Source organism: Perca flavescens, chromosome 16, assembly GCF_004354835.1.
Source record: "Perca flavescens isolate YP-PL-M2 chromosome 16, PFLA_1.0, whole genome shotgun sequence".
Lineage (NCBI taxonomy): Eukaryota > Metazoa > Chordata > Actinopteri > Perciformes > Percidae > Perca > Perca flavescens.
In genome coordinates, this window is record NC_041346.1 from 8233728 (window position 1) to 8522085 (window position 288358).

The 288358-nt window shown below is 40.5% G+C and overlaps 2 protein-coding genes across 8 annotated transcripts in view; both read left to right on the forward strand.

Annotated features, from left to right (window-relative positions):
* Positions 1–961: 961 nt before the first annotated feature.
* cacna1bb (calcium channel, voltage-dependent, N type, alpha 1B subunit, b) lies at positions 962–220495 on the forward strand. 6 transcript variants are annotated; one of them, XM_028602209.1, is made up of 52 exons: positions 962–1079; positions 1638–1767; positions 1892–1985; positions 3633–3951; positions 11214–11492; positions 13389–13494; positions 16797–16936; positions 74470–74561; positions 75272–75424; positions 84093–84280; positions 105167–105270; positions 108020–108135; positions 108265–108354; positions 109959–110048; positions 115677–115898; positions 115998–116110; positions 116802–116914; positions 118366–118497; positions 135032–135104; positions 135385–135502; positions 140175–140242; positions 140445–140551; positions 143604–143666; positions 147943–148689; positions 150735–150940; positions 151472–151601; positions 153667–153796; positions 156013–156072; positions 156671–156777; positions 165048–165144; positions 169806–169966; positions 170206–170343; positions 173732–173933; positions 174491–174655; positions 175719–175829; positions 177373–177456; positions 184876–184992; positions 185848–185913; positions 188285–188376; positions 188475–188625; positions 189445–189572; positions 194992–195088; positions 203163–203268; positions 203395–203502; positions 204358–204467; positions 204703–204869; positions 205486–205633; positions 205720–205830; positions 209798–209836; positions 212834–213074; positions 217249–217472; positions 219285–220495. In XM_028602209.1, exons 3-52 carry the CDS (start codon positions 1925–1927, stop codon positions 219849–219851), a joined length of 7557 nt encoding a protein of 2518 aa, XP_028458010.1. In that variant the 5' UTR covers positions 962–1079; positions 1638–1767; positions 1892–1924; the 3' UTR covers positions 219852–220495. The 6 variants fall into 6 exon arrangements, with proteins under 6 accessions (XP_028458010.1, XP_028458012.1, XP_028458011.1 ...); XM_028602211.1 differs by having other exon boundaries at positions 205486–205618; XM_028602210.1 differs by having other exon boundaries at positions 1696–1767.
* Positions 220496–225244: 4749 nt separating this feature from the next.
* LOC114570760 (collagen alpha-1(I) chain) overlaps positions 225245–288358 on the forward strand; it is a 143812-nt gene continuing 80698 nt past the window's right edge. The window contains exons 1-7 of one of the 2 annotated variants that reach the window (XM_028601288.1): positions 225245–225619; positions 260135–260282; positions 261690–261848; positions 263516–263708; positions 268089–268223; positions 268329–268481; positions 268644–268724. In XM_028601288.1, coding sequence (XP_028457089.1) covers positions 225496–225619; positions 260135–260282; positions 261690–261848; positions 263516–263708; positions 268089–268223; positions 268329–268481; positions 268644–268724 — 993 coding nt within the window. In that variant the 5' untranslated portion in view covers positions 225245–225495. The remainder of the gene's footprint in view (positions 225620–260134; positions 260283–261689; positions 261849–263515; positions 263709–268088; positions 268224–268328; positions 268482–268643; positions 268725–288358) is intronic. The other variant, XM_028601289.1, reaches the window with a different exon arrangement.

A 288358-nucleotide genomic window follows, 5' to 3' on the forward strand; every position in this document is an offset into this window, starting at 1 on the left:
TTGTGTCATTTTTTGCAGATTTTCTTCAGGCCAGGGTAGAGATTGCTTTCCTTATCTTGTCAACCACAAACACACGTGACTGTAAAACCTTCAAACTGAAGCCTGCAGTCAGTTTGACCCTGCAGGAACGGAGCAGCAGCTCAGTTTTGACAGATGGGTCCAGGGCCCAGTGCTGAAATATTGGAGCAGCTGTGGCATCGGAGCTGCGGACACCTCCTACACTCTGTTTGCTTCTATGAGTTTGGATTTTCAAAGCTTCTAGTTTGTGCTGTAATTTTAGAGGGCTGCGGAAGAGCTCATTTCAAACTCATAGAAGCTTCAAATAAACAGTGGTGGAAGTAGTAGCTCAAGGAACAGAGATCCCCATCTATTGGGCTTAGAAAATAAAGAAAATGCTGCATTTGGACATACTGTACAGTATTTAACCCCACAATAGAATTACTTTATTGCAGGTAAAATCATGGATTCATAATTCTGTTTCAATTCAAAACTACAGGTTTTAGGACTAAAAGGCACATACGTAAGACGATTAGGGCCTCGTGAATAATGGATTTGAGTTCTGAGTTTAATGTACTTTTATTATTTTTATTTTTTGGGGGGCATTTTTAGGCCTTTTATTTGTATAGGACCGTTAAAGACGTGAAAGGAGAGAGAGAGGGGGAATGACATGCAGCAAAGGGCCGCAGGTCGGAGTCGAACCCACAGCCGCTGCGTTGAGGAGTAAACCGCTACACATGGGCGCATGCTCCACCAGGTGAGCAACCCAGGCGCCCAGTTTAATGTACTTTAAAGTCAGAATTCTACGTTTAAAGTCAGAATTATTTAGTATATAAACATTTTATTTATATACAGTGACATAACAATTATGAATTGAAGGTCCACAGGTGTTTTCACTAATTTGCCTGATTAGACCTCGTTTCAGGACTGTGGAGACGTGTGCAAAACGGTGCTTGATTGATCTTCCATCACTCTTTCAGTAATGTCTTAGTTTAGCATGGTAGCATGCTACCAGTTGCTACTTAGCACTACACAACGTAGCCTACAGCTGAGGCTAATGGACATGTCATTAGTTTTTTCAGGTATTTGGTCATAAATTGATTTAAATGTCTATCTGTACCAAACTTGAATTGCAATTCATCCAGTTTTCTTTTTTTAAATTTCATGTTTAACACTCGAAGCCACGCTGCTAGCAAGGTTAAAATGCGCATAGATGTCGGGTGTTTTATCAAGCTAAACAAAGCTGTGCCTGAAAAGTTGAAATATTAGTCTTAAAAACTTATTCCGCAAGTCCCTTTTTAAGTACAGCTGTTGGGGGGAACGTACAACAAAGAAGTAAAAAGAGCCAATATTCCTCTGAAGCTACGGAAACGAAAGTCTCAAAATGGAACTATTCAAGTACAATACTTTCACACGTAGGCCTACTCAATTACAGTACCTGGGTGTGGCTACTCTGCAAAAGTTATGTAAAAACATGAATTATTCAGCAGTTATAGTAATAAACACCGAGAGGTGTATATAAAAATATTGCCTGTAGCACCAATGTCAGGAAAACACAGCAGGACGTGAATAAGTGTAACATGTGCAGGCCCTTTTGGTCTCATAAACTGGCCGATGATTGCTCCCTTCCTGGTTACCAGGGCGGAGGACAGCGAAAACAGAGCCGATAATTGAATCCGAGACGTATTTCTCCTCCAGCATCGAAGACGGTCGGTCTGATAACGAGCTCCTTAACTGGCCAGACAGGAAGCAGCCTTTCCGCATTCCAAGGTGGGAGAAACTTTTTATTTATTTTTTTTGTCTTTGGTGCCCCTTCCCTGGTGCCTCCTGCAGGCAGACCTAATACAGTACATTAATACAGTACAAATAGTCGCTGTATTCCACTGTTCCACAGTTGGATTTATGTCCGTAACCCTGGAGAGCAGTTATGAAGAGAGCACTTCCTTACAACTCCAGATGGCAAGAGAGACGATCGACTGTAGTTTATGGTACGTTCATTCTCGTCCATACCTTCTTTGTTTGCATTGATTTAAATTGTTGTTTTTGTTGTTGTTGATTTCATTAATAATCATTAGGGTAGAAAATCCTGAGCAAAGGCCCCCGGGCCAAACTGACAGCTGGGGGGGGCCTCACAAGATGATTAACAGGATAGAAAAGCAGAAAATAATTTACGCAGTACAAAATTGTTATATTTATATTATGTAAATGTATATTATTTGTTATTTTTCGTTTTTATATATAATATATATAATGTGTATATATATACTTTTTTTTCATGTGAATAAATGTGTAATGGAAATTATAAATCACAGATTCTAATAATTTGGCTCAGTTCAAAAGTTGATTGTTGACTTTTAAAGCAGTGCCATCACAGCACTGTTCAAACACACATCAGTAAGGCTGGGTCTGGGCTCGAAAACAGGCCTGAGGGGTCTATTTGGGGGAATTAGCAGTGAAACTGGATTGTGATTATCAAGAGAGATTATGGCAACATTGGAAAAAGTCCTCCGTGGTTTAAGATAATACCCCCCTTTATTATGAAAGGATGTGTTTGCAGCTTTGCAATGCACTTTATTTGATATGGATAGTTTACGCTGGGTAATGGCCCCAAATCCGTTTTCACAGCGGACATTTTGACTTGACACGGCAGGAAAAGCACAGGTGTTGCCAATAACATTAGCGATGGCCCAGTGTCCCAGTAAGCCATTATGGTGTGACAGGGAGCCAGCATACACAGTACCAGGACCCTGAAACTGATAACAGCTAAATGGAATTCAGCCATCAGTCATTTTTGTTAATTACACCTGTGCTTTTCCTACTGTGACATGTCGAAATGTCGGTTTGAACAGACCTGTTGTGTCTTGGCTCACTGCCCGAAGCGAAAAAGACCCAATCCTCAAATGCCACACAATGAAAAGAAATGTATACTTTAATGAAAGCACTTTCAAAAATGAACTACGAGGACAACCTGATTCGTCCCCACCTGGAATACAAATCCTTGTATACGTATAACAAGGGTTTTGGGTGTCAAACACCAACTGCTGGAGGGCCTTGTGGCTTGATGGCAGCTAAATAGCATCCGTTAGCATTACAGTAGGTTAAAATACTATGTTGCAAATACTTGTTGCTTACAGCAGGTAGCTGTCTTGGCAGAAAAGAGTATCCCTGAAAAAGGTGACGGTTAACTATTAACCTCACTAGCCAAACGAAAGCTGTGTATTTAAGCCACTTTTCAGCACTGGGCCTGCTTCTTTTGAGATAAGACAGATGCTGACTTCCTAAAGTTATTTTTTATATTGTACAGCATGTAAAATTGGGAATCCACGAATCAGAAACGGCACGATGTCTTCGTATTGTGAGGCCTTTGTTGTGCCTTCTTATTGGGGGCAGCAGTAACTCAGTCCACAGCGTGTTGGCTTTGGAACCGGAGGGTCGCCAATTCAAGTTCCAGCACGGAACCAAGTACAGCATGTGGACTGGTAGCTGGAGAGGAGCCAGTTCACCTCCTGGGCACTGCGGAGGTGCTCTTGAGCAAGGCACCGACCCCTTAACTCTCTCCACTTTGATGCATGTGTGTGTTCATCCAGATAAAATCCCAGCAGAATGAATTTCTTTCTTTGCCCTAACGTTCCCAGCGGTACGCGCAGCCACGTTGGGCTCCTGGAGGATGCTTACCCTGGGGGCAGAGTACGAGGATACCTGGGCTCCGTCACCTGACAGGAGGGGTTGTCCCAGTCAGCAGCTAGAGGAGGAGGTGGGGCCTGTCGAGGGGGAAGACATCGACGCTGGAGACCCGGAGGGGCCGTCGTGGAGAGACGGTGGCACCGACACCGGGCACAAGTATGACACAGTTTTACACCTGGACGGGCAGAGCAGAGCGGGAAGGAGAGACGGCGTGCGCCAGATCTTCAGGAAGCACGAGACCCTGAACAGCAGCACGCCATGGCCCCGCGGGTGAGTCATACAAACCTTTTGAACTTTAAAGACTTTATAACAATATGGCCTCTTTAACTAAACACTTTTAGAATATTTAAAGGTCCTGTGACATGGTGCTCTTTGGATGCTTTTATATAGGCCTTAGTGGTCCCCTAATACTGTATCTGAAGTCTCTTTTATATAGACCTTAGTGGTCCCCTAATACTGTATATCTTTTATATAGACCTTAGTGGTCCCCTAATACTGTATCTGAAGTCTCTTTTATATAGACCTTAGTGGTCCCCTAATACTGTATCTGAAGTCTCTTTTATATAGACCTTAGTGGTCCCCTAATACTGTATCTGAAGTCTCTTTTATATAGACCTTAGTGGTCCCCTAATACTGTATATCTGAAGTCTCTTTTATATAGACCTTAGTGGTGGTACTGTATCCCTTTTATATAGACGTTATAATACTGTATCTGAAGTCTTTTGTATAGGCCTTAGTGATCCCCTAATACTGTATCTGAAGTCTCTTTTATATAGACCTTAGTGGTCCCCTAATACTGTATCTGAAGTCTCTTTTATATAGACCTTAGTGGTCCCCTAATACTGTATCTGAAGTCTTTTATATAGGCCTTAGTGATCCCCTAATACTGTATCTGAAGTCTCTTTTATATAGACCTTAGTGGTCCCCTAATACTGTATCTGAAGTCTCTTTTATATAGGCCTTAGTGGTCCCCTAATACTGTATCTGAAGTCTCTTTTATATAGACCTTAGTGGTCCCCTAATACTGTATCTGAAGTCTCTTTTATATAGACCTTAGTGGTCCCCTAATACTGTATCTGAAGTCTCTTTTATATAGGCCTTAGTGGTCCCCTAATACTGTATCTGATGTCTCTTTTATATAGACCTCAGTGGTCCCCTAATACTGTATCTGAAGTCTCTTTTATATAGACCTTAGTGGTCCCCTAATACTGTATCTGAAGTCTCTTTTATATAGACCTTAGTGGTCCCCTAATACTGTATCTGAAGTCTCTTTTATATAGACCTTAGTGGTCCCCTAATACTGTATCTGAAGTCTCTTTTATATAGACCTTAGTGGTCCCCTAATACTGTATCTGAAGTCTCTTTTATATAGACCTTAGTGGTCCCCTAATACTGTATCTGAAGTCTCTTTTATATAGGCCTTAGTGGTCCCCTAATACTGTATCTGATGTCTCTTTTATATAGACCTTAGTGGTCCCCTAATACTGTATCTGAAGTCTCTTTTATATAGGCCTTAGTGGTCCCCTAATACTGTATCTGAAGTCTCTTTTATATAGGCCTTAGTGGTCCCCTAATACTGTATCTGAAGTCTCTTTTATATAGACCTTAGTGGTCCCCTAATACTGTATCTGAAGTCTCTTTTATATAGACCTTAGTGGTCCCCTAATACTGTATCTGAAGTCTGTTTCCTGAAATTCAGCCTTGGTGCAGAATTACAGCCACTAGAGCCAGTCCCACAATGAGCTTTCCTTAGGATGTACCATTTCTGTGTCTGAGGAGGAGAGGGGGGGCAAGGTGGAGGGTCGGGGTGTGGCCTTGACCAACTGCCACTTTGCTCGTTTGAAAGCCATGATGTCTCTCTCTCATGGGTGGGCCAAATTCTCTGGGCGGGCAAAGCAGAGAAAGAGGAGGTAACCTTGCTCCTTATGACCTCATAAGGAGAAGATTCCAGATCGGCCCATCTGAGCTTTCATTTTCTCAAAGGCAGAGCAGGATACCCAGGGCTCGGTTTACACCTATCACCATTTCTAGACACTGGGGGACCATAGGCAGGCTGGGGGAACGCATATTAATGTTAAAAAACCTCATAAAGTGAATGGGACCTTTTAACATAAGCACAAAACTGAAATAATAAAGGTAATTAACCGAGATTTTGACACAGGTGGAACCTCTACAAGACAGGGCCTAAAATTAAGTAAATAAACAGGATCCAACTAAAGGCTCTCATGTCACTGCTCAGCCAATCAGAAATCCCAGTCATCATATATTGTGCATATTCCCAAACACATATTTCAGTTAAATTGACAAAAACAAGTTGACAATGACAAAGTAAGCCCAGAGCTGTTGCGGGCTCATGGAGTCCTCGGGGGCTCTGGGGAAGTTGCCCCTCTTTGTCCAGCGAGTAACTAAGCCTCTTACATTAGATCAGAGGTCTTCAACATTTTTTAAGACAAGGGCCCCTTAACTGAAAGAGAGATGGAGCAGGGAATTCTCAAAATCTGACAAATCTTTTAAACTGACCTTTGTTGATCTGAAATGAAGACAGATTCAGCAATTTCTCGCTTTAAATGTTTTCAGAAACACGTTTCGGTGAACTATTCTCGTAAAATATGAGATTGTATTCCGAACGAAGCCGCCATTATGCCCGGTTGAAAAATCCGGGCGCAGCCAGACCCGCTTTCGTCCAGTCAGCTGCCAGTTTTAATTTTTTGGTCGACAATATGGATTAGCGCCGCCTCCTGTTATGGAGACGTATTACATCTCGCGCGTGCAGAACGCACGTTCAAGTCGGAGACGCTTCAGTGTGTTCCGAAGCAGTTTTTGGACCTTGGTGTGTCAGGGGCTTAAAGCCTTTATACGTACCTTTTTTGCATATAATGCTAAGCTATTCAAATAGCCTAAGAATTGATGGCATGATTTTACACATGTGGCACAGTGAATCCTTAGGATTAACTGTAATCTGTGGATGGCCTTAGTGACTACTTTACCTATAGGCCAGTAAGCGGTGTGGATTTGAATCAATAATTTGGTCCCCCATTTGAGGTCCCCCTGCATTGACTCTGAGGACCCCCATAGGGGTCCAGGTGCCCCTGTAGAAGATCTCTGCATTAGAGTATTGGTCTTTTTGGCAAATTGGGTTCTAATGTTTACAAATTAATCTCCACTTCACTGGATATTTTCCATTGGGAATTTTATTTCAAAGGCAACATTATAGCAATGTAAGCACAACATTGGCTAGATAAGACAGTGACTCTGTCGTATTCTTTTTGCTGTACATTATCTGAACCACTAGATGGCTCCTCAGCCTTATCTAGACCATGTGTGTTAATGATTTGGCTGCAGATGATGTTAACAGAGAGCTAGATTAGATTTTTTTTTTTTTTTTTTTTTTTTTTAAATCATGAGCAAAATAACATAAGACTGGATCCATATGTACTTGGCCTATTGATTTGAATAAGTGAACTAGTCTAGTCAGGTGTGCAGTTAGTTAACCGAATTGGATTAAGGGTTAGGATTAGTTGGATTGAAGGTTAGTCAGGTCTGGCGCTGTAGGTGTTTGCAGTGTCAAACACACTTCACACCCATTCATAGATACATGATAACATCTAAACGTCTGAGAGGGCACCTTACTCCTTCCGTTTCAAAATGACTGACAGCACCGTATCAGAGCTGACACTATCTGGCCAAAAGTATGTGGACACCACTGCCCACATACCTTTCCACATGTTTGTTTACTCATGGTGAAGTGTTTGTGTTCACATAGTTTTGAACTATTTTTTTTATTTTTTTTATGTTGATTGAATGGCACAAAAATGAAAAATGTAGAAAAGTAGCCTTATTATCTGCTATGTTGTGTGCCTCTGGAGGGGGAGACAGGAAATAAGAGCTGCTGAGTGAAAACTAATACACGCTTTAAATCTACAGTAAGTGAGCAAGTAAAACGTTTTTGATGTTGCATTTTAATCCATTTTCTAAATCTAATTTTGAAAAGCATGACCATCATCTCCGGTAAACGCCACACACAAAATGTTCCCAACGGTAATTAATGTTCAACTCAACAGGCTATTACCTAAATTTATAGTGGTCTGTGAATCCCTGTAGCCACCATAAACATGGCTGGTTTATTTCCTTCCTATGATAAATAACTCACTCCTGACATATACAGAAAGAGAATAGTTAATTAAAACACACACACACACACACACACACACACACACATACACACACACACAACCTGTGAAATAGATTACTTTTAGGTTTCCATTGTTGCCAAAAGCTACTTTTAGCCTCTCAAACTTGGAGAACCGAGCATGTGAAGGTTCCTCTGTGATTCGCAGAGCCCTTCTCCTCCTCATCCTCTGTTCCTAAAAAGCCCCCAAATGTCTCTGTGGCCCCCTGATTAGTTTACTGGTCACCGCCTCACTCCTGTATTTCCGGTCATCCATCCCATGCAGCAGTCCTGTGTGACAGAAGACCAAGAACTCCCTTATCTTGCATTATGTTTCTTTTAGATTAGTAGAAAGACACACACACACACCATTTGCTTTGTGTCCTTTGTGGTCCCCCATAGATCCATTTCCAAAGAAAAAAAAGAAAATTCCTGCAAAAAGGTTAAAAGGACCTTTTAACCAAATAAACCAATGCAGAGGGTGTGTGTGTGTGTGTGTGTGTGTACGTATATATGTGTGTATATATATATATATATATATATATATATATATATATACTCACCTAAAGGATTATTAGGAACACCATACTAATACTGTGTTAGACCCTATCTTATCACTATGGGCCAACATTTCTAAAGAATGCTTCCAGCCCCTTGTTGAATCAATGACACAAAGAATTAAGGCAGTTCTGAAGGCGAAAGGGATCCCCCACACCATTACACCCCCACCAGCCTGCCCAGTGGTAACAAGGCAGGACGGATCCATGTTCTCATTCTGTTTACGCCAAATTCTGACTCTACCATCTGAATGTCTCAACAGAAATCAAGACTCATTAGACCAGGCAACATTTTTCCAGTCTTCAACTGTCCAATTTTGGTGAGCTTGTGCAAATTGTAGCCTCATTTTGCTATTTTTAGTGGAGATGAGTGGTACCCGGTGGGGTCTTCTGCTGGTGTAGCCCATCCGCCTCAACGTTGTGCGTGTTGTGGCTTCACAAATGCTTTGCTGCATACCTCGGTTGTAACAAGTGGTTATTTGAGTCAAAGATGATGATCTGTCAAGCTGGAATCAGTCGGCCCATTCTCCTCTGACCTCTAGCATCAACAAGGTATTTTCGCCCCCCAGGACTGCCACATACTGGATGTTTTTCCTTTTTCAGATCATTCTTTGTAAACCCTAGAAATGGATGTGCGTGAAAATCCCAGTAATTGAGCAGATTGTGAAATACTCAGACCACCCCGTCTGGCACCAACAACCACGCCACGCTCAAAGTAGCTTAGATCACCTTTCTTTCCCATCCTGACATTGAGTTTGGAGTTCAGGAGATCGTCTAGACCTGGACCACACCCCTAAATGCATTGAAGCAGCTGCCATGTGATTGGTTGATTAGATAATTTCATTAACGTGAAATTTATTAATTAAATTAGGTGTTCCTAATAATCCTTTTTAGGTGAGTGTATATTTTGCACTACGGATGGACACACAGCAGCACTACCCCTCTAAAATCCTAAATATGTCTATATGGATTTCTTTATAGGAGTTTTTTAACAGCCATGGGATCAATTCCTTTGCTTCATGTTGTCGTCCCCTCTCTCGCCCCTTTCACGCCTAAACCTGGGTTATCAAATAAAGGCCTTATTGTAAAACTGTACATTTGATCCGTGTGTTTTTTTGTTGTTGTTTTTTTTTGGGGGCTATTTTGATTTACTTATTTTTTTTATTAATTTCTATCTGAAATCTATTCTATTTCTATCACCTACAATGTAACAATGGTGTTCAAAAACTCAATAAAATAAAAAACAGGGGAGTTAGACCTGACCCCAAACATCAGTAACGTCACCATGTAGGATCAATATGTACATTTATGTGAATGACTTTTGTCAAATAAAATGAATATACAAAAGTATTTTGTTATTTGATATATGGTAATTTATGGGGGGTTCACCTTCATTAAGTGTGGAAGTCGAGTTCTCGTGAAGGGTTGCCACTTTAATAATTGTCTGTTAGGTTTTAATGAGGTAGTAAAGAAGAAGAAAAATGTAGTTTTAATCCATTATTATTTTGACACTGTGGGACCCCAAACAATGAAGACATGAAGCAATGAACTCTTCACACATTTTTAATCACACGTTTGTGATTAAAAATGTGTGAAGAGTTCATTTGCAAAAGTACATAAAAGACACTTTTTTTTTTTTTTTTTAAATGAATGAATCAACAACCTTTTGACATTTCATTGACTGCACACAAAAAACATGATTTTTGAAAATGTAAAAACTAAAATGTGAGATATCTTATTAAAAACACTAGCTTGATATTCCCTGGATTGCACACAAAATGTGAAGATTACTGGTTTAGAGCCACATTCTAGAATTAGTTTTCCATTTACCTTATGCAGTATTTAGTGTTTGATTCTGCCAACAAGGTAGGTATGCAAACATCATTTCCATACATGAAGTGTGACTTTATTATCTAGTGAGTTCACTGCAACTTCCTGAGAAAACCAGTCTGATCTTTGCTTGAGTTTTCTCCAGTCTGAATGTGGTCACTTACTACATGTTTCTTCTTCTTTATAAGCTGCTATCCTCTGTATAGAAAACCCGTTTCCCCTCGTTGAAGCTAAAAGAAGATTGATTAACGCTCATGTTCGGACCCGCAGGGCTTTTGTGAACTTGATTAGTTTTACAGTCTCTCTTATAAGCAGCCAACCAACAGACGCTGTGCGCGTCTGTGCGCTCCAGTCACCGATAGGCCAATTTTGGTCACATGCGCTCTTCCTTATTCCATTGAGGACTCGCTATATAGCCTTCAGCCCCCATACAGCGAGCGATCAAACAGAAATCACAGGATGTTGGATTGGCTTGTGGTGTTATTGTTTTCGGCTGGGGAAAGAAAACGGGAGTAATTTTGGTGTTTTCTGACGCTCCTGCTGATTCTGCCTGACACCCTGAACGGTTCAACTGGTGTTTGGATGCTGTCAGGATTTTAGACAGAGACAGGGTGATTTGGTTTTAATTTCAGCGTGATTCTCATTTTTTTTTTTTTTTTTTTTTTTTTCTTTTCCACCCAGAGCCCGGCTGGTATGAATACAACAGCCTCAGCGAAGTGAATCATTTTACAGCTGAAGTGCTTTTTAGTTTTATTGCTTTAAACTTTTATGTTTTTAAATTGCCCTGAATATGAATGGATGGAAAGGATCAAGAGGACATGGTTTTCAATGAGGCAACAATTCTTTTTTTCTGTTATCCAAACGCAGCGCTTTCTGTACAATGTGGTTTGGATGAAGTGTGTTTGTTGTGATGCGTCTCCCCTCCGTTTCCACTGACACCAGTTTGGATTTACCCTTTTGGATCTGTCCGTTTCCAGAATGGCTCGCTTCGCAGAAGATCTACCCACCCGCTATGGAGGAAGCTCGGGCGGCGGAGGGAGAGGCGCACCGGGCGCTGGGAGAGGGGGAGCCCGGGGTGGTGGCGCTCAGGGTGGCCAGAGGGTGTACAAGCAGTCGATGGCCCAGAGAGCCCGGACAATGGCCATTTACAACCCGAACCCTGTCAAACAAAACTGCCTCACTGTCAACCGCTCCCTCTTCATCTTCCGCGAGGACAACCTCATCAGGAAGTATGCAAAGCGAATAACCGAGTGGCCATATCCTTCCTAAGCAGTAGCACCACGCACGGAGCAGGTGCATCTGAAGCCTATAACCTGTCTGTCTGTCCGTCCTTGTTTAGCGGAACACACACACACACACACACACACACACACACACACACACACACACACACACACACACACACACACACACACAGATGTTTAAAAAGCAGAAACACACCACCGCCCGCAGGCCTATTAGTCAAGCTGTTGTGTCTCTAGGTGTGATGTGGGTTATATATTCTGTGCTTTCAGTTGATGTTGCTGTTGAATGAGCAGTTATTTTCACACTGTGGAGTAGCAACAGTGTCTTTCTTCCTTCCTCTCCGCGCAACGCTGACTGCACCTGCCGCCCCGCTTATCGGTGTTCAACATGACACAAAGATGTTTTAGGTGCGGGCAGTGAAAAGACTTCACTTCCGCCCTTTGTGTTGCCTTTTCTATTCTCCAGCTCAGCGTAGAGACTCTAGGCGTCCACATCGACTGATAAGTTATTTTTGTCAAAATGTCAGCTGTGAACTGTCTACCGGGCAGCATTCCCAACGTTAGTTAATATTGATCAAACGATCGACGCAACTAGAAGTCAATAAAATAGCTGCGTGCGTAAAAGGGCAGTGAGTCAGTGATGTGGCTGCGTACGCTGACTGCCCTCCGGTTCTCCAGTCATGTCGTTCTTATGAAAAGGCGCAGAGACCGGGTCCAGGGTAGCAGCACCGCCTCGTTGTCAGTTAGGAGCCCTCTCCATGGTGCTGAAGTCGCCCACGTTCACAGCTCCACGCAACACTTTGAACGCTGCAAAAATGTCCACTTCAGCGAGTCATGGCCTTAGTCCTGCCAGGGTGACATTTTCAGCGTGTGTCTGAGGCGGTTTCCTCTAAATTAAGATGGGGAAAGTGTCAAAATCTTGGAAGTAAGGTTAGATCCACAATAGCAGCCCATGAGGACAATGCCATCTAATGCAAGACAAGTCTGGAAACCTGTGATTTGGTGCGAAAAGAAGTTTAAAAAAATCTCGGTTCATAAGCAAAAAAAAAAATATCTTTTGACCCATTTGTACATTAAAATAGACAATTTCCATGCTATAAAAAGTCCTCTAAAATACCAGAAATCCAGTCAGTGATTGTTTTGCAGTGAAATGACAATGCTTGTAAGCAGTCCATGCAGTTTACCAACCCAAGAAGAGGGCTGGGTCTGCACTGTGGGTGACACTGTGTGAGAACAACATTAGCTGTAATAGAATAACAATGACTATCAATTTATCCGTGCACTCTACGAGTTGAACTTCCCACGCCATGGAACCAAAAGAAAAACGCAAAGGAAACTGAAAATCAAGTTGCCATCGTGCCCATTTCCTTTTTAAGAAAACAGTGTTGCATAATCAGGATGTCTTATGGGTAATAATCCTACATCTTGGCCTTAATGGTCATAAGCTCCATATTCCCTCGCAATTCATAGGCTCTCAATAGGCCCTGACCCGCGGGCAATGACCCAGTGAAAATGGATTGCAGAATGAGCCAACCATTGAAAATGGTTAGAAATGGCCAACCATCTGGAAAGACCATGAGCGCATATATAGGATGCTTTCTTTCTATAAAGCCTTCAACCAGAGTCTGATGGAAGGTATATGCTTTAGAGGACAGATTATGTCTAAATTTAAGTTTAATTGCATTTTTCATACAGCAACATGCAGGAAGATTTGCGTCTGACGTGTTTTTATTAGACTAAGAGTTACCAACCTTGATTGGCTACTCCATTGTACTCCCGGTAAACCCATTTATCCTGTTTTGAAAAGTCGGTCTTTAAACATTCCATATGAAAATGTAATTTATGGTAAAGCTGTGAAATGAAATGAATGCAACCTCCTCTCTTCTAACTGCTCCTTAACCCTCTCACTCCATTTGAGTACATGATCCTCGCTACAATTATCGCCAACTGCATCGTTTTGGCCCTGGAGCAGCATCTACCTGCCAGCGACAAGACACCCATGTCAGAACGCCTGGTAAGTGCTTCAACGTGCCAGAGGTCACTTCCTTTAGACAAAGAGCTTTTCAACAGCAAACAGCTAGTCACACAGACATGGAGAGTAATCAAAGGTACCACCCCAGTTAAAAGTGTTCTAACCTCCAGCTCCTCAAGGAAGCCATAAGAGCCTCTCTGTGAGTTAGCCTGTTCCCTCAGCTTCTCAGTTTAAACCAACATTTGAACTGTGACAGTCAAGTCGCATTAGCTAACCAGTATCCAAGAGTTTAAATCGAGAGCCAGAGACCTAATGGAGAGCAACAGCTTGGTGTGAAAAAAAGTCAATGAATTCCTCTCATATTCAACCACCTGCTTCTGTTTTGTTTTTTTTCCCCCCCGAGTTAATCCGGCAGCTGCGATGCAAATTCAGCAGTGAATATGTTACAACCAGGAAAACAAAAAAAGGTAGCATTCAGGAACCTGAGAAAGAGATAAGAGTGGCTACACAAAGGAGAAAACAAGCATCCTCTTCCCGCCTCCTTCCACCTCAAGAATGTAATACTGTAATACAACAAGAAGCCTTTTAATTAGAAAAAGGGATCAGCTATTATTTATGAAGCTCTGTTAACAGAGTAGGACGCGTGCAGTAAGTGGAGGCAATAATAGAAGCTTTTCAGTTAGTATTACAGATCCATTGCTGGTATTAAGCGCCATGATCTTTAGGGATTTCCCCAGCCGTCTTCTGCAAGTGTATTTATAATTCGGGAGTATTTTAGATGTATGTATTATAGATGTTAACATGCTACTCGTACAGACATTTATACAGGCAGTACCCCCAGCCCTGTCATTACATAACACATTCAATTGTTTTGTCTATGAATCTTGTCTTTGTATAGTGTGCCAAAATGAATATACTGTCATTTTTGAAATGTGCAGGCTCCTACGTCTTCTCTTAGTGGCCAGGAAAAGCTTATCTTCTTCTCAACAACCACAAATGTCATTATTTTACCACCACAGTCTTCACGCTGGATGCAACAACTCTTATTCACCATACATTATCTCTGGATGTTCACTGTAGTCAGCCAGTGCTATTAGAAAAGGTCACATTTCTTATAGTGCTCAGGCCTGTCACACTGCCTTTACATGATTATTTACGTTGAAGGCTGGGGGTGCGGGGGGGGGGGGGGCACTGTCATGTTGTAGTATGCTGGGTGCAAGGAAGGAAACGCGAAGGAGAGAGAGAGAGAGAGAGAGGTTAGCGTAGGCATGAGATATCTTCTGCTCATGCCCCGTACATCACCCCAGGCTCTTGCAGATATTAATGGAGGCAAAAGAAAAAGTGTCATGTCATACGCGCCTGATGGATCTCCTTTACTTACAGCAAGGCCCAGGGTTAACCTTGCCACATAGTGCAAAAAAACAAAACCGTGACACGCTGTTGATTGTATTTAGAAAAAATAAGAGTGCCCAAATTAATCATCTCCAGTCATGTGTGTTGTGCATATGCTCTCCGTACGAAAGTGCCCTTTAAAACAGAAATATCTTTGAGTACGTTTACATGCACACCAATATTCCACTATTATTCAAAATATGACAATATTTCAAATTTAATACAGGTCATGTAAACATATTCCGGTTGGATATTCCGAATAAGGCCTTTTCCCGAATATAGCATTTTCTGATTAAGACATGTGGGATATTCTGGGGGAGGCATTCTTTGGACAGCCTATACAGCACATTGGGAATATGCGTCTCAATCTGGGGTTTTATCGCAGTTTACTGCCTCTTGCCTGTTTACGGCTTATGGTCAGCTCTGTGCGTTGCTATTGTTGCTACGACACAAACCAACCAGCCAACAGTTTGCAAGGCTGCAGACCCGATAAAAAGGAGAATCACAGCTACTTTTAAACATCAACAGGTTTTTGGATATACGCACACATCGCTATATCGCTGGTTAAAGGACTGAAAGAGGGACAATGTGTTCGCACGGTACAACAAGTCCGCCACCGCTGGTAAACTTTGAAAAAATCGTATTTTGCACAGCTACATGTAAACGGGAATATTAGTGGAATATTCACTTTCATTAGCCATGTAAACGTAGTCAGTGTCCTACTGGAAATTTGCTTTTGATTTGCCCTCATTTTACACTAGAGGGGCACTTGAGCAGCAAGTCCCCCTCTGGTCACGCCACGTAGTGCCCAATTCCATTATTCCATGCTTCGTTTTTGTCTTACTGTCACACCAGAGGGGCACTTGAATGGTCCAAGTGTCTTTCTGGTTGGTTAAAATGTTGGCCCAAGTACGCCTTGGTCCTGTACACGTGCCCTTCGGCTTGGCCATCTACCATCGTTTTACCCCTATGGTTGGACCAAGAGGTCCCCAATTGCCCTTGTGGTCGCTACAAGTGCCACCAATTCCTTGCTTCATTTTTGCACAAAAACACACCAAAGGGGCACCAAGGTACCCTTGTGGTTGATCCAAATCTCTGACTGGTCAACCCAAATGCCCCTGACGTACCCTAACGATTGGCCCTAGTGGTTCCTGAGGGGCAATTGAACAGCCCAAGTTCATCATGGCTGGCCAGATTTCCAACCTAGGAGGCAGAAATTCTGCGTTTGAGTGCCCAAGTGGCCTTCTGGTCATTATCCATGCCCTTCTGTTTACTCCAAGTCACCTCTACTTTCCCACTTCATTTTGCCCTAATATCACGTAATAAAGGTGCAAGTGCCTTTGTTGTTGCCCCTAATGCCCCACTGGTCAACCCAAGCTCTTCTGTTCTTTTTACCATTTCCCCTACTGCAAGTACCCCTCTGCTTTTTATATTTTCTTTGACCCAGGTACCCCACTAATTTACCCAAATGTCCAAACACCCCTTTGGTGGACTCAGGTAGCTTGGTTGGCTTGGTTACCCCAATGGTCAACCATAGAGCCCCGCTGCTCCTTTTGCATGGCACCAGTCAACTTCTCTGGTGTGGTAATGGGGCACAAAATGAACCATAACCCCTACCCCAAATTTGCTCTCATCAATTTAAATTACTTTATTTAATATGTCTGAACACATTAAATGGGCAGGCCTGAGGATCCGTTGATTTAACATTGCTCTTAAGATCATACTATGTGCATGAATATTTGTTTTCACTGTATTTACTCTCTTTTTATCAGAAGAAGATGGCTCCACTTTTTGCATTTCTGTTTATGCTGCTGCAAGAAGTGAAAGGAGACATCTTTATTTCTTTCTTTTACTTGCCCCCCTCTCTTTGACTTAACGCTTCATTAATCACTCTCTGACAGCTAACAAAAAGATCTTCTTCTGTCACTCTCGTCCTCTCTGTCTTTCTGTAGGACGACACAGAGCCCTACTTTATTGGAATATTCTGTTTCGAGGCTGCCATTAAGATCATCGCCCTGGGCTTTGCGTTTCACAAAGGCTCCTACCTCCGCAACGGCTGGAATGTAATGGACTTCGTGGTCGTCCTCACGGGGTAAGTCCCTCCCCCGCTGGGTGTCAGCTGGAGATGAAAGTCACAAGTGAGAGAGTGGTTTCTTTTGTGTTTATCTGTGAGCGCCTTGAGAGAGAGTGTGGAATCACCTGTAAAAGATGTAAAAAGAGTGTCACAAGGAACATTTGATGCTTTGGCCTTTCCGTTTCTGTCCTTAATTTTAACTATGTTGCTTGACTACGCTATATAGACACATACTTTATGGCTTGCACATGGATTTACCTGTTTGATGTGGTTAAACTGGACTGGCCTGCAGAGCAATTACTTTTCACATCTATTGTTTTAGACTGTTCAACAATCCCATTTAGGTGTTATGTTTGGGTCTCCCCATGATTTGGCCATACAGTGTAAGGCTACACCTACACTACTACATTTTCATTTTTAAGCGGCATTTTGAGAAAAAAAAACATTTCCTGTCCACACAAGAATTTTAGCTCCGGTAGCAGAACTAATCTGTGTCCATTTTAACACGTCTGACAACGCATATCACATGACCATTCACATAGACTGAGCGTGCGCATGCTGGTGTAAACAGGAAGCTGATTGTGTGACGTTAGTCTGCGGTTTAAAAAAGATATTTGTTTTAACACCAAGTAGTGAAGACACGCATGCAGTTGATGTCAATTCATAATTCAATTTTGTGACTGGGAATTTCAAGAACCTTCGTCACCAGCACAATATATATTGTGTGTGTGTATATATATATATATATATATATATATATATATATGTGTGTGTATGTATATATGTATATATGTGTGTATGTATATGTATATGTGGTTGTATATGTATATGTGGTTGTATGTATATGTGTGTGTATATTGTGCTCTCCATTTGCCAAGCAATATGAAATACTTTTATATATATATATATTTATATATATAATTTGATACATGTTTCAGAAATAAGTACACGTTGACACTGCAACTTATTAGCTAAGTGGACCACAGAATTGTGTGACAGATGCTTTTATAGTTCTTCTTAAGCAGCTCTTAGTGGGGCTCGGACAAGAGTGGCTGCCTGGCAGGGAAGCGGTCACACTCTGGGGCTTTGGAGACCCGTAATGGCCTGTGTTTCTATTTATCCGAAAGGGTCCTGAAAAGTCAATGACATAGCAATGGTCAGGTCAATATTGTTCTGCGAGATAACTGCTGGGATTTCAATTTAGGCAGCACTAAAGCTTTGTGTGGAAGGTGATATGATGCTCGTTCTCAGCTTTTAGCTGTTGATGGTAATCAGAAGGTTGTCAGCATAAAGTTGGGATCCTGTATCCTTCTGTCAACTTCTAGTTGTCTCCTACCCTTGGCTTCAGCAGAAGAAGAACTTTTCTTAAATTTCCTTATTTCCTCAAAAAGACAGGAATCATGTCCTGTGGAGCTGCTTACAGCTGGTATCCATTATCATTAAAGGCCCCATATTATGCTTGTTTTTAGGTTCATACTTATATTTTGGATTTCTACTAGAACATGTTTACATGCTTTAATGCTCATAAAACACATTTTTCTTATACTGTCTGAAACGCTCCGTTTTGGCGCCTGATGAAGTCCGCATCCTGTAAAACCTCTGATTGGTCAGTGTTTCTGGGTCTTCCACATCATCTGGGGAATAACTATAACGGCACTGTAGCCACTCTTTTCTCTCTATCAAATACTAATATATATACGGTATATATGTATGTATATGTGTATGTACGTATGTATAGTTGTGTCACATCACAACCATACAGGAAGTCCTGACAGCTTGTTTAAAGGCACAGTTTCTGAATCCAGGCTGTGTGCATTTCTGTGTATTGAGCATTTTGATACTTCCACAGTATTTATGTAGCACCTCGACCTGCTTTGAATAAAAAAATGACATGGAAATCAAATTGTTGACAATATTGGACCTTTTAACATAACCATCTGTCTGGTGGAGTGTTGTAAAACAGTCAAGCTGGCACATTTATTGTGGTTGGCGATAACCAGACAATTGCAAAGTGTTTATCTGCTTGTCAGGTCCCTCATGTCCTAGTTGATGCCAATTTTGCTCCTTTTTAGTGCCAAAGTGCACCCTATAATTTAATCCTAACTTCTCTCTGTCCAAGTGGGACACCTCTATCCTTTGCTTTAATATCCCACTAGAAAGGCACTTGAGGCATATAAATTGTTATGAACATATTTGTTTTTGTATGATGGGGGCATTTTCATGTGAAGGTGCCCGTGGCCGTAATGTTGTGGCCCTCCTCCCCACGGGGGTTCGGGAAAAGTTAGATTTTTCCAGCTCGCTCTGTTAGTGGTGAAGGAGTTGGCTAACGCTAGCGATGCTTAGCCGACGTCACGACCAAACGTTAGTGATTGGTTATGGCAGATCCAGAGTGGCTCTGGGCAGATCCAATAGTTTTAAACTTCAACAGAGTACCCGCCTTCAAGGAAGTTAACACTTGTCAATGGAGAGAGGCCAGACTCTCTGGACAAATGAAATGTACCAGAGTCTGGTAGGACCAGGCTAGCACCTGCTTAGTTTTTCCCATGTCCCAAGAAATTAGCTTTTCCTAGGGACACTGGAATTGCTTGGTAAAATGTACAGCTCATTGTGTATATTGGTTCCATGTTAGTGTATGCAGAGGAAGAAGAATTTGTTAAGTTTTGCCCTTGCTCCTCAGAGTCTTTTAACACATCTTAAAGCAGGATAAAAGCTTCCAAAGAGCCACCGGCTTCTAAGGTACCTCTCTGAAGCTTGGAAAGCTCACTACTATCTCCCACTGCTGGATGAAGCATTTGATTTTTTTACTTGGCTATACAAGTACAACAATGTGAACGTAGTCCAATAATCCACTCGTAAAATGTCCCTGTGTCCCCTTTCACAGCCTGAAAAACAATCATGCCATGTTCTAAATTTCATCCAGGTTCACTTGATGCTCGTAAATGCTCCTCTTGCTTTGTTGCATTTATGAGCAGAGAGATATTGTACTGCCTTAGTGCTGTTTGAGGTCCAGATTGGATTTGAGCTGTAACTAATGTCTACTTCAGAAAGTTAATAAACAAATGGATGAAGGTGGATCTTGAATGAGGAACAGAACAAAGATTGCAAAGAGGCGGGAAACGCAAGTGTTTGACTTGATGAGAAAAACGGACAAATTAAAATAAGAAGGGAGGGAAGAGGGTAAACAGGGATACCTTTCTATATTTCCTTTGGATTCATTTGTAAATAAACATTAGAATTTGAAATTCTACTTCATGCATTTTAAGTCAACACTCAGAAAGCTCATTTTCAAAATGAAAATATCTTCTTCTGTTTGAAGCCATAGCCAGCACAACATCAACAGTTCAGAAATGCCTTTTCTTTCACACGGCACATAAGTGGGAAGATTGTATTTGGAGCTGTGATTGGATTTAGCATGTTTGAGTTTTTCTCTTCTAAAGCTAAAGAGAACTAGCTCTTCAGTTTTGGCTTCCCATTGCTGACTAGGGGTGGGAATCACCAGAGGCCTCACGATACGATATCATCCCGATACTTATGTCCCAATACGATATTATTGCGATTTTAAAGATATTGCAATATTCTGCGATATATTGCAATATTTTACCTTTTTTACAACTTCAGATTTTTCCCAATTTCAAATGATGTCCCAAAAGGACAATTTTGTCAACATCTGTTGTATCTAAAAATATACATTTCTCTGTTTGTTCATCACACTTTAGTTTTATTGGTGCAAAATGTGATTGTCAAGCAGACAAACTGATCAACATGTATATCATAAAAGATCGATACTTGGCGTCTGTGTATCGATACAGTATTGCCACGAAAAATATCGCGATACTATGCTGTATCGATTTTTTCCCCCACCCCTATTGCTGACACAGCTGGATACAAATGAACCATTATGTTGTGTATGTGCGTGTCTTCGTTTGGTTGCCAAGCAACCACAGTTGTGTGTGTGTGTGTGTGTGTGTGTGTGTGTGTGTGTGTGTGTGTGTGTGTGTGTGTGTGTGTGTGTGTGTGTGTTAGCTTTCTGCTCGGGGTGGGGGGCGGAAGGTGTCCGGGCCGAGCCCACATCAATTCCAAATCAATCCGATCACCTCTGGATGTGGTTTGGCTCACTGGGTCGCAGTGTGCGCAAACTCTGATCCTTGGAGAAATCGTCCTGATGGCAAATGATAAAAAAAAAAAGATAGAGAAGACATTTAAGCATACCCTCAGATGTTCAGCCTCCCTTAGTGACGTTAAGAGGATTAAACAGACACACCTTGGTGTTAAAATCTGTTTCTGCTTTGTCCTGTATAGTCCACAGAGGGGATGAGCAGCCTGCAGGGGAGAATCACTGATCATAATTAGCATTAGATATGGTATAAAAGATCAAATGATAACTTTGTGAGAATATTTGGAGTAGCAAGAGAATAAGAAATCCATAAGTGAGAAACCCAGAGACGAACGTTAACCCTACTACAGTTGGATGTTATCCATCAATGCATGAATGATAATTAGTTTTAATCTAAATGCTGGGTAATCGATCAAAAGTGACTGGTAATGGTTTTTATTGATCTTACTGGTCTAAAATCAGATTTTGGAAGCGCTCTGAGAAGGTGTAATTGTGGCTCTGCTATGAGAGAGGGGAAATAAATAGTCCTGCTTTGTTTCAAATTAAAACCTATTCAGTCTTGCTCTTTTAATCATCTTATACTAGTCAACAATGTATCTTTCCCTTTTTTCTAGCTAAGAATCAGTATAAGTTCTCTGCCTGTTGGACAATTCCAGTGCTTAGTCCTTAGGGTAATTACGCCGATACAGCCATCCAAGCCGAATGAAAGGATCTAAATGATAGTGTAGCTGGAGGCAGTGGCAGACCTTTAATCTGTCCTGATCAGGCATTAGGAGCCCCTAACAAGAGGATAAATCTGCCCTGGTTGCCAAAGGCTTAATCAATAGAACACTGAGCTGGCCGGCCCAGGAACTCTGTGCCCTGCTGAGGAGCCAGACACGTCCAATCACATGCTGAGCACGACAGCGTCTGTGACATGAAGAGACTCTACTTTTGAAAACCATTTTCTTTTCCGGAGCATTAATAACATTTGCCTGAAGCATCATGCTCACAGAAACTGGCTGAAAATAAAAAAGCAAGAAGAAAGGGATTCATAATTAATAATTGAAATGACACTCACATTTGTTCCAATTTCCGACGCCAAACACAGTAGGAGTATATTTAGTCTGTAATATTTAGTTTCTTAGATTTAAAAATGTAGCCATTTATTTAGCAAATGAAGAGAGTGATGTTAAATAGACTTTCTACCATGACCATGGGCCGTAATCAGTCTTGGTTGTCAGTTTTAAATATCTTCTATAGCTCTGGAGAAGCCTTGTGGAGTCTCAGCTTGGGCTTAGAGGCTACACTAACAGAAAGCTTGTGTGACAGTCTGAGGGCGTGGAGTTGGAAAAAGGCGAGGTTGTTTTTTTTTTAACTAGAGAGGCAGGGTCTAAAAAAGACACTCTAATGTTAAATTATACGAATTGTCTTGACTCCCAATTTTATAGAAGCGCAAAACGCAAAGAAAACAGTCCTCAGATGTTCATCAGGCAAAATTCAAGACAAAACATGACCTGATGAAGATTTTAGGACAGAAATCTCATCAATCAAGTGATGGACAATGTGTGGGATTCACTATTTTCATTCCAAGTCATGGGTTTTTGATCCTCTTTGATTTAGGAATTCCATGAATATATAAATAAACTCTTTGTTGCACATTATGAAGTCTTGGTGACAGGTACCTGCCACTAAGACTTAATTACTAAATTACTGTAGTACTTTTTAATGGACATGTCAACATTTGAAATATTGTACTAATTGGCTGTTAGTAGGTTTCTCACTTGTAAAGGAATAACAACTTGTATTTTATGTATTTGCTTTATTTGTTCAATAATTTAACCGGGACAGTGCAGACACAAACACTGCCACATAAGAAAAAGAAATGCAGCAGATGTCATGTATATGTCTTTTAAATGCATGGTGTGTGTCCGTGTGTGTGCGCGTGACAACTGGATCCATTCAAAAGTCATTCAGTATTCACTTCTGTGTTGTTTATATCATTGTTTTAATTCAGAGGGTAAATCTGTCTATATTTGTGAGCTTGTTACTGAAAAAAGATGACTGTCGCTCCTTTGCTATTATACTTTGTGCTCAATTGAGAGATTCCATTTGGAGCACGGCCATTTATGCACTTAAATATATGCTTTTAACAAATGAGAACATCTAAAGATTCTGAGTCATTCAGGTAGGATATCTAGAAGTCAAGGGCAGCTGGTTTCTTTTGGAAACAGACTGCAGTTGCATTGACCTCAGTACGTATGTGTTTAAAGTTGGAAGTGTATTTCTAATGATGTGACATATACACTATATTGTATTGTTGTTAATGTGTGTCCGTAACATCTGACTGGTTCAGCGGTTCTCCGTTTAACCTCCCCTGCCTCTTTGGCCTTTGATTGCCGTTATTGACCAAAGCCTCAAATGGCCTTTTACTGGCCATGCAAACGCTATGGCAACCGCAATCTGAGGCTCCCGGGGGAAGTCACTGAGGACAGTGATCCCACTGTCATCTCCAGGGAAACAAAAGCCAGGGCAGATGTTTTTATTTATTTATATGTTTGATTTATGAGTCTCGGCCGTAAGTGGTCAGTGCGAGAGTCGGCGCTTGTGTTGACTTCAAAGTTGTGATTTCCTTTCATGTGCCTCTCAGCCAATGGGGCTACCACAATAGCAGGGCTCAAAGTCTAGTCGCAGAGACTACAGAGGTTGGGTCACTTTAGCTTATGCCCACACCCTGCAGCATGAATAGAAGCTCCCTTTGAACGTTTGCCAAAATGCTGCTGTCTGATCATGTAGGTCTGACAGTAGTGGCTTTGCTGGGGCTCCAGATGTGCTTGGTATGGGCTGGGTTTGTGGTCTGTATCTATATACAGTATGTGCTGTATGTGCTGTATGCACATGAGGGCTGAGGTCAGGGTCACAGTTGAATAGCATTTTATCATATTTGATCAGTATTGAATCCACTTCAAAGCTGAATTTCTTTTGCACCTCATATCAAATCTGTTTCTCCATATTTGTAGCATGGCTCTATGAATGGCAGTGATGGTCTGTCAGTCCACCCCCACTTTGGTCCACACTGAAATATCTCAGAAAGCGACATAGTTTCTGCCAAAGGGAGTCCTTCTAGTCCTGTGTCTGCGGCCACATGGCAGTAAGGTAAAGTGTGGATATAGAGGGTGATTGGTGTCACTGACAATGGTGAGGGCAAGGTGTGTGATGGTTCCATCATTCAGGTCTGAGAGAGGTGTAGGGGAGCTGATAATTAATGAGGTGACGTGTGATCTTGATGGGTTTGTTTTTGTTAGAAATGGTGAGCATGGATGTGTGTACAGAGTCACTAGCATGGCTGTAAGCTCATTTTTGCTCTCTTTACGTACGGAAATAGATGGTCTATTTCAAACAATGTAATCATTACTGCCCAGTGCCCACATACATCCATGCGTCCATTTCGCATGTTAAGCAATATATCACTAGAGGGGGTCTCACACAGATCTCCACTTTTCCTTCGCTACGGTCCAACAATAGACAGTATATAATGGACCAATAGACCCCGTTGCTCTGGACGGAGACCAGTGAAGGCTATTAGAAGCACTTTTCCGGTGATCTCTTGCTTTACTGCGCAGCCTCCAACTGACAGAGACAACATAAATGTGACGTGAGCAACGTGTCTGAAAGTTGTAAGTCTTCTGGTAGCTGTGCCAAGAGAAATCTCAATCATTTCCAATCTTACAGAGACTGAGAGCGTAGGTATATGTAAGGAGATAACATAAGCACAGGCTAATTATTGCTAACTAACATGCTAGTTAACATTAGTAATTAAACCTAAACAGCTAATGTAAGTCAAAACTGCCTGCAAGCTTCTCCTGTACTATACGGTAATTCCTCTACTGTGCGACAGTAAGTCACTTGGTTATGACACAATCGTTAGCTTATTTTTACAAAAACGTCTGCGACGGAGCCATAACGTGAGGTACAAGGTAATGGAGCCTTTTATGCATTGTCGTGTTTCTTTAGAAATAAACAATGGACAAATAGAGTCTTTAAACGCTTCAGATGTAAAGTTATTCGCAGTCAAGTGACGTAAAAAAAAAAATGGCGGTCAGTGTAATGCTAACAGGAGGTGATCGCTTCATAGCAACAAAATGGCGCCATCGGAGGTTCGCGTTCTGAAGCGAAGCTTACCCCCTTGGGTCCAACTTACATTTAATTCCTGTCCAATTTCCTCCCAGTTGTTCTGTAGTAACTGTTTTTTCCCTGTGCCTGGGCAAAGTAAATATAGATGTTTACAAATCTCTGACCAGCTCACCTAGCTCTGACTTTTTTTCCTTTTCTTCGCTGTGTCTTTGTTGTGCTGAGATCTGGGTATAAAGCAACACATACCCTTTCACATACTATTTTCAATAGCTATCATTTTTGTCTGAGATTGTGACCAGTTGAGGTCAGATTAGGAGCAAAAGGATGCATCCTGAGTGTTGGGTGTGTAGTATTAACAAAGGATGGACAAACGATGCTTATTAGGGCTGCACAATATATTTTTATTTTTTATTTTTATTGTCATTGCATCAACTTGCGCAATAAACATCGCGAAAGACTGCAACATATCGCGATTGACACAAATACATACATACAGATGAGTAAATTGCGGATGAATAGAAATGGCATTTTGCACAGTACGAGGTTACACGGAGTAATAAATAAATAAGCATAATGCAGAATATTGTCCAGCTAGCAGTGCTACATTATAATGTTGTATTAGAGTCTGACCGCAAGTAATATTGTTATTGTGATATTCAGCAACGTTACATTGAATATTTTCCCCATATTGTGCAGACCTAATGCTGATTTACTTACATGCCCAGATTTGTCAGACATTATCTCTTAAGTTACTCCTCCCTTCCTTTTCTTTTAGGTTACTTTGAATCCACAGGGTGGTTTTCTCAGAGGGGTTTCTGTTTGATCATGGAGCTTTCCTCTCACTGATGCTATTGATCCTTTTCTCAGTATCTGCTGTACTGACAGTTGTGGTCTTTGTGTGTGTGTATGTGTGTGTGTGTGTGTGTGGGGTGCTTGTGTTCTTGGTACAGGCTGTTCTGCTTCACGTCATCTAGCCAGTTAGCAATCCCTTTACTGAGTGAACACTGTGTGCTGTGTGAGGCCGGCTGAGTGCTGCTGATGCTGATGCCATGTTGTCCACATCGTAGCAGACTGATACCAGCTCCACTCTGTCTGTCTGTTGGCGAGCAGCAGGTGGGAGCCCAGTGAGCTTCTTCTCTTCCCACTCACGCTCACACAGGGATGTGGTTAGGAATACAAAATCCAAATGCAACCAACGGATTATTGGATTCATCATATATTCTATAAAATTTAGAATGTAGTGAAAAATGTCTACCACAATATCCCAGAGCTAAATCATGCCTTAAATTGCTTATTTTGTCCAAACCCCTACAAGTTCAAGTTATAAAGAGAGAAAAGCAGCAAATCAAAGAACCATAGAATACATTGTTGCTTGATTAATTACTTGATTAATGACATAATCAGTCATCAAATCATCAATCATGTTGTCAAATAACTTTCTGTCCATTGAATAGTCACCTGGAGAATGGAAAGATAAGCAAAGCACTAGACGGGCTTCCATCACTGTCAACATTTTTTGGGTTATTTTTTCTGGCACTGAAAGATGACGTCCCTGCTCTTAACCCCGCCTACAGGGCTCCTGTTGGCTTGGTTGTTTTTCCCACTGGGGAAACAGCCATCAGTGAGTACACACCAGACGTACATATACGTATATACCCATACAACATATTTTGATAGTTCATTGGTTGCCAATCATGGCCATCAATTAGATTATTGTCAAGTTTTAAAATAATTATTTTCAGCCTTTATTAAGTAACCTGCTGTAGAGAGATGATAGGAAATGACAGTAGAGAAAGCGCTTGCAACAAAGTTCGCCGACCGGACATTAGCGTTGCAGTTCATGCTCAGCGCCTCAGTCTCGAAACCCATCAGTTGAAGGTCCGTTGACGATTTAGCCTCTGGGGGCAATGGCCAATATTTTGCGGGTTCTGGTGTAGCCAGCAGATATCCGGATCATGACTTCCTCTTCTATGCGCTGGGCATTGTTTAGGGCAGTGGTTCCCAAACTTTCTCTGCAGGGCCCCCTTTTCTAGATAAAAATATTTTCAATTGAATTGAGATCAGATGGTTCTCTGTGAAGGGGGCGAAAGAGAGCGAGAGAGAGAGAGAGAGAGATGCTCAACAATCAACTTTTCCTCCATGATGGGTTAGTCAACGAGACCCAATGGGATTTGACTGGGAGATTGGCAGTCAAATCAGGCTCCTAGATGGAATTGTGGTCACCACTACATATTTTATTGCCTTTTGTTTTGGTAGTTGTAATGTTGTTTGGTGTAGCTTTATTGTCTGCTTCACATTTACCTAGCAGTCATTTCACAAGCTTGTCCATGTTTTGCTAGCAGTGAGGCATATTTAGCGTCGCTGCTAGATTGTTTACCTTAATGCAACCAATACCACTAAGAGACACAACAACTTCGTAACCAAAATCTTGTCCTGGTGCCTACAGATTCTGCATTTATATGCAGGGATCTGTTTATAGAGATTATCAGCACTGTAACCCACAGGACACCAGGGTTTATTGTCAATTCTAGCCTATATTTTGATGTATATATTTAGCATTAGCATGTTTGGACATGACAACTGTCTTGACAAACTGACTAATCACAGCTCACGCCAACCAGCAGGCAAGCCCCAGCTCATGAATATGTATGAGAACGGTAAGCCAAGGTGACTCAGTATAACAACTAAGGATGTAACAAATCCAGCTCGCATCTGTCCCTTTGCCATCAGGCCTATATGTCTGTTGACTGAAATGGCTGCTAGCTAGATGGCTTCACATGTAGCAGCTCAACTAGATAGATAGATAGATAGATAGATAGATAGATAGATAGATAGATAGATAGATAGATAGATAGATAGATAGATAGATAGATAGATAGATAGATAGATAGTTTTATTGATCCCCCAAAAATGGGAAATAACGTTAAAAAAATATCAGACACAAAGCACACATACAGAGTAGACATTAAATAATAGGAAACAATATACATGAAATAATAATAGAATACCACACAAGCAATATTTAAAATATATACAATTTGGAAATAAAATGTACAACTGTTTCACTAGATATAGATACACTTATTGTGCAAGTTGGGGAGTAAAAATGTACAACTTTTTCACTAGTAATGATAGGATGTAAATAAACCTATTGTGCAAGGTGCATTCAGTGCCGTTGTGATGTATATGAGTCTTATCTCACATTCAGGGATGAAGTGTTTAAAAGTTGAATTGCCTGTGGTAGGAATGATTTCCTGTAGCGGTCCGTGCGACATTGAATATATTTGGCAGGTTCTTGGCGAGACGGTTACATTTTTGCATCATCTGCTCCAGTTGTGACACACAACGCCCCTGGTAGGAAGGCATGGCTCATAGTTTAGAAGCTTTCGAAGAATAATGTGACTTCATATGGCTAAGTGGAAGGTTAGAAAGGACGCAGAGACCCACTATAGCACACAATAATGACTGACTTGTTGGACTAATTAATACACACTGCACTTCACACACGTGTAAGTGCAGTAGCACACAAGCACTTCTACGTGTCTGTACACATGAAAAAAAAAACACAAAAAAAATGTGCGTAATCGCTCACACACACACACACACACACACACACACACACACTTACTTTGTGTCTCTGTTGGCTTGGATGCCAAGGTTCCATTCAAGCGTGGCTGAAAGTGATGCTTGTCATTTCCTGTAGGCAGAGGCAGTACACCACACCACAGCTGATGTGGCAGACTGGCAGGTTTCCCTCTTCACACATGATTCAGTCCACAGCTAATTACAAACAATGTGTTTCCTGGCAAACCTCAGTCATTTTACAGGTAATCCAACTGCATTTTGTAACAAAGAAAGACAGAGTGACAGTCATGGGTTTTTTCTTTCATCCTACACTGACATACTGTTGAAAGTAGCAATAAGGAAGCTAAATTCCTCGTATGTGTCCTCATACCTGGCAAATAAAGCGGATTCTGATTCTGAACACAAATAGACTACAATGATAATATAATACATGAATGAAAATCAGATAAATATATTGGAAAGATGGTAAATATGACAGCAAACATAAATCACAAATTTAGAAAAATCACATCTCATGAATGGTTGAAAGATGTGTGCGAGGAGCCGAACCATGCTGAGCTTTAAACGTGCCCGCTTACAGCAGGGGAAGGGTCGGCTTCAAACCTGGACGCTGGGTTAGCGCGGCTCACACAGCTCACGGCAAATAACACGGACCTTTGAATCCTTGAGCTAACAGTCCGTGGCATTAAATAGAATCTCAGCATTTATCATGTTGAACGTGCCGGTTTCATAAAGAAGCGAGAATGACATGCAGCCTGCAATATGTTTAGATGACGGGCACCTGTGACACAGACCTACACACACACGTTGCTTTTGTATTAAATATTATATCAGTGCAGCATCGCTCGCTGGAGAAGCTGCCCTGCCTTGTAACCAGGCTTTCTCAGGTTCAGGGAGTGAAAAGACACTTTGTTTACTGGGAATCTACAACCAGGAATAGAAGTAATTCAACTTTAAGCGTCTACTTTGTTAAGTTAATATTTACTGCACTTTTCCATTGTGACTTGTGATCCTGCTCGACTTGTTCTTTCCCTCTGTGATTAGGTACAAATGTTACCTCTCTTGATGATACTTCTATTCTTCCAGTCTTGTACTGCAACCAATTAGACATTTACAGATACAATGTACATCTTGCTTTATCCACTATGTTGTTCTAATATGTGCGCTGTCTGGTTCAGACTGATCTCATGAAGTGCCGTGTATGACACGCCAATTCGTATGCCATTTTTGGCGTGTTGTCAACACGCATACTCGCTTTTTAGCGTGTTTATCAACGCCGTTTGGCCTCCATTGACTTACATTACCTTGCGATTGCGTGGGAATTGACACCGTAGCAAGTAGTGTGACAGGGCGAAGATCCGCATAGCGAGGTTAGTTGGGGTGGTGGATGGGTAAAGCACAGGAGACCAGGGATCGTGTCCCGCGTGTCACGTTTCCTTTGTGTCCTGCGTGTCAAGGTCATGATATCAGGTTGGGTTTTTATTTACTTTATTTACCGACCAATTTTCATCACCTTGCAATGGACAAAGATTTTCTCATTCTGAATCTGACAGAAAGAAATCTTATGAGAATGGGACACATGATAATTTATATAGTGAAATAAATTGGTATATTCTTTTAATACCGTATTTCTGTTTGTATAAGGCCATTGTGGGCAATGTTGACAATCAGTGAGCAGGACTCCTTTATGGCAGTACTGATTTTAATTTTTTTTTAATTTCCCTATCAATGTGATGGATGTAAAAAAAACACAGGGCTTTCAAGCCCAGGCAGCGTCTGAGGGAAAACACAAGACTTTTACCCAGGTTTGTGTACCGGGACTGTTTTAATCCAAACCACAATCTTTTTTCTAATCTTAACTAGTCATTTTGGTGCCTAAACTTAACCGTCGTTGCAGCATGACGCTCACTTTTTGTCAGCTAAACTCAACTACACCTCGCGGTGCCTTGTAGCCGGCTCACAGTCACCTTTTAGTCTGCTAAACTCACCTAGCAACGGCCTCTGAAATGACCGGCAGCTCATGGTGCCCTGTAGCCGGCTCACATTAACTTTTTGGTTGCTAAATGTAACTGTAAAGACCGCTAAACTTATGTCATGTGACTGGTCGTCACATAAGTTTTCGTACGATATCATACAAACCCCTTCATGGGAATGCATTAGGGAGATACAAAGTGTTTGTTTCCATTAAACATATACACACATGCATACTAAGGCTGTCGCGATACCAGACTTTTAAACTTCAATACAATATTAGTAAGAAAAAAACAAATACTTAGTACCTCTTTCGATACCACGGCAATGAGGAAAAGAAGTCCTAAGGCACACAAATGTATTAAACAAGCACACAGTGCTGGTACAGAAAACGTCTCTTCTAGATGGCAGAAGGGTACTTTTCTTTTAAGATAATTTTTTTGGGGCTTTAATTTTTGACCGGACAGTTAGGTGAGAAAGGGGAAAAGGGGGGGAAGACATGCAGGAAATCGTCACGTCTGATTTGAACCCTGGACCTCTGCGTCGAGGCATAAACCTCTCAATATATGTGTGCCTGCTCTGCCCACTGAGCCAACCCGGCCACGCAGAAGGGTACTTTCAACATCAGAACTCCCTTTACTTTCACCATATGATTTCTGCCTTTTTGTTGCAGTTTTATAGCCATGCGAGGAAAGTGAAACTGTGTGAATATTGTATTATCAAAGCGAGTCTCCCAGCCAGTTGGCATCCCTCTCCTCGTTTCTGCGAGTTCACCTGCAAAGGCAGCAGCTGCACCTACCAAGTGGGCTCCACTTGCTCATTTTGCCGGTGTAATGGATGAATTAGCTCCCCTTGTTTTTTCTTCTGAGCCACATTGCTGGCCCCTAAAAAGACTGGAAAGTGTCTTTTTTGTGGTGTCCCCTCCTGTTACCAAACATCTGCGTAATGGAGTGAACTGTGGCACAGAGAACATCTCCTTCTCCCTGCGGCTGCAGGCAGAGCAGAGCAGAGGGCGTGAGTTTTGTTTGCACTGTGCGGTGAGAAAAAACAGCATTCCTCCTCCGATTTTTCTCCCCCCCCTCTGTCTCATTAGATCTACCAGGAGGGTGCTGCTGAAGCGCTCGCCACTGCCACTGCCACCGCCTCCACCTCTCCACCTCGTCTTTTTCTACGTCTCGCCTCAGTGGAGAGGCGCTCTGTTTGTTCACCCTCCCCGGCCCCCATCTAAGCTCTCTCACTGTGGAATAAGTGACGGACTCACACACAGAGAGGCGCAGGGCACAACAGAGAGGAGGGAAAATGAGGTAGAAAAGAGAGGCTGAGATCAAAGTGCTAAAGTATTAGCTAGCACAATAAACCGTATACATAACCTGGTGTACTTCATTCCTTGCTGACGGTATTACATTTAAGCCTCAGTCTGCATCGTTTCTGCTTTTGAATTTTCCATCCTTTGTATAACTGGTGAAGTGGACTTATTAGTCACTAAACACACAACTCTGGACAGCGTCAGCCATGCTGTTTGCTCTACTGGTCTACTGTCCAGGCAGTGAACAGAATGTACTGTAGCCTAGTACTATCCATGCGTATATACAGTTTGTACTGTCGTTGGACGTCATTATGTCTGTACATATTCCATCTTGTTTTATGTTAAGCACATCATTTTTTATAGAAAATGCTACCTTATTTTTTTTTAAATATTATATCCTTCCTAATTCCGTGAATTATTCTAATTTAAGATGTAATCTAATTATCCACTATACTGTATTCATTGGTTTATGGACATTCTATACCCTACAGTATATGCTCATGTTTCTGCCACTACCCTCAATGAAATAGTGGAACATTTTAGGAAATGGGCTCATTTGCTTAATTTCCAAGCATGAGATGAGAAGATCTATATACGTCTCATGTGTCTGCATTAATGCTGCGTTTCTTTTACCGTTACCGGTCAGAACTGGGATTGATGTCACACCCGAGTTGACCACGTTCCAGTAACAAGTCGGAAAACCCATTATATTTAATGGGGTGGGGGGGACTCTAGCCATGTTAGCAATACCAGTTGATAATGATGCATTATGCAGAATATGGGGCGTACAAACTGTAGCAACATGTCCACAGTTAGAAGATGGACAGTACTGTGTGGGCGACACAAATTAGACAGAAGTGCTATTAAACTGTTTATCCATACAGCTTTCACTGCTGTTGATGCCCAGAGTAGCCATGTTGGATTGTGATGTCAGGTTTGGTGAGATTCTCGCGAGTTCAGGGAGCAATATAGTTGAAAATTATGAATGGGTACTCAGAGAGAGGTAAAAACCGCTATCCTGGTTATCGCCAAAGTTCGAAACACGCCTGTCAACACCTCTAAAGCTCACTAATTGACGAAAATGACGAAAACGCTTGTGATTCTTTCTGTTCTTTAGAGCAGACTGGTTGCGCATCTGTAAAGTTCCAGGTCTAGTGTGAGTAGAGAGAGTCTTCTGGCCGCTGCTGCTTCTTTCTCTGTTGGCTTGTTATGCTCTTGAGCTATTGATCCTGGCAGTGGAGACTATTGACATGATGACCAGCTTGTGCTTCCTCTGAAGGGTCCTTGTTATCCATGCTTCAGGGGCCACATGCCTGACTCTGGGGATGCTTGGTGTGAGTGTGAATATTAAGATAAGTTTCCTTTTGGCTTCTTTGGTTGTTTGAGCAACATGAAAATGTTGCGGTAGGTGTGTTTGTTAACCCTCCAAACCGAGGATAAGACATCACTTTTGTTCATATTGTAAGTAGTACAGTTTGCTTGATGTTACCTTATTTTGCTATATCACTTTCATGTGTTCAAATAATTGAAATCTAACCTCTAAACAGTGTCGCCATTAAAAAGCAGAGATGTTGTTTCAGCTGGTACTGGTGTAAATTATCTTCTCAAGTATGTCTTCCTTAGACTCATTAATTCAGTGGGTGTTTTAGCTTTGCACAGCTATTATTGCAGTTTGACACCTAATGTTTTCCTGCTGCTAATGTGATGTTCTGTAACACAATAAGTAGGCCATCTCTTACCCAAGCAAATTGAGCAAAGTATCTTTTTTGCAAATACAACCTTTTGGCGCTGCAGCTGAGCCCTATTGACAACATGGATGGCTATCGGACAATTGACCAATTTATAATAAGTTAATATTGACTCTTGAGGGATGAGGAAACTGTTTAGAACAGGGAATTAGTGAAATCTCTTGAGTAATCTGCTGGGTGAGCATCGCTTTCCCGTGATTTACCCTGAAGGCCTGCCTGATGATATGGACCGATGTCTACTCAGCAGTGTGGGCGACTGAACAAGCCTGTTAACACTCTGAAAGTGGCAATGTTAAGGATCGATCAGGTCTCAGACCTGGTTTGTCTTTCACAGTTTAAGGCCTCACCACTGTGCTCTTCACTAAGAGTGGCTGTTTGGATGACATGTACATCTGAGTGTGCTCAGCAAGATTCATGGCAATCTGCTCTTTAGATTATGAGACTTCTTGTGTGCAAAGTTGATATTCTGACCTGATGATGTTACAAAAGGAAAGCTAACAAAGGAAAGGTTTTATTTGATGTTGATGTGGAGGCCAGAGCAATAGGTCACCAAAAACTGGGCCCTCCAGGATCTAACCAGGGTTTTTAGTTTTTTTTTGTATTTTGGGACCAAATGGCTGAATTTGTAGCAGCTTTACAAAATTTGCAGCCATTTCTGTCTTCTTAAGCAATACATTGTGGTAATATTTAATAGCCTATTGCAATCAGCTGTAAAACACACATGACACAGTGTCAGCTTTAAAGCAACACTATGTACACTTTTCCCGCTTTGGTCCCCCTACAGGTTGGAAGCAGAATTGTCCTATTACATTAACATTCTCCAGTTCATGGCGAACTTGCATAATGTAATAGGACAATTCCACTTCCAACCTGTAGGGGGACCGAAGCGGGAAAAGTTACGTAGTGTTGCTTTAAGAATTTACTCATCATCATCATCATCATCATCATTAGTTGTAGTTTTATTCATTCACAGTTTTAGGGAAACAAAGTCTTGCTATCTGTGGTTGACTTGGGCAAGCATTTTCAACCGTTCTTCCAGTTTGAACATTTCACTAGCAAGGACCGCACCATCAACCAGATACATTTGAACAATTTATTAATTAAGAATTATTTGTGTGAGGCGTGTGTGAAGCTGCTTGTAGTTATCTGCTTGCTGACTGCGTTGTGGGAAAGCTTCAGTAGGGAATCCGCCGTATAGCCTTTGGGCACGGCCGACCTCCTTAGGACGCAGAATGTGAGAGGAGAGGGTTAGGGCAGTATTTATAGGAATGGCGATAGAGGCACGGTTGAGGTGTGGCCCTGCTCCTGAGATCCTGGTAGCTTTTTTTTTTTTTTTTTTTTTTTTTTTTTTTTTTTATGTGGAATTGTGATCCCAAGATTGAATTCCTGGGGGTGAAATTTCATGAAAATCTTGTCTATTCGTAAATAACTAAATCTGGCATTGAGCCTTTTTTCATCATCCGAAATCAAAAGTAGGTGGCTTTCCTAGTCCCACACACAGTTTATATGCTAATATCTAGAGCAAATAAGCCACAATTGCTAACAAAACTAAACCCCATACAAACAGACTGTTTTACTTAACGCTAGTCTATATGCCGTATATAAGCTTGCCTTTAAACAAGGCAAAAAGTGTTGGTTTCAGTTCATTTAGGGTGGTCTAGACCTACTCTATCTGTAAAGTGTACTGAGATAACTCTTGTTATGATTTGATACTATAAATAAAATTTAATTAAATTGAAGATGACCACAGTTATCAGAAGTACTCCTCTCCAAAATGACGAATCCTTACACTAATGTGATTGGCCACGTCCTTCTGCTGACAGGGCAAAAATACTGATTCTATAGGTGAGACAGAAAATAGAAAAGCCAACGCAGTGGCACATAAAGTAACCCAAGATGATAACTGTTATATTTCCATCCCAACACCTTTCAATCCCAATCCCCACCGTCCCTGCCCTGTGCTGCCTTTGTTCTAAAGATAGAAAGGTGATTAAGAGAATAAAACTAGTTGAGAGTCTTTGCTGCTGTGCACGGAGTCTAAAGGTCCCCAGAGAAGCAGGTGAGCAGTGTGTTGTTTGACTCCCATGCAGTCTCTGGAGAGCCCCGCTAATACTGGAGTGTAAATGGGAAAGGAAGTGGCCCATCCTCCCCCTAGAAAAAACAGGCTGAATGTGTATCCTTCAAGATGTTCAGTCAATGACTTTTACCCTCACCACCCAAGAACCAGCACCACAACTGGAGTCTACCCTATGCCACAAGAGACTTTTAAACATTTTGACCCGATTTGACGCATTGAAATCCTACCCAAACCTGATGTACATACTGTAATTAATTTAAAAAAAGAGGACAGGACAGTCAGAATTGGTCTGATATAGACCAGAGGTTAATTACAAGCAATTCCAAAATGCGGTTGAGCAGAACAGACCATAACAGGGAGTGAACACTGGCAGCAGCATGATGAGCCAGCAATTAACAAGCAGCCCTGAAAAAGTAGAAATAGAATCAATGTTAAGTCCTAACTTCTTCCAACTAATCACCAACAATAACCAACCAGATCATGATCAGGTCATGAAACCAAAAGTTGTAACCACCTCCGTGATAGTAAGATGATCATTTTTGTATAAATTGTATAAGTGAAGCAAAAAACATCTTGATCGCCCTCTTATGACTGACTGCAGTATAGGTCATAAATCCCACCCCCTCCATGTTAGCGGATGGGACATGGACCAAAACTACATGTGAAATACATTTTTCCCAAAGATGGTTTCTGTCATTTTAGGTAGTTCTTATCACGCTGATGTTTGTTCAAGTGTCTGATAAGTTGGTTTTTATTGGTTATTTGAAGCTAGAAAAATGGGCTGAAACATCATGATTGACAGCTGTGATTGACTCTAGGCTCTGGCTAATCAAATATGCGCACTCACACTTTTCTAGTGGATTACGTTCTAACATGAATGGAATATTTCTACTTACCTCACGATCATTGCAATGGAAATTTTAAAGGTCCCATGGCATGAAAATTTCACTTTATGAGGTTTTTTAACATTAATATGAGTTCCCCCAGCCTGCCTATGCTCCCCCAGTGGCTTAGAAATGGTGATGGGTGTAAACTAAGCCCTGGGTATCCTGCTCTGCCTTTGAGAAAATGAAAACTCAGATGGGCCAATCTGGAATCTTCCCTTTATGACATCATAAGGGGAAAGGTTACCTCCCCTTTCTCTGCTTTGCCCGCCCAGAGAATTTGGCCCGCCCATGAGAAAAAGAGAGATATCATGGCTTTCAAACGAGCGAAGCATGGCAGTTGGTCAAGGCCACACCCCCACCCTCCACCTTGCCCCCCCACCCCTTCTCCTCCTCAATAGCATTTAAAGCTACAGACACAGAAATGGCACATCCTAAGGAAAGCTCATTGTGGGACTGGCTCTAGTGGCTGTAATTCTGCACCAAGGCTGAATTTCGGGAAAGAGACTTCAGATACAGCATTAGGGGACCACTAAGGTCTATATGAAAGCATCCAAAAAGCAGCATGTCATAGGACCTTTAATAGTTGCTGCCATGATCATTTTCCAGAGTTGTAAAATCCTGCCTCTGAAATAAACCACTGTGCAGCACTTTTGAAATTCACAGATTTATTACTCAACTGGACTTCTTGGATCGTAATCGTCTCACTGGTGCCTGAGGCAACACAGACCCACCAACACCACCCCTTGCATTGTTTTATTCCAAGGCTGTTTTCAGTTTTTCTGCAATGGCTGATGCCTCCCAACAAGCCATCTAACCCATACAACCACATAGGTTGTTTCTATCCTCTATACGACCCATAGGAGCGTTTCCTAAATTAGCGCCGCTACCGGAGGCAGCTGATCAACGCGTCCTTATACCTAAACATAACGTTTACAGTTTTAAACACATGATTAAGGTTGTGAAATGGTTGAGTTTGGGAAAAGATTATGATTTGGGTTAAAATAAGTATTACTTTACGAACGTAAAAGTATGTGACTATATGCTTTTCCTCTCCGTGCACTTGTCATTAGGTCTTGTGAAAAACAGGCTTTAAAAAAGAGCAGTTTTTGAATAAAGGGAAAGAAAGATGATTAAAAATATCTACACACCAAAGGTCAGTGTGACATATCTCAGGAGTGTATGCCTATCATTGGGATAGATCAGGCATTGAACATGGCACCCTCACCCTGGCGTGTAATGATTGAGTTGCATTTACCTTATCTCCATGCCAACGAGTGGGTAATTTTTTTTTTTAAAGCAGTCTTTCCTGGAAGACACACGAAGGTACTCACACAGTGTGCTGCTGACCACGCTATGTGTGCCTTTTAATCAATATCTTTCTCCACTGCCTCCCCTTCCCACTCCTTCACCACAAACTCTGCCTCTTACAGTGTGAATGTAGAGATTTAAGAATAACATTTGAGATTTCAAGGGTGGCTTTTAGCCACCACAACTGATTTACTGCTATGTATCCATGCTACATTAGAAAAGGCCATAAAGAGACAGATGGGAAACGGAGAGAGACAGAAAGAAGGAGGGAGAGGGGGAGGGGGAGAGAGAGCTAATCAAGCCTTGCATCATTTTCACTTATGGCAGTGATCAGCAGTAGATAGAGGGAGGAGAATGGTCACTAATGATCTGGAGATGGGTCTGACTGGTTTGCCAGATATAGACTGGAACATCATGCAAAAAGAACGTGTGATTTAGTACAGACTCATTCTTACTGATGGGCTTTAACTTTCACGTCCATGGAATAAATCTCTGCTGTAACAGTGATTGTGTAGATGGAGATGTCTAGCCTTTATGAAGATGTTTTATGTACATGGAACCATGCTGTCTTTGGTACTGGCCGTGTTATGTATAAACCAGTGGTGTAGTAACTGAGGAACAATGGTGAAAGGTGCGTTTACTCTAGTACTGCTCTCATGTACAGTTTTGGTACTTTACTTGATTATTTCCCCTATATTCCACAGATACTGTATGTAATGGGCTCTTTACTCTGCATTTGTTTTGCAGCTACAATCACCAGTTACTAGGGTTTATTTTCACGGGAAACAGGATTCCAAGGAATACACATCCAAACTTTTTCCCGAGAAATATAATAATGGGAAACAATACTTACTTTCTAGTTGTAAACCAATGCGTACAAAATATACATATCACTACAGAAATACTAAGTCCTTTACATAAGTCCTTTTAGACTGCCTGCGATCAGCTAGATAGATGGATACATTTATTTGACAAGATTTAAAACCGTCCCGGCCGGAACACAGCGCAGCTGCGCTTGGGGGGAATCCCAGTCAGCATTCACGAGCATCTTCTGATCGCTAACAGAATATGGAATCCGTCTCAGCTTAATAGAATGACTTTGGAAACGCCAAATTAGTTGCTTTAATTTTGTTTGTTTATACAATAAAGTATTGTCAAATATCACTTCACAACGCTGTTCTCAGCAGACCGATCACAGACAACTTACTTGGCATGTTTTATTTCTCGTAGCAAAGTTCAAGCTGCAAGCGAAGTATATGTTATGTATATATGTACTCCTGAAACTCTTGTCAGACAACGTCAAACTATCCGTCAGTATCTCTTTGTTCTTGTTTGATGTTTCCCTCCCTACCTTTTTCTGATCAGCAGGGGACATCAAGCCTATGAATATCTCTCAGTAACTGTCGCTAGAAGTGTTTTTATTTAAATGTCAAATGGTGTAGCACAAGGGAAAAAGTAAATCAATGTAAAATATAAGAAATATGTCAATCTTTTAAAAAACAGACATTTCTTTAGGCTATAAATATCAGTCTGTCCATATAACCAACCTGACACACCTACAGTTTTAATGGTAGAATATAAGCTTACCTTTTAACACACCCTGATGGCGGACATAACGTACACATCCAAATAACAGTGTAACATCATTAATTAGAAGCTGTGATCAGTGAGTAGGTTTTCAGAGTCAAAGTGTGTCAAGGTAGTGCTGCCAGTTCACAGCTGGTAACCGACAACAAGGGGTGTGTGTGCAAATTAAGTATGACATGCATCAAATTCACTCGAGTTTCATTAACGGGAGTTGATTGCACTTTCTATCTACTAAAACTACATTTTGGTTGAGAAGAGTGTGACGTTTAATAAATAGCAGAGAACTAAAACTCTTGTTAAAGTAGGCTTATAGTCTTAACACAAAACGGGTGAACAGCGACATTTCTTTTTATCCTAATGGATGCTCTCATAACAGAAACATTTTATATGGATGTCTTTATGCATCACTCTTGCGGGCTGCAGTCTTTACAGTAAGTGTCATGTATAAGTCACATATAAATGCTGGAATGTGATGTCCATTTTGCAGAAATGTTTCTGCTGAGGAAGACTTGATTACATTCCCGCTTGTAAATTACAGCACACGTTGTCAGAATGGCTTTTGTGGGGAATACCTCCTTATTGCTCTGTTACATTGAAGGCATTGTCTTCCATTTTACTCAACGGCTGGATTGCATACAGTACACAACCTCCCCCCACTCTCTCTCTCTCTTTCTTTCTCTCTCTCTCTCTCTCTCTCATCAGCTTCTTTCTGTATTCTTTTCAGTCTTTATGACCAGCAAAAACTGCTCTGCTCTGTTCATGCAGCCATATTGAAACTGATTGAGTCTGAAAATAAAGTTAATAGGAGAAGGCGTTGACGAAAGTTCTGTTCATTGGTTCAGCATATCTATGTTTACTGATACAAAGAAATTCTAAATTATACTTTTCTTTGAAAATCAGACTTAATGAGATATTTTGCTGATTTAAATCCAGCTTTGTGTCATGGCAGTGTGTTTAGATGAATGATGTTTGGCTTTCCTCCGTGGCGTCAGTGCACAGATGACGTGTAACCATAGACAGTATATAATGGACCAATAGACCCCGTTGCTCTGGACGGAGACCAGTGAAGGCTATTAGAAGCACTTTTCCAGTGATGGCCAGCGTTACTGCGCAGCCTCCAACTGAGAGAATGTGACGTGAGCAACGTGTCTGAAAGTTGTAAGTCTTCTGGTAGCTGTGCCAAGAGAAATCTCAATCATTCCCAATCTTACAGATACGGAGACTGTAGGTGTATGTAAGGAGATAACATGGGCACAGGCTAATTATTGATCACTAACATGCTAGTTAACATTAGTAATTAAACCTAAACATCTCATGTAAGTCGAAACCGCCTGCGAGCTTCTCCTGTACTATGCGGTAATTCCTCTACTATGCGACAGTAAGTCACTTGGTTATGACACAATCGTTAGCTTATTTTTACAAAAACGTCTGCTATGGAGCCATAACGTGAGGTACAAGGTAATGAAGCCTTTTATACATTGTCGTGTTTCTTTGGAACTAAACAACGGACAAATAGTCTTTAAACGCTTCAGATGTAAAGTTATTCGCAGTCAAGTGACGTAAAAAAAAAATGTCGGTCAGCGGAATGCTAACAGGAGGTGATGGCCAGTTAGCAACAAAATGGCGTCATGATGGCTCGAGTTCTGAAGCGAAGCTTACCCCCTGCGTGTAACGCGTGCACTGCCCCCATGGAGGGAAGCCAAACACCATTCATCCAAACACACTGCCCACAAAAAGATGACACAGAGTTGGTTTAAAATCTGCAAAGTACCCCTTTTAAAAATTTGGTTTTCTGGGTCTACACACCTGCACTATTGGACTGTGTTTACTGAAAACTGCCACAGGATGCTAAACTTGCACAGCAGTTGGTATCTTTCAATATCATGAGATCACACAAAGTAATGCGTTTGTGTCTTAACCACCAGTGGTTGTCCAATCAGCATCCTGTGAGGAGCTACTGGCAGCTACAGGCATGGTTTAGGTGCCTGTGACGCGGAGAGGTAAAAACAACAACAGAGGTTAGCTTAGATGCTGCAGTAACATTAATTACTGTAAATGAGAACTGAAGAGTATTTCTTCATTGAAAGAAGCGCAAAGAATGGGCCTGAAGGCTTTCCTTGATTGGAAAAGATGTTTTCGCATTTCTCCCCACTGGCTTCAGCAGCAGTTTGACAGACAGATCCTTTATATTCTTTTGAAAGTCCTCGCCCTTTTACAAACAGTTTCCAATGATGGCTACTCAGATGGTTCTGTGTAACAAACCATCTGGCGCATAAGGCTCATCAACAGGATGCTACATTTTACAAAAACGTAGTTATATGCACACCTATTCTTTAAGCTGGCTTTTACCTGAATATGGAAATGGTTTGGGCGAAATATATGGCAGGTTAAGCATTATGAATCCAAAAATAGAGGGAGTTTATCATCAGCATTCAGTGGTGTCTACAGTATTCTTTACATACTCGCACATTTTTTTACCAAGTAGCTGAGATGCTTAGTCCAGACTGAAATATTTAATCTTTACGACCAATTACCCGCAAACTAAACATCTCGCAAAGTTGACTAAAGTGAAAAATAATTCCTGTATGTGCCCAGTGATTTGGATCTGCTCCAAAATGTAATGGGTTCTTTGTTGGCCCATGCTACACCCTTCCACCAAGTGTCATGAAAATCAAGCAAGTTATTTTTACGTAACCCTGCTGACAAACCGGACCAAAAACATAACCTTCTTGGTGATGGTAACTAATGATGTTATTGCTAATTTTATTTAATTAATTACTAATTAGAAGATGTTAGTATGTTAAACTCATCAGCACATTAACATTGTCACTGTGAGTATGTAAGCTTGCTGATGTTAGCTCGTGGCACCACTGCGCTGTGCCTTATAGAGCTGTTAGCATGGCTGTAGGCTATTAACTCTTGTTAAATCGTTGCTAAATTGTTGCTTGTTCATGCTTTACAGTAGCCTGGTTCTACCAGGCTCTGGGACATTTCATTTGTCCGGAGAGTCTGGCCACTCTCCATTGACAAGTGTTAACTTCCTTGAAGGCGGGTACTCTGAAGTTTAAAACTAGTGGATGTGCCCAGAGCCACTCTGGATCTGCTATAACCAATCGCTAGATTTTTGGTCTTTGGTCACTTTAGTGTGACTTTGGCAGTCACTGTATCAGCGTCTACACAAAACAAAGCATTGACATCAGTCATGAAATCTCTTTCTCTTTGTTGTTTGTCTTTAAGTCGGTCTCTCCCTCCCGCTGTATGTTTCTCTTCTGTATCTCTGGTTATTTCCTTCAGTCACTCTCTGTATCTTTTCATCTGTTTCTCTCTGTTCTTTTGTCTGATGATCACCTCAAGGTCATGCGCTGCCAACAAGTGCTCCCGTCCCAGCAAATGACATTTAAATGTTAACGCCGCTTCAGATGTCCCCAAACCCCCACAATACACTGTGTCACTTCCCACCTTGTCCTCTGTGGCCTATGTCATGGTTTTTGCGTATTAATATACTGGTGTAAATACATGTTTATGCCTCCTGTTGCATCAGTAGGTGAGAGTAGAGGATTATATTTTTACATTTCTGTTAATGTACGGGTTAAATGAACAAAATACAAATGCAAAAATAGCAGCAAATGCTGTTTTTAGCTTCTTAAATATGAAGATTTCCTGCCTCTCTATCATATTAAACTGAATTTCTGTCTTTTTGGAGAACTGGGATGGGCATTTTTCACTATTGTCAAAACAAAACAATCGCATAATCAAGAAAATAATTGGCAGACTAACCAATAATAGGAATACTCGTTAGTTGCAGCCCTATTTTCATCTCACTCTTGGTATATTTCCCAAAATGTTTCTTTCAAAATGTAAAATCTTTTTAATAAGGTATATGTAAAAATGTCAGATGTCTTTATGCCTTTTTGATTTCAACTCAGGACACAGCCCCTCTAATTTCACTTACTGCGCGGGAATCCTTTTACATTAGATGAAAATGAAATATAAATCTCTCACTCTATATACGTATATTGCCACATCCCCGCACTTTTTATTACCATCTATACTCTCGTCCTTGGCTTCTATCTTCTTTCCGTCTCTCGTCTTTTTCCCTTTACCATTAGAGGATTATCTTTTTTTTTTCTGCACCTTGTCACCACACAAGTTAAGCAGGAACCATGGCAGCATCAATGCTTGGATTTGAGAGAAAGTGAGAGTTATACCACAATCAGGGACAAGAAAACATGGTTTTCTCAATCTGGTTTGGTTGTGATTATGTTCAGCAGGATGTAAAAGGCTCCCTCAGTTTCCCAGTGGCCTATTATTGTTATTATTACGTGTACCACTATGGATATTTCCCTTCTTAATCAGCATCTGGACAGAGACTGCCTGAATGTAAACAGCACCCTGGAGTATCATTTATTGTCACGTCTCATATTGTAGTCATTAAATGAATCCATATGCCCAGGGCACCACGGCAGAGAGTCCAATTAACAAAACAAACAGAAATATATGATTCATTCCTCCGACTCCCCTCCGCCTGTTTTCTCTCTCTCCCTCCCACCCACATCACTTTCTGACTCTTGTACTCGTTCCCCACTGCCGCTGTGTATCTTCCATGAGCCCAATAGAGCCATTGTCATGTCCCCTTCCTGTTTCTATGGTGACGAGGTACGATCTGCCGCCAGCGAGACTCTCGCCTCGGCGCTCCTCACTTGCCCTAGTGACTTTCAAGCATGTCCACTTTTTCATAAATGACAGTCTCATCCAGTAGCGCGAGTTCACTCTGACCCTCTCTCACACAGCATTGGCATGAGCAAATTTAGTACAGTAATGCCAATGCAGGGTGTATAAAGGCTTAGTAATCATTTACAGTGTAAAGAAAAAATTGTTAAAGGATAAAAAATTTTTAAATACAGTTTATTGTTTTGTTTCCAAAAGTAAATTTGAACTATATACAAACTTGTATTTTCCTCTGAGTAGAGTAATACTGCTTGAGATTGTATTCCTGGAAAAAAAAAGCAGGTTTCTCATTGCAACTGAGACAGGGTTAGCCCCTTAGCTAACCCTAACCCGAATCTGTGGGATTGTGCCCGTGTGTTTGTGTTCAGCTTCTGACTGAATTTAGAATTTACCAGAAACTCTGGTTCTTTCTGTTTTTTTCCTTCCAGTCTCTCTCCTTTTTCCTCTCATCTCTGTATGTTTGTGAACCGAATTCCTGAACCCCCGGGATTCAGACAAAATGTTTTGCTCAAGTTGAACCGCGTTCAACTCACTTTGATATCTCCTCAAATTCATTTTTAAATCCTTTCATTGACGTTGTATGCAACCGTGCCACTTCTAAAATTCGCTTTGCACCTGATGTCCTGCAAGTCAACTTTTCTTTTAGGTTTAGACGTTAAGGTGTCAGGTGAGTGCTTGATGAATGAATATGTATTTAAATTGGGTCATTTATGTAGTAAAAATGTGAAATAATTTTTGAAGTTGGTGCTTTTCTAGACCGAGAAAAGCCAGAAAATTTATTTTTGGCTCATGTGGATGAAAGACAACAACTCCCAGAATGCACTTGCTTTGCTTCGCTGCTCCCAAGCCACGCCTACCGGTTACAGAGTGCAGTCAAGTCAAGTGGGTTTGTTGTCATTTCAACAATATACACTGCATACAAAACGTTTCACCGTGGATCAAGTGGTGTTACACATTTAAAATATATAAAAACGCCATTTATTAAAATGACATTAATAAAAAAACGACATTAATATAAAAATGACATATAAAAACGAAATACGAGACAGGCTACATTTAGTGCACACACATTATAGACAATACATAAAGTGCAATTACTACTTAAAGTAGAGCATTCAAGACAGACAAGGGACAGGACAGACAACAGACAGCAAAAGACGGCTCATAAGTAGAGCACTGATTGTTATAAGTTAGGTTCACCGTGAGGTAAAGGTAGAATATAAGAACTTTCTTGAGATTTGCGTGGTTGAAATCACCTGCTACAATAAATAGTCCATCAGGATGTGTGCTTTGGAGCTCACTGGTAGCTCCCTAAAGTTCAGCTAACACATTGGTAGCATTAGAGCTTGGTGGGATGTAAACATTGAGTATAAACACAGCCGTGAATTTGCGTGGAAATGTAGAATGGTCGGCATTTAACAGTCACAAACTCCACCAGTAGTTGGATACAAGCACCGTGTTTCTGCACCAGTCCGTGTTAACACAGCCCACCTCCACGAGTCTTACCCGACAGAGCATCATCTCTGTCTGCTCGGAAGGCTAGCAGGCCTGGTAGCTGGATAGCGGAGTCCGGTACACTGTTGTTCAGCCATGTTTCCACAAAACCAAAGTTGGATGTAGCTAGTCCAGTTTGTTGTCTGAGCGGACATTTGCAAGCAGGATGGATTGGACAGGTGCCCGGCTAGCGTTAGCTTTCTACCTAGCTCAAACTCCTGCCCTCATTCCGTGTTTCCGCTTTCTCGCACACACTTTCGATGTCCCCTTCCCTGGCTTGCAGCATCAAGGGGCTGGGACTTAATTTAACAATAAATTGTAAATGTTTGGGAATCACAACAGTATACTGAAAGTAGATGATACATAGTTTAACTATGGGATATAATGTTGACATTGAGAACCATAGAAAAACAGATCAAATCAAAATGTCATTGCTCTTTTTGGATCCCAATTAAATGTTGAAATTGGCCTAATATTTGTTGTGTTTCTGTGGACTCCGGATGCTCTCGCAAATTTAAGTCTGCAGGGTTTCAGATTGGATTTCCCTGATATCTGTTTTTTTTTTCTGCCTCTCTCTCTCGGTCTCTCTCTCTCTCTCTCTGCCCATTAGATAGATGCCATACAGGACATCATGTCCAAACAGGCGTCTCTTTAGCTGGAGGTATGAGCCCAACACACCTGCTCTCCCTCCTAGACAGGAAGATGTAAAATGACTTTGTAGCATGTTACACGCTGTCACTCGTCCAGCTGGTACTGAACCTCAGGCAGCTGAGAGCAGACATGATTGGCAACACACACACACACACACACACACACACACACAGAGAGAGAGATGTTTAAAGCCTCTGACAGTGCCTGATGACACAACACATCATGATAAATTACATGTGCTTGCACTCGCACACTTCAGTCATCATACACACTGCTAGTACACTGATACATCATCCACTTGATCTACTAAAGGATGTGTTTGCATGTGTGGATGTGGGATACTAAAATGTGTTTGTAGATAAGAAAGATGAAAAATTAGAAATCCATGCTTATAATACTGGTCCATAATACGGTTTGTGAATGTTTGTTCAGTATGATGTATCCTACTGAAAAAGGAATGTCTGGGCTTTCTTCAGTCCTAATAAAATTATGACCATTTGACTAGTTTCGTGTGCATTATTCATATTCTTTTTTTTCATTGTTTCATTATTCATGGTCTTTGCCCAGTTATACTACATGGCCAATACACCTGCAGAACACTAACCCACACTAAATTATATGTACTGTATAAGTTATAGCCAATACTCAGTGGTTGATTGGACAGGTATGTGGAGGTGAGAAAGTTGACGAGATTTGAACTCCACTCCCAAACTCCTTTTTTCTTTCCTGACCAACTACTCCTGTCACTTTGCATGTACAACCAATAACCTGTGTAACCTAATACCTGAGCAGGGTGTCTGAAAGCTTGGCTATTCAGCCTTTGAGTGTGGCCATTCGAAGCAGCTATAAACACTTTTACCTTTAGACATGTTCAGACAAGACGTACGTCATACAAACTCCTTCGATTCTTTATTTCATATTGTTTGTCTAAATATACCTGTGTTCACCCTTTGTCTGAAACGCTTCGTTTTAACGCCTGTCTCTTTAAGTTTCTGAATACGAGCTGTGTGCATTTATGTGTATTGAGCGTTTTGATTTTGATAAATCACAGTATTCATATAGCACCTCAACCTAGCCTAGAAATCTAGACGCACCCTAGCAGCAGCAAATGTAATTTGCAGCCAGGGTCAGTCTAGCAACTCTCCGTTGGCTTGCAAGCTGGAAAAACCCAATTCTGGTCAGGCCAATCACATTGTGTATAGAGTCGGCTTAACATAAGGACGGCAGAGTTGCGATGGTTCCGAGCGGTCTTTCGAATCTGCTTTGGAAGACTTGGAGTTAAGCACTGAAGTCATTCTTAAAAAAGGAAGATGTGTTCGGAGTTTTACCGACCAGATACGGCAAAAGTTTAATCTTTGGTTAGTTGGAGCGCTATCCTATTGCTATTCCTGTCGGATTGAGCCCTGCCAATGTCCCAGACCCAACATCTTGATGTGGGTCTGGCTTGTCAGGCTAAAATCAACCTGCTTTTATAAATGAAAAAGACATGGAAATCTCACTTTTTACAATATGGGACCATTAACACTTACATTTCAGTGCCTTTTATTATCATCTTTGATGTAAAAAACATCAGATTTTTCTCAGTCAAATAAAGAAGAAGTTTAGTTTGGTAATAAAATCCAATGCTGCTCACAGTGCTTTCCATAACCATTCTCTGTTTGATTTGAATCATCACCTTTTAAGGGTCAGTCCTTCTAAACAGCATGCATACACACGTGGAGGAGAATGGTGTTTTATTAAACTGAACATGCCTGGGGCAGCCTCTAGCTCACCCAGTAAGAGCGTGTACCCCAGGGGCGATTCTAGGATCTGACCTTTGGGGGTGCTCAGCCCCTAATGAAAAGTTGATAGCAGTTTGGGGGCATGCTCCCGTAAGATTTTTTTTTGTTTTAAACCCTTAAATCATGACTTCTTGTGAGTTTTGGGGAAAGAAATAGACAGATTGAGACATGCAATTATGACAAACTATCAACAGATTTAAGGCATCTGCTGTGAAAAAAGATGGAAACTACAAAGCATGATTATTGCAGCACACATACCCAAGGGTGTTGGACTGGGGGGGGGGGACTGAGTGCCCAAAAATATGCTAGAATTCATAGCTTTGGCTGCATGGAGGGGCCCATAGAAAATGCCTTTCACAGGGCCCAGAATTTGGAGCTACACCCCTGCACATACCTTAAATGGTAAAATAAGCCTTAACATATTTTTAGACAAGATTATTCATGTTTTTTTCTGCTGTTGATTTTCAACTTTTTCATCTAATCTAATAATGCCTCTGAACCAGATGGGGAAAACCCAACATCTCTTTTTCTTAAGAGCCTAGTCCTCCATGAAATGCATATGTAAATATAATGTGAATGGAATGTTTTAAGTGTTTTTGCCCGTATAATATATGTCCACTTTCTCACCTGGTTCTTCCAGGTCCCTCTCTTTGTCCACTCTCTCTCTCTCTCTCTCTCTCTCTCTCTCTCTCTCTCTCTCTCTCTCCCTCCCTCTATCTCTCTCCCTCTATCTCCTTCCCTCCGTCCTATCACTGACAATCACATACAAAACATTTTGTAATCAACTAGAAAATAATCTTCAAATAAAAGAGAAAATAAAACACAGTAGTCCTACTATATACATGTCTTATAGGCTACCTAGCCATTTTCTCGCCTTGTTCATCTTGCTCTCTCTGCCCTTCTCCCTCTCTATTCTCCTCGCTCCTTTGTGCTGTCAACCAGAAGGCAAATGTAATCAACTAATCAACAGAGAATGCATTGTGTAGGCTACCAAAGTAGAGCTGATGAAGGCCCTGCTACTCCCGAAAACATGTCTTTTCGCTTTTTTCTTTTAAATGAGCCGCTTGGGTAACTTTTTTTCATTTTGGCGTTTAGACCATTGACATAACAGAAAGGTTTAGACCGTTTAGACTCGTCTTTCTCCGTCTCCGTGTACTTCCCATTTCTCCTGTCACCGTTTGTTTATCTTTGGCGGCGCACTGTGGGACGGACTAGTCCATTTCATTGTGAAAGTAGGGGGTGCTGACCTCTCTCAGCAAGCAGGCGCCTGCAGCTGCTGGGGGCGCTGATCTGACAATTCCCCACACAGTGAAATGATAGAAAACAGAAAAACGCTTCGCAGCACAGAGGATTATTTATATATTTTTTAAGTTAAGTGGCTGCCCGGTTCGCCCGTGCCAAAAACCGCCACTACTTTGAGCACTAAACGATCTCACATTATCACAATAAGGACTTTATTTTCAGGGGTGCTGAGATGATATTTAGGGGTGCTTCAGCACCCCTAAAAATAGCCTAGCGACGCCTATGGTGTACCCCATGCCTGAGTCCTTTGCAGCGGCCCGGGTTCGAATTCAACCTGTGGCCCTTTGCTGCGTGTCAACCTCTCTATTTCTCTCTCCCTTTCCTGTCCATCCAGTGCCACTATCAAATAAAGGGGAAAGCCCCAAAACAAACTGAACATACCTTCCTGTAACTCTCGCGATTAATTCTGCAAAAGACACGGAGGGCTCTATTTTGCACCCGGCGCAAGTGTCTTTGCTAGTTTAAGACCGACGCAGTTGTCAATTTCCTGTCCAGCGCCCACGTCGTTTAAATATCAAATGCACCTGCGCCCATCTGTGCGCCCATGGGCGTGCTGGTTTTACGGGGAGGTGTGTTCAGGTGCATTCTGGGCGTATTGCTATCTTAAGGTAGCGGGAAGTGATCGCGCCACTGACCAACAAAAACCTGGTCTGAAGTCAATAATGCAGCATTTCATTGTTATTTTAACAGCAAATTAGTAAAATGCTCCTAGGCTCGTGCACAGCACGCGCACACTATGCTTGTTAGACACACACACAGGGAAGCGCAGCAGCACACAAACATGCAGAAGATTACAAATAAATGCAAATCCTCCATCATAATAGCAATGCGCCAAGGTCGAAACACGCCTGGCTTTTAAAGGGAATTGGAGATGACACTGATTGGTCTATTGCATGTTACACTCAAAACACACCTTTGAATTAATGATTAATTAATGCGGTGTCATGTCCATTACATGATACCTGCTAGAGTCGACTTGGCCGCGGTGCCCCGTCCTCCATTTTCCATTGCAGATTTAGTACCGCCTCATGCCTGAGGCGAGCATGGCTAGTCGTCATAGCGACGCCGCAGGAAACTGCTGTGACCTAACGTGACACACACACACACACACACACACACAGAACGTCGAAGGTGTGTTGTTTTTGACTCTCGGCATGCGGCTGTTGCCACAGCCAGAAGACAAATTTTGTTTCAAAAACCCACCACTGGCTAAACTATTTAAAAATGACTGGTTTGTTCAGGACACCCCCATCTGTCGCTAGCAATGATGACGCAGTGACTAGTGACGATTCTCTCTGACCAATCAGTAGTCTGCAGGTTTTCACGTCACCTTTTCGGTATCGGCTCAGCTCGCTTGGAACCTGGACGGAGGTGGTACTAAAAAAAAGTACCTGTTAGCAGGTACCAGGGACCTTTTTTTTTTTGTAATGGAAAACCAAAAAAGGCGAGGCGAGCAGGTACCATGTAGTGGAAAAACGCCATTAGTACAACCCTTTTGAACCATGCGCCCGGAACCCTTTTTTCTGCCGTCAAACTAGCAAAGGTGGATTCGGATACGCCCTCAATGCACCTGCGCCAGGCGCTTCACGCTGTGCGCTTAGATCGTTAAATTGGATTTCCAGCAGTGTGCTGTAAATCAAGGTGTATTGTGACCACGGAGCTGGCAAGTGCTTTTCCCACAGAAAAACCTTGTTTAGGCCACACCACCAACTCCTGTTTGGTATACAACTCCACAGGGAGCTTAGGCATCTGGCAAAAATGCTCATATGGAAATAATAATTCAAAAAAATAATGTTCTCGAACAATGCACAAAAGGCTACTTATCACTACCTATCAGATATTGAGCGCTCACTTTCAAGTAATTAAATGAAGTTCATTATTCCCAATCAATATCCCTTTTAAAAACAGGATCAGGTTTGTAAAAGTTTAGAATAATAATGATTTCTACATTTTGCAGCGAAGTTCTTAAAGATAGATTCCACCTTTTATGCTTCTGTGTTTTCAAACAGCGTGACGGCAGTTTGGCAAACAGATTGAAACAAACACTCACTCACGTTGGCTCTCAGGTACAGTGCCAGCTGGTAAACCGGTCCAGCTGATTGATTTGATTCATTCCTGTGAACTCGTGTCCCGTTTCTCTTTCTTTCTCGGTTTAAAAATAGTGTTCTTATTTCACCTTTGTCTCTGACTCAGTCAGTCGACTTCATGTTTCTCTCATCATATAGTTCACCCTCTCCTGTGATTAAAGCAGACTCCAGTCGGTGTGCAGCAGTATAAATGTATCTCTGTATGAATATTCACTGAATTTATGGGGCTGGTTCAAAATCATTTCAGACAGGAACAAATAAGTAAAATTTAAATGGAAACAAAATGGAATTGTAAGAACATCTTTCACTTTGTAAAGCTTGTTTAGCTTGATGTCAGATGTAATGTATTTCGTAAAAGTTTGTAATGCTAGTGCCGCAAAGCACTTTACAGCACTATGACTGCACCAACAAAGTGTGGTCTGGTCTGAGATATGTGACTTTGATGAAAAAGATTTTGTAAGCTACAAAACTTCAAATGAACCCTTCCTTGTTCCCCTGCTCCTTAACGTGTGACTATAATAGTTTAAATCATAAAAAGTTGGATTTAATTAAATGGAACCATGAGCCAAAACTAAGTAGTGGTCTAAGTGGCCTTGGAACTTGAAATATGGCACTTAGAATAATATATTTAGAGAGCTTTATGATGCCATGGAATCACATTTGAGTGGATTGTAGCTTCAAGCTTCATGAACAAAAGCTATACAGCTACCTGGACCTTGTTGGATCAGTAACTAGTAATTACACAGACCATCAGAACTACCCATTTACGTGAACATTTGGCCACCAGCCAAATGAGCCAAACAGACTAGAGTAAAGCCGGGGAAAAAAGAAGTTGAAATGTCTCCATCATTGTTTGATTCGCTAACCGTGTAGGTTGTTTTTTTCTGCCTAATGCCTGGTGCACACTAGAGGATTTTCAAATCTTAACTGATTTTTAAACGTGGGAAACCACAGATGGATTTAACTTTTTTTTTTTAAAATTTATATAATTATAAGAACACACACCAGACGATTCAGTCAAGACGCAGGACCACACAATTGGCCTATGCTTTCAGAGTGGCAATTCCAAGAATTTGGAATCTCACAGAAACTCGCGTGTTCAAACGTGATCTCAGTAAAAACGTGGAGGTGGACTGTCACTGCACATAGTTGTACTTGTGCATGCTACAGTATGTTTTGCACCAAACCGCACGAGACAATAAGCAAACGCTTATACTGTTGCCATTATTCTGCAAGCTTGGTTTAGGAGACAAAAGTTCTAATTCGTTGTAATTAATGGGCTTAAATAGTTTTTTTTCCACAAGATATTCTTCAGAAATGTCATATTTCAATGGACTCCATAAGCTGTATTGTTTTGCGTTTGTATTTGCGTTGTTTGTGTGTTTGTTAGACCACTCGGGGGTATTAGAGTATGTGTTGAATGCAGTGTCAGCGGCGTCTATCCCTCACTGTCCTGTAGATGATCCCCCCCCCCACTCTGTGTCAAGGCTTCCCACTTTCTCTTCAGCTCCAGTTCACCGACATAATAGCGAGAGATCGAGAGTGTAAGTGGGGGAGGGAGACGGAGGCAAAGGAGACAAGAGGCAGTCACTGATAAGTTTTTGTGCACGTGTGGGTTATGTTTTTACGTGTTCATGCTCATGTATGCATGTCGTCCTCGGTGGCGCCTCCCTTGCTGATTTTATGACCTAAAGCGCTCGTGGCTATCTGGAGATGAATGATGTATTGCTACGTTACGGACGCTGGTGTGTAAATAATAAAAAGATATTGAATGTAATTAAGGGACCTCAGTCAGATTGTACAGGAAACATTATGACATGCAGCTGTGTGTTGGTGAGGGTGGGGGTGGGGCTGGTCCCCTGGCTTGGCGGCATCTGGACCTGTAGGTTGAGCATGTAGGAGGCACAGGTGTGAACTTCCCAGGGCTCTCCCAAACATTACCTGCTCATTTCCCACCTCATTTATCACAACCTTATTCCAGAACCGTCCTGATGCCTCCAGGACCTACTTCTTTCTTTTCATTACCTTACCCTCCATACAACATTCGAGTCAGTCTGTAATTTGAATCTGATTATTTTTTTTTTATGTTCATGTGGAGTGCAAACCACTTGTTTAACCCTTTTGTTTCATAGGAAGCAGAGGCACAAACGTACATGCACTATATTCTGTAACAGTGGATTCAAAATAAACAGAGTAAGGGGTTTTGCAGGTTTTACTTAAAATTCTCCTTTTCTTTTACCACCTAAAAAAAAAAAAGGTTTCACGTTCGTATTTCACAACAATATGACCCTTATTAAAAGCTGTGACTTCAGATGGTTAAACTGTCATTTTCTACTCGTCTATCACATCAGCCGTCTTTGTGCTGTTGCACTGTACAAATGTGTGAGATAATTATATGCAACGTCAATGTTCAGGTATTCAGCAGTTGGCCTTTTTACACCACTGATATACGTATGTATCCATTATTGTTTGGTCCTTATAACAAATATTTAAAGCCACTGTGTATGATGTTATATCGTTTTGAGAACCCTCTTTGAATCTATTTCAAGGTTTTGTGCGTTTTTATTTTTTTTACATTCATAATATAAGTAATATTCAATGGGTTGAGAACTGCTTAAGATGACTTTCTAAATTCATTTCTATTACTTTTGTTTAATTGTGTAATCATTAGCTCTGTTACGCCTTCCTCTGCCTCTGCCTCTCTGGCTGAAGTTCCTGTGATAAGGCCTCCATTATGCAACAGCCACTGTGTTGATTTATCTTCTTGTTGCTAATGAGTTGAAGGCTGATTACTGCCTAGTTAATAGCTCTCAGTAATGGCCTTGTATAGACAAGGTGATTTATGGGTGATGGTGTTCAGAACACAGCCGGCCAAACAGGTTCATTTTCAACATTGATTAGCTATAGCCTGCATACATAACTTTATTTTGTTACTCTCTCTCTCTTGCTTTCTATCCGTGTGTGTGTGTGTGTGTGTGTGTGTGTGTGTGTGTGTGTGTGTGTGTGTGTGTGTGTGTGTGTGTGTGTGTGTGTGTGTGTGTGTGTGTGTGTGTGTGTGTGTGTGTGTGTGTGTGTGTGTGTGTGTGTGTGTGTGTGTGTGTGTGTGTGTGTGTGTGCGTGCGTGCGTGCGTGCGTGCGTGCGTGCGTGCGGCGGAGAGGTAAGGGGGTTAGCTAGTGTACCCATAGCATACAGTAGGCAATATTACAGTTAATTATATTTATGTTGTTTATATCAAATTCTATTGTATCATAAATAGTGTAGGTGTACATATATACTTATTATTTTTGGTTATATATGTATTTGTATCATATACAGTAGTATGTCAAGTAGATTAACCAGCTGTGTGTACAGTAGATATTGTATCAGTTTCCACAGGTTAGTGAAGGGCCAGCCGAGGAAGTGTGCCGTTCTTACTACAGAGAAGTCGTAGGGTTGATGCTGGAACGGATGGTCCGAAGGCGAATGCAAGACCCGCCTCTGATTGGTTGATCGTTTGGTTAGGTTTAGGCGTGAGGAGTGAGATTGGTTAAGGTTAGTGTAAGAATGTCAGGGTAAGCCAATCAGAGGCAGAGTAGGGCGGGTGGAGGGTAGTGGTTAAAATCAGATGGGGATATGATGGAAGTAAAATGTCCCGTCGAAAAATGACAAATTATCCTTTTTTATAATTAACCATTTTTATTTTAAACAACATACAAAACGTACAATTTGAAACATGAACACATCCCCCCCCTTCATCATCACCACCTAAAAATCAAAAGATGACTGCAATATTCAAGACCATACAACAAAATAATACCATAATAGACAATAAACCATAAACCACATAAACATATGTATAAATGACAACACCATAAGCCCATCAAACACATCTCTCCCCATGTATAAATGACAACACCATAAGCCCATCAAACACGTCTCTCCCCAGCACAAATCTTGTTAGGAGTCCTCCAGAAAGTTCATATGACATTTTTTTCAAACGTCGCCAGGAAAAGAAGAACGGGAAAAGGAACCGCCACACGTGGGACGCGATCCCCGGTCTCCGGGGTGAAAGTCCTGCGTTGTTTGGACCTTATCACAGGACCATAGGACATGAAGTAATTGGCCGTCCTCGGTCTTACTTTTCCAACAATCTGGAGGGAGTCAAATAAAAGCGATGCATAATCTTGAACTGAATGAGGTGCACCGTGACATAGCTTTTGTTGTTGTTTTTTAAAAGATTATTTTAAAGGGGGAAGACATGCAGCAAAGGGCCGCAGGTCGGAATCTAATCTGCAGCAAGGACTAAGCCTTGGTACATGGGGCCCCACGTGACATAGTTTTAATATTCCTACAGACTCCTCATCGACAAATGATCCTTTAAAGTAACCCATATTATATGCATACCTCTCATTAGGACAGAAATTAAATTTGTAAGAATTCTTATTCTTACCTCTCCCATCCAACAGTAGATATAGAAAAATTATGAGAAATGATCTACCCCATGCAGGCGTGATTGGTAATGTGTAATATGCAGCAGAACAGTGAGCTGGCCTTTTATGAAGTCAATAATTCAATGATTTTAAATCCCCCTTTGTCTTGTGGAGAGGTTTAATATAAGCAATAAAGGGTTGCACATGTGCTGCAAAGCTTAGGCACGCGGATCACAGACACATGTTTTGATGTTGAGATTAGTGTTTCATCTTTTACTGGCTCTATTTAACACGTTAAGACACATAAGTTTCAATTTTATGCATGAGAAGGAAAAAAAAACAGCTCTGCGTTTTAAAATGTGGTCTTTTCCTTCTTGAAGCGGATGTTCTAATAAACACCCTGAAGTGGGTCGGACATGAAATTAGCAGTCCAAAGCATGCAAAGTGATTAGAGATGGGTGGAGCAGGAACACGGTGTGTTTAGCTGGCTCTGTGTGTCCTGCTCATTTCCTGCAAATCAAAACAAGGCTCTGGGTGATGTTACTGTGAGTGAGTGATACATTTAACAGATTAGCTGTTAAAACCGATACAAATGGATGTGAGTGATTTAGTTAATGCCAGTGAAGTGTAAGTGGTAGGCTGGGCCTGGTTTCATTCATTCATGCACAGATGATCTGACTTGACGGCGTTTTCCCTTCTAAACAAACCATTCAAAATCGACATTAGCCTTTGCCTCCTCTGTTAAGTGTATTTTTATTATTGAAAGTGAGACCTTCACCTGTACTTTTCCTGCAATGACGAGTCAAAATATCTGCTGTGAAAAAGTTACGAGCAATCATTGGTTGTTTATTCTTTTTGAATATATAGCATAATGGTCTCAGGTTTAAGTTATTTCATTTGTTACCTTAGGTAGATTTGTTTCGCAGCAAGAATATGACATCCATTATGGCACACAAGTTATGAAAACATACTAAAAACTGATAAGTGCTCAAGGTTCCACAAATCAAGACGTACAGGAGAGAGAAACATAAGTGAAATAGAAATCATTCAAATAAATATTCTCTCAAACGAAATCAAGATGAAAGCAGGTTCTAAACCTAACTAAAAATGCTCGTGTCATCTATGTGCAAATATCGATACAGCTTGTTCAGCACAATAATAGCACCAGGAACAAAACTATTTTTGTAACGCTTTGTTCTGCACCTTGGGACTTAAAACCTCCGTGGGAGGGGAAGAACCTGGAAACTTTGCGTTGATGGTGGGAGTGATCATCAAAAATAGAGGTAGCTATCTTCCGTAACTGTCTGGTATGCAGGGACACTGGGTAAAGCTGTGGCTCACCAATCAGCCGCCTGGACCATTTAACTATTTGGTTTAAGGTATTTCTCTCCTTTTAAGGATGTGTGACCAAATCATGACACCAAAGTATTATTGCAAAGTATTTAACATTATTGTATTACTTTTAGGTCTGCTGTGCATTGCCGTGATGCACTGGCCGTTGTGTTTGCTTAAAACTTGAATTTGTCAACCGAGAGTAAATTGATTAGCATAGATTACATCCTCTGTCACCCATTAAAAAAAACGGTCGCCTGCAGCACAGCAGATTTCATTTAGCTTAGCTCCACTTAATTCTCTTTTCTCAGTCAGATCCCATTGAGACTGAGTTGGTCCAACGTCTGGTTACCAGGAAACATGAATTCCTGAGGCCCTCTGGTGACCATCAGTAACTGCACCTCCGAGCTGTTTATGTTCACAGATGAGATCCCGTATTAAACTGGCCTTCACTGACTTCAGGCATAAGGTCTTTCCTGTCTAATGCATTCTCCCTTAATGAATTGATTACTGATTATAAGTAATCTGTAAGACTCTCAGCATTCAGTGAAACGTGGCTTGACTACATCTTAATAATGTTTCAATTTAACTCTTAATTTGTCTGTTCCTTTCATATCAATGGACCTGCATTTGAAAGGTTTCCTTCCCAAACTAACAACCATATCTCTATTTTGCATTGGCTAAATATGTTTCGGAGAAAGCATATTGCAGCCTGGATTGAAAACGTGCCTGTTTGGAAGGAGCCGATTGCTTGGCCTCCGATAATGCTACTTGCAGCTTTCTCGAGAACCGCTCATTAAAAGAACTTCTGGCTCAACAGTGCACTTCCTTGGGTCCTGAGCAATACTGTACACCCGCCATGACATAGTTGCGTCCCCCAGCAATGCTAGAGTTGATGTGTCATTTGCTAACAACTAACTATTTGGGACGAGGCTATTTCCCGGAACAAAAACGTTCATTCTGAAAGTTACCTTGCTGATGTTTGAATTGTTTGAGTTTGCTACAATGTAACATCGCCAGCAGGGGCGTAGCACCAAATTCTGTGCCCTGTAGAAAGGCATTCTCTGTGGGCCCCTCCCCGCATCCACAGCTATTCTTTCCAGCATCTTTTTTGGCCCTCCTCACATGAGGTCCCTGGGTACTCAGTCCCCTTTCCACCCCGAGTCCAACACCCCTGATCTCCAGTCTCGCTTTCTTCTTCTGCCACTCGGTGGTGTACAGTTAATAGGAGTCCCCTTCTCAATACACTACACAGTCAGGGACGGGGCTAGAAGGGGGGCACGGGGTGGCACCGGCCCCCCTTGAAATATGATTGGCCACCCCTGGTGGTGTATTCTGATAAAATACACCAGAATGTAATTGTAATTAACACACCGCTATTGCATATATTCCATGGATCTCAAGAGCTCGCACTACAACAAGCAATACACCTGCCAAATATGAAGTCTATCGGATGAACGGTTGTTGAGAAAAACGACAGACAGACAGACACTCGTTCCGTTTTAGTTAGATGTTCTGTCAACATTTTTAAAGGGGTATTCCCTCAATATTTGTAACGGCAACTTTTAATTTGAGCTTTAAGATTTTTGTCTGCTGAGCATTTCTTTCTCTTTGCTCAGAATGAAAATGATCACACGTGCAGACCAAGGGGGTAAGCTTCGCTTCAGAACGCGAACCTCCGATGGCTCCATTTTGTTGCTACGAAGCGATCACCTCTTGTTAGCATTACACTGACCGCCATTTTTTTTTTTACGTCACTTGACTGCGAATAACTTTACATTTGAAGCGTTTAAAGACTCTATTTGTCCATTGTTTATTTCTAAAGAAACACGACAATGTATAAAAGGCTCCATTACCTTGTACCTCACGTTATGGCTCCGTCGCAGACGTTTTTGTAAAAATAAGCTAACGATTGTGTCATAACCAAGTGACTTACTGTCGCACAGTAGAGGAATTACCGTATAGTACAGGAGAAGCTCGCAGGCAGTTTCGACTTACATTAGGTGTTTAGTTTTAATTACTAATGTTAACTAGCATGTTAGTTAGCAATAATTAGCTTGTGCTTATGTTATCTCCTTACATATACATACGTTCTCCGTCTCTGTAAGATTGGAAATGATTGATATTTCTCTTGTCACAGCTACCAGAAGACTTACAACTTTCGGACACGTTGCTCACGTCACATTTACGTTGTCTCTGTCAGTTGGAGGCTGCGCAGTAAAGCAAGAGATCACCGGAAAAGTGCTTCTAATAGCCTTCACTGGTTTCCGTCCAGAGCAACGGGGTCTATTGGTCCATTATATATATGTCAATGGTGCAGACTGGCCAAATATTTGAAACACAGCACTACTGTATGACCCAAACATGCAAACACAACAGTGTACTGTATGCCTAATCTCTGTTTTCTGAGTTAAGATAAGGTATATTATCTCAGCATGTGAGTCATGCTTCCTCTTTCAGCGCCAGGGCCCATCCTGCCGAAGCTTACGGCCCATCCGCATTTGTTCTCTTCTCTGTGGGCGCTTCATTTTAACACCAGTTGAAATAAGTAGCACTTAAATGGTGCTGTGTGTGTGTATAGTATCCATGCTGTGGATTGGATTTGGTTAATCGTTTGTCATGTTTTGTCAAACACTACCTTTACATGTCAAAATGTTTTCAGCAATCCAACCCCTTAATATCCATCATTCCTTCTTCACACATGTTTTCATCACCGGGATCGTTGGTCTGATTGGTTGAAGGACTATCCAATTGCGCCCAGAGGCATTTGAGCGGCGTCCGTTAGTGACACCCCTTTGGAAATGAGCTATGAATGAAGCTTCCCCAGACTCAGTTACAACTGAGAAGGGTCTGGTGTCAACCAGGCTAAATAAAGTACCTTTACCTTATATTAATTTTATATAACTGACATTATGATTGTAGATTTTGGAATCAACTGCAGTACTGGTGCTGTCTTGTCAAAATGTTGTCTTTTAGTGTACATGTATGAAGAAAGAGAGTCTGGAAATCTGTTTTTCTTTGACAAAGTGTGCCAGTGATCTAAATTCAGCATGAAGTGGCTGCACAATAGGGAGCTTTTCTTCCAAGAAAGACCGATCTCCCCACTGATTACACTTCTGTGAGCGACAGCCTGGCTGTTAGCATGTCGACAGGCCCAGAATTTATTTTCACCACCAATGGCACAAGAATCTGTGGCAAAAGACATAAGAATAAAAAAGACTGTTCACACTGAGGTAGTGGAAATGAGACATGGTGCTTAAAAAATGTGTACTGTAAACATTTTAGTGGATGCTGTTACAATCTGAACATGCAGCGCAAAGATTAAACATCTTCAAAGGCTTCCTAATTCATATATTTTGCTGAGACCAATGATTATTACCTGTAACCACAGGGGGCCAGCAAGTGATGAAAAACAAATTGAGTCCAAATATATTGCAATCAATATAACAATTATAACTCTCTGGAGACAACATTAGAGTTTCATCTGCATTACAGCAGAATCCTAATTACAACAGACAGAAAAACTATCGCTGTAATCATGGAGCCTTTCATTACAAATTGTCATTTATTCATTCTCTATTAAGCAATACTGTATATCAATTAATAGGGTCAAGGTAACAAAAGGTACTGAAATATGTTCTGTCTTGTCAGTGTTACTCCATGTTTTTTTATTTCTGTTGATTCCCATGGTTATATACATACACTTACAACACAGCCTTGGTGAATACTGATCAGTGTTGCCAACTCTATTACGATAAAAGTAGCCAGCACTATAGTTTCAAAAGTCGCTTAAAGTTGCTAGATGACTTCATACTTATTTGCATGTTGGTGATGTCATCACGTACCATTTGCATAAACCTTAGCAGTTAACAGCTAACTGCCTGCTACTGACAGTGCATGGGAGTGAATTAAAATATAATATATCTTATTTCTATAGATCACCCTGTCATGGTTTTAATTTGCAATAATGACCCGCTCTACATTATCCATTACATATACTGTACACTGGAACCATTTATAGTATGATTCAAATACTTGTGCAAATATCGGCCTTTCAATTGGATTGTCATAAAATGTGCAAAGATTGGTCTATATATTTTTATATAGCTTGGTAGTATTTTAGTTTCACAATACAATTCATTACAGTTGGTCTTTCATAAAAAGGTGCTTATGACATAGATAAATATGTTTGTGTGGCCAATTACTAGAGTAATTCCTATTTGATGGAATGGTGCAGCCATAAAAACACATATTTGTTGATATATGATATCATATTGGCAGACATTGTAGAATACGATAATTTTTCTGTTTTGTCTTTGTTTAGAGTTGCAGGTGGAGAAGAATGGAGACATACGATATTTGCTAATCGCGTGTTATATTTCATTAGTTATAGGACTTCCTCTGGCTGAGATAAACACATTCTGTCAAATATTTCAATATCTGTACTGTCTGGCTCTATATTAATCTTACTTTTATTAATGTTTGTGTCTGCTCTTCTTTCTCTCTGTTGTTCTTTATTAGCTTTTTTTTAGTAAGCACCCTGGTAACGTTTGTTTTTACTTGAAATGTATTGCACTTATATATAATATATATACACTGTACAGCCAGAAGAGGGTCACACAGAAAATATAGTTTTATATGAAGGACCAGGTTCATTAAACCCCTCCAGGCTACATTTCCAGTGATGTACCTCATGATCTATACAATGAGAGTCTACTCATGCCATAATGTCTCGCCCATGTAGCGTTCCACAAATGATTCAGCTGTGGAGGCTGGGGTTGATTGCATTCCCACACATGAATCACAGAACATCTTGTCAGGATGTCTCCTTGGGGGGACGTGTCCTCTACAATAATGCTCATACAGTAAAATGAGCATTGGTGGGGTTATTCAATGGCTGGATTACTGTACAGTACATGCGGTACTCCTGTTTTGCTACTTATATATCAATACAATTGAAAACCATAATCCTAAACTTTTAGCATCAAAACTTGAATGAAACGTGTACACCAAACACAGATTGCCAGGCATGTCACTACTTTACTATTTGTACAAAGCTCTAGATCTACCGGTCAGTTTTCGTTCCTACCCTCACCTATGGTCATAAAGGCTGGGTCATGACCGAAACAACGAGATCCAGGGTACAAGCAGCCGAAATGGGTTTCCTCAGGAGAATGGCGTCTCCCTTAGAGATAGGGTGAGAAGCTCAGTCATCCGTGAGGAGCTCGGAGTAGAGCCGCTGCTCCTTTGTGTTGAAAGGAGCCAGTTGAGGTGGTTCGGGCATCTGGTAAGGATGCCCCCTGGGCGCCTCCCTAGGGAGGTGTTCCAGGCACGTCCAGCTGGGAGGAGGCCTCGGGGAAGACCCAGGACTAGGTGGAGGGATTATATCTCCAACCTGGCCTGGGAACGCCTCAGAATCTCTCTCTGATAACTACAGAATTTAAAGTGGTGCTATTGCATGATTCTTTGTGGAGAAACTCAGTTTTACAAATCTGTATTTTAAATCAACTAATCGATTAGTTAGATAAAATCATATGAGTGTTAGTCGACTAAGAATTTCTTTAGTCGAGGACAGCCCTAGTTGTTTGATGTGTTGACATGACTTCCAATGACAGACATCAAATTGTGACATTGGAATGCAACTGAATTATGAGAAATTTTTTTTTCTGAGGTTTTTTTCTTGTTTTTTTTCCCAAGAGCTGTCAATTTATTTATTTATTTATGTTTTGCGACTTTTATTCTCTTGCACATCACTTTGCAGGGCAGTAGTTTCCATTAAAAAAGCATTAAATATCCATACTGACATCAATATATTTACAAAACAAGAGTGAAAGTTGTCGCTCCTACACGGACTGAAAGTGAGTTTCAGCTCATTGTTAAGCTGTCAGGCCTGCAACTTGACTCTCTCATAGAGTTCTTTTTGTGTTGTTTCTGCTGCCCTAAAGTGCCCCCCAAAAATCAGTTAGTCCAGGTTTAAAGACACCAGGTGGAGTTTTCTTGTAAACAGAGTTTCTGTTTACATTGTTACTCCCCTAACTACATTGTGTGTACTTGAGGTCTAAATAAGAAAACATTTGTAAAAGTTTGAAACATTGTTTATATCCATGTAGCGAACCTAGGTCTTAAACCTTCCTCGCCCTCTGAGCCCCCCTTCCATTGTCAAGAAAATAGCAAACTTCCAGCCTAGCTTACTGTGTCTTCTCTTATAGCACTGCATAACAATTCCAGCTCTGAAACAAATACTCAGATGCTAGTCCAGCCATGAATTTTTAAATATAATTTTTAGAATATCTTTAAGCACACTGTGAGGGCCTAGAGGGCCCTGATGGTTCTCCACTGATGTAATGCCCATTGCTGCTTTCCACCACCTGTAGATGAGTGGAATAGCATGAACCCATCGGCATGTGCACCGTGTCACCCGCATCCTCGTGCAAACTAAAAGGGTCCCAGTCATAAAAGCATTGCTTCGCAGTGTTGCTAGTATTAAAACAGAACTCCAGAGGGTACATTTTAACTTTGTCACGTTTCCAGTGTGAACACACTACATATTAAAGTCCTGCCTTGAATTAGTACAGTGGCACTCTTAAGTTTAGGAACCCATGCTAAAGTTGACTAAAAAGAGGAATAAAAAAATCATCTTTTGGAAATTGATCTTAAAGGTGCCCTGCCATACAAAACCGTTTTTACTTGCATTTTTTGAAATATGTTAGGTCCATATGTGTTTGTGAACTGCTACCTCCTCTGTCAGCTCTAGCCACTGAAAAGAAATAAGCAGAGAAATCAGGCCAATTACAAAAGCTGGTCAGTCTGACATCATATTGCCTGAGCTCATTACTATTCATGAGATCGCCCAGTTGGGCTGGGTAAAGGATTCTGACAGCCAGGCTCTCATTGGCTAGCTGCTAGCCAATCAAATTCAAACAGCTTAGCTTGTTGAATATTAATGAGAACTGGCAGAAATCGAGCTGAGTCTTCCTGCAGGCTTTCTATACCACACTAGAATGGCTTGAAACAAGGTACCCAAGGCATTTTTTCCACAAAAAATGTTACAGAGTCCATGGTAGAACTTCAGACATTACCACAAAGTAATGAAATACGTGTGACAGGGCACCTTTAATGCCTTAATTAAAAACAATGAGGAAAAATCCAACCTTTAAGGACACCAGTTTTCTTTGTGAATGAATAATTGTATCGTAAATAAATGTTAATCCTTAAAATTCAGGGGGCATGAGTCAGTACACCCCTATGTTAAATTCCCTTAGAAGCAGGCAGATTTTTATTATTATTTCATGGATCCAGGATACTATGCATCCTGATAAAGTTCCCTTCGCCTTTGGAATTAAAATAGCCCCACATCATCACATAGCCTTCACCATACCAAGAGATTGGCATGGGGTACTTTCCATAATGTGTGATGTGCACCAACAACACCAAAACAAATTCCTTGTATGTGTTAAAAAACGTACTTTGCAATAAAACCCTTTCTGATTCTGATTCTGATAAAAGCATACAGTGCTACACTGTATGTAGCACACTGACGGACATTGACAGAGGAAAAAAAGGTTGTACCCCAGCATTGGAAAACATCCAAAATACTTTCATTCCAGCATTGGCCAAATGATTTATTGGACATCCTCTGCCATGAAAGATTCAGGTTAGCCCTTAACAATGTGATGGTTTTAGGCAAACTTCCAAGCCAGATTCCTTCTAATGAGAAGTCTCACTATCACAGAGGCTCTAAATGAGGTCTTCATGGCTCCACTTGGTTAGTAACCCAAGTCCAAATCATTCAGTCTATCATAACTGGAGAGAAATATTCTTTTTGAGGCAGAGAGAATTGAAACTGTGGAATTCAGTGGAAATGAAAGGCATTGCTGCTCACAGATGCTCGTTAATTGGTGGAGCCTCTTGCTGCTGCTAGCGTTGGTGTTCTCTCTTTATCTGGGTCTGTTTCTGTTTGGAGCCCCTCTAGTCGTTGTGTACTCTTCACTGTGTAAGTGATGTGTTCTTGTAGGATATAAAGAATTAGTATGCAGCAATCGATTGGGACAATTTTGTAAAGGGGGAAACACCTACTCTTTGGCTGTTTTGTTTGTGTTACAGAGTCGGGACTGGGCAAGTGTTGGCTAAACAACACATCTCAGACTTCCACCTGAGCTTTATACACACTGGTCGGATACGGCTTTTCCACTCTTTATTTACTAGGTTTTAATAATCCCCAGTAAAGTGTTGGTGGTGGTTGCACTTGTCCAGAGATATAGTTACACAGGCTGTTCTTATGAACTATTCGTATATATAGCTACAAAATGTGATGCACTGTACTTCGTATGTATTCCACCTATTCAATACAGTATAAGACCACGTAAGGGAGGTTGTCAGCGTGGATTGGTGGGTCCTAAAATACAGGGCTTTCAAGTAGGGGAGTGGAGTTTGTGTCCTGCAATAAGTTCCGGGTAAAAACACAAGACTTTCACACACTCTTGCCTCTCAGTCAGTGTCCCAGTGTTCATCCCAAAAGTGTTGGAATCGAGTTGAGGTTAGCGCTGGGCGATAGGGAGAAAATCAGATATCACGATATTATTGACCAAATACCTCGATATTGATATTGCGGCGATATTGTAGGGTTGACAATTGGTGCTTTAACAAAATATCTTAACACTTAGATTTTAGATAAATAAGCAACTGTAATGTGGATTTAGGGCCCTATTTTAATGATCTGAAACGCAAGTATCAAACACCAAACGCAAATAGCTTTGTGGGCGGATCTCGGGCTCTGTTGCTATTATAACAGCGGGATAAATGACTCCTAAAATGGTTGGTCTGAAGTAGCTACATTACTCATTCCCTTTAAAAGCAGGTGCGCTTGTTTCATGGCGGATTGCTATTATAATGGCGGATTTGCTAGGCACACGCTCTTAATACATCCATGGGCGCACGCCAGGAGTGGTTCACAGCCGAGAAGACCGACATTTGCTATTGATTTTTCTATTTGACAAAGTGTAAATAAAGAATGTCACAAAAACATACGTTCCCATGTTTTGGGCTCACTGTAACTGAATCACAAGGTTATGAATGCATGGTGATATTTTTGCAATGTAGTCTAACATTAGACCGAGATTACCTCACTACAGACGATGCAGCTCCTCTGTTTCTCCTCTCCCATGCTGCTTCTGCTGGGTTATTTGGGTTAAGTGGCATCGGCACATGCAGTTCAACATCACATCTCCTTAAGTCTTCTAATATTTCCTCGTTTATGTCATCAACACATGATTCATACATGTTGTGTAAAACAAGGTCATATTTTTCCTTGTATTTATGTATGGTTTACAAAAATGGGCACTGCTGGGTCCGTGAGATGAGAGAAGCAAAGTGTATGCGCGGTGTCTATACTCTACATTACGGCCAAGCATGCGCCCCTAAAATAGCATCTGAATAACACGCCACTGACTTTAGACCAGGTTATTCCTGGTCTGTGCCGGAATTGTTTTCTGAAACTGCAAAATAGCACCAGGGAATGTTTGCGCCGGAACACGCCTCCTCTTTTTGCTGAACCGCCCCCGGGAGCACAAATACATTCCCTAATTTACCAACGTGAGTCTGTGGGGGGAAAAATCCGCTGTTCGTCGGGTGCAAAATAGGAATGATATATACGTCGGTGTACAAAGTAAATTGCGCTGGGTGCAAGATAGGGCCCATAATGTCCAAATGGGTAAAGGTAAATAATAGAACAGCTCGAACAGTCTGGTAAGTTCAGAAAAGTACATCACTTTACTGTAATGCAGCCTTTAAAACCAGGAAAAGATAACACTTACACTACCGGTCAAAAGTTTGGGGTCACTTAGAAATTTCCATTCCACTCCATTCCAGACACAATACCCGCTGAGATCAGTTGTATTGTTTTTTTTAACCAGGGCAGCAGTTTTCAGATGACATTATTTGCTTACATAATTGCAAAAGGGTTCTCGACTGTTGTAGAAAGAAGTGGCTGAAGAAATGCCTGAAATTCCATGCTTTTTGGTCGAAACGTCATACCCAAATTAAAAGTGGTACAGCTCCCATATACTTTGACACTCAGGGGTGTGCCTGATATCATTGGAAAGGTGATTGATGTGGGTTTGTTTGTGTATTTGAGAAGTGTTGTATTTTGTAGTTTTTGGCTTTTTTTATTTGCACTTTTCAAATAGAAATAAAAAACGCACAGACATATTTGTAGAAAAGAATTCATATAAAATCCATTTTTGAGTCTTTTAGCTTCTGATTTTTTTTTTCTGTAGTAAGCTGAGACGTGGCTAATGCTGTGTTGTCTGTCACCTGTCAGATGTGTTTACAGCAGTGTATTTTAATAATTTTACAGATTTATAACTTGGACAGAAATAAAAAATCTCCTTTCTAGCCTCTGTAACTCTGTGTCAGTAAGGCCTAGAATCACCCTGACACAACTTGAGTGTTTCCTTTCCAATGATATCAGGCACACCCCTGAGTGTCAAAGTATATGGGAGCTGTACCACTTTTAATTTGGGTATGACGTTTCGACCAAAAAGCATGGAATTTCAGGCATTTCTTCAGCCACTTCTGTCTACAACAGTCGAGAACCATTTTGCAATTATGTAAGCACATAATGTAATCTGAAAACTGCTGCCCTGATTAAAAAAAACAATACAACTGATCTCTGCTGGTATTCTGTCTGGAATGGAAATTTCTAAGTGACCCCAAACTTTTGACCGGTAGTGTATGTCACATTAAAATATCCAAAATCTAAGACAATATCTAGTCTCATATCACAATATCGATATAATATCGATATATTGCCCAGCCCTAGCTGAGGTCAGGGCTCTGTGCAGGCTGTGCAGGCCAGTCAAGTTCTTCCACAACAAACTGGGAAAACAATTTCTACATTGACCTGTCTTTGTGCACGTGGACCTTTTTCATGTTGAAACGGGAAAGGGTTAAACCATGCAAAACAACCCCAGATTAAATGGCAGACTGAAATACCTCAAATGACCACAACCTCTTAACACCACATTAAGTGGCACCATCGAGACATGGCCATTGGAAAGTCAACTAGGACCCTTTGCTGGATCAACACAGCTCTGTCTCAAAGTCCACATCAGGGGACGGGGTGGATTTCACCCAGAAGGCCACTGCTAGTGTTCCACTTGAAACCAAAAGTCAACGTTGACTTTTTTTTTTTTACTTATGTAACTAAATAATGTAACGTAATGCAGATTAAGAGGTGATGTTATCTCATGTATTTCTGTGAGATCAGGTTGTTAAATTGATATCAAGTTTCTCAAATCACATTTTCTATTATGTCCAAGTATTCTTAAACCTGCTTGGTTATTATAATGTGAGCTATAAGAAAGCAGGCACATTTAAACCTATCACTGTTAATATGAGCTAGCTAGAAAAGGGTATTGAAATATGGATAGTAAGGAGTGGAAAGTATACCCAATACACATTACTTTGAATTCATCATTGGAAAAGATACAAAGGGCATTATAGTCTGTTGTAAACTTTGTTTGCTCAGAAAAATGCTGTATATTGAAAAACGCACAACATCCAAAAAAATCAAATCCTGTAGCAATGTTAATTGTTTATTTTATGTCGGTTAGCTTTTTTTCCCGTGGGGGGTATATGAGGTAATGTCACTAATTACTCCTCCCGTCCAGTAATTAGTAAAGTCATTTTAGTTTAATTCTGTAATAATCTGCACACGCCACGCCATTTTGGTTGTAGTTTGAACTTGTGGAAAGGTTGATTCCACCTTACAAAAACCCACTTCTCCGAGGTCTCACACAATTTACTGAAACAATATCTCAATTGTTTCTCGGCAGTTTTGTTGGATGTAAAGGAAATAAGAGGTTGTCAGACCCGAGCTGATCGAGCGTGATCAGATAAATCAGTTACATCCTAGCCTGAGGATGTGAGCTAGCTTGTATTTTTAGTCCCTTGTCTTTGACTTGTTTATGAGTCTAATAAGTGTGTGTGTGTGTGTGTGTGTGTGTGTGTGTGTGTGTGTGTGTGTGTGCACGCGTGTGCGCGTGCTATACAACAGCAGCCATGTTTGATGGCGAGTGGCTCTGGCAGCCACGATGAGTTCATGAGTACCCCCTTCTGTCCTCATGTGCATTGTGGAAAATGCTTGCTCTACTGAATCTGTCACAGCTGTCCACTCACATCATATAACGTCACGACGATACGGCCCACTACCGTTCACACACGCACGCGCGCACACTCCACTTTTGCTCACAAACAGGATGTTACATACTGAAGCCCGTCTCGTGATTGGTTGCCTCGTTTCCCATTGACGAGATGATAGAAATGGGGTCTAATTGGCAAGAAATGGTCTGTGTTTAATGATGAGGTCTGTTTTCCTACATTGTGTGTTGTCTGTGTGTGTCTGCCTACACATCCATGCACTCTTGTTAATGGGATAGAATAGACATTTCGGAGATAATTTTGACTTGTTGACAAGTACTCAAACCCACTTCTGTGGTAGTCCCCACTACAGTGGGTGTCTCCAGGTGAAAGTAATAACAGCTTTAATAACCATGAACTGATACGACACCTGCCTTAGTGGTAAGGGCAAGGCAAGGATTGAGTTCCTCCAGAACAAAGCAGGAACACTTCAAAATGTTTGACGTGTTTCAACAGGCGTTGAAATAGTTCAAATTCATTTCAGACCCCGGCATAGACTGGTGACTGGTTCAGGGATAATTCTCTCACCCCTAAGATGAACTGACAGGCAGGGAGATAGACATATTAAATACGACAGCGCCAGCTTGACGAGCAGGTATGGTAGTTAAAAATATTCACTAGTTTGTTTTGTTCAGATGTGGGGCAGACAAGCGTGCAGACAGACAGACAGACAGACAGACATTCTGTGACCAGCTGGTAATGTTTAGACAGACAGGTAGGCAGGGGGTTATTCAGTCAGGTTTTCAGACCATATTCTCTTGTGTGTCCTCTGGGAGCCTCCGTCTCCACTTACTGGGATGTGTGAAGAACTCAATCACAGCCCCTGGCCCCCAGCTGGGCAGGGTCGCAGTAATTAAACTACATCACTCAGCCTCACGAGAAGGGTGTGTTCCTCCATTTTACTTCTTTTTCTCAGCTACATCTTTCCACCTCCTTTTTTTTTTTTTTTTTTTTTTTTTTTTAAAGCTATTTTCTGTCACTTTCTTTAAAGGAATCATTGAAAATGTTGGGATATGACTTTGGCTATCTCTTGTAGGAGCAGTATGTAGAATTTAAGAGTATGGCAGGAATGGAATACAGTATTCATAATTATGATTTCATTAGCGAATAATCACCTGAAACTACGAAGGTTTGTGTTTTTGTTAGCTTGGAAGGAGGCGTTCATCTCTACGTGGGGGAGTGGGTCCTCTTCCACGAAGCCCGCCATGTTGCACCGCCAAATCCACATGTTGTTTTTACACTTCAGTTGTTGTACACACTAAACAAACAAGATCTAGCTTGTTGATTGGTGAGCTTTAGAGGTTCTGGTTAGGCAGACTTTTGTTTAGTTTTTTACCTTTGGACAGAGCTAGGCTAGCTGTTTGCCCGTGCTTGCAGTCTACATGATAAGCTAGCTAACTGGCGGCTGGCTGTAGCTTTACACTTTTTATCGTACAGACATGAGAGTGGTATTAATCTTCTCATTTTGCTCTTGGCAAAAAAAAAAAAAAAAAAAGCATACAAGAGCATTTTCCAAAATGTAAAACTATACTTTCAAAGTTAAATTAATATTTTTTTCTTAAAACTCAACAATCTGCCAAACAAACAGCCCTGAATTTGTTCTTTGACACTTTGTTGTTATGGCTAACTTAGCAGATAGTTCTCTATTGACACATCCCATAGCAACGTTAGCATTCTAAAGCTCTTATATTTAACGAGGAGGGCTGTGTTCAAACATTGTCTCCTGGTCATTGGCCACTTTACACTTCCATTCACGTTCATGAAAGCTCACCCATCGAACCGTGAGGAGGAAAGTGTAATTTGGTTGTAAAAGCATTCACCCGGGATTGAACATCATTATCAATCGTACATTTTCTTCCAAGTCACATATTTTTGCACAAAGAACAAGTAACAGACAACTAAATGAAGTGAAGTGTGTGTGTTCCTTCCTACAGCTTTTGATGGGTAGCATGAATCACTCGTATCTCTCCGTCTTGTTCTGCCATTGTTCCTTCAAGCTTAAACTAGTTGAGGTTCTATTTTTATTCCAGCGAGGAAAGGCTAACTCACAGGATATAAATTGAATGAACCACACAGGAAATGGGTACTTTATTGTGTATGTGTGAATTTGTACACCTATTTGGAAATTATGTAATGTATTACTTTAGTATAAGTGTGTGTGTGTGTGTGTGTGTGTGTGTGTGTGTGTGTGTGTGTGTGTGTGTGTGTGTGTGCGTGCGTGCATGCGACTGATGATAGCATCACCCTCCATATTTCCTCTGCCGGTGTCTGGCGCCCACATGGATATATTGTGGTGATGATAAAGGGATATTAAAACTCATAGCTTCTTTCCCTGCCCGACTGTCTGTCTACACACTCATCAAATCACAGGCAACATGCACACACACAGACACACAAACATGTGTGCACTTAGCCGAACAAAGTGAGTTATTGATTGCTGAGGATATAAAAACATCACAGAGGCATGATTCATGTTTTATATCCTCTTTTTATTCTGTTTCATCAGATCACTGTGGCTTTAGGTACAGTGAATAGACTATTCTTACTTGCCTCTCATTAGTCCATTAACGTCATACCAAGAACAGGTGGCTGTGTTGTTTCCACAGTCTCCATTAATTGTATTTGCTTCTAATTGAAACGCCCACACCGTCCTGGCATCTGGACTTCAGTGGTGATAAGGGGCACCTAAATGCTCTATTGAACTGATTGCGCGCACTGGATTGTGGGATACCGAGGAGGGCTGCAAAAGACACTTGTACCCTCCAAATTTGGGCAGAAAAAGGCTGTATTTCTCAGCTGCATGTAGAAAGGCCTTTGATCTGAAACAGGTTTATGGATCCATTTTGACTAGAATGTGTGAAAAGAGACACAGATAGAGTGGGTTTAGATGTCGAGCACCATGGAAAGAGACAGAGACAGAGAAAGGGTTTGGATGTGTACTTAATTCTTTACAGAAACGTGTGAATGCATGTATGCTGTGTGTGCTGTGTATTAGAGACTTTTCCTCTAAACGCTATTTTGTAGTCCTCATCTGTATTTCATCTTTAAGCCATCCCTCAGCTCTGATCGATCTCTTTGTTGTTCCTTCCTCTCACTGCTTATGTCTAAATCTAGGTTTCCTACAATTGAGCTGAAAATTAAAAAAAACAGTATGAAAAATAAAAAAGTAATGAGAAAATTATAAAATGGAGCATATGGAAATCTATCACTGTCTAAGAATGCCATAAACTGCAAAGCCTGTTCATGAAATATGTATAAACAATATATTCTATAGTATTACATAACAGGCACTATCATCACAGCAGACTGATATCATCCATAATGATAATTCCCATCCCAAGATGTGCTTTATCGGTTACCATGCCAACTGGTAACCAGGGAGCAATAAGCGACCTTTCTTGTTTTCTTTTACTTTTTTTCCCCTGTGTGTGTGTGTGTGTGTGTGTGTGTGTGTGTGTGTGTGTGTGTGTGTGTGTGTGTGTGTGTGCGTGTGTGTGTGCGTGTGTGCGTGTGTTGCATTTCTTTCAGTCAGCTATGTGTGTATGCTACCCTCCATATAAAAGCTATTGTACCCTTGAGGATTTTCTGCCTGCACTGGGGCTCCCGACGGTACTTAACTGAGAGGTTTAAAAAAAAAACATTTGGGATGTTATAAATAATATCATTTATTCTCAAATGTGTTTTAAAAAACGCATCATGATTGTTTTTTTTCATCAAACGGAAACCGATATGGCTATTCAGTCTAGTAATCGGGCTAGTTTAATTTCTCTCAACAATCTGAGACCGACTTCTCTCAATCTATTATTTTGTCTCTCCGCCGTTGTTGGTCAGATTTGCTAGCAAAATATAGCTATACAGGATAGAAACTGACATTACAAAAAGAAATTCTATTGAGTGACAGTTTATGTGTAATGACCTTGCCAACAGAGTGTGTTTGTAGCACACAACAGTGCAGACTGACGCTCCATGAAAATCTGTTTCAGCCTTGTGTTTAAAAGTCAAATTGTTGGTAAGAATATTTTAGCGTCCTTAAAAAGCTGGCATATGCACGCCCCATATCATACCTATGTAAATCTACACCAATGAAGCGAGGTCTCCCATAGTAGGGAATGTGTAGGAATGTCTAAGATTCCAGATCAAATTCATATTCCTGGCTGCGGTTCACTTAAACTTGATCTCTTTACAGTAATTCCTTTTATCCTATTCCGCCTCCCCTCTTTCTTTAACTTAACCTCTCTCTCTTTCGCTCTCTCTCTCTCTCTCTCTCTCTCTCTCCTTAGCCTAGAGCATGTGTTTTTTCTGTTTCAGTGGAGCACTTAAGTCTCCCCCTCTGTACAGCCTGTAATGAGGGCTGCCAGCTGTGTCTCAGTGGCTAGTACACACACACACACACACACACACACACACACACACACACGTGCAAGCCACAGTATGTAGCTCCTTCACTTGTAGGTAAAGCAGACATAAACAGCGCATGATGTAATCAGACACACATATGATCAACCTATAGGCTGTGTGTGTGTGTGTGTGTGTGTGTGTGTGTGTGTGTGTGTGTGTGTGTGTGTGTGTGTGTGTGTAAGAAGGCAGAAAGATTATTTGTGTTGAAATTCTCTTCTCTCTTTTATTTCTTTGTAAATTCAATACATGTGGGGTTTGGACGGAAATAAACCAGCAATTTGAAGACATACATTTTGTGCTTGGAGAATCTAATTGGCTTTTTTCCATTATTTTTCGGACATTTTCAAAAAACAGATTAAACCTAAAATAATTGTTTGTTGCAGCCTTATCGTGTGTGTGTCAATGCTATAGTGAAATACTGTGCAGAGATTTGAACCATCCCTGTGTGGATGTTTGTGTCTGTGTGTTTGACAGAATCCTGGCCACGGTGGGTTCGGACTTTGACCTGCGAACACTGCGTGCAGTGAGAGTGCTGAGACCCCTGAAACTCGTGTCAGGAATCCCTAGTAAGTCACTTAACATTTGAAGGTATTATCATTTCAAAAATTATATAAGAGACAAAGTGGCTTGTACAAACTACAGAAACTACTTTCTCTTTTTGTTCTTTGCTTTGATATGTTGATATATTCTTTACCTCTCTACCCTTCAGATGTAGATACAGATGTAAGTGTAGTGAACTAGTCTTTGAGTGTCTTACAAAGTTATCATTTCATCTATATAATTGGAAAGTTGTTAATAGAACATTGAAACAAGGAAACGTGCACTGCAGACTTTTATTGAAGCGTGGGTCAGCTACAGTAAAGGCTTGATTCAATAGTTAAAAGATAACTCCTGATTATTACAACTTGGGATGGACCATCATTTTCATAGATGATAATTACATTGTACTCACCAGTTTAGCTGCTGAGACCTGGGAGCCGTTACATTGCTAAAAAGAACTTAGAGACAAAAATACAAGCAGTCAGACAATCAGACAGTAAGCATCTATCACATCACAGGTAACGGTGATGATGTTGTGTTCCCAGATCTCAGCAGTTATTTTGGGTGGGTACAATGTTATCCTAACTGATAGAGTTGATGGCCAACAACAACAAAAATAAGACCCAAGGTGCAATAAACCTTAATCCTAGTGTAAAGCAGGTATTTTCAACAAATAGGCCGAGCCCTGCTAACACTCTCATCCCTCCCCTCTCCCCCATGTTTTTCTGTCTCTCAGGTCTCCAGGTGGTATTGAAGTCCATAATGAAAGCCATGGTTCCTCTGCTTCAGATCGGCCTGCTGCTTTTCTTTGCCATTGTCATGTTTGCCATCATCGGGGTGGAGTTTTACATGGGCAAATTCCACACCACCTGCTTCAAGATAGAGACTGGTAAGAGCAACAGCTTGGCTGTTGCGTGTGTTTGTACGACAACACTAATTATCAGCCAAGTTGACACCAGGAAAAACTTTCTCTTCTGTCAGCTGCGTTGCCATATTTGTTAGGCATGAGAACGTATATTGCATCGCATATTTATGCAGGCGTACATAAATGATTCATAGGTTGTGTATGTACCGTACACGTGGCTTATGAGTAGCCGCACATTCACAGCGCTGGCAGGCACTGTGCCAATATCAACATAGAAACAAGTGCACAGCAGAATTTCTGACAGCCCTTTTCACATCTTGATATTGATTAATGGTATTTTCACAGTCTTCAGGTTTTGATTGATTGCTTCTGCTGTATCTCAATAGAAATGCGCATGAACTCGGCCTCCCGATGAAGTTCTACCTCAGATACTAGTTCCATCTTTCTCTTACATCAGAAGTGCGTGCTAGTGAGCAGCAGTAATACCTGACATGGCATTCCTCGCTGTGTGAGTGGGAGTTGAGCAGCTTGTAAGTTTTATCTCATTAAAGGGATAGTTTGGATAGTTTGAAGTGGGGTTGTATGAGGTACTTATCCATAGTATAGTACAGTAGATGGTTGCTGGTCTACTGCTGCTTCGTTTGTGTTATTGTGTGACTTTGGTGTTTTAAAAAGGGTTAGGAAGTAACAAAAATAACAAACGGACAAGACAAGAGCATGGATAATGACTTCAGTTGCCCACACACCCAAACTTAAACATGGTCGTTTGACGGCAAGGGAAAGCTGTGAAAATATTGTAAATGTAGCAGATAATGATTTTTTTTTTTTTAAGGTGGGCCTTTTTTAGGTGGCTAAAATACATTTAGCTGTGTGGCCCTGTCCATAGCTGTACATTATATAATTAAATAAATATGAAGAGGGTTTAAAGATAATTAATCAGTATTTACATTGGTTTAAATAGATCTGTGTTTTTTTTTTTTTTTCTTTCTAGTTTCTGCAATTATTTCAAGGACATTTTCAAACTCAAGTCACACTTAAACTATGTTCAACTACATCATTATTTGTACTAACTACAGATAAATCCTACATACTTGCACGTTCAGCTGACCTTAAGGTAAAAATTATACTACCAACTGACTGGATTTAGTTGAAATTGTGGCAACACATCTTCATTGTCCATATAATAATGAGTTTTCCCTATAATAATTAATTCATTTCTAGGAAATTCTCAGGAAACAATAGGAACTATGACAATCAGGGACGGACTGGGGCTAAAAAACAGCCCGGGACTTTCTCCCATATTGGCCCATCATCCGGCCATTCACCCCTGGCCGTGTGCGACAGACACTAGCCAGGATGTCCTGATACTATGCCACAATACTGTAGCCTATGAGACAAGGTATTCACAGCAAGTAACATCTCAAAACCAATGATGATAATTGGGGTTGTGTTTATTAGCCATTTGCGGTTGGTGCCATCTTTACAACTAAACACTCTCTGTAGAGACAGGTGTTTAGGCTTTTGCTGAGGGTGGTAAGCAAAACATTGTTCCAGGCTGTGAAGATCTGACTTGGGCCGTGTGGAATATTGTGATGTAGAGCATCCTGGGAGATCCTGGCACTTCCCTGCACTCTCCCAGTCATCTTTTTTGCTGCAACTATCTCCAACCTGAATAAACAAATGATTTTAAAGATAGGTTATTAGCTATTATTGATATGTGTTGCTTTGTATAGCATTTAATAACCTATTTAATATTTTGTTAATGTCATATTACACTTTTGATTCATATTAAGGCTGTGAAATGACCAAAATGACTAGGCCCTATCAATTTAGTCTGTGAAGCTTTCACAAACAACCACCAGGTCTTTGCCAGTTCCACAATAGTAAACGCAAATATGAAAGACAAGGAAAAACCGCACTCTGAAGGAAGACAGACAGAAAGTGCAAGCTAGGGTTTTTTGGTTAAATTTGGTGAATTATTTAGCCCCCTTCCCTGTTTGTTAGCACGTTTAGAGTGGTACCAATGCATGCCTGATGTTTTCCCATTTAATTCAATACCATAGTCTTCATCCTAGCAGCAAAAGTGAGCTCACTACAACCTCTCATATACAACCAAGTGAAATCACGGTCAACCCGTGATTAATTTCTAACGCGTTTAATGTTTCAAATTAACTAACAGAAATTATTCAACACTTTAAGTCTGACAGCACTAAATGGCACGATCATTTTCACAATCATGATGCACACCCATGTTGATAGCTGACTATGCAATTCGCTAAGATAGGGATAAAGGTAGCTTATTATAATGTGTCCTGCTCCTGGCACTCAGTACCTCTTGCTGATGTGAAATTAACCTCTGCTGTCTGTCCCTCATCATGACCAGGCTGTGGATTGGTGATAGCCAGACTAGTAGGCCTACTGTTCTTCCTCAGTTTCTTTTACACGTAGCATATACAGTAAGTGATTGTATTAGCGCCCCCTGCTGTTGGCTGTTAATATCGCTTCATTAGACTTTTTTTTTTTTTGTGCCGATGGCCATCGGTTGGACGGCCGTTCTAGTATGTAATGTAAAGGTAAAAGGATTTTTGCACATTTGAAAAGTAATGGTAAACCAGCAACAAACTACGAGATCTTACACACGGTGAGGATCAAAACTGAAACACATCACACTTAAAACGTAAAACCACCAATTATCACTGGTATGGTCTGTGAAAATAAAAAGGAGGGTAAAAGATACGCCTCTTCCCCTTGTGTGTGAGTTAGAGTAGCAATAAAACTCATTACTGATTCATCACAGCCAGGTTGCTATTGCAGTGTTAATAGTATAGGCAGCATTATGGTAATTGTACAAAACATAATCAGTCTGCTCAGCTGAAATTAACCATTGTGTATGTAGTGATAAACACTATGAGAAGGCTTCATTTCCCCACTGCTGGTGTCAGATAGAGTGTGAAGGCGTGACTTGAGGGTTATTGGCTGGGCCAGCTGTAAAGTGTGTGTGTGTGTGTGTGTGTGTGTGTGTGTGTGTGTGTGTGTGTGTGTGTGTGTGTGTGTGTGTGTGTGTGTGTGTGTGTGTGTGTGCGTGTGCGTGCTTCAACCCAGTCAGGGTGCTCGTAGTGTTGTGAGCGATTGTGACAGCCTGCTAATGTACAGTACGTGTGTTATTGAGTTATTTTAGTCACAGAGACACAGCAGGGTTTGATTAAGATGAGTAGCACAGGTAACAACTTTCTACATGAACAGGGGCGAGTCCAGGATTTTTTAAGTGGGGTGACACAGCGGGGACCAATAATCAGTTGGGGGGGGTTATCAGAATATAGCATAGAAAATCTGCTTAGAAATATAGGAAATATTGGATAGGATAGAACAACACAATGCAATTTTGCTAAATTAGACACATCACATTCATTAATAATTTCACTTGTTTTTATTTTCAACAAACTGTGTATCCAAATACGATAGACATTTTCTATGGGCTCTTAAGGCAAAAATTTGGATAGTCATCATGGAAACATAGTTGGTCATATCACAACGGCTGGGAAGATTTTACTACTACTTCTAAACTGGCCTCAAAATTTCAACAAAGTACACAGTGTGTTTAAAGTATATATCCATTTGGAAAGGCAGCGATTGTGACAGTGCTCTGATCCAATGGAAATCTAATTTGTCAGATTGACAGCACTCTAGCCCAATGGATGGGAGGCGATCATTTTTCAGGAGGGGCGGGTGCCACCCCAGGCCCCCCCTCCGCCCCTGTGCATGAAGGGTGTTTTTTTTTTTTCTGTGTTTGTGTGTGTGTGTGTGTGTGTGTGTGTGTAGGTAACGCTGGATAAAGACCTTGTGTGCCATATGTCTGAGTATGTTTGCATGTTTTTTTCAAGTGTGTATTCATTGGCTTTCAGGGTTGTTCAGAGACCTTCTTTGCGTGGTAGGGAATTTTTTCTTCTTCTCTTATTGTGTGAATGTGAACAGATGTATGTCAGATCATTGAACGTTCTGTACTCGACATTCAGAACATTAATGTAGCAGCAAACAAATATTTGAGAAAACATGGGTATTTCATGTTTTGGGGAACTGTCCCATTCAAACCAATTGATTGAAATTTTCACCTTGAGTTTTAAACGTTTCATTTAAAAAAATAAACAAAAAAGAAAAGATCAAACTTAAATGATGAGCCCTAATTATTTTGTAAATGTTCTAATTTCAATTAGGAACTGCACCCAGTAGAAGAAAATAGAGCCATGCGATGTTCCCTATCCTCGGTGGACACTGAGTCCGGCTGACACAGCACCTGTCAGTAGGAAGAAGAGGGACATATTATACTGGAGGGACACCAGAGGGATGTTGGCTGTGCAATCTGGCTCTGCAAATCATCGTTAAAACTTGGCACGGCTTGTGATCGTGGCACTATCCCTCATGAAACTCTGGGTGAACAAGGCATCTGTTATACTCAGCACATTTATTCTGTATTCTGATCCCCATCTGCTTACGTGTGCCAGCAAATCCTTTCAACAAACTCTCAGCACCCTCCATGTACTCTGTCACTGCGTAATCCCTGAAACCCAAGCACATCTTGCATAGTTAGACCACATGCACACTAAGATAAACCTGAAAACACATCTTTTACAAACAATAGTCAAATTTCATAGCTCATTGTTGCGCATGTATCATAGCCTGTTTGATGCATTTGGCATTTATCGGTGTTTGGATTGTATTGTCTAGTTAGTACAGCCGTTAGGAAATATGTGCTGTGGGGTTATTGTACAAGGCAAACGGACTTAAAACACAAGACCACCTAGATGTATACCGAGACCAAGTATTCACCAAGGCCAGTGTGTATCGAGACCGAGACCAAGACTTTGACGGGTTGAGACAGAACCAAGACCAGACCGGTGTGAGTCACGATAAAATGTGGAAAATGTTGGATCATAGCCACTCCTCAAATTGATCTGAAAGATCCACATTCCCATAAAAAAATACCCACAGAAAACAAATGAAGATTCTTCTTCATTCCCCTCTTTTATTTTTACGTAAGTATATCATGAGAAATGGGGGGGCATTATGCAAGTTTAGAAACAGGATTAGAAATGCAAAAGATATCGTTAAATATATAGGTAAAAGAAGCACACGTTGGCTTTTGCTGCTCTAGCTGCTGGCCACTCCCCCCCTCACCCTGATGACCAGAGACAGAGAGCAGCGGAGCTTTGGCAGCCAAAATGTGACATACACCTCAGACCCACAAAAGTAACACTACTTTGTACTGTCTTTGACTTTGAATAAAGAAACCCAAATTCCAGAATTTAAGGACGTTTCAGAATCCCACACATGCAAAGCACATGCAGCTGCAGCGAGAAAGTTGCAGCGAGACGTATCTGTATATGTGTGTCCGTGTTTGGGGGGAAGGTAACCTGCACATATCACGCAGACGCACACATGCAGAACGCTTTACAACAGCGGGGGGACTCTTTTCCTGCTATTGTATTAAATTGCTGTGAGCATAACAAAACGTAATCTTGGAGATTATTCCTTCACAGCGCTGTGCAATGCGTGAAAATCTCAAGAGTTAAACCGGGCAGACACATCAGTTTTCATCAGACTCACCCGGGGTCTGGTTAATTAAGTCTACTGCTTACAACATTTCCATTGCCAAAATACTCCTGCCAATCAAATCCCCTACTTCAACGTTAACCGTCAAGTCACTAAACCTGTATGGAAATTAACACCTCTCTCTCGCTCTCTCTCGCTCGCTCTCTCTGCGTGCATGCGTGCATGCGCGCGCGCACACACACACACACACACACACACACGGTCCAGTTCTGGTGGTTGATTAACGCAGATATGTGCTGATTAGCTCTCGTAACGGGCCGGGTGGGTAGCACACTGCCATAATGTCTGATTACTCCACATTGTCATTGTGATATTTTGTGATTACATTCTGAATCTGCAGCGTTCTCTGTCAGGTAAATGTAGTACAATGTCTTCCTCTGATGTAGAAATAGCCTACACTGTAAGTCAGTAGTAGGCTATACAGTGGAGTTGCACATTAAGTGGTTTGGGGTCCTTCTGTAAGTAATTTTGGGGTACATTTTTTTGTTTCTGAAGAATTCTACAATTCTACAATACCACAGGCCAAGCAATCGCCCGTTCCAAACAGGCACATTTTCAACGGGCACTGCACTAGTGAAATAAAATCCAGAATCCTCTTTATCTGAAACCTTCAAAAAGTGGTCTCCAACACTGGTCGAAACGTCTTGATTTACATCATTACCTGAAGTGCACATCCTTTACCATGCTGTGTATCTGTAGGTAACATTGGGATGGGATTTCCCACACTGAGGTGTGCATGTAAAGACCAATAAGCATCAGGGGCGTAGCACAAAATTCTGGGCCCTGTAGAAAGGCATTTTCTATTGTCCCTCCCCGCATCCACAGCTATTCATTCTAGCATCTTTTTGGACCCTCCTCACATGAAGGCCCTGGGTACTAGGTCCCCTTTTCCCCCCCAGTCCAACGTCCCTGATAAGCATCACTTAAATCCTCTCTGACTGAGGCCTTTTCCAGCAGTGTGGTCTACAGTGTGCTGGCAGCTGCACATGCAGCTGTGGTGCAGGTTCCACTAGAATGCTCCACTGGTTTGAATATATAAGATGTAAGATAACGTACAACAGGGATCTCAGTTGGATTGAGCCGGGAGGATAGTATCAGACACAAAACAACACAGAAATGATTCAGAGTTAAAAGTGACCTGTCGGGGATTATTATCAACGTGTTTCTTGCTGGTTTTTCATTAGAGCAACTAATTTTCTGACGGTTTCAAATGGACCAAACCTTTCCACACAAAACCTGAACATTGTCAAGTGACAAGTGAGGCTCGAAGGTTGTAGCCTTTTATTTTTATAATCTTGTATTTGCTTAATCTTTCCCCTTGTGATGGTTGCAGCTGCTACCACATAGCTGCTCTAAATGCCTGGAACCCGCCAGCACACACTTTAGGTTTCTTTATACTTCACACTCAATAGCTAATTTTCTCCCCAAATTAAATTTGGCCTTTTGACCTTATGTACATACATCAGCAAATGTATACTTCTGACCAAATACATCGTCGATATTGCTGCAATATTGCAGGGTCGACTACCAGGGCTTTCACAAAATATAAACACAAGAGTTTTGATAAATAATCACCAGTAATGTGGATACAATGATTAAGTGGATAAAGGCAAATGATAAAACTGCTATTAAGTTCAGAAAATCACATCACTTTACTGTAATGCTGCCTTTATAACCAGGAAAAGACAGCACTTGTGTCATATCACAAAATTACGATATCCAAAATTGAAGTCGATATCTAGCCTAATATATCGATGTTGATATAATAATGATATATTGCCCAGCCCTACATTAAGTCTATTAGTTTTATTCTGTTTATGTTAAGTTAGCATGCCTGAATAAAGTTCTGTTTAGCTGACCTCTTTTATGGGCTCAGAACTTTGTTACATATTTTGTAAATAGTTTACTTCATTTTTGCGGAAAAAAACCCTCCTTTTGAAAATCCCCGTGACTCCTCAAGTCACCTGCAGTTTCCCCATCAGAGAGATGGGGAATGACTTCCAAAAATGTCGATCATGGTTGTCTCTTTAACCTCTAGGCCACCTGGGCACCCCAAGACTAGAAACACCTGCATCATTTTGTAATATGGTATCCTTAATTCTTACAGTCACTCACTGTCATATGCTACAATGTTTTGTCTCTGGTTCAAATGTTTTGTCTCTGATGGATGTTATTATTTGTCCAACATGCACATTTCAGTGATTTTGATGTTGCAGATGTGACAGTAGTTGTAGGGGTACTTTTTGTGATGTAGAGGCGCACCATCCAAAAGTAACTTTCACCTGCAACATCAAGGCCAAAAATGAGTTGAGAGAAATGTGCGTAGAACAAAGGAAATTAAATGAGAACCCATAAAAACAGCATGTCTTAATGTTTTGTTAAGTAACTGTATAGGAAAAGGGGAGTCTGACAAATAGGTAACTTCCAGATGTTGTAAGTGGAGAAGAGAGGCTGTGGTATTAACTGCTGGCCAGGTGCCTCAGCTGCAATAACAGTTGCGCTCTGCTGGATCATGCCACTGAACAGGGAGCCAAGGGTTAGAGAGCAAAACTCTAAATTCACCCGTCCGTCTTTGTGCTGGCCTTCACCTGTGGTCACAGGCTTTTTGCAATGACTGACAGAATGAGGTTGCATGATAAGGTTACGAGGTCAATGGTCTTCATTGAGAGGAACCAGTTGAGGTGGGCGGGGCAACTGGGAAGGATGTCCCTGGGAGAGTCGCTTTGGAAGTGTTACCGGCATGACTGATGCCCTATTGTTAGGAGGGAACATCAGAGCAGCATGAGGCAGCTGGACAAAGTTGCAGGAGAAAAGGATATTTGGGCTGCTCTGCTGTCCCCGCTCCAGTTCTGACCCAATCCAATGGGACTTGGGCTTTAGTGGCATTAAATATGAAAACTTTACAATCATTCAATCACTTTGAGATCGATCTATCTATCTATCTATCTATCTATCTATCTATCTATCTATCTATCTATCTATCTATCTCTCCATCTAATAGATATTTCAGGAGCAATTTAAGTAAAAACATAAATATGCATGTCCAGTCTCATTCCCTTCCTCTCTGTACTTCTTTGTCGGTCAGGTGAGAGAGCTGCAGACTGGCCTTGTGGTCTGGAGCCCCCGGCCAGGATGTGTCCAAACGGGACCCAGTGCAGAGAGTACTGGACTGGACCCAACTTTGGCATCACCAACTTTGACAACATCCTGTTTGCAGTGCTTACTGTGTTCCAGTGCATCACCATGGAGGGCTGGGTGGACATCCTCTACAGTGTGAGTCTATATGCACCACAGACTTCAGAATGCCGTTGTATGTAGTATAAGCTTGATTTCTTGCTGTCGGTCTGTTTTTCCTTACATGTTCTTCATCAACATCTTCAATCTTCTCATCTTTGCTCAGCTATTTCTCACTCACTGGTGGCAGGGATTTAAGATTTCCTGTTAGTCGATTTATCTTTAAACACTTTGGTCCAGAGTGTCAGAACAATTACTGGCCAGATTGGTGTGGTTATTTATGGTCCTCAGAAGATGATTCGTTATGATTATGGTGCCACCGTCAGGTCAAATATTTCCCTGGACCAACAATTAGTTCTATGGCAATGTGCCTGAGGACGACTAAGGACTGGATTTGATTGAAATTAGTTGTTGATATTCATGCTTCTCCGAAGATGAGCCCCACAGTATAAAAGGATCTGATAACCCTCATGTTCCTCAGACGATGAACCCTTTTATTATTCAACATCTAATAAACCGTCTTTCACTGCCAGCCTTAACATGCTAAGGTATCTATTCATGTAAAAAGCAGATTGCTGTTTGTATTTTGTATTCTGAATTAAAGAAGGCAAGTCAGTAGGGCTGCATAATATGAGAAAAATATCTATAAATATAGGGTCTTAAAATCCCCCACGACCCAAATCATGTCTTGGATAGTGAGTATGAGCTGATGCCATTAGGCACAAGGTACAGATGGAAGAGATGGAAGAGATAAGATGTGTGTATGTATGGGGGGCACTATCTGGTAGGGCACTGGTGCAATATTTTTTAATTTGTAACGGCATTGTGCATTTGGGCATTGTGCAATACATAAGTTATTGATCACAGCATGATTCAATGGGAAATGTGCAATTTGGGTAGAATGAAGTGCAATATGAGGGGAAGGATGTGCCGTGGGTTCTCTTTCTTCTGTGAGTGTGAGGAAAGGTAGGGGGCTCTTGTGTGTGTTTTATTCAACGCATTGGATGAGATAATGTATGCTTATGTTTCATGCATGTTAACTGTATGTTTATTGTGTGTTTATGTGCGATGCGTCGCCATTTTTGTTCTCTCAACTGCCCAAGACAAATTTCTCCTATAGGGGACAATAAAGGCTTATCTTATCTGATCATATGTTATACAGTAGAGAATGAGAACAAACATGGAAAGAAATGTCATGTAACAATCTGCGGCAGAGATGTTGAAGGCATGTGGTTTGTGTCTTAGACAACTGGGTCACTTGAAAGACCGCCCGAGCTGGCCAAGTTTTTAGTATGTTTTCTCGGGCCTCCAGGGCCGTAACCAGGGTTAAAAAATGAATGAGGTCCACAAAAAATTTTTTTTAATGAAGCTTATTCACTGCATTTCTGGATGAGCAAAATTCCTACCAAAATGACACCTTCAAACTAGAGATGCACCGATTTCAACTTTCTAGGCCGATTCCGATTTTCTTTGAGTTAGGCCAGCCGATACTGATTTTAGCCGATTCCGATTTCATTTTTTCTAACACTTTACAGCACACACAAATATTTATTTTCTATCTTTTCTTTAATAGAACATAGAAAAAAAATGTAACAGATAATGGATCACTATAAAATAGAACTATATAAATGACTCCTGGTGTGGGAAATTCACACACATCTAAAGTGCAATGTTAGAACCATTTCCTTCTTTTCACATCCAATATCCAACAAAAAAAATGAGATTTTGGTTTTTGGTGACGTCCCTCCATGCACCTACTTTTTCCTTGCAGGTGTTGCATATTGCAAACTTGTTATCTTCTGCACACACGCTGAATAATTTCCAAACATGACATGACGTGTTGCAGGTAAATGGCCGAGCACGTGAAAACCGGCCAATTCCGGTCACCGGCCGGTCTATCGGTGCATCTCTACTTCAAACACAACCCAAACTATACACCACACACACACACACACACACACACACACACACACACACACACACACACACACACACACACTCTCTCCTTATCTATAATTAAATACATACAGAGGGACCTGTTGGCAAAACATATTATTACTTAAGCTTCACAATTAAGTAACTAAGTACATTTACTTAAGTAGATACTGTACTTATGTACAGTTTTTAGATGTACAATTGTACTTTTCACGAGTATTCTCATTTTTCCGAAAGAAATATTGTACATTTTATTGCACTACATTTATTTGACCCTTTTACATAGAACACATATGATGTGCTTGAATGATACGATGCAGTACTTTACTACTAACCTAACCAGTAGTATTTTGAAATTAAAATTGTCTGGCCTCCCTTGTGTTTATATCCTGCAAACATTTAGGTCTTTCTTTCATCTTTCTTTCTTTATTTAATTAGCATTCCTGGAGGTGCCTGAGGCCTAAGATTTTTAATGCCAACGACTACCTCTGTTACTGCACATAGTCCATCTCTTTCCACTTCCGGGATTGCTGCGGTGCTGCAGGAAATTCCGCTGGATGCATGTTTTTTCCATTTCCTTCTGCTTTCTTTGTGTTGTAATTTTTCCACACAAATTCGGTGGCTTTATGAGGACTATTGTTGATTGCTCCTCAGATCTCTGCAGGGTAGATCCAGAAAGCTGTCCAATCTGAGTTTTCTTTCATACGACTGATTGGTTTAAAGAAATGCCATTAACCCAAAGCACGTTTTCCTCCCATCCCCAAATGCTATGTGGAGTAGCCAGACCCTCCTTCAGCGCGCTTTGGAGGCAAAGCAAGACTATTGTGCACATGACAAAGATCCTTGAACTTTCTGTGCTCCTACTGTATCCTGTCAGTTTAAAACTTGTTTCATTCAGATGCAGATTTACAGTGTGTTTTTTTAGTAAATAATTACTGAGGTCTAGACCCTGGTGACCTCGTAGCTGGCTACGGCCATGTATGTCACCAACCCAAACAGTTTTGCTATCTAAATGCCATCACCTCGTTTTTTTTTTTTTTCTTCAGTGCAGCCAAAATAATAATGGTGCCTTTTAAAAACACACAATCCCAGGACACAGAAAGCAAAACAAGAATCCCTAAAGGATATGTGACGTCCAGCCAGGCAGAACTAAAATGTGTCTGGGCCAATCCCACAATGTTTGACTAGAGCTTTATCTGTTTAAATATTTATATTTCCAAATGATGTATGCAACATATGACACAAGTTTACATCTAAAGACAAAAAAATAATTTGGGCCTTTTGTTGAAATTGTGATGAAAGATGTGAAAGGGTTCCTCTGGTGCAGGCACAGCTTGAGATGGTTTCAATAAGCAAAAGAAAAACAGAGGAAAATGGACTAGTTAACTCAATTAAAAAACAACTGATATAAGACTTGAAATTCACCTACTTCTAAAAATAGAGTGGAAAAAAAAACATAATTCCCTTAATGCATTGTGGCCCCTGATACTGGTTTTGGCCATCAGTGGTGGGATGGGAACCTCCAAAAATCAGACTTCTATGTGAGGTCATCCAGCATTGCAATGGACTTGTAAACATGTCTGAACAGTGGCTCATTAGAAAGATTCTTACTTGGGACATTTTGCATGAGCTTCCCTGGACATACGAGGTGAAAACTTTATTTTAATATTAGATGGATTCATTTATTTGTTTTTGTTTTTCAAAACAGGTTACTGTGTAAAAGGAGGTGTAGCATGGGCAGCATCTTAGCAGACAACAGCAGCCTCAGCCGTCCGTCTGTGTCTGCTCAGGATGCATTCAGGCACAGTATTGATTATTGCTTATTAGTATTGCTAATTTTTACACTTGATACGTAAAAAATAAACTCTAGGTCACATTTACGCACATGCAGCGCGAGTCAAAAAGATGAGCCATTCCATTTTACTTGGCAAATTATTTATTTGTTGCATTATTTGCACATATACTACTTACTGTATGTATATCTTCCTCTGTCTTCCTCCTTTCAGTTTTCTAGTTTACTCTCCCTTCCTTTACGTTTATCTTCTTTTCATCACTAAACACCTCCTTTTCCTTTCCCTGCCTTCTTCACTTTTCCCTCTACTTCATCTTTTCCTTTCCCAGGAGATAGCAGCTAACTGGCACTACGTTGTGAGCCACTTACAGAGCCATCTTTCCTCCTCCTTCTTGTTTGTGCTCTTCATCCTTGTCTCACTCCAAACATCTCCCGTAGCTTTTTCTCTCTCATTATCCAAAGCGATGCAGACCTACGCAGCTGTGATCTTTTTTCTTTGTATTTTGGTCTTTTTTTCCTTTTCCTTCTTCTCAAAGTCATTCCTTTTGATCCACCTGTTATTTTTTACTGCCCTTTTTTTGTGTGGCGTAGTGTATTCCTTCCTGCCCACCTATTCAACCAGGTATTTCTCTCTGCACTGCTGGATTTCACCATCTAGTCCTCTGTCTTTTACTTTTTCATAGCCAGACTGATTCACATGCATAAGGGGTTGTTTTGCTAAGGTGGGAGAGATTTCTCATGGCCTTGTAGAGACCATTCTTATGCCCCGTTGAGGGAGATAAGGCTGTTTTTGGGACTGTTGTGATTGGTCCAATTGTGATAGCTCACCTGGCAGAGCAGGCGCCCATATATAGAGGTTTACTCCTAGACGCAGCGGCCGCTGGTTTGACTCTGAGCTGCAGCCCTTTGCTGCATGTCATACCCCCCTCTGTCTCCACTTTCATGTCTACAACTGTATTATATGAATAAAGGCCTAAAATGGCCCAAAAATAATCAAAAGAATATATATATATTAATGAACATTACATTCGAGCCAATGCCAAATGAGTTGATACAAAGCTAATGAATACTATCAGCTCCACACAACTGTGTCTGTATTTCTCAGTACCCCTTAAGGGTTAAAATGTTAGTAGCGCATAAACTCTGACCTCAAAGTTACAACTTATGCTCAAACTAGTCTACGTTTCAATTTACGCATAGCTGGTGCAACCCAGTGTTGGTCTAAATCCATGTGCAAGGTATACCTAACAGCAGATAGCTAAAGCAACAGTATTTTCTAGCATTTGCTATTGCTAACATGTATACTCCTTGTCAATGGTGAGACAGACCCACCCATGAGTTAAACATATCCTAGTCTATATCCACGACGTTCCCCTTCCGGGATTGCTCTGTTGCCGACGGAAATTCCGCTGGATGTCACTCTTTTCGGCCGGATGTCTGTCCCCTTCTGCTTTCTTTGTGTTGTAATTTTGACCTCCGGTGGATTTCTGAAGACTATGGTTAACTGCTCCTCTGCAGGGTAAATCCAGACAGCTAGCTAGACTATCTGTCCAATCTGAGTTTTCTGTTGCACGACTAAAACAACTTTTAAATGTACACGTTCCACCAAAACAAGTTCCTTCCCGAGACTATTTATCAGCGGCACCGTGGCTATGTTCGGTGCTTAGCACCTCCCATGATGATTGTGATTGGTTTAAAGAAATACTAATAAACCAGAGCATGTTTTTCTCCCATCCCGAAAGGCTGTGTGGACTAGGCAGACCCTCCTCTGCAGCGGTCTGGCAATGCAACACTAAACATAGCCTGATAATTCAGCCTGACATGGTCTACATGTTAGCCGTATTTGAATCTCTATAAACAGATCTACAAATCTGTAGGCATCGGGACAAGATTTTGGTATTGGAAGCGTTCTGGTTTCCGTTTGTAGTCTGAGTAGTTTTGGTTATTTATTTGCATTCATATGCAGATATCTGTTTGAACTCCAACTCCATTCTTGCGTCTCAAGTTGCTAATCTGACCTGGTACAAGGAAGAGAAAGTCTTTGCTCGAATATCTGTTATCTGGATATTTGCTAGCTACCCTGGAACCCTAAAATGATTGGCCTTTACCCCCAGAGGCTAACCTAACCTAATCAGTGGAGAGTATTTATTCAGTCATTTTTATGTTCCTATGATTCATGAGTGTTGCTAGCTTTGAACAAAGTTCTCGTTCGAACAGACTTTGCCTCCTCCTTGTTTTTCCCTTTCTATATTAGGACACATCACTTACATAACAACAACCCCTGACACTAGACATTTAACTCCCTGACCTTAAAAGAACTTGTGAGGGCCTCAGTGCTGGTTAACTCAGGACACTTATACAATAATTACACAATACAGACCGTCCAATTTGGCGTCCAATGCAGTGAAACGCTGTTGACTTGTGATTTGCTCTGCTGTGCATATTGCATATTTTCTTTGAACTTTTTTTCATTGTCTTAATGTTTTCCCAGCCCTATTTGTAGGGTATATTTAAATGGTATATACCTATTTGTAGGCCTGTAGTGTATCCTCCAATATCCTGTTAGCTTTTCAGACATGCCCATTCTAACAGTTTTGGTTGTTGCGAAGAAGATGTCATTGTTAGTTCCTTCTAAAAGTACCTGTAATTTACTATCTGAACAGGGCCAAATGTTCCACAAGGTTTTCCCTAAAGAATGTGACAAACAAAGAAATAAAAGGAGAAATTATGACAACCTTATGCAGTGGAAGAGCCATAGCTGTATTTGTGTGAATGCAGTGGAGCGTGCACGCTTGCCATGCGTGCATTAATATCCTGAATCTACAAATGTAGATGCACTCTTGGTACAGAAGTGGGGGAGGTTTAAGTTTGAAACATCATGAAGCCAGAAAAGCATTGAGGCGGGGGTTCTATTCTGTGGATTTTATACTTTCCTGTAACCCAGCGTTAACCCCCGCAGATTGATGACTATGCTACCTCTGCCCAGAAGGGGATTGCTCAGACCTTCCTCTCTAATGGTGTGCAAGAAAATGTAGAGTACCTCTACCTACCCCTTCTACTTCTTCTTTCCTTATTGCTTCCTCTCTGCCATCCCCCCCCCCCCCCATCTTTCTTTATAACTTCACCTCCCCCGGCGAGGCCACGTCCCAGGATCCTGTGGTCTCCCAGCAGCTGATGTAGTGGAACAAAGCACTGCTGTCTGCCATGTTATTCTTCAGCTGGAGGGAGTGGTGACAATGGGGGCACATTCAGCGTGACAATATGCCTCTGATGGTGTGAGCATAGTGTTACCAGTGATAAGATGAAATACACACCAGGAAGTCCAGTTTGAAAGCTGATCAGACAGGAAAACAACTTGACAATTTTAAAATCATAAAGATTTAATATTTGAAAAACTGCTCAGACACTTGAAAAGTTTCTTGGTAATACTTTATTCGAAGGGGTGTGCATAAGACACTGTCATAACTATGACATGACACCTGTCATGAACATAGTCTTTTTGAATGTTCATGACTGTTGTCATTAAGTGTCATTTGGTAAATTATGACACTTTTAATGCAATGTTAGAATTTTTCGTGATGTTTGTGTTATGACAACTTGACATTAACAAAGACAACAATGTCTGTGCTATGACAACTTGGCATTAAGCAAGACAATAAAACCTGTCAATATCTTTGTTATGACAAGTTGACATTAACCTAGACAACATAACTTGTCAGTTTTACGACAGGGAATACACTACTGAGATTGTTTTCTTTCCGGGTTCCCTTTGCCTCCAGGAGCTGAGTTAGCTAATTGGGCAGCTGTACAGCTAACCAAGCTAACTAGCTAACGGCAGTTAACTACAGTCAGCGGTTTCTTTAGCAACAAGTAACATTATCCGTCCAAAACTCATTAAATCACCTCGCTTCTGCATTCACTGTCATCAAACTGGTCTTATAGTTTTTATGACATCTTAATGTCTAGTCCAAATGGTTCCACCTTACCTGAGGTCAAGGATAAAATATTCATGACACATATAATGGTCTCATGACAGCCAATGTAAAACCAAACCACTTAAAGGAACACGCTGACTTATTGGGAATTTAGCTTATTCACCGTAACCCCCAGAGTTAGACAAGTTGATACACACCCTTCTCATCTCCGTGCGTGCTGTAACGCTGTCTGACGGCTCCAGCGGCATCAGGCCAGCACAGAACATGCAGGTGAATGGTTCCAGTAATCCTACTGCTCTGAATAAGAGACAAAATAACGCCAACATGTTCCTATTTACATGTTGTGATTTATAGAGTCACAGCGTGTAACGTAACATGAGACACAGCCGTCTTCTAACTGTAAACAAACCGGGAACTATATTCTTAGGCGGAAGAATATAGTACTTGGGCGGAGTGATATGCTCGCAGCAAGCCTGTCTGAGAATATAGTTCCCGGTTTGTTTACTGTTAGAAGATGGCTGTGTCTCATGTTACGTTGTTTTTTGTACGCTGTGACTATACAAATCACAACATGTAAATAGGAACATGTTGGCGTTATTTTGTCACTTTTGTCACAATTGGGAGCAGTAGGCTAGTTGGAACCAGTTACCTGCAGGATCTGTGCTGGGCTAAGCTAATGCTGGAACCGTCAGACAGCGATGAGAAGGTTATGTATCGACTTGTCTTACTCTGGGGGTTACGGTGAATAAGCTAAATAAGTCGGCGTGTTCCTTTGATGATAATGTTTAATGTAATGGTAACACATTAAGCTAAATAGTTTCCTAAAGTTTGATAATTAGGACTCCCACGACATACTTATGACAGGTTATGTTGTCTAGGTTATTGTCTGGTTGTTGTCTAACGTAACGACAGAGGAAATGTAAATCACTCCAAACTTTTACTTTAAACAAACCGTTTTGAATTAGTAACTATGCCGAAAGATTGCTGAGTAGTTTGTTGCACCAACAATACATCCAAAAACCCCGGTCTTCGATTTGTCCTCTTGCCATGTCCTAAAATAGATCCTGATAGATGGGCTTTGGCTCCAGGCTATAGACCAGACCAGCCTCAGCGAGGCTCCCTATGAGAGGGCCGAATCGTGCTGTCACATCAGGAGAGAAACAGCTGTAGTGTAGCAGGTTAATCAAGACTTTCACACTGATATATGAGGCTCATAAGAAACGTGAATATTGTCAGTCAGTGTGGTAAATGATGCTGGTGACAGTTATCTACTGATGGATAGCTAACGTTAGCTTTAGTGGGAAGCTGCTAACAGTTTAGCAGCATCAGACTGTCGTCTCCAACTAAATCTCAGCTCATAGATCGAACAGTTGGTCATTAATAACAGGTTGATTAATTACAGATGACACTCAGCCTTACAATAGTGATTTAATCAGATATGTATTTCTACATTTAGCAGTATGCGGCCACTGTGTTGGGTCATTGATCGACTGATACAGGGGACATGACGGCAATCAACCTTAGTTTATTAAGGTATTGTGAATGCTCAGGTTCAGGCAAGGTTATACAATACACATTAGACATGTGTATGAAACAAACAATCTGTTTAACAAGAAAAAAATCCGCACACATTTGTCAAAATTATGATCCAAACACACGTCAAATTGCATTGACTTCTATGGGACCGTCTATTTTCTATCCCCCAAAAGGGGACGCGGCCTTGAGTTTTAGCGAAGAATCCGTATGTGCCGGTTGTGCGTGTTAAAAGTGTCATAATTTTCCAAATGACACATACTGACAACAGTCATGAACATTCAAAAAGACTCCTTTATGTTCCTGACACGTGTCATGTCATAATTATGACGTTGTCATGTCAGTCTTAGGCACACCCCTTCAAATAAAGTGTTACCAAATACTTTTATGTGCATGATGCAAACTCAGTGTAAAGGCCTTGTTTAGACTGAGAGTAACACTTTGTTCATTTCAATGACACCACTGCATTGGCACAACGATAGTCCTGACGCAAAGGGCTCTGTTGAATCTGACTCAACTGTTGGAAGACACTATTAAGCAAACTATTTCCTTGATTAGGTATTTTTGTTTTGTCGGGTGACTTTATGTTTTCCCAGACACCCTGCAGCACCCACAATGCGTCAACACACTACTCTAATTTAATCAATGGGGAGGTGACCTTTTCTGAACAAATTTCTCTCGTGCCCAGGAAGACAGCAAGCCAGCATGTCCTGGTACAGGATGAAATCCAAGTCTTCACACCCAGTGAGAGAGCCCAGGAAGGAGAGAATGTCACTAAACAGAGTCGACGCTCCTTGATGTTTTAATCACAAAAGAGGCAGAGGAAAAGCGAAGGGAGTGCAAATGAAGAGAGATTTTAGCTTATGCTAATTATCATAATGTTGCCAGCTGCTGCAGAGCTTTTGACTTGAGCAAAATACCCTCCCATTGGTGTCGTCTTTAGCGGCTAAACCCCACGGTGGATGTAACCAATATGCAACTCTAGATTATGGTGGAATACCCTGGCACCCTACATCCACCAAATTTGAAAACTGGATATTAATATGAAGACTGAATTACTGATTCCTGAAGACATGATCACACTTTGTCTTTGCCTCTATGGTTTTTATATACTGTATAGTATACTACTGTTTTTCAATGTTTTTCATGCACATGATAAATTATCTAAAATGCTTCTGGGCCAAAACAGAACATGCCATATCAGTTCTCTCTCTCCAGCACAAAACATGTTCTCCTTAATTTTCACCTTCAGATCCCATTTTAGATACTGTTGCCATGTTATCACCAGCTGGCAGCAAACACATCAGATCAGATTTTTTTTCATTCTGACATCATTTTCTCATTGGAGTCCCTTTGTGTCCTGCTTTTGTCAAGGCTAGGGAAATATGGTTAGGGAGAGATCATGTCGGTGGGAAACGGGAAACAAACAGTGGTCAACCATCCACTCTGAACCACTTCCCACAAGGTTTTGAAATGACAATCACGCTATTTCTGCTTTTGCTCTCAATAGACAACAAACAGTCATAACTGAAACGCCTATAGAGAACCTTGTCAGGTAAATGTAAACATAGTTGGTTTTAGACATTTGAACACATGACAAATGCTGTTGTTTTTCTTGTAAGGCCAGTCTTAAAAAAAGACCCCTAACCTTAGCCAAGCTGTCTTTGAGATGAAATAGGGGAACGCCACTGATTTTACACATCAAAGTCTGTTTACAGGTCCTATAATAATAATAATAATAATAATAATAATAATTATAATAATAATAATAATAATACATTGATTTATATTGCCTATAGCGCCTCCCTAGGGAGGTGTTCCAGGCACGTCCAGCTGGGAGGAGGCCTCGGGGAAGACCCAGGACTAGGTGGAGGGATTATATCTCCAACCTGGCCTGGGAACGCCTCGGGATCCCCCAGTCGGAGCTGGTTAATGTTGCTCGGGAAAGGGAAGTTTGGGGTCCCCTGCTGGAGCTGCTCCCTCCGCGACCCGATACCGGATAAGCGGACGAAGATGGATGTATGGATGGATGCTACATGATACATACAACAAACAGTGTTTCAGCCCAAATCAGCCAGCGGCAGCACAGAGCTTACGGTCTCTTTGCTTTACTCCCCGCTGGGAAGACAGCGGACGTCGGGAGATGGCCAGCTAGCTTGTCTGTGCACCAACGGCCGATGATCTTCCTGGGGTGTCAGCATCTTTAAGGTTGCTTTCACACCTACCTCGTTTGGTCCGTTTAAAACTAATCCTGGAGCGTTTGGTCTGATAGTACGGTTGGTTTGGGCCGGTGTGAAAGCTCATCCGAACTCTGGTGCGGATAAAATAAACAAACAAATGTCCTAAATGCCATTTACAGTAAGCAAGGGACTCAGAAAAAAAAAAAAAAAAAAAATAGGTACAAAATGAGCTGCTGATTATGCATCATACCACAAGCCAAAATAGAAATCATCCAGATTTTTGTACGGATTTTTACAGCTTACTTTAACTTGTGTTTTTAATATGCAAAATAAACACCTCAAAGCAAATTCACAAATTTACATTATTTTTTTTTATGCAAATAAGATTCATAAAAAACCAAAATATTGAGTGAGGCCTATTTATGTACAATTTCTCTGAAGAGACTTTTATAAACCTCAAAACACAAATGCATTTACAGCTTTCAGTTACCATCTTGACTTGATTCCACCATGTCCATCTGTCTTCACTCTCCACTCTTTTTTTTTTTTCTCGCAGAAATGCCACAGCAGTGATCTACTAAAGACAGCAAAGACTGGCACTGATTCCCACTGTGAATGCTGCTTTAGCTCTGAGACAGTCAGCACTGAAGTGACACTGTTGTAGCAGCAGCAGGATGTGTGGGTGGTTTCTAAGCGTTGATAATGTGCCCATCTTCGTTTCATGTCCCGTGATTTTATTACATTTCCTTTGTCTCTCCTGGTAACCTCAAGGCTTCCATCAAATTAGACGCGGCCCTAATTACTTCTGCTGTGTCATGTTCAGGCTTAAAGCTCTAGTGCGTCGTTTCTGTCGCCCCCATGAGGAATTCTAAGTAATGACAACAACACTGTCGGCGCGTCCACATGATACAAGCCTTCCGCGCCCCCACCCCTCCTCCACACAGTTGCTAGTAGCCAAGGAGGACACGGAGGATAAAAAAACTGATCATGGACTCTTCAGTAGAGGTCATTATCTTCACTCGAGTTTGCGCGGGAAAGTCACCAGACGACACAATCTTCTGAACATAGTCATACTGAGAAATACAGAGAGAGATGTGTGGAGCTGAGAGACTTAAATAGCTTTGTAGCAACTCATTTGGAGATTGCTTGAATGAAACGGACGTTCGTTAATATCAAAAAGTTACGCACTAAAGCTTTAACACTGCAAGAAAAGCCCATCTTTATTAGGAGTCGCACATGCGCAGTAGCTAGGTAAGCACTGCCAACTAGTCAGTTGCAGAGTATGAGGGCGTGCCACGCTAGCAGCTAGGCAAGCATTATAACGTGTGTTACAAAGTGACGCACGTTCATCATGGAAGTAAAGGCTGGACTACAATAGAGCTGTTTGGAGCAGTTTGTGAACAGTGTTTTCTGTTGGAGATGGTAAGTCCCTTTGGGGTGGACTTTGGGCTTTTTCACTTTTTAAACCTGTTACATGCACAAAAAAGGTATATAACACAATAAAAGCATAATATGAGCACTTTAAATTTGGAAATAAATATATTTCTATGTAATATATACTCTATATTGTATTGTTACTCTATATTGTATTGTTATTAATGTGTAACAATACAATGAATGGTTCAACGGATCTCCGTTTAACCTCCCCTGCCTCTTTGGCGTTGTGTGTGTGTGTGTGTGTGTGTGTGTGTGTGTGTGTGTGTGTGTGTGTGTGTGTGTGTGTGTGTGTGTGTGTGTGGCAGCACAGTAAGCTGAGAGTGGGAGTAAACTGTCACACCACAACTGCATGATGCATGGGTTCAAATCATAAGGCAGCGTTTGCTTTTTTCCTCACTGATCATTCAGAGCCAGCGATGACTCCTGGGAATAACAGAGGTGGAATAACCATATCAAGTCAACTCGTATGAAAAACATCAAGCTCAGTGGATATGTCACTTGTTATTTTGTTTGTACGGAATGGCTGGTTGGTATGTTTTTCAAACAAGTTTGTTTTTTAAAAGTACCATAATTAGCTTTTCATGTTGGTTATTAATAATATTGCATACTTGACTTTAACCATTTCAGTGCTTCTGAATAAATAGATCTTTATCTCATTATACTCATAACTACATTTTACTCTTCTGTCATCGCAGTAGTTAAACAACATATGGGGTCATTAGAAGTACTGCTAAAGGCAACATAATGCATCAGCAGTTTTGTAATGAACAAAATGAGTATAGCCAGTGGCCTTGATTGCCATATGCCCTGTATTTGCCCTCTTGCTGTGCGCTCTGTGTAGTTTAATCTCATTGCATGGCTTTATTCCCAGTGCACTTAAAGGTTGGGTCCAAAGCAGGGCTGTGGGGATTGTAACTTTTATATTTATTTATGCTCTCTAAAATCTCTGTAAAATATAGTATAAATACTGCTTTTCCCATCTTCCAATATATTGTACTATGCAAAAAAAAAAGACTTAAAGAAAAGAAAAAAGAACTGTAGGGGCATCATGATTTTGACCTTAGCCACCTCAGAGACTTTTGGTGAGATGTATTATATATTACACACATATACATACACACACATATATCAGTTGCATGAAGGGCCAAAATGCTATATTTTTTTGGTTGTTTTCAACATTGATAAAAAAGTTAAAAATTTTAACATTCAATATGCATTAAAAAAAATCATGCAGACTTGAAGTCTAAGGCGTCCGGTATACTCGCCGCAGCCGACCTGTCACACGCAAATGTGACGTCATGGGAGCACCGTAACTTTTTATACTTGTGCGTGGTGGACACTAGTTGCAGCCTTCTTTTGAACAGAGGTGGCGCTAATGAGGAAAGGCTACCGACTTTGCTCTTTCTACAGACTAGAAGAAAAAGATAAACAACGGCAGAACTGGCAGCAGCATTTACGTCAATGTTTTCATTTGATTCAATGACCTACTTCGTCGGGTCAAGCCTGTCATTCACCATAAAAGAACTCCTCTTAACCCACTAAGTTTACAAGAGAGACTTGCAGTCACTCTGAGAGTCCTGGCATCCGGTTACCCTCGAACTCGTCGTTTCCGCTTTGTCGTGCGCCACTGAAAAAAATAGCATGGTCCTCTGGTCGCGCACTTAAAATCCTGGCGCACCAATGTAACATTGGTTGGGCTGAAAATGGCTCAGGTGCTATTCTATGGGTCTGTGAATATGGCCCTATTTGGAACGAGAGCTTTTCTTCCAAATATGTTATGCTCATGAATATTTAGATCTGAGCTGCGTGAAGCACATACAAATACGCTGGCGACGAGATAGCAGTTCTCATATTTAAGACACTGCAATGTTATACATTGTTCGTCTGCTATTTAATTATTAAATTCACTTCTGAGACTTTTTTTATGCGAGAAATCAACTGTATTGTAAATCTCAATGTAAATCTCAAATATGGGCCGTTTTATGAAAATTGATGGCTAATTGCAAATTTGGTAAGACGTGTCGGACTTCAGGAGCTCTGACGAGACAGACAGAGACGCACACACATACACGCACAGACACACTGTCTGTTAGCGACAAAAATGCCCACACATGCCTGGGTGCGAGCAGTGGCTGCAGCACGACTAAAACAGCCGAGACAAAATACAAAGTTTCGACACTTTCATTACAACTAGTGTTGTTGTAACGTTACCCTTGTAACATAAAAAACCTCCACCACGGAATCACAACTCACCGCTGCGTTAGATCCACATCTCCCGCTCCATTGTCCGATATACTCGTTCTAAACACTTTTCTCTGGGCCCGTATTGCATTGTACAGTCTGGAACACTGCATTTACGACCGTGGTTCATTTTCAATATCCTTGAAAAACTTTCTTCTTTCTAAAGTACACAGCGCACGGCAGATTGTGGAGCTCAGACTGAAGTCCGACACAGTCATTGCAAATTGGCAAATTTGCAATTAGCCATCAATTTTAGTAAAACGGCCAATATTTGAGCTCTGCATAGTTGATTTCTCACATAAAAAAGTCTCAGAAGTGAATTTAGTAATGAAATAGCAGACGAACAATGTATAAAATTTCTGAGATCTGCGCGACCTATTCAGAAGACTAAATGTAAATTTTGGGGCGTTACAAAAGTTGAGGAATTGACGTCAACTTTTAGCTTGGTTGAGATTCGCCCGTTTTAGGCAGCAGTTTCAAAGGGGAAAGAGTTGTCAATGGGACTTTGAGGTTCTACGTATGCCTATTTTACCCACCGAACTGTCGTTTTTCAACTATGACAAGGTAAACTCGTTTTTTTCATTCTATCACCCCTTTAAATCGGAGAAAACCAGTAACTCTAGGCCACCGCAGTGTTGAAAAATTTCAAAAAAAATTTCAAGCTCAACTGAACTCAGCTCTCCTGCCTGAGCAGTCAGCTGAAGAATTAAGGCCGCGTCAACAAGAGAAAAAAAACCCTGTCTTCCCTCCTCACCAGCTGACTCTGGGACTGAAAGCTGACTGAGTGCATTTCCACTTGATTTTCTCCTCCACACCAGGCATCCAGAGTTCCCCAGAGAGAGAAGAAGTAAGTGTTGGGGACCAAGAAGCTGGTCAAACCTGATTTAACCAAAAAGGCCTCAGATTGAGCTGACCAGAGAGACAAAGGAATCGTGGCCTGTATGTAAACCCCAAAGCCTGGTTAATTCACACCTCTATGCTAAAGTCCCAGCCAGAAGGGACAAGCCTCACAACTGGCAGGAAGTTAAAGAACTACAAGATTGTAGTCTCGACACTTTCAAGAGTTTCGAGTCTTCCTGTTGGGTCAGCCGGACCATAAACACAGCATGAAGTCTTAACCTATAAATAAGCCTATCACCCAAAATTCTGTTGTCTTCACTTGCAACTCACGTTGCTGACAGGAGGCGCGCAAGTGCTTGTGGTGAACTTCTATTTTCTGGAGAAAGTGGATTTTATTTCGGTGGATCCTTGAAAACGCACCAGTGTTTTCATATCTGCAGTGAGAAGAAAACGTTTTTCTTCTCAAAGTCGACTAAACTTGCCCCCTTGCTGCCTTTTTGGAGGGAAGTTTCTCCGTGGCCGCTGACGAGCGCCAGGGACCCGCTCTGTTTAATTTCTGTGGAAATCTATGGACAGGAATAAACGGACTGAACACACCCGTAAGAAGGCTTACGTCTGGTCAGAGATAAGCAGTGTGTTTTATTAATGAGCAAAAGGGTTCGCTACCACTTGTTGCCATTAATGTGATCTGTGATTTTAATTATGTACTGGTCTATACGTGATTATTACTCTTTTTCTGTGAATGTATCAGTGATCACGATACTGTTGTTGTGTTAAGTAGCTGGGTATAACTGTAATCGCTACCTGCTAAGTCACTCCTTTCATGGAGTAAGGGTTACTGTCTGCGAGATAATCACGGTAAATCAGCTGTTAGCCACTGGAGTGGTTATCGATAACTAAGATCAGAGAGCCTCTTTTCTTTACATTTCTTCTCTTCTTTTACTAACACACACACACACACACACGACACAGGCTAGCCGCGTCGCTCCCGAGCTAACGCTGCTAGCTTAGCCACGTGGAATCGGCTTACGTTTGTACAGAGCTAACACAGGAACTACCATACGGGGTAAGCGTGCGCGTTGCCTAGCAACCCCCCGGCTTCTTCAGCCCCTCCTCGTGCATCCAGCATCACTACCACCCTCTTGAGGCTAAATAGTTATGTGGAGCTCACCGGAGTAGCCATTTTGTAGTTTTGTGTTAGAACTACATTTCGACACTGCCCCTCCTCTTTCACTCACTCTCTCTCTCACACACACACTCACACACACACAGACACAGACGTGTCCATGCTGCTTTGTTTTTGCTTTGTTTTTGGTTGTGATATTGTAAAAAGGTATATAAGTTTATTATGGAAGGATTATTGATTAGCTACTGATAATTGTGACGTTAATAAATCTTATTATACTTAATTAGCAGTTGCTTGTGATTATTTGTGTACTTGTTGTAATAATTGCTGGCTGAACCGGTCTGTGCTCGAAATTACCCCTTCCTTTGTTTCCTTTTAAAGGATTTTCACAGAAATGAGACTGTTCCACAGTTTGATTATTGGTCCCTGACTTGCAGGGTGATGCCCCGTTTTGATTGTTTGTCGATTTGATAAAGTTATCAATAACCATATTCATAACTTTATTAATATTGATAAAACATCTTTGATAATTTGCCAATGATCAAATCTGTACCCTACTGGTATCCAACATAAGAAATCTGCTGCTACTGCAAACCCCAAAGAGAGCTGCTAATTTTGAGCACAAAACTAGCTAAATATCTAAATTACACAGATCATTAGATGTAAAGGAAACATTTTAACCAAACAGCTGCAAACACAACATTGGCTTTTACCATCTCATAAGGTTGATATGGCGAATGTGGTAGCAAACCTTTGCCTATTTACAATAAATTTCTGACAGAGCTAGGCTAGCTGTTTCCCCCTGCTTATCCTAAGCTAGGCTTACATCCTCCTGGCTCCAGCTTTGACTTTGAAATACATGAGAAATGGGATATAGATATGGATCTTCTCATCTCAATCTTGAAAAGAAAGCAAATGAGCACATTTCCCAACTGTTGAACATGTCCTTATGCTTCACTGAATTGAACTGGATTGGGTGGGGAGAAGATGATAGGATGTCTATGTAATGTTCTTACCAAGCGACTTTAACTAAACGTGGGGAGCAAGAGGGAGAGACATAAAGAAAGACATGATGAGATGTTGAACATGTAGAAAAGGAATTGATGCCGAGCAACACAGAGAAGCTTCTGCCAGCCATTTATCTTGGTGTGTGGGCTGCTGCTTCTCTGACAGCTGAGACAGAGGGCGTGCTACCGTGAATATGTGTGTGTATGTTCATTTCACATACTCGGGTGCATAAAATAGATCTGCAGCCTGCTGATTCAGCCGCCTTGAGCCTCCCATCACAATTACAGCCAGCGCTCCAACACTGGCGTTTGCAAAATGTCACTGTGCTTCACCCAGCCCATCAGTCCACAGGTCTGCCCTCTGCTAACAGGCCGCTGTGTGGGAGCACACTTAGACACGGAGGGTGCTGACTCCCAGAACCCCCCCGGGGGAAACAAGCATGAAAATCAGCCTTGCTGCTCATTCTGTACACAAGTACACAGTCAGTTTTGGGCATTGCTGATATCAAAAAGTAGCACGGTCCTGCTATTGTGCGTGTTGGTTCACTGTCTCTCTGTCATGGCTTACTGGGACACTTAAATAGAGCAGAGCCTTTGTTAATGCTGTTAGTAACACCTGTGCTTTTTCTGCTATGACAAGTCCAAATGTCTGCTGTGAAAAAGCTATTTAGGAAAATGGTACCAGTAAAAACCTTCCTTCCATACATGAATTTAGTATGGGGTAAATACACTAGATGGCCAAATGTATGTGGACACTCCCGTGGGAAGGACACAACATTGGGCTTTCAACTTTGTGTCAACAGTTTGTAAGTATATCCACAGCGTTGTGGAGTAAGGTCTGGCTACACCACACATACATTCTAGGATAGAAGAAAAAAACGCTCTGGGTTGTTTGCATTTCTTTAAACCAATCACAAGCTGCAAAATAGTCTCGGGAAGGAACTTGTTTTGGTGGAACATTTGCACCCCGCAAAAGAAAACACCACATACAATATTAAAAGAAGTTAACTGTTCAACAATACAGTGATGTGAGCTATTTAAATTAGCTGGATACGTGGTTAAATGCAATTTTCAGTGTATCTCTGTGTTTAACGTTACTTTGTCAACAGCAATCCCCACCAATCGGTCCCAAAACGTCCCCCGGTATTAAATGCTGTAAACATATTCTTTGTAAATCTTTACGATCATTCCCTAAAAGAACCAAGCAGGCCTGCCTTGTTGCACGATCCAAATTTTCTTCAAAATTTGCCATTTTTTAGCATGTAGCTTGCTGGCTTGAAGTTTGTTGCTGAGACACAGGGAGAGGAAGTTGAGAGGCAATGCCACATAGCTTTATCCTGGATATGTTCTTCCGTTGATTCAGGCTAACGGTTTGTTTAACACCTTTTTCACTGTTTCAACATGACAATGCCACACAAAGACAGGTCCACAAAGAAATGGTTTCCCCAGTTTGGTGTGGAAGAACTTGATTGACCCGCACAAAAGCCCTGACCTCAACCCCATCCAACACCTTTGGGATGAACTGGATCACTGGCTGTGAGCCAAGCCTTGGTTGGACCTCACTAATGCTCATTTGGCTGAATAGGAGCAAATCCCCTGCAGCCAAAGGCTCTTAGCGCAGTATATTAATGTCTACATGAAAAGCAACAGCTGTGTGTGTGTGTGTGTGTGTGTGTGTGTGTGTGTGTGTGTGTGTGTGTGTGTGTGTGTGTGTGTGTGTGTGTGTGTGTGTGTGTGTGTGTGTGTGTGTGTGTGTGTGTGTGTGTGTGCGTGCGTGCGCGTGCGTGTGATGTTAGGGGTCACAGGCTACTTTCCTCTCACTTCAGAGTCTCAGAGGTTATTTAAGCCATGACGGCTCATACTGGAGGACTGAATCGTCACACCTATTTGTCTCGGGACAGTTCATTGGAAGTGGATGTTTCTGAGCTGTAACTGGTGTTGAATTGTTTTGCCGTGATACCAGACTTAGCTTCTTCTTTGTTGGTGGGTTTGTTCGGTAGGAAGCTCACCGAGATGACGGAGAGACTCTTTAATTGCTTCCTTTCGAAAATAAAAGTTGTAAATGTTTTTCTAATGAGGCCCGTTGGCAAGTGTTTTTGTTCAGTCAGACAAGTTTGTAAAAAAAAAAAAAAAAAAATGCATTGTTATTCACAGCTGTGAATGGGAAATGGGAAAGTTGGATGAAACACATTGATACACTGTCAGCTTTACTTGCTAAAATGACTTTTTCATAACTTAAATTAAACATACAGATTATATTGTTAAATTAAAAGTTGAGCTCAAGAAAATGAAACTACCCGACGATCCAGGAGTTTATTCATACCAATGACTTTTTGCATTTTGGTTTCCCCCCGTTTTACCAGAAACAGCAGTGGGAAATTGGACATTAATGAGATGATCTCATTCCTGACTATGAATATGCTTACACATTACTGATGCAGACACATTCACATGTGCTAGGGGTAATGTGTGTGATGTTAATGTGATGGTGTGTTAATGACTTGTTTTTAAATTCTTAGAAAAGATGAAACTATCTTCTTACTTCCGTGTGTGTGTGTGTGTGTGTGTGTGTGTGTGTGTGTGTGTGTGTGTGTGTGTGTGTGTGGGTGTGTGGGTGTGGGTGGGTGGCAGCACAGTAAGCTGAGAGTGGGAGTAAACTGTCACACCACAACTGCATGATGCATGGGTCCAAATCATAAGGCAGCGTTTGCTTTTTTCCTCACTGATCATTCAGAGCCAGCCATGACTCATGGGAATAACAGAGGTGGAATAACCATATCAAGTCAACTCGTAGAAAAACATCAAGCTCAACGGATTTTTATTTTTTGGTACAGAATGGTTGGTATGTGTTTTTCAAACAAGTTTGGTTTTTAAAAGTACCATGTGTTTGTGTGTCCAGACCAATGATGTAGCAGGAAACACCTGGAACTGGCTCTACTTCATCCCTCTCATCATCATCGGTTCCTTCTTCATGCTCAACCTGGTGCTAGGTGTCCTGTCAGGGTAAGTCAGCTCTTAACATAAATACACATATACATATATCAGGATTGTGGAGAATCTGCATTGTATTTTGATTTGTCAAAGGAGAGCCTGGAATTTGTTTTGTGTTTAGTTTATGTATTAATAAATGTCTAACAATTGAGCAATAATGCAAGAATCTGGAAAAAATGATTTGATTTCAAAATTAGCATTTGCATTGCAAGCAGATTAAAATGTCTTGTTTTTCACTTACTTAGTTGGACTTGGTTTATACTGTAATTACTGTAGCAGCGTATTTGTATTTTCTTCCCAATCTTCTCTTCGCTTTCTTTAACCGGAAACATTTTCAGAACTGTGCTGGTTTACACACAGTAATCAACAAGTTTGGGGTTAATTGGGAACATAAACTCCTGGTTAAAAAGAGAACTTTTCAGCCACAAGCAGTATTAATGGATCAATAACTTTCACACTAATTGGAAGTTAAATTGAGAACATGATGTCTCTATTAGACTCTGTTTTGAGAATATTTTAATACTGCGTCTGAAGGCACTTCTGTATTGGCTTCAGCTTGTGGCCATTTTACTGTCTGCTTGATTCAACCCCAGCCTGTGAACCGTGCATGGAGAGTGTGCTGTCCATCATTCATAGACTAGGGCTTCAAGACAGTAGCCCACCCGTCTGTGTACTACAATGGAGAAGAAGGTTATGTCGTGACCAGTTAGAGGAAATCAGCAGATTATTCACTTCTCTTTTTTTACTCTGTGTCTCTCTTATAATCTGTCCCTGTCATCCTCTCGTGTCATGAAAAGGCCTCTCTTTGTAGCTTTAATCCCCCTGGTCCTGTGTCCGGCTGGATCTGACATCTGTCCATCTCATTGTGTCTGTGGTCGCAAAGAGCCTCTTCTCACCTGCTGTCTCCTCAAAAGCAAACGTGTGGTCAGAAAAAAGCCCAGTGCTGAAGGAGCTTCCCTGCCATTCTTTAGAAAACCTGTTTAGCAAGATAAGGACTGGGAGTAATTTTCTTTTTTGTCCCATGCTTGTACTGTTACTGTCTACCAGTCTAACGTCTGTTGTGTGTGATGTCTTTAAGCAACTGGGACCTTGAATTTCCCCTTGGGGATCAATAAAGTATCTGTCTATCTACCACATGTAGCATCAGTAACATTAAGAATTTTTTATTTTTTTTCGTTTCCCCGTCTCATCTTTCTGATTGTCATAAAATGACAAAGGTTATGCTAACTTTACTGGCAAATATAGTAAAAATCGAATATATCTTTCAACACTGAAAGAAAAAAAGTGTGTCTTCTTTCATCACTGTTAGGTCACTTTCATTTTTGGTCCTTCAAGAATAGGCTGATATTACAGTATTTAGAATGTTCAGCATGCATAGGAGAGTGGTTTCATCTAACTATCGGCAAGTGTTAGGTTAGTGAATGATATATACAGTACAAGCAAACCGAAGAACTGAGTGGCTAGAATGTGACTAACTGCTGGACACATGACTCCCACACACCTGGCTCCACTCCTGTTACAAGACTAAGCTAACCTGGGCTTGTATAACAAAGAAACACAGCTACTAAAGGCTAACCTAGCGCATAACATTATTTGTATTGTCTCCTTTCACTGCGTGATGCGTTCAACATGAGAGTGAGACCTAAACTGGCCTGGATGAGTGTATACTCTCCTACCTAAGAGGGGTTGTGCTGTGTTAAACTGACTCACCCAGCCACTGTTTTCAATTTGCGCTCCAGAGCCGGGCCTACTAGCTTTTGGAGTCTCCCTTGTCGAGACGACCTCCACTCTGGGTGGGCTTTCCAGCGTCCCTCGTTGACGTCTCCGCGAGCACCCTCTCCGTGTTGTAGTTCAGGTTTTAATAGGTGTATTTATAAAAGGCAGTGTTGTGGGAAACCAAAACGTCTTTTCAGTAAGAGTCAGTCGTCCAAAATGTTTGTCTCCAGCATGTGTGGCCTGTAGCGTTCGTTCCGCTTGAGGCGCTCTGCCTCTGCTTTCTGATTCAATCCCAATGTCTCCCACCTGCTGCTTGGGCCGGGTAAAATCAGTCATATGTCATAGCAGTTCTGACCCTTATCAAAACTAACCACATAGACTTCCTGAAATACCTCTCTAACACCTGCAATTAGACAGGCACAGAGAACACAGCAGATACCAGCTACTCAGTCAGCAGGCCTGACATTTTCCATGTTGAACAATTCTTTTAATTAACTAATTAATCTGTTTATTTTATCTCAGCTTTCAATTTTTAATTGACGTTCCAGAACATACTGTATGTCACAATATATTGCTATATTTCTATAAAAAGGACATACAGTATGCTGTCATAAGTCCTATATGTGATGCATGTCTGATCTGCCATGTCAGAACATCACACTCTGCTGCTTTTCCTCTGCATCCACACATTTCAGCGTGTATACTTTTTTTTTTTATAAATATCTGCTAACAGCTTTGCCAAAGGCCCTTTTTCTTATCTCAGCTGCCCTGCTGTCGTCTGAACTCCTCAGTTAAAAACCCTTCAGATAAACGCTCCAACCTCTATTTCCTTCATTCCCATGATGCAGTGTCTCAAGAATTAGTTGGTTTTGTTATTCACATAATCCTGTTTGTTGCTGTGAATGTACACGTGCAGGTACTCTGCTGGCAGATGCCTGACACCAAAACATATTTTCTTTGCTTTAAGTCGATAATGACAAATATGATAAGAATGTCCGTGTAATCTTTCTGCGTGTAGAGAATACCTGTGTATATGTTTCAACAGAGAATTTGCCAAAGAAAGAGAGCGTGTGGAGAAGAGGCAGGAGTTCCTGAAGCTCCGGAGGCAGCAGCAGATCGAGAGAGAGCTCACCGGGTACTTGGAGTGGATCTGCAAAGCAGGTTAGACTCATCGCTGAAACAGTTTGAGAGCTGGCATGGATGTGTTTGTTGTGTTAGAAAAACGTGACAAATTGAAAGAAAGTCTCTCTCTCTCTCTATCTCTCTCTCTTGCTCGCTCACTGGCTGCAGAGGAGGTGTTGCTGGAGGAGGAGGATGAGATAGCAGAGGAGAAGTCCCCGCTGGACGGTGCGTGGTACAAGAGGAAGCAAAACCTTCCAGGTAAAAAGAAGGCTGAGTATCTGTTGACTGCTTTACCATGGCCAATCATAAAAGAGATTGATTTACCGCATCAATGTGCTGTGCATAAATCAATGGTGATGAATGATGGGGTTCTCTTATACCTGTCCAGTGGAGGTTTATACTTTCTTTTAAAACGATTTATGCACCATTTACCTAGTCTTTGGAGATAAGAAATTGAAGACAATATCCTCTTAGGCTGAATATTTCATTTCAAGATAAAAATAAATAAATTAAAAAAATGGGCGAACTTACAGTTGTTGCTGTATGATTTTTTGAAAATTCTTTTAAATATGCTAAAAATCCTATGAAAACACTGAACATAACACAAATGTAACTTTCTTTCTTGAAAGGGATAGTTTCTATGTTCTGAAGTGGGGGTTGTATGAGGTACTGTACTTATCCATAGTCAGTTTATTACCTATAGTAGCAGGTGGTGTCCCCAGTTTGAAAAAGCAGGCAGGAGTACCGACAAAGAAAATAAGCAATGTACTGCTGTGGACATGTTAGCCACCTAAAAAAAAGCCCACCTAAAGAAAATCAATGCTGTATGTTATATTCAGAATATTTTCACATCCATGACCCAAACTCTTTTTGATTGCCGTTTTTTTCCGTTGCTGTCTGACCTCAATGGCCAGGGCATTCTTTTCAATTCAAATACATGCATATATACGTTTGTAAAGACATGGTACAATTTCACCATATACTGTATATAAAGTGAATACAATATCTTTAAAATAAACAACGTTAGTAAAATAATACAGTCTATGGGTTCATCTCGCATAACTGCAGCTGTTGTCATTGCCTAGCAACGAGAAATAGCTTCCTTAGGCACTCTTTGATGACGTATACATGTGCCGGCTTCGCCTCTGCGTCCTACCTAGCGATGCACAAAGAGCAAATTTCTTACCATGTGTACGTGGCTTTACAATGTCATTTTTGTTGTTTAGTTGAGTTTTATCAAATACAAATGTAATGTACCTGGTTACAGCCCTCTTCCTGGGACAACATTTCAATCAACGCAAAAAATGTGTGAAAAATGATTTGATAAGAAAGATATTTTCTTAGAGTTACTTAGCTTTATTGGTTTTTGCTGCCTGGTTAAGCCTCCCAGCAGCCTTTTTTTCCGAGTGGAGATCCTGGGTTGCAGATCTCGAGAATGAGCCCACCACTCGGGTGACACAGAGCTGCTCACATGGCCATCACATTCATGTTGGGCTGGCAGTTTTTTTCATTCCAAGGCAGGAAAGCAGAAAATTACCAAATGAAAAACATGATTGATTCCTGCTATTCATAGTTTCCAATTAGCTCACCCCTACACTTTGACGCACGCATGCACACACGCACGCATAACATACACACACTCAAACACAACACACACTCACATATCCTGTGACGTGATGAGGGTTGTTCCATTGAAATACAATTTTAAAATGCTTGTTTTTCATGCTATAATTGACATCTTCACTTTCACAGATTTATGTTAAATTATGCCGTTTTGAATAACCTACATAGACATCACTATTATATCTCAAGTATCATATATGATTATTTCCCCCTTCCTGTCTGTGCTGTTCTTTTTACAGTCCTGAAACGAGGCAAAGTCAAGAAAGGTAAAAACGACCTGATCGGTGCTGAGGAGGGGGAGGATCCTTTCGCAGACATTTCGTCTGTTCGTAAGTCTTTTCATCCACAGCTTTTACAATAAAGCCACCCTAAAAGCCCTTTCTTCTACAAGGAACATAACCATGCCCTCTGACTCTCTGGTCTCCATTTGTCACCTCAACAGGATAACAAATTGTGTTAGATATCTCACACAAACTTCAAATACATTACAGAAACCGATTCAGCACGATGTGGATCTGGAGACCTAAAGCTCCTTCTCCTGGCTGTAGAGGCACATCACCTTGAGGGAAAAGAAGTATAATTAACTTTTTCTAATTAGACTGTTACCCTAAAATAGCAAGAGAATCACCTGCAGCATATTAGAATTAGACTTTTTAATATTAATGGACTTCATGGTCCCGCACAAAGACAACATGTAATTGCTTCTCTCTGTAGGTTGGAAATGAGCATAAGCATGGCAATTGAAACCATTTTGTTGCCTAAACTGCCTTTTTTGCTATCTCATCTGATGACTGTTTTCCGTAAAATTAAGTGGCAGGGGAATAGATGCGCTTGCACAGTTCAATTTCGACTCTCATCTTTTCCGCATGATGCCTGCAGTCCTGCTGCACGGCACAAATGTATTAGGTGCATATTTTTTAATGAGCAGCTGCAAGGAAAATCCAAGGAGTGTTGAGATGATTTTACGCTTTTCTTTCTGTCCCATGAGTAGGTATTGTTACTTTTCTCAGTTAAAGTTTTGGCCACAAACCTCTTTTAGTGCTTCTTAGCAGACTTAAAGTGGAATGGATCTCTACCCAACTCTACTGTTTAAAACCCTTGAGGTCCTTGAGCTCTAATTTTCTGTAACTGGGTAGTAGGGCAATTGTAGCGCAAATCTAGTCTAGTTTCGATAAAAAAAGGTGGCAGAAAAAAAGAGTAGGCTATGCAGCAGCATATAATTATTAGGAGGAATACAACATCAGCAGGTGGAGACTGAAAACTGTTCAGTTGTGTATGAACATATACATTTAGGGAAGCTTAAATATTATTTCACAGTCTACAAGCAGTTGTGGATGACATTACTAGTAAAAACAAATTAATCAAAGCCAGTTTAAGCTGGTTATACTGGGAGTTGTTGAACTATTTCTTGGCCGGAGGGAAGGCACCAGAAAGAAATCCACCTAGCACATAACTCCCTGTAAAACCACAACCTCTTGTTCTTACAGTTAATATTTTGTGTGGATTTACCAAATGAGATGTAACATGTCATTTGTTTAGAGGTGCTGGTAGGCGGGAGGGTTTATTTCTTTGGACGGAGCCAGGCTAGTGGTTTCCTTCCCCCTGTGTCCAGTCTTTATGCTAAGCTAAGCTAACCTCCTCCTTCACGTTTAGCGTACAGATATGAGAGAGGGGTTAAATGTCTTTTAAGAGCAACGTAACCCCACCTGAACATCTTATTTTTGCTGGTTTAACTTTTCACCTTGCTGCACTGATATAGAAGTGTACTCCAGAGTGTGGCCAGCACACCGTGACATCACTGTTAGGTGTGGTGAGGGGAGCGTGCCTATGTTCCCACATTTCTAAGAATTTTTTTTTTTCACTGAAAATTAGGCCCTATGTTCCCATATTTCCTTTTTCATAAATTTGTATCAGATTTTATCCCCCTTTCTCCCAATTTGGTAGCCAATTACACCCAACATATTATCCAGTAGCAATGGACTACAGATGGAATGTAACCCTAACCCTAACATAGGGCCTAATTTTAAGAAAAATCTTAGAAATGTGGGAACATAGGGCTGTGGGGACATAGGGCCTAATTTTCAGTGGGAAAATGATTCTTAGAAATGTGGGAACATAGGGCTGTGGGACCATTGGACTGTAGGAACATAGAGCTGTGGGACCATTGGAATGTAGGAACATAGGGCTGTGGGACCATTGGGCTGTGGGAACATAGGGCTGTGGGACTATTGGACTGTGGGAACATAGGGCTGTGGGACCATTGGGCTGTGGGAACATAGGGCTGTGGGACTATTGGACTGTGGGAACATAGGGCTGTGGGACCATTGGGCTGTGGGAACATAGGGCTGTGGGACCATTGGGTTGTGGGAACATAGGGCTGTGGGACTATTGGACTGTGGGAACATAGGGCTGACCCCGTAGAGAGAGCTAAGAACAGAATTGGAACTTAAACCAGAGAGGGCGGTGAAACGCTGCTTTTCAGCCTGGTGTTGGGTTCAAATTAGGGCTGTCAAACGATTAATTTTTTAAATCACTGAATTTCTATAGTTAATCGCGATTAATCGCATGTTTTATCACATGATTAAAATTCTATTATTTTGCATTTCAAAACTGTTGAAAAGCAATTCTTTTCGAGTGTATCTTGATTGGGAATCAAATGAATGCAAGGAAAGTTACTTATTACTTTATTTATTTACTGTAAACAAAAGGAACGTGTGAACCTGTCATTATTGCACAATTCTAGTACCTAACTTCTCCGTGGAGTACAGGCTGAGTGAGCGTGGGGCCGCTGTCCCCCTCGACGGCAATGTATAAGAAGGGTCAGAACATGCCAACCGTCGTACTTCTTTAAGACCCGAGTCTTCTACGATGCTGACAGGTCTGCAGTTAGTTGCCACCCATTTTGCAAGAGCTGTAGTAATTTTTTGGATTTGGTTTTAATAACAGGTTGGCGAGTAGCACTCTCCAAAATAGTGCTTTGTCTGAGCCCACTAGCATCAACCTGAGTCACGTTAACTGGACTATGCTTAGCTCGTAGGTGGTAGCTCAAGCTTGACGTGCTTCGTGATATTTTAATTCGGATTTACACAATGTGCATATGGCTTTTGACTTGTCTACGAGCCGTCCAGGGAGTTTTGGAAAATAAAAAGCGCCATTCAGAGTTGTGTTGCTGCTGCATTTCTCCATCATGCCTGCAGCCTGCAGCAGTAGGATGTGTTACGAGGAAGTATGGCAGCTTGATGATAAGTAAAGGTGCGGCAAAGGGTCAAAATAGTAGCCTGTTAGGCACGATGCTTAGCCGAGTGAAGTGTAAAATAAACAAATAAATGGCGGCATGCGATTAATGCGATTAAAAATTATTAACGCGTTATGATCAGCCCTTAATCGCATCGCGATTAACGCATTAATGCTGACAGCCCTAGTTCAAATATATATGAAAGAGCCCAAATCAACACATGAGTTCTTTTACGTTTAGTTTAGTTTTAGTTTTGGAGCAGTCTTTTTACGGTGGCCGAGACGGTTCAACACAAATACAAAAGCCACACTACAAACACAAAAGCTAAAACACAAATACAAAAGCTACAACACAAACGCAAAAGCCACAACACAAAACGCAAAAGCCACAACACAAACGCAAAAGCCATAACACAAACGCAAAAGCTACAACACAAACGCAAAAGCCACAACACAAACGCAAAAGCTACAACACAAACGCAAAAGCCACAACACAAACGCAAAAGCCACAACACAAAACGCAAAAGCCACAACACAAACGCAAAAGCCATAACACAAACGCAAAAGCTACAACACAAACGCAAAAGCTACAACACAAACGCAAAAGCTACAACACAAACGCAAAAGCCACAACACAAACGCAAAAGCTACAACACAAACGCAAAAGCCACAACACAAACGCAAAAGCTACAACACAAACGCAAAAGCTATAACACAAACGCAAAAGCTACAACACAAACGCAAAAGCTACAACACAAACGCAAAAGCTACAACACAAACGCAAAAGCCAACAACACAAACGCAAAAGCTACAACACAAACGCAAAAGCTACAACACAAACGCAAAAGCCACAACACAAACGCAAAAGCCACAACACAAACGCAAAAGCTACAACACAAACGCAAAAGCCACAACACAAACGCAAAAGCTACAACACAAACGCAAAAGCTACAACACAAACGCAAAAGCCACAACACAAACGCAAAAGCTACAACACAAACGCAAAAGCCACAACACAAACGCAAAAGCCACAACACAAACGCAAAAGCTACAACACAAACGCAAAAGCCACAACACAAACGCAAAATACACAAATACATACAGTAAGCTGGAAGCAGATGTGGTTGACAAACGGAGCCGGAGGAGGAAAGTTCTTGTTTGTTTGAGAAGTAAGTGAAACATGGTTCCTTGCTCATTATGATTACTGTCACAATGTGTTTGTCACAAATAAGCAGCATTGTTCAATATCTTTTTTTATTTTCATATGTACTCTGCTATTTAGGCTACGAATCTACAGCTATAACGTTATCTAAATGGCGCCCAGCGTCTTTTACCCGCGAATCCTACGTTTAAACTCTATAGTTTGTCACGTTTAGTGAAGCTGTTTAAATCACACAAATATTATATCCCACTGTTACGTGCTTGTAACTTGTTAACCGTTATCTATCTGGTTAGCGATCAGATCCCAGTGGCAAATTCCCTCGATACTGTTGGTTTGGAAAGTGTGTGTGTGTGGTTATGTTTACTGTAAACAGATGTTTAAAGTGAATGCTAATTGTTTTACCTTCAATATGCTGCCTATTATAGTTTTAGGGGCGTTATATGTCATACATACACACATACATGGGTTGGTCTGAATGAAATAAACCCAGAAATTTAAAAATGACCTTGCTTCGTGCTTACTAATAAAAATAAATAGAATTCAGACTATGGACTCCTGTGTTTACACTGTATTTAAAGCCATGTAAAAGGGTTTGTTCATAGACTGTATATTACCATTTGTACAGTCTATGGTTTTGTTGCATGTCCTTAGTCTTACCCCTACAAATAGGCACACACACACTTTCCTTTGTAGCCTATATGGAGAGTACATACATGAAAATACAAAGATATTGAACAACATTGCTTATTTGTGACACTCACATAGCAACAGTACGGTTATCCTAATTAGCAAGGAACCATATTTCAATTACTTCTCAAACATGCAAGAAATTTCCTCCTGTTCATACGCTGACTTCTGTTGTCACTCACTTTTGTTGTCCCTTATGTATTTGTGTTGTAGCTTTTGCGTTTGTGTTGTGGCTTTTGCATTTGTGTTGTAGCTTTTGCATTTGTGTTGTAGCTTTTGCGTTTGTGTTGCGGCTTTTGCGTTTGTGTTGCGGCTTTTGCGTTTGTGTTGTGGCTTTTGCCTTTGTGTTGTAGCTTTTTCGTTTGTGTTGTGGCTTTTGCGTTTGTGTTGTGGCTTTTGGGTTTGTGTTGTGGCTTTTGCGTTTGTGTCGAACCGTCTCGGCCACCGTATCTTTTGGTGGTCCTAAACTAACCTACTAATACCCAATAAAAGCAAGTACAATTTCAATCCAAGTACCAAAAGTGGACTCCACCACCTCTTTTTCCTAACCACGTCCTCAATTAAACCGCCTCAGTACGAGCAGGTTAGTTTAAAGACAAAAAGGAAACATTTATTTTGTTTTTTAGCTATTTTGTCAGAGCACAGTGAAACCTGTCTGTAGACATATGCATAGACTTCATAACATATTAATATAATAATGATTTTGATGAGTGGGGCGATGACAGGGATGCGGCTCATCACTGTAGCAGGGAGAAGATGAGGAAAACACACACAGACACACACACACAGTGATTCACAGTGAAAACTGTGAAACACTGACAAATATTTAACACTACACACATTTCCTCTCTCGCCTCTTGGTAATCACTTTCAGCTCCTCCTGGTTCTCCGTTTGGTCGGGCCAGTGTGAAAAGCGGCGGTAAGCTGGACAGCTCCTCTTACTTCCGGCGTAAAGAGAAGAGGACCCGGTTCTTCATCCGCCGCATGGTGAAAGCTCAGAGCTTCTACTGGATTGTTCTGTGTCTGGTGGGCCTCAACACACTGTGCGTGGCCATAGTCCACTATGACCAGCCCGAGTGGCTTACAACGGCCCTCTGTAAGTCTCACATACAAATACACACTCATACTCCCACACACTTATTGATGCTAAAACTAGTTTCTCTTGGTTTTGTTACTCTCTCCATCTTGAAAACAGACACAGCAGAGTTTGTGTTCCTGGGTTTGTTTCTGACTGAGATGAGCTTAAAGATGTACGGCATCGGAGTGAGGAATTATTTCCACTCCTCCTTTAACTGCTTTGATTTTGGGGTAAGTGGCAACGGCACCAGTTTCAACGGCACACACAGAGTGTGAAGTAGAGCTGAAGATCTTTGTCTTAATTTCTATCATTTTACACGGGCTTGCGCTCCGGGTTGCGCGCTAGGCTAAATGAGCGGTCAGGTGATGCGTTGCAATTAGTGCGAAAATGGATGCTGAGGAGGTGAAACGGAGGCTGGCCTCTGGAGGACTTATTTTATTTCTTTGTTCCAACTTCCAAGTAGCCTATAGCCTACGATAGTCATGAATAAATGGTGTTAAAACATTTAGAAATGACTCATTCTTGATAAAAGGCAAAAGAGCTGTGTGCGTGCGCACATTCAAATAATGTCGGGCTGTAAACGGGTTCGGGCTTTTAAAAAGCTGTCGATCAAAAATGTACTTGTCGGGCTCGGGCCGAATTCTGTTGGGCTCGGGCCTTGTCGGGCCTAACTTTTAAGGCCCGATTACAGCTCTAGTGTGAAGTGTGACTTCATTCTCTGCCCAGGACGCCACTATTCCACCATATCTTTGCATAGCAAATAGTAGTTTGTTGCCAAATTAATGTTCTGAATGTCGTATATAGCACTTTTAAGGCTAACCAGCAGTGCTAGTTTTGTTTGGAGGGCCCAGTCTTGTTTGGCTTATTGAACCAGAGCCAAATACAGCATGTGATAATTTTATCCTCTGCTCTTCTCTCTAGGTTATTGTTGGAAGTATTTTTGAGGTGATCTGGGACATGATTAAACCAGGAGCATCGTTTGGTATCAGTGTGTTGAGAGCCCTGCGACTGCTCAGGATATTCAAAGTCACCAAGTGAGTTCAATTCAAAACACACACGTTTAACTACAGACACATTACATCAGGCTGCTATCACAGAAAATCTTGCTTTCATTTTCTGAACTGGAGTTTTTGTGCTCTCTAGTAACTTCCCCATTAACCCATAGCCCTCACTGTATTTTACACATAGAAATTGCACTCCTTCTCAGTGTCATGAATCAGCCAAACAGCAAAACACATACAGTACATACTGCTAAAATCAGCAGACCTTTGCAGTGATACCGGTATCTGGATAAACATCCATCCATCCATGTAGAGGACGCTGCAATAAGTGCAATTACTCTGGGGGAATTGTTGGGTGTCTGTACTGTATAGTGTGGTCATGACCTACTCTGTAAAGTCCTACTCTGTAAAGGGTCCTCAGGTAGCGTCTGTAATGATTTGACACTATAAATAAAATTGAATTGAATGAATCCACTTAAAAAGGATTTAAAAAAGGGGCTTCTTATAATTTCATATGTAGCATCATAATCATAAAGTAGATGTTTTCCTCAGTATCAAGAGCAATTGGGTTGATTGTTGTTAACTCTATAGATATTTGCAGTGCAAACATGAAAGTACAACACAGCATAGAATTGTATGGTGCGTTCAGAAAATGTCAATAACTTTTGGTAGAAACCAGGATTGATTTGAAGTTTGTAGCCCATGCACTGACTATATGAAAACATGACACACATAACACTTCTGTTTCACCCAAAGCATGATGGGAACTAGTGCCAAAACACCTCAAGACGTTAGTATCGGTCAAACTGCAAAAACACTGGATTCTACATTTCCCGGAATGCAACTCCCTGCCTCCTGAATGCCCACGTCATTATTTTTTTGCTTTGGAAAGCTCTTCCAGAGCTACAGAAAACATTGCAATGACTGTTTTCACGGGCTGGGCTGTACTCCTCATAACGATGAAACTGAACTTCATGTCTAAAATCAAGGTTTTAAATTGGTGAAGTGCGGCTTTAAACCAAATAAAACCTGCGGTGCATGATGTTATTTCAGTAGACACTATTCTGAATAAATAAACAAGCAAACAGTTCTAAGTCTACACGGTGCAGTGTATTTGGACTTCTTTTAATTACGCTACATTTGGAGATGCAAGGTTTTGATGTTGCAGGAGCTGCACTTTTTCTCAGGGCTTAAGTCTTAATTCTTGGTTTCTCTGAACTGACAATCCTATTAGAGTTTGATGGCAATCCTTTTATTTCATTAGATAAGCTCTAATCCTGTGATTCACTGAAACTGGCAGCTGTAGACTCAGATACATTGATTTGTTTTATGCCACCTACAGTACAGCTCGTATTGCCATCTGTTCCTCTTGTTCCTCCTCTGTTTTGGTCGTTTCCTGTCTTTGTCTGAATCCGTTTGTTCTTTCAAAACAAAACAAAAAGGTAATTTTTCCGTCTCTCTGTGTGTTTGCTGCGTCCTCTCAGATATTGGAACTCGTTGAGGAACCTCGTGGTTTCCCTACTCAATTCCATGAAGTCCATCATCAGCTTGCTCTTCCTCCTCTTCCTCTTCATCGTGGTCTTTGCTCTGCTGGGCATGCAGCTCTTCGGAGGACAGTGAGTAACCTCTCTAACCTGCCCTGCTCCCTGAGAGCTCTTGCCTCCTCTTTCCATACATCCATTCAACACAGACACATGTGTACACAAACACACGCACACACACACAGACACTCCTTTTCTCCTCTATCCATCTCTTCACCTGACACTCCTCCCTGTGTGTGATCCCTGGCCCGGCTTGGCGGTGATGACAGACTTGTTGAAGCAGCAGGTCGCTGGCAGAGCAGCAGCGCCGACTGTGGCCCTTTGATATCACTCTCAGCAGGAGCTCCATGTCTTCTAATGGCAGGAACACCTCATGGTTCTGGGCTGGCTGCAGTTAATCAAAGGCCTGGCACACACACACACACACACGCGCACACACACACACACACACACGCACACTCTCTTTCACTATCTCCTCACAGTAACAGTCTTTATACATTTGTGATTTCTGTGGTTCCATAATTTACAGCCTATTAGTGTATCTTAGCCCTATGAAACCTGAGGTAGCCTTTGCGGTGTTGTTTTAATTTCACAAGAAAATAAATTCTAAATTTTATACTTAAAAGCCCCAAAAGGATAATTTGGGTTTATTACAATTTTGGTCTAATTTTTTTACTCGCTTATTATGCACACATTATGCACACAAAGGATTATTGCTGAGGAGCACAAAACTGTGCTATAATGAAGTCCAATGGGAGAAGAAACACAAGCAGGTGTTGCAAACAAGCCAACAGCTTATCCAGATTGCCTATACCACTTTACTTTGTTTTCTCTTTCAAATCAGTTTTGCTTGCTGTTTTCACCCTGTCTGATCATCTGGCAGCTAGTGTTTCTTGCCCCGACAGACAGAGATCATCTGCTACAGATCACAGCATTTAACTCAATGAGTACAATGTTATTAGTACTGAGAGAAATGATGGACAAAACTCTGACAAAAAGATGTGTTAGAAATGGTCAAAATTTATGAAGCAGAGGCTGAGTTTTAATCCCCAGTGAGTATGAGTAAAAAAAAACAAAAACAGTGGCTTCTACACTTGCCATGATGCAACTTGATAGCGACATTTAATTCACCCTTTGCAAACATGTGACCACGTGACAACGCCATGACGGACGGCAGAATCACCGGAAGCACAAGCTAAACAGTGTAGTAGACGAGCGGAAAGTTTCATTAGTTTCAATTAGTTTAAAATAAATAACACTAAATAAACTGTAATGATAATACTATGTTCTTCTTTATGGCTTCTTCTGTTGAACAACAAGTTGTCGTGCCGCTATCGGTCGAGGTAGAGGCATCTGGTAGGTACTCCCAAAGAGCGGTATTTGGAGAAGTTGAAGATCGCAGGATTGGATACCGACCCTTACCTTCTTCCTCCCTCCGTTTTCACAGACCTCATTAAATCGCCGAGTCTCCCCGACTTCAGTCCACGCGATCTGTACCACTATGTGGTAAACGGGGTATCCCCATACACTGGTGCTGATCTCAAAGCTTTTAAAAGTCTGGATGCTTACCAGTTCTTTCTATTTGATATATCTTGAACGCATCCCAGCTCTGGGAAGAGCAGTCATTAATATCTATCACACATTACTCCATGCAGTAAATCACGGAGTGTATATGATCAGTAGTAACCACATTGTAACATCTAGCCATCTTCTTATCTGTGATTATATTCGCTTTAGCCTATGTTAAGATTTGACCGGTGGTTATTACAACGCGATGCGCAGCATGACATCATCAGGGTAATTTTTCCAACTGAAATTCATGTGTAAAGTAGGTGGAATGCTCCTTTAAACTAATAATAATTCACGGAATATTTTGAGACTGTTATAACCAGAAAAAAAACCTACAGCATTGGTTGTTGACCTTATTAAATTAGTTTTGATACATTACTTTAAAGGGGTAATACCACTGAGTTCAAAGACCAGTGTAAAGCTGCATGTTGCATTAAAGACTGAGGTGTTTAGGATTTGTTTGAAAAGAATGTTATTCTTGCAAATTAAAGGAAAATTTGAGATTCATATTAGATTAAAGGATTGTTAAAGCTACATTGTGTAAGAATTTCTCCCATCTAGCGGTGAAATTGTATATGACAACCAACTGGATATTACTTTCTAGCCCCTCCCATTCCGAGCGCGTTATAACTCCTACGGTGGCCGTATGCCCAGATTAACATGGCTTCCAGTACGACTTAGGTTACTTTAGAAAACAATTACATTTGCATTTAGTTATTTAGTCATTTAACATGTTGGTTATGACCTCCAATAAAATGAATAATTCGTTATTTTGGTATCATTTCATTGCTAACATCAGCTATCAGGTTCCCAAACATATGCAAGCTAATGTTAGTAAAGTATCATTGCTATCGTTATTGTGTATATTGTACAACATTAATAGTGTAAGGCAATGTTTACAGCGTAGGCTACATATTTTTCTCCGTGAGGAGAGTCAGAGATCAGTTGATGCGACAAAGGTGTGAGGGAAAGGTAACAAATAAATAGGTAATAAATAGCCATTGCAAGGTCAGAATCTGCACTTTAATCGATGAGTCACACAGTTACAAAGACGCATTGAAAGCAATGACCCCCCCACTGTCACCAGTGTGTGTGTAGTTGCGTATTGTCACCGCTGCGGCAGGTAGTGTTCCCTCTCAGGTGAAATGCCACTTTCACATGAAGTCACGTCTCCTCGGACTGAGGGCCTTCACAAACACCACACCACAACTGGCTGTCTTTGAAGCAGCCGGCTGTTGCCATGGCGCCGAGGCTTACATCAGTCTACGCCATCGTTAGCATTGCATTAGTGTCTGGTGATGGACAAGTGTGAGATGAGTCTGACGTCCACATGGTGCTTTAAGCCAGCCGAACACATCAGTACGAGCACACGGTCTACTTTCACCTTAAAGTCTAAAAATGTACACGGGTGTCAAATAATTTCATTTTCAGTTAAAAAAATAGACATTTTACTGTTCTTGCGCTCGCAGATAATGTCCCTTTTTTTCAGAAAATCTATCAAAACTAAAGAAAATGGATAATTTTAATTGTTTAATGAAAAAAAAAGGCATTCAACCCTAAATAGAAGATTAAACATCCTCTTAGGAAGACGAGGGATGCTTTGTAATATTCCGACTTTATTTTTGGCTCAGAGATTATGTTTCTGCTCTCAAAACACCAAAAGTAATCTCCTGGTAAAATTGTGAGAATTGAAAGATAAACAGCTTGAGGCAGAGGAGCGTCTGCCTGCTGAGACTCACAGGACATCACCGACTGTTTTTAAAAAAAAAACAAAAAAAACGTGATAAGCTTAAAGGAAACGTTCAGGATTTACTGTAATAGAATAATGGCTTTTTCTGAATGCTGCTTTGTAGCTTTCAGTTTTAAGGGTGCAGACCTTCTTTGTTAATTAACTGTGTCACTTAGACACAGGAGAGATGGCATTTTATATTTCCAGCTTCCTGGTATGAAAGGCTGAGCTTAAAACATTTAAAGATTATGCATTTAATCAAAAAAAAATGTGGAGAGATTAATCTATAATATAATAATTAGTTCATCCAGGAATTTGGGATTTTGCAAAGATATAACGCAAACTCAACCAATCCCTAGTATACAGTATGCAGTATCCAGTGGGCTGCCTCTTTGTATTCAGCCTCTTCCTCATATTGTAAAAGCCATTTTCATTTCTTTTCATAGTTCCAATGCCCAGAAGTGTGTTTGTTTCCAATATCCTCCAGCCGTTAATTCCAATCCACTTGCACATGCCTGTGTGTTCTCAGAGATGTGTGTTTTATTTACGTATACAATGTAAACCTGCTGCTATTGTTTGAAGGATTAGAACTGGGGAGAGTTAGGGCACGAGCTTTTGGGGAGTTTGGCCTCACGTGATTGTTGTTTTCAGGATGGGTGGAAGCCAAGCAGCAAGCTCCCAATTCCTATTATCAGAGTAAACAGAGGTCGGCGCACACAGGCGCAGCAGCAAAGCGTCACCGCCGCTCCCCGCACTGGGCCAGCTAATCCTCAAAGGAAGGAGGAGAGGATGTGGTGGAGAGCAGGAAGGAAAGGAAAGAAAGAAAGGGAGGAAAGGAGGGGAGAGGAAGAAGCTGAGATGAAATGAAGAAAGTGATGGAGGGATGAGCAATGGGTATAGAGAGGGGTGACTGCTGGAGGATGCCACAATGAGACAGAGATGGACAAAGGTAGAAGGAGAGAAGCATTAGAAGAGAGCCTATGATGACATACCAAGGAAGAAAAGCCTTACTGAGACCTAGTCCACACGGACACGGGTATTTTTATAACCGGAGTTTTTTCTCCTCCGTTTTAAAAAAAAAAACCCGTCCACACATGCTCGGTTTAAAATAAATCTCCGTCCACATGAAAACGCAAAAACACGCTGTCAAGCGCTGTCAAGAGCATGCCACACCAGCAGGCGGCGATATAACCCAAATCGTAAAGTCACCTTGGCCAATCAGAAGCCTAGAAAAAAGTTACATCCTACTCATCCGCCATTGCAAAGAATCGTCAACAAACATCAACAAAGCAGTTAGCGGCGCACAATATGACGTCAAACACAGCGGATAACGGCGCACACTCTGACGTCGCAAGGCAAAAAAAAACGGTTATACTGTTCACACGACAACACTGTAACCGGCGGTTCTGAAAATGCTCACCCTGGCCGGAGTTTTCAAAAATGTTCGGTTACAGTGCCCTGAAACTGCGTTTTCGTGTGGACGGACGGCCGAACCGCGTAAAAAAAAGTCACGGTTATAAAAATACCCGTGTTCGTGTGGACATGGCCTGAATTAGTTGCCCTACCCTTCTCTCTCTCTCTCTCTCTCTCTCTCTCTCTCTCTTCCCTACCAGCGCCATCTCCCTCATGCATGTACAGCACGTATTAGGGCAAGACCCATACATGATGGTTGACATCATTGGACCGAGGTGGGTTTTCTGTGATTTATCACATGGCCAAAAAAATGTGGATACCCAGTGGCGTAAGAACGAGCCCCAGTGCAGTTACTAGTTATGAAACACACACACACACACACACACACACACACATACATATATATACCGGGCGGCTGTGGCTCAGTGATAGAGTGGTTGCCTGCCAATCTGAAGGTTGGTGGTTCAATCTCTGGCCCTGCAGTCCCATGTTGAAGTGTCCTTGGGCAAGACACTGAACCCTGAGTTGCCCCGATGCTGCGCCATCGGAGTGTAAATGTGTGTGAATGTTTATACTATACACCTTTGACAAAATAACAACATTTGTGTGATTTGTGACGTTTCCGATAAGTTTATTTATGTATTTAAGTGCCCCTGAACTTCCATTCGTAGCAGTAATTACATTACTAGGGTGAAATTGACTGTAAATCCATCCATTTTAAAGCTGATATTTAAAAATAAATATTTCCCCTCCTTTGTCACATTTTCACCCCTGATTGAGTTTTCACCCCTGCATTTATAGTTCATTTATATTTGTTGTAGTTTATGTAGAATAAGCATATCATTTTGTTTGTTTGTTACTGACTATTTTACAAAAAATAAAATAAAACATGAGAGCAGGGTTTGCCTTTTCGAGAGCATGTATAGCAAATTAAACTAAGAGGCCCAAACTATAAAAAAACAAACCTACACCAAAGTCACATTTATGTACATTTGGCTTTATAATGTATTTTGGTAATTTCAGTTAGTAAACTTTATTATAGCTTATTATAGCTTTGTTAATTTGTTTGGTTATAGTCATTAAAAGAATTTCAGATTTGACTGTCATCCTATATTTACTCTAACTTTCATCTTTTATGGTAAAGTTATGAATTCAGCTATAAAATACCTATATTCAGACATACCTTTATCACAAAATGTTTTTATGTGTCTACATTTTTGTCATTTTTTCAATATCGATATTGATTTTGGCCTCAAAAATCCAGGACCAGTCGGGATCTAGTAAACATGCATACCGTATACACACACACACACACACACACACACACACACACACACACACACACATCACAGGATCTGCAATAAAAAGGAGAAACAAGCTGTCATTTGTGCAGACGGCCGCTGTAGGAACAATGTGCTCCACTTCCTCCTCAGTTTTACAGGCCCTTCTCCTTCCTTATTCCTCTCTTCCTCTGTATGTTTTTTGTCCCCACACAAACGCATTTTCTTCACTCTTGGTCCTCTGACTGCTTTACGTGACACATCGCATCATTTGAATTATATGGTTGTTCAAAGAACTGTGAAAGACATTTCATTCATTCTATAGAGCAGAAATAATCATGACATTTAAAGTGCTCATAGTATGCCATCTCCAACAGAAAACCGTGTTCACAAACAGCTCTATTGTAGTCCAGCCTTTACTTCTGTGAATGCTCGCCTAGCTGCTAGCGTGACACACCCTCATACTCTGCTTCTGACTGGCTAGTAGTCCTTACCTAGCTACTGTGCATGTGCGACTCCCAACAAAGATGGAACAGAAGTGAAATGCCTCACTCTGTAGCTAAAACAGAGAGCTCAACACACAGGGTGAAAAGAGGAGCTGCAGCAATGTGCAGTACAACAAAAATATAGTGTCTTTTGAAAATTAAACAACATAAACCCATTCTGGTACAACCTCTCAATACAATTATAAACCTGAAAATAAGCATAATATGAGCACTTAAAATTCAAAATGTCAACCTTTGAACCCTTTAAAGGCCTTTTCTGGGTCAATATCAAATGCATTTTGAAAACACATTCAATGGAACATTACTGTCTAAATCATAAGCTCTTGTATATTCCTTAACTGTGCTGTGTAATGTCAACTGTATTTTGATTGTTTCTGCCAAGCTGTCCTGTTATTCAAAAAACCTAATTTCATACACCTTGATATCAAAAGATATCCAAGATGGAATTACATGTTTATATTTGATGTAGTTTGACTGTTATCGGGCAGTTAATTGACACTAAGTATCTTTAGCATGTAAACAGTACTCGTGTCTGTCCTTGTTCATTAAGAAGGATTCAATGGGCTCTATTTTTGTGAGCATTTTTGCCAGCAGCTGCACATAGTCATATTTTTTTAATTTCTATTCCTCTATTGTGAAAAAGATGAATTGCCATAGCTCACAAAACTGTGCTTCAATCAACTTTCTTTACTAACTTCGAATTTTGAAATCACTGACAAGTATGAAAGCTGTCAAAGCACTGTGATAGACTGGATTTAAGAGATGATGGGCCAGTATGACAGTACATCATTGTTTATAGTCAATTACAGACATTATCTATGACTGAACAATATTTTTCCTTTTTTTAGAAAAGACAGTCAGCCTTTAATTCTCTGCCAAAAACCTCATCTAATCTTTTAATGTTTTGGTAAAGTGTTAAATAGGGATCTTGAATCCTACACTAAGTAATACTCAAGCCAAATTATTAAGTATTTCTATGGGTCAGCAAGAATGATATGGGTACAATATAAAGTCTTAATAGCAAGATAGCCAAAGACACAGGTGGAAGTAGAGAAAACCATGTACTTGTTCTAATCTGCATTTAAAAAAAAGTGTAGGATTAATAAGTGGTGACTGGAAAGCATCAAAGGCCGACTGAAGTAAGAGCCTAGGTGGGAGTAGAATTAGTGGCATACAAAATAGTGTCACTAGCATAAAAAATGTAGTGGGCTGAGAATAGACCCCTGTGGTACACCATTACTGATTTAAGTTCACCCTGTAAAGAAAACATGGACCCAATCTGGTGGTTAAATTACCAGCATCTGTTTTTACATAAATATATTTAAAGGTGCAATATGTAATACTGACAGCTAGTGTTTAATAGTTTTATAGTTACTGCAGTACAAATTTAAAATACTGGAGAGAGTCGTCTCCCCTGTCTCCTCCTCCCCAGATAAGAAGTTCACGGAGATTGTCAGTCTGAGACAGTAACATCCATAATCTAGCTTTGCCAGACCCTCCTCCAAAGCGCGCTGAAGGAGCATCCACAACAATGTTGCTAGACGCTTGTCTCACATAGCCAGACATCTTCACAGCACAAAGGAGTAGCTAACGTTAGATGCTGGCTATATTGACAGTCATAGAAGCCTGTGCTCACGCAGAGCTCTGTACCCAACTGACAGGTACACTTTTTAAGAATTCTGGTAGGAACCGCTAAAAATAACACTATCTTGCCGTCCTCTCCACCCGACTGAGCACACTTTATTGGCTTAGAATTTCGGCAACCATTGCTAAACACACTGCAAACTCATGGTCCTCTCTTCCCGATTGACAGCCCCTCTCTTGGCTTAAAATAACTCACCATTGTTGGCTACGGCCGCTGAACAGGCTTGCCTGGTCCTCCGGTAACGTTAGCCGTTAGCAGGGTTAGCATGGCGGCATTAGCCAGGATCAGTCGGGATCACTTTACTGGCTGTTTCTCAATTGTTTTTGCAATCTGACCTTTAACGAACATTTTCTAACTCATAACAATCATTGTTTTTAATTGTTTTCAGCCTGGATGCTGTAAAGGTACTGAATTGTCACCATTACATTACATGTAATTTAGCTGATTCTTTTATCGCAGTGGGAATTGAACCCAGATCTCCCACACTAAAGGCATGTGTCAGTGTCCACCGCACCATCACCACCCCATCACCACAATCCATATTCAAATGACATATTACAATTGCTCTCAAACTTGTCTTAGATATTGCCTCAATTTTGTAATATATACCTTCTTCTATCCAACCCCACATATTTCTTCCACATTTTTAAGAATAACGGACACTTGAAATGATGAATGATCAGCAGTGTAGGCTATTTTTAGTTGAATGACCAACCCATCTTTACACATCTCTGTATCATTCTCTCATTGTCTTCTTTAGTTTCAAGACCATGGATTCAGGTTTTGGCAGGTTTGTTGGGTCATTTGGGGGCTTTCTGAAAATCTTTTGATCCTTTGTGTAGAAAGTGTGCATGTCTGATGATTAAGTTGGACCTACTGTTCACTTTCAAGAAAAATCACAAGTTAACATAAAATAAATCTGCAGCTATACATCTGTGCTAATGTAATTGTAGTGATCTCAGTGTTTCAGTTTTGTGTAAACCCAGTAGTGTTGGATTCAGATAGCTGAATCCACTTTGAATCCAATTAGGTTAATACTCAGATTCATTGACCTTTGTGTCTTTTATTTATATTTACCCTCTAATATTTGTTAGCAGTTTCAGAGGTTGTGTGAAAAGAGATGAAAAAGATGACAATAACAATATAGTGCAAGCATTGCACATTGTGAAGACAAAATATTCCTCATTCATTCATTCTTAATCGGTTTTATTCAGACATTGTTTGTGTTTACTGTTATTGTCTTTTCCCTGTGTTGAAGTGTGATCAACTTTCCATTCAGGAGTGCTGTTGTGTTGAGCCCAAAACATACTGGCACTGTAGGATGTGTCAAGACAGCTGTCTGTATGATAAACCCACTTCACACACAGCTGTTTGTTTTGAGGTGCTGAAGCATCATCGACACCCCAGAAATGAAGTTTTTTTTGTTTATTTAGAGTCTCACCTCTGCCTACCATATCCAGGCTACTTTGATTTTCTTCTCTTGTCAACTGTCAGCACATGTTCATCTGTGGTGGTGGTGGTGGTGGTGGTGGTGTAGCTCTCACAGCGGACAAGGAGAAACTCAAATACCCAGATCCCTTCAACCAACATTCTCAGTATTATTATGTTTTTTTAAAAGACCTTTCCTGGTGTGCAGAAATTGGCTGTTCTGGTGAGATATCAACTCAAAAGAAGATAAAAATCAATCAAGGCATTAATCCAGATTTACAATATTGGCTTGATATCAGATGGTTAATACGCCCTGTGGATTTGTTGACGTGCTGCATTGCAGTGCCTAATTTCTGTGCACGTGACACACGTCACTTGGTGTAGCCCTGAGCTGCAGAGGCAGTGTGTTTTGGACTTCAAAGTTGGAGCCATGGCTCCCTGGTGACTGGTGTTTCCTGCTGCATGTTTCTCTTCCTCTACTTCTCTCATCCATTATCAAGACAAATCCCTTAGTCTATGAATACACTAGTCCCTACCTGAAGCCGTGAAGGAATCTGAAAAACCTACTCCTGTGCCTGTGTTGTACATCTGTCTTTGTGAGGACCAATGTGAGTTTTAGAATTTTTTGGAATCCCACCCGCCATGTTTCTACAGAAGTTCAGAACAGACAAACACTGGTTCCAGATAGGGCCATTTGCATTTTCACAACGGCCACCATAGTTCTCCTACATGTTTGGCACACAGGAGTAGTTTCAGTTGTTTGCAATCTGCAACCTCACTGCTAGATGCCACTAAATCCTACACACTGAACCTTTAAGTAAAAGAAAATTACAAAAAAGAAACTAGAAAATGCATTTCCTGTAGAAAATGCGTGGGAATGCTGAATAGCTGAATTGCTAAAGCTAAACTGGTTGAATAGCTCAAATCCGTAAGAAGAAGTTGAAGTAGTGAAAACAGTTGAAAAAGCGGAAATCGTTTTAATAAGTATGAATTTCATTAAAAAGTTAAAGGTTTATGCTAAACTGAACAGTTTGCTTTAAAAGTTGAATAATGACAAAATATGTAGAACACTGTGAGGTCTGAGTAGATTTTCTAACTGATAATGACTCTCATATGCAGAAATATGAAACAAATTAATACTGTAATACTGTTAAAGATGAAAGTTGAAAAGGCTGAAAGAAGAAATATTTTCATTATACACTGCATAGAATGAAAAAGCATCACTCTAGCTGAGATGAGATGTGAAATATATTGCGTGAAAAGAATGGGGCCGAAATAAGTGGAAATAGAGGAAAGAGAGAAGGAGAGACGGGAGAAGAGAGGATAAAAGGACAGAAGAGGAGGGAAGATGACAAATACTGTGAGAAACAGATAAAAATGCAGAGAGCTGTATAGACCTTTTTCACGGCAGAGATGTTAACATGTCATAGCAGGAAAAGCACATGTATTCAAAACCATTACTGATGGCTGCATTCCACTTAGGAGAGACCCTGGTATTAAACCATTACTGATGGCTGAATTCCACTTAGGAGAGGTCCTGGTATTAAACCATTAATGATGGATGCATTCCACTTAGGAGAGGTCCTGGTATTGTGCATGCTGACTCACTGAAATATCTTATCATTGTCAGCTGTGCTTTTCCTACTATGACAAGTCAACATGTCTGCTTTGATAAAGGTCCATTCAAGTGGACTGTCTGTGAAAGGGTTTGTTTATAAACTTGCTTTGATGTCTGTGATGAGATCTCTTTGAAGTGTCATCAGTGTGTCTGTGTGTGCCTGTGTGTGTGTGTGTTTGTGTGTGGCTATGTGTGTGTGTGTGTGTGTGTGTGTGTGTGTGTGTGTGTGTGTGTGTGTGTGTTTCCGTGTGTGTGTGTCTGTGTCTGTGTTTGAGTGTGAGTCTGTGTGTGTATTTGTGTGTGTGTGTGTGTGTGTGTTTGTGTGTGTATGTGTGTGGCTATGTGTGTGTCTGTGTGTGTGTGTGTCTGTGTGTATGTGTGTGCGTTTTGTGTGTGTGTGTGTGTGTGTGTGTGTGTGTGGGTCTGTGTGTCTGTCTGGGTGTGTGTCTGTGTTTGAGTTTGAGTCTGTGTGTGTTTGTGTGTGTGTGTTTGTGTGTATGTGTGTGTGTGTGTGTGTCTGTGTCTTTGTGTGTGTGTGTGTGTCTGTGTGTGTGTGTGTGTGACTTTGTCATTCTTTGAGTGTGGGTCTGTGTCTGTCTGTGTGTGTGTCTGTGTTTGAGTGTGAGTCTGTGTGTGTTTGTGTGTGTGTGGCTATGTGTGTGTCTGTGTCTGTGTGTATGTCTGTGTTTGTGTCTGTGTGTGTGTGTGTGTGTGTGTGTGTGTGTGTGTGTATGTGTTTGTGTGTCTGTGTGTATGTGTGTATGACTTTGTCTTTGAGTGTGGGTCTGTGTGTCTGTGTGTGTGTGTGTGTGTGTGTGTGTTTGAGTGTGAGTCTGTGTGTGTTTGTGTGTGTGTGGCTATGTGTGTGTCTGTGTCTGTGTGTATGTCTGTGTGTGTTTGTGTCTGTGTGTGTGTCTGTGTGTGTGTGTGTGTGTGTGTGTGTGTGTGTGTGTGTGTGTGTGTCTGTATGTGTGTATGACTTTGTCTTTGAGTGTGGGTCTGTGTGTCTGTCTGTGTGTGTGTGAGTGTGTCTCTATGTGTGTTTCTTTTGTGTGTGTGTGTGTGTGTGTGTGTGTGTGTGTGTGTGTGGGGGGTGTGTTTGTGTGGGTGTGTGTGTATGGGGAGTGTGTGTGTGTGTGTGTGTTTGTGTGTGTGTTTGCATGTGTGCCTGTGTGTGTCTTTGTGTGTGTGTGTGTTTATGTGTCTGCTTGTGTGTCTGTGTGTGTGTGTGTGTATATGTGTGTGTGTGTGTGTTTGCGTGTGTGCATGTGTGAGTTTGCAAAATAAAACATGAATAGCTGAATTGCTAAAGCTAAACTGGATAAATAGCTTTAAACTGTAAAAATAAGTTGAAGTAGTGAGAGTATAAGTTGAAGTAGTGAGAGTAGTTGAAAAAGTCAAATAACACCTTTGCCAGGGATATGCTGATCAATGTGCCACAGTGGGATTTGAACCAGGGCCCCCCACACCCTAGCCATGTGCCATCACCACTGCGCTATCTTCAGAACTGACAAACAATGTTCCTTTAGTACTTATAAAGCCTCTCTTTGATCATTAATCCCCATACCTGATTAGTGAGAGACAGTGTGGGAGAAGCCTTCAAGTCCCTGAGAGCGAGCTCTCAAACAATGTGTCACAGTGGCAGCACGATAACTACTATCAGTCAAATGACGTGATCCTGAGCACCACAAGGCCTTTGTGAACGTATCGGTATAAAAATTATGTTGATAAACTTAAAAATGTGGGCATATCAGCGATCTAAAAAAGTGGTTCGCTGTGCGTTTCACTGGGAATTGTGGATAAGTATAAGATGTATCAAAAAACTGAGCAAATTTCCTGAAACTAGACAAAAATACTTACGTTTTGATGTATAAATTGTGTATGACAAGTAGAAAATTTGGGCGTGAGAGCAATTTAAGGAGAAGGGACAAAGATATTTTTTTTAAGGCTCTGTGCTCTAGCTATGATGTCATCCACTCTAAGCAGCGCAATACACACTCTGTTTAATCGATAAAATTTCCTGAAATAATCACTAAACTTAAACAGCTTTTTCACAAAAACTGTAAAAGATATCAAACTGAAAGGTAGACCCCGGATAGCTGAATATTTTGTGAACATTTTAAAGTTTGTTTGGCGTCTGTAGGTGAAAGTATGAAGGAGCTGAACATTTTGGGAGCGGAAGAAGATTTTAAGGAGTTGAAGGCTGCTCTCATTGACTTCAATGTTAAAAAAAACGCTTAAAATTTTAAAAAGTATAAATAGTAGAAAAAAAGTTGAAGAAGTCCCATCATTAGCTGAAAGAGCTAAACATTTGAAAAGTTGAATGGTTTAAATAGCTGAAAGTATGCAGAAGTTACGCAGAGCCAAAAAACGTACGGAATAAAGTTAAAATTAAAAATAAAGAACCGAATAACAATAGGTGGAATGCTGTAAAACAGCATTCCCCCAATTAAAATAGTAATGAAAACACAGTACATGTAATTTGTTACATCTACCTCTGGTATTATTATTGCTGACAAAACTTTATTTTCAAGTTGAAAGAATCTGGAAGTAACCTTTCAGGGGCTAGGGAATGCATTATGTCAGCTGTTAACATACAACAAAACTGCATACTGTTAAGAAATGTCTAAAAGACGTGTTCGTTCAGATTTCTGGAGTAAGGAGGAGAGGCTGGGGTCGAATTGAAAGTTAAGCAAAAGGTTTAATGAAACTACATGAAAATGACAGTCAAAACACAATCAAACATAAAACATAAAACACTGCCAGCAGCAGACTGCAAAACATGCTTCCCCTGTCGGTCACAGTTAGCAGCCATGCGACATGGCAAAACAAATACACTGTAAACAGCGGACTCCAGCACCTTCCCCTTGCGGGGTCACACAGCTGAAGCCCCGAGACATGACAAAACAAATGTTACACTGCAGCTGACAGCGGACTGAATCTATGCATCTCTTTGTGGAGTCAAATCAAAACAGTCCTGAGACATTCTCCGGATCACACATTTATTCCCTACACCTGGGTGGTTCCTCCAATGAAATCTTCCCCTATTGGTCAGATGTCTCTCAAAAGAAAAGTGTACTTTCCCAATCAATCCAATACACATTCATTGTTCTAATCACGTCTAGCTCAACAGGGGATGGCTCTCAAAGTTGTTTAAACAATAAGCTTTTACATTTATGCTAAATAACAGCCATGACCTAATCAATTCTTTAGAAGCTTGAGAAGGTGTGAGCCAGACAAATGCTGATTAGGCTTAATCAGTATTGAATCATTCCTTCACTTAGTCACACAACAGCTTACATGTTTTACCTTAAAGTATATTGTAGCCTACTAAAAAACATAAGCATGGTTTTAACTTTTTTAGCTTCAACAATACTCAGTTACGTTTCTAATTAAAATCTGCGAAAGTGGGGTGGACAAACAAACACAGGACTTTATCCCAGGAGACCAGCAGCTAAAACCACAATATCCCAATATATTTCACATCAGTGTCACTTTTTTGATGTTTTCAGCACTTTGGGGAAAAGGGTTCGTTGTAACGTTACTCAACACCGCTGAGAGACTTTTTTCGCGGCTGGGGCTGGCCGCCGAGTATCTCTGGTGCCGAGCCGCGGCCCCGGAGATACCGGCCGAAGATACGCCTCCATTAAAAGGATGGCTGCCGGGTGTTACTTTCTGACTCTCCCCACCTTCACCTTTTGTCCACAGAACAGTCACCATTTGGGGGTCAAATGTAACTGTAAAGAAGACGGCTAAACACTACTAAAGGGGGGAGAATTTCAGCACAACACCACGGCCAGCCAAACTCTGATGCCTAAGGCGATATGGTCTGTTTCACCGACGAAACATACAACTTTCTGTTACTGCCGTTAGCATCGTTATCACCCGGCGCTGGAGTTTGTGCTGGCTGGGTTCTTTTTGCTGTAAGTTAATAATAGTGGCTGGCTGATGGCCATCATCCCAATTTGAAGTCCCTTAGCAGCGGGCAGTGAGGCAGAAAAACCAGGGTGGGATAGCTGGCTAAATTAGCGTTAGATTTGTCTTCTATCTACAGCTGGCGAACGTAATCGTGGATTAGCCCAGTGTTGTTTAACGTTAATTGTACCTTGATCAAAACAATTATAGTTAAAATAACTTCATGAACGTGTTGAACGATGTTGTAACCTTATAACATTAACGTTCCCCACCGAGCATTAGCATCAGCTAAGGTTAACGTTACTTGTCAACGTAGCTAGCACATAGCATTAAGCTGGATCAATCGATATTGAAATGTATCAATAAATAACATCTCTGCTGTATTACTGTGTTGTAAGTTGCATGTAATCAATGACAAAATGATGCTGTGTGGCAGAAAGCAAGCTGTATTATGGGTACTGAGTATTATTCTTTCTGTGACATCGTATGATTTACAGTTACCTTGAACGTATCATCTGCGTTCCCGTGTTTTGACGGAAGTTAGAGGAACCAGAGGGGTCAAAGGTTTTATGTCGCCACCGACGACTAAACTAAAACTAACTCGCTGGCGACTAAATGAAACGTCCCATGTCATAAAATAAAATAACATATTTCTCTGGGTTTAAACGTTATTGGAAATATTTTAATTTTAATGTGTAACATTTCTGCATTAAAATGTCTAAAAACAACTATACCTAAGTTATATATTTTGTTATATAACTTATAGTTATATAGGTATAGTCGTTTTTAATATATAACTTAGGTATAGTCGTTTTTAGACATTTTAATGCAGAAATGTTGCATATTGTACCTTAAAATTACATAACAAACAAAACAAAACTCAAACCATCAACATTTTTGGAACTTAGCCAAGTAGTTGTGTTGCCTAAACCTAACCAAATAGTTTTGTTTCAATACAAAAACATTAACCACATGTTTTAAAACCGTTTTACAACTGGCACCGGTCACTGGAAAATATGTTTCTCTAAAAACGTAATTGAGAATGCAGATTCCTTGTATGGGAACGTACTTTTTTAGGAGGCAAGGTTGTTTATGCCTGTAAAGGTCCTCACAAGTATAGAAGTACAACTCTGTGGGGGGGAATTATGGTTTGACAGTAGACCATAAAAGTGTTACAGACAACGAGAGAAGGAAGAAATGGTGCAGCTGTGATTCAAGATGTGACTGTGTCAGTTTTTTAGTTTTGTCATGTTTCTCATGAGCAGAAACATGTATTGATGCTTAGACAGTTCAGCCACACGCTCCTAACTATTAATCCAAGTGGTTTCTTTATATTTTTTATTTTAAAATGAATAAATGTACCTTTCCTTTTAAAATGAATAAATGTACCTTTCCTTGTATCTCCTCCTGAACTGCAGGTAGATACCATTAAGATCTGACTGGGACTACAGTTTTATTATTTGGGTTTTTTCTCTCTTTATAATGATGTGATTCTGATTCTTTTAGGTTTAACTTTGAAGATGAGACGCCAACAACAAACTTTGATACCTTCCCGGCAGCCATCCTCACTGTGTTCCAGGTGAGACACTCCAGACTTCCAGGTGCACTTCACACCGTCTGAGTAAATGAGAGAATGTTGAGTTCATAGAAAAAAGATTTTATCAGTCATTTTAATTAGAGGGAATGACTGGTCTGTGTACCTTCTGTCCCCTTATGAGCTCACTGATAATCCTTCAATTAGTCTGTGCTCATAACCCCTGACTCTGTAAAGTTATTCAATTCTACAGTCTGAGATTTGCAGGGGGCTTTACAACCCACCGGTGTCCCCGGTGTGATTCTGAATGTCTTGTCTTCCTCAGATTCTGACTGGCGAGGACTGGAATGCGGTGATGTACCACGGGATTGAGTCTCACGGGGGCGTTCGCCGTGGCATGTTCTCCTCCGTCTACTTCATTGTCCTCACGCTCTTCGGAAACTGTATCCTCTTTGATATCTTGTTATTCAAACTGCAGTGCGTTCGGATCAGAAGGAGCAGGTTTGAAACGTGTAAATGGTTTTGGGTTGAAATTGGTCCTCATTTTCTCCATTTCCTTGATGGCATTGACGGGAAATAAATCCAGCAATTTATTTCTCACTGAGTGTACTTAACCCGTGTGTGTCATATATCAGAAATCTGAGTTTCCTGTTAACTATCTAATTTTAATAACCCAAAAATAACACAGCTGAATCCATACAATGCGCTTTGCAAGTACAACAAATGATCGGATCTCTACTTTCATTGAATTTGGGGTGTTCATCTAAATTTTTTGGCATTTGAAAAAATAATTGAAATGTTTCAAAACAGAATTCCCAACTAAACGTTGACATATACCCTTCCTCCTTTCTAATATTAGTCTAAATAATTCATAATTTCTGCTTTTTTATGATGGATTTTTTCTTATTTTTATGCACTTTTTTGGACACACACTTGTAAAGGCAAGATCTTGCAGTCTTATACTTTCAGTGAGGTTTTGCTCTATTTCTCTCCACACCCTAAGGGCCTGTAGCTGAAAGACTCTGTGATACACTTTAAGGTTGGGGAGGGCTAGGCCTCCCGTGTTTTTGGTACGTTGCAAGGTAGAGTATTTTGCCTAGGTTGTTTATTATTCCAAATATACTGCTGAATTAAGGTATCAAGTTTCTTCCAGAAATTTATTGGTGGGGGTAAGGGGATCATTGTACTTAAGAAATTCACACAAGGAACTATGTTCATTTTAACAACAGCAATCCTGGACTGTAGCGATGCCAACAGTGCAGACCAATTGGCCAGATCCATTTGAACACTACTTAGTATAGTTTCATAGTCCTGGACAACTCACTGTAGGGATGCGTGTATGGTGATGCCCAAATATGTAATTTTGCTTTGGGTTGGTATTTTAACACTACTGGCTGAAGCCACAAGCCTATTATTAAATAAAAGGTTAGATTAAATTTCTTCCAGTTAATTTATAGCCAAATTCTTTTTAGATTTTAAGAAGTTTTTCAATAGAGTCCTCAAGATCAGAGATGAATATCAAAATATCGTCCGCAAATAATGATATTGAGCTGCTATTGGATTTAATCTGGACATTACATATTTTATTTTGCCTTATGGCTTGGGCTAACTGTTCAAGAGAGATTGCAAACAGCATGGGAGAGAGCAGGCATCCCTGTCACGAGCCCCGCTCTATGGGAAATGTCTGAGAGTGCAAGCCATTTGTTGAGACTATGGCCGTGGGATTTGCATACAAAGTACGTACCATGTCAAAGAATTTGACCCCCAAACCAAGCCTCTCCATTACTTGCCACAAGTAGTTCCATTCTAGGAAGGTCGAAAGCCTTTTCCGCGTCCACTGATAAAACTGCTGCCGTTGTTGGAAGGCCTTTGGCTTCCTCTATTACATGAAATAGTCTGCGTATATTGTCTGCCGCATGACGCTTGGGTATAAAACCTGATTGGTTGGGGTGGACTAGCTTCTTGATAAAGCGCTCTAAGTGGAGAGCCAGGACTTTGGAATAAAGCTTAATATCAGTCCCGATGAGGCTGATGGGCCTGTAGTTTGAACAATCCGTAGGATCTTTGCCCTTCTTTGGCATAACGGAGATCAGCGCAGTGTTGGTTTGTTGGTGGAAAGTACCCTTCTCTATGGCTGAAGTTAAAGCTTGTAAAATGGTAGGTCCTAGTGTGTCAAAATACTGTCGAAGAAGCTCTGATGGAATTCCATCCAACCCTGGTGTTTTCCCTTTTTTAACCATTTTTAATGCTGATTTGAGTTCCTCTAATGTAATAGTTTGACCCAGTTCTTCTGCCTTCTCTGGGTCAAGAAGAGGCAGGTTTAGCTCTTCTACGAACTCCTGGCACTGTATCGGATCTGAGTTGCAGGAGGACTCCTACAACTTTGAGTAAAAGGATTGAAAAGTGGCGCTGATAGCTTTAGGATTTGTTGAGATACCTCGATCTGTGCAGATGCGGTTGATAGTAGCTCTGGATTCACTTTGTTTTAATTTCAGAGCTAGCAATTTGCTTGGTTTACAGCCGTTAAAATAGTAATTTTGCCTCACTCTGTGCATTGTGATCAGACAGAATTGCTGGTTCTATTGCTGTTGTGTGGAACATTGCCTTAAGTTCACTGGAGCAAAAAATATAATCAGTGCGGGAGTGGATGACGTGTGGAAAAGAAGGTGTAATCCTTGCTAGTAGGATTGTGCATCCTCCATATATCTGTAAGATCGTGGGATTCCACAACTGCAATATTCGTTGAGAGAGAGCAATTCATTGGTTACGTGCAGGAAAAAGCTTTCATCATATGTACCGAAACAAAGGCTATTTTCCTACTCCTTATCGTGGTACATATATAAGATATCCTGCCTGATAAGTCTTTACTACTTTTGTCTACGGTCAGGGCGCATTTCCGCACGATGGAGCCCTTGATTTTGGTGTCGTCGCTAGATGAGGCAGCAACCTTAAAGTATTTATTTTGTAGACGATTTACATCTCTTTTACGAAAATGTGACTCTTGTATGACCACCACATCTATGTTCTTCCTTCTTAAATAGTCCAGGAATTTAGCTCGTTTGATCGGCCCATTTAGCCCCCTGATGTTAACTGAAAGGATTGAAAGCTCAGCCATATTCAAAATTTACACACATACACGTCTGGAGTACCCTACTGTAATTTGCTGAAAAAAATGTACTAAAGGGTGAACTGTTAGCTCTGAGCAAGGTGTGACAAAAACATAAAAAATAAAATAAATCCCATAACCCTCTGAGACCGCTGACCCCCCTCCCCTATTTGTAAGATGGGTGACCACATCAAATGCAGTTTGCGCAAAACTCCAGCTCAAAACTACACCTCCTGTCTTAAGTCACAGGTCAATTGAAACAGGTCTTCATTCTTATGTTAAACAAGAAGACTATTATAAACACCTTCGAACAATTTCTGGACTAAGCTGTGTGAAAAACAGACCAATCTAGTTGGAGCAATAAGCAGATTATGAGCTGAACAGACCGTATCCCTCATGTTCTTTCAGTCCAGAATTAACTGTTAACAAACATAAACTTTAAACTGACCAGCCAGCATTTATCATGCTCCTTCAGTCTGGTTGTGTGTCCCTTTAAAGCTTGGCTTCAAAACTTACATACAGCATATTTAGGATTACCAGCCAGTATTTGTCATGTATTTTCAGTCTGGTTAAGTGTCCCTTTAAAGCTTAGTTACGAAACTTGCATAGCGCATCCTCATGATTCATCAGGTTCCCTTTTTTCAGTCCTATTAAGTGTCCTATAATCTAGAAATATAGATTACAGACTGAGTAGCCAGCATTCATCATTTCTTACAGTCTGATTAGATGTCCCTTCAACGGTTGGTTTCAAAACTTAAGCACAGCGTCCTCCAGTCGAACTCGGTACGGTAGCCCAAATACCGTTAGTCCACAGGTTCTGAGTCCTCCAGTCAATGCCTTAGCCTCGTGAGACCGTCCTGATCTCGCGAGCTCCAGTTTTCCACTCGCAGATCAGTCTGGCATCTTAGTTAGCCAAACAACCGGGCCAATCAGCGTTGGTTTTGAGGTGGGTTAGGTGGTGATAGACAGATGGTTTATCCAATCAGCTAACCAGTATTTTCAGACAGCAGTAGCCCTAATTCTGTTAGCCGCTCGCTAATGCTTTTTTTCTCTTGGATTCTTCTTTTGGAATATGGTCCGGGAACCTGAAATGGTGCCTTTTATTCCTAAATTCTCGTTACACAAACGGCAAATCCCGCGGGCACCATGTTGGTGACCCCTGCCTTAGATTCTTGAAACTCAGGAATTAGTAACTTGGTTTGAATGTCTTATAGGGCTGGGCGATATATCGATATTATATCACATCGATTATGAGGCTGGATATCGTCTTAAATTTTGGATATCATATTATCCTGATATGACATAAGTGTTGTCTTTTCCTGGTTTTAAAGGCTGCCTTACAGTGATGTACTTTTCTGAACTTACCAGACTGTTCTATTATTTGCCTTTACCCACTTAGAAATTATATCCACATTACAGATGATTATTTATTATTTATTTATATATTTTGTGAAAGCACAAATAGTCAACCCTACAATATCGCCACAATATCGCCACTTATGTATTTGGTCATAAATATCGTGAAATTAGATTTTCTCCGTATCGCTCAGCTCTAATGTCTTATGGAACTGGGATACATACTAACATTTTAAAGCCCCACCAGAGGCTGCAGTGATCATTACAGAACACTTACAAACAGTATTGAAACAGCATACATGTACTGACAGTTTTGTTCATCAGTTGTGGAGCTGAATCTATTTGTTTTGAGGGAGGCACGAGAGGAAATGTCAAAGAATCTTTAAAATCAGATCAGAGTTATTTCCAAAGTTAAGAAAGTTTTAGTAGCCTACTGATCTGTTACGCTCAATAAATACGGTCATTAAAATGCAATTGTTGAAATACACTGCTTGGGACCAAAATATTGGACCGACTTTTACAGGCAGACTCGTAGATGAACAAAATCACATGTTGTAGGCCCTGCTCTTAGTTTAGTGGGGAAAAAGACATTGCATATTTCATCGAAAAATACTGTACTCCTGTACTTTCTCCTGATTCCTGTTGTTATTCAGACACCCTGCTGAATGTCTTCTTGGCTATCGCTGTTGATAACCTCGCAAATGCACAGGAACTGACTAAGGTAGGATCGGTCAGACTGTCTGATGTTGTATTTGAAGATGCATTAGTAACACATAGCAATGTAAATGTACTTTTTTTGTTCTACTTTACAGTGAAACATGCCAAATCAGCACTGACAAAAGCTTGGCTTGTGCACACAGTATCACCGTTGTAATGTATTTTCATTAAGCATAATTACATGTCTTGGCTCTCACTGGCTAAAGGATGAAGAGGAGCAGGAAGAGGCAGCTAATAAAAAGCTTGCCCTGCAGAAGGCTTTGGAGGTGAAGGAAGTCAGCCCGATGTCAGCAGCCAACATCTCAATCTCTGCGTAAGTTCCCCGGCATCTCTCTCCTCTGACAGCAGCTCTGTTCACTCACACTGGAGATTCATGTCACTTTGTCTTTCAGTGTGTTGTCCTTCTGTATGTTCTTCCCTCTCAGTCTGTAATGTCTGTGTACATACGCACTGTGTTTGATGTACTGTCTGGACTTCTCATTTATTCCTACTATGGGAGCGCTCCTGTGGTGTTGCCTCGTTTATTAGCCTGCATTCCAATGTCTGTACCTTCGTCAATACAGTAGTAGAAACAATTAAGGATGCTTCAATCATTAATTTATGTTAGTATTCACCAGTGGTCTTTACTTTCTCAGTCATATGAACAAGATAGAAGAAAACCTTAATTTCACATCTTGACTGTCAGAAGTTCCCATCTTCTCTAATATGATAATGACGGATAGCCAGATAGCTCATGTGATGCAAAAACGTCTGACCCGCCCCCTCTCCACCACCACCTGTGATTGACAGGTATGGGGTCCTGTGTCAGTGCAGAAATTAATTGCGCCTCCAAATTCCACCTATTTTAGAGCCTAGATTAACACTGAAATTATTATTCTCAAAAGGAAGCTGGTGTTAACACAACACATTTTCATCCTTATTAGTGATTTATAGCTGCAATATGTGATGTTGGAGGTTAAAATATGGTTTCTTTTGATACCCATCTGTTCAGTTAAGTGCATTTTGCTCACACCAGATGATGTGATTATGTTCACCTCCTGCTCGTTTCTTAATTGCCATCCTTCTCGGTAAGAAATTCATGACTGTATTAAAAGAAGAAATAGCATTAGGTGTGCACAATGTTTAGGAGTTGGTTGCACCAACTGTTGGTAATTTCAAACGTAGTGTTTATTAAGTGGAGTTTTACACATGACAGTTTATTAATTATTAGTTGTTACTAATTACTCCCAATTACTGCCAGTTGTAACGTTAACTGTTGTGCAATGTTGTTAGCTAACTGAACCAACTGATAATACTAACGTTAGCTAATGTTAGCTAATGTTAACGTTCGCTTACTAATATGTGACCTGTTAAGAGTGAAGATTTAAAGAGGTAATAAGGAATACAGTCCAAATTATGTTTAATAATAATTTAAAACTTTTTAATTAGATTTTACAAAATAATAAAACATACATCAAATCACAAAACGTTATGCTAAGTGTAAATTCAAGTTAGTTGACATAACGTTAATGTCACATAGCTAACAATAACGTTACATAGTTAGAAAACATTTTCCACTTAGCTAGCTAGCTAGCTATGAATACTAACGTTAATTACCCTGAAACACACTTATTTCTACACGTAGGTAGGCAGACACAAATAAAACAGAGTAATACGTAACGTACATTTATAGATATATAATTTGTGCCTGTAAAAATAAAATTTTTGGAAGTTATGCTAGCTTGTGATTCTACACTGACTTCCTGTTTACTGTACACATTCCTGAAGTCTTTAACGTCAATAACGTTAGCTATTATGACATTTTAATGGTGCAACCTTATTCAATTGCACCTGACTGCAGTACACAGATCGGGGTTGGGCTAAATGTGGGCGCAGCTAAACGTTTGACACCGCGGGTGGCGGAGATCAGGCAGCACATTGGGCGCCATCTGTTGGCGGAGATCAGGCGGCACATTCTCAAACGTCAGTGCAGCACCTTTATAATATAATATATATTATATATAGATATATAGATTATAATAAATAATGATATTTTAATTGTAAAAAGGAAAAGAACAATGGGGTTGGGTTTAGGTAAAGAACCAGTTGGGATTGGGAAAAAAAGAACGGGATTGGGTTTAGGAAAAGAACGGCGGAAAGCAAAGTGACCTGCGGGAAACAATCCCCGGTCTCTGGGGGACGCCAGACAACAACAGACGGTTGGGTTAAGGAAAAGAAGAACGGGGAAAGCAAACGTGACTCGTGGGAAACGAGTCCTGGTCTCTGGAATGAAAGCTTGAAAGTCCTGTGTTTTTCCCTCAGACATACATTCTTCCTTTTCCGATTGCTATTGGGCAAGTGGATGGAGTCAAATGTTTAGCTCCACCCACGTTGAGCCACTCTTCGATCTGCGTACTGCAGTCAGGGCTTTCTCACCTGATTTAGCGAATCACTAGTTTGAAACTAGCTAGTAGTCACAAAGAATTTACAGTAGGAGGGACTAGCTATTCAATCTTATGATGCGACCCAATCCAGCTCTGTAGCTAAATCACTGGTTAGCTAGCTAGCTAACTTCTAGTCACACATTGCCAGACCCATCTCCACAGCGCTGTGTCAGTGCTGGAGTATGGTGTGGCTAAACTGCTTATCTATTATGGCATAAGGGGAAAAGGCTCCGGCTTGTCTGTATTTCTTTAAACCAATCACAACTGCCTTGGGTGCCGTTGCAAAATAGATAGTGGACATAGCGGAAGGGGAAGGACGTCTGACAAGCGAGATGTCAGGATTTATCCCAGCAATGTACATCTGTTGATCCAGACTAGCTAACTTCATATCTTTCCCCTTTTCACTGTCATTAACATTACTGTTATTATGTGATCTTGTGCATTACATTCAGTGTTCTAAGAATACTTTAATTATACATTGAACAGTGTGGTAACACTATAGCGAGTGAGTTTTATTATTTCAAATGAACTGTTTTGTGTGCATTAAGTGCTGTTTCAGGGACAGGGTTTCATTACAAAATGACTAGCCTTTTTTGTTTTAAATCCCCTCATTAGAAGTGATTTTACAATTTAAATGTATGTAAAACTCTTACATTTTTACTATAAAAGATAATTTCAGTAGTGATAACCTGTGCTTTTGTTTTTTTTGGAATGAAACTCCTGAACTGTTTTCAGAAACTCCTGAACTATTTTCAGTTTCAGCTTTGTGTCCTCATTATGCTGAGGATCATGCTTTTGTTGCTGTTGTTATTGACGTAGTTGCACAGTTTAGTCCTTTATTGTAAGACAGAAGGGAACAGGTGGACAGACAGACTGACAGTCCACCTGTCCCCTTCAGATTTGTGTCTCATTTTTCTTATGTTTTTTGTTCTGCATGTACAGTTTTGTAAAGCAAAATCGAGATGCACACTCTCGCAGGTCGTCCATCAACAGCATTCAGTCAGCGTGAGTTATCACTCTCTGTTACAATATTCTCCTCCTCGTCTTCTCTCCTCTACTCCCCTCTCCTTTCCTCGGCTGCTCTCCTCTTCTCTCTTCCCCTTGTCCCTTCTCCTTGTTTCTTCTCATTTCCTCTCCTTGTCTCCTCCTCTCCATCTCCCATTCCATAACTGTTCTTGTCTCGTCTTTTTTCTGGTTATCACCTGCTCTTTTCTTCATTATCTTCAGTCCTCTCTTTTACGTGTTTGCTCTCCTCGTCTTCTCTTTCCTTCTCTTCTTCCCTTTCTTCTCCTTTCCCCTCCACTTTCTTTGTTTCTTGTTCCTTTCTTTTTTCCTCCTGCTTCCTCTCCTTTCCTTGTTACCTCTCCTTTCCTCTCCTCTCCTCCCCTTGTCTCTCCTCTCCTCTTCTCCTCTGGACCTCCATAAGACTAATTGTCTTCATTACAGGTAAACTGAAATGTATTTATGATTCTTATAATAAAAAAAAAAAAGCCATCACAAAGTGCCTCACAGAGTAGAAAAACATGACATGAAATGGACCAATAACAACATTAAATCCATATGAGGCCAGTCTGGGTGTCATTACAACACACTCTGGTCTTAACCGACCACTGTGTGCACTTTGTTGATGGTTGCAACTCCTTTGTGTCGGCGCCTACAGTAATTCATCTTCCGTTCTGTGCTCTCTGATGTGAATAATTTGTGTATAAATGTTTAATTTCTCTGAGCGTTGCCATCACCGCAGGCAGTTTGACATTTCCAGTCTGTTTGTTATCACAGACCCCAAGACATCACTTTACAAAGACAATATGAGCCGCGGCCACAATTAAACGCAACCTCCAGCTGTAAGTTTGCTCTCCTCCCGGGCGACCTGTTGTCTCAATCGATTAAAGGAAGGCCAGAGACGCTTATTTAACACCTCACCTGTTTGAGATAACACAAATGCATTACTAGAAGGGACTATAATGTCTTTGACATTGCTTTTCTCACTGGGTGCATGTGCTTTCTTACGTAATATATCTCACAAAATAATGCTCCTATCCCTTCAGTTTTACATCCCTCACTTTCGTTTCTGTGAACATTTAAACACTACATGTATGTCCGTAGCTCACCTCTCTGTGGATACCTGTCCTGTGTCCTCTGTGTCTTCTGTCTGTCTTTTAGGAGTTATTCTGTCTACTCTTCCCCTGCCCGACGAATCTTGAGGTACAGGTGACCAGATGGAACAAACTTAACTAACCCGTAAAGCCTTATGTAAATGAGTCATACTGCGCAGATACAGTATGCAATGCCTTCATATATGATAAATGGAAATGAGGACACATCAAAGGATTGATGGTTTATGATGTCTTTAGAAAAACTCATGTTCAAAAAAGGACATTTTTCAACCATTTAGTGTGATCGCTCACTGTATTCTTCTCCAATCAGGAACCCACTTGTTAAAGACGATACATGTCGGGAATAACCATCACCCATAGCATGTTGGTCATGCCTGCCCCATTTACACATGACCTGAGTCAAACTGAATTTGAAAAATGATTTCTGTTTCAGTTTTCCTGCATGCCAGATTAGCAAGGTTTGCCACATGACATGTCAGTCAATTCCTACTTTTGACAGCTGCTGTAAAGCCAAACTAATAGAGGCTTGTTGCCATACACAATCTTACCTCCCGGGACCACACAAACAATTTATGTTTAGGCAACAAAACAACTTGTTTAGGAAAAGATCATGGTTTGGGCTCAAATAAGTAGGTTATGTATGCAAGTTAAGTACGTTACGTATTTAAAAAAACTCAGCATTGACTTTTTGTCACACCGGACACGAACAGCGGTTGAAAGTCCATGTTTGTTTGACACATCCCTCCCATCCACCACGTCTCCTTCCAGATGCAGACTTTGTAGACAGATAGTGTTGAACCAGGTAATACGTGTGCCCAGTGCCCACCCAGACAAAAGGATCGTAATTGACTGTCCATTGGCATTGTTTCCATAGTGCTGGCATGTAAATTTAACACATTACTTGCCACCAGTATTGAATGTGGTGTTTCTCTGAGATCAGGCTGTCTCTTTAAAGCACAGTGGATTTCCTGTACCTAAAGAATGTGGCCAAGTCAGTAAAAATATGTCTATTTTCTGACAGTCATACTGTAGTAGCTATAGGCTCTGATGAAGGCTTCATGCCCAAACACAAGAGCAGATTTGTCAGGCTTTTGATTGTACATAATTTTACCTGTGATGGGATTCTTTTGCTGTTTTTGTCCTCTGGAGGACTGCCTTTTTTCCAGACTTTGTTTTTGGATAATACAAACATATAGTAGCTTTCATTTTTGCCGGCATATCCTTTGTCACACAGCCTTGGTTTTAGTTTGTTCCGACACTTTTGTCGTTGTTGACAATTGACATTTTAACAATTATCTACCTTGTTAACACCTTCGCTAATTGATAGAGTACTGTAATAACGATAGGCATGGGATATGGTGCCCCTATTAAAGGATAGGTTCACACTTTTTAAAATGTATCTACATACAACACTCACATGCCCATATGTAAGCTACATTAAAGAGTTATTGGTTGCTGTTCTCCATAACTGGCCACAGAGAAATACCTTCTTACAGCAATGTCAGTGTAGAAGATGAGGACCGAATCCACAGTCCTGTGCAAAAGTGAATTCTAAAGTTCAGCGGAGTTAGACAAATTAAGTAGGTGTTATTAGGGCATAATTCCCTCTGACATGGCTTAGCAAGCAAACGGTCTGTGGAAACACAAATTTTCATCCTAAAAAGACTAACTTTGGAAGATATGATTTGTTTAACTGCTGAATACTTGTAATAACTTCGAACTTACAATGCATTTTTGCACTACCGCGGTGGATATTGATTTTAAAGGTGCCCTGCCATACAAAACCGTTTTTACTTGCATTTTTTTTAAATATGTTAGGTCCATATGTGTTTGTGTTATGTCGTGAATGTGAAAATGAACTGCTACCTCCTTTGTCAGCTCTAGCCACTCAACAGAAATAAGCAGAGAAATCAGGCCAATTACAAAAGCTGGTCAGTCTGACATCATGTTGCCTGAGCTAATTACTATTAATTAGCTCGCCCAGTTGGGCTGGGTAAAGGATTCTGACAGCCAGGCTCTCATTGGCATGCTGTTAGCCAGTCAGATTCAAACATCTTAGCTTGTTGAATATTAATGAGAACTGGCACAAATCGAGCTGAGTCTTCCTGCAGGCTTTCTATACGAAGAATGGCTTGAAACAAGGTAACCAAGGCATTTTTTCCGCAAAAAATGTCAGAGTCCATGGTAGAACTTCAGATATTACCATAAAGTAATGAAATACGTGTGGCAGGGCACCTTTAAGTAATTAAAATCGCATTAAGAAGGGAATTCTTTTGGGCAAGTATGGACATGAGGAACAGTAACAGCAACCACTATCACGGCATGTCAGTGTTGTTGGACTTGAAAAAATGTAACTTCTGACTTAATTAAACATGTTCCAGAAGTTTTAAATAATCTTTTTAATCCGTAGGGCAGCATGGGCCAAATGATCTGTCGTGAATTCTGGAATAAATTCCTGACAGTTTGAGGAGTGTTTCGGAAGGACGAATTAGACTTTTTGGTTTTAAAGACTCACCTCTGATCATCATCATTTTATACATTGAATCAAGTATTGAAAGAAACTTTCATTAGATCAATCTTTTAATTTCAACAAAATGTGGTTTCCTTAAGTATATGAAATAGTATATGCGTCTGTTTTAGTCCATGGAAAGCTTGCTCTGCATTCAGCTTGTTTGTACGAGTCATAGGAAAACCTTTTAAAGCATGTGTGAGAACAATGTCCTTTGCCTTTTCCCCATCTATCAGATCATGTCATGACAAGAGCATGTAACAACCCTTAGATAGATCGATACATTTTCCCATCTTAAGTGTCGGGGAAATTACAAATAATCATATTTTGTTATGGAGGATGTAAACTACTTTCTTCATACAGTATATGGTAAGTGAAAGCTTTACCATGGTGGACATTTGTGCTGACACATCCATAGACCACCTCGTGTCTGGTTCCTTATTACTTACTTTTCCTAATTAGGGACTTGATGAGTAGAATTAGAGATTAGATTATGGATGACTATGGTGGCTATGGATGAAACTGTGGATGGTGATGTTCACCCATAAAGAAAGTAAAAACAAAAATTAAAAAAAAAGATTCATATAAAATGTTTGTACGTCATTATTTTTCCTTCTCCCATGATCGCTTTCTGTGGGTTTATTCCTGTTTGCAGTAAGGAGCAGCAGCGGTCAGCAAAGGCCATGTCAGTGTGGGAGCAGAGGACCAACCAGCTGAGGAGACACAACATGAGGACGAGCAGCGAGGCTTTGTTCAACGAGCTCGACCCTGAGGAGCGCCTCCAGATGTCCTCCGCCCTCCACCTGCACCCTGACATGAAGACTCACCTGGACCGGCCGCTCGTGGTGGAGGCCAAGAACGGCGACAAACCCAGCAGGTCTCCTGAAGGAGGACGGGATGAGGCAGGGGATCCGCGGCAGGACTTGACGGGTGAAAACTTCCACACGCACTCCAGGAAGCATCACAGGCACCGTGACAGGAACGGGGAGAGCAGGGAGGGCGGCGAAGGCCGGGGAGGGAGGCCCCACACCCATCACAGCCGGAGCAGAGATCACAACACAGACAGTGCCCAGATAAGAGAGAGGAGAAGGGAGAGTAGCCACAGCCGCGATGGAGGGCAGGGACACAGGCACCATCACCAGGCCGGCTCTCCTGAGGAGGAGGTCAATGACTTCCGAGGAGGAGAAGAAAGAGGGCACCGCCACCATCACTCCCATTGTCCACCAAAAGAGGGAAACGGGATGATAGGGAATGGTGCGCAGGGAGAGCGCAGGGGGAAGGGGGGAGGGGGTGGTGATAGTAATGGAGAGAGGAAGGGGCGCTGCTCTCGTATGGTCAGAGCTCAGTCTACACTGGATGGAGACGACTGTAAGAGGAACAAGAATGGAACCAAAGGCCACAGGTAAGACTGCAGATGTTACTTTGTATCAATGTTTTGCGTGGTTTGTTTGTATGTCTGAGGTTGTTGGTGACTATACAATGGCCTTACTATATTCTGACTGACTGTTGTCTAGGGCTGCACGATATATAGTTTCATCGCCTACATCGCCATATTCGCATGCACGATAGTCACATCACAGGACGTTGAGATGTTGACGCTACAACTTTTATTCTGATTGATAGAACAGTAAACTTTCACCGTTCTCCTTTTAAAAGATTGTTACTGGCCGACCCTTCCCCTTTAAGACAGGTAGCCATGTGGGCAACGTGTGTATGTGACGTAACGTTAGTCCGATGGGGTTTGTAACGGGAAGTGAGGCTCTCCCGTGTGGAGAAAAGTAGCGTAAGCGGCAGCTGCCACTGACACAGTGATGCACATGCTTTTCCATGGGTAGTGAAGCTACAGTAGTCAGTGTTTTATGTACGCTGCAAAGACAAAATCTAAATCACCTGATTAATGCAATGTTATTGTTAGGAAAACCTAATACTAATCTACGATAGCAGTCTGTGTCTGATCTAACGTAATTTACACTGATTTCAGTGTTTTTGTTTGTTGCTAGTGCGTAACATGCAGGCTCTGCATGCACAGCAAACCAACAATCACAATCAATGTTGATCAGTTTATCAAGCAACCAAATCATGCCCCGCTAGTCGACCACAACCTGAAATTTAAAGGAAGCAACATGCATGCATTGTTAATATCATTCACTTTAGCCTGGATTGATAGTATTATATATATACAATGGTGTCATGTCAGTCAACCAGTGTATTTCTTCCTAATTTCCCTCTCCAAAATCACTTCAGAAGAGTAGAAGAGCATTAAAGTTCAACAAAGACTGGTTTACATAAGAACATTTCCTTTTTTATTTTCTATGTAGATGCACCCCCCTATAAAATCACCCCAGTAGTTGAGAATGATTCATTATTTCTAAATAGAGCTATTTATGTCATCTTGTAAAAGTTAGTCTTTTTTTTCATATAGCAATATATATCTAGGTAAACGCAATGTCAGTTTTTTCCAATATCCTGCAGGCCTACTGTTATCCTATATATATTCAACTATTCACAATTACTATAAACTATATACAATAGAGTTGATTTAAAGGAAAACACTGTCCTTTCTTTAACAGCATGGTTTGTGTGTTTTATTTTTGACATTTTACACAGCAACTTTATTGCTGCTGTGTTGCTTGGCTTGTAAAGCTTTGTGTATTGTTGTTGTGGTGTGGCAGGGCAATGGATAAATTAGCTAGAGAGACACCTCATTTCAATTTAGCTGCATAATAGATCATTGATTTCTTATATATAGCTTTAAAGAGAGACATCAATGATCTATTATGCAGCTAAATTGAAATGAGGTGTCTCTCTAATAATATATATATATATATATATATATATATATATATATACACACTCAATAGTTTGACAATACATAGAATGGCAGTGTAAAAGGGATTGCTCGTTGTGATAAACCTAAAGAAAATTATCAGCTGAATCTGCAGCTCCCCTCAATGCAGCTTTATAGTGAGTAATACATTTGAGGTTAGAAAACGGGCCTGCAGCTGCAAAGTCTTGCTTCATTTTATTGGATATCTTCTTTGCCTGTTTTGAATATTAGTTCATGGAGTACAGGCTTAACAGCGCCATGTCATAACATCTAAACATTCACTACAGCTCTCTGATTGGCCTGTTATGTATCTGGCTTAATTTATTCCCCAGTGGGTTTTTTAGACTTTAATTTTATATTCCAAGACACTGTGTAAGTAGAAGTAAGAATTATTTATTATTTGCATCAGTTTGTCTCCATACATAAACAACACATAACTTGTGTTTGGATAGCAGTACACACCTACTTCTAGTCTGCTGTCAGATAAATTGTGGTCTGTTTCCCAGGAGGACAGAAAAATGCCCTCATATGGATCTCATTTGGCCAAAAATGCTGGCAAATGAAGCCCCCTGAGAGCAGAGTACAATGATGCCTGTGATAACACACATCTCTTTCCTCAGGGAGAGGCAGTCAGATGCTGAGGAGGACGGCCTCGCCTCCAGTCCTCAGCAGCTAATGCGGAGTAGCCTGAGTCTTGGAGAAAAGCAAGAGGATGCTGACAACCAGAAGAACTCCACCAGGGCCAGCCAGGCCGGCCTCAACAACAACGCCATCCACATCCCTGTCACCATCACTGCCCCGCCTGGAGAAACCACCATCATACCCAGTGAGTACACACATCAACTGAGGAAGGATTGGGAAGGTCGAAGGAAAGTTTTGCTTTTTGAAGTTTTTGGAGATCATCAGTATCAGTTATACTGTATGATTAAAACATCTTATTATATCATTTTTTTTCTCACTATTCATCACTTTACAGCAGTGTCATTAAGGGTAATTAAGGCTAATTAAGAATTTCACCACAGCTCCAGATCTCAGCAAAGAAATTAATGAGTAAAATGTTATCGTAAACAATAGGGGTCATGTCCGAATGTGCCAAAATAAGAACAATGTAATTAACTGATAACTAACTAAATGACTTAGTCTTGACACTGCAACCACCACCATAAGAGAAATGTCTAATTTATTATTATTTAATCTAATTAATGTAATTTTGATAAAACATTTGAATGAATGCAGGAAGAAAATGCAATCGTAAAAGAACTATATAGACCAGAGCCTGCATTTCGAATCCAACCTCAGTTTTTACTAATGTTTGTGCTTCTTTGAGCTAATGAATGTGTTTATTTTTACACACCAGTGAACAATATCGACTGCGACAACTTCCGACTCAGTGATGAGAAGAAAGACCTGGAGGAGGAGGAGGCAGCTAATGGGCCTCGGCAGATCCTTCCCTACAGCTCCATGTTCATCTTCGGGCAAACAAACCCGTAAGTCGTGGCTGCGAGGTGACTGTGAGGAGTGACATGAAATAAAATTGATAGTTTGGGTTAAATTAGGACAGAAAGTTCATAAATCCCACACATTAGGGTTTTACCGTATGAGATGGAAAAAACTAACAAACAGCACATGGTGAATTCATGTAGATGTAGGCCATTATTTTTCTGCCCAAAATTATTTCATTCACCCACCTTGTTAAAACAATACTTGAAACTAAGAGCCTTATATTATACATTAACTGTTCCGCTTATGTCTGCATCCCCAGTGGTGAACATCAATTCATCCTCATTTCCACAGGAAGTATATCAGACATACCTTCATCACATAATTAAGGCATGTACTGTATATTTGGAGTAATGTACAAAAAAATCAATAATATTGATGGAGGAAAAGAGATGCTGTGCAATATTCAATTTCAACATGTATATTGAAAACACCACTTGTTTAGATGTTGGAGTGTGGAGCATTGCCATTGTGCAGCAGGCGCCATGGGTACATGGGTGGACCGACCCCCCTGGCTACATAAAGTGGTTGTTGAGGATCAGGATGTTGACTGTCCTCTCGCAAGCACAGCACTTTGCTTTGAAATCCTGAAGTCCTGACAGGGGCTGGACTCTCCTATTTTCCGGAGATAGGTGTTGTGACACTCATAAGGCTCGGGCTGACCAAATGTGTGTTGTTTTCCCTGGAAAACAAGATAGTCTTCTCTAGTGAGAGAGGAAGGACTTCAGACCGATTGCAGCCTCCAGGTGGTCTATCAAATATACATGCATCCTGTTATGTTACTTTGTAGCTTGATCACTATATTCATATTCATATTGTTAGTTCTGTGTGCGCAAATCTTGGGAAGTAAAGCTGATGCCAGGGATACACTGGACCCGGAAGCGCTGTGAAGCAGAGCCATTTTTTTATTTTGGCGCCCATGTTATCCAATCTGGATAACATCCATGTAATACATTCTGGATCCAGAATCCAGTGGCCAGAGCGAATATGTCAAGCCAGGTACGTTATCAAACGCAGGAATGCCACAGTGCAGCCGGATACTTTACCAAAAATCAAACAAATTTCAAAATAAAACACCCAGGTTCATGGTGATTTTGACTTCTCAGCTGTGTCTACCGCTAGACACGCAATCAGGCACACGGAGAGAGAGAGAGAGACAGACCGAGAGAGTGACACCCAAACACACACACACACACGACACATTACATTATAATTTCATGAGGTTATGAACTTTACCATGATGAAAATCCGTTCTGTAGAGCGGAGAGGCTCAGGATCGCTTTGTGACCGGCACTGTGAAATGCGTGTCTGGTGTGAATAGCAACATGCCCGATCGGTCACGATTGCTCCCTGCTGTGAGTTGGATCAGGAGACAAAGAAACCTGCTGGAACATCTGGTAGTAGAACATCTGGTAATCATCTTTAGGCTTCAAGTAATGTTTGTGTCCAAACTATCATGGTTCGGACCAATCCGCGTACTGTGAGGAGCTACAGGCAGCTACGGGCATGGGTTAGGTGTGTGTGACGACACAGAGAGGCAACTGTTTTTTTGAAAGTGTCTGCCCTTTTCCAAACCGTTCCCAATGACAGCTTCTCAGATGGTTCTGTGTAACAAACCATCTGGCGCCTCAGATTGGGATATGGTTGGACATGTTGAAACTCTCAGACATAACTGCCATTCTGTCCTTGCATAACCGTATCGAGAGCTGTGCCTACAGTGGTTCTCATTTCTGCTGCTGATGTGGTTCTGTTGGCTTCAGACCATGGCCTCCAGTGCACACTGGGGTGGTTTGTAGTGTGAAGCAGTTGGGAAGAGTGCCAGCACCTGAAATCTGAGGCCATGGTACTCTGCTGTTAAATTAAGGGTTGGTGCCACAAGTGAATTAGTATCCTGTCTAACATGTCTACTTTTGTGCATTTTTTTGACAAGGAGGGATATGCGTGACCTCTTATTGGAGGACGTCACCTGGGAGGACATCACCTAGTGAGCTGTCACTACCCCGTTTGTATTTTTAAATTTGTGTGTGTGTATTTATACGTGTGGTCTTGCAGGGTGCGGCGGCTGTGTCACTACATGGTCAACCTACGCTACTTTGAAATGTGCATCCTGATGGTCATCACCATGAGCAGCATCGCTCTGGCAGCCGAGGATCCCGTGCAAGCCAATGCACCGCGAAACAACGTGAGTCAGACTGACATCTAGACGTAATAAGTAAACATCTGGAAGTACACAACAAACACACTGGCTGTCAGACGCTTACACAAGAGCATGAGGATTCACACACAAAAACACACACATCTCGTTTGGGCTGACTTCATTCAAACTGATTAACTCCTTCCTGACAGGGCTCGACGGTTTTCCCATATTGAGGTAGAAGGCACAAAAAGAGGCTTTTCAAAATTCATTTTCTTCGATAAATGTCACACTGACTTGGCGCACATCTAGTTTGGCAAAATGTTTCTATTCTCTTTATATAAAATGTATTATATGTATATCCCCAGTGTTTCCCACAGATTAGAAAGCAATTTGTGGCGCGGGTGAAGGGGGGTTAAAATACTTATTTTCGTAACAATCAAGTATCAAAAACTGAGTAGGACACGTTGTTGGATGCTGTCCTCCTCTCCTACTCTTTCTTCAATGCCTAACAAATCTATCTCTTTCTCTCCCAGTGACCCTGTCTTTCTGCTTGAGCAGCACTGGTTGAAGCCTGAAAATATTGTAAACAAATTAATAACATAACTAATTCCACTGGTCGGACTGTTGAGCTCTGTTTCAGACTGATACCTCCGGTTCAGGCTGGTCCTCATCCTCAACACGGGCCTATATATATATATATATATATATATATATATATATATATATATATATATATATATATATATATATATATATATATATCGAGGTATATGTAGCTATATATATATATATATATATATATATATATATATATATATATATATCGAGGTATATGTAGCTATATATATATATATATATATATATATATATATAGCTACACATATTCAGACTGATACCTCCGGTTCAGGCTGGTCCTCATCCTCAACACGGGCCTATATATATATATATATATATATATATATATATATATATATATATATATATATATATTGAGGTATATGTAGCTATATATATATATATATATATATATAGCTACACATATTCAGACTGATACCTCCGGTTCAGGCAGGTCCTCATCCTCAACACGGGCCTATATATATATATATATATATATATATATATATATCGAGGTATATGTAGCTATATATATATATATATATATATATAGCTACACATATTCGAACTGATACCTCCGGTTCAGGCTGGTCCTCATCCTCTATATATATAGCTATATAGCTATATATATATATATATATAGCTACATATACCTCGATATATACACGGGCCCGTGTTGAGGATGAGGACCAGCCTGAACCGGAGGTATCAGTCTGAATATGTGTAGCTATATATATATATATATATATATATATATATATATATAGCTACATATACCTCGACAACCCAACTGCATTACCGCAAACTTGCGACTACTTAACTTTCTAAAGCAGGCGCAAGAGTCGGGTCAGGACTCCAACATTAACACACTGACAACATTGTATTCAGAAAATAAATAATTTTTATAGCACTTTTTAATGTGTGATTGTGTAAAGGTGTTCACGAAATACCAAGCTTGTTTTCATGGAGACAGACGCTGGGTGTGTGTGTGTGTGTGTGTGTGTGTGTGTGTGTGTGTGTGTGTGTGTGTGTGTGTGTGTGTGTGTGTGTGTGTGTGTGTGTGTGTGTGTGTGTGTGTGTGTGTGTGTGTGTGTGTGTGTGTGTGTTGGTGGGTGGCCTGAGAGAGACAGACGTGTGAGTGACAGAGAGACAGAGGAGAGCAGGGAAAGGAAATGCAGCGGAACGAATATGCTGCGTGTTTTAAATAGAGTAAAAAAATAATGAAACGTAATGTGTGGCGTCCAGTGTTGATTGTGTGGCGCACCGCCACAGTTTAGTCTGTGTGGGAAACACTGATCCCTGCGTGACACATTAACCCATGTGGGTAATGTGACTTTTTGCATTTTGTCTGACAAGCACGACTAATTCTTATTCTAGTCAGTAGCACAGAGAGAAGCTGAGGAGATGGGCGTTTGCATATTGTATATTTGTGTGGGTGTTCAGTCAATCTGTGTTAGTGCAGGGGAGTTCAAAGCTGACAGAGCTTGAGACCTCTGACAGTGCAGAGGAACATGTTTTGCACAACGTGTCCATTCACACACATACACACACACACACACACACAAACACACTTCCAAAGTTTCTTGAACTGAAAACATCTGTCACAGGATCTGACGAGTCATCTCACAGGATATTTTCTTACACAGGTTCTCAAGTATCTGGACTATGTCTTTACCGGGGTCTTCACTTTTGAGATGGTGATTAAGGTGAGGAGGCTGTGGAAATGGAGGTACACTTTGATTTTTGAGCTCTGAAAAATCAGCTAAGCAGGTTTTGCCAATGTGCAGGTCAACAACATCTAGGATTCTAGGTTGGGTATGTGTTTGAAATACAAACTTTTTTTAGAGGTTTGGGTTACATATAACTATGGTTTCAACAGCATTTCAATGACTACAAGTTTTCGTCTAATTAGGACAAGACCTCATATTGAGATTATAGTTTTTTAACCATATTTCGCTTAGTTTTATCTAGTTGTTTTTTTAACCTGCAAATCGCCAAATCTGTGTTTACCGGAAAGGCAGCACACAGTGGACAGCTTTGTCATGTCACTGGCATTGCTAATTGGGTTTGTGGTTTTAACATTTCTTAACTGTAATATTTCCAAATGCTTTAGATAATGAATGTACTGCGCCACTAAAATGAATGGTAGTAAATATTAAAAGCAGAAGTCTTTTAAAGAGTTTTATGAACTAAGAAGGAAGGTCAGAATAGCTTCTAGAAGAGACCTTAAAACACAGAAAGTGTCCTTGTCAGCTTGTATGGGGTTTTGAAAATGATTCTGTTATATTCACTCTGTGACTCGAGATGATTGACTTGGGACTGCTCCTCCACCCTGGCGCTTATTTCCGTGACCTGTGGAACATTCTGGACTTCATTGTGGTCAGCGGAGCTCTGGTGGCCTTTGCCTGCTCGTAAGTCAACGTTTCCTTTTTTTTATGCCTGCAGTGTTACTTTTTAATCACAGCAGGGATCTGGATATAATGTATTCAGGGGTTGATAGAACCAGACCAAAACACAACAAATTGTTTTTGTATTGTATATTATTATTATTATTATTATTATTATTATTATTATTATTATTATTATTATTATTATTATTAGTAGTAGTAGTAGTAGTAGTAGTAGTAGTAGTAGTAGTAATAGTAGTAGTGTATTTTTAGCTGATGTTACCCTCTCTCCAGTATCCTTCTCTGGATGATGCTAGCATGCTAACCTGGGGCTAGGTGCTGCTGCGCCTGTGTTCATCCAATTGCTGGGGTTGTTTTGCAGACACACAACTATGTCAAACTTATCTTTCATTGTTACATAAAGTCTCCACAGCCCCTCCCTATATGTCACAGTTTGGCTGGTTTAAGGTTTCCAAGGGGACATAAGTCTCTAAGCTAGCACCTAATTGCAACTCTTGCAGCTCAATACACTGCAGAAGTAATCGTATGTTGAAGGTAGTTTTACAAATCATAATGTTCCTGTCGTGATTTTTGTTGTTTTAAACCACAACTAGTGTCACAGTGTAGTATCGACATCTTCAAGTTTACAATCTTTTTGCTGTTTTTGTGCTATATCCACCTATTCTGTATTGTATGCCCTGAAATTTGAAAATAACGGACAATGTGGGGGTGAATGTTCTCCATCGTTTAGTATATTGGGACACCTTGGAACGTATTACAGTATATAATCATGCTTATACTATGCCCACTTTCCACATCCAGAAAGAAAAGTTCCAGCAGCTTTTTGCCTCAACATGTTGTACCTCACACAGCTGCACATTTTTGGCCTCCCCTCACGACTATTTGGAGTAGTTAACGGGTCTATTTTTCCCGACACTTACCATATTTACATCTTGAGTACCTACATACTAATAAGTATTCAGAAGGTCAGAAATGTATTCCTTATGGGTGAGTGCTGGTTAGGTCCATTTTATCAGTGATGTTAACTAGTAGCAAAAGAGGTAGTAGTTGCTGCGGGTACCTGCAGTTCATTATACCTCGCACACTGATATAGAATATTAAACTGACCAGATCTATGTTTGAAGGGTACGTGTTATATGATTTCAACAGGCACCTTCCAGGCAATAGGAAATAAATGTTATCCATAGCCACAGTATAAAGGGAGATAATGAGGCCCTTGACGCTTACAGACCTGCATTGTGGCTCTCTGGAGTACCAGGGTGATTACGTATTCTGTTTCAACCAGCGCTGTCAGGTATTTCGCAGACACCACTATTTCACATACAGTATCGACTCTGCTGAAAGTTTGTCCACCTGTGTATTTTTCTTTGTACTGCTTTCTGTCGCTTTGATTTCTTCCCAGCTGTAGATTGATGCTTCTCTCTGTCTTTTTTATCCGTTGCTGACTCTGTCTCTGTCTTTTCTCTTTCACTTTTCTTCCTTCCGTCTTTGTTTTCTGGCTCGGATTGCTTTCAGGAGCCTTATGGGGTAAAATGCTGCCTGTCCCTCTGCCTGTGTGTCTGTCCATGTGCTTGTTTATTTTTCTGTTTGTCTTTTCCTTCCTGTCCATCTTAGCCAGTGTCATTTGCAGTGTTTATAGATGTGTCTGCAGCAACCTCCCTCTCTCAGCTAATTGTTTTGAACAAATGTCATATTTTGTTATTCGCTATTCTTATCATCACCGACAGTCACGATGATCAAAGATACTGGCATTTACTCTGTTTTTTGTTATGTAACTGTGTTTGTGCTTTAACATCAGCATTTGAGTCACATAAGTGCAATTAATGGTTTTCCATTTATCGGATATATTTTATATGCGTTAGCAGGAACAATGTACATAATGAATATCGTTGCAGCACTGTGAATAAGAAACATACAGTACTGTCAGAGACTACAGTTTCAAAGGTTCAAGCTTTCATAAGAGTGAAAGGGGTTCCAGGTATTCATGGATACAAAGGACCTGAGTGCTGCTGTCCATAATAAGCACACAAATATAAATACGCTAATTGAAAACTATTATAACTATTAAACCGAGTGAATGGTAGATATGAAGCATTTATTTTTTCACTTTTTACGCAATTGCAGTATAATAAAGATACAGAATGATGTAGCTTTCAGCATTCTGTCAGTATCTTTCGAACTACTAATGCACTGTTCATTTATAAACATATATCACTTTAAAAGTATAATAGCAATGTCGGGTTCAGCAGACTACGTGACTCTGTCAACCCCTTCCCCCTCATCCCTTCCTCCCACGTTCACTTCCTGTCCAGCATTTTGTCTCCTATCATCTTCCTCATCAACTCACATTTATGGCATGTAATCGTGTAACAGGCTACGTTCACATTGCAAGACTTACAGAATAATTCTGCTTTCTTGGAACTCGGATTTCATTTGGATGTATTCTTCTATTGGTTAAAAAAAAAATAAATAGTCTCGCCAAGTTAGCTGCTGTTGATCCGACGAGGAAAGAAACATGAGCAGGCAAACGATCAGACAGTTTTAAGACAAAACAAGAAAACACAGACATCCTGTAATATTATTATCATATTATGTAAAACTCAAGCCGTCCTACATAAAGATTCATCAAGGTTTAGAGACTGCTTCAACTCTGACCTGCCATATTTGCTCACTTTCAGTTTTACTTCCAAATTAAAAGGCTAAACATAATTTGGCCAAACTTTTGGATGTCTCACTACCTAGCCTTTCATTTTTGACATGGAAGTTGTTATTGCTGGGAACAGCGTAAAAACATTTTTCATGTTGAAATGAAGGGTTCATTTGCAAAAACATTTATCTCCATTTTATTGGTGCTAGCCAGGTAATATCAATCAGACTGTTGTTGGTTTATTCATTTTAAGCATGACTTGTATCAGGGTTTTTTGCCAATGAAACCGCAAAATAGGCAAATTTAAGAGTACCATATTTGTACCTGCGTTGATTTCTTTTATTTAGTTCTTTTTCTGGCACTGCGCAGGAAGTTGACGTTCCCATTTTAAAAAAAACTGTGTTCGGCTTGCTTGTTTTTCCTTCACGAGTCCAAAATGTTGGACCTGATTTGAAACTGACCTGTGGAAACCCACTCAGGACCGACATGATGAATAAATGAAAAGACAGACCTGATCTGAGTGACCCCAAAGGTAATTGGACCCACCCCAAAACGCAGTCGACTCAAACAGACCCTAATAGAGGGACTGATTAACCACCAGGCGCGGTCGACAATAATAATCATGTCGAACAAATATAAAGTCATGGAAACATATTCCAAAAATAATTTGTTAATATGCTTCAAACACTTGTACAAATGATTGAAAGCTCTTTTCACCTCTTGCAATTTCTTCAAATCTTTTTTTCCCCTAGCAGTGACTGACTCAGATCCATTCAGATCCACTCAGGTATTTGATTCCCATTTCAAAATAAAAGTAAACAGCAAGTTTTTTTTTTTTTTTTTTTTTTTACTTTACGGAAACTACGTCATGTTCTGCGTCACGTTACTTAACCGGAAGTTAAAGGTCCCATGACATGGTGCTCTTTGGATGCTTTTATATAGACCTTAGTGGTCCCCTACTGTATCTGAAGTCTCTTTCCCGAAATTCAGCCTTGGTGCAGAATTACAGCCACTAGAGCCAGTCCCACAATGAGCTTTCCTTAGTATGTGCCATTTCTGTGTCTGTAGCTACTAAGGAGGAGAGAGGGGGGGGGCAAGGTGGAGGGTGGGGGTGTGGCCTTGACCAACTGCCACTTTGCTCGTTTGAAAGCCATGTCTCTCTCTCATGGGTGGGCCACATTCTCTGGGCGGGCAAAGCAGAGAAAGGGGAGGTAACCTTGCTCCTTATGACCTCATAAGGAGGAGATTCCTGATTGGCCCATCTGAGCTTTCATTTTCTCAAAGGCAGAGCAGGATACCCAGGGCTCGGTTTACACCTATCACCATTTCTAGCCACTGGGGGACCATAGGCAGGCTGGGGGAACGCATATTAATGTTAAAAAAACCTCATTGAGTGAAATTTTCATGCCATGGGACCTTTAAGTAACATAACCCAAACCAAAATCTTCTTCTAAACTTAACTAAGTACTTTTGGTACCTCGACGTACCGTAACCTAACTACGACAATTTCACATTGTAATCGGCGTGTTTAAAACTTTGACCGTTAAGTTCGCTTCTGTGGGTCGTATTCCCTGCCACCTCTAGCGGCGCTAATTTATGCACCGCTCCTGTAGGTCATCTTAGAGGGTAGGAATAAACAACTTATATCGTCATATGGTTTGGGCACTTGTTGAGTAAAACAGCAACTAGCCCACAAGTGCCGCCAGGACTTCAGTATGTCACAGATTTAGGACCACATACTGTGTGAAAGTGGCCTGAATCTGAATTGAATTGAATTAATTGTGGCTTTGTTTTTCTTCTGTTCACAGTTTATTAAAAGCTGTTTTGGTCACACAAGGGATAAAATCAGATTTTTTAATTTTTTTCAGCTCTAGTGTGAGCGTAGCCATACAGTAGATTGTGCTCATTAACGGTGTCCTCTCATCTTCTCATCAAACTGTCCATGTCATGACCATCCTCTTGCTATAAATGTGATTTATTCATGCATGCAGTGCACATAATCACTGTAATATTTCATCAGACCTGTCTATTGCTTTGCTCTTTTACAGGGTAATTAGTTTAAGTGCTTCTATATGTGTCTTATCTTTGGCTTCTTTTCGATGTAAGGCTGGATAATGTCGCTGTATCTTCACGCCTGTGTAATATCAGCTTCAAATGTTTGTCTTGCTCTGTCTTTCTTTATATGCTTGTGTGCTCTATTTATGTGGGCGGTGTTTGTGTATTGTGTGTGTTTGTGTCATTGCTTTTTCTCATCAGATCGCAACAAAGCGTGGCCAGGTGGGAACTGTCCCTATCTACCTTTTGCTTATTGACCTCCCCCCTTGTCCCTTTTCCCCCCACATGTGAAACACAGAACGCTTCTCTTATCAGCCCTTCCGTATAAACTTTGCCGCCCTCCATCCCAAGGTGCTTGGGAAATGACCATGATTTCCCTCCCTCCTTCCTCTCTTCCCTTTTTAGAAAAGTAACATCCTGTCCCAATATTGGGACATTCAAACCAAAAAAGACAATATTGGGAACGCCACCTCATAGCTTTCAGAAGACCAACATAGAGCTGCTGACATGCACCATTATGAATCTGCACTTAATATCTTTCCACTTACAAACTCATTAGGTAGCAATTGTAACAAAGCTAAAATGTCTCTATCTGGTGTTTCTACTTTGTGTAAATCTCCTTTATTCTTCACTAAAGTGGGTTTAATTGGTCAAATCACTAAGAGATTATAGCCTGCAGCTCAATTCACCTCCCTGCCCCTAAGCTACATCTCTCTTTCAAGGTGAATCGATAAAGGATGATAGCTTCTCAGCTGAAATTACCATGAGTGCTTATTTCATTAAAAAGCAGGGTTACAACCTGTTTATATATGTGAAATAATACTATTATTATACTAATCCCTACATACGCATTGTATGTAGGTATGATTGTTTTTTTTAAGATTTACGATTACATTTTTTAACCTCCCACACACATTCACAACTTTTTTTCAATTCTCTTACAGCAATTGTATATTTTTGGAAGAAAGAAAGAAACTGCTGGTCACCACACTTTACAGTAACCAAGGTCCTTTTGTATCCTTGACAGTTCAGAAAATTCTCCCAATTATAGAAAGTAAAGAGGAAAATATGTAAAAAAAAACAATGCAAATGACATTATTTTAGACTGCAAAAACATATGACTAGATGTGATTTTAGTTGGACTTCAAGCAATCAGTGCTGAGTTAATGTGAACGCACAACCTTGTACACACACACACACACACACACACACGCACACATACACGCACGCATACACACGTTCATGTTCATCATCTTTCTGGCCCAAGGCACTTCTGAAAGCTATTGGGAGACTGTTCTTTCCGTCTCAATGTGTTGAGTTCCTTGAATAGCGAGGACTGGCATTGAGTTTGCAGATTGCATGCCAGGGTAACCAAGCCATCCAAGCATGAGCGCCGCATGTCATTCTGTTAGACTTCCGTTGAGAAAGGAAAAGGACTAAAATGTATGGAACCATGCTTCTGTCCCTCACCACGTCAGACTTTTAGACACGAGAAATAATTGTTTTCATTCAGTAATGGGTAAACAGTCACAACTTGAACATTTGGTTTTCATAGTGTATATAATACCATCCTCTGGCCACCCAGGTGTTTATTAAATTAGAATTTGCCAGACTGACCGGGGCCTGTGTGTGAGTGTGTGTCTCTGTGTGAATGGCAAACCTTAAAGCAAACCAGGCACACAGAGGGGAACAGATTGGAGAGAAAGGTGTTCAAAGCCTACTGATGTGTGATCATGCTTTATTTTTCAGGTACCTTAGTTTCCAGATTATTTACTAGAAAGGAGCTGATAACTAATTTTCCAGGAAAGGAATTTCTCATTTGGTATTTATAATAGGGAAATAGCGTTCCAATAGACAGACTCCCTTTTGGAGCCAGCCTCAAGTGGCCATTTAAGAAACTACAGGTTTTGGTCCACGGTGGCACATGAGGTTGCTGCTTAAGCTAAAGCTGCATGTCCCAGGCATAAATATAAAATGACCTGTAACCCCACAATATAATATAGTATAGTAGTAATATAGTTAGTTAATGACATGCCCCTTGCCTTTGGACATTACGCTCAGTAACTAATGTAGGTAGTTAGCCAGACATGCTAAAGCTTACGGCTTTTTAGTCCATCTTTACACTTTTGCTCTTGTTTTTTTGGGAAAGGTGACTAAAAAGACAATGCATGTACTGTGTTCCTATAATCCTTGTTTAATAGCCTGTAGGTGCATTTTCTTTCTTTTACAATTATAAGAATAAATAATATTCTTTTTACAGTAAGAGTTGTTCTTCTCCCCTGGGGATGAAACGATTGGCCTCAAGAAATCACAGGGCCTCTATGGGCCAATGACAGGGCTTTTAGATTCATGTTTTCCTAGCATGCTCGTGTCCTTCACATCCTTCACATATACAATTGCTTGCTTACTTGCAATGCACACACACATACATATACACACTCTCAAAAGTCATGAAGAAGCAAATGGGAAACACTTTTTTATTGAGAGTGACAGCCACATTGTGTGTACGTGTGACTGATTAATTAAAAAACTCCTCTCCCACTGTCCTTGGCCAATGTCAGTCTCTGAGTGAATGATGGCTCAGCTGCATGCCATTAGCATAACAGCTAGTTTTTAAACCCCCACACCCACCTCCGACTCTGTGACCATTTAACAATACCTGCAGCGTCTGCAACGACTGACAGCAATGGTTCCTGCAAAGAAGCTGCTTCCTCAACCAGGAGCGGATTCTTTGTGCATATACTCTAAACAGTATGAAATGTCTGTATGTTATTCTACAGAAACAGCACGTTAGCTTTTTTTGACTATTATCTGTGATATAGATATATGGGTTACACACAAACAATGGCCATTGCAGAAAAAGTAATTAAATATATGTTAGTAAACTAAAAGAATCAATACCACAGTGGAAAATGAATAAGAAGTTAACGCCCGACATTAAAAAGTGAACAAGTATTTGCAGTCAGTGTTTTGATTGTTGAAAAAGAGTGGAGTTTAGAAGGGTTAAAATTGTCAATTCTCCATTTTTTTTGAGTCATCTAATATCAATTAATGAAATCATGAAATTTATCTTTTAATATAGGCCTTTTCAATAGCTGTCATCTTCGTCCTGTTAAGTAAAAAGCACTTTAAACTAACTTTTTTGGGGTCAATTCTTGATGTAAACATTAAGCTGCTGCATTCTAAAAAATATTTTAGTTTTAAGTTCTCTGAGGATCTCTTTTATATCCGAGCAAAATTGGTATTGAAACTGAAATTTCCCTAACCAAATGGATATCGAATCAAACCCTTGTTAATCGGAATCAAATCGATTCGGTAAATCGATGGCGATACTCTCCCTGGTCCTAAAGTAAATGTATTGTGGTCATCCTAACAAATGCATTTTCCTCCTGCTTCTGTGGAATAACATGAACTCACATGCATGTACTCTACTAACAGAATAAAGATGTATTTATCAGTGTACACAGTTTACTACAATCTGCTCTTGTTACTCGACGATGGGATTAAAGGGTTTACGTGCTTGACGGTGACACCACGTCACCCAGACTAACTGTACTCTCGATCTGCACAGAGGGACGAAAGGCAAGGACATCAACACCATTAAGTCCCTGAGGGTCCTCCGAGTCCTGCGGCCACTCAAGACCATTAAACGGCTTCCCAAGCTGAAGGTACAGTGATCCAATCTGTCACCCACCCACTGCATTATGAGAATCGCACAGAGCAGCTGGGGCCACATCCGGCGTCAGTCACACGCTATAATGAGTCAAATGCATTTATAGTATACCAAGGAGGAATGGATCTATCTGATTTAAAACAGTCTGGTTTTAAATTATATATACATAATGTATCTCTAGCTCTCTAATGAAAGGTTTGACCTTTGAGGTGTTCTGTCTATGAGGTTGGAGTCACACAAATTGGAAGTAAGTGACTGAAAATTGCTTCCTTTACTGAAGTAGTTCAGTGCAAGGAGGCTCATTGATAGCCTGCATTTCCCAGAACATACACTCTTTAAAAGACACGGATAGAAAAGAGCCAATCATGGAAAAACTGTGTTTTGAGCAACACTCACGCTCTAGGCTTGGAATGTGGCTCTGAAAAGTTAGCAGTTGCTCCTTTGTTTAGAGCATCTGCTGTAAGTAGCATGGAATCACAGCAATTATAATGTATTTCAATGGTTCCCCACAACCTTTCTAGTCTCATTTTGCCACTTTTCAAGACACTTAAAAGCTTCAAAGTTCACCAGTATTTACTGACGTTAAACAAAATGTGAAAATCTTTTGAGCTTGTGTTAAACACAAACCTTATTTGGGGCTTCTAACCAAAAACCCATTGACTTCAAGACGAGGGAACCGGAAGTGCAAAATTGCTAACTTAATTTGCGGCTTTTAGGAATGATTCATCTTTGATGTAGTGTTTTGTGTTTGCCATTAAGTTTTTAATTTCTTTTATCTTTTTTCTTTGCATAAAGTAGGTTCCGTTTGTGTTCATGTTCAAAATTACTTACTGCACTACTTAAACTCTGCTCAAAAGAGAAACATTAAATGTGAGGACATTTCTGACTTAAAGCGTAACTCTCACCAAAATGCAACCTAGGGTCTTTTTGTGAATATACCCGAGTCAAACTTTTGTTTAAAAGCATAATTAGGACGGAAAAGACACTTTTACGATTTACCGTATTCTCGTTTTTTAGTCAAATGGCCTTTTGAATGGGAGTGCTAGGGGCACATCTATGATAGCATCAAAATTGCTATTTATAAAACGCTAAGAAGGCTCGACACAACATGAAACTTTACTCCAAGTATCACCAGGGGCTCTACACATGAACTCCAGCACTGAGAACATTGTTTGTGTTCACAGAGTTTACTAAAAAGAAAGGTTTTGAACAACTCACTTTAGCAGTTGTTGTTTATGCTATCCGTAGGGTGACCAGATTTCCCGGTACTAAAACCGGGACACTTTGTGCGTGACCGTAGTGCTCGTGCATGCACACGCTTTTTAGCGTGAACATGTGCCAGCCCAGGTCATATTTTTCAGAGAAAATTGAATCCTGCTTTCATATAAATGGTCTTTTCAGGAAACCGTGACCTGTAGTAACTAACAGTGAGTGATTGGGAAGTACTACAGCAATCAGAATGAGAAAAGGCCCTTTTATTGAATTTTGGTGAATATGTCTTTCAAAGAAAATTGAGTCCTGCTTCCATATAAATGGTCTTTTCAGGAAACCTTGACCTGTAGTAAGTAGCAGTGAGTGATTGGGAAGTAGCCTACTACAGCCATCAGAATGAGAGAAAGAGATTTTTATTTCATAGTTTCCAGAAATAATAACTGAACTGTACGTATTGGGAAGTAATGCAATAGTCATGAAAACAAATTATTAGTGAATATTTTTTTCAAGAAACGTTTTGCATCCCTACTGTCCTTGCCGATCTACCAAAACGGTAATTTGTCGATGGTCCCTCACACAGAACCTAGCGACAGAACAGATGATGAAGTGCTATGAAGCTTTATGTCGGATACAAATCTCTAGCAATAATAATTGTAGTTGATACTCTGTAATAATGTCAACTTTCCCTGACCCTGATCACGTCATTGACCTGAATTGCGTTGTCGATCTCGAACGAAGGGGAAATTAAAATCGAATAACAAACGTCCAGCCAACAGATTATGCAGACGCAGACCGCTACGATTGACTGACACACACACACACACACACACACACACACACATTGTTAAAATCATACGCTGGACGCTTTATTAGTCTTTCTACATGGGTTAGTTAATGATCGTGCTATAATAAGACCACTTCGGCTATGTAATTGCCGACAACTGGGATGATTTCATAGTGGTTGGTGTAAACCGGGACATTTTAGCATCCCAACAGGCTTTTGTCGGGATTCGGGACACACAACTCAAAATTGGGACTGTCCCGGTCAAACTGGGACGTCTGGTCACCCTAGCTATCCGCCATCTTCTTGCCAGTCAAAAAGAGCCGATCTCCGAATGCAACGTAACAGGGAGGAGAGTAAAGATGGAAAGCTCCTAAAGCTTAGTTCCATATAAATGCACGGATAATTAGTTGTTTTGTCGTTAGTGTTGACCTCGTAGTTGAAAAAGAATGACATTTCCTCCTATGGAGTCCGTTCATTCAAGAAGATGGCAGATAGCATAAACAACAACCGCTAAAGTGAGTTGTTCAAAACCTTTCTTTTTAGTAAACTCTGTGAACACAAACAATGTTCTCAGTGCTGGAGTTCATGTGTAGAGCCCCTGGTGATACTTGGAGCAAAGTTTCATGTTGTGTCGAGCCTTCTTAGTGTTTTAAAAATATCGATTTTGATGCCATCATAGATGTGCCCCTAGCACTCCGATTCAAAAGGCCATTTGACCGAAAAACGAGAATACTGTAAATCTTAAAAGTGGCGTTTCCGTCCTAAATATGCTTGTAAACTAAAGTTTGACTCGGGTATATTCACAAAAAGACCGTAGGATGCATTTTGGTGAAAGTTACACTTTAATGTGAAAAGGCAAAGAAACCTATGGTCCTCGTATTCTCATTCAGTGGATTTACAGAACTCAAAGTATTACACATTTTCAATATCTGAATGCATTTATAGTGAGCTAAGTTTGGCAAAGAAACTTTCACATTCATTAATGCAACTTTGTATGTCATTTCTGAAATTATTCTGGTTGCATCATTTTTGGATCATATATAAATGAAACAATCCCAGTGAAAATCCTTTTTGATACAACTACTGGGCGTGCTAAGGTTCGACATTTTGAAATTCGACGTAGTGGCTTTGTGATAAAGAATCTCCTGTATCGTGTGTAGAGTGAAGAATCTGTATTATTGGATTGTGACCCTAATCAAGGCAAGACCCTCAACTGTTTCCTCTAATGAAGAAACGACAGCTTCCCTCTGGTGCTTAAAGGCAGCTGACCATCCAAAAGTAATGAATCTGATAAAAGATGAAAGCTCTGATTCGAGTAATAGGAGTGAAATGATTGAGGCAGATCTGAGCTGGCAGACAGACGCTCATCCACAACTCTTCCTGGATACTTGGCCAGAGCGGTTTGACGGACAGGCTGGTAGAGGAGGGGAGATATACTGTATGCTCCATCCTCTCTCTGGAGACAAAAACATCGACGGCAGTCAGTCATGCAGCAGAATATTCATTGGTTAGATTGCATACATGTCAGGATAGATAGACAAGGCACTCCATCTCACAGAGAGCTCACAGTACAAGCTGACAGAATAAAGTAGCTGGAGAGAGAGAGTGACAGCCAGGAGACACAGAGACAGACTTCATGCAAAGGTGTGTTTTTGTACTCCATAAGCGTTGATTTGGTAGTTTGCAGGACATGAGGCGTCCAGACATCTGGGTTAAAACTGAGCTGAATTTGGGTGAGCTTTTAGACATCTAGCTTAGTTATACCCATTTATTTCAACCCCAGTTAACTTACTCTGCTAACTTTGATAAACAATGTTCAGAACACCTTTGTACTTGTATAAAATAATTTGACATTCGATGTACGACTTCAGTTACTCAACAGTCCTGGGTCTCTGTTGTCGTATTTTGCGCTTCATAATGCGCCCCACATTTTCAATGTCTAGTCTAGTGGCCAGTCTAGTACCCACACTCTTTTACTACGAAGCCACACTGTTGTACCACGTGCAGAATGTGGCTTAGCATTTTCTTGCTGAAATTAGCAGAGACGTCCCTGAAAAAGACTTTGCTTGGATGGCAGCATATGTTGCTCCAAAACCTGTATGTACCTTTCAGCATTAATGGTGCCTTCACAGATGTGCAAGTTACCCATGCCATGGAACTAACTTCCAACTTCATTGGAATTGGGGTTTGTAATACACTGTTAATCCCTTATCAATCATCACTTATGACTTACTAGAAGTGTGTGGTGGTGTCTGTATCTGCAGGGACCCTGTCCTATCCACAGGTCTGTCTGGATTTAGTGGGGCATTTGTTGTACAATGACAATAAATCAACCTTGAACCTTGTACAGTTTAAAGTATACATTATGAGTTTAAAGCAGAATAATCAAAAACCTAGTTCAGGATACTTGTTCTATTCAAATAAATGAAATCCCTTTGCTTGTAAATGTCTCCTTGTATTCCTTTTATGAAAGAAAAACACATTATTTGATACATTTTCATTGTGCCCCTAAAATTAAAAAAATTTTCTACTTAGAGCTCCTTTGGAAAAAAGTTAGCGTTGAGCACTAGTTATGTTTACGCTTCCTAAGAGTGGAGAGAATGAAGATCAATGCAGCACCTTACATTTATTGTGTGTGTGTGTGTGTGTGTGTGTTTCAGGCGGTGTTCGACTGCGTTGTGAACTCTCTGAAGAACGTTCTTAACATCCTCATCGTCTACATGCTCTTCATGTTCATCTTCGCTGTTATCGCCGTGCAGCTCTTCAAGGGTAAATTCTTCTACTGCACCGACGAGTCCAAGGGTCTGGAGAAAGACTGCAGGTACATAACCCAAACTTCTCTCCATGCCTGAATGTCTTCTGAATGAAACCATATTTTATTAGGTAACTGACTTATTTAGACTCCTCTACATTCAGCCATGGAGTTTGCCATTTTCTAACATATGCTTTTATACCCAAATACTCTGTCTTCTTTTTTGATGATGTAGTTTAGTCTCTTTCCCCTCTTTTGATTACATCTCTTCTCCCGTGATTGCGTCTCTCCTGCCGTCTCTCTCTCAGGGGTCAGTTTCTGGACTACGACAGGGATGACGTAGCAGCTCAGCCCAGAGAGTGGAGGAAGTACGAGTTTCACTACGATAACGTTCTCTGGGCCTTCCTTACGCTCTTCACTGTGTCCACCGGGGAGGGATGGCCACTGTAAGTTAGAACAACCTCCATATCACTTTATTTGTGTTGCACCTCACACAAGCAACTTTAAGTCATCTTAAACAGTGGTTTACTAAGCTGAATATAAAAATGATAAAAACCGATGTATAGATACATAGATATAGATTCATAGATGGAGGGAATACATTGGTTTAAAAAGCAAAGATGGCGACAGTACATTATTCTTTTTTAAATGTAATAATTTCCTTCAGTAACTTGCAGTGAAAGGCACTGAGCGCACCTGGAGGCCGGTGGTACAGCGCAGATTAAACCCAACTGATTTCTCCCAGGCTTAATTACTGTGCTTTCTCTAAAGCTGCAATCAAGGCTTATTGCATAGATGTCCTCAGTCTGCCATTCCATGCCTGAGCTAAAGTACCACGGGCAGAATTATTCATAATCATCATCATCATCATCTCCTTCAAGGACTGTTGATGCCTGTTTGCTTATTTCATTCATTATATTTACCTGACAATGCAAACTAAATTGTTAAACTGACTAAGCTTGTCATGATGTTCTAAAATCCCACACTCCTAAACAAGTAGTGACAGCACGACATGATTTGGGATACATAAGAACTACATAGGATATTTCAAAAGTTACAACTCTGTTACTTTTCTTTAATTAAAGCATGCTAAAAAAAGAGGTAACATGTTGATAAGTCAACTAAAAGAAAGCTACACCTAAAATTGGACAGATACATAGATACTCAATAAGAGAAACGTGAACAAAATGACCTGTTTGTGGGGCTGAGTGGAGTTGATGTGACTGGACACGATTGATACCAGCTCCTAAAACACCGACTGAGAATTTATGATTATAGAGTCCTTCTAATGTCACTCTGTTTTCAAGTGTGCAGCTAGGGGTAAAAAAAACACCATAAACAGAGCTGTATAGTAACGAAGTAGAACTACTTCACTACTCTACTTAAGTACTAAAAGGCTGTATCTGTACTCTACTGGAGTATTATTTTTTTCTCCTGCTTCCACTTTTACTTGAGTACATATTTTCGATGAGTTTAATACTATTACACCGATACATTTTTTATGTGCTGCATAGTTACTCGTTACTGTTGTGAATTCCTCACGCTACGGAGACTGTGTAGGTTACAGTGTGTGTACGTTAGTTACGTACGCTAATTACGTAATAAAGCCCCGAGATCGCGTCGTGTTTCTTTCATTACGGTCGCCCATTCAGAAGTCAGAGACGATGTAAGTTTGTGCTCTTTCTATTTAGCTATTGTTGCAGCAGACTAATCTATTCCTGAGTTGTCTGAGTCTGCAGTGAGTCCTGAATGTTAACCGTTTGACCCTGTCATGTGAAGCTGCTAGTTTATCTGTATTTTGCTAGCTTGCCAACTTTCCACTACATCACATCATTATTTCAGTATTTGTTAATAAGTGATTAATAACCCACTGTTATATCAGATAATAGTAGTTATAACAGCTGTGACATTAATGTACCTTTTGGTTTTTTTTTCAGAAACTTCCTTCATATCCAGCAATGTACAGCTTGTGACTGCTTTAATACCAAGTAAAAAGTTGAACTCCAACAATATGATATCCAAAATTTGACTGCTTTCTTTAATAACTACATAACACAATACTTGTACTTTTAGTACTTGAGTAGTACATTTTAAAATAAACTACTTGCAATACTTAAGTACAAAAAATGTTGAATACTTTAGTACTTCTACTTAAGTGTGGTGCTTAAAGAGCACTTCAACTTCTACTCATTTCAGTTTTTTGATAGAGCACTTCTCTAGTACTTTATACACCTCTGACCATATATATATATATATATATATATATATGGTCAGATATATATATATATATAGCAAGAGTGCAATTTGTGAAAAAAACAGAGGGGGGATGTTTTTTGATCATGCACAACAAAACAAAACTTGCCAGAATTAAATCCCCCTTGCAATACCATGGAAATGTGCCACTCGGCCAGGCATGCCAAACACTTAAATATGCACTTCAATATTCAATGGAAAACACAGCGCTTTCAAGCTGGAGAGCGGAGTTCACTTCGCAGCGAAAACAAAACCCTTTTACCCAGGTCGTTCGTTCGTTCCTCGGGAATGTCTTAATCCAAACCACGATCTTTTTCATGATCTTAACTAGTCGTTTTGGTGCCAAACGTTAACTATCATCGCTGCATGGCGCTAACTTTTTCTGGCTAAACTCCACTACATGGCCCCTGAAAGGACTGTCATCTGGCGGTGCCTGGACCCGGCTCACAAACAACTGCCACTGGTAGCCAGCATCCCGGAGCTTTGTGGTGGCTAAATACCACCAGCAAATGCTGCTCGGATTTTATTGTTCTATCGCACTACAGACTGTTTACGTAGACCAGAAATGGAAAATCCCACGCATCCCCCCGGCAAATCGAACCCTGTATATAGACAATATAGCCCTCCTTCTGCAGCTCACCCCTCTCTGTCTTAAGCCCCTCCCACTAGACGAGCATGGGCATATGCACACACTTCGTACAGTAACCTGCACGAGTACTAGTCATTCATTTCAATCATCCCGATAGTGATTGTGATCTCAATGCAGTTCTTTGAGTATGACCGTCCTTTATTCTTGGTAAAGACTTAAAGGTCCCATGGCATGAAAATGTCACTTTATGAGGTTTTTTAACATTAATATGCGTTCCCCCAGCCTGCCTATGGTCCCCCAGTGGCTAGAAATGGTGATAGGTGTAAACCGAGCCCTGGGTATCCTGCTCTGCCTTTGAGAAAATGAAAGCTCAGGTCATGGCCTTATGAGGTCATAAGGAGCAAGGTTACCTCCCCTTTCTCTGCTTTGCCTGCCCAGATAATTTGGCTCACCCATGAGAGAGAGAGACATCATGGCTTTCAAACAAAGTGGCAGTTGGTCAAGAGCTGATTTGCTGGTTCTCTTCAGGTAGAAGTCATCTCTGGGATTTGGCATATTTTAAAGCTCTAAAACTCAGATTAGGAGAGCCTGGATCACTCGGAAATAGATCTGCAATGATTTATTGTGTAGTCGATTGAAAAAAACTAAGCTGATAATCTATTCATCGTTTGAGTAATTTCTCAGGCAAAAATGCCCAACATTCGATGGTTCCAAGTTCTCAAATGTGAGAATTTAAGGCTTTTCTTGTAGTAAACTTAATATTTTTCTTATGTTTTGGATTGAAATTTGAAAATGTCACCTTGTGATCTGTAATGAAAATAATCCTTTCAGTCCTACTTTGAAAAATCTACGGAAATTCGTTGAAATATTCTGACAAGGTTGAGGGCCTGAATTAGATATTTTACAAGCCATTACTCCGAGCTTTATAGCCTGCTGTGAGTTCTACATGGCTCTTTGAATCTCTTGTCAATTCATCTTTTCCTTCTTTCCAGGGTCCTGAAGCACTCTGTGGACGCCACTTATGAGGACGAGGGCCCCAGCCCAGGCTTTCGCATGGAGACATCTATCTTTTACGTGGTCTACTTCGTGGTGTTCCCCTTCTTCTTTGTCAACATATTTGTGGCTTTGATCATCATCACCTTCCAGGAGCAGGGAGACAAGGCCATGTCAGAGTGCAGCCTGGAGAAGAATGAGGTGTGAGAGTGGTGGAAAGTGATGCATTATGTTGTTGTTTTTCTCCCGGGAAAACAATTACTCCCCTCTCCCCTAAATGAAAGAAGAACACAAGCTCATTATTTCTGAAGAAGCACTAGTTTCTGAACATGTTTGTCTCTTGCATCACAAATGTTTTCTTCATTAGAAATCAGAGCACATGCTTATCCACTTCTGAACATCACTTCCAGGCACATTGTATCTAACATGGCTTACAATTCCCTCAAACAGAACAAAGCACTAAGTTAGAAAGGGAGAAGAAGAAGATAAACCAGTGGGGTTTATCTTCTCCACTCTCTTCATCTCCACTTCACACAGAGTTTGTTAAAGCCATGCTGTGTTTTTTCTTAAATGTATCAGTGAGCCTCAATTTGTATTCTCATCTTTTTATATTAAGAAACACTTAGAAAATCCTCCTGTGGCGTGCCAGCTGTCTTTCATGTTTTTAAATTAGATTTTTTCAGCACTTTTCCCTTCTATGGATTCTTCTTCTAGGATTCATACACAGTTTGTTTTTGTTTTGTCTTATCATCAAACAGCGGGCGTGTATTGACTTTGCCATCAATGCCAAGCCGCTGACAAGATACATGCCCGAGAACAAGCAATCCTTCCAGTACAAGATGTGGAAGTTTGTGGTGTCGTCGCCGTTCGAGTACGCCATCATGACTTTAATCGCCCTCAATACAGTTGTGCTGATGATGAAGGTCAGTGATTCCTCCTGCTAGCGATTCAAAGCGCCAATTCCTCTCAAATCCCTCTCAGCCAGAAAAGTGATACTTCAGTTCCCAATATGATGCAGCAAACTGTTGTATAATTTAAGAGGATTGCAGAAGCAGAGGCAGTTCCCATGAATCTGTACCATTTAATAATTTAGCTCTTAAGGCAGAGATGTAATTACAAAAGCAATGTTGGTCTGGCCTTGGGACATGGTCAACAATGAAATATCAAACGGCGCCACTATTGCACCACAGCGACACTTCTGCCAAACTGTGCTTGCTGCTATCGGAGAGAAGTGCTTGTGTCTTGGCAATTTCTTTATTCATCTACTCCGAAGAGAAAATCTCTGAGGCAATGGAACAGCCAGTTTGGGTATTAATGCAGGCTGGTGCCAGAAAGGAGGAGGTCTGTTCGCCCGGTGCTTGTCCAATTGTACCCACATTTGTTTCTCACACTTCAAATTTGAGTAGCATTTCAGTCCCTCAGGCACATTTTGTCAAAGGAAGCCGTGGCGCCGGCAGGATTCTATTTCGCACAACAACCGCCGCAGCTCTCTTGCAGTAGCTCATATTTGCAGTAGAGTCATGCGAAAGGCCAAATACACCACACACAGCCAGCCGCATATAGAAACGCACACAGCTTCACACAATATTAAAAGTTTCACACAAAATAATGTGGTCATATCTGTAGTGACTTTCAACAAAACTAATATAGGCCTGTGTAAATACAAATATGTCCAGTGCGCTGTGTAACTTTGGATTCGGCGATCCATTTTCCAGTTTCTTTTTTTTAACACTTTTTATTAATTCCTAAGTGACTGAAATGTAAGGATTCTATAACATTTCAGTCACAGGCATAGATATAAAACTTTTTCTATATTTATCGTCCAGGATTGTGAAGTTAGTATTATGTTGCTGGATGAAGGGTTAACAACGGCCACAACTAGAAAACTTTAAAAAGAAGAAAATGTGTCATCAGTCACAGAGTTTTTGTCACAGACTATATATTTAGCAGAGACTGGGGATCTTGCACTTTGACTTCTGTCCACAGTTCTACGGAGCGCCAGACCTGTACGAGTCCATGCTGAAATACTTAAACATCGTCTTCACAGCCCTCTTCACACTGGAGTGCATCCTCAAGATTATTGCCTTCGGTCCACTGGTGAGACCATATGCTGCGTGTACTCATCAAGCACTCTTCAATTATTCACTGTTGTATTGTGTTTCTGTTTACACACATGAGGGCTAATCTCTCTTTGGATATGCAAATCAGCCAGAAGAATGAGACTGAGGGTGACTTCTGCATCAAGCAGCTCTTACTGTGCTTTTAGTGCTCAGTTAATTAAATGTTGTCCTTGTGAATGCTTAGTATTTAGAGACTAACCGGGTATTTCTAATTACGCATTGGAGACATTTTTACACTTTCATTTGTTACACTTGGATGTTTGAAGGGTGTGATTTTTGTTTGGGCAAAAGTACATACAGTAAAATGTATAGCAGAGGATAACAAAACAGTCAAAGTAAAAGGTGTGAGATCTCAAATTCCGGGAATGAGGAGGGTGAACTGGTAAGAAAAAGAAGGGATGATTGGTAGCAGGGGTGCGCAAAAAGAATAAATCTTTTCCCAACATGGGGCCGTCTGGCCCGCAGCGAGGCGTTTTATCTCTTCGTTCCATTTACCAGGCCCATTTATTAAATGGCTTTTCTCACACACCACTTCCCTCCACCTATTTAGCTGTTAAGCCCAGACGGATGAGCTCGCATCTGCTGGTATTAACACTCTGCTGCTGCATCTCTTCAGACTGCAGCTGCAGGGCCTGGCAGCAGCCTCTACCCTCAGGGGCTGGATGATTGACCAGTCTGAGGCCAACCAGGCAGCAGCTCAGCAGTTAGTTTATGCAGGGGTGGGTGGGGTGGGGGGGTGTGTGTGTGTGTGTGTGTGTGTGTGTGTGTGTGTGTTTGTGTGTGTGTGTGTTTTATATATTTTGAAAAGAAATTTCACACCCCTGCAACTTTTTGCATATGCACATATCTGTAAGTCTAACCAAATACCCAGACTGTAACTATGCATTCAAATTCGTACAAATATGTCATGTTCCTAAAGTTCCTGCATAGGTTGTGTTAACTTATTTTCATGGAGACCAAATATTCATTTTATTGGCTTTCTAATTGAATCTAATAAATATAAAAACTGAAATATGGTGATTTTAAATAAAGCCTGGGGACCTGTTTAGAGTATGAAAATGTCTATTAAAATATAAATGGGTTAGGAAGGTTCAAAAATACACAATTAGTCAGGTAATTGATAGATTGATTGGGCAAAACAGAGAGAGAGAATTAACTATCAATCAACTATTTTGATTATCAATTATTTATTGAGGTCATTTTTTAAGGCCAAAATTATTTATATCATTGTAAACTCAATATCTTCAGTTATCTTCTGAATATCTGATTTTGGACTGTTGTTTGGACAAAACAGGACTTTTGAAGATGTCCCAAGGGGGCATTGTTCACAACATTAATTTTATTTATCAAAAATCACAGCAAAACAATAGTCGCAGCCCTAGTTTGAAAAGTTTTCCCACTCTGTTTCATCATATAGAGTATGAAAAACACAGAAAATAATCACAACACCCAGAATTGTACCATATTTTGAATGAACTCTCTCAGTCCAGCCTGATCGCTTTATGCTCTTTGTCTTTTAGAACTACCTGAAAGCAGCCTGGAATGTGTTTGACTTTGTGACTGTGCTGGGAAGCATCACAGACATCTTGGTCACAGAGATTAAGGTAAGAGCTGCAGCGAGCATGGGCTCCGCTTGAGTGCCATTACACCAGTCTCTTATAAGGCACTTTGTACATGAGTATCAGGATTCAGTGCATGCCCACAGCTGCTGCAGCAACAGCAAGTAGATTCGGTCCATTAGTTTACTCATATACAGAATATCATTTACATTAGATTTGCAAGTAATGGCTATTTTTGTTATCCGTTTTTCTACATATGTGTTTGGATAGATTGATGAATTATTGTCTATAAAATAGTGAAAAATGCCCATCACAAGTTGTGAAAGCCCAAGGTGATGTCTTATGTCATAATATTATTTTTGTATTTTTATCAACATTTTAAAACCCAAAGATTTTCAATTCACAATGTTGTAAAAACCGAGAAAAGCAACCATTGACCTATTATCGAAATTGTTACAAACAATGAATTGGCTAATTGTTTCAGCACTAATTTACATGTCATTTTGTTTATCGAAGACGGGTCTTTTTTACTGTTTTTTTTCCAACCACTTCAGCTATTAAATCCTGAATGTAGAAGTCATGCTTTGCTAAGCTCTTACAGTCTCAGTCCTTGAATCCAAAGCTCAGCCAAGAAAACTGTGAGCCAAACAATATGAAATCATGAAAATCAATACATGAAACAAAGCAAGCCGCAGGGAAACAGGAGGAACAATACTGCTGTTACAGTTTGCAGCATTTTGTTGTCTCTGTAAAAATTGACAAAAGTAATTGATTGTGAGATGAGGGCTGAGACAGAGTGCTGTTGCTTTCTGTGTGGCAAAGTCGGTCTCTTTCTTTGTGTGACTTTCTTTTCATGTGATCATTAGTCTTCTTTTCTGTCTCTTCTCTCTCGCTTTCCTTCTCCGTTTTTTTTTCTTCTCTTTTGCTGTTTCCATATTCTGCTGTGTCTCTCCTGGCACCTGTGCCCTCACTCTGCCCCCTCTGTCACATCTGACACCTCTAGACGGTAAGTGGCTTTTCTTGTTGGCCGCTGATATTGTCAATTCCCTCGTCAGTGAGTGTTGTTCTCTCCCACAGTCTTAGTTTAAATTGCCTACCTTCTGAGTCCTAAATGTGACACGATATAAAAAAAAAAACACCTATTAAACTGTTAGAAATGTGTGCCTTTACAACATAGTCATCTAGAACAGTTACATAAGATCTGACGTTTGAAATGTACACGGCAAACATTTTTTACTTTAAAGCTTTAGTGCGTAACTCTTTTATAATAATGAACACCCGTTCCATTCAAGCCATTGCCAAATGAGTTGCTACAAAGCTAATTAAGACTATCAGCTCCACACAACTCTCACTGGATTTCTCAGTATGGCTATGTTCAGAAATTGGTGTCGTCCAGCGACTCTTGTGTAAATTTGAGTAAAGATAATGACTTCTTCTGAAGAGTTCATCATGTTTTTTTTTTAATCCTCCGTGTCCACCTTGACTACGTAGCAACTGTGTGGAGGAGGGGTTGGGGGTGAAGCCCGATCACGGAAGGCTTGTATCATGTGGATGCACCGACAGTGTTGTTGTCATTACTTAGAATTCCTCATGGGGGAGACAGAAGCTACGCACTATAGCTTTAAGATGTCATTTAGTCTTATAATAAGCCAATGAGGTTTTTGTGATTTACATCAACATTGTAGCCTTGAAATCTAGATGCACCCTAGCAGCAACAAATTTAATTTGCAGCCAGGGGGGTCTAGGCACTCTCCGTTGGCTTGCGAGCTGGAAAAACCAAACTCTGGTCAGGCCAATCACATCGTGTATAGAGTCGGTGGGCGGGCTTATGGCTGCTGCTGCTGCTGGGAACAGCAGTCTTCTGGAAGACTTGTAGTTAAGCTTTTCTTTTAGAAAAAAACAAAGAACGGCACAGAAATCATTCTTAAAAAAGGAAGATGTGTTCAAAGTTTTGCCGACCGGATACGGCAAAAGTTTAATCTATCAACTAGCTCCGCTACCTTAGCGTTATGCACTGTGTACTAAGACAAGATCAGTACACTTCACCCAATGACTTGAATCTACAAAATCCTTGAAATTGTTTGGTTTGTATTGCAACTTGATTATGTCACCACCCTGCTGTGTTTTTGTGCTTGTTAAACACTATTCTTAGAACATATTTGCAGAACAAGTGCTAGTATTTAACCCTTCAACTTGAATTTAACTTTTAAATGAAAGAGAATGAAAACACAGATTTGGATCCAGCTCTGGTTGTCTGTGCTGCTTGGTATAAGCAAGAGTCAGAGTCGGATGGGAAAATCTGAGTCTGTTTTTACCATCTTGTTCCTTTGTATTATCTCTCTGTTCAATCTACTTTGATTCGTTATGCAGATAAAGCACGCTGTTCTCATTCACTGTTCCTACTTATTATTACAAAAAGTAATGCACTATTTAATCCGTGTCAGTGTTTCCTTTAGGACTTTTTTTTAGCAGTGGGGCCAGGTCCGAAAATCACCAGTTAACTTAATTTAAATTTGCAAGACCAGGATTAAATGAATTTACAACATAAGTTATACAATTAACAGTTCTCAAGGACGTACACACATGATCTCAACTGGCGTATCATCCGAACAGCGTCTCTTTTTCCTTCCTCCCTTTTTCTGCCGAGTGGCTGCGCTATTCTCCGACATGCACTCTAACAATGCAGCCCTATTTCTGATACAGTGGGGGGCAGAAATGTTGCCGGGGTGGAGCCGCCACGGTCAAATCAACATAGAGGAAACACTGCGTGTATAACTCACATAACCCACGAGCCAGGACAGCATGGCTGCCTCAAGGCGGAAGTCAGATGACATAGTACTGTATAAAGATCAACAAAATCTGTGTGGGTCAAACAACACAGGACTTTTACCCAGGAGAACACAGTTCATGACCTGTGTGTGTGAAAACAAAACGGATTTATTTTATATACTTTTGTTTTTGTAACTTATGCAATGCTTTATTATAGCTTTATTATAACCCAAACCACGATCTTTTCTAAACCTAACCAAGTAGTTGAGTTGACTAAACAAGTTCTGCACTGCAGGTGTTTGCAGGCGCACTGATCGCTCATGTTGCTGACATGTTGCATTCGTACGATAACTCACAGAAATGTGTGCATAACGTTTTCGTAAAATGTCATATAAAACCGTGTGAGGAAACAAATAATGATATGAGATTAGTTTAAAGGAAGCCTATGTAACTTTAGCTGTACGGTGGCAAGTCTCAATTATGTCATTTCCACAGCAATATCTACATAAAGTTCGCTACCATTAGCCACCATGAGCTCCGATCATACCAGACCAAGTGGGGCTGTAGCAGCAAACCTATGGAGTTATATTCTTATCTTTATTCAAGAGCGCATTCTTTCAATTTGAGAGCATTTCTCACTGATATTACGTTCAGATTTTGTAATAATTTCCCTCAAAACCTTGCTCTAACACTCAAATGGTCATGCTCACGCTTGGATTTGCTCTGCTTGTGCTCAAACTTTGTGCTCGGACTCAGATATGTTGTTCTGTGGACAGATTTCCTGCTCTCAGCTTTGAACCTTCTCCTCGCACTCAGCCTGATTCTGCGCGCTTGCAAATCTGCTGCTCTCGGATCTCTCCTGCGCGCTTGGATTTTTCTGTGTTACAACACTATCAAAATTCCACAACCAATAGAATGCCAGGTGTAGTGTTGACCAATGAAATGATCCCTGCCCGTTGAGGGTGCGTTCGTTTTTATGTGAGAACATCCGTTGCGGCCGGCTCCTCTGTAACCATGGGTCTGTAACCCAAGTTTATTTAACCCCGCCGTCCATCGCTTTATTATTAGTATATGTCAATAATGTGCACAGAATGGTCGACGGTCTTTCACCTGCACCCATCAGGAAACGGGAGAAAGCTTTGAAGTGGGACATATCAAGTTACGTAGCTACACAACTATGAGGGTGAGTAACATAAATTAAGCACATAGCATATGGCGCTAGCCTAGCTTGATGTCTGTAAACAAATAGCTTTTCTTTAAATCAGTAGTTTATCTAGCTAGATTGAACGACATATGACGGACAGTATGTGTGTATTTACAACTGGTATTTAATGACCCCACTTTGTAAATTTTCCTCGTTTGGTTAACCATGTTCCTGGGGATTTGGCTAATTTCAGACATGTTAGAGGCAATTGTAAAACCTAAACTGTAATATAACTGAAAAACAAAAGAAACTGGATTGTTTGTATCAGTTTTTACATCACTGTTGCATGTTTTTCAGATGTTCTAAATTCTTATAACATTATTTTAACAATAACATTCATATATATATATATATATATGTATGTATGTATGTATGTATGTATGTATAGAAAGTTGTAAGTACAATTCCACTCCTATAATAAAACACTATTTAAAATAGCAGTTATTTATTTTTACCCTTATGAAATCAATACAAAGCAAATTGAACAGAAAAAAAACTACTAAAGTATTTTGTTTCAGTTTCCCTTCTTCCAGGTGGGGCTGAATTACCCCTGTTGAGCTGCACCGTGTGCATGGACCAGTGTTGTACAACCACACTACTGTGTTGTTCCAGTCAGTACATTACTCCAAACGCAAAATCCCATTGGTACCCCCTGTACTCACCTGTGTGCAGAGGGCAGGCATTAGTGGCACAAACCAAGTACGTTGGCAAGTCTGATAATAATTTAATTGTAAAATCATGTTACATACACTTATCATTTCTTTCTTGCTTAAATTCACAGGGTGCACAACAAGGCCCAGGAGAGACAATTACTGTGATGTCCACAAATCCAAAGCAGAGAAGAGAAGGTAAGGTAAGATAGTAATGATGTTAAAGAAAGCTATGTACACCTAATACCTTATGTGTTGATGTCTATGAATTTGTTTTAAATAGGAGCACACTATACAAAGACAACAGTGGAGAGTTGCTGGATGGGGTCTGTCCTCAAAGTGCCAGAGATCTACAAGGACTTCACCCGTTTCTGCACCATCACCTGCATAATCCAAGTGATAAAAGAGAGAACAAACTATTTTGTTCTCTGCTTACATGAATAGGTGCATGTAATGTCTGCACACATAAACAATCAATTAATAAATGTTAAGTATCACTGATATTTCTTAAATCATTGTGGTTTTTCAGAGCAATAAGATTATTAAAGCCATGTTCATACTTGCAACAAATTAAAACCCTTATCAAGGCAAATAGGTTTTTCATTTTCTGTAATCTAAATCTAAAAACAGTATAATTAAATTTACCAGAGTGGACACTTGCAGGTGGTTAAACAGCTTTAATTTACCTTGTCAAAACAATAAGTAATTCATAACCAACTGCTCAATATTTGACACAAAACCTAAAAAGCGTATGGTTCATACTCCTGTGAAACAGTACACTTTGCCTGTAGGATTTGCTGTAGCAGGAACATTGATATTGGCAAACTGATGACCCAGGTACAGGTGAATTTGTGAGCAGGGTTATGATATGAACTAAAATAAAGATAAGATAAGCCTAGTGTTCACAAGAGGGATACTTCAGGTATTGCAACACAAGTTATAGAATAATTGAATTAAATAGGAGGTATATATAACTAGTAGAAAATAAATTAACTAAACAAGAGCAATTAAGGCAAAGTTATGAGGTAATAGCAAGCTAAAGTGACGTATAATCAATAGCAGTGAGTCACATCAACAGTGTACACCAGAATAATATATACTGTGATTAAGTAATGATACTTAGTGTTGTCTGTAGACTACTAATATAACAAAACCGAAAAATAATATAGTGTACGATGCAGTATGGAGAACAACCGAGTCCCATATGACCCCAAGAGACATTGCAGCTGTTGATGATGTTGCAGATGGTTGTAGTCTGTAGCCAGTCATACAGTAGGTAGATCTGGAGCAGCAGGGTGACTTCTAGCTTTCATGGGCTGGTGATAAGACTCTGCTGCTATGATGCAGCATTGGTCGAGCCCTTCATTTCCTACTGGAAGAAAAGAAAAGAAAATGCTTGTTTTTTCTGTTCAGTTTGCTTTGTATTCATAAAAAAAAACTGCTATTTAAGGAGCAAATTATTCTAGATCTGTTTTTATTATAGTGATAACATTGTACTTAACATTACAACGTTTTATACAGACTGATATGAATCCCTCATTTTCAAACTAATGTTATATGAAGAAATGAAGACTAAATTCTGATGAACAACACACAACAGTGATGCAAAAACGAACACAAACAATCCAGTTTCTGGTGTTCTTTCAGTTATATTATAGTTTAGGTTTTACTATTGGCTCTAACATTAAATTAGCAAAATCTCCAGGAACAAGGTTAACCAAACGAGGAAAAATACACATACTGTCGGTCATATGTTGTTCAATCTAGCTAAACTATGAAGAAAATCTATTTGTTTACGGACATCAAGCTAGGCTGTATGTTAGCATGTCTGAAATTAGCCAAATCCCCAGGAACATGGTTAACCAAACGAGGACAAATTACAAAGTGGGATCATTAAATACCAGTTGTAAATACACACATACTGTCCGTCATACAGTAGGTCGTTCAATCTATCTAGCTAGCTAAATTACCGATATAAAGAAAAGCTATTTGTTTACGGACATCAAGCTAGGCTAGCTATGGCTAGCGCCATATGCTATGTGCTTAATTTATGTTACTCACCCTCATAGTTGTGTAGCTACGTAACTTGATATGTCCCACTTCAAAGCTTTCTCCCGTTTCCTGATGGGTGCAGGTGAAAGACCGTCGACCATTCTGTGCACATTATTGACATATACTAATAATAAAGCGATGGACGGCGGGGTTAAATAAACTTGGGTTACAGACCCATGGTTACAGAGGAGCCGGCCGCAACGGATGTTCTCACATAAAACGAACGCACCCTCAACTGGGCAGGGATCATTTCATTGGTCAACACTACACCTGGCATTCTATTGGTTGTGGAATTTTGATAGTGTTGTAACACAGAAAAATCCAAGCGCGCAGGAGAGATCCGAGAGCAGCAGATTTGCAAGCGAGAATCAGGCTGAGTGCGAGGAGAAGGTTCAAAGCTGAGAGCAGGAAATCTGTCCACAGAACAACATATCTGAGTCCGAGCACAAAGTTTGAGCACAAGCAGAGCAAATCCAAGCGTGAGCATGACCATTTGAGTGTGAGAGCAAGGTTTTGAGAGAAATTATTACAAAATCTGAACGTAATATCAGTGAGAAATGCTCTCAAATTGAAAGAATGCGCTCTTGAATAAAGATAGGAATATAACTCCATACAAACCCTTAAGTGTATTATCTTGAGGTTGTGTTTTATTGCTAATGAATAAATTTGTTAAAAAGAAGTATGTGTCATTTTGTTTTTTTCTCCAGAGTGACATAGTAGGTATGGCTTTAAATCCCTTTATCCTGGGTTTATTTTAATACCTCACAGAGTCTCTGTTTTCTCTCCCAGGACAAAATGATCAACCTGAGTTTCCTGAGGCTGTTCAGAGCGGCTCGTCTCATCAAGCTGCTGCGGCAGGGCTACACCATCCGTATCCTGCTGTGGACCTTTGTTCAGTCCTTCAAGGTGATTAAACACACACAGTAGTACCCTAAACACGCAAACCATCAGTATGTGCCTTTAGACATGCATGTAAAATATGTAAGTAAATTTGATTTACAGTATGTAGCGAGTTTCAAAACAAAAAGTTTTTACTGAAAAAGAGACAAAGGGAGTTCAATCAGGAAAGACACACGTGTATAAGAATGCAGATGTGGATTTATTCAATAGAGATTTTATTGTTAAGCTCGTCAATTCGATTGATTTATAGGTAAATAAAAGAATATCACACAAAATACAAATAGTGGAAAAGAGGGATCAAAAGCAGGCAGAAGCACACTTTAGACTTCTTCTGTTAAAATCAAACTACAGTATATAGCTCTCAGCAGACAGCAGCTCGGATTTTCGCCCACTGCCGGTTTGCTCTCTAAATCCCCTGGGACAAGTTGAGTTAAATGCAGAGCGCCGGGCTGCAGCCGAGGGAATTTATAGCAGGTTTAATGTCAGTGGTGAGAGCTTTTAAGCCCAATGAAAATGGACAGTAGTTGCAGAGTGTTAAAAGGTTGCTATTTAATTACAACAAATGTTCTCCTCCTCCTCACAGCAATATAAATAGCTGGTTAAAAGAATCGACCCTGCAGGTCAGGTTGACTGCTCGGGTTCTTAAATAAGACTGTAAAACCTTATAAGGGCGCTAGTCTGCTGCGGAGAATCCGATTTGTGAATGTGTGTGTGTGTGTGTGTGTGTGTGTGTGTGTGCAGAGACAGACGGAGAGATCAAACGAGAGGCCATATGTGTTTGTGTATGAGAGCAAGAGGTTGTAACATGTATCAGTTTGTGCTCTGAGTGTCTTTAACCTGTATTTATGTGTTTGTGTTCAGGCTCTGCCATATGTCTGCCTGCTCATTGCCATGCTGTTCTTCATCTATGCCATCATTGGAATGCAGGTGAGTCATGACCAGCTGGACTAAAGGAGATCAGATAGTAATGAGTCAGCGATGGATGCCTCCTAAAAAGTGTGGATGTCTTGTTTATCCAGAGTCCATACACAACCATGGTACCCCTCCACAGGTGTTTTTACCTGTTTTGGCTAATTAAACCTTTTCTCAGAACTGTACGCCTCTATTAATATTATAAGTACAGTTGTAGCTTATGGAGTTTGGGGACCTGAGCAGCGGTCAAACAAGCCAGAATAAGAATGATAATAAATTGGGGGTGTTGCAGGCCCCGGATAGCTCAGAGCGGGTGCCCACATATATAGAGGTTTACTCCTCGATGCAGCAGGCCCGGGTTCAACTCCGACCTGAGGCCCTTTGCTGCATGTCATTCCCCCTCTCTCTCCCCTTTCATGTCTTCAGCTGTCCTGTCAAAATAAATCCCGAAAATCAATCAAAATGAGCTTTCGATTTAGAATTCAAAAGTAGTCAGCAATGACGCAGAAACAACAGAGCTGGAAAATCCTGCTGCTGCGGCAACATTTTCCCTTCCTCGTGAGTGAGTTACGTTAACAAAAAACGTAGGCTCCGAAAGGACTTCATGGTGTCTTCAGGTGCACCTCGTTAAACTAGTTGTGCATTTTATTGCTAGAAAGAATCTAGTAGCTTTTATTGTGGAATTGCCATCCCTATTGAAAAAGAAAATGCATTAAAACATGAAACAATTATAATGTGGAAGGCCACAATACAACTTGTCTAATGTGGTTATGTGTGGTTTAACTATCAGTTTATCTATTAATGAGTTTCATGTAGGCTATGCACTAATTTATGGTAGGGGATTTCATTGTTGGCTGAAACTTTGTCTCAGGTGTTTCAGTAGACACCTGCTAGCAAATGATAATTATTAAGTGTGATTTGTTTTTTAAATGACATGGCTAGCTGTAGTACTGTTATTTATCTTAAGTTAGTTGACGCTATGCTAGCTTCCTGTGTTTTGCGGTCCAGACAGGGATGCAATAGATGAAATTTGAACACTTTGTAAACCTTATAATGTCCCACAGTACAACAGCACAGTGATCTGCCTTCAGTAAATCTGCATCAACACATCACTGACATACAGTAGTCTCAATAAAAATGTAATATTATACCTTTCACAAACCAAATATGTATTGCAGGGCTATTGCCTTGGGTTGCATAAGATTGTACAGGTGTTTGATTTATTTTTTTCCTTTTTAGAGGTAGCAGATTTAAAGGATTAGCCTACTTACTTTTTATTCTTCTCATTTATAAGATTGTCACCAGGTTTTTGCTGAAGTCAAGATGCCACATTCATATGTTACTGCTGTCAGAGTTGTGGTGTTTATAGGCCAGCATGATGGACATGCCGAGGGGCAAATAAATATTTAAAATGAGACTTCTGGGTTGTGGGACGTACCAAGTTGTGGCAGTTATCCACTCTATTCAATAAATCAGTGCAGATTTATTGGCATGGAGTTAGGAATAAATACATGTTGACAAAGCATATACATAAACTGAGTGACGGTAAAAGTAAATAATGAAAAGATACAATTTATACAGAAGAAATAGCAATATACATTAAATAAAAACGCTAATTACAGATAAAATTGAATTATATGCAAAACCAAAGAGGGTTTCTCCCTTTTCTCTCAAATTACCTTCCTTGTCAAAACCCAAATGTAATGAAGTACAGGGTCTACTATTGGGATAACATAAAACAATGGTATGCATATCATACTGTATAAACAAAAAAAAAAGAGAATGAAAAAGATATTTGTGATAAGTATATATGATAAAATGATCATTAAACATAATGAAATAATTGAAAAGGATGTAAGAGGGTCTCAGGTCTCAAATTTAGGACTGGTGGGTTTAGTTGGGTTGGGTCTTAATGCTCCTAATAACTTGGTTTACAATTTTCTATAATATTAGATAGTTATGACTAAATAAGCAACAATCACATTTAAAGTGTAATATAATAATTAAGAATTTTTACTTTATCAGTGCTGTGTGGGTGTGCTTTGATCAAATTTAACTGACCAACCAACTGACTAACCAAATTACCCACCAGCTACCATCGGATTCTGATTCAAAAGTTGCTAAATCCTGATTGGTTTACAGAAGTACGTGACATTGTGTTTTTCCACATGAGTTCTGCCCACTTCAAACCAGTGAGAAGAAAAGAGAAAAAAAGAAATGCATATAATCTGTCCTGTGAAATAACCAAAACTGTTCTAAGTTTGGTATTTTGGGTCTTAGTTTGAGGACTGGGCAGACCTCTGTTGTAGTCTCTGTGCTGCAGTAGTTGACTCTAACAGTTGAGTAGGACTTTAAATGTTTGGGGTTTGCTCTCCTGCTGCCTCAGGTGTTTGGCAACATCGAGCTGAATGAGGAGACAGCAATAAATCACCACAACAACTTCCAAACCTTTTTCCAGGCCTTGACTCTTCTCTTCAGGTAATGCTGCTTCCGTATTCCAACAATTCCAGTACCACAAATAACCCAGTGCCTTCTGATGACACCAGCCCCTTGTCCTGTCACTGTGTGTGTTGCAGGAGTGCGACAGGCGAGGCGTGGCACGAGATCATGTTAGCGTGTCTCAGTAACCGGCCGTGTGATAAGCTCTCAGGAACCGTGGGGAAGGAGTGTGGAAGTGAATTTGCCTACTTCTATTTTGTCTCCTTCATCTTTCTCTGCTCCTTCCTGGTCAGTGTGAAATGAAACCGAGGGGCCGTCCCCCCTGTTTTCAGACAGTGTGTTCTGAATGACACAAATTATTCTGAAGTTTTGTGGTTTTGCATGTTTCAATTACCAATTGGAACATGCAAACAGTCAAACTTAGATCATTGTGACTTTTTGTCGTTTTGTTTTCAGTAATCAAAAAATACCCAGATCTTTTGAAAGGAGCAGGTTTGTTTGAACCTATTTTCATCCAGATTTTATGCCCCCATGAACCCAAAAGTAATCCTGTTCCCTGCTGCGAGAAGACCCTGTTTGCAGTTTGTCGTAGACAAGGTCTTCTTGCACCGAGCACAGCTCAGAAAAAGCCGACAGTTACAGAAAAGCAAAAAGAGAAATGGGAAGAAAATGCAAATGGCCTGCTGGTTATGTGACAAAATCTCTTCAAGTAAAAGTAAACAGCTAAATTGCAAAAGGTATTTTTAGATGTTCACCTAGAACAATTCAAATGATCAAAATAAACCAATACATACATGGATTGGTTTCCCAAAAATAGAGTAAAACAGTGAGTTGTTGGTCAACAATAGGAAAGTGTTATTGTCAGTAAAGTTGCAAGTGTGGTCAATTCCAAAAAGATATATGTAACATGTAGGAAATTAAGTAGTCAGCAGTAACATGTAGGAAATGTAGGAAATGAAGTAGTCAGCTGTAACATAGAATGTATAGTTTGTAGTTTTTGGGCTAAAAACATCCAAAATCACCAAGATGGTCCTTTAAGTAGAAATTAGATTTTATTTATTTATTCATTATTAATTTATTTTACATACTTATGTTTTCCTTCTCTAGATGTTGAACCTATTTGTGGCTGTCATCATGGACAACTTTGAGTATCTGACAAGGGACGCCTCCATCCTGGGGCCCCATCACCTTGATGAATTCATCCGCGTGTGGGCAGAGTATGACCCTGCTGCCTGGTAAGTGCTTCTGCTGTTTCTCTCTGACCTGTGCAGCTACGGTATAGTCCCTAATATCAGCCAGTGTCAGTGTTAAAGAGGGGAGTGTTTGCTTTTGGAAGAGAGGAATGCTAGGAAACAGGGAACTCTCAGCTCTGAGTTCCAGCAGGATGACTCTGCGATGTGGAACTGGAGAAATCCCATCTTAGAATGGCATTAAGCCTGAGCCAGAAGTTGGCTGAGGCTGCTGACGAGCCCCCTGTCGGCCAGACTGATGCATGTAAATCCAGCGTTCCGCTTGGCGGCCGCTCAGCCCTCTTTGCCTCTAAGCCGGCAGGCTCCAAATCTCCTCAGTCTGTCACTGTGGAGAGAAGAAGAGAAAGTATTTCTATCCCTTTAAAGGGTAGAATACAGGTCGATGTCAGCGCCCTCTCTGCTCCTTACACTGACAGTGTTTAACTTGACTAAAGCACAATACTAGTTCTGCGTGAGACAGTGCGAGGCGTAATCTGTCTCCGATTATGTAAGGCTCATTAAGTTTTAACCAAGGCTTCACAGAAGCCTTGTCAGTGAGTCAGGACTGCGAGATGTGAAATACGAAATTGCCATCTCCTGACAGACATTACGGGGGAGGAATTATTATTTATTCCTTTGAATATAAATTAGCTGCTCTCAGAGATGTGCCTTCAGTAACAGTCAACTGCTTTAACTCATTTTTATGTCAGGTTGAAGCAATGAGTATATTTAAGGCTCAGTTTTCACTTGTTTTCACAGATTTCTTTAAAAGGTTTAACGGTTTAAACAGATTTCACAGTTTTTATGTCTTTTACACATCCAAAAGTTGTTGTGTTTTCTGCAGCATGAAGAAAATGACCACTTTAGTTTACAGTAAACACAGGGCCAGAACCATACCTGTTTGTTTTTTGGGGGGGAATTTAGGGTTTAAAGAGGAATTTTACATTCTACAATTAGAAATGTACATGTGGTGCTAATTTAAAAATCTTATTACAGTATTTTTAGACTAAAAGGGAAACTTTAGTATTTTTCAACCCTGATCTTATCCAGTCCGTTTCCCAGTGTTTATGTCTAAGTGAATAATGGGGACAAGAATTTTGAAATTGGTCCAGTATTAAGCTAGGAGTTTTGAAAAATACTAAAGTTTCCCTTTAATATACTTTACACTTTTACTACTTTACAGTGAACTAAAAAAAAAGGATTTAGTATTTTTCCACCATAACTGCATTCCTGCCAGTGGGGAGTGGGCTTTCAATCAGTATTTAGACCTTAAGATTGGGCAAAAAGTAAAACTAAGTAAAAATGAAATATGAAAAGTCCAAATATATTTTTAAAGGTGCAATATGTAATACTGACAGTTAGTGTTTAAAATAGTTACTGCAGTACAAATTCAAAATACTGGAGAGAGTCGTCTCCCTCACCCCCTCCTCCCCAGACTCAAAGTTCACAGAGATTTCCAGTCTGAGACAGTAGCATCCATAATCTAGCTTTGCCAGACCCTTGTCCAAAGCGTGTGGAAGGAGCATCCACAACAATGTTGCTAGACGCTTAGATGCTAACGTTAGATGCTAACGTTAGATGCTAACGTTAGATGCTGGCTATATTGACTGGTTACAAGCGACATTTCCCTAGTAACCGTGATAAATTTGGCCTGAAGCTAATGCTTACCTGTTCAGGAGGAAATTAGCCAACTCTGCGTCCTTTTGGGCTCTAAGCTGTCTCCGTCTTTCAAATACATCTCCAATATTGGTTGGTTACGTCTCTGGTCACGCAACTGTTAGAAACATGCCAGTTTTTTCTTTAGGTCGGGTAGAATCTACTGTATCTCTGTTGATCCTGTTTGCTGCTTTCAAGGCTGTACTAACGTTAGAGCTGTAGCACGCTGGGTTTACGTATTTTCAGGTATATCTGGCAACCCGGCCTGGCTGTCAAACTGGGCAGTTGATAACAACACACAGGCCAAAACACAAACAGAAATTCCGTCATGAAACGGAAATTTCAAAAGGAGAAAATACTGGCATTAGCATTGTTGTCAGAAAAGATAGTATTTCAAGTTAGCATGTTTCCTTATTATCTGATGATGCATTGGGGTCATTTTTTGATTTATTACAATAAATATATTACATATTGGACCTTTAAAATCCACTGCTGACCTCAGTATTTGTAAAACTCTGGCTACGGCCCTGAGGCCTGTACTACGAATGAAGATCAACATGCCCTGGATTTATTTCAGTTACCCGGCTTCACCTAACCTAACAACCGTGGTCCTGCATAAGCTGTGTCACGACGGTGGTTATCAACCCAGGGTTTCCCAATCTAGCGACGCGCGCGTTCACATAAAAGAGGCGGTGTTTGCACAGCATGACCAATCGCAAACATCTACCAGAGCCACATATAATATATAAAAACTATATAAACTATAATTCTACATAAATATGAAGAACATAGACATGGTTTTACAGGCAAAACACATGAAGGATAGCTGGCAAAAAAGCCCTTGCTGTCATGCGTAAATCACAACGCTTATCAATATCACTTCCCCATCAGTCAGGCAGAAGATCTGACCATAATTACACTTTTGCTTTCCATAAACTGTTGTTGCTTTAGCCTATTATATTATCCTGGCAGTGGGAAGCATCATGAGAGAAAATAAAAAAATATAAAAACATAATTCAAAACGATGTGTGGCATTGGCAACACATGGCTCAAGAAGCCGACAAATAGCCTATACGTGTAATTCCCTCCGCTGAAAATATATCTTTCATAAAAATATCCATCAGGGAATGTTAACGGTGTCGGTCTCTAAATGTTTTAACTTTTATGAGCGTACCTCTCTCTCTCTCTCTCTCTCTCTCTCTCTCTCTCTCTCTCTCAGCGCACCGAGCTCCACCTGATCTCCTAACGGTGACGCCGTTATCAGTCGAGTATTGATTGGTCAGTAGGCGGTGCTTTTACACCGGTTGATCTCTAATCTCCAACATAACCTGCTCCCGACCAGGTTAGGTGTTCAGCATAAGTTACCAGGGCGATTTAACCCGGTAACAAGTAATCCACCGTCGTGATACACAAAACCCTGGGTTGAACCTGAAGTTACCTTGTTAACGCCAAATCTTGCTTCATAGTGCAGGCCTCTGATGTCTTGCAAAAGAAAACAAGCTGTGAGAAGAAGACAGTCTTTTCCAGACACTTTTTCTCTCTCTAAGTAAGAAAAAAAAAATAAGTCAGCAAAAACAAGCTATGAAAGTTTTAGATTTTGACAGTCAAAATAAACACCAACAATTTCACAGATGAAGTCAGAAAAATAAAAACTGAAACAACTGTTGTATTATTTATGCTGCTACTGAGTATTTACCGAACTGTTAATGACCGCTAAAAGAGAACGGCTTATTATAGATGATGTAATGAAATAACCTGTGACCTAACCACTTAAACATGTCTTATCTTTTACAGCGGGAGGATATGCTATCAGGATATGTACAAATTGTTGCGTTTTATCTCGCCTCCCCTGGGCCTGGGGAAGAAGTGCCCTAACAGGGTGGCTTATAAGGTTTGCAATCCCACACAGTCCTTTTGTTTTCAAAGGGACCGTGATGGTTTCGGACTGTGACTGTCTGATCTCATTCCCTGCAGTGCCAGAGAATGACCCAACCACACATGCATACATTCACGCATCGATCCACCACTAACCAGCTGGCAGGTAACCATGGCGAGTGCAGGAAACAACGCCGCAAGTCAGGCTCAAACAAAAGGCATCTAATGTGATGTCTAAGATATTTCCCTGCTTCTAAACACAGGAGTGAAAGGAGAGTGGTTAGTGGAGAGCGAGCATTGTGTGCTTTGTTTCCACTTTGGTTACTGCTAATGTCTCTTAGCATGCAGGAACAGAGGGCATTGTAAAGGAATACTCCACTGGACATCTGAAATAGTAACCACCTTGAAAGTTGGCTCTGAAAGGTTTGTAGCTGCTCTTTTGAGAAGGGCGATCACTGTGGTCAGCTTGGATTATATTGGATTCCAATGACTCAGAGTCATGGCAAAAAAAGAAACCGAAAGAAAACATAAAAACCACGTAGAAAATTCTCAAACCACTTCTGCAGCATTTTTCCATTGATGTATCAAAGGGGAATTCAACTGATTTTAACTCAACTTTTCTTTAGTCTGTGGCCCAACAGGTAAATTAGGTCTCCAAGCTAATGTTTGTGAAATTGTTGAAATATGAAATCATCAAACATGCATTTTTGATGAATGAGATGACAGTATATTATCCCCGAGTATATCTCCCCCGTTAAATTGTATACAGGATGCAGGAGTTTTCTACCCCGAACTTATTGTAGACAAACTTTGTGATTGGGCCTAGAATGTGTGGAATAAAAAAATCTCTGGTTTTTCTGCACTGATTATTATACTTTCTTCTTAAAGCTGTTGATCATGAGTTTGACAGTTTTAAAGGAGTGTAAATGGGAAGTGCTCTTTTAAAAGAACTGAATATTGTGTTCTAGGATGGCGTCAGTTGTTTCCAATAAAAGTCGCCTACCAGTTAATTTCAGTGCCCATAACACGTGAGCGTTAATGTCTTTTTTTCTACCTGAGACTCCCAATACAAGTTTTGAAATTTTGGTTTTGAAGTTTGTATTGCATTTGGATGTTTGTGACCTCTAGAAAAAAAAAAAAGTTGGTTGTTTTGCATGAATGATTGTGTATGGGGAAAAAAACTTTTCGGCACAAGCACATCCTGTGACCTGCAGCTTGGGCAGTGTAGTATGTTGCAGGAGTGGTTTAGGAATTTCTTTTTTAAAAGATATTTTTTTGGGGCTTTTCCCTTTATTTGACAGTGACAGTGAATAGACGGGAAAGGTGGGAGAGAGATGGGGGATGACACGCAGCAAAGGGCCGTAGGTCGGGCTCGAACCCGGGCCACTGCAAAGGACTCAGCCTACATGGGTTTAGGCCCAGGTTTAGGAATTTCTATAGGTTAGGTTGACATTGTAAATCATTGTAAGTACTGTGAATCCGAGCTTTAATTTCATCAGAGCCACCTTTCAAGCCTTCAGGTGGTGAAAGACAGATTTTTGTTGTAGTAAGCCTTTATCATAAAATGCACTCTGGTTCCTAAATGCATATCTTCCACCATGATCCCTCCATCCAGCATCTCTGCACAGGGAATCCTCCGGAGCATCCTCCCCTCCCTCCTCCTCTGGGATCCATTCCTGAATCCTAAAACCCAACCAGGATGGTATTCCACATCATGATATCCTGGAAATCTTATTAACAAGGATTTCTGTGTTTCCCTCTCTTTCCCCTCCCATTCTATTGCCACTTTCTGTCATTATGTAACTTCCCCAACCCCTGTTAATCCCAACACCTCCTCACCTGGAAAATCTTCATTCCTCCTTCCATGGCCTCCTACCATCTTTCCCCTGGGAAGCGGCCGCATGAATTACCGCGATATGTACGAGATGCTTCGCGACATGTCCCCTCCGCTAGGTTTGGGGAAGAAATGTCCGCCCCGGGTCGCCTATAAGGTAGAATTACTCCTTTCTCCTCCGTTCCCCTCCCTCCCTTCAGTCACGGCTGGTTTCCCTGCTTCCACATGTCAAACATGTCCAGGCTTCTGTCAGTGTGTCACAGTCAGTATCTTCTGGCCTGCTGTTGTGCTGTTCTTTCTGTTCATCTTTGAAGCTCTGCGGCCATGTCATGCTCTGCGAGGGTTCGTTGTACATTTCATCTACGGGAGGGCCAAGATCAGAGAGCAAACCATCAGCAGCTGTTTTCAGCAAACAAGCATACAGACAAAGTTAGTGGCTATCTGCAGAGGAAAGTAGAATAGCTAACAGCTGAAGAGACCAATATTTTTCTCAGGTGTTGGTAGGTGTAGGAGTGTACTTTACTCTGTGATTTGTCTGTAAATCTTTGTTTGCACCTGTTATCCAGTACCAGGTTGTATCTTCAAATGTTTTTGTGATGTCACAGATGTCTGTCTGAAATGATGAAATATTTGCCCAGGGTGAAACCAATGTTTCCACAGACACAGCCAGGCTGATGTGGCCTGCCATATGAAGTCATGAAGTGGACTCAATATCCATCCAGCGAAGAAGAGTAGAGTGGATTTCAATGTGGATCATATTTTATCTTTCTGGGCAGACTATAGATATCTGTGAGACAAAGAAAATACTGAACTGTACCTTTTGAAGATGCAACCCACTGGATAACTGGTAAACATTAGTGTTTCGATTTTCTGCCTTGCTACGGGCAGAGCTTTAGGGATGTAAGCGCTTGGATAAATTGCCATCTCGACCACGTTTAAATTGCCATAAAATTTTGCTTCATGGTCCCCAGGGGATGAATGTTACTGACTTTGGTGATCCCCTGACTTTTTATCTAGCGCCACCATCAGGTCAAGATTTGACCTTTTCCAATACTTTGGTTTATGACCGAATAGAACTGATATCCCCATCAGCCTCAGATGTAGTTTGTGTTTAGTCCTATTTCACATGTTAGGATGCTAACTTCCTAATCTATGATGTTAAACATGGTAAACTTTACCATCTAAACATCAGCATGTTTACATTTTCATTATGAGAGTGTTAGCATTTAGGTAAAAGCACAGCCTAGTGTGGTTGTATTTTTGTTTCCCTTAAGGTTTGTGTTGGAGACGCCATGTTAATGAATAGCGCAGTAACATATGGAATGCTCAAGTATCAAATGGGGCTAGTGGAGACACAACCAGAGTTAGAAAGAGAATGAATATTGGACAGATATATAACGTGGAATAGAAACTCCAAATAGTTGCTCTGTGTCTGCTGAATGTGAAAATAGTTTGCTAATGCCATGTTTCCACTGTATGGTACGGCGCTGCTTGACTTTTTTGGTACTAGTACTTTTCTCTTTTTGTTTTCCACTGCTGATAATATTCCCTTAGTGTAGGCAGGATGAAAGTGCCGTGACATCATCTTCAACCACAAGTCATCTGGACACAGGCCATCGTGCACAAACCTGCGTTTTTTGCGGGCTGCCATTTATTAAAATCTGTGTCGAGTTAATAAAATAAAAATTGCGGTTGCTATTGATGTTAGCTTTCCTTCTTAAAAATGGCAGGTTTGTGCAGGGTGTGCCGTGTTGTGATAGTGACGGTTCTCTCTGACCAATCGGTGGTCTGCTGTGTTTTAACACCTTTAAGTATCGGCTCAGAGGTGTTCCCAAAAAAGTACCAGGTAATATTCACAACTTCTTTTAATGGAAAACCAAAAAAGAGTGAGTCGAGCCATGCCATGCAGTGGAAAAAAATGGCATTACAGAGCACCTTCTTTTGGAGTTTTGTTTGCCCCCCTAGTGGCCAAAATCATCACAACAGCCATACCAGGTTTCTCAAAAACCTGTTTTGATTGAATTACTGTTATTGTAAGGTTTGGCAAAGAAATAAATTATTTAGTTCAGCATCTCATCAGGATTCAGATGCTCATAAGGAATTATTGGAGGATTTCTCAACACTGAAAGATGGGACATTTAAGAACACTTTCACCATCTTCTCATTCTGTCATGGCACATTTATCCCATGATTATATGTAAGACTTTTATACTAGTGGGGTCAACAATCCTCAGGTAGTCCCTGCCAGCTGCTTACCTCTTAGCATGCACATGGCTCAACGTGAATGGTTTCATTGCACGCACAGCTGTCCAAATAAATCACATTTAAAGCAGCCCTGCCCCTCGCCTCAGTTACAAATGTCTGGGTCTGACGCGGTCGCATATCCAAATATAACTCCTGTTTTTGAGAATCGGCAGACAAAGACCTGAGAAAAAAGACACCGAAGAGCGAGAGCAGCTATGGTCTATAGAGCAAAGCTAGTGTTTTTCTCCACATCTCTATTTTTCTATTTTCCCCCTCCCCCTACTTTGTTCATTGCGCCCCTTGTTAACCTCCCTTCCTAATGAGCACGTCTTCCCCTGATAGTCACAGTTGTCCCTGTTACCCTCTCGTTTTCCAGTTTCATGTTCTGTCTGCAGGCTCAGCTTCACTCTTTTGGATGATCTTTCTTTGACCCTCTCGAGGGATTTGTTTCCTCTCATCTACCTCTAACTTCACCGTGTGTGTGTGTGTGTGTGTGTGTGTGTGTGTGTGTGTGTGTGTGTGTGTGTGTGTGTGTGTGTGTGTGTGTGTGTGTGTGTGTGTGTGTGTGTGTGTGTGCGCGTGTGTGTGTGTGTGTGCGTGCGCAAGTCAAGCATGCATCCTAGTTGCTTTTTGAGCACTATATGTATTTCTTTATTTGTCTGATGCTCATGGTCTGCAGCCATTCTCTGTTTCGGGGAGAAAGATGCAAGACTTGTGTGTAGATGCTTTCCAGTTAAGGCACATACTCCACCACCTCCTCCTCTTCTTGCCTCTCATCTCTCCATCTCTTCATCTGTATTGTTATGCTCCCAGAGTGAATATACTTTCTCGGTTTCCTTAGCTCAGCTACACTTTTCCTTTTTTCACAAATGTTTGATGGTTTTTGCTTTTGCTTTTTTATTTTTATTTTAATTGATAGTTCCATGTCCAGCGCATCCCTCCAGCCTCACTGTCAGTGTATTGTACTAACTCCAATATGCATGTGTGCATAAATTATTTCATTGAAGCATTGATCCAGAAGCCGTGCGTGGCGTGGATCAATGCTGAGCAGTTTCTAATTTTTACAGTTAATGCCTGATGCATTTTATGTTTCATAACCTACTGTAGAAATACTTCTGAATTAATAATCATAATGAGCCTCTGTGCTGCCTAGTAATTGGACTAATATTTACTAGATTTTAGAACTTTGGAGCACACCGCACGCAATGTAGGGCTGCCATTACCTGTTATAGCTATTTTAATGAAACAATTCATCATTTAGTCCATAAAGTGTCAGAAAATGGTGAAAACAGGCCTCAGGGGTAACATTTTTAAATTGCCTGTTTTGTCCAAACACCTGTCCAAACCAAACGACATAAGGCTTCAGTAGCCTTAGTAAGCAAAAGAAAGTAGGGATCTTTCAAAGCTTTTTCTCTCAGCGTGTCCTTGCATGTTCTGTGGGTTTGTTGCCGGGACACAACACGTCTAATAAACCTGCACACGACTGCCATGTAAGAGATACCCACTTTATTATACAGTATTAGCTTCAGCTGAACTTTAGAATGCATTAATGCACCCATCGAGGACTGTGGATTTTGCTCCCCATCTTGCAGTTTAGTCGCACACAGGGTTTTCCCTTCCATCATAAGGCTTAGACGCAGCACCCAAATTTTGGGCACCACCTAAACCGAATGAATGTAAAATCAATGGGCCTCATTCACCAACCGTTCTTACGAAGAAATGTGTTCTTAAACCCTTCTTACGCACTTTTTACGAAGATTCTGACATTGACTAATGTTTTCTTAACTTAGCGAAGAACAAAATCTACGAACACTGAAAAGCACTCTTACGCACATTTGAGTGATGACAATTTGCTCCAAATGATTGCTTACTGCATTTTATTTAATTCAGTCGTTTACAATGATAGTATTGTACTGTAATGTATTTCTGATCATTTGTTGAAAAAAAAAAATCATATAATGCAAAAAAAACACTAACACTGCAATTTACATCAGCAATTAAACTGATTAAATCCTGCGTTATTTGGTGATTGATCGCTATATATAGGGCCAAAATGCAGTGGTAGAATGTAACAAAGTACAAATTTGTCGTAACTGTACTTAAGTACATTTTTCATGTATCTGTACTTTACTTAAGTAGACTCAATAGTGCATACTTTTGACTTTTACTTTGTTACATTTTGCAGCAATTATCTATACTTTCTACTCCACTACATTTCTACAATGTTCCGTTACATTTTCTGATCAGTTTCCCCTCTGCCAAAACGTCTTCCTGACCGTCACACGTTTGTCTCACCAGTAAAGTTTGGTTGCCGTAGATACTGTATATATGGGGACCGCTGATTCAAGCCGGCTCCGGTGCTGCAGAGCCCGGGCGCAGCGCCACTAACCCTCGGTAATACAGCCCCCGGTAAAAGTGAAAATGAAAATTTTGTTTTTTATTATTCCCGTTTTTAAATCAAAGTTGCCATCTATTTCTCTCCACAGCGTTGTTTACTATCCGCCAGGCTGCGTAAGACACGTTTATATCTTCTTTATTTGGCTGGACCTCTTCACATCTCCCCATTTGCGCTGCTTCACACACTTAATTTGCTTACTTGCATGGTTAAAAAAAATAAAATCAATCCATGAATAAAACCAACCGCATTCCGATTCTAACAACACATTTCCGTTTTATGCTGGTTAGGATAGGTTGTTAGGATAGGAACTTTTTTTAAAAGCCAGTCCTTGTTTGTGGTACTGGACACCTTCTACTTTTACTAAAGTAAATATGTCTTTGGTCTTTTGGTGTCTAAGTACTTTTATTTAAGTACTTCCTCCACCGCGGCTCCGACAATCTCCAAAATCCTGTCTCCCAGGAGGTGCACAGGACGTGTCATGTCCTTATATGGGAATTTGCGGGCGTTTTCTTATGCTAATTAGGAAAAACTGGCACGCGCTTTCAGTTACGAAGACGTGGGATTCATCAATCCTAAGAACACAGGTGCAAACAATTCTGCTGTTTAAGAACACGTCATGAATCCAACGTAGACTTTTCTTAGGAACCTTCTTAAGAACATATTTAAGAGAAAACTTAGGAAGATATTGGTGAATGAGGCCCAATGTGAGCATCAAAACTAACTCAAGGACTTTTCTCAGATCTAATGATTGTAGTTGGTCTCCAGTGGACTTTATTTTGTTATTTTTGTCATTTAGCCGTTTTGAGTGTCATTTATCTATTATATGCTCTAGCTTTTCCAACATTTTAGACACAGATATGTCAATAAAATTTTAAATGTAACATTTTCTTGAAGGAGGACCCATAAGCCCCCTGCCAAATGCGTGCACCTAAGTCTTCCACAAACCTAGGGAAAACACTACAGTGGTATATCTTCATGGCTAATAAGAGGAGGAATAATTAAAGCAAACAATAACTCTCTCAATATACACACAGCATGTAAGTAAAGATAGCCTCAATCAAACAGGTACCTATCTTCTGCAGTGTCTTAAGGACACTAATAGTTTGATGGATGTGGGTCCACCAGCGACCTCTGTTTTCTTCTCAGGCCTCCAAGTCATTATTTTCACAACAGAGATGTGCTGCTGCATGTTTCCAGCAGCAGTGAGAGCTTACCATGTTCTGTGAGCTCACAGTGCTTAGCATCACAAGTTAATCATATTTCAGCTTTTAGCTGAAGCCTGCTACATTTCCAGTGGATTTGCAATAGTCTCATAGCAACAGCAGCAGCCATTAACAGCACAAAGCTCCATGCATTCATCTTGGCTTAAAAATAGGTGTGCATGGTGGGCACACAGTTTTAGGGCTTTGTATGGACTGAAATTATTCATTGATTAATGGAGTTTGAAAGTGAATGAATCTACAATGATATCCCTATTTAATTAGGTCAGTTAACAAACATAAATGCCAAACATTCGCTGGTCCCATCTTCTCAAATGTGAGGATTTTATGTTTTTCTCTGTTCATATCATTAAAGGACTGTTGGACAGACAAAACACGGCACAAATTGCACTCTGGGAAATTGTGATGGGCTTCTTTACTATTTTCTGATGGGTTATTGACTAAAGGATTACAAGCCACAATTCCAGTGAAGTTGTGACATGTAAAATGTAAATAAAAAGAGAATACAATGATTTGCAAATCCTTTTCAACCTATATTCAATTGAATACACTACAAAGACAATATATTTCATGTTCAAACTGATAAACTTTTTGCAAATATTCACTCATTTTGAATTTGATGCTAGCAACATGTTCCAAAAAAACTGGAACAGGGGCATGTTTACCACTGTGTTACATCACCTTTCCTTTTAACAACACTAAATAAATGTTTGGGAACTGAAGACACTGATTGTTGAAGCTTTGTAGGTGGAATTCTTTCCCATTCTTGCTTGATGTACGACTTCAGTTGCTCAACAACCATTGTTGTGTTTTGCGCTTCATAATGCGCCCCACATTTTCAATGGGGGACAGGTCTGGACCGCAGGCAGGCCAGTCTAGTACCCGCACTCTTTTACTACGAAGCCACACTGTTGTAACACGTGCAGAATGTGGCTTAGCATCGTCTTGCTGAAATTAGCAGGGACGTCCCTGCAAAAGACTTTGCTTGGATGGCAGCATATGTTGCTCCAAAACCTGTATGTACCTTTCAGCATTAATGGTGCCTTCACAGATGTACAAGTTACCCATGCCATGGGCACTAACACACCCCTATACCATCACAGATGCTGGCTTTTGAACTTTGTGCTGATAACAATCTGGATGGTCCTTTTCCTCTTTGGCCCGAAGGGCAGGACGTGCATGATTTCCAAAAACAATTTTAAATGAGACTCGTCAGACCACAGCACACTTTTCCACTTTGCGTCAGTCCATCTCAGATGAGCTCGGGCTCAGAGAAGCCGGCGGCGTTTCTGGTGTTGTTGATATATGGCTTTTGCTTTGCATTGTAGAGTTTTAACTTGCGTTTGTAGATGTAGTGACAAACAGTGTTAACTGACAATGGTTTAAGTGTTCCTGAGCCCACGTGGTGATATCCTTTACATAATGATGTTTGTTTTTAATGCAGTGCCACCTGAGGGATCGAAGGTCACGGTCATTTAATGTTGGTTTTCTGCCTTGCTGCTTACGTGCAGAGATTTCTCCAGATTCTCTGGATCTTTTGATGATATTATGGATTGTAGATGATGACATGCCTTGCAATTGTACATTGAGAAATGTTCTTAAACTGTTGGACTATTTCCTCAACGCAGTTGTTCACAAAGTGGTGAACCTCAGGATGGGCCTTGCTTGTGAGCAACTGAGCTTTTTGGGGATGCTCCTTTTTATACCCAATCATTACCAATTAACCTGTTCACCTGTGGAATGTTCCAAACAGGTGTTTTTTGAGCATTCCTCAACTTTCTCAGTCTTTTGTTGCCCCTGTTCCAGCTTTTTTGAAATGTGTTGCAGGCATCCAATTCAAAATGAGTGAATATTTGCACACAAAAAAAATAGATTATCAGTTTGAACATTAAATAGCTTGTCTTTGTAGTGTATTAAATTGAATATAGATTGGAAAGGATTTTCAAATCATTGTATTCTGTTTTTATTTATGTTTTATACAAGGTCCCAACTTCATGGGAATTGGAGTTTGTAAGAGGGTAACTGACAGATTGATTGTTAATGAAAATAATCATTAGCTGCAGCCCTAACATGTAACTGTGGATGTTTTTCACCAGTTGTTTTACAGTATATTATTGGTAAAGTCGGATTGACACAATTCAAAAAAATATTTATCATTATTTATTATTTGAAAGACATAAACTCTGGGTGGACAAACAAGATTTGTTCACCTGACAGAGAACCAGAGTTTTTGTACTAAAGTTAAAGTTTGAAACAGCTATCCTTTAATTTGACTTGTAGTTACATATTTAATCCAGTCTCCTTTCCTTCAGCTGTTGGTTGTTTGTTCCTGATTTATGCCCCCTCCTCTTTATTTCCATTCCTCTCAGCGATTGGTGAAGATGAACATGCCCATCGCGGCTGACAACACGGTGCATTTCACCTCCACGCTGATGGCCTTGATTCGCACAGCCCTGGAGATCAAACTGGCATCTGGTGAGAGACTAAAACTACAAAATCCAGAATCCCTTGCGGACGGACCTATGGCTCTGTTGTTTATGCAAATGGCTGTGATCGCTGTGCTGCAGATTTGATGTGACATGTTTGTGGGACCGTCCTCAGGGGTCCTGGCGCAGCATTTGTGTGACGCTGACTTGAAGAGGGAGATAAACCGAGTCTGGCCCAACCTGTCGCAGAAGACTGTCGACCTGCTGGTGACGCCACCTAAATGTGAGCCACGGTTCTGTTGGGGTTCTACTGGGCTCTACTGAAACCCAGATGTTTGCTCTTCACTTGAGCTCTTCCTCTTTATATTCAGAACTTCATCTTTGAAAAATGTTCATGTTCATTTTCTGTCTCTTCTTCATATGGCTGTGCACTGCATAATCTTCCCCCTAGCTACCCATTTTTGTCTGTTATTGAGTATTAGTTTCCTAAACAAAATCTGTAGTATGGTAAGAAAAAAAGTCTAAATGAAAATGTTTCAGGAATTGTCTCGGTTCAAGTTTCGGTTTTTCTTGATCCTAGTTCACCATCATATTTTATCTTCTTTTAAGATACAGACACTCAGATATAAATAGATATTTCTTAAAACAGCTTGATTTGTGTTGGACACTAGCTAACTAAATAATCATTTGGCAGATTTGTGAGCTTTTTTAAGAAAACAAGACTTTAAAATGCAGTAATCGATTAAATTTGCTTAGTACGATGGAGATTCTTCTCACATTTTTGTCTGCTATTAAGCCCTAATTGTGTTGGTTTCTCAAAGCGAATGTGGTGAAATGTTTTCTAGGTTTCTAGAGAAGAATCTAGAGAAGTCAGTGTTCTTGATGTTAGTGCATTGATATGCATTGTTGTGTTTTCTTTCAATATACTTTTACTTTTGGTCAACACTTAGATGGTTTGCAGTGTGGTCCTGTGCGTAGTGTCTTATTTCTAGTGAACATGACAGTGCAGCTCAGTTCCCACCCACAATGACCAGGCACATACTGTCCATATCCTCCTATTTACTCTGTGTTGTTGCTCTTCTGGCGCCACCTACCGGCCTCATGGCAGAACAGTCTCTAACTCTGCTCTCTCCTCCAGACAATGAGCTGACTGTGGGGAAAGTCTATGCTGCTCTAATGATCTTTGACTACTATAAGCACACTTGTGCCAAGAGACTCCAGCAGCAGCATTGTACAGGGGGACCTCAGGTACAATGTGTTGTGAAAAATGTGCATGTGAAGAGTTCAGAGGGGGTTTAGGCAGAAAAAAAACTCACCGCAACAAACTTGAATGAATTAGAAAATGTTTTAATCATTTCTAGCATAGGATTTTTTTGGTAGTCATAACAATCTAAGAACATTCCAAATAAATCTTATTTCACGTGCTTTCTATATAAATTGTATAATGTTAATGTAATGACATTTTTGTTGATCTGTCCTGCAGAGTAAACTTGGGGCGTTGTTCCGTCCCATGCTGCCCCTCACTCAAATACAGGAAGTAGAGCCGCTGATCTGCAGCCCCAAACAGCCCCTCCCATCCCAGCCTGAGCCAGAAGCCAAGCCAGAACTGCTGCCCACTACAACCATCATCTCGGTTAACAGGGACACAGTGTAAGGGACTGCCTTCTCCATCATTTGCAGTAGACACATAATCTATCACCAACTTAGATGGAGCTGTTGTTCAACATTTTAACATTGAAAGTAAGAAAAAAGTTCAATACACTCTGGTTCCATACGTATGTCTCTATTTTAGAGGCGTTTCGGCCCTCAGGCCTTCTTCAAAATCAACAAGGCCTGAGGGCCGAAATGTCATAACGTAAATAAAATAGAGAACTGCATACATTATGGAGCCAGAGTGTGGACACTTTTTTTCTTACTTTCAAGTCTACCTCCAGTGATCAGCACCTCACAACAGGCCTTGGTGTGCGTTACTTTTCTATATTATTGTAATATTACCTTCAAGTACAAGACAACATGTTCTGTAATATTTAGGAATTGCCCTAAATCAAATCAGGGTTCCAACAAATTCCTAAAAGTACATTTTTCATTAGACAAATGCCCTTAGAAATGAAAATAAGGGAAAATATTGTCATTGACAAATAGTTGACACTGACATATGGTTCTATCAGGAAAAACTCTAAAATGGTGTTTGCTGAGTTCACAGTATATCTTATCTTACAACACCAATTAGTTGCAAATATCAGAGCTCTTGTGTGTTCACACACAGACCAAACAAGAGGAGTGCCATAAAACATTCCCAGTCCGGAGATGTTTCTCAGGCAGCGCACCAGAGGCCCAAAGGTCGAAGGAAACTCCAGAGAGGCCAGTCAGAGGATGTGCCATATTCCACAAGACCTCAGGTACACCGACACCAAGTAAACGCCATCATCTACATGTTATTTAGCATTTTAACGTCTGTGTCATCTGCCTCTATACAGACTACTACTTCTTTTTCATGCAGGAATTTGTTGAACTGAAGCAGGTGGAGAACATTTCAGACACAGAGGGATATCCAATCCTGGAGGCCCACTGCAGAGCGGCTTCACTGCCCCGACTTAATGCTGAGTACTACGTAAGCTCCTCAGTGCTCATGATGCTGTGCCTCCTGTTTTACTGCTCTCTGAAAAGATCTCTTTAGTTCATTAACAGCTGCTCTGTTGGAGCTGCATTCTTGTGATATTATCAGATTTGGAAAATGCAGACACTGTGGATACCTTAGACTTTTCAACAATGTCTTCTGCGATGTAAAACAGGAAATACAAAATAATAAGTCTGTGTTTAGCAGTGAACAGGTGGCTGAGGTAGGACTGGAAAAGGGCTGAAAAAAGGCCGGCGCAATGCTGAATGATAGCTGGGTAGTAAAAGCAGCCGTGAGCTAACAGAGCCACTCTGTCAGTCCACATCAGTTCATCCTGCTAACCCCAACCTCTCCAGTCTGACAATTTTACATTTATTACAGAGGAGGAAATTGAGGACAGATGAACTCAGCAAAGTGCACAACATGGAGCACCTGCACACCTATTCTCATTGATAGACTAAGAAAGTTATTAAATTACTGCTGCATACAAATATATAATGTTAGCCAGAGACATAATTATCTAACTAAATAACTTTGTGTTTTCTCTACAATGCCATCTAAAATCTCTGCCTCCACCCAAATGGTGCTACACCACTTATGTCATTGGCTGATGAAATGTGCCATTTTTACAAATTTACAAAAGAAAGCAGAAATATTAGATATTTTGATATTGAATCACCAGTAGAGCAGAGAGTTTTTGACTTTTTTTGATGAATTTGACAACATACTGTTTTTCGATACCACACTCATGTCTCTGCGTTAAGGAGCTAGTGTCGGAAAGCAATTAGCTTACCATAAAGAATTAGTTAAAATGCTCATATTATGCTTTTTCGGCTTTTTCCCTTTCCTTTATTGTGTTATATATCTTTTTTGTGCACGTTATAGGTTTATAAAGTGGCACACCCTCATACTCTGCTTCTGACTGGCTAGTAGTCCTTACCTAGCTACTGAGCGTGTGCGACTCCCAACAAAGATGGAACAGAAGTGAGATGTCTCACTCTGTAGCTAAAACAGAGAGCTCAACACACAGGGTGAAAAGAGGAGCTGCAGCAATGTGCAGCACAACAAAAATATGGTGTTTTTTGAAAATAAAACCATGTAAACCTATTCTGATACAACCTCTAAATACAATTATGAACCTGAAGATGAGCATATTATGAGCACTTTAAGGAAATAGAAATAGTTATAGCGTTTAACTCCCCCTAAAACCACAATTGATTTTACATTTCTGTTTGTGTATGGAAAGAAATCCAGTCATTATGCTGAGCTAAGCTAAACTAAGCGTCTCCTGGCTTTAGCTCCATACTTAACACATAGACATAAGCGTGATATTGATTTTCTTATCTAACTCTCAGAAAGCAACCAACTCAGCCTATGTCCCAAAATGTTGAACTATTCCTTTAAGTGTATATTCCCTGCAGTTCAAATATGGAGATCTTAAAACGTGCAAAAAGGAATTCTGTGTTGTAAAAAAGGAAACAAAATAAATAGGTGGTACTAAAATGTTGTTTGAAAATACAGATCCACAGGTCTTATCTACGCTTCCTGATAATTATTTGTCCAGGTCAGACAGTTCAGATGATACAATTTATTCAGTCCTTTTTTAATTTAGCATTAAAATAGAAACTACTGGTAGGTGGAATACAGATAGTGTATTCATCCTTTTACAGTAAGTATTGACCTTCATCATACTAACCTGTTCATGTATATACAACATAAGATCAATTGTAAGTTGGATTTCTTAAAAAAAACAGAGGATGCTATTTTGTAAAGGCTTTAAATGTATTTAGTTTACCTCAATTATACAATTGTTAACATCATTTTTTTTATATTTCATACATTATTCACACTCACCTACAATAGCATTCTCTCTGTTCAACCCATTTCCCCATGCATTTGTGTTTGATAGACAGATGTGACCAAAAATCTTTGAATTTGTCCGGTATTGAGCAAGATCGCAATGACGAGCCGGCGCAAACCGAGCTACAGTGTAGCCTAATGGGGCAATTGTGAAGCCTTGATTTTTGTCCAATAACATTTTTTTTTGGTACTTGGGTTAGGGTTAGGGCCTGACACCATTATCGATCTCAGGACGTGACTTTTTGTCCGAAGACAGTGGTATGGAGAATGAAACGCAAGACTAGAAAAAGGCGTTCAGGTGGTCTGTTGTTACGGCGTAAGCTACAGAAATTATAGGCTCCTGTTATCTAAAATATGTTAAATGTAATGGCTCAATATTTAAATGATTTCGACAATGTGGATGAGGTCGTTATAGTTCGATGACCACATGTAGGCTATTGATTTGAGCCAGAGTAGAGAAAGAGAGCGAGAGGCAGCGGGCAGAGGAGGGTGAAGCAGCAGTTGGAGGGCTGCGAGGCCGGGGATATTGGTGGTGCTCCCGTGGGTGCTGTGCCCCTATATGCTCAAATAAGATGTCAGGAGTGAGATCTGTTGCTGCCAGATATCTGTGGTCTAGATGTGTCCAGTGACATACCTCAGACACGATGCTGTTACCACGACAGAGGATTTCCCTCTCTAATCAACAGGCCTGTCATAGAGACATGAGCAAATATGAACCATTGTTTTTATTGAAAATCTTTTAGATAACACAAAATCATGGATGTATTATCTAGCGTATTGACCACACAAAACACTGAGCAGTTGCAGCCTCTCTCTCTCTCTCTCTCTCTCTCTCTCTCTCTCCCTCTCCCTCCCCTCTCCTCTCCTCTCCCGCTCTTCATCCATATACTTCATCCATAGACTAGACTCAGGCTCAAAGGACACTTTTAGTATCAATCTAAGCCTGTCAGTAGCAACAAAATCCCTTTTATAGGACAAAAAGCAAGGCTCTACAATTGCCCCATTAGGTTACATTGTAGCTTGGTTCGCGCAGGCCCGTCATTGCAATCTCGCTCAATACTGGACCAAATTTAAAGATTTTTGGTCACATCCGTCTATTAGAGGTTGAAAAAAAAAAATGGTAGTTACCCTTTAATCTAACCTCTGAGTTTTGCATGACTGCAGTTATCCATTTATTTTCATGAATTTCACTATCTGTATAATTTTTGTTTCAAACTTTTTTTTACTGTCATTCTGTGAGTTACAGTAGCTGCTCTTGTCTGCAGCATATGGATGTCATGTCAAGTTGATTTTTCTGCCCATCACTTCTCTGTTTCCTGGATTGTCTCATCTGTCTGTTTTTGTCTGTCTGTCTCTCTCTGTCACCGTGCGCTCTCCAACAACACTTAACATGTGCTTTCCTTATGTTTATGTTGCATTTTGATCTCTCACTCTCTTTAAAAGATAAGGCTGGCGTTATTCTATACTTCTGTTATTGTCAACACTTCCCATGAAAAGACCAAAACCAACAAAGCGTTACAAATATTTAGTTTTATTTCTAATAAATGCTAAGTATTTCATAAAACAGCTGGGCACTGTAGTTTTTAGTAAATGTTACTCAAATAGAAGTAAATAGTGCATACGTTGGGGACTATTTTGAAACTGCAGATTAATATACATTTGGTGCTCTAGTAGTGAGTATTTACAGCAGCAGGATGGTGTGTATGTGTGTGTTCATGGTAATGAAAGGAACATGTCACCCAGTGCAATAGTGTGGCTCATTGATGTGTTTTTAATTGAACAATATTACACGAAAAGCTAGCTAGCAAGTTGGTAGTGAGTAGAGTTTTGAAACGGGAGTGGAGTGGAGGTTTTTGGAAGAAAGGGGTGATGTGGACTCTGCAGCGCGTGCCAATGTATCAGGCTTTGGACACACACATAGGTTTTGGTAGGATTGTCATTGTTGGTTTTGGCTGGTTCATGGACAATAAGAAAATACTGAATATCGCCAGCGTTATTCTTCCTCAGTCTCTTCTCTCCTCTTCTGTCTTCCCTTTCTCCTAATTTTGATGCCCACTGCTAATGTTTTGCCCACCTCCCTCTTGTATGTGCTGTCTGATAGCGGAGCCACCCTCGCCACGCCCCTGGGACCCACCTGGCAGTATGTACCACATGTTGTGCCACCTCTATTTTTCTCTTCTTCTTTTTCTTCTGTCCTCCTCCTCTCATCCTCTCCCTCTTTTTCTTCTTGTCTCATGTCTGTGTTTGCCTCCATGTGCTCCTCTCATCTCAGTGCAGAGTTCACACCCTCCCGCCATCATGGACAAAGTGACCATCCTACATATACAGTATACTTTACTGGTCATTCCATGAAATTGCTGATAGATACATCACATGCAACACACACATTTACATTTACATAAAATACCTTGATCCCTGGAAAAGTGTTTGTCCGTGTATCCAGGGTATGTCAAGCACTCTGTCCTGCTTTTCAGACAGCAGTACAGTACGACACTTTGGTAAAATGTGGTTGTGTGTACTGTATGTACTCATTCTGTAGTAATGTAGTAGTGTAGTAGTGTGTGGTTTTTATGTGTCTTTGTAGGATTGTGAAACAAGACAGGGACAGTACCGCTGCTTTCTTGCTTTGAAATAACTATCTTCTTTCAACTACACCACTAAAGCCTGTCCAACCTTATTTGTCATTTAATGTTACTTTCAGTCTTAAAAGCTTATTTTTTTACACATGAAAACAAAAGTGGGCCGAGCAAGTCTGATTTATCGCTCAAATCTTTTACTGACACTCACTTTCAGATTATTTTAATAATTTCAAATTTTATTTTTAATTGGAATATTATCTAACTTATCAAAAAAAAAGTAAGATTTAAGACTGCATGCTAGATTAAATGGCAATACGGATATTTTTCAAAGTGTTGTGATATTGTTGTCTCTGGCTGTAGCTACAGGATAGGCTGTGTGGTAGGAACAAGAGGAACAGCACAACCACCCTACAACTGTCTGTGAAAGGGCAAGTAATGAAAATAGTAGTTGATGAATATATTGTTGTCATCTCATAAGTATTAAGGTCCCTTTGATACCATGCCTGAATACATTTTTAGCATTACAGGCTACACAATCAAGATAAATATTGATATATTTGGAAACTAAAATCCAGATAAACTATGAATTAAAATCATCAAACAAAATCTAGGGCAGTAACCAGCAGGTGGGGTGGTAACTTAGCTGCTGTTCCAGTTCCCTATCACACCAGTTTGTGGCCTGGTAGCTGTACTGGTCAGGAAGATAAGAATGAGGTGGGGTGAGTGTCAGTGTCCTCAAAGCATTATATTAGTAAGTATTAATCTCTGGAGAGAGATTGGTAAATGTAAGAGTTTAAAGGAACACACCACTGAATATTTAAAGCTGCTATAATCAATATTTTATCACATCACAATGTTAACACAATGTGACAATGTTAAAGGGCTTTGTTTTATTGCACCTACTGTACAGAGAAGTATCGCCTGAATCTGCAGCTCGGCTCTATGCGCCACGTGAAAGTTTGCATTGTTTAGTTGACTGACCCACAACTGCACTGTTTTGGTTCACTCTCAGCGCTCTCATAGCTACATTTTTGGCAGCAGCAGGCAACCGTTTTCAGTGGAACAGCTGTAAAAGGCCACCGTACACTAACTGCTCAGCACCAAATAGCAGACAGATACAGTTAGAGACTAGGCGGTGTACATAGTGGAGCATTTAGCAGCTAAAGAGCCAGATGTTACCCTGGTAGAGACCAACATTTTATCTAAAAGAGAGTGAATATTCATCAGGTAGACATAAACAGGACTCCAAATGAATGAAAATATTGCTCTAACTGCTGGATGTGTAAATAAGCAGCTCTTTGCAAACAAGTTTATTATTTCAACTTAAAAGATGATGTTTGATATGTCAAAGCCAATTTATTTCCACTGCCCCCAAGTGGCCAACAAGACTGTTATTGCAGGTTTAATGTTTTGAGTATCAAACAGCAGTTTAGACCTCCTTTTGCAGAAATCAGCTGAGACACTGGCGTAAACATGACAAAAAAACACAACTGACCATACAGGAAAGGCATTACTTCCATTAAGTCAATACAAACTAAAATCAAACATGGCACAGTTTTTTTTTCCCTCCCTGACCGACTGCAGTGCTGTTCAGCAGCAGTCGGCTTAGTGCTGCTGCTGTTGGTCAGAAACTATATTGCAGCAATTATTCTGATGAAAACAGTAGTCTCCTTTATATAACCTCGTCCAAACATTGTTCCCGTAATGAATTTTATGATGCCTGAGAAACTGGTGTGTGGACATTCCCTCTGATAGCAATCAGGCCTAAAGTTCCAATCCAATCCAATCCACCTTTATTTATAAAGCACTTTAAAAACAACATGGTTGACCAAAGTGCTGAACACAATCTAAAATAAGCAATAACATATAGTAGTGGCACAATACAACAATAAAATAGCAATACAAAAAATTCAAAAAAGAAAAACAACCTAACAAATCATCCCTCAAACTGAGTTAAAAGCCAAAGAAAATAAATGAGTTTTAAGACGAGATTTAAAAACGGGAAGAGACTCGGTCAATCTGATGTGCAAAGGCAGATCATTCCAGAATCTCGGAGCTGCAAAGTTAGAGACAATGAAATGAGCCAACAGGCAGTGAGCATTGTTTGATACTTTAAACATCTATTTCAGTGGAGTATTCCTTTAAGTAAAACACAGTGTGTTGATTAGCGAGTAATAGCTACTTACAGAAAGATTACACTTGTTTCTAAGCTTGGAATGTTGAAAAAGCCAAAAAATGCCAAAAGACCACTGTCAACACCCCACCTCTTCTTTGTTCACTAGCAGAGACTCCTGATAGCTTCAAAGTTTTGTAACAGTACACTAAGTATTCAAGTTCGGTCACAGATTTGTGTTCATTCTTCTCAAACTTTTCTTGCATCTGTGTCATCTGAGAAGTACGGGTAGCACTTCGGTCTTAAGACAAAACATTGCAGTCCATTGGTTGTGTCATTTGTGTATCGTGGATATTTTGGTGATCCAGTACAAGTGCTTTGGGTAAAAACCACAGCCGCCCCTCTGCTCTACTTTCACCTCACGCCTCTCCACTTTTCCTCTCAGCCAATTGTAGACCTCAGTCCCATCAAGCGTTCAGCATCCTCGCTGACACCACAGCTGAGGGAGTATGACCTGGAACGGCCCGGCTTGGCCCAGTCCTCAACAGGGCCGGGGCAAGTCCAGGGCCAGGACAGAGCCCACCACCATCACCACCACCGCTGCCATAGACGCAGGGACAAGGACAAAGACAAGAAGCAGACGTCCCTGGATAGAGCTGCATCAGTACAGCCGTCCAGCACAGTTGGTGAGACAAAAACAAACTTTGATGTGAAAAGATTTTGAATTGATACAGTGGATTTTCAGAGGCTTTCAGTCATCATTCTGTTAAGTAACTGAACATAAAACAGAACATTAGAACACAAGGTAAACGGTCATGTTCAGACTGACATTAGCACTGCATGTAAAAAATGTATCAGAAAAAATGCAAGGTCATCCAACCAAAAATTTGAACCTGGATCAAAGAACCCTTACTCAATTACTGACTCAATTAATTAACGAATTAATGACTCAATACACTGTCACGTTTCAGTTGTTTTATCACAAAAGTAAAACAAGAAGTAAAACCAGAGTTTGTTGAGCGGGAAAGGAAATTCTTGACCTCGGAAAACATTAGTTTGGACATAAAAAAAATCCTGACTATACGCATACCCCGCTAGCTTTTTGGGGAGCTTTCATTTACATCTAAGTAGGTTTCTCCTTGAAAACTGAGTTAGTAAGTGGACCTTGAGTTGGATTTTTTTGTTTTGTTTCCTGCTTGTGGTCCCATTCCATTCGCTCAGGTTGCCTGATGATGAAGTCTTTAAAATAATTGCCTCAAGAGAATCTTAAAGGTGCTGTAGGAATTGGGAAGATCCAGGACTTTGACAAAAGATTTGAACATCGACAACTTCTCTTTAATGTAGAGACAGCAATGGCTAGCCAGGCTTTCCTTGTAGATTACATGGATGTCTCAACGTAGCTGCAGAAATTCTTTATAGGATTAAAGTGCCATGATCGGGTTATGTAGGTGAAGGGCTTTCACACACACACACACACACACACACACACACACACACACACACACACACACACACTTTTCCATCTGATTAACAGACAGAGTCGTGAGCTCTAAGAGGAAAATCTGCTTTGCTGGGGATGAGTTGCTCCCTTTGTTCCCTCTGACCTTAACAGTTTCATTTATAAAATGTAGACTGACTTCACACTTAGAGCTGCAAAATATCAACGAAAAAAGGATGAGTTTACATTTTCTTAATTTTAAAAAGCTGAAACAAGCTGTGCCACATTAAGAAAAGTGTTTTTTTGTTGTTTGTTTCACATACTGCTCATTTTAACTGCTCACATACTGTAAATAGACACATATATATTGTACAGCACATCTAAAGTCCATTCAATACTTTTGACACAAATGTGCAGCAGCAGTCATTGGCTTTTTGCCATGAATGAGGTCATGTCTCCCACTCAAGCTGAACTTTGGGGTCATCTGTAAAGTTCCTAGAAATAAAATGAGTATCTACTATTTCATACTGGAGTTAGATCATTGGCTGTTCAGACACACTAAAACAATACGACATATTGCATCACTTGCTGCGCCGCTACTTCTTTTTAATATATTTTCATGCACGTGTTTTTGATTGCTTCTTATCAATTGGAACACTTTATATATACATTTTATTTAATCAGGTTCAATCGGGCAAGATATCTAGAGAAAAGGAGAGAAAAACAAAAACAGGCAGACAGACAAAACGCATAACATGCAAAGGATATAGCCAGACATAACAAAAGCACTACAGCATCAGAGACAATCACAGACATTACTGAATAAATGTTAAGTGAAAAGTTTAAAATTCAGTGGGAAGGTGCGAGGGGCACAGTTCACCCCAAAACCCTCTTTTTCCAGACATATGACCAGGTTACCTGGTGATATAATCATGACTGGAAACATTGGGCAACTCACACCAAAACAATCTAGATTGATAATTAGCACCACAGGTAAGAGGAATAATATTGTTTTTGATTTTTGGGTAAACTGTCCCTTTAAACAGTCGTAAGATCTGGTTTGATGAGCTGTTTTAAATTTGAGAAGAAAAATTATACTAAGCCAGCTTTCAGCATGGAAATAAAGGATATATCCATGGTCAAGCACAGACATGGTGGTTGACTGTACAAACATTTTCCTGTTCTCAAGACAGAAAAGTGTTTTATTCTTTAGTTCTTGTGCCACCTGCTCCACATGCTGTTTGAAAGTCAGACTATCTAGCCAAACTCCCTAGTATTTATAAGATTCAACAATTATATATATATATATATATATATATATATATATATATATATATATATATATATATACTTACTACCGGTCAAAAGTTTGGGGTCACTTAGAAATTTCCATTCCAGACAGAATAGCAGCTGAGATCAGTTGCATTGTTTTTTTTAACCAGGGCAGCAGTTTTCAGATTACATGATGTGCTTACATCATTTGCATTGCATTGCAAAAGGGTTCTTGACTGTTGTAGAAAGAAGTGGCTGATCTTTAATGCAATATCTACATTACCTCATTATCAGCAACCATTCATCCAATGTTCCAAAGGCACATTCTGTTTACTAATCTGATATCATTTTAAAAGGCTAACTGAGAAAACATTGGAGAACCCTTTTGCAATGATGTAAGCACGTAATGTAATCTGAAAACTACTGCCCTGATTATATATATATATATATATATATATATATATATATATATATATATATATAAAACACTCTATTATGATTTTATTTGCAGCATAGAGGGTCAGCGTCACACTCTTTGTGTGCCGTCAGGGGTCGTCTGCTAGAGTGATTAGAGCCTAAAGGCTGGCAGCAGGGTGTTTTTTTGCGTTAACGGGTGGTTAACACTGGAGGGCAGCAGCTGGGCTTTATTGCTGAGATAAAAGGCCACAGTGGACAGGTCCAGCACAGGGATTTATGGGTACCTCTTGGTGAGATAGCAGAACATCCAGCGGCCCCCTCTACATCTAGTAAACTGAGAGAAACGGCAAGAGAGTGAAAGAGTGTTTCACTCCTCAAAGCTTGTCATTCTGGAGGCAGATCTGACACATCAGAATGATGAATAGGCTTCTGTGTTTCTGTCATCACGGTTTTAATCTGAAAACTGGAGTTATTCCAGCACTGAGGAGAGTCATTTCACCACAGTGCTTTGCTTTATACCACACACTCATGGTCTAGATAGAACACGCACGCACGTACGCATGTGCCCCCCACACACACACACAAACACACACACACGCACACACACTTACGCACGCACACACACACAAAAGATGAGCCATTTTCTTTTAATTAGATGTGTAATGATATATCGTGGAATAATATTTCACAGTGCAAAAACATATGTGTTGTAGATAATAACACGTAATTAACTTGGCTGAGATGTCAGTGTTCACTTTCACTACCAAGATAATGAGCAAGCTGAGTTAAGACACAACATGGAGTGAACTTTTGCCTCACTTTGACCTCAGCAGTGGGTTTTAAGTTCTCATCTTTCCAACTCAGCTTGAATCATTAAAACGTTCTTTATCCCTGTACGGTCCAACGCTAAAGCAATTAAAAACTATAATGCACCACATATTTTCACTGAAGTTGGGACAGTTGTGTCTTTAATTACATTTTGCAGTGCCTCGAGTAGCTCTACTGTTTTGATTAGTTTATATATATTTCCATTTACTTTGTTTGCATTTGCACTGCATTTAAATATTGCGTGCATTGTAAATGGAATTAACCTGAGGCCTCCAACACATTTACTAAAGGTCAGGGGCCAGCAACAAGTTTAGAGAATGTTAGTCCAATCAAGTTCAGATACTTGCACTTTGTCCAAGTGAAGACATTCTTATCTAGTCATTTTACATGCTTACGTTTAGATTGATGGAGTCCATTATTGGTGTTGCATGCAAAAATCTCTGTATGAATTGAAAACACAGTTTTTTTTCTACAGCTGTAGTTTTTAATTCATGTGTTTCCCCCAGTGGTAGGACAATGAGAGAATAGTTGAAAGCAACATATATTATGTCACCAATTTTCACCAGGATTTGTCTAATTTTACAACAAATAAAACAATCCTTCTGCCACCACAGTACTTTGACAGATTATGCAACCCTACACACATTGAACAGAACTTAAACCTGACAGTGTATACCTGTTGAACAGTTAGGTTTAACAGTTACATAAAAAAAACCTGCATTCTCATGTGATACAAAACAAAACAAGGACCCACTCGTGAAAACATTGCTCCATACTACTATGTTCTCCCCAGCGTAACTTCAATCTCGAACTGTGCCGACTGAATATCCACAAACACAGTCCACAAACACTTTTTTTTTTCTGCCTGCTCCTTCTCATTTGATTTGATGCTGCCCATCCTCCAGATTCGTTCACCGACTCTGCAGCTGAAGGTTTGTCCAGAGAGCGAGCGAGGGAGCGGGACCGCAGCCGGCCTCACGAGAGGAGGCACCACTCCTCAGCAGGAGAGAAGCAGCGCTACTACTCCTGTGATCGTTACGGCAGCAGGGAGCAGTGCCACACCAAGTCAGCCGGTCCCAGTCGATCCACGTCTCCCGGAGAGGGACAGGACGCTGGTCTGCTCAGACAGGTGAGTTAACTGCCACGTGTGGCTTTGGGATGAACAGCTAGTTTGTCGTGCACACCCTGCGGGCCGTAAGTGTTTTGGACAGTGACGCATATCTCATACTCACTCGTTTATGTGTATATTTTTGCAAGTACAATTCTTTACATATTGTTTTATGACAGAATAAAACCAAACTGTGAACTTGAGATTATATTTCAAAACGCCTACAATTATTACACTAATAATTTGATTGTTCAAATTAAAGCTACAATATGCAACTTTAAGAGTAACACAACAGCAGACATAACCCCGCCCTCTCTTTAAACAGCTTTAAGCCTGTTTTACCTCTGAAACGAAAAGCAGTGATGATGGGCGTAGTTGGGTGGGGTCAGAAACGTGCTCCTTAGCACCCGTAACCACAGCCAACGGTGATGTCACGGTGTCCTGATTCACCCTGGAGTACACGTCTACATCACTGCAGCAAGGTGAGACGTTAAACTATCAGAGGCCAGGAAAACCACGATTCCAGGGTTTCACGGTGCTCTTTAGCCTCCAGTGTGTTTGAGCTCAGAACCAAAACAACACAAAATACACGCTGGTCCTATGAACTATTTCTACATATAGCTACGAAAAGCAATGCACTGTACTTTGTATGTATTCCAGGTATTAATTACTGTATGCACTGCATTGACTGCCTCTGTATAAGAGCACAAAGATACGCATATGGAGGAGGTCAGGGTAGTTGGGTGGTACCTAGTCTATATCTGCGACGTTCCACTTCCAGGATTGCTCAGGTGCCCCGTGAAATTCCGCCTGATACCCTTCTTTTCGGCCATATGTCCATTACCTTCCGCTTTCTTTGTGCTGGAATTTAACCTCCGGTGGATTTCTGAGTTTTCTGTTGCATGACTAAAACGTATACATGTTCCACCAAAAAAAAAAGTTCCTTCCCGAGGCTATCCTGCAGAGGCACCGGGGTTCTGTCCGGCGCTTAGCACCGCCCATAACGATTGTGATTGGTTTAAAGAAATGCCAATAAACCAGAGCACGTTTTTCTCCCATCTTGGAATGCTGTGTGGACTAACCAGACCCTCCTCTGCAGCGCTGTGGAGGAAGGTCTGGCAATGCGAGACTAGGTGGGTCCTAAAACAGCTGGGGAGTAGAGTTTGTGTCCAGGACAAAGTTAAGGGGAAAACCCAAGACTTTCACCCAGGAAATGGGTGTTCCTGTCCTGGGAGTACTACTTAAAGGGGAAGACGGTGTTTTATTTATTTTTTTTAAATCTTTTTATTGAATTTTCCAACATGCTTATTTACTTATCGCGACACACATCACAGTACTAACACTACAGTGAGAAAAAAGACTTAACTCTACATACAAACAGATCAACATACAGCTATGCAATCTATGCTTACTGCATGGAAGGGCTTTCAGAAGCTAATTAATTGTTCCACAGAGCTCCTTGTAAAGTATCCATGTTTCTCAAGCTTGAAATGGGCCATAACACTTTTTATCCACTTAGAGTGGGATGGCAGGGGACAATCTTTTTTTCTAGTCTTAACCAAGCGAATCCTGCATGATGGACACTTTTTTCCGGTTACACTTAACCTGTTCTGTCACGACTGAACGGTGCCCGTTAAAAATGTAAACCTAAACCCTACTACGTATTGTTGCATACCTCACGAAGTCCATACGAACCTGTTCATGAAAATGCGTTAAAAATGTCACTCTCCTACTACTTGCAGACCTCACAGTATGTGCAGAATCACCTTAGCGCTAAAGCAAAATACATGTACTGTCGCTGATTTTGATTTACACAGTATTTTGTTTCCTCAGCATGGTAGCAGTGTGGTCAAAGCTGGCCCTGTAACGCTCCCCTCTGGTTCGAGCACTCCGGGCCAGGGTCGCAGGCTGCTCCCACAGACGCCCCTCACGCCCCGTCCCGCCGTGGCCTACAAGACCGCCATCTCCTCGCCTCTCCAGTCCGGTGCCAGCACCGCTACGACGGGGCACCAGACTCGCTTCAGCCGTGGCCTTTCTGAGCACGAACGCTTACACTGGGGCCACGACGAGTCCCCGATACCGGTGACCCGCATCGGTTCGGACCCTAATTTAAACCGGCAGCCGCAGGTTGCGTCTCAACATGCCCTCCTCGAAGAGGACTTCCAGGACACTGTGAACAGCCAGGGAGGGGGACGCTCTGCCAGAACCGCTGCCTCAACAACAGCCTCAGCTTCACACGGACCTGCCGCTGTGCCTGTCACAGCGGCCGCCACGCAGGGCCGGGCGGGCGGGGGGGTGCCCAACGGCTACCACTTCACCCTCGGAGTCAACTCTGCGTCTGGGCCTGGGAGCCGAGGAACAGGAAGTCTCAGGGAGAGGGAGGAAGAAGACTGGTGCTAATATGGCAGGAAAGTGTTAGCTGAGGACGGACAGCTTCTCAGTGTTTTACAGCACTCACGTCCAATGAGCTGATAGGAGCCCAGCGGATTATTACAGAAAGAAAGGGAGTGGAAGGAAAAAGCCAGTGGTAAGTGCTGTGAAAGGGGATCAGAAATCATTCCAGCTTTGTAGTGTTACTCTTTTTTTTTATACAACAAACTTTTAAGGGAAAATGACACTGATGACTTTTCTACCCCCTTTACTTGCACTGAAATTATAGCACCTGTGAAGACCCTTAAGTATTTTGCCTTGGCCAGTAAAATCAGTGATGGAGCAGAAGACAAAAACCAAAACCTCCTCATTCTTTGAGTGAAACTATGAAGTGCGTTTCAGACGGATCTGAATACTTGTATTCCTGGTGTTAATATGGCTGTTCACACAACACTCTTTTTATTTTTGTATGTTTCATTTTGTCTATAGTTGCCATGTAGGTGAGAGAAGAGTCAACTTGATCGTATTGATGCTTCCACCAAATTATCTTTTTTTTTTGTTATCATAAGCTATTACTTTGGGGTTATAACCAAATTCTGACCAGAGCCGATATTAGGACTATTTGATGTAGGTCTGAAACCTCTGCTGTGATAAGGGACTCAGTGAGTAATGGGACAAAAAATGAAACAATGGGAGGGGTTAGAATAGGACTAGAGCCCAGTTTTCATGATCACGTTTTTGTAAATTGTACCAGATTAAATACATTTTCTGAGTGCACAAGGAGACTGGGTAACTCTTTGCTGATGTTATGTGGCTGAATACTAAGTGCCTCGTCTTCCAAGATGTATTAATATGCAGCCTGGTCAGATGGACCTGAACATACAGTAGAGGATGTAGGTGTGTACACAGCTGAGAAAAAAGTAGAGAACAAAGTTTGAGTCTGGTATAATGGACAGAATGCAAAAAAAAAAAACTAATTTTGTGCTGAATCTTGTGGTAGGTAAGTCTGAATTAACAATCCAAAGTAAGCAATGTAGTGCATGCCAGGGTCTTGAACTTTTCAAAAAATAGTGTCTATACTTTTGCTTCAGGGTGTGTGGTAAGCATTTGCCTTTCTCTTTCAAATATACTGCCAGCCAGTTGGCAGAAATGGTCTCGGAATGGAGAAAAGTGCCATTTTTTTTATTTACAATCATATATATATATATATATATATATATATATATATATATATATATCCCATCTCTGCCATATTTTCCCAGATGTCATGGGTTTTATTTCTTCTTATCCTATCCTCTGAGAGCAGTATTGTGTGAGGGTTTGTAGGAGAGATTACCTGTTTGTGTATTCACAGGTACAATAAAGAGTTGTGTTGTTGCTGCTGACTGTTGACTTCAAATAGGGCTATGCAACAAGACGACACTTCATCTGCCCTGTAGCTTTACCCTCTGGAATCTCCAGGTTCAGGCTTTAGTGTGACTGTGACCACATTTTACAAATTTGTGTATGAAGAGTTGTACATTTGAAATGTATTATATGATGTACAGTTAACTGACAACACATACTGAGGCACAAATGGTATCAAAGCTGATAGATGTGAATCACAGGGCTGGCAAGTTGACTGCATGACACCTACCTAGATGGAACCACCCTAAATATAAACCAGTGTTCTTAACAGACTTGGGTCAAGTTTGTGTTTTTTTTTTAACTTGCTTATAAAACCAGTTAAATAGGGCTGATGAAGTGGTTTCAGTGTGAGCTATTCTGGCAATAACAAAAGGCTGAACTAACATTTTGGTGTCATTAGTAGAGCTCTACACGAGCCTAAAAGACAGGTAGCGTATCCTGAGACCCGAGGCATTATTTTGCATGTATGTATTTAGAATTCTTTTGTGATTGTTAGCCCACCAGGCTAACGCAACACGCTGGCTACACTTTTTACCTGTCTTCCTTGTGTACTTGAAGAAAAAAGGCTGGCAATATTCTGTAGTTTTTTTATTGTCAACTAATCCCATGAAAAGACCAAAACCAACAATGTGTTAGTCTTTTGGTATTTTCTGATTAACCTACTCTGAGAGTGACACTCGGCCCCTAAGCCCATTGTTTCCTAATGAACACATAAATCTTATAATTATATCAAATACTAAGTTCTATGTCTTAAAAAAGGCTCAGCAGTTTCCTAAAACAGCTTTAGCAAATGTTACCTAAACAGAAATAAATAGTGCATTTGTTGAAAATAAGAAAAATATAGAATATCACTGGACTTAACCCTTAAAACACATGGTATAAATGAATACAGCTGATTGACAAAAACGTTCAGATTTAAATGAAATTAGGTCATTAGGTAAAGAACAAGTTCATATTTTGTGCAAATTGAGGATGGAATTTGAATGTGATCAAGGGACGTATTTGAATAAAACAAATGTTGCACATATATAGAAGGATTATTTATCATTGTGTACTTTGACTCAAAATACAAATTAGATAAAAATTGCGGACTTCTAGGTGCCTGACTCTCTTGGTGATCTTTGTATTGACTCTTAGCAAGTTTATGAACATGTCAATTATTTGCAAATATAATTTGATCCAAGTCTGATTATTTCCTTGTGTTTTAATTTTCCCCCCCCGTCGTCTCATATTTGTGCAATCTATTTATTGGTTTGCCTAAAAAGGAACGTTTTAGACTTTAAAGCAATAAGGTCTAACTGTAGGTGTGGCTCTGTTCTTTGTAAAGGTAATGTAATAGAATGCGTGCTGTCTTACTGTCTTGGAAACGTTGCTGTAAGTTGCCATATTGGAGCAGAGATTTGTGTTCATCTCGACAGTAGATTTCTCAAAAGATCCAACATTTTCAGACCTCCAACGAGCCCTTCATGAACAGGGTGCCAAGTTTTCCTCTTACAGTTTTACTATGACTATGCCCCCTCTGGACATGTCCTGTTTGCATGTTCTGAAATGAAAATGTGCATGTGCAAAAAAAAAAAAAAAAAAAAAGAGGCATTGTTTGACTTCATTCAGTCCATGATTTGTACAATTTGTTTCCTGGTTGTATTTTCTGATTATCTAAAACAAACAATGTACGTACCTGTTTCAGGTAAAGACAAAAAAAGACTTTGAATAACATTTTATCACAGAACCACCAAAGTGGAAGCAAGGCTCTTTCTCAGAAAAGGTTCTGGAGTGGCTGAATTCTTTGCTGCCTGATCTGTTACTTGACTGTCTCTCCTGCAGTCATTTCAACTGTACCTATAGATTTTATATGAATATAAGTCCTTGAATAAAGAGGTATGATTATGAAATTGCAACACATACATCTCTAAGGATTGCATTGTATTGTCTTGTAATCAGGGTTGGGTTATGGTATCATTTTTTTATTGAGTTTGAATCCAGAATTTAATCTGATACTATTTCTTATTGAATCTTGTTATGTATATATCATTTGGCAATTTTTAAGTAACGGCAATTCTAAATAACTTACTATGTGAGAGCTAAAACACAAAGTTTTAAATTTAAACTTGAGATTCAATAAGAGACTCATTCTTTTTTGTGATTAACAAAATGTTTATTTTTTTAACAACTTACAAAACATACAAATCGCAGCATGAACAGCCCCCCCACCCCATCACCACCCACCCAGACAAAAATCAAGAAAAGATGACACAGTTACTACAATATTCAAGACCATTCAACAAAATAAACAATAAACCACATAAACATAAGTCCATCAAACACGTCTCTCCCCAGCACAAAGCATGTTAGGAGCCCTCCAGAAAGCTCAGGTACTTTCCCCATTTTCTAGTATAGACATCCAATCATTAAACTAGTCTGGACCCAGCTTCCTATGTGTTTAGGACTGACTCATCTCCCAGAACAAATAATCTTGGGCTGAATGGAACCTGGGTCCCTGCAATCCGACATACGTTATCATGTATCGCGGTCCAAAATTCCTGGACCTTATCACAGGACCATAGGACATGAAGTAATTGGCCATCCTCTGTCTTACATACAGTAAGAGACTCCTTCTTGGTATTAAATTAAGTGGGATGTGATCCAAATGAAATTAGGAACTCAAGTCTACAACCAGTCCGTTAGGTAATACATGGCTTAAAATGTTTTTGGTAATGGAGATTTTAAATAAGTGCCATCATGACAGATCTCACTGTAAATAGATATACATTTAGATATCATTTTTCTGGTTCTTTCTGCTCCCTGGGATTACATAATGCAGTATGACTTAATTTTGACCTTTAACTGATATTAATACAAATTGGATCAGACAAAACTGATACAAATTGGTACTCCACTGGTTTCACAAAGAACAGTTTACTTGTGATGCTGCTGTGAAAACTGTTTAGCTGTACAACCTTACTTTTTAGGTTCACTCTCACCGCTCTTATAGAGTTATTTTTGACCGAAGCAGGCAGCTGTTTTCAGTGAAAAGGTTTTAAAAACCAACTGTACACCACCTGCTCAGCACCAAACAGCAGACAAGGAGCTAAAAGTATTGGGAATATTGGACTTATATTTATCATAAAGTGTGTGTGTGGGGGGGTGGGGGCTATCCCTACTTCCTACACCGCTACTTTCAGCACCCTTGCTATGACCACACCCATTTTTTGAACTACATTTTTTTATTTCCGCAATGAAACTTTACAGGTATCTAACCTGTAAAGTTCCATGGCTGTATCTTGCATGGTTGTGACGCTATCGCGGTGACAGAATCGCTCCATGGTGTTTTAAGCCCCAAACGTAGACTTCAAGGCAGCACATTTTGCCATGATGATACAAGCATGCACGCAGACACACACACACACACACACACACACACACACACACACACACACACACACACACACACACACACACACACACGTAAGGTGAAAGAAGTAATATTGCTATGTGTTTTCTGAAGGTAGGCTATATGGTCATATAGGTAATATGTCAGTGTTGCGTTCACAGCGTGTTTCCACTGCCCCCAAGTGGCTAAAAAAATCTGTTGCAGATTTAATGAAAGTGAAACATCAGGAGTTCCCCTTTAAGTAGAGTTAGAAGAGTACAGTACCTATAAGAGTAGACACTACAGTATATTACAGTTGAGTGTGCGATAATGTAATCACAGGTCGTTGCACTGATGTCTGGTAGAAGTACCATATCATTTTCATGTTGAGCCAATCAGCAGAGAGATTGGGATTATGGGACTCCTTATCGGTCTTTTGGCTGCAGCATGTGTTATCTCATGCTGCAGCGATTAACGGACCGTTCTTGGAGACTAAGAAAGATGATAAATCGTTACAATAAAACTGAACAATTCGCAAAAAAGTTGCAGACAGCTTTTAAAGAAAATGGGTGGAGGCTCTGCGTGATTTGAATAGGTTCGCATTATAGGAAAGGGGCGGGGCCTCTGCTGGCTCGTTTGGCTCCTCTGTGATGAGATGCAGCTGCAGGAGGAGAGAGGCTGCTGCTGCTGTCTAAGGAGGAGGAGGAGGAGAGCTGAAGAGGATGACAAGTTAGTCTGCGTCGCACTCAAGTTCAAGAAAAAGTGCCGTTCAACAATGTTCCTCACTTTTGACTAATGAGAGCCACACGTAGAGCACTTTTATATCCAGAACCCGTTTTGGCCCTTCTGTTTGCATGCCTTTAAACCTTAATTAGAAAAGGTGATTGAAGCAGGAAGATGTTCTGCTGCTGGTTAAAATTGACACTTTGCCTTCTCGGGCTCATCACGACGAGCGCTGCCTCACCTGACGTTGCACCGGTGGATTTTGGAGGAGAGTCCGGCTCCGGGATGCTGCAGACAGGTAAGAGTGGTTACACCTGGGAGGGCCTGGACGTAAAATATCGGTGAACAAAAAAACAAACAAAAAAAACATGCTACTTTGTTTCAACATGGTTTTTACCAAGTGCGACGTCAGCTTTAGGCTAATGTTAAATTTACACTATGGCTTTCAACGGGGAAATAGGTCAATTTAGGGTTTTTATTATTCAATTTCTTTGAGTGTTTTATGACATTTCATATGTTAACAGCAACAAACACTGAAACTAAAGCCCCCCGCTTTGCCTTTTTAATTAGTGTCTTGCAACCAAATTAATTTTAGCTAGCTGCTGCGAACTTAGCTAGTAGCGCTAGTAGTGGCAGGTAGCACCAAAACAGTTCAACTAAAAGTCATTTGTTTGTGTTGGTTGCTTGCATTTAAACTCACGGAATCTTGAGCTAAAGCTCTAAAAAAGAGTCTAAAAAAGAACCCACTAAAGCATACATTCTGCTATTGTGACATTGCACCTCTCTTCACCATCTTCTGTAGGCTATTCTGTGATTTCCCACGATTTCTCATGCCAGGTGTGCTGATGCACTAATAACAAAAGCTGTATCCCCCGTGAAGGCTCTTTAACACCCAGTCATAACAGCAGGCTGATGTACAAGTCCGGTTTTATCAGCTGGAGCTCATTACATCGTTTGTGCAGTGCAGTTAATGTCCAGATGACTTCTCATCAGCCAGCCCTCAGATACTCTGCAGCTTCAGTCAGTCCAACTTGGATGCAGTAACTATTTTCATTTCATCTGGTGTGAGAGCCAACCCAAAACATGTGTGGACTGAGTGAATGAATTGGTGTTGGCTGTGAAGACAGAAGGAATTCAGACCTCAATGAAACAATAGGACTTTTTCACTTCAGGCCAATTGCGTTTAATGGCTTTATTCTCAATTGATATAAACAGCTTCTCAAAGAAAAATACACTAATTGAGAATTGTTATTAGACCACACTTTATATTTAAATGATCAGCCTGCTGCTATTTATTCTGCATTACAAATCTACTCATAAGTTTGAAGCCCTTAAAACCCAAATTTGGGGTGTTTTATGAACTTTCACACTGTAAATGCTTCACTGACCTGGCAACCATAAGTGCTGAATTTATATTATCACTGCTGTCTTGCCTCTCAGTATGCACCTTAATAGTCAAAAACCATATAAAGGCCAAAGTTGCCAAACCCTTTTTAATAGGGCTGGGTACCATATTCAATACTTTAAAGGCGAGGACCGAGTTGCCTCTAAAGTATCAAGTATCGAAAAATGCTTAGTCATTTAATACCCAATTTCAATACCTAAGGACTAAATCTCCAATAAGCACGCAGCATGCTTCTACCAAGATCTAATAATGCTGCTGATTGGCTGTGTAACGTTACATGTCGTAGAGACCACGCAAGAAAAACACCACGTTACGCACAGAGACGGGGCTCAAGTAGTAGGAGCTGAAAAATAAATTAAAATATTTATGTCGTAATGTTGTAATTCCATTTTTGTTTCATAAAATTGGTATAGAAAAAAGTATCATTTAGGAACCGGTATCTGGGTCACAGTATTGGTATCGGTACCGATATCGGAAATGTTCTAACAATACCCAGCCCTACCCTTTAAATCAGTTTGAGCCAAGATGTTTTATCTCTGATAATGAATTCAAGTTTCAATGTCTATGGAACACACACAATTCGATGAATAAGTTTGCTTTCACACGGCTCAAAAGAGAGGTTTTAATTTGCTGAACACATCGTGCACACAAAAGGTCTTTTATTCGGCATTAAACACAAAAGGAATCTGAAGTCAAAACTCATCCACAGTTATTAAATCACATGGAATGCTTTCCTTGGTTAATCACAACATTGTTTTCCAAAGCCATCTCTGTCGTCCGCCCGAGTATGTCATGTCTGGAATTTCACAGCATCGCACATTGTTTATTTTCCAGTTTGGGTTTCATGACTTTTCCTCATTGCTATCATCTGAATGTTAGAGGCACACACAGCAGACCCAAACAGAGATGTCAGAGAGCAGGGAATCAGCTGAGAGTTTGGATTAGACTGGTGAGCATGTTGATTGAACCTAGCCTATCGAATGTTTTTACTGTGTGTTTTCAGAGAGTTACTGTAGATGGCAGATTGTGAAAGCCTTGTGTAAACTTCCGCTGCATATCACTGCATGGGCTGATAGTTATGTAATACTACTGTGATAATCGTCTTGCGTGTACTTGTTAGGTTTTCTCAGTTAAATATTGCCCTGTTTCAGATGTAACTGAGCTCATCTGTAATTTCTGCAGATACAATGAATCAGCACCTGGATTTGAGTTGTCTAGAACTGTGTGTGTGTGTGGCTGTGTGTGTGGCTGTGTGTGTGGCTGTGTGTGGCTGTGTGTGGCGCTAGATAAAAAGCACTAAATAAATGCAGCCCTTTATTTTATGCTATTCTGGTCGATGGACCATCACGTTAAAGTGATGGTTCGGAGTAATTTCACCCTAGGGTCCTAGGCAGTAAGAGCACTTAGGGACGTCTATAAATTACAACACCGAAAAGAGATGCAACAAAAATATTTATTAATTTAATGATTAAATAAGGTAATGTCTCCAAACTTACCTCACTTATAACTTGTCTCCTACTAGTTATACTACAGCACTTACTTAAAAAAAAAATTAAAAAAATTCAATTAATAAATATTTTTGTTGTATCTCTTTTCGGTGTTGTAATTTGTAAACGTCCCTAAGCACTCTTACTGCCCGGTAGCAACAGCAGAGAGCAGAAGCCAACAGGCAAGTGTTATTTACGTAAACTTCTGGTGTACTGAAAAACTTTCCAATCCATCGTTTTATGAGTACATAACCTATTTGTACTAGTGTAGAAGTTTGGTATCATTTCGGGCATTATTAGTGGGCTCATTTACGAGATACAAACGTGGATCCATTAGCCCCTGCGCTAAGCTATTCAGCTGATAATGCTAACTCTCCCAATGTTCGACCCAGGTGAAAAAAGCTTCTGGGGGGTTGTTTGGCTCGAGGTCATGGTGCAAAGGACCCTAGGGTGAAATTGCTCCGAACCATCACTTCATGACAGGCATCATCTACAAACTGAAACTACTAAGTGAGTACAAGTTACTGACTGTGCAGGGTGCTACCCATAACTTATTACACAACTTGTTTCCATATTGGCATGATGAACCAATTTCGGACTCCAAGATGAAATGATTCTTTGTGACTTGGAAATAAATCCATCCTCCAACATCCACCACTATGGTACTGTAATGCATACTGTGCATTGCAGTTTTCTGTCAATGCCAATTTTACTGCAGTTCTTCTCCATATCCCTGCATTTATACACCTTCAATTCAATTGGAAAAAAACATGTATCACATGTATTGGCCTGATTTATCATAGTTGTACACGTAAGGGAGAATGCAAGAACCTACCAAGTAACCTTCACTATAATCTGTTGCGCAAGAGTCACTCACCTTCATATTTGAACCCTTTAATGACTGCGATACATCACATATTCTGTACAGGAAGCGTTCCTTCTCCCCTTAGGTTTGATGAACTGCACTCATTTACACCTTAGCATTTAAACCAAAATCCCTCTGCAGGTGATTTATCTCATTATCGTCAACCCAGCTATAATTTGACTTTGTAGCCTCTGTCCTTGTGTGCTGAGAGCAGTATGCACCAATCATCCTGATAGTGAATACCAGTAGATAACTCTACGGACCTAATTCCATCCGACGTGAGTTTGTGGGGGTTCCATGTACTGTTCCAGTAGCCAGGCTTCCATCCAAAGTTATCGCAGATATCGTGATTAAAAGAGCGACTGTCAAACCTCAAATGGTGAAAAATTAATGATGATTTCCAGATTTCAGTGAAACTTGCTATGGACATTCCTGAACAGCAGGGGATGAATCTTAATGTTTTTTGCTGATGTGTGATGCTGTGAGCATTTTAGTGCCACCATTAGACCAGAATGTTGTTGTCCAATGACCCCATGGACAAAGTGCGAAACATTCTTCCGAACTTAGTGTAGGCACGAGTGAAGGATTTTGGGCAACGTTGCCTGCCTTTACCTCTGTAGGTCCTTAAATTTAGCATCAGGGCCCAGTTTTTCAAAAAATGTAATCTGGATCAAATTGATACAGATTTGGAAATCCCATGTTTTGCTATCCAGGATCACCTGATCCATCTTACTTTTGTGCCAGTTTTTTAAAGGAACATTGGATTGGATCACTGTGATCCAAATTTCAGGATTACCAAATCCTGTTTACCAGAGCCTTAAATGGAACCAATAGTGTAGCCTACTGGCTTAGCAAAGAACAACAGGTAGGCAAAATACCGGTGGCCACAAATAGCCATTGTTTGTTTTAATTTTAAGAAACAGAAAAACCATAATAAACAAACCTTTTACATTCTTTATTTTGTTATTTATTTATTTTTGTTTTGTTTACCATATCTCATTAGATGTGACATGCTTTACATATGCTTCAAATATGAAGAAATGCATATATCATCAGTAAACATTGATTTTGTGATAATTCACTTAACGAATGTGTGGTTCAAAAAATCACAACTGAATCCACCTTTCTGATGGGATCAGGATAATCCTGTTTTTTTTTTTTTTTTTTTTTTGGATCAAATAGATCCCAAACTGAGTTCAAATTTTGAAAAAAACCAAAGGGCAGGTTTGATCCAGATCAAATGTAAGATTGGATTACTTGATCTGATCTTAGTTCGGAATCCCTCTTTTGCTTTTGAAAAACCCATTTCCAAGATTTGATCCGATCTGAAATCTCGCTGCATTACTTTTGAAAAACTGGGCCCAGGAGTCATTTCCAGTCCATCCAATCATCCATCCATCCATCCATCCATCCATCCCTCTAGTCAGCTATATCCAGCTGTGATATGTGACTCCCATATGTCAGGAATAGCTTACTGTAACCTCTGACCCTATGAGATGGGTATCGCTAGAGCACAGCATGCAGAACAGCTGTTGGGAAGAGTTCTGTGATGTTTAAAAGAGCTGCGCCTGTGTCTGAGTGTCTCCATACCTCTCAGCAACGCCCATCCACTCACCTTACTGCTACCCCAGCACTAACGCTTTCTTCAGAAGTGGGAATTGCTGACCAACCTTCTTGACTTTCTGCGTGAGTGTTAGTGGAGATCTGGAACTGAGAGGCTGAGCTGTCTTTTCATGTGTCTCAAGTGAACAGTTTGGCACTTTGGGAAGGCAAAATTTCACAGACTTTGCTTTAGAATATCCAACTTCAAAAACCTTTTGCCCTGCTAGTGGTGGGGCGGGCATAAAGATGTCTGTCTGACTTTAACTTTGAAACCCCACAGAAGAAATCTCAAAGGCTACCAGGACATTTGATATGGATTGTGATCCCAAGAGGATTATTCATAATTACAATTTAGGTGGGATCCTGACTAAAGCTGTAATGACTAGTTAAAAGTTGATCAACATAAAATTAATAATCAGCAACATTGTTGTTATTAAACATTCACTGCTTTTTCTTTGTCTCATCATGACGTAGTCTATGATTTATTAATTGCATTTCTTTAGGTTTTGGACTGCTGGACAAGCAAATATTTGGCAGGTTAATTGATAATGAAATTGTTAGTTGCAGCCCCCTGATCTTAATTATTCTTTCCTACTTAGGAGGTCAAATTTAGCCTTGACCATCCTGAAGTTTCTAGTGACCCTCTGACCTTTTCATTTAGTTGCATCATCCCAGCTGGTCCAGAATTTTTTCAACTATGTAATCTAGTGAGGAGTTTGCCATTACGTTTGCTTAGTACAGTCTTGCTCCAAAGAGGGTGAACCCTTGAGATTTTAATGACCCCCTGACCTTTCCTCTAGGGTCACCCTTAGGACAAACTTAACATTTGTATCTCCACTACTGGTTAGGGTCTTACAAAATGTGTAATTATCAGTTTTTTCAATTATTATTATTTTTTTAACTTTGAAGTGTAATGAACATTTTCAGCCTCTACGTTTTCTTTTTTTTGCATGCTTTGTGTCCTCATTACAAATTGAACCTGCATTTGAAACAGTGATTTAAGAAGGCGTTACTTTATCTACAAATGTGACACACAATCACATTAGTGTATGTATGTATGTATGTATGTATGTATGTATGTATGTATGTATGTATGTGTAAGTCTGGCAGGCACACTATACAGTAGTTTTTTTCTTTTTTTTTCCCTAACTCAGTCTACATAGAGAATAGTTGTCATTCAAATGAATTATGGTACACTTTGCAGCACTTATGTCATATGACCATGTCCTCAAACCACAAAAGCACAATACCAGCCACGTCCCTGAAACATTAATGCTCTTTCAGCAGGTTGAGCTCATGATGTCATTGCCAATATAATGCCAGATCCATTGGCAGGCATCTGCATCCAATGAAACGTGATCTGGGGCCCATTAGCCAGCCTTAACCAGGCAGAGGCCCACATGCTGTGGCTTGCGTGGTGTAACATTCCTACAACATACACCAACTGGGTCGTCGGCCTGGTTCTGGGTGTGGAGTAGGTTACAGCGTGTGGTCAGCCTTGTGTGAGCAAAAGCGGGTGGAGAGGGCTAGGTGCAAACCACATGTTGGATCAGAACCTCCTTCCTCGTCTGTAATCTCTTCTCAAGCCAACTGGATCCAGATGGCAGATAGAGTGGGTTGATAGTGTTCAGATAAAATGCCTCAGATGTTTGGCACTAAAGATGAATAAAAAAGTATTTTTTTTAATTTATTGTTATTTTTTTACATTTACAATGTGTCCTCAGTGACCTCTTTGTAGTGTTGTTTCTCAATGCCTCTCCCATTGCTCAATCACCGCAAAGAGCCAGCAGAGTTGCATTACAGCCTGTCAGACACAAACACATATTTATGTGGAAAGGGTAATTTAATGATCTGGTGTTTTGTCCCAAGCTACGCTGTTTGGGATTCTGCTTGACTCGAGTGTTGACGCTCTTGATTGTGTCCATTCTCTGTGCAGCACTTGTAAGTTTCTTTTTTAGCTTGCAAATGTTTAACACCTGCCTTGTGGTGTTGAAAAAAGACCTGATGGGGACAATGTGCACCTGGTGTTGCAGTTAGTACCTGCTTAAGCTGCCGTTAAGCAGTGATGTTTCTTTTTATTTAAGGTGTGTCTTACTTGTTGAACAACCACATTTCAAATTTTATTTGAAACATTTGCCCATTTAAGCACCATGGAACTGTGATAGTAGAGCGTTCCATAAATGCCGGCTGCTGGCCAAACAGCCGCCTACTCGTTTAAGTCTAGCCGGCTACTTCTATTACATGAATTCAATTTTTATTCCGCTAAAATGGTTTCGATAAACAAGTTGCTATTGCGTTTTTACGACCACTAGCCTCTGCTTCAAAACAATGTGAGCATTATGATAAATAGGCACGTGATAGAAAACTGTCTGTATCAGTCAGTCCTACCCCCCACATGCACACGTGTGCTGTTTTGTCATGTTGCACTGGTCATCTTGTAAGGAAGCACCATTTCTTGTTGCCATTTGTCAATTGTCATGAGCAGAAGGTTCAGTAACAGCACTTGGCATGAGTTTGGTATGAGTGTCTTCAATCCTGGCAGGTATGCAGACCTGAATCTGGTGCAGATTGGTTTCTATTAGCAGTGCCTGACTTTATTTGGCAACTATTTGCCCCATGAGACACATTTAAACTATCATATTATTGTTATTCATCATTAAAAAAAAGTCAAGGTGGAGCCAGGAGGCCAGTTTAACTGCTGCAGTTGTGACATGTTTAACTGCCTTAATACGCTTGTGTTCCGCAAAATAGATGCCAGGTGATGCAGCTAGACACACACACACACACACACACACACACACACACACTCACACACACACACACTTAATTCCTGTCGTTGCCGCACTGTCTCCTGTTTTACCTCATAGTTCACTTTTTCTTGCTACATAAAAAAAATTCCTTGGCTCTTACATAGACTCCCTGATAGAGACACACAGACATACTGTTCTGTTGATCCCTGTGTAACATTAGCAAGGTGCTCTGCATGGTAAAATAAACCGTCGCCTGGCTGTATCCAATTCATACATAAAGTATAAAACAATAAATATATGTCAGCCGTCTTACCTGGGTCAAGTTTAGACTTGCTGCAATTGGAACCTATGGTGAAAGAGGCTCCTGTTGTCTTTATAAACCTTGTATTTCTCTACCAATACATCAATACTGTTTTTTATTAAAGTAATGAGCATAAGACAACTGTCTGACTAGAAAGAACCAAAAAGAAAATGTTGGTCAGATTTTGGTAGAAAGGTTGTTATTATTATAGCTCCCAGAGAATAAATAATGCATTCAATGAAGATTATCTCATAATTGTGCATTTATATTGCAGACAATTGTTTTTTTTTCAATGGCTTTTGCCTGAACTTAATATGTGATAACTGTCTTTGGTATTCTGAATGGCTTACATAGGCTACTACATTAAGCGATATCTTTTATGTAGAAATCCAGATTCAGTATTATGGCCTATAGGCAGGAAATTCCAATCAGACACACAATGTGAATGTGAGTGAAACAACTGTAATATTTTTAAATACAGATTTTTTTTTTTATATATTAAAGCACGCTAGCACGGTGTACATTACAGATTACATTAAAACAAAAAGGAGCAAACTGTGCATTTTGGACACTAGTTTGCAGCTTTTTGTTTTTAATGTGATCTGTTTATAAAATAGTGTCGGTGGCTTTTGGCTTACTCTGCACCAGCTGGCACAGAGGAGAGAAGCCCTGCTGAGCACAGGGTATCTTCAGTTGTTTTGTTAAATGGCACCACCTTTTGGCTTTGGCATTTTAAGTATTATTTTCCTTTTTTTTGCTGTTGGAGAGCCTTCACCACTTTTGAAACCCTCTGTCTAAAAAGAATGAACTAAACCTGCTGAAATGAATAGGTCTCTTGGTTAGGTGAATAGTGTGATAGGTTGAAATGAATAGCCCTTGACATGTTGATAAACGTTCTCCATTATGATGAACATGTGCCGATGCTTCTTTATTGGTTTGGCTGAACTTGACTGATGAAGGACCTGAGGTGACACCTATGTTATGACTAACAGAACTCGAGCAAATCCTACATGGGCAGCCAGAGGGAAAGACTCAAAATTACTTTCTTTTTTTTCTTCTCTGTGGGTGAACCATGCCTTCGCCTATCCTCTCCGCTCCTACCACCCCTGTGAGCCGCTGTCTGTCAGGACCCGTTGGACCGGTTAAGCTTTTGTTTACTTTAATGTGATTGATTTGTTGTGAAGTCGCGGCTCTGTCCGGTGGGTTGCCTTCACTGCCCACACTTTAGTCCAGACTGCTCAAGGTTTATCAGCCCTGAAGGGTTTGTTTCTGGGGACCACAGACTGACTTGCTTTCTTTATTCATTGCCTGCATGGCACTGTGCCACTCTAATCAAAACAGTTCCTCCAAAAAAAAAAAGACATTAACCAGCTTTTTTTGTGCTTTGTGTATGAAAAAGTGTGCCTTTGTCTTTGTCAGTATGTAGGTTTGTTGGCCCCATGTTTGTCTGTTGGACACATAAGGCTGTTCTGTAAAGATAAAGGTGGCAATTAGTGCCACAGCCAGATCACTGTCTAAGTCATAAGAAAACCTATATATTAATCTAATCAATTCATATTTGGTAATAAATTAGTCCTAAAAACATAATAATATTGAAGCAAGTGAAGAAATATGCCAGAGCAATAAGAATTCCAATTTGTTTTCAGTAGAAATAAGCTTTGCATTGAAAACCAAGAGAAATTATCCTACTGCCTTGCCAGATGTTGTCACTCTTTTGAGAAAGTAAGACAAACAAAAAATACTATAGCTGTCATTCACATTGACACGTTATAGTGAAAACTACTTATCTTTATCTACTAAGAAAAGTTACTTTATCTGTCATTAACATAGACACATGTAAATGGACTGTTTTTATATAGCGCTTTTCTAGTCTTAACAACTAGTCAAAGCGCTTTTACATAGTACAGGAACCATTCACCATTCACACACGTTGATACACTGTGGCCGAGGCTGCCGTACAAGGTGCCACCTGCTCATCAGGTAAACACTCGCACAGATTTACAGTCGGGGTTCAACGTCTTGCCCAAGGACACTTTGACATGGGACTGCAGGGCCAGGGATCGAACCACCAACCTCCACCAACCGCTCTACCACTGAGCCACAGCCGCCCCATATAAGAGTAAGTTTCAAAGATGATGTCATTATCACCACTTCTATTGGCATTAAATATTAGCTATAGCTATTATCCTATTCATATAATTAGAAATGTTGTTCTTTCTCTTTCATATTTGCCATGACCTTATGCAATGCCACTGCCTTTAACTGTACAGAGTGTACAGACATTGCAGCCACATGCACATGCTCACAAAAAGCCTGTGAACAATGAACAATGGAAAGACAGTTGGGATGCACACAATGCAACTGATTGTACCTATTTCAGCCTCCCAGTCTGCAGTGCATTCTCAGGAGACATGAGATTGTACGTCTGCAGACTGACATGTTACAGATAAAGGCTCCGCCAGCTACATTCCTCTCACACTTTTTACAAGCTCAATTTACATACGTTTTAACCCTTTTTACACACGCATACTCTTAGGCCCTGTTCAGAACTGCCATTAACATGTGTCTTGGCAGAGCCAATCACTAGTGGACAGCTCTAAGTACAGGTGCGAATGCACCTAAGTTGTATTAAGGACCAATTAAGATTTGATCGCTCAGACCACATTTGAAGGTGGTCTAGGACGCATGTGGCCAAGGAACGCCTACTCACGACCACTGCCTAAGTGTAGCGTTCTTAAATTGCATAAGCTAGCTTTATCGATGCCTGACAATTTCAAATATCCAATATACAAACCCCAATTTCAATGAAGTTGGGACGTTGTGTAAAACGTAAATAAAAAAAGAATGCAATGATTTGCAAATCCTTTTCAACCTTTATTCAATGAAATACACTACAAAGACAAGATATTTAATGTTCAAACTGATGAACTTGTTTTGTTTTTTTGTTCAAATATTCACTCATTTTGAATTTGATGCCTGCAACTCGTTCCAAAAAAGCTGGGACAGGGACATGTTTACCACTGTTACATCACCTTTCCTTTCAATAAGACTCTAAGCGTTTGGGAACTGAGGACACTGATTGTTGAAGCTTTTTAGGTGGAATTCTTTCCCATTCTTGCTTGATGTACGACTTCAGTTGCTCAACAGTCCTGGGTCTCCGTTGTCATAATTTGTGCTTCATAATGCGCCCCACATTTTCAATGGGAAACAGGTCTGGACTGCAGGCAGACCAGTCTAGTACCCGCACTCTTTTACTACGAAGCCACACTGTTGTAACACGTGCAGAATGTGGCTTAGCATCGTCTTGCTGAAATTTGCAGGGACGTCCCTGAAAAAGACTTTGCTTGGATGGCAGCATATGTTGCTCCAAAACCTGTATGTACCTTTCAGCATTAATGGTGCCTTCACAGATGTGCAAGTTACCCATGCTATGGTCACTAACATTCAATTGAATATAGGTTGAAAAAGATTTGCAAATCATTGTATTCTGTTTTCATTTGTTTTACACAACGTCCCAACTTCATTGAAATTGGGGTTTGTAGCTACGCATATTACAAGTGCGTCAAACATTAGCATGCCATTTTAAATCTGTGTATGGGAGCAAGGCGTAAAAGTTACCGTTAGGTGTCAGTGACACAGTAGTTGTCACAATATGTTATTTATATAGGTAAACCAGTGAAGTAATTGCCCCAGTAATTAAGGTACCATATCACAAAAATCCTTTTAACTGCAAAATTTTAATACGCAGTACTGCTAAAAATTGTAATTGACTTTTTTTTTTTTTTTTTTTAAGATTTGGATTACTGCTTAGCTGTGCGGTTAAAGGTTGGTCGTCATCATCATCATGTCTTTGTCTTTTTCCCTGTTTTCTTTGCCTCCCTCTTTCTTAAGTTAAGCTAAAGCGAGGATAACCTGGTTCTCGTGACCCGGCGGTGTTCTCATCTCCCCTGATTAGGTGAGAGTGAGGTAATCTGCTGTGGTCTGTGCAGCTGACAGACATGAAGAGAAAAGCACCGGTATTTGTGCTGCTGGCGCCCGCACAACCAGACATATGCCTGTCAGGATGTTTGAGTGTGGTTGCCATTACTATGTTTTAGGGCTGTGACTTGTTGAGATGAGTATCCATCAGTCTACGCAAAACAGGTCAGTGTGAGAACATACTTTATGTGAGAGGACTCATTTCACAGCATTCTTTAGAGTGTCCATCACAATGACAGCCCTTTGTTACATGTTAGATTGAGTCTGATCTTTAATTCTGGAAAACAATCATTTCCAGCACGTTGAAGAGAGAAACATAAAATTACAGATCAGTAGGTTTTATAACTATATTACACATTTAATGTTGGAAAACACAAGCATAGAGGCCACTATTCCTACATTGGAACTGTTACATTTTCTGATTTCCAGATTCCTCATGTTGAGGCAGATGTCTTCACTGCTTTACTTATGGAACACAGAGTGTGACAGAAAATAATCTCCCCTGTACTGGTCTGACCTTTCAGCCAGTCTTTGGTTTACTGGCGACCTGAAGAGTAACCAACTCAACTGAACTTGACTCTCAGGGTCAGGATTCATACAACACAGGGCTGTTTGACAGAGCTGAGCGAGTCTTGTAAAGATTTTTACAAGAATTCTTTACAAGCACTTTAATGACTTTGTCAATGTTACTATGTTGTCTTACCCCATCCACTGTGGTCTGTACGATAATGATGACCTTAACAAGACAGGGCCATGGTTATGAGGGCAGTGAAGACCTTTTAAGGTCAGGAGATCTCATAACGGAATACTCTGCTGTCTTTTTTCATTTTTGCTAAACTTTATTTCACATACAGAAATAAAAATAAATTTAAGTCAGATGGGACTGATGAAAAAATCTAACTTCAATGTACAGATGGTGGTATGGCACTAGTGACTTGGAGTACAGTGATCAGTCTGAGGATGACATTTAAAGTTCTGAGCATCAAAACTTTGTGAATAAAGGGACGTGACTGAGTACAAGTGATTGACAGTGTGCAGGATTCTTTACAGCCGAGGTGTATGAACCAATGGATAAATTACTCAATTCATTGTCTAATCTGTTGTAGATTTTCTGTTGACTAACTAATTAATCAATTGCTTCAGCATCAGTACCTGTTGTATATTGAAGTGGAAATTTCCGTATTGTCCATATTGAAACTTAAATGACTAATTAAAAGCTACATCTGCAGCTCTGTGAGGCGGTGCTTTGAGCTCAATGCTAACACAACATGCTAACATGCAAACAATATATTTTAATGTGCTGATGTTTAGCAGGTGTGATGTTAACCATTTAATGACTGGGTGCATCTCAAGACTGTTCCCCCATGGTAGTCTGTAACATTTTAGGGCTGAACTAAAGGAAGATAAAGATAAAGGAAGAAGGATGTCCTAGGGATCTCAAAGCTAGCTCTCAGGTTTTCAAAACTTAACATACCTTCCTCATTGAATAGCTGGTCTAGAGTATAAATACCTCTGTCGCTCCACTGGTTATAAACAAAAGGTTTGTTATATCAGACATTAAGTGTATGTTGTGCCAAATTGGGGTGTTCAAATGCCACTTATTGGAGTATCGTAGTTGCTCTTCGACATGTTTAAAGTTGGTCAATGTGTTGGTGATAATAGGGCCATAGGCTAGCATACACGTTTTTGGACACACACCTGCAAAGGCAAGGTCTTGCAGTCTTAGATGTCGAGTGAGGTTTTGCTCTATTTCTCTCCATGGGACTGTAGATGAGGGGTCCATCCACACTCTGAGGGCCCCTAGCTGAAAAGCTCTGTGGTACACTTTAAGGTTGGGGAGGGCCAGGCCTCCCGTTTTTGTGGTATGTTGCAGGGTAGAATATTTTAGCCTAGGTTGTTAATTATTCCAAATATACTACAGAATTACGGTATATCTGACGGTAGTTTTTGTCGTTTAACAGCAATTTATTGGTGAAATAAGTTATTTTTATAAGTTATTTTTATTACATTATTAATAAATGATTCCATTTTGACCATATGGCCTTTTATTTTTATATATATATATATATATATATATATATATATATATATATATATATATATATATATATATATATATATAAACGGAGACATTTTACAATTGTATCCACTTAATTAGCTCATTTAAAATTGAATGCCTGCTACAGGTCTCAAAACAGTTGGCACGGGGGCAACAAATGGCTAAAAAAGCAAGCAGTTTTGAAAAGATTCAGCTGGGAGAACATCTAGTGACTAAGTTAATTGATATCAGGTCTGTGATTGATTAGCTATAAAATGTATGTCTAAGAGAAGCAGAGTCTCTCAGAAGTTAAGATGGGCAGAGGCTCTCCAATCTGTGAAAGACTGCGTAAAAAGACTGTGGAATACTTTAAAAACAATGTTCCTCAACATCAAATTGCAAAGGCTTTGCAAATCTCATAATATACAGTGCATAACATCATCAAAAGATTCAGAGAAACTGGAGAAATCTCTGTGCGTAAGGGACAAGGCTGGAGACCTTTATTGGATGACCGTGGTCTTCGGGCCCTCAGACAACACTGCATCACTCATCGGCATGATTGTGTCAATGACATTACTAAATGGGCCCAGGAATACTTCCAGAAACCACTGTCGGTAAACACAATCCACCGTGCCATCAGCAGATGCCAACTAAAGCTCTATCATGCAAAAAGGAAGCCATATGTGAACGTGGTCCAGAAGCGCCGTTGTGTCCTGTGGGCCAAGGCTCATTTAAAATGGACTATTTAAAATGGACTATTTCAAAGTGGAATAGTGTTCTCTGGTCAGACGAGTCCAAATTTGACATTCTTGTTGGAAATCACAGACGCCGTGTCCTCCGGGCTAAAGAGGAGGGAGACCTTCCAGCATGTTATCAGCGTTCAGTTCAAAAGCCAGCATCACTGATGGTATGGGGGTGCATAAGTGCATACGGTATGGGCAGCTTGCATGTTTTGGAAGGCTCTGTGAATGCTGAAAGGTATATAAAGGTTTTAGAGCAACATATGCTTCCCTCCAAATGACGTCTATTTCAGGGAAGGCCTTGTATATTTCAGCGGGACAATGTAAAACCACATACTGCAGCTATTACAACAGCATGGCTTCGTCGTAGAAGAGTCCGGGTGCTGAACTGGCCTGCCTGCAGTCCAGGTCTTTCACCTATAGAGAACATTTGGCGCATTATTAAATGAAAAATACGTCAAAGACGACCACGAACTCTTCAGCAGCTGGAAATCTATCTAAGGCAAGAATGGGACCAAATTCCGACGCCAAAACTCCAGCAACTCATAGCCTCAATGCCCAGACGTCTTCAAACTGTTTTGAAAAGAAAAGGAGATGGCTACACCATGGTAAACATGCCCTGTGCCAACTATTTTGAGACCTGTAGCAGAAATCAAATTTGAAATGAGCTCATTTTGTGCATACAATTTTAAAAATTCTCAGTTTAAACATTTGCTATGTTATCTATGTTCTATTGTGAATAAAATATTGGCTCATGTGATTTTAAAGTCTTTTAGTTTTCATTTTATTAACATTTAAAAAACGTCTCAACTTTTCTCGAATTCAGGTTGTGTGTGTGTATGTGTGTGTGTATATATATATATATATATATATATATATATATATATATATATATATATATATATATATATATATATATATATATATATATATATAAACTACTACGACTGGTTAAACCCTTTATAACGGGTATTTTAACAAACTAATCCTGTCCCCTTTAATAGGATTGTTAACTCTTACTTCATTAAAACGGGACTTTCACTTGACAGCATTATCATGAGTATTTGACACAGAACGGGTCTATTACACACAATGTTTAACTTAACTGCGGAGTGTTTGCCTCATGAAGACCGTAGTGATGTTGTAGTGTTTGTACAGAGGTGTCCGCTCTGCCAGTAGTATGGTGTCGTTCCCATACACTGATAGGCCTGGATCTTATTTAATTTGTTAGTCTGAAAACACATTCATGTTCCAGCTTGAAAAAATCAGGTTGCTTAAAAAGAAATCAAAAAACTCTGATCTGTTTGTTGGCTGTGTGTGCATGGGTATAGTATGTTTCACAGGTAACAAGCATTTAAGGGGGCTGTAAATAAAAAGAAAATATTCCACTCTGTTGTGAGAGTTTGAAGCTGATATTATTGTTTTCTTTGAAAATAGACCGTTTTTTACCCATCCCCTGATCATCTCTTGGTGGGTGCTGGGATCCGGTGGTTTATCTTATGTCCAACACACACACCCCGTTTTACTCCTTGGATTTCCACTCCAATTGAGATGCGTTTCTCCTTCAGTGTTCCAGCAGGCTTATTATCTGACTCACAAACTCCCTTGGCCATCCAAAAGCCCCATGTCTGCTTTCCTCATCTCATGTAAAATACTAATTTACAGGCGTTCTGCCCTCCCAGCCTTGTGCAGATTTATTTTTCTAACTGGTATGTAAGACACATGTAGCACAAAGGATTTCTCTCCCATCTGTTTGCATGTTCAGCTGACACAATCCTCATCTGGCTTTGTGGTTCTTGGAATTGCAAAAAGGCGGTCAGAACATGACAAAGAATACACAATCCTTTAGATAGCGTTAATGAGCATGTAATCACAAATAATTGGCTCACATTCCTACATTTCTGTGGATCTGAAGCTAAAGCCTTTACATAAATCTCACTAAATATCTGGCTTGACATGGTTAAAGACCTTCTCATGTTTCTTGTAGGACACAGGCCAGTGGATTACCACAGGTGCTGTTTATGTGTCAGGTCGGTCCGGCTTTGGGGACCGGCTGTTTGCAAAGTCGACTTCTCCAGATGTACTTGGAGCTCGTCTGTTAAGGCCCTTTCATGTGTTCTGCAGCTTCATACAGAAGGTGGGGTCCAGGAATGGATCCCGGCCAAGCAGATGTGCATTGTGCCTATGTGTCCGCTTGATGAGAAATGAAACGCTTCTCATGCAAAGCAAACTGTCAGGTTCACATCTGTGAAAACATGCAGCTTATTTGCTTTTGCGGAAATGTCGGAATCTACAATTGTTTACTGCTTTGAACAAGAAGGTGTCATAGTACTGCTGTTGAATTTAGAGTTGCTACTTGATAATAGTCATTATTGATGTATCTGTCTTCATTCATGTCTGTCATTTCTTCATTTGAATTATTTGTAAAAAAAAAAAAAAACAAGACAACAAAAACAAATGAATATTGTTATTGCAATGGCAATCTGTCTGTCCACCACTTTGGCTTGGACAATATCTCAGCAACTATTGGATAGATTTCCATGAGATTTTGTACAGACATGTACTGTATAGTGCCCAGATGGTAAACCTTAATGATGTTGGTAGTTCCCTGACTTTTCCTCTAGCGCCATCATGAGGTTGACATTTTTGTTTTTTAATAAAATTTTTCACTAACTATTGGATTGACTGCCAAGAATGTTCAATCGCTTTGTGATTCCCGGACGTTTTCTTGAGTGCCATCATCAGGTGTCCAATGCTTTTGATGTCCAAATACCTGCAAAACTAGTGACATTTGCATTCAGTTAAGTGCTAATTGTACTATTGTACATATGGTATATTTTTTTTTTATATTTCTAGCATGCCTAACAACATCTGGAAAGGGGACTGCCTATCAGAACTATTTTCAGCTAACTTGGGTGCATTTGCATTTGTTTGAATGTTGATTAATGTCCATAGTCCCTTTTTTTTTTTTTTTTTTTTTTCTTTTTAAATAAAATTATTATTTTGCCCAAAGAAAAGCAGTGCCTAAATACAGCCTCAAGGAGCCACTAGCATGGCTATAGATATCTGTTGATAAATGACTTAATCCGTTAACCCATTATCAGCTGCATCACTGAGACAGTGAGCAAAGGATGTCTAGATGCCGGAGTTAAAAGTGGCTAGATTTGGTTGAATATGTGGTTCAATTGTTTTGTATTTTAAAATAAAATGGAACATGGGTCAGTAGAATTTCTCTGCTATAGCAAATAGTGAGAGCTCACTAACATAAAGTTAGGACCTGCTTCACATGTAAATCTTCTTGAAACGATGTTTATAGATGTCAAAAAAACCCAATTTTGACTTTGATATCTGGACAGAATTTGTCCTGCAAATAACCAAATCAGTGTTTACTGTGTACGTGTGGCACTTTATAAGTTACATGTAAAGATATGCATTATCAGAACAAGAAGCCACATACAGTTAACTACAAAATTATGTAAATCATTAAAATGTTATAGATGGCTGACTATATGCATATCAACTTTATCATGCCACTTGAGGTTTTTACATGGAATCTAAATTCCTTTTTGGTTGTGTGTTTAGTTGCACTAACATTGACCTTAACCTGAGGGACCTGAGGGTCATCATGCGTAGGGGGGGAGTGGAACCAACCTCTGATGGATGGCCTGGATTCCCCACTGTCACACTGACTCACCACTCTCTCTCTCTTCATGTGAAGCTAATGTTACGCTGCTCTGAGCTATCTCATTTGGGGGTTTAATGTCTCAAGTTCAGTACCTGTCATTACGTTAAAGCAAGGAAAAACATTTAGATGAATATTTGACATCGGTGATACCACGGTCTGCATAGTTTTGATGTGCAGAAATACCCCCAAGCACTACAGGGCCACAACCATATCATTAGTGCTATTCACTCCTGCAAAAACAGCAGGGAATTTGACCCAAGGGGATGTTCATCACTCCATCCACTTCCTTTGGTGTCATCTGACAATTTTTTCAACAGGCAAGTTTAGAAGCAGACCAGGGCAAGTGTTGACTGGTTGTCTTCTACATTTCCCATCCCTGAAAGAGGGAACTCTGACATTGTCTCTGGGAAACTGTTGTGTGTTGAAGGCTTTAGCGAGTCCTTAACCATGGTCGTTTTTCACCATGGATCCATTATGCCGTAAAATGGCATTCAGACGTTAACAAAAAATGTTTGGATTAGCTGCGCCCCTGGGTCATACTTAAATATTATTCATCCCTAGAGGGGAAATGAGAAAATGTTCGAGGGGGCTCACTGAGTTTTGTATGGGGAAAAAAAAAACTAATTTGATTCTGTTATCCAATTAATTTTCTTTAAAAAAACTAATCTGAAATCCATGAATGTCTGTGCAAAATGTTGTGGAAATGTATCAGGTTTATGTTGAGATATTTCACTGGATAAAAGAAAATTTTACTTCTGGAGGTATTAGACTAAGTCATGGCGTCCTGCAGATGTAAGGCCACTTTGATCAGGCAGGGACTCTTCCTCCCGTCCAGTTTATGCCACCATAATGTTAAATTGACTTTGCTGATGAGTGGCTCCAGTGTTCTTAAGGCCCTCTTTGAAGAGATTACAACGGCAGTTAGGCAAGAGAAAAACGGCACAGGAAGTTTTTATGTCTCTCTCTCAACCCTCCAGGACTGAGTGATTAGTCGCTCTGGATAATCACTCTGAATACATTGAGCAAAAAAAACAGTCCTGCAGGCTTTGCTGTCCATCCAGTGAGGGACAAAGGTGCTTTAAGATTAATTTAGCCTAGAAAGCAAACCAAACGTAGGAATATAATGGAATATATGTCCATATTATCAATGGGAGTAGACTGGATTAAAAACAACTGTTTCCAGAGGTTCACATTACAAAGAATGTATCATAGTGTTACATGTTGAATGTCTTTTACTTGCTACTGCTACAACTTCAGTTTCAATTTGTGTCCAGATCCCTCCTGTTCCTCTAGCAGTTACTTTCTAACATCATTCATCCTAAACACACTTCTCGTGGCACTGTAAATACCCCCTCCAGTGTGCACATATGTCCTGCCTTTTCCAGATGAGGAAATGTTAAAGGTTTTCATGACAAGGGTCCATATCTACTGTGTTCTGAGCCAGTTGCTGGGCCTTGTTACAGCCTAACAGCATAGCTGTTATATCCATTCAGTCCACTTAATTCCCTCCGTGTCCTGCATTGGGCTGTCGGCACAGTTAACAAGCCTGTCTTCACACAAACACAGATTTTACATAAGCTCACTATATCCTCTGTAAGGGACTCTTGAAATAATACCCCAACATCGGATCTCTCTTGCTCTCTGATATACCTCATAAAGTCAGCAGTCTGAGGCTGTACTGACAGACGGTATTTCCATCACGGTGCTGCATCTGTGAGCATTTCACAATCTGCTGTTCAGTTAAAGCTTAGTGTGGCAGTAGGTGTGCTCATCACTCAAAGCTTTGTTGATGACTGACTGATTGAGATGTTTAGGAAGACAGAGTTTCTTATGTTTCCTGTGTTCACTCCAAATTTCCATCTCTCATTTCCTACTTATCTGGCCCAGTGGATTTCCCCCCACCCCCTCGTTTTCCACCAGGGCAGGTGGAAGTCTTAATCTTCTGCCTATTTGGGTTGTCTGTCTACCAGAGCAGAGCCCAGTAATTGTACCAGAACAGTAATTGAGCTATCTGTTGGTCCGTCTCAGACCATTAGAGTAATGTGATCCGACCACAGCCGGCTCTGCTTCCCCTGATTATGGCTGCTGGAGGTTGGCCAGACCAGGAGGCTGTGGTGGGCTGGCAGAGTTTGATTTAGATTGGAGGGAGGATGTCCTATTGTGTCCCTGTGATTATCACTCCGCATCCAGCCACCAAAAACCACAGGCCCTCGACAGACAAAGGATTGCTCTCTTACAAATTGTAAGAAGGAGGGCAGAAGTTCTTTACAACAAGCTGACGGACACACTTCTGACATATTACTGATGTGTAAAGCTACACCGCCAGCAGACACCGAGCAAAAAAATTCATTCCTTTGCAGTCATATTTATGTTTCCTTTTATCGCTGGTCTTTATTAATTCCTGAGGAAAATATCGAACTCTTCATCCGTTAGATCGGTTTCTTTACTAGCTAGTGTTTTTTTTTTTTTTTTTTTTTTTTTTTTTACTTTGTGTGCATTTGGTGCTGGGCAGTAGGTAGCCTACAGTAGTTTAATCTGAGCTTGTTTGCTGTAAACAGCTGAACTGAAGATTGAACCATACAGTAAATGTTACGGCAAACTATCCATATGAGTTAATATGAGGCTTAAAAGCGCCTATAGCTAATATTTGGCTGAATATTTTCGGTGCTTTTGTCACTACGAGCAACTTGTTTCACATTACATGTAGGGACTGAGGGATTGGCAAATATTTTTTTTTTACACCCCTTTTTGGCAAACATTACAGTATATTCCAAAAATAGAGATAATCTCGTTAAGCTATGGACTGTCCGTACCAGAGGCTTTAACTAGGTAGAGCACAGACGTCCATTTTAATAATCTGTTTCAGCAGAGAAAGAGCACAAGCATCTGCACGCTAATTTATCTGCTCCTCCTGTTTGTTTCTTGACAAGGACATTGGCCTGATATCTGCAGACAGCTGCTAGCTTGTGTTAGCGGCTACACAGGTAGGGACAGATTCAAACACTGCTCAGTCCCCTGAACAGAGGCTTCAGGCTTCTATCGGCTATAACCGCACTATGCAAGTTTGCCAGATCGGGCAGCGGATCTGTAGTTCGAATGAGACAAATCCGCTTCCAACCTGTAGGGGGACCAAAGAGGAAAAGTGCTTTGGTGTTGCATTAACTGGGGCTCTGACACTAGCAACAGGCTTAATGTAGGTTGTAACATTTTCAGAACTGTCCGTATTGGTACTGTAGGATTGATTAGCTTTAAGTATAGTAAAGCCTTAAGTGCGTAGTTTCTGTCGCCCCCATGAGGAATTCTAAGTAATAACAACACTGTCGGTGCATCCGCATGATGCAGCCTTCCGTGATCGCGCACGCGCCCCCGCCCCTCCTCCACGCAGTTGCAAATAGCCAAGGAGGACACGGAGGATTAAAAAAAATATGATGGACTCTTCAGAAGAGGTCAATAGGCTTGTTCGAGATGAGCCAGATGTGCGCAGAATCGATCACCGGCGATCGGCGCCCAATGCATGCCGGTTAGATTTGTGTCCGACTTGATCCCGACTTGCTCTGACGTCATGCACACGTGGGCAACGATAATCTCACGAGACCAAGGCGGCCGCAGTTCTGAGACGCAGGTTGCGCAGTTGCTTTTCACCAACTGCAAGAGCCAGGCGGACGCAGGCGGACCCAGTGCATGCTGGGAAACGCTGGCCTCTCAGCTGATCGAACAGCTGACTGGTTCAGAATCGACTCAACATGATGACGTTTTATATACATTTTTTATTGATTTTGAATTGGAGGGATTTTAACTGCAATTTGTCTGATTTAAAAGCTTATTCTGTACGGGACACATGTAGTGTGGCTGATAGTTAACATTTAGAAGTCAGAGAGACTAAATCTGTTCAGATTACGGATCATCTACAGTGTGTTGTTAATTAATATCAGCAACAGATCGCATGTAGAGAATTTTGACAGCTACTCTGTCATAATAAAATCAACTGGAGACTGTGTAGGAGCTGATATATGGGTGTGATAACATTTTATTAAATCGGAATCGGACCACAGAAGGCAACTGGAATCAGCTGGAAAACTGTCCGACTTGAGAGCGGACTTTTGTCACCGCCCCCCACTGCTGCCGCCTGCTCTCGTCTACTTTACAGGCGAGGCGCAGTTCATCTCGAACGAGCCTATTATCTTCACTTGAGTTTCTGCGCGGGAAAGTCACCGGACGACACAGACTTCTGAACGTAGCCATACTGAGAAATACAGAGAGAGTTGTATGGAGCTGATAGTCTTAATTAGCCTTTTAGCAAATCATTTGGCAATGGCTTGAATGTAACGGACGTTCATTAATATCAAAAAGGTATGCACTAAAGCTTTAAGTGTAAAACATGCTGTAGTGGTCAGACATAAATATAAATCAGTATAAATCTCACTCTCCACCTGTGCTCTTTGAATCCCTCAAAGTCCTAAATCATTTTCTCTTTACAGCAACTGTGATACTCACTGACACTGACAGTTTTGCAACAATCACTTTTCTCAGGCTGGTCTAAATGAATTAATAAACACTAGGAGCTCCATTCAATCTGTCCCCCTTGAGGTTTGTCATGGTGCACAGCGTGTAGAATAAAGTATAAACAGTAGGAACGTGCCTGTCTGTGTTTAAGAAGGAAACAGGCCCCACTGTGACCCAACTTGTAGTCAATGTGCCGCAGAGAACCAGAGCCAGCCAGAGGTAAGATAACATTCAGTGTTGTCCTGTATCAGTGACCCTCAGTGGCCCCTGTATGCCAGGTCTGGCCCTCGCTGACTGACTGCCCTCCCCTCCAAAATTACCTATCCCACTGGAGGAACAGTATGTGGGCAATCCCAATAGAATATTCTGTTTCATGCCATAAGGCATTGCTTTCAATCTTAAGTAACGCTGAAAAAGTCAAGCCAAAAGTTCCATATTGAAATAATGACATGTAACACATGCATAAGAAATGTATCCAAAACTAAAAGCAATCTTTTTTTTATTTAAACGTTGACTTGTTATCAGATTTTGGCCAGGTACAACTGGTTGCTGATTGATTGGTTACGTCTTAGTTTTGACCCTCTTGTCTAAGGCAGAACCTGGCACCTTCTTGCTTGTTTTTCCTCCTTTTAAATTGACAGCCATGGACTGACTCAGAGCTGGGCTTCAGCCAAGCCAGATAATCACTACAAATGTAGAGAGTTACAAAAATAGTGGAAGTGTAGACTGGCTTTATTCTGGCCTCATGCCATTCCCTATTGTTGGCTCATGGTGGACCTGAGCTTTGCTACCCACTGTTAACAGTCTGACATAAAGTCTGTAAACTTCTTGCATGCTGAGCCAAAATAAATTAGTACAATCAAGAGAGGTTTGTCCAAAGCATGGAGTTTTGAAAGTGGACTGTAGTGGAGTAAATGGCTCCTTTTTGGCCTCACTCTGCTCCGCAACTCAAACTCTGTTCCAAAGAAAATCCTGCTCCGAGTGTGTTCATGTTCACACTGAGGCATCATCCCTCTGGAATGAGAATGTTTGAGGTTTTTCACTCAAGAAATCACAGAACATGCTCAACGTTTTTCTTTCTTCCTCTTATGTAAAACAGTTCTGGTTTTAAATTGCTCCATCTGTTGAACATTTTGACGAATCATTTTTCCATGCTGTCAAAGAGATTTTTTTATATCAAAGAATGTATGACAGCATTGTAAGACGGTATTCTTTTCTTGAGGCTAATTAAGCAGGCACAGTCTGTGATTTATATGCTGTGGTTACTGAGAAATGATTGGACAGATGCTGTGTGTAGCTGGCAGCTATACAGTTTACAGTGTGTGAATAGGAGCCTTTTTTTATACTGGACTTCATCCAAAAACAAACAAATCTGCAGCAACACTGCCAGAGTACACACCGATTGTTGCTTTTTGTAGTTTTGGTATGTGAATATACTGTAGGTCTTGTTTACGTTAGCCTACCATATATGTGTATGTTTGATTCCAGTATACAGCTGTTTAGGCCGAGGACTTGAATTCGAGAAGCTACCTAGGCCAAAATTGATTACTTGAAGTGCACATACATGCAGTACAATGTACTTGCACATACATGCATACTTGACTTTACATATATGTATAACAGTACTAACCACTTCCACATGCATGCATACTCTCATGCATATGCATACAGTACATACGCATGCATGTACATATATAAATATATACCAGGGTTTCCCTATTCTGCTTAGGCGCAGCACCCAAGTTATTTTGGACCACCTAAGCAAAATTAACTGAATATCTTTTCTCAAATCTAATGATTTGAATGAATGATGAATGTACTTTTTAAGTGTTTATTTATTTACTGGCCTAGCTTTTATTATTAATAATAATAATAATAATAATAATAATAATAATAATAATAATAATACATTTTATTTTATGCTTTTCAGGACACCCAAGGTCACCTTATAAATTAGTAGTTAAAAACATGCTCATACAAATAAAATAGCGAGACATGGCAAAGACATACACAAAACACAAGGTGACATATGTGACACATGTTAAAATGCAGCCAACGTTTTAGACTCAATGGTTATTGAAAAACATTTTCTCACATAGGACCCCTAAGCCACCCATCAAATATGTGCACCTTTAGTCTTCCACAAACCGTGTGTGTGTGTGTGTGTGTGTGTGTGTGTGTGTGTGTGTGTGTGTGTGTGTGTGTGTGTGTGTGTGTGTGTGTGTGTGTGTGTGTGTCCCTCTGCCTGTTAGGTTGACACAGCTGTTGCACTGTTTTTTCAGATCCCTTCTGTCTGACTGGTGCGTTCCTGTATTGTTGTGGCGCTATCAGGAGGTTAGAAAGGAAAAATCCACAGTGCTGCGTGTGTGTGGTAGTGTGGGGCAGATGGGTAGGTCAATCAAATATGTGACTTTTACCGAGGAGACCCGTCTTCGTGTCCCGTGCAAGAAAATCAACTTTTGTGACTTTTTTTATGTTGATTACTTAACTTACATTCCTAACTTAACTTACGTAACAAACATACTTATTTTAACCCAAACCATGATCTTTTCCTGAACCTAACCAAGTAGTTTTATTTGAATTCACAATATTTAAAACTGCGACCGTGCGTTGCAGTCATGTAATTCCGATGACGGGTAACTTCGATGGAAGGCAGGGAGTCAAAAACGGAATGGGGGGGAAAAAAATGAAAAGCAGAATGGAGTAATTTCGTTAGTTTGTTTTGTTAGGTAAATTAAAGGTCCAATATGTAATACTGACAGCTAGTGTTTAAAAACGTTACTGCAGTAGAAATTCAAAATTCTGAAGAGAGTCGTCTTCCTCCCCAGACTCGAAGTTCACGGAGGTTGCTAGGCTGAGACAGCAGCATCCACAACAACGTTGCTAGACGATTGTCTCACATAGCCAGACATTACTACGCGGAGCTCTGTACCCAACTGACAGACACACTTTTTAGGCTTAGAATTACAGTAGGAACCACCAAAAACCCCACAACCTCGCCGTCCCCTCCACGCGCCAGACAGGCACACTTCCTCAGCTTAGAATCACAATAGGAACCACTTAAAATACCACTTCCTTGCCGACTGAAGACACTTCATTGGCTTAGAATTACGGCAACAATCGCTAAACACGCTGCAAACTCACAGTCCTCTCTTTCCGATTTACAGGCCCCCTCTCGTGGCTTAAAATAACTCACCATTGTTGGCTCCGGTCGCTGAACTACACTTTGTAAACAGCCATGGGCTGCTTGCCTGGTCCTCTTCTAACGTTATCAGTTAGCATGGTGGCGTTAGCCAGGACTAGCCAGGACCAGTCAAGATCACTTTACTGGCTATGTCTCAATTGTTTTTGCGAGTAACCAACTCTGGTACTCTAGCTATATAATTCAATGTGAGTACACAAATGTTGAAATGACATAAAATGCCCCTCCCTAATGGCTACGATAAATTAGCCTGAAGCTAGTGCTTACCTGTTCAGGAGGAAATAAGCCAGCTCTGCGTCCTTTTGGGCTCTAAGCTGTCTCCATCTTTCAAATACATCTCCAATATTTACCCGGGGTTGGTTACGTCTCTGGTCACACAACTGTTAGCAACTGTTTTTTTTTTTTTTTTTAGGTTGGGTAGAAATCTATCTCCGTTGATCCTGTTCGTTTGTTTGCTGCTTTCATGGCTGTACTAACATTACAGCTGTAGCACGCTGGGTTTACGTTTTCACAGGTATATCTGGCAACCCGGCCTGGCTGTCAAACTGGGCAGTTGATAACAACACACAGGCCAAGACACAAACAGAAATTCCGTCACGGAATGGAAATTTCAAAAAGAAAAAATACGGACATTAGCATTGTTGTCAGAAAAGATAGTATTTCAGCTTAACGTGTTTCCTTAATATCGATGAGGCATTGGTGTCATTTTTGGATTTATTACAGTACATATATTACATATTAGTTACATTACCATTACAGTTAGGAACGTAAGTTAGGTAGGTCAACTTCAAACAAAAAGTTGACTTCCATGCACTGGACACAAACGCAGGTTTCCTGGTTGAAAGTTATGTATTTGTTTGTTTGACCCACCTATCCACCACGACCTCCTACCCCAGGCACATACATGCATACATACTTATCTTCACACACATATACATACTAAGCATGCATTCATACTGTATATACATATATTTATATACATGAGTATGCATGTATGTGCAGCTTGGTACTGGTATATATGTATGTGTGCAAGTGAAATAATTAATTTTATCATGAGTAACCGGGTCATGATTTCTGGAAAGCAACTGAGTTTTTCAAAAGCACTTTGAGCCCCACAAGCTGAGTGCCATCTAGTTCCATTATATTGGAGAGAATCTGTACGCAGATACCTCCAACACTGGATGCTTCATTATCCGGTTGTGTTGTGTTTAAATAATTTATCCCAAAGAAATTATGTTCTTTCACTCACTTTGTGATATAGAGCAAGGATGGGGTCCGGACCCAACATGTCATTTTTGATCTGTTGTGTAAGGTGGGAATTATACTGCAAAGATATACATCAACCTCTCTGTGGATAGAGATAGAGAAGGGTATTATGGGTAGCCGTAGGTTGCAGAGCCTGGCAGAGGAGCTGAAGTGTGGCCTTGCAGGTCAAACAAGTTGATTAGTTAATTAACTTCCTGTTAGGGCTGAAATTATCCATTAATCTGCTGGTTATTTTCTTTAATTAATTGTTTGGTCTATCACAACTCAAGTGAAATTGTGAAAAATGCCAATCAACTGATTGGCATTTTTCACGGTCATCTAATAAATCCACTATTGTTTCTGCTCTACTTCCTGTCTTCCTATACCCAACTCCCTAACGGTAGAAAAGAACAAAGACAACATTGCATGTTTTCATATGTACAGTGAGAGAAGAATGCAAGAAAGCAAGAAGCTGTAGAGGCCACATGCACTGACTTTCTTGCTCTTCTGTGACCCCTTAACTTAAAGTAATACATTAACTTTAAGTCATTGGCAAAGCAATGAAGGATATCCAAACAGGGAGTGAAATGCATTGAGACACTCTCTTAATGCAGCTGAGGAAGAACTAAGTTTTTCTAAGATTTTTATGGTAAACCTGTAAAACACAAATGCAAGTATGTTGATGCCTTCCAAACAAATTGACCTGTTTAGTGGTTTAAAGACAGGACTCATTTACTGGTAAGACTCAGAACCGTCAACACTGTCTCTGATGTGGAGAAATCATGGTGAATGATGGAATTGATGTAACTTCATCGTGCAATGGAGAATGCATGTGAACCATATGTCTCCTAAACACAAAACCACTTTCAAAAAGATCATAAATGAGTTGCATATGATCGTCCTAAAAGCATCTACATTTCTGGATTATCATCAATGAGGGAAATGTTAACTCGTTATCCAAAACTGACTTTTATTCATTGTCAGACATCCATTCACTAACATCACCAACTGAGCTCTTTAAACAGTCCCTCCAGGATTTTGTGATGTCGCGATCACGCGAATTCGCACAAATTCAACCAATCACCGTTACTTTGGTGCGACTCGCAATTTTGACCAATCACTGCAACTTTTCCGCAAATGTGACCAATAACCGGAGTTTCCCGCAACTTCAACCAATCCCAGCAGTCCCACGTGCCAGACTTTACGTCAGTGTGTGACTCTGAGAGCCACTGACCAAGCGGGAGAGAGAGAACGGGTTGACCTATCAGGTTCGAAATGTCATTACAAATTGAATTGGAATTGAAAGTGCCTACCCATGTGAAGTGACTCCTTCCGAGTGAACCCAGTGAATCTGACTGCAGTAGATGTGAAAGAAATGCATGAAAGTTGTTCTAATTCAGCTGTTTAGTTCCGGTGTTGAGACAGCAAGACGAGTGCTTTGGCACCATCTACAAACTAAAAAATTAAAAATATTTATTTAAAAAAAATTTGTATATATTTTTTTTTAAAGTAAGTGATGTAGTACAACTAGCAGGAGACAATTTATAATTGAGGTAAATTTGGAGACACTACCTTATTTAATCATTAAATTAATAAATATTTTTGTTGTATCTCTTTTCGGTGTTGTAGTTTGTATACAGTCCCTAACCACTTGTCCTACCGTCTCAACACCGGAACTAAACGGAGGTATTTCATGCATTTCTTTCACACCTACTGCAGTCAGATTCACTGTGTTCACTCTGAAGGAATAACTTCACATGGTTAGACACTTGTCTACATGTTAAGAGGCTAAACGCACATTTAAAACTTGCCCTTTTTCAGTCTCCTGGGTGCAATCCGTAGCAGGAGGATAACACTGTGTAGGCAGCACCGATTGTTCTCGTTTTTCTCGCTACTGACAGCACTCCAATTTACAAACCATAGAGCTACGTGTTGGAATCGACCGGAATTCTCCTTTAACTGTCAAGTAAATCAAAGTAGTTCTGGCAAATAGCTGTTGTAGTAGCTATTGAAGTAGAGTAAACACAGAATTACTGCATCCTTTTTACTATTTGTCTGCATGTCTCTCTAGAGGCGTTTGTATTATTTAGTTTGACAATGGTGGATCATCATGAAGGCTTCCATTTGTTACACAGATTATCACTTTTCCTCATAAGGAGGCGACTGATGCGATTTATGGAAAGGATCAGAACATGGAATTGTCACCAAAAATAGACCAGATGCTTGGGGGCGTCTAAAGAAGATCACATACAGATGTTGTCTGATTTTCAGTACTCTTTCCCCGATGCACTGTATTCTGTACTGTTCATGTCCTTGGTTGGAGATCAGTCTTTTTTTTTTCTGCTTTAGAAAGGGTTACCCGTGCAACATATGGTGATATTGTTGTTATCACAGGCTTTTACACAGCCCTGCCCAAAGTGATGGCTTGGGCTTTGTAGAACGTTTAACCAGTGACATACGTGCAACATTGTAGTTACTTCTTAGTAGCTAATTGTATCACGCCAAAACACTAAACTAATATATTGAACATGGTAAACATTAAACCTTAGCTTTTGCATGTTAGCATCCTCATTGTGAGCGTGTTGCCATGCAGTCAGTCTCTCACAGAGACTTTACGGCTGTAGACTCTTTGTCTTGGTAGTTCAGGTGAGATGTCCCAGTTCATTTTGAATCTTAGTTTTATCAACCATGTATTGTTCAGTTTAATTTACTCAGCAAATGTTGCTGGTCATTCATATTTACAGCGTTACAGTGAGCATATCATCAGACTGCACAAAATAGTTTGTCTGGGTAAATGGGACAAAGGCTGAGCTAACCCTGAAAGTGTGTATTCACATTTCTCCAGATACAGGATTAAAACATCTGTTTCACTTTTGCCGGAAACAAAACGGGCATGACTGGCGGCACCCCCCCTTCCTCCTTACCCCCTCCCCCCCATCGTAATGGCTTGATCCTTTTGATTATAGTGTTGGAAGAAAAGCACAGGGCTATTTTTCATGTTCCTAAGTTTTCCCTGAGGGCACAGCGTTGGCACATGACATGTTCTTTCATGAACAGTACCGCACAAGTGGGGCTTAATAAAGACAATCAGACCATTAGAGCAGTACGTGTGTGAGACCATTTTCCAGTTCCTGAGGCTATACATTACTGCTCATTTAGAAATTGTGGCATCAGCAGTCCCACACACTTCTCGGTATGAGAGTGGAGATTGTGGATTCTCTGATTGATGCTGATGACGTTGTTATGGTTCATTGCAATTTGTAAATAGTTTGAAGCTTGTATAATTGTATGCCTGATAAATGAGAGATTTAGTTGGTAAATGTGAACGATGGCCATCTGATACCCATCTAAACATCAGATGTACATATTTCTGATTATTGATCTATTGTGGCGGAAAATCTGTAACATCAATATGGTCTTGGCTTTGACTGTTCTGAGTAAAATGGATATTTCTACCTTGTGAGGTTATTGTTTCCACATCAATACTGATGGTATTTAGCAGAATCGTCTTGTGTGTGATTACATCCCTTAGTGCTAAAACAATTTGTCACCGTTGGGCAGAAACCTTGTATCGCCACATTTTGTCATTTCAATTTTTTTTTTAAATCAATCCTATGGTGATAGGTGTAAACCGAGCACTGGGTATCTTGCTCTGCCTTTGAGAAAATGAATCTTTCCAATCTGGAATCTTCTCCTTATGAGGTCATAAGGAGCAAGGTTACCTCCCCTTTCTCTGCTTTGCCCGCCCAGAGAATTTGGCCCACCCATGAGAGAGAGAAATCATGGCTTTCAAATGAGCAAAGTGGCAGTTGGTCAAGGCCACACCCCCTGAAAGAGACTTCAGATATAGTATTAGGGGACCACTAAGGTCTATATAAAAGTATCCAAAGAGCAACATGTCATGGGACCTTTTTAATTGACATGAAAATCCAAATAACAAATCGAGTGCCTTGTAGATTGTGCTCGCTAAATGAGCATGTCACATAACCGTCACGCTTTTCACACAAATGAAGCGTATCATTGGTTCAGGCAGACCACTGAAGTCGCTTTTGCATTACCTTATTGATTCAGCTGCTTTATTCACCATACGTGGCTCATCCACCCGCTGTGTGGCTTTCAGCGAAGTAATAATACTAATCATACCTACCTTCATACTTTCATGCCAATGGCATTTGCAGCTGCATCTCATCCACCTCAGTCCCATCATTTCTTCTCAGCCCACAGCGAGTTTTAGAGACAGAGTAGAAATGGCGTGTTTACTGGCATTTTGAAGAATCTGTTCCTTTTTCTAATATAAAATCCTAAAATAGAAAGCCAAGATGAATTTGCCATTAATGGAATAAGCATTAATAAGAGTTTTTCATCAGCTTGTCTGTTGGTATAATAGATGATTTCACTTTGCAGCTTGATGCAGCTTTGGGAAATCACTGCAAATTAGGATGTGTTCTAACTAACTAATTATAAGACAGGGCAGTGATTCCTGTTGAAAATGTTCTCTTTTCTTCTGCACATTTGTTAAAAAGAAAATACAGTCATTACAGGCTTAAATTGGTTGTCCTTATTTTTACGACGAATGCAAGATCAAAAATATCATTCATATGATCATGTATACCATTGCAATTGATGGGATTTAACCAAGCATCGCCCCCAACTTGCATGTGATGCTCAGAGCTATATGTCGTTTTGTTGCTCTGATTGGTTGTCTATTCAATTGGGTCCAGGGGCATTTTGGTCTGTGCTGTTGATAACTCCCCCCCCCTTGGAAATCAAAAATGAACTGAGAGGACTAAGAAGCATTTGCGAATGAGTCTGGCAAGTACAACTACTTGAGAGGTAAACTAAGCTTGGTGGAGTGCTCCTTTAACACTAGCATCAGCAGGAATGGTTGGCATATGTTGTCCTCAAAATCGAATCGCCCCATGATTAAGCAGAAGTATGTTTCCGTTTAGAAAACAACATTAACAGCAAATTGTGAGATTAAAATCTGAAATTGGACTGGGCGATGTTCTGTTCATCATCTGGGTTCCTTGTGGACTGAGATAAACAAAGGGGTTTCTCATTAACTTGCTCTTGTGACTCTGAGCCTCTTTTCAAAACCAAAAAAACGGTCTTGTTTACCTGATTAGCAGACGTTTTGACCTCACATTCCTTACGGCTGTCTAACTAAAGGTTAAAAGTGCAAACCATTATTCAAATCCTTTCTTCTCTCTAAGTGGTTCTCGTCCATATATCTTTGAGGATTCCTGAAAGGCTGATGTGATTGGAATTTTTAGTGCGACACCAGATATGTTCCCCTAGTGCCATTCCTCGGGGCAGCAGAGCGTGACTATATGCTGCTCTTTGTAGACCAGTGATTTCTCTGGCACTGCTGTAAATTAAGTGTTAAGAGCAAACGGGTCTCTTAAGAGCTGACGGACATTGGTTCATTAATGAAAGTGCTCGAGAGATCTACTTAAGCAGTCCAAATATCTTGTATGCCCTTTGCAAAATCCCAGAGATTCATGTTTAAGTGCTGCTATTGTAATCTTCAGGCTTCCTGCTGCCCATGTAGATCACTCTAACATGTCAAATGGATATTTCCACTCGCATGTTACTAAAATGCACCTTTTCTGTTAGCCTCTTTAGTCTCTGCACTTCCTCTCACATAATGGCATTGACATGTAAGCTAGGAATGATCTCAGTCAGTTCCCAGGTTAAAGTGTGATCAGTATATAACAATACTTTCTCCAGATATGATGAAGAGCTGTATTTATAATCCTCAGGAGGAGTTGTTAAAGCGCAGAGTTCCTCAACAGAACCCACCTGTGGACAGGACATGACCAAAGGCACTTTACCTGCTCCCATGAAGTAAAAAATAAAAGACTCTCTTATAACTTGCTTCTAATGATGTGAAAAACGCCTGTGGGTGAGCAGTACATTAATGTTTGGCACTATAGGGCACCAAAGGAAAAAAAGTCTAAATAGGCTGGAATTTGTAGCAGCCCTGTGCAGCTTTTAAAGGCAATGGCCCCGTCAGTGGTTTTCCGCTTTTCAGGAATGCCATCAGTGGTCTGTTCACAGCATGTTAAGGTTGTTCCTAAGAAGAATGATTTGGTTTAGTTGCAGCAGATGGTTGCCGTCTGGGTTCCCCAATTTTGAAACGGTGCAGATCAAACACAGAGAGCCAGAAGTACGTGGACACCCGCCTTTACTCATTGTTGAACATGCCATTTTAAAACCATGGGCATTGATCTAGAACAGCCTCCACTCTTCTGGAAAGGCTTTCCACCAGATTTTGGAACATGGCTGCAGGGATTTGCTTCCAGTCAGACACAAGAGCATTAGTGAGGTCCAGCACTGATGTTGGGTGATCAGGCCTGGTCCAGTTCATCCCAAATATGCCAGATGAGGTTAAGTGTCAGGACTCTGTGCAAGCAAACCCTTTTTCTTTATGAATCTGGCTTTTTGTAAAGAGGCATTGTCATGTTGAAACAGGAAAGCGTCTTCCCCAAACTGCTACCTTAATATCATTGCAGGCTGTAGCATTGAAATTCCCCTTCATTAGGGCCTATCCTGGCCAATGCATCGAAAAGTTACAGAAACCATTCATTTGGACTCTTATGATGCTGCTATAACATGAATTAGATAGATGAAAGATGAAGTTCTGTTTCTTAACTCCCTCTCTGTCTGTAATGAAAACTCTTTTGAATCACTTTGATGTCTCACTACATATTTGCATGCACTGGGTTCTTCTTATACAAGCACATAATACACCGTGCTCTCTAATATTGTAGGACAAAATGATCTGTGCTTGTTTGAGATGATGTTTAACGTCTGCATGATGTTTATATGTAAAAAAGCTTTTTGAGAGCGCCTGGGTATTTCTCCTGGTAGAGCGTGCACCCATATACAGCCTAAGCTGTCCTATCAAATAAAGGTCTAAAAAGCCAAAAAGAATCACCAAAAAAATAAAATAAATAAAAGCTTTTTTTTATAACTTAAACTGTGTTTTTTTTTTTTTTTATCCCTACAGATGAGGTGAACATTCTGCAGGAGCTTTCTCTTCAGATGTCAAACAGCAGTAACGCCTCATTGACTGTGGACGACAGCAGGTGTCCAGTCCTACAAGTGGGACAGTACTCCACCTTGGCTCTCTCTCTTCAACATCTCCTCACTGACGGGTACGCTTTCATCCACATCTCCGTATGTTACAGTAACTATTAATAATGCCTTACTAATGTATGTAAAGGTTTTGGTCAGTTAGTCAGTTAAACATTTTCATTGTGGGATATCTTACTGGTGGTATCCTTTTTTATGTTTTGAGTAGTCTTGCATTGCCAGACCTTCCTCCACAGTGCTGCGGAGGAGGGTCTGGCAAGTCCACACAGCATTCCGGGATGGTAGAAAAACGTGCTGTGGTTTATTGACATTTCCTTAAACCAATCACAGTCATCTTGCACCATACGGAGCAACGGCGACGCAGCAAGAGCCTCGGGAAGGAACTTGTTTTGGTGGAACGTGTGTACGTTCAAAGTTTTTTTTAGTCGTGCAACAGAAAACTCAGATTGGACAGATAGTCTAGCTAGCTGTCTGGATTTACCCTGCAGAGATCTCAGGAGCAGTTAACCACAGTCCTCAGAAATCCACCGGAGGTTAAAATGCCAACACAAGAAAGCCCAAGGCAACGGATATCCGGCCTACATTAGTGAAATACAGCGGAATTTTCCGGAAGATGGATGGATGGATGGATGGATGGATGGATAGATAGATAGATAGATAGATAGATAGTTACTTACTTACTTACTTACTTACTTACTTACTTACTTACTTACTAGGGGTGTGACGAGACGCTTACTCCACGAGACGAGACACATCAGGAGATTGTGTTCACGAGAACGAGACGAGATTTCTCGTCGAGGTGAAAAGTTGTCTCCTGAGGCGATGTGAGCATGATGGAGTGTGGAATTACTATTGAAGATCCCCCTGCCACTTTTAAATCATTTGTGTGGCAACATTTTGGTTTTCCCGCGGAAATAATAAACAGCGAAAGAGTGACAGACAAGACGAACACAATATGTAAACCGCGGCTAACACGAGCACTATGCAAAAACACTTACAGCACCACCACAGCTCTCTACTAACTACTGCACCCGCGACATTTTTTTCTTACAATGTTTACATATTGCGTTCGTCTTGTCTGTCACTCTTTCGCCGTTTATTATTTCTGCAGGAAAACCAAAATGTTGCCACACAAATGATTTAAAAGTGGCAGGGGGATCTTCAATAGTAATTTCACGCTCCATCATGCTGAAATCACATCGCCTCACAAGACAACTTTTCACCTCGACGAGAAATCTCGTCACGTTTTAATCTCGCGAGATCTCGTACAACGAGATCTCGTCGCACCCCTATTACCTACTTACTGACTGACTGACTGACTGACTTACTTACTTACTTACTTACTTACTTACTTACTTACTTTATTCATTCATCTCGAGGGAAATTGCCGGAAGTGGAACATTATGGATATAGACTATGTTTTGAGTATCAATTGTATGGCTACATGGTGTTTGTCTGTTTGTGTTTAGGTTTGCCGATGAGTTCAGTTTACTGGTGCAGCTGCGAAGTCCTCAGAGAGATGAACGCAGTGTCTTCACCATACTCAGCCCCGACAGCCACGTTATGGTGCAGCTGCGTATCAGTGCTCATGCCATCATCTTCATAGGAACACAGCAGCGACACTACGAGTGAGCCCACTTTTTGTTTCCTTTCCCTTTTTTAGAGCCAAATTAATAAAAAAATCAAGTGCAAGTTAAGTATGTATTGAGTGTTGAGCAGATTCAAGAAACCTTTCTTCATGGGTAGTTGGCTAAAATTGTTAAAAATCTAATAGTGAGGCGAACAAGTTCATGCTTTTGACTTATAATGCATTACCCATTATCCATTAAATCAAAAGGTGATTACTACAGCCAGCTCAGGTAATTGAGGCCCACTCATACCCATTCCTGCTTCTTGGCTGAAGTGTATGGAAATGTCTCTGCAAGATGGAGGAGAGCCCTGTGGAAGTGTATTTGTTTGCAGCATGTGTGTTTTGTTTGACTGTAATTTGTGTTTGGCTGTGTCTTTGATGAAATGATTTATAGGTGTCTCTTGGCAGGTTTCTTGTCTTCATGAACCAGAGACCTCAAAGCAATTCATCACTGCAAGACAGCAAGCAGAACTGGGCCAAAAGATAGACACATAGATACTATTGTTACCTTTTAATGTTGGCATTTTTTTATCAGCATGTCTGCTGGTGGCTACCACCTACAATGTCTGGTGGGGTCTAGAGCCCAGCTTGAATATGTGAGGACAGTAGTGGGTCTTCTAGACATTAAAGATTAATATTTCGTATTTTAAGGGGAACTCGATTTTACACATCAAAGTCTGTTTTACAAGTCTTGGGGAGTTTTACTGCATACGTAAGGGGGGGGAAAAAATCCATAAAGCCTTCTGTGGCTCCAGAGGAAGCTGTGCAAAGTCTGATAAATGAAAAACAATAAAAGAAATCTGATAAGCAATGACCTGAATTTTACAATTTTGAAAATGGGGGGAATCTGGGAAGAAATCTTCCTTCTTACTCTTTTAGTTAGAAAAAAAGTGAGCTTACCAGAACTCTGTAGCCCGCTCCTCATCTCTGCTACAGGCTAGAGGCTTGAGGCTGTAATTTAGTTTTATTGAAACCTTGTTTCCTATTTTAATCAAAAAACACACTGTACACTACCTGCCCAGCACCAAATAGCAGACACTTTTAGCAATTAGCTTGTGAAGAGAGTTGAACATTTAGAGGCCATTCCAAAACAGAGCTAAAAGGAAAGTAGTTGTTAATATTATTTTGTGGACACAAACACAACTCCAATGGGATGATAACGTTGCTCTGTGCCTGTTGTTAATTGTAAGTAGGTAGCATAACTTTATAAAGCAGTAATATGTCAGAGGTTTGTGTGGTTGTCAGCTTGTTGTGGAATTCTTCTGCACCCTAACTTAACAAGCTATAATGTTGTAAAAGAGTTTGTGCCTTTTTTAATACTTCTGTTACGTAATTTCTATCAAGGCATGCTAAAGTGATAGATCAGCAATGTTTGCATACATAGATTTATTTCTGCCAGCCCTTGAGCTGTCATGGACGTAGCATTAAAAGTTTAGTTTAGACAGTCTCTTTGACCTACAGCCCGAACCTTGCTATTCAGTAAAAGAACATTTTCATAAGTTAAGAGAAATAAAAAAGGTTATAACTTTCACTGACATCTGTATTCCAGCAGTCAGAGGGCCCAAGTCAGATTTAAACGTATCTTCTAGATTAATCCATGCAGACCCTTATCTCAACACACACAAACCAAAGATGTGATTACATAAGGACCCATATGTCTGTCAGGTTCCCAGTCAGCGGTCTGTCTGACGGAAAGTGGCACCATCTGGCCGTCAGTGTGTCTGCCAAGCGGCTGGCGCTGTATGTGGACTGCTCTCTGCTGGAGAGTGTGGACTGGGTGTACCACGGCATGGGGATCGGCGGCAATGGGCTGCTCATGGTTGGAGGCATCATCGAGGGCTTTGAGACTCCATTTGAAGTAAGTGGCTTCTATCCAGTTGTATCTGTATTTCCAGCTCAGCGACTTTCTTTTGCTTTTCTTTTCCCAGTGATCATAAAAGAACCATTAAGACACAAAAGCAACCTTACATCATCTATAGTTAGTCTTGCCCTTTCTTTCTAAACATTTACAAGATGCCCAGAAGTTGCATTCATTACGTTTTTTTTCTACAGGTCAATCTCTTCAAATTTTTGAATGTCGTTCAATTTTGTATACGTGTGTGCAATAATACCTATTATATGACCAGATTGTTGTGCAATAGCCAAGTGATATTTAAAACAACTGGTGCCTTGTAATAAGCCACATGTGTATAGTATAGTCTAGTTCCTTTGAATTTAGTCCGAAAGGACATGCTCATCCTTGCGGAGTAGAGAACACACAAGTAGATATTCCAGCCCCATGGCTCTGTCCCACCCCATTCCCTTTTCATCACAGACACAGTGACATGTAGCCCTTAATACTTAGAAACTGTGTGTTTGTTTTTATAAAGTATGCGTAGAAATCCCTGTAACCTGCTCAAACCACAACCTCAATTACCTCCCAAGCACCAGTGTGACATCAAATTACAGAGGGTGATGAGTGTTTGGACAGAGGATGAGTTCAGCAACCTCAACCCCCTCCTTTTTCTTCAGGCAACATGAAGACATCTCACTTCACTTAACTTTATCGTTAAACAAAGCTGAATGTCTTTGGACTAGGGGAGGAAACCCATGAGGAGAACAATTCATGTGAACTTCACATTTTTGCTGTATACTAGTAACCAAGCAATGGGCCCTTCCCAAACAGGCATGCGCTCCAAACGGACACTGCACTAGTTAAAAAAACACAAATTTGGACTTGCTACGTGAAACCTATCAACATTACTGTTGTCCGGTACAGTAGTTCATTTTAAGTGCTGAATAATATATAAAGCCTGCAATGCATTCATTTGTATGGTCCTTTTTAAGTTTTCATCTCAAGGGAAAAACTGAACCTCTTCCATTAAAGGCTGATTTTGAAGGCCCATAATGCACCTGGCTTCGCATGTTGTGGACATGCTGTCCCAGTTACAACCTGCTCTCATGTAGCCTGAGGACCACAGCAGGCAGTGTGGCTGTATCACAATGGGGGTGCATCTGGATTTGTTCTTAGCACCAGATAAAATGGATTCTCCATTGCCTGGTTTCCCCCGGTGACAGCTTATTACTGAGCTCCAAGGACTGAGCACTTCCACACTCACAGGTGGTGACAGTCTTGTCTCTGGACAATCTTTTGTGTTTGGCAACGCTAAACCATACATTACTCTTACTCCACTGCAGCACGACTGGGACACATTCTGCTTTATTTTAATGGATTTATTTTAAGATCAAAGTAGGATATGAACATGAATATGATTGGCATAGTTAAAAACAGGTTGTATGTGCATCTGTGTTTGGTTTTAGACAAAGTCTGTTACATAAAATAATCACTGGCCGCTTAAATTAGCAGAAATGATTTCCTACATGAAATTATGCAACAGATGTTTGTGTTTAGCAGACGTGTAATGTTTGCTAAACACAAACATCTGGTTTGGTTTTCTGCAGACAACATGAAACTTAATTGTTCTATATACCTCAGTTACTGCTTTAAATAAAAACACTTAAACACTTTTAAAATGGAGTTCCTTGAAAAATGAATGTTTCTTTCCACTTTTCTCTGGGTTTGATTTAAGGATGTAAAATCAAAAAGTTTGTTAAAATGAGTTTTAAGTTTTCCCCAATGAGTTTTATTTGTGCACATAAACTGTGTGATATGAATGTGGCAAAATAAAAAATTTGCATTTTAATATTACAGATATAATTTATTTTAAATCCATGTTTTCACAAAGAAATTTGAACTACACGCACGCACACACGCACACACACATACAGACACAGACGCTCTTAACCACCATCATATTATAAACAGCCTGAGGACAAAGGCTTTTATGTCTGCTGATGCTTTTTTTGTCATGTTTGGCCTGATGTCAGAGGCGCTGGTAAAGTAAAAGAACCCTGGGAACTGCAGTGAAATACATGACCTTCAGTAACCTGTGGGTGTGTGTGTATGTGTGAGATTGTCCTTCCATTCTGTGTTTATATTCTGTGCATGCATTGAAAGTTATACAGTACAGTACATATACAGAACATGTATGAATATGTGAAGATACTGACGTACCAGACTGCTTTCTCTCTAAAGGATCATTCTGATTTAGTGTATAAACATTTAAAAAAGGTCAAAAGAATTTAGAACTGCAATTGCAACAGTTTGGTCTGGAAAACGTCTATAGTGGAAAATGTCCATCACAAGTTCCCAAAGCCCGAGGTGACGTCTTCAAATTGCTTGTTTCGTCTGACCACTGGTCCATAACCCAAAGATATTCAGTTTACCATCATAGACAACTATGAAAACAAGCAGAGATTGCCATTTGATAGGCTGAAAGAAGAGTTAATATACTAACTATACTGTAGGCATTTTTGTGTGAACACAAATCACTAAATGTAGTCGCAAGAAGCAAATCTCAGGTTCAAACCCTTTCCTGCCTTCTCAAGGCACTTCTACTTATTACAGGTACCTTTCACTCGCATACATACTTTGAGATCAGACTGCAGGGCCTGAGATCAAACCGCCAACCATCTGATTGTTAGGCAAATGCTCTACTGCCTGAACTACAGCAGGCTTAGGATTGCTGTGGCAGAACTGGAGTTATAGGCAATTCCCTGCTAGCACCGCCCTTTAGGAAGTTGTTGATGTTTTATGATGAATCTTGTTCATTTATAGTAGAACTGTGTATCTCAGCCCCGCAAGGCCGTATACCAATTTTGGTCTTGATAGAATCAAAATTGACAAAGTTCTATTCATTTAACTGTTTTTCACATTATACAAATAAGCAAAATACCATCATGGCGGACTGTTCATGGTCCAAGAGGCTTTTTTTCTAGAGCACATTGAGCTGGACTTGTGTGAGGAATATCATGTCAATTGGACTTACTGTGTGAGGGGTGTGTCCTTTCAAAGTTTTGGCCTAAGTTATAGCGCACCCATCAGGCCGAAAGGCATTATATTTTTTGGGGAGCATGAGCACATCACCATCAGTTATGGTGACAATCTTCATTTCTCTAGCGTGTTCCAGCCCAAAGTAACTTAATAAAAGGCATAATTTAGCATAAAATGCTAAATAGGCCACGCCCACATGCACCAATGAATATGACACTTTAAATCCTGATTATTATAGTGCGTTCCATTTGTACTCGGACCTCGGATTTTCCGAGGTCAAAGTCGGAAAAGCCCCCTGACCTCAGATTTCCGAGCTCGGAACCTGGGCAACCTATAGAAATAGCTATTTCTTTTTACTTTTGCGTGGCCCCGTCGACTAGCGTTATAAGCTAATTAGTGGTTTGCCTTAATACTGGTCACATTCGATTAGCATGAAAACAAATCACAGAGAACGGTCGACTCAGTACCCATGTGTTGTTAACCCCCAGGTTCATTTTGTGCCGGAATTGTCCTTTTAACTGCAAACTGTTAAATTAAGCAGTGCTGGTCAAAAATGAATCGGTTGAATCAATCAATTATTTTACTACATTGCTTATTTCTGTTTTCAAATGTTTTCAGAAACATATTTTTTGTGTATTGTTTAGTTGAATCAAGCCATAATGAAGCACCGCCCACCGGCCTACTGGCCGAAGCAAACTTTTTCAATTTACAGCTAAACCGTACACTGAAATATTTCTCTGAAAACACTTAAGGTGAGAAAAAGGCAATGCAGTAACAGAATATTGATGAATATTTGATCAGCACTGCCTAGTTTGACCGTTTGACCGCAGTTCACGAGCAGTCATTGACACTGCGATGTAGACTCCTCGGCTCTGATTGGTTGTTTTCAATAGGCCATTAAAAACACCAGGAGGAGGCAAAGGAACATGATTTTTTTTCACAGATGATCTGATTAATGTAGTACTGTCAGGATATAGGTACAGTTTGAGCAAATATGACAGTTATTTTTAGAAAAGTTTCCAACTGTAACTTTAACCTAAATGTATTTTCTTAGTTATGTTATTGAAATCACCAAAACCATGCTTACTTTATTAGTACTGTCATTTCCCAAAACTGGGATATAAGTAAGTTAACTGAGCTGTTGTAATCTGATGTAGAGCCACATTTCCAAGGTGTTCTGTATGTCAAGATTTTCAGGTCTCACTGGTGTAGTTTCCTGTAATCTCCGAAATGTAACTGTACATCAAGCATTAAGAGACATTTACATACAGTATATATTTTTTTTATATCTACATGAAGGTCACTTGGGTCTTCACGCTGTGCTTCTGACCCCTCACATTGTGTTTCATGTTTCCGTCTCTGCAGGGTCATCTCCGACAGCTGAGCTTCCTGATGGGCGACCCAGAAGCAGCCCAGCAACACTGTAGCCGCCACCCGCCCCGCTGTGGTGAGAGCGCCCCCAAGTCTCCTCGCTCCCCACGCACCAACAACGCCAGGGAGGTGAGGAAAGAGGAATGGAAAAGAAAAATAAAGAGATCAGGAAAAATCATGTCATTTTCACAAGTGAAATGAACTCTTAGTGTGGCTTTTGACTTATGTAAACAGCTCGGCTCTGACATGTCACCGAGGTGTTTGAGGGGAAGTCAGATGCCCTTTGAAGCCCACAGCCCAGACATTCAGACTCCTGCAGTTAATACTTTTGACAGCAGAACCTGTTATATACTACGAAGCATGATAAAGATCATCGGAGGATTTAAAGTAAGAGGCACTGACTCCTGTGATCTTGATCCAGTCTGGTGACTTTAACAACTCTGGGTGTTTGGTTGATCATCGGTTTAGCTCTGAGCAGTCTTTTTTTATTTTATTTTTTTATATATATATATATAAAAAAATAAAATGGTCCCCTCTGTTCCCACACAGAATATACTGCTGTCCTCAAATGACCTGGAGGACCTGCTGGGGAATCTCAAGGACGAGTCATTGTTGAGTTTTGTCAGAACTGTGAGTAGGAAATGTTGGTGCCTGCAGTGCTCTGTAAATCTGTGCTGAAAATTGCCTGTTCATTGAGGTGTTAAAAACAAACAGAAAAAACATGCGGTTGCCTGGTTTCACAGCTGTGCCCCGGAGTTCTAGTTGAAGAGTGTGGGCAGCTGACCAGTTGTCATGGTGATCAGTTCCAGCTGTGGACAGGCAGGCAGCTACAGTCGTTTATACCAACTGCTTGTCTGGTTTCACTGGCTTCTATTTTGTTTTAATCAGACTCTGTCTGTAAAACCACCAGTCCAGTGTCTGTCATTAATTAGTGCTGCGGTGCAGAGCTTTGGGCGTCAGAGGCACCAACCAGCCGTCCCACCTCTTGTCCTTAGCTGACTGGTCAACTGTGTGTGTGTGTGTGTGTGTGTGTGTGTGTGTGTGTGCGTGTGCGTGCCTGACCTGTCCTCTGGTCCATCAGTCTTTGTCTGTTCACTGGTCTTGTTGTGGCCTGCAAAATGGCTCATCTCAGTGCTGAAGCTCTGTTTTGATTAATTGTAGCGAGGGCACATTTCTTATGGTTTTTATAAATAGAAAACAATCAGCCAATGTATTGATGTTGTTTTTTGTTACGGTATTTTAACTCAACCACTGTGTAATTGTACGTTTTGGTTGAATTATTTATGGCGTATGATCAGCAGTTTCTGTATTTTCTCCCTATTTCTTCCCTTCATGTTTGAGAAGTTTTTCTGAGCTTTAATCTCTGCAAGAAAACCTAATGTAATCTATGGAGATCATCATTTTCCCATGTATTTTTTTTCTTCTTTCTTTTAGGGGCATGTGGGACCAAAACAACTTGGTAAAAACCTTTTCAAACTTAAGTAATCAAATAGCTTCTCGACAGACAATTGGCAACGATTTTGATAATTAAAAAAATCATTCTAGTCATTTTTAATTCAAAAATGTCAAATATTTGTTGGTTCCCGCTTCTTAAATGTGAAGAATATATGCTTTTCTTTGACATGTATGTCAGTTAATAGAACGACTGTTGCTTGGACAAGACAAGTAGTGTGAAATGAACTAGAACTAAGAAGAAATCTGCATGGTTATTGATTAATCAAAGCTTGTGTATATTTATTGTAGAGAACAAAAATAATTACAGCCCTTTATTGTACACCTGACATGAAGATCTGTTCAGATTTATGCTTCTGCCGAGGCTCCATGCAGAGCTTTTGCCGTAGCCTACTTAAGTGGCCTGAAGTTTATACTTGTGCGTTAGTGTGTGCGTTGATCTCTTTAAGGGAATAGCAGGGCCGGCATGTGTGTGTGCGTGGTGAGTGTGGTAGAGCGAGTGAGAGAACCGCCTCTAGAGGCATAGTAAGAGAAACAAAGTGTCTCCCCTGTGTTTTCTGACCATGGTGGGAAATCTGTAGCAGGAAAGGTTTGAAGCAATTTCTACCCGATCTTTTTATTATTTTTTTTTTTTTGTATTGTCGATCATCCTTCCCAATAGCCTGACAAGCCAGACCCAACATCTTGATGTGGGTACTCACCATTGACGGAGCTCAATCCGAGGGGCGGGATAAACCGTTGTCTTTCAAATTCCCTCTGCACGCAATAGGATAACGCTACAACCAGGCAGAGCAACAAAGAAGGTCGCGGAGCTAGTTGATAGATTAAACTTTTGCCGTATCCGGTCGGCAAAACTCAGAAAAACATCTTCCTTTTTTAAGAATGATTTCAGTGCCGTTCTTTGTTTTTTTTCTCAAAGAAAAGCTTAACTCCAAGTCTTCCAGAAGACCGCTGTTCCCAGCAGCAGCAGCAGCCATAAGCCCGCCCACCGACTCTATACACAATGTGATTGGCCTGACCAGAGTTTGGTTTTTCCAGCTCGCAAGCCAACGAAGAGTGCCTAGACCCCCCTGGCTGCAAATTAAATTTGCTGCCGCTAGGGTGCGTCTAGATTTCTAGGCTACCTTCCCAATTGTTGCAATAATGGGTGTAACTACAAAGTCCACATAAAGCTGGCCAGACACTTAATGGATTAAACCACTTAACTGGTCGACCAGATAACTCTAGAATCAGGCCAGAATGGCTGTAGTTTGACGTTCAGTTTGAGGGGAGCCCAAATTGCTGTCTGAAAAGGAAATACATCACATTAAGGAAGTAATGATAATGTTTCATTCAATGTTTAAAGCTTGTGTTAATAATGTTTATTTTTAAGTGATTAGTACATCAAAATCTACAATAAGCTGGCTTTATTATGACTACACACACTGAAGTTTAATCGTTCAGATCAAACAAAATACAGTTCCTGAAATACATAAAGTTGTTTACACTGGCACTTAAAGAATAAACCGTGTTCTGGAATATTCACATCTTTGAAATGGAAACAAAGCAAAGACCGTTCGCTTGGAAATGAAAGAAGGCAAAGCTGGTTTGAATTTACATGTTTTATGTCTATGCAAAACGCCTTTAATATTGAGCATGGATCTGTTTTTTTTCATATTACAGTAGTGTATTGAATGTAGAACACAACCAGCATGCCATGCCTGGCCAACTCCAGGCACAGAGTTTCTCCATCAGGATGGCATTGGGATGCCATTGGGATTATGTAGACTGCAAAGGCCTGTCCTGCTGTTTTGAGTTGTAGAGAATGTTTGCAGGAACAAGCTGCACCAGATCTGTCTTAATAGTTACTAAAATCTCCTTCAGCTGGCTGCATCTCCTTCTCATTATCTGTCTTTCTCTGTTCATCTGTTTTTATTGGTCTGTTTCATTGTGTTTGCATCTGTCTCTTCTGGCTTCATGTCTGTCTCTCTCTTTGCATCTCCTTGTCTTTATGTTTCTGTGTCTTTGTCTCTGTCTGTTCAACCAACTGTTTCCCCCTGCCTCCTTTGTGCCTGTCTTTATGCTAAGCTAAGCTAACCAGCTGCTGGCTCCAGCTACATACTGTATTCACTGTACAGTTGTATGAATCATCTTGTATCAAATTATTAAATGCATATTCTAAAAAGGCAAACTAATCCTCTAACCAAGTAAAAAAAATTATTGTTTGAGCCTTTTTATATCATAGTAAATTGAATATATGTGGGTTTTAGACTGCTGGTTAGACAAAACAAGCAATACGAAGAGATTTACCTTTTTCTTTTTCACTTTTTTTCTTTCTATTTTATAGACTAAATGGCCAATTTATTAGTGTAAAAAAAAAAAAAACGTCAACAGGTTAAAATAAGTGTTCATTGCAGCTTAGGAAATGGTGAATGAGTGTATGAGGGAGTGATTTTTGGACACCGCAGCCTGTTTCTCATTACATCCACCCAGACCAGACCTGTGGAGGTACAGCCATCCTGTCTCTGGCTCTCCTCAGAATCTGCACATTTGAAAGAAAAAAGAAATTAAACAAGGCTCCTACATTAGCAAGATCTATTTCTCATTCGCTAAGGTCTGCTGCTGTCGTCTTTGAAGCGTAACATTTCTGACTGCGGGGCCACGTTGTTGGGGTTTCCTGACTTTGATGCATGTGCTGTCTGGGGCCACCGGCTCCCTTGACAGGTGCTCTCTTTAGAGACATGGCACTCGCCAAGTTAATGTACAGCTCCTCCAATGTGCACTAAGATGTTAAACACTCGTGGAGGTCAGGGACCTTAGCTAAACATGTAATTCCAAAGCCAGAGCTATGAACTTCAGCGTATGTTGATGGCTTTGAACCCTCACAATCCACATGCCCTGTATTAGTCAGGATTACTTTCTTTTGTAAATTCTAGTACTCTGTCTTATCTTTTAAGATATTTATCAAGAATAAAATGCCAAACATGTTTGTTGTACATCGAAACGCTTAATACTTTAGGTATAACAAAAGAAGCATTACATTAATGTAAAGACATCATCATTTTAGAGACCAGCCAATTTATCAAGTAATTAGAAAAATAGTCAACTAACTATCTGCAGCCCTACTTATGTGCTTGATCCTAAAGTTTTTATTCTCTTAAATTATGTTTGTAGATATGTGGATTTCCTTGCATATACAGTATGTGTGTATGTCAGAATGAGAGGGCGAGAGAGCGCATGACAGAGCTTGGGTTTGATTGTTTTTTTACCACTAGTGAATCCAGTTTGTCTGAGGGCTTTCAGTTTTATAAATAGTTATAGCAACCGAGTGTTTCCACTCGGGTCCCTAGAGAAGCCTCTTTCATAGAACTTGTCAAACAATGGCTTTTTACTGGCAAGCTGAGACAAAAACAAATAGGTGGAAAAAAATGATCCATCATTTTGACACTTCTCCATGACTCTGTCAATCCACCAGGGTCCATGTCGTATTCTATGTAAAGGCTGCAAGAGTGGCTTATTAAATGACTTTACCCTATGTGGAATTCCCATGTCCTAGCAAAGCGTAGGTGTTGATAAAGGTTGAGTATTGTTTGAGCTTTTTTTAAGGCTGCTAATTAACAAATTACCCCTTTCCCTCAACTGAGAGTGTTTCCTTACACTAAACAGACTTCAGCTTAATTCTGAGTCATGTTTCTGCCCAGCGGAGACAAATGTAGGTCCAATATTCTTGCTCTGTTTTTGTCCACCAACTTCAAAGGGAAATGTCTTGCTGCTAAATGCTTCATGTTGCTATGTTGACAGTACAGGTAGCATACAGTGGGTTTATCAGGGCGTATTTGCTGAAAACATCTGCCTGCTGCTGCTGGGAAACTGCATGATTATAGAGAGTAAATCAGCCAAAACAATGAGCTGAACGATGCTAACTGCAGTTAGGTGATAATTGTTTCGACACTATAGCAACATCTTTTTATATTGCACGTAAATTATCTGATGCATTGTTTATACAAAAATATTGATAAGAGCAGCATCTTTTATCAGTGTCTTTGTTCTAATTGGCCTTTTAAGACTTTGTTTTGTGAATTCACAGAAGTTAGAAGTGTTTGATCTAGAACAATGCAAAGACCGGAAATGGAAATTTGAAGAGGCATTAAAGGGGAATTCCACTGATTTTACACATCAAAGACTGTTTACAGGTGTTGAACAGTATAATTACTGCATATGTGGGAAAAAAAAGTAGTATAAAGCCTTTTGTGGTTTCAGTGGGAGTGGTGTGAAATCTGATATTGTCCTTTTAGTGATGTCACTTGAGTCAGTTTACAAAAATCTGGAAGTTAGAAAGAAGTGAGCTTACCAGACCTCTGTAGCCAGCTCCTCATCTCTTCATCGACTACATTAGCTGCTACTAGCCTATATTGTGGGAATTTGTCCAAATGAGGCCCTAAGGCCTGTCAAATCTGACTCCAATTTATTAATTCCTGCACCTTCTTTGATTGGACTTAAGTTTACCCAAAACACAAGGATCAATCTGAGACGAAGAGTTCAGTTAAGCAAAGTTTACTGAGTCCAGCTTAAAAGTTACAACACAATGTGGGTTCGCAAACAGAGTCTAAGTTTCCCCAGCGACAGACATGAAGTTGAAGCTCGGTCCACCACAGTCTCTGTCCGAGTGAGCTTCAATCTGAGCTTTCCCTGTGTTCTTATTCTCTCCTCACAGGGCGGTGTCTTGCTGCCTCTCGGCAGAGACGCTATCTTCACCTAACACGTGCTTGGGCTGAGGCCTCTGTCTGGTACAACTTCCTAACTGTCTTTCCTGTTTTTCTGCTTATCTGTCTCGTACACAATGCACTTTCTGTTCATCAGAGTTCCTCAATGACTGCACAAAGCCCTTTTTGCAACACAATGCAATTTTAACTGTCAGCAACTATAATTCTACACATAACACACCTGAATCTCTGACCAAACTGTCAATAGTGACTTGCATTGTGGTTGTTTGCATTGTGCAATTTAGGTGCCAGGTTTTGACAAGGAAGAAGAATGTGTGGAATAAAAAAAATGACATTGCTGGTCCTGTTGAATTGATTTTTTTTTTTTTAACTGTATAATAGTGAATTCATTAATTAATTTTTGTGGCAGACGAACTAGACCTGACATTTTACAATCTTATAATATTGGTATGGCTGACATGTTGGCTAACAGTTTCAAATTGTTTGGAGTCGTGTTTGTGTCCACCTGATGAGTGTAAGTTTAATATTCTTCCTTTAGCTCTGGTTAAGTCTCCACCATCTGTTTTTAGCTCATTAGCTCATTATGTTTGATGTTCTTCACCAACTAGTCGCTAACTTTATCCGTCTGCCATTTGGTGCTGGGCGAGTGGTGTACACTGACTTTATTGGACCTTTTTCACTGAAAACAGCTGCTGCTGAAAACATCCCTGAGGAGAGTGATGAGGCTGAATCAAACAGGCTGATCTCACATCTGCATCTCAGTAGAGCTGCAGATGTGTTTCTTTGGGTTCATCACTACATTTTACCTTGCATGTCATTTGATTCAAGGTTTATATTGTTTTAAGGAATATTAAAGCCAGTAGTTGTCTTTTAAGACAGCTCTTTCCTCTCTGACTCTCTATTTTTTTTTAGTAATACATTTTATTTATGTAGCACTTTAAAAGATCCGGTGCTTGGACCAGGTCACAGGGGCGAGGAGGGGAGCCAGTGGAGGATTTGAAGGACTGGAGGGATGTGATCTCTGGTGTGGGGGTGCGTGAGCAGACAGTTAGCTGAATTTTGGATGTATTGTAGTTTGTTGAGGGTTTTGGTGAATGTACCGTACAGGATGCTGTTGCAGTAGTCCAGTTTTGAGGTGATGAAGGCGTGGATGAGTGTTTCAGCGGCTGGGAAGGAGGGGTGAAGATGGCCAATGTTTTGGGAGATGGAAGAACGCAGTTTTGGGGTTTGATCAAAGATGACACCGATGGAGACGTATGAATGCAGGAACAGAACAGTGGAGCCATCACTGCAGAAGGAGAAATCATGGCAGGATTTGTTGAGGGATTTCAATCAGGAGAGACTTCGTTGTAGATATGCAAATATTTATTGTAGATAAGCATAATATGAAATGTACATATAATGTACAAAGTCTTTGGGGATTAGACTCCATCATTAAAATATTTAAAGGGGTAGAGAAACAGACATATTCCTGGGATAACTGGGATGTAGAGAGAGTCGACCGACGAAAAGCCCATTCCACTGATACCTATCTGCTTTATCTTTCAGAATTTATTAGGAAAGAGGTAGAAAAGGGGAACTTTTGTGGCATGGTGTTAATCGACCTCCAAAAGGCCTTTGATACGGTTCAGTATGATATCTTTTTGAACAAACTCAAAGCTCTGGGATTTTCTCGTACATCTTTTCAGTGGTTGAGATCTTACCTGGTTGGCAGAGAACAGGTGGTAGATGTGCAAGGGACCTTGTCCTCACCACTTAAATGAACTTGTGGAGTTCCACAGGGGAGTATTTTAGGTCCTCTGTTTTTTTGTTATAGGTCAATGATATGCCGTCAGCCATAGATAGTAATTTGCTTTTATTTGCAGATGACTCAGCTATTCTAGTCTCTCATAAAGAGAAATCAGAGGTGGAAAGGCTGCTTAGTTTCGAACTCCTTAACCTCAGTGCTTGGTTAACAAATAACAAGCTGTCTCTCCACCATGGCAAAACAGTTGATTCTTTTTGGGTCCAGAGAAAAACTGAAAAAGTTTATGGGGTTTAGGGTAGTCGTAGGTGATGTTGAAATTGCGGCCAAGGAAGCGGTCACTTACTTGGGCTGTATACTGGACAACAAACTATCAGGGGACTTTACGGCCCGAAGAATTATCTCAAAGGTAAGCCAAAGGACTAAGTTCCTGGCAAGAATATCCAGCCTCTTTAGGTAGTAACACCTTGAAAATCCTGGCCGATGGCTCTTGTTCAATGCCATCTTGACTATGCCCATACATCTTGGTACATGGGCACTACTAAAGGCCTCAAAGACAAGCTACAGATCTGTCAAAATAAACTGATCAGAGTAATCCTTAAACTCCATCTTAGAACTCATCTTCTTCCTGACCATTTCTCCAGTCTTAGGTGGCTCAGAGTGGAGCAGAGGGTTTCCCAACTTAAACTGTGTTTAGTTTATAAGATAAGAAATAACCTGGCACCCAAGTATTTATGTAATTACTTTTCTAAAATTAGTGATACGCACAGCTATTCCACCAGAGGGAGTTCCACACATTACAGGCCCTGCCATTTTAAGAGCTGTATGGGAAAGTGTTGAGCTCCTCCTACTTTCATTTTAAATCTTCAATAAAAACAATGGTTATCAAACAAAATCAAAAGGTCCTTGAAGTACTAGGAATATTGTACGGCTGTTTGTGTGTCTGCTTGTCTGTCTGGGAACTTAGCCCTTGTTATTTTTATGTATTTATTTAGTTATTTTTTTTGTTTCTATTGTGTTTTTATCTGTTTTACATTTTGATTATTAGTTGACCCCTTTCCCCTTTGTCCTCAATGTTTTAGTCCATGTGTTGTTATTCCCCTTTCATCTTAAGGACCACAATGGAAACAGGCCTTTGGCCTCTATTGTGTTTTTATTCTTTTGAACACCTCTTGTTGATTGTTGTTCAGTGCATAGTGTGTGGACAAAAAGCTGATATAATTCCTTAACTGTCAAAGCCAGAATCAATCGTTCTATATGTTACATTCCTGTCATGTTCACATCTTTAGCCACAAACACGTTCTCATGCCAGCAAGCGTCACATTCCATCATTGATCTCAATACGGTTCACTTAGTTTGGCCCTTCTTATCCTCTAAATGTTGCTGTGTTGGAAAACAAGATTGCACATCACAACAAATCTGCCAGGTTTCCTAGCAACCAAGAGGGCTATAAGCATGTAGATGTGTTGACAGACCTCTTCAACTCTCTTTAAATATCTGCTGTAGCCAGCCAAGAAGCTCCAGTAAGGCCCATCAGCAGATGAGTGAACCATGTCAGGTTGTCAGTTTCTATTTGTGATTTTGTACAGTATTCTGCCAGCGTGCGAATGCAAATCCTGCTGGGTTTGGCTCCAACACGATGGTTCTGCTGAACAGGATAGTTACAGTTCTCTCAGGTCTCTCCAACTGTGTCTGCAGAGCTCTGTGATTAGTGGCTGTCAGGCTTTATGATCATAGCGGAGACAGAGAAAAGTATATCATGTAAGCAGTGTTGATGATATTGTAATATAACGTAATATTCCCTTAATTATAGTGCTGAAAGATGGCCAGATACCATCTGGTACTGTAGAAAGGCAGTCATGCAGTCTCCCAGCTTCATATTTTTTCTGTTCTGTTTTGTCAGTGTTATGTGCATTGGTGTATGCATCAGAGGTGATGATGATGGTAGGAGGAAGAAGAAAATGAAGTTTTAAAAAGCAAGGTTGGTGCTTTAGAGCATTCTTTAGTGTAGCCTGTATTTGTTTACATTTTGCCAAATTGGCTTCATTAAAAGTATGCAGAATTAGCTCATAGCAGTTCCTGTTTTCAATGTGACCATGGATATACAGACAACTATCACTGTATTACCTTGATGCGTGTTTTTTTTTTTTTTTTTTTAACCCAAGGATTCTTAGGCAAGTTCTGGAGTAATAAGAAGTGTCTTTTGTTTTATTATTTCTAAGCAGATTTATGGATGTCTCTCCATCACCACACCCCTCTCAACTCCCCCTCACAGTTTGGAAACCTCTGCTTTAAGTAAACGGTTGAAATACTTCAGTAAAGTGAGCTATTTTTGAAAGGCCAACACAAGTAATTAACAGTCTCATGAAACACTTTGAGGTCTTTTTTTCACACTTGGAGCTCTTCAACCAAACCGTTGGCATTGTAGGAAGATGACACACTTAAACATGAACATGTCAGCGCAGCAACAGAAGGGACAGTACACTGTAATGAAGAAAAGACTAATATTAAAACAATCCCAAACAATCCATCTGATGGGATAGATTCTGGGGCTAAAACACATTGTTCTGGGGGTTGCTCTGAGTTGCGTGCTGCATCAAAGACTCAACAAAGAGAACACAAGATTTTGTGCAAACTATTTGCTAAATGAAAACACAATGACGAGGAAACATGCATTGTGTTTGCTGTAAAAAAGAAGAAAAAAATTATGAAAGAGCATCTGAATGCCATGCTTTGGTTTTTAAATGAACAAGAAGTTCTGTACACTGTCAAGCTTTTCTTTTATGCGTATTACCATAGATTGATCAGTAACTTTTCATCTGCTTGGCAATGTTCATAACTGTTTCCAATATAAAATCCAGTAATTACAGACAAGCGAGAAGGCCCTCAAATCATGGAGTACAAGAGGAAGTGGGTTGTTGAAAAGAGGGGATTCTCAGATAAAAGAGAAGGAGGATTTATAAGGAGATGAAAACAGAAGAAAGGAAGAGTTCTTGCTCTAGTTGTGTCTTTCTCTTTGTCACCAAGAGGCGCGGAACAATTTTGTCAACGTGAGAAGTCCCAACATGCTCAAACTAATAATTTTCCTTTCCACAACTGTAATTTAGTATGGGGTATCTATGCTGTGAAGATAAATCGGCTCTGGTTAAATGCTAGGTGATGGAGCGTTGTCACAATACAATAGTGCTACATCAGCAACTTGCGATCACTCTCCTTTCTGTGTCTTCCCAGTGCTAACCCTCTCAATGAGGACCGTAAGGACCCTGCACTACAGGCCCCGCTCTTAAAATGCAAAGGATTACGTCTTCAGTGCAGACAGTGGAGATCTCTGGAAGCCATTATCTGACGGGGAGGACCGATCTGTGCCGGGAAGTTGTTTAGAATTAAAAAGAGATCATTGATTTCCCCCGCACATCTGCCCCGTAGTTTTTAAAGCGCCTACAGAGGTTCTGTTCACCCCGAATCAACCTCCCTCTGCTCTCGTTTATTTAAATTGCTGTTTATGCTAGACCAGCTTTCCTTTTATTCCTAAAAGACATGATGTAATGCTTCCTGTGACAGGGAGCTACCCCGCTGACTTTCATGTCGAGGAGGTCTCCTCTCTCGCATGTAAATCAAGCCAACCTCAGAGAATCCTTGGTGAATATTTCCCCTCAAATGGTCTCTCAACTGTGGTTGTTTTGCTGACTCTGGCCACTGCGGCTTTCCCCCCTCTTCTAATTCCCCTCCAGAGGTTTCTTTTATTTTAGGTCTAGTTGTGTGCAGGCTCCCTCCAAACCAAATCCATCCAGTGTGTGAAGGCAGCCGGGATTCCCTCACACCATCCCTGTCCCTGTTTTCCTTCGTTCTGCTTCCCTCAGCTGAACGGAATTTCTAGTTGCCCGTGATGTTGCGGTTAGCGTCATATCTCAATAGCTCGCTGCGATCAGATGTTCACTCTCGCATTTAATCTATGGTTAGCGGAGTGGTGTCAAACAATTTGGACTTTGAGGATTTAATGTGATTGGTTGTGGGTGAAAGTAATATAATGTATTTATTAGTTAAAAGACTTTGGGTTGTTTTGAAATATAAATTGTCCCAGATTTGAAGACGTTACAGTTGTATTTGTCAGTTTCCCTGTAAATGTGTTCTTGTCTCGCTTTTTCTCATGTTCACAGAGGCCACCCTTAGGGTTAATGGGCTGGGCTTCTGTCCTACATACACTAGATTAGATGCATTGTCTTTACGAGATGTATGGTTGGTACAAGTGGAAGGGTGTGTACCCAGTAGGTGTGTGGGTGTGTCTGCTGGGAGCTGGATCAGCCTCCTGTGCAGAGGTCTGCCTGTGGGTAAATGTAAACAGAGCTGAAGTGCAGACAGACCAGCAGTGTCTCCTGCAGTCATGCTCCACCATGTTGGATGGTACTTGCTGCTGGGATGCCTGTTGCTGGATTTAGATGGATTGCACGTGCAGGGTCAAAGGCGCCGGGAAGGACAGGTACTGCCTGGTGTAACCATATACACATGCTGCAATTATCAATTTAAATGTTCCCTTTGCTTTTGTTCTACATTGACGAAAGGTAGGGTGTGTAATGCTCTGCAGACCACTGTGTTGGGCACAATGTGGCAATGCTTTTCATTTTACTGGGATGGGGATGTTGATCTTCTATCCGAACAGATGTTTGTGTGATTAACACACTATCACACTATCACACAGAATCACAGCTCTTAAAGATTTGTCTTTGATGTTTTAAAGTTCAAGGTTGCACCTGCTGTAGTTTTCCTGTGGGTGATGTCATGGCGAGAATTGTCCAGCTTAATAGCGTTATTCCTTTATATCAATTACATTCAAGTATTGTGTGCCGGATTCTTTCATTCCTTGTTACTCAGTAATTCCAGTAAAGTTAGTCTGCAGTATCAGAGCACATGTAGTGGAGAAAGACACAACTCCTATGATTTTGGTATTCAAAAACATACAGTAGAAAAAATGCCGTGTGGAGATGAGAAAGGCTGCATTGGAAGCCAGCTAGAGGTCACACTGCAATTTCATGGTTTGAAAATGTCAAGGTCTTTCTTTTGTCCCTGCAACATGTTTCATGATCTTATATCCCAGGACCACCACTGGTGATTTGGTGGGCGCTTTGATCCCATCCAACAGTGGCATTTTTAACATGGGTGGTCCCGCTGCAAATAAAATCCCCGACCATGACCGTGTTAATGCCACGCTCAACCTGCTGAGCTGCTGAGCAACACAGTCACAGTAGAAAGTCACACGCTCACTCGTGTGCACATGACAATTCTGATGTGTACACACACACACACACACACACACACACACACACATACACATACCTCAGCGCTCACTGGCTATTTGTTTCTTCACTGTGGCCCCTTCTGTTGCTGTTTTCCTTGTTTGTTTTAAGTTCCTTGGAAACATTTAATAATCATAAAAAAATTATTAGCAGTTCTTCACATTGTTCAGTTTTTTATTACACTTTCAAACTCCTATCCTTATTCTTGAAACATCAGACCACTGTCATCATGCTGTCTTCCAGGCCAAATTGCTTACTGCTGCTTGCAAGACCCAGCCAGTCTGCATACCTGTGTCTTGGTTAGATTTACGGACCTTGCCGTTTGATTAGCCCTTTTGTAGAAGTTAGTGTTAGTTGTCTCTCTGTGTGTGTGTGTGTGTGTGTGTGTGTGTGTGTGTGTGTGTGTGTGTGTGTGTGTGTGTGTGTGTGTGTGTGTGTGTGTGTGTGTGTGTGTGTGTGTGTGTGTGTGTGTGTGTGTGTGTGTGTGTTGATATCGCTCTAGCCTGCAGCGCTTGTGTCAGGCTGTGAGGCCGCCATAGACTTCACATTCTGTCAGCTATACATGCAGACAGACTCCTGAGGAGTGCTGATGGAAGGACACAGTGGTTTGTCATAACTATTAATCTAGTCCAGATGTGCCCTTGTCAACATCTGCCCTAATTCTAATGTACTGTGTTGTCTCACAAATATTGTTTGATAGTGGCAGATAAGTTGAGTCATTATATTCATGTTCTTGCAGCACTGGTAGACACTCATAAATACTTTTTTTTTAATGGAACTAATGTGATTGTCCTCATTCAGTAGGTCTTTTAAAAATATCTTTTGATTTAATTTTGATTTGATTGCAGTCTGAAGTGACCAGTGCTTCATTTAAATATGATTTTTAAGGAGAAAAACAAAGAGTTTGGCAAATTTGTATAACATGCAATGATGTAACTAAGACAGTAAAAACAAACATGTGACAGTGTGATTGATTAGGGAGTTTCAAGTCCCTGCAAGTTGGAGCATTGGCTATCCTGAAGGTTGGAAAAAGTCAGTGAAATGAGCAATACTTCTAGTGTGTTCGTTAACCCAGTCAATTTAGTATATTGTTTTTATAAATGGGATATATGTCGACAAATTCACCCAATTTCTTGTCCGATCATGCCAACTAGGCTTTAACAAATGATTTTCAGTCATTATAATTATTGGTTATTGTGTTTTTGATTATTTTTTCTGACTCAGCGTTAGGTCTGTAAACAAAAAATCTGAATTTCCCAAAGCCCAAGGTGATGTCTTCAAATTGCTTGTTTTGTCAGACAAACATTCCAATGTTAAATCTTAAATTTGAGATGCAACTTTAAGGCATATTTTCTTGATAATGTACTAAAACACATGTTCAAGTATCAAATTGTTGTCAACTGAACAATTAATTGACTGATCATTTCAGCGCTAATGAATCTACTTCCTCACAAAACTGGGAAAACCATGTGTTTACGGACCTGGCTTGTACACTGGGACATGGGGTCAATAGTTTGTTCAGGGAGCTTTCCTGCTTAAACATGACAAAAGTTGGAAACACACTATTGTCTAAATTATTGTATGCTGTAGCAAAGTTTTCACTTCATTGGAAATAAGGAACCTGAACAATAAAAAGATGAAAAGCAACCCCACACAAAAAAATGTCTGCATTATTTGGGCTATATAGTGTATTTTAAGAACACCCATTAAGGAGAGAACCGTTTTACATTTTAACTTGGGTTTCAGGGTTTGAACACTGATAAAGCACATACGCATGACCATGAAAGCTTTCAATTCAAGTAGGAAAATAAATCAAGAGTTCTCGTCTGACATGAGCATTATGGGAGCATTAAAATTGTTTTGTCTGTTAATCAGCCTGCAGCCATGCATACTGACACAGACTGATCCACTTGATACGCTGACTGTCATTCGTTCACCTATGGATCACACACTCACTTTGAGCCTCCAATCAGACTGTGTAGTTAGGATACCAAGGCCTGAACAACACACACATTAAATGGGCACAGTGTCTTTGCTTGCTTCAGCCTGCTACTGCAGAGCAGATTGTCAGAAAACGAGCGTAAATATTGTCTTGGCACATAATATAATGGTTTATAGAGTTACTCACTGAGATTATTAAAGTTTTATTTGACAAGATAACTACTCGGATGCATGCTATGCAGCGCCTGCTCGGTAGCCTGGCATAGCCAGACTAATTCCAAATGTGTATTAATCTGGAACCTCTCACTTAATGTTCAATTCCAAGAGGCATTATCAAGGAGTACCTTTGGAAGCAATTAAATAGATCTACAACCAATCACAGCAACAAAAGGTGATCTACAACCAATCACCGCAACGAAACAACATAGCTCTAAGTGACAAATGCAAGTTGGGTCTGTGCTCACACTTTTTTGTTAGGAAAGTGAAAATGGCAACTGGGTCACAAACTTTCTCAAATGACAGCTAAAAAGTACACTAAAATGTCTTTCTGAAAACATTTTAGTTGTTAAATAGGCTATACAGTAATATAGTCTTGATTCGTATTTGATCAGTTTCATGAGCCTGGTGCGTTGTGCTGGACGGAGAATTCGGGTTACGTTCTGTAACTGCGTTCAACCATGACTCTCCTCTGTCAGTCATCCATCTTCAATCTTCAACTAATTTGCGGAATTTTTATCCGATTAAAAATTATTTTAATGTGCGTTGTACAGTTTGGGAGTTATAAAGCCAAACACGTTTTTTTTCTGCTATAGTGCCACCTAGTGGCTGAATTTTTGTGTCCAAGGTCCTTGCAGGGATCGGACCAGTCCTAAAAATGGTACCCCCCCCCCACTCCCACCATATACGGTTTAGGCTTTAGCATCAGTTTTATCAACGGAATAATAATCTTTACGAAAATAATAGGGTTCCACAGCTCCGCTCCCTAGAAATTATAAGACGAATATAAACACCTAAAACAGTTAAATTACAAAATTATGTGGAGCCTTTAATTGTGCAGTTTGACGCCACTGTCACAAAGATACTGACTTTTGACGTTGGGTTTAATGTTGATGACAGCTCATGGTGTTGCCCCCATTCTCATTACACTAACGTATGGTTAAAATTCTGTCAGACCTCTGTCATTTGCAGTAAGTCATAGGTGTCATGTTGACATAACTGTTAACATACATAGTGTAGAGCGGATCAATTCTGAATGTGTTAGCTGAAATCTCAGTGGCTAACTATCCTCCCAGGTCCTTAAAATGTATTTAGACTTGAGTGGTAGGGGATTACAGCATAGTAACGGAGTCTAAGCACACTTCAGGGGCCTGTTTAGCTGCATAGGCAACCCCATACCTGACGTTTACCTCCTCAAATATGTAACTACACCCTGGGGCCATTCGTCAGCTTTAGCTGCTTGTGTTTTCTCCAACAAGGTTCTGATACCTTGAAGAAAGGTTTGATAATAAAGCTTCTGATACACTGGCTCTTTCACTTCCCAAAATGCCACTCAATAGCATCTTATATTAGACCTTCGCTAACAGTAAAATGCCCTCAGGTTTAAAAGTCCATGCTTCCAATTTGAAATGCAGGTTTTCTGTCTCAAGCTTAACTCAAGATAACCCTGTTGACATCATGAGGGTTTGATCTCTGGCTCCTCCTGTCCACTTTTACAAAACTGGACCCCAATTTCCTCCTTCTGGAAAGCTCCCTTCAGAGCGTTTATTTATTCTACAGCTTGTTTAGCTAACGTCTAATGCTCTGTTGGTATCAGTGAGTAAAATTCATTGTTGAACTTTAAGTAAATCAATTCTTCTACAAGAGGCATCCATATTGGGACTGTCAATACACCTTGACGCCGAGGCATAAATCCAGCCTTACTTTCAGAATCACCACACTGGGTTCCTACTTTTTTCCACTTGGCCCTGTCCAAGCCAGCCTACTTCCCATTGCACAGATGTGCTAGTAGGCCTGGCTAATGGGACTGAGCCTGCCAGCCTGCATTCACAGTTCATACTAGGAGTCAAAGCTATTTCAGTAAGGAGCTTTAATGTCATACTGTGATATTTAATCTTTCTTTGGACATTTGACAGCTATTGGCTCCTGACTGACTTGCCAACGTGTCATAGTACTCCAACTAAGTATGCCCTGGGCTGGTGTTCATAGGGATATCTAACAGACTGGAGGAGGGGGTGGAGATAAGCTGAAGGGACTGAAGGGCTGCCTGACTGTGGCCTGGGACAAGAAAGAAAGAAAGGGCCTTTGTTTTCAGTTGGGGCGCAGTGTTTGCTCTCTTGCCTATCTCAGCCCCTCGTTAAACCCAGCCAGCCCTCCACCAAGGCCTGGGTTTCACTGCCGGTACTGTACTTAAGACTGACTATTGTTCTAATGTTTCAGATTTGATAAGTGAAAGCCAGGTTCAATTGATAATTTCTGGGTAACGTTTGGGCACATTATTCCTTCTGATAACACAATTAGAGCATGGTCAATTGATTTTTGCCCTAACAAGTGCCTGTAACCAAATAGTAAACCTGAGATCCCCTCTATAATAACTGTACTAATTCATAAAATGTGTATGTTACCTTTGTATTTATCATGTTTCCAGCTCTCTGTGCTCGCCCAATGGCAACTTTTGTTTAGCTCTCAAAGATTGATTGTAGGGTCAGAATTTGGAGTGCCACAGATACAGAAACATTGTTGCTGACCAAATGTACTGTATACCCAGGGCCCAAAATTAGCACCATCTACTAGCCAAATGCTGGTAAAAATATGCAAGTGGCTGGTAGATGTTCTTTACTCACAAAACAAAAAACAATGGTAATCTATTGAGCGGCTGGTAAAATTTGAACATTCACTAGACTGTTGGCTGGTGGACAAATAAGTTTTGGACCCTGTGTATACTCTATCCATTAACAATTGTATTCATTTAGCAGGATTTATTCAGATGAGATGTTAGAAAACATTTATCACGCCATCATTGTACCGCCATCAGGACACACTTCCCCTTAGTTTACTATAAAGCCATGAACAGTCTGCACACCTCAACCCTAATAAAGCACATGTTGAATAAGGTTAGAGATGCACAGATACCGATGCTAGTACTTATAGTCATAAAATTACTCTGATACTACCGCACCCGATACCACCTCATAGCAACGTGACAATAACTTCTCCATCAAGCAGGTACAGGCGACGGAAGAGGAGCAATGCCAGCCCTTTGGAGATTTTGGGCTGTAAAAAAATAACAAGGCTCTTGCCCAATGCATGATTGCACTTGACGACCAGCCATTGTCAATAATAATAATAATAATAATAATGGGTTTTGACATCTTCTCAGTGTACTGGAGCGGAGTGATTCCCAGCCGTCACCACATCACAGAAACAGTGTTTCCAAAGCTGCTTGGTGAAAAAGCACATCAGCGGCTGTTGCCCGTAAACTTCACCACTGATATTTGGAGTAGCGGTGTTAGCTCAATGTCTCATCAGCTTAACAGGCATAAATATGAAGAAAGCAATATTTCAATCTGCTCTGTCTGGATGCGGTTTCCACATAGCGCTGTTTTAACAACCACAATGCTACTCTGTAAATTCTTTTTTTCCACAAACTGGCCAAAACGAAAGCTCTCGGTGTGTAGTCGAACTGTTTTAACTGTTATAGTTAGTCACAAGTCTTTAAATTTGGACAAAATCTTGTGAACTTAGCTGCTGGCGTAAACAAACCATCCTCTCCGCTGGAGCGGTAAATCAACATGGGTACTTAATATGCACGTGAATGACGTCATAGGACTTTGCGTTCTTCATTCTTTCTAAACTTCACTCAGTATTTTGACATTAGGAATTATATGATTTATTTTATTGACACTAGCCCGGGGAAATGTCCAGGCCCAGGCACTGAGCTTTGAATAGAAAAAGGGCATGGTACTTTGAAAATACTGCTTTGTTCTAATTGACAACAATATCAGAGCAGGCCAAAACCATCTGTGTGTCTGAAAACACCCTCGGACCCCAGAGGGATTATTAAGTACTCGTATCGGTACTAGGTATCGGCAAGTACCCAAATGTAAGTACTTGTACTTGATCTTAAAAAAAGTGGTATCTGTGCATCCCTGAATAAGGTAGTGTGGGAAGTTTGGCAGCATTAAAAATATTGTACCAGTTCAGAAGGAACTAACGGTATTTGAGCAAAATCGGCAAACTTGTTTATTCTGTTGTCATTTTCAGCCGTAACTGTAATGTTTAAAGATATATAGTTAAACACGGAGGTCCGACCTATCTGACGTTTCTGCTGTGCTTATTTTCTGTATCTTGTTGTTTTGCTCACGCCTTCCATAAACCAATTCTAGTGTTACGAACAGCAACATCTCACCGCCGGTCATACTAACTGCCAGTTTGGGTGGTGTCATTTTCTTTAGTCTGTGTTGAACAGGTCAAAAGTCCTTATACCTAATGTTACTGAAAGTGTTGACATGAAAGCATCAAACATGCATTTTAGTTAAATGAGATGAGAATATATCCAGTTGGGATGCAGGAGTTTTCTACCCGGAAGTTATTGTAAACAAACATTGTGATTGGGTTTACGAGAAGAGAAAAAGTCGGAAATTAAAAAGGTGGAAATGACTGTGTTATAATAAAGATTTTCAGTGTATACAAGATATAAACAAAATACAAACCGTCAAAGCTAATCCCGAACATCTACATCCCAACCACCTACCTACCAGACTAACACCTCAACTCTGCTCTACTCTGAGAAAAAGAAAATCTGTAATCACACTCCTTCCCTCTCCTCCTCCTGCTCTCCATATGCCTCTCGGCTTCTCCTCAGTGCTCTCCATTTCAGCCCATTAGGGCCATCAAACAAAATGTACTGCCCTTTGGTCCCTTCCCCTGAAAGGCCTCTCTCACTGCACCACTGTTTCCCGAGGCCGTGTGGGTGTGTGGGTGTGTGGGTGAGAGAGTGTGGGTGAGAGAGTGTGTGATGACAAACAAGGGAAATGCTTGGGTCATAGTGTTTTGCATGTTGTCGATTTTGTGGTGTTTTTTTCTCTGTCACCTCTGGATACCACATAACTTTAAATTGCTGTTTGTTTTGGGAGA

Bases quoted from the DNA above. Each gene is read 5' to 3' on its own strand.
- cacna1bb (XM_028602209.1), top strand. From the start codon at position 1,925: ATGAAGAGAGCACTTCCTTACAACTCCAGATGGCAAGAGAGACGATCG. The intron at 84,281-105,166 runs GTGAGTCTATAT...TTGTGTGTCCAG, and splicing joins GGGTGGACATCCTCTACAGT to ACCAATGATGTAGCAGGAAA. The intron at 153,797-156,012 runs GTGAGTCAGACT...TTTCTTACACAG, and splicing joins CCAATGCACCGCGAAACAAC to GTTCTCAAGTATCTGGACTA.